Raw genomic sequence first — 288,358 nt, forward strand, 5'->3', positions numbered from 1 at the left:
GATATTTACTTTTGATAAGGATATATCCTTATCAAAAGTAAATATCTATGTGGTAAAACACCAATATATCCTTATCAAAAGTAAATATCTATGTGGTAAAACACCAATATATCCTTATCAAAAGTAAATATCTATGTGGTAAAACACCAATATATCCTTATCAAAAGTAAATATATATGTGGTAAAACACCAATATATCCTTATCAAAAGTAAATATCTATGTGGTAAAACACAAATAAGTCCTTATCAAAAGTAAACATCTATGTGGTAAAACACCAATATATCCTTATCAAAAGTAAATATATATGTGGTAAAACACCAATATATCCTTATCAAAAGTAAATATATATGTGGTAAAACACCAATATATCCTTATCAAAAGTAAATATATATGTGGTAAAACACCAATATATCCTTATCAAAAGTAAATATCTATGTGGTAAAACACCAATATATCCTTATCAAAAGTAAATATCTATGTGGTAAAACACCAATATATCCTTATCAAAAGTAAATATATATGTGGTAAAACACCAATATATCCTTATCAAAAGTAAATATATATGTGGTAAAACACCAATATATCCTTATCAAAAGTAAATATCTATGTGGTAAAACACCAATATATCCTTATCAAAAGTAAATATCTATGTGGTAAAACACCAATATATCCTTATCAAAAGTAAATATCTATGTGATAAAACACCAATATATCCTTATCAAAAGTAAATATATATGTGGTAAAACACCAATATATCCTTATCAAAAGTAAATATATATGTGGTAAAACACCAATATATCCTTATCAAAAGTAAATATATATGTGGTAAAACACCAATATATCCTTATCAAAAGTAAATATATATGTGGTAAAACACCAATATATCCTTATCAAAAGTAAATATATATGTGGTAAAACACCAATATATCCTTATCAAAAGTAAATATCTATGTGGTAAAACACCAATATATCCTTATCAAAAGTAAATATCTATGTGGTAAAACACCAATATATCCTTATCAAAAGTAAATATCTATGTGGTAAAACACCAATATATCCTTATCAAAAGTAAATATCTATGTGGTAAAACACCAATATATCCTTATCAAAAAGTAAATATCTATGTGGTAAAACACCAATATATCCTTATCAAAAGTAAATATCTATGTGGTAAAACACCAATAAGTCCTTATCAAAAGTAAATATCTATGTGGTAAAACACCAATATATCCTTATCAAAAGTAAATATCTATGTGGTAAAACACCAATATATCCTTATCAAAAGTAAATATATATGTGGTAAAACACCAATATATCCTTATCAAAAGTAAATATCTATGTGGTAAAACACCAATATATATCCTTATCAAAAAGTAAATATATATGTGGTAAAACACCAATATATCCTTATCAAAAGTAAATATATATGTGGTAAAACACCAATATATCCTTATCAAAAGTAAATATATATGTGGTAAAACACCAATATATCCTTATCAAAAGTAAATATATATGTGGTAAAACACCAATATATCCTTATCAAAAGTAAATATATATGTGGTAAAACACCAATATATCCTTATCAAAAGTAAATATATATGTGGTAAAACACCAATAATCCTTATCAAAAGTAAATATCTATGTGGTAAAACACCAATATATCCTTATCAAAAGTAAATATCTATGTGGTAAAACACCAATATATCCTTATCAAAAGTAAATATATATGTGGTAAAACACCAATATATCCTTATCAAAAGTAAATATCTATGTGGTAAAACACCAATATATCCTTATCAAAAAGTAAATAATATATGTGGTAAAACACCAATATATCCTTATCAAAAGTAAATATATATGTGGTAAAACACCAATATATCCTTATCAAAAGTAAATATATATGTGGTAAAACACCAATATATCCTTATCAAAAGTAAATATATATGTGGTAAAACACCAATATATCCTTATCAAAAGTAAATATATATGTGGTAAAACACCAATATATCCTTATCAAAAGTAAATATATATGTGGTAAAACACCAATATATCCTTATCAAAAGTAAATATATATGTGGTAAAACACCAATATATCCTTATCAAAAGTAAATATATATGTGGTAAAACACCAATATATCCTTATCAAAAGTAAATATATATGTGGTAAAACACCAATAAGTCCTTATCAAAAGTAAATATCTATGTGGTAAAACACCAATAAGTCCTTATCAAAAGTAAATATCTATGTGGTAAAACACCAATATATCCTTATCAAAAGTAAATATCTATGTGGTAAAACACCAATATATCCTTATCAAAAGTAAATATCTATGTGGTAAAACACCAATAAGTCCTTATCAAAAGTAAATATCTATGTGGTAAAACACCAATATATCCTTATCAAAAGTAAATATATATGTGGTAAAACACCAATATATCCTTATCAAAAGTAAATATCTATGTGGTAAAACACCAATATATCCTTATCAAAAGTAAATATCTATGTGGTAAAACACCAATAAGTCCTTATCAAAAGTAAATATCTATGTGGTAAAACACCAATATATCCTTATCAAAAGTAAATATATATGTGGTAAAACACCAATATATCCTTATCAAAAGTAAATATCTATGTGGTAAAACACCAATAAGTCCTTATCAAAAGTAAATATCTATGTGGTAAAACACCAATATATCCTTATCAAAAGTAAATATATATGTGGTAAAACACCAATATATCCTTATCAAAAGTAAATATCTATGTGGTAAAACACCAATATATCCTTATCAAAAGTAAATATATATGTGGTAAAACACCAATATTTCCTTATCAAAAGTAAATATCTATGTGGTAAAACACCAATATATCCTTATCAAAAGTAAATATCTATGTGGTAAAACACCAATATATCCTTATCAAAAGTAAATATCTATGTGGTAAAACACCAATATATCCTTATCAAAAGTAAATATCTATGTGGTAAAACACCAATATATCCTTATCAAAAGTAAATATCTATGTGGTAAAACACCAATATATCCTTATCAAAAGTAAATATATATGTGGTAAAACACCAATATATCCTTATCAAAAGTAAATATCTATGTGGTAAAACACCAATATATCCTTATCAAAAGTAAATATATATGTGGTAAAACACCAATATCCTTATCCTTATATCTTATCAAAAGTAAATATCTATGTGGTAAAACACCAATATATCGTTATCAAAAGTAAATATCTATGTGGTAAAACACCAATATATCCTTATCAAAAGTAAATATCTATGTGGTAAAACACCAATATATCCTTATCAAAAGTAAATATCTATGTGGTAAAACACCAATATATCCTTATCAAAAGTAAATATATATGTGGTAAAACACCAATATATCCTTATCAAAAGTAAATATATATGTGGTAAAACACCAATATATCCTTATCAAAAGTAAATATCTATGTGGTAAAACACCAATATATCCTTATCAAAAGTAAATATCTATGTGGTAAAACACCAATAAGTCCTTATCAAAAGTAAATATCTATGTGGTAAAACACCAATATATCCTTATCAAAAGTAAATATATATGTGGTAAAACACCAATATATCCTTATCAAAAGTAAATATCTATGTGGTAAAACACCAATATATCCTTATCAAAAGTAAATATCTATGTGGTAAAACACCAATATATCCTTATCAAAAGTAAATATCTATGTGATAAAACACCAATATATCCTTATCAAAAGTAAATATCTATGTGGTAAAACACCAATATATCCTTATCAAAAGTAAATATATATGTGGTAAAACACCAATATATCCTTATCAAAAGTAAATATATATGTGGTAAAAAGAATATATATTCTATGGGGCGCGTTAGCGCCCCATATTGAATATATTCTTAGAGGAATTGCTCCATACAAGCATGGTTAACATAAAAACGAAATCCAATCCCTATATTTACACTCACACGACTTTTTATTTATATTTTATGCAATAAAATCGTCATTTGAAAGTGACGTAATTATTCAATAAAAGTCGGTCAAAAGTGGGAGGAGCTTACTCATTAGAACAGCGAATGGTGACGCTTCACGTAAGGTAGAATTATTCATCCGCGACGACAAAAAAGTTCAATATTTTAGTGTAAAATAAACATGACAAACAAAGTAAATTTCAGAGATAATTTTATTTAATCAGATCAGAACTTTAAATATATATTTAATTTTGCTAAAAGTTAATATATAGCGTAATAACATAAAGAATTTGTACACGGCCACATGTGTGAACTCGGTGACCGTTATTGTGCAGCGAGGCGAAGCTGACGCACGCTTACACACTTTAGTTTGCCGAAGTTGGCAAAACACCGATTTTCAAGTAGCTCAATGTGTTTGAGATGTCTGACTTGCCGGTATTACATCCTTGGGAGCCATGTGATTATATAATCTACGCTTAGATCCATATCGCCATAGATGAAACAAATTCACTTGTGTTCGATGGATACAATGTATTTGTGATGACGCGTAACTGTCAACACGTGTATTATTAGCGGTGCATGTTTTATAATACACATGATTAAATTCTCAAAGAACAAAGACAAGAGGATATGTTTATAACTGACCGATCGTAAGACGAACATAGGCACAGAGGTAATGTTTACATTTGACACCCATCATTTTTAACAAAAATGAAAGCACGTCGCCCCTGTCGGGATATTTTTCCGTTTCTTTATACAATTGTTAATTTAAAAATTGTTCGAATCATATATAAATATAAAACATGTATATATTGTTTACATTTTTCCAAAATTCTATGAAAAACAACAATATACACGTAATGTTGCGTCAAAATGTAAACAAAGCCATGTGTTTCTTTTTAAAAAAGTAGTCCTTTTACGTTGCACAGAACATTTCCTTAAGCAAGTTCAAAGTTCAATGTTACCATGCAGTTATGGTAAACAAAATCGGCTAGTATTAGCGTATAGTGACCAAGCCTAGCAAGTGTAAATATATCTATGTGGTAAAACACCAATATATCCTTATCAACACATAGGTACAACGTAGGGCGATGTAGCGACGTTTACATACACGTAGGTCAATTTTGGTTTCTATGTGTTAGGCCTTCGGAATATAAGGGTATTAACAATTGTACAATATGATGACCGTCATTCAAAATAAAATAGACATTTAACATTGATAGATATGATTTCTATTTAAAATAGATTTTCATATGATTTGGCTTGCAATGTTTAATAATATAATTATGAAATCAAATTTTTTTTTGAAGTATTCTGTATGAAGTCAATATTATATAAATTATTCAATAATAATATAAACATATTACCCTGTCCACGTCTTAATTAGTGTGTGAAATCTAATATCAGGCAGTTATTAACATACTTGATATCGTATTTAAATAATTTAGTGTCCTCAGTTAACATGTTAGTTAGTGTATGGAATAAGACAATCCCATTGCCATATACGGCATGATATTTCTTTTCTATTAGTGAATTGTTGATAAATGTATTATATCTGGAATTGTACGCTCTACAATAGATTAATATAGATTTGTACTCTATGTATTTAGGCTTGAAGCTCCTATGAGGTTTGTTTCAAAGGAATCTGTTATGAATTATCCAGGAAAAAAAATACTGTTTAACCCTAAGTTATTTGTACTATAACTCATTGACCCCGAAAAGCAGTCGTTCATCGGTACTTTAAATCAACAAATATCCTGGACCAGGTGGGAAGTCAGGAAACCACACAGAGCGGAAATGATGTGGGCGACCACGGTCCTTCCTGACCAGGGCAAGGTCCGTGTGGGAGAGGTTTGTAATAACATCCAGGTGGTAACCGTGATAGGTATGTTCTTATATAAATAAGATATTACGGGATTAATATAGGGTATTGTTAGTGAGGTATTACGAAACTCCTTTACATGTAGGCATGTAAGGAATGTTAATGTTCCACAATGTGTACGAGTTACCTCCCTTACTATCTTCAATTTTGTCACATACAATGTATGTGTATACATACATATATACATACATATTATAGTCACCTAAATGGCTTAGTTAGGAATTAGATAAAAATTTAGAAATATACATTTTTATTTCTGTGTGATATATGAATATAAAGACCAGCTGTTACTTTAATTATATGCATGTACATGTCGACTGCCAGGCCTATGCAGTAGACTTCCCGAGAATCGATTGGAATGTGTGTGTATAATCTGCGATCAGGCGTGGGCGAGCGTGGTGAAAAACACTGTTCTACTTGGTTAGAGAGGATTTGACGTCACACGTGCTATATTTAGCCACTAGAGAGTGTTGACACATTTTACATACACGTAAGTCAGGCCGACTTTCGTCATCATTTTGTTAGAACACCTTCTTATTATATGGTCGCTTTGTACAATAGCTTCAGAATAAGTTTGGTCCTGGTCAGGAAAGCATCATTATAACTGTACAGTGTCACTCGAGGTGTTTAACACGGTGACTATGATTAGCTATGGCAGTTAACCACCACAAACGTCACATACACAACTTTATGAAGAACAGTATGCATCCATATTATCACCAAAATCACCGGACAGTTAAGGGCGCCCAGCACGCGCCAGGGTCCAGTGTACTACAGAGCCTGACCAGACTCCTGACGGGATGTCGGTCTATGTACGGAACATCTGCTGGGTACTATTCCCCAGCGGAACATCATACAGTTAAAACGATACCCACAGGGCCACAAACAAATGATAAGTGGATATTCCGGATGTCCATGCAAGGGTTCAAATCTGAAAACGTGAAAATCTCTGTCAACGATAGTACAGTTCTAGTCCAGGCCAAGTTTGACGAGGAGAAAGAAAAAAGTGACAATGGGTACGGCATGACCCGGACCATTGCTATCCCAGACTCCGTGATCAAGGACAAAGTCGTGGGGTACTTAAACGAACAACAGGTGCTTGTGATAGAGGCCCCTTATAAAGTCATGGCAGGTCAGAGGGATCAAGTCGTACCAGGGATGCGAAGGACGTCCAGCAGTGATTTGGACGACGAGGAACTATTCAATCGTCCTTCTAACTTTGTGTTCAACAACGAGTGTGAGGTCCCTAAGGACCCGTTACTTATTGACCAAGATCGCCTGTCTGAGAGCAGCAATGACCCGTTCAGCATCAGTACCAGCGAGTGTAAGAATTGTGACAAAAAGGTCAGCAGTGACCACTCGGACAAGGCTCAGACCAGCAGTAGCAACTTCCGTCTCACAATCAACATGCAAAACGTTCCATCGAAATACATCGAAGTATCAACGAAAGGGCGTAAACTTATCGTGCGCTGTAACATCCAGAGACAACTTTCGGGACTAAGTTTGAAGGAATCTTATTCAACCGAGTACTCTCTGCCCTCTAATGTCGATATGGAGGGGGTAAAGTGTGTACGATCAGAGCGGGGCATTCTGACTGTCACTGCACCCTGCATACACCTTAGCACGGAGGAGAGACGGATAGAGATAATACAAGAAGCTTGTTGACGGAACTATGTGTGGTATGTGTGTTATGTACGTGTAGTTGTCATGTTCAAAGCATATCAGTGAGTTATACTACGTTGGTTATATTTCTATGGATATTTGTTATTTAAACAACATCGGGAATAATAATTACCGTACTTCATATAATTTATTGGGGAGTATCGCCCCACCTCAGGTATTTGTGATTGTTTGTGTAGGACAGAAAATGTGTGTGGTAATATTGTGGGATTAAATGTGATTTGTATGATAAATTGATTATCTATTTATTCGTAACTTATTCCTCGCGTCTTCTCACGTGGTGGTTAGTAATCTAATTATTAATTGGTTAATACATTTGGTAAGGACGATATGTGAACACCTGTTTGGTCTATATTATAATATGAACACGTGATTGGTCAGTATTTCCAATAACGTCTTGGCATTATTTGATAATTTTAAGTACATTTAATCTATTGTGCATTTTATTGATACTCATTTACCATGTCAGTATAAATCATACAATGAAACCTGTTTAGACCGACCATATCGAGACTTCAGAAGACTATGTGATGTCCTTAACATTTTATTTACGACAAAGTCCTTTGTGCATGACAAAACGTGACTGTCATTTCAAAGATTTTATGGAATGCCTTATAAAAATTTGTCTTTAACGGACAAATATAATTAAACTTCCTCTGTTTGGTCGGATTACACAGGTTTTACAGTATGGGTTGTTTAAGTTTATGTTGATATGATTATAGGTCTCCCAGTCATGTTTAATGGCATATTAAGTTTGTCAGCCATAATACCAGGACCTGTTTGCTCTAAAGGTGATTAGCTCATCACTTAATTAGCCAAATCCTCGTTTGCAGTAAAATCTGTATTTATACTTTTTTTTTTAAATGAGCACGTTGGTACAGAAGAAAATACTTAAAAATTTCATAAAAACAGTTTTAAGTTTGTTTAACAAGAAATTATTTTATCTTTGATTAGAGAATGTTGTTAAAATGTAATTAGTCTAATAATCTATTGGACATCTGAGCCATCCTTTGTCGTTACATTATTCCATTGCTCAGACTTAAGAGTATTCCCATAACGTAGGACTTTATGAATGAGATAGAAACTTCCGTATTAGTCAACTATTTTTTATAGAATACAGAGGCGGTGCTATATACAAACTTAAAAAAAGAAATTATATAGAAATGATGTTATCCAACGAAAAACAAAAATTCAAGTCTCTTCATTGTGTAGATCTGTTGGATATTGTTGATATTGAAGTTGTGTGCCTATATTTTAGATTGTGGGTATGTGTGTGTGGATTGTGTTCGCCAAGCAATAAGCCACTGTGCAGTCCCAGTACGATGTTCATCTGTCTCTTTTGTCAGTGGACATATTACACGCGATAATTATGACTTTTGTCACATGTTGTTGTATACATTTATTTTTCTGTTTATATTGTGAAATAAAAAAATATTTAAAATAGTTATTATTCTATTGTTTTATTGTGTAAGAAACATTTCGGTATAAGCACAAGTAATGGAGGACGGCTTTCCGCAGTCAGAATGTGTCTTTTAATGAAATTAATGGGTATTCTCTTAATGGTAAGTAAAACATTTATTTTTAAGTCATTTATGATGAACCTCACTTTCCCCACCACAACAAAAAGGAGCATGTTCTTAAATTTTACTATGATAAGTTGGTTTTAGTGGTCAGCGTCTTTACTACATGTATAAGAGCAAATTCAGGAGAAAAAACGTTTAGAAAGTTGCCTATTTTTCGTTATATAATATACAGGACTGTAAACTTCTTGATAAACCACTATAGTAATCAAGTGCTGTACTGGAGTCTAAATTAATGTTTTCAACCCGAGTAAGCTGTCAATTTCTCATATTTTAAATACACATGCATCTCACCAGTATCTCACAAGCCATCATCAACAGAAAGCCTATTGGCTCGCTAAAATGTATAGAAATATTTACATAAATCGATGAGTTACTTGGTATAATTTAGCATTAAATGTCCTGAGACACGAGTTTCGACATTTTACTTACATTGAATCACACGATGTGTGTCACAATCTGATGTCAATGATAACATACAATGACCCATGACGTCACTTTCTGATACACAACAATACATTATTGAAGGCACATAACGTGGGGAAGTGTATGTGTGGGAGTAATGGGGTCACGATAGTCCAACTGGTTCGTGTCGTAGTACATTTGTACATATGTTATTAGGGGGGATGGAAGGAGGGGTAAAAGTTGTCACGGGAGGGGATGCCCCGTGTACATCAATTTGGGATGTTCAAAGATTTGTTACAGGGGAGTGTACGGCATGTGGATGCATGTGCGTGTGTTAGGGGAGGGGATGATGTTTGTAGGTACATGTGTAATAGGGGGTGGGAGTTGTTACGAGAGTAGGTGGGAGACGGTTGTGATGATGTGATAAATAACGTTGGTTGATATTTACAATATTTACAACGTATTTAATAAACAACTTGCCTACTACCTTTCCAAAACTGCTTTTTTATAGATTGATAATTCTGTAGAGTCGCAAAGGTGATTAACTTACCGTTATTACTACACTCATCATCATCATCATCTTAATAAATGATTAAAATAAATAAAATTTGAATTTTCATAACGCGGGTCGTCTTATGTTTCCCGCCGTCGTCCTAAATATCGCGCGTTAGTATCACTGCGCCAGACGGCAAAACAGCGAAAAGAATCTCGACAGTTATCACATATATATTACGTAGGGAAGTTTGCATTTGTTTGGTGTTGTAACTTCATTATAGTCCAACGATATGAATTTTCTTATGTTATTAATGTTTTCAAGAAAACGTTAATACTATGGAAAGGTAGTGGGCCTATACAGATGATACCCATCATTTGAACAACAACTGATGTTTTATCGTTTATCATTTGAACAACAATTGATGTTTAATAGTGTATACATATGCTTAATTTTAAAACGCAAAATTACTTATAAAATAATATATTTGCTTTTATTTATTTTAATTTTTTAATTATAACTTTTTAATGTATTTACTGATGCACAATCAGTGCTTCATTCTCATGATTCTATGTAGGATATAGCGCCATAGATTTTTTTCGGGACGCAATTGATTATTTTTAATATATTTATCGTGAAGTAACTCTTAAACTTTGCAGTGGTGGAAATGGTGTAAAGTAAGTAACTTTTCTAACTTAGGAGGATACTAATTCGTCTGCTCCTTTTTCTGATAGAGAAAAAAACACCCTTCGTCAGCAGTGTAGCCGTGAGATGCTTCAAACTAAAAGTGACAGTGCTCGATAAACATATTTTGATTATGACTAACTTTCTTGTCTGTAAATAGAAATTAAAGGTACATATGAAGTTTTAGACCAAATCACCTGTCTATTTAAGATACTCAACTGCCGGCAGAGCATAACTGATGTTCATCATTTGAACAATAATTGGTGTTTAATCGTGTATACATATGTCTAATTAACACAAAAAATAATACAAAATAATTTATTTTGCCTTCGGTGCATGACCAATCTGTACTTCGTTCCATATAGGATATAGTACCACGGAATTTTTTCGGGATGCAATTAATTATTTTGTATATTCTTGCTCTTAACTTGAAGTAAAAATTAGAAGCTCAAACTTTCCAATGTTGGTAATGGTGTAAAGTGAGCAACTTTTGCAACTGAAGAAAAATACTAAATCGTCTGCTCCTGTTTTTAATAGTGAAAAAATACCATTTGTCAGTGCTCAGTGGAGCATCTTTAAAATGAGTCATTTTTATTTTTTTTGTTTACTTTTTGTTTGTTGATCTGTCCATTTAGATAATGAGCATACAAATAAACAAAAATTAAAAATAGATTCTTTTAAGACACAGAAGGTTCGGTCTATTGTGATAGAATGCTATTTCGGATTTTCTTTCTTAAAGATACCGTAAAAGATTTATTATATCCATTACATAAATTTCTTTATTAAAAACTTTATGCCAATGGCCCATCGGTATAACATTAGACATAGCAGGTACACTGTAGATATTATCAGTACTATAAATATGAATAGAGAAAAAACCATGATAGCGCATGAATCAATGTTCCTTTTAGATTATTTCCTTAGGTTTTACAACTAATCACAAAAGGTTACAAAAGTCTCAAATATAATCACATATCAAAGAAACACAATTTAACAAATGACGACAATGTATTGACTCGTGCCCTATCCGGGCCTCGAACTCATGATCTCCGGGACCCAATCGCCTAGCCAAACATACCTGCGCCTTCTACCACTATGCACCCAGGATTGCCCGGGATAGGGCACGAGTCAATAAATTGTCATGCTTTGTTAAATTGTGTTTCTTTGATATTTAATATTATCACATCCAACTCATCAACTGACGTACATTCAATAATTTGACCAATAAATGATCTCTAATGTTCTTTAAGCTGAAGACAGACCAACACTGATGCTGTTTACCAATTCACACTTACTTCCTACACAGTTAAAACATACTTCTGTTTGTATAACCTGCCCAACTGACACCATTCTTGTGTATTAATATGACGTAATCGCATCTGTAGGTGCTACCGGTGACGCACGCCTAACTGTGAACTAGTATAAAGTGATGTAATAGCCGTTAGTTAACTAATGTGTCTGTAAACTGTCAAGGTATACCAAAGTTCTGTGGAAAAAATTATTTGATCTGTTGGACATACTACATTGCCAAGAATATGTTTTAACTCATCCACTCCTGCAAATTCATAATTAACTGTTTCAGTCTTTATATTAGAAGAGTCCAAATGTGTCTCCAAGGGTGAATTCTTATTGGTATTTTATACTAACGTTATAGAACAAGTTAAGAAATACTAGGGATGCAAATGCAGTAAAAAGGTATTGTTTGAATGCACGAAAGTAGTTGTGCAGATCGGTAGCAAGTATCGGGAAAAAATAAAATATCAAAATGAACTCATCATCGTCAGATACAATATAGGATATCGTACTTCTGTACTCTTAAAAATTTAAAAGAAATGGAAAGAGGAACCATTGTTGTGTTTTCTTATTCTTATTTTGATGCAACAACATCTAAAGATCAGATGCTTTATAACACAAACATAATGCATAAATATATAAAATGTCGAGTTATCTGAGAAACAGTTATGGAATTGATGTGACGAAGTGTATGTTTTTAGGTATATGGGAGTATTCATGATATGTGTCTCATTTTATCAATTTAAATTTGGCATTAATACAAAGCGTAACGTTTGCAACGTAACACGACTGAATTGTCCACATGAATGGCTTGTCGCTACCATAGTATGTTAGGTGTTTCTCTAATTAACCATGGAATCACTATACAATGTTTACACTAACAGCCTTACAAGCCAAGCCTTTTTCTACAGAACTTAGGCATAGACCAGTAGAGACACACCATGGGAAACTTCAGAAATCCTCTTTATACATGGGAAAGGACAAAATTGCTTTATATCAAACCTAGCGGCATCGATTTTAACACGATTTAGAGACTGATATAGTGATGAGTGAAAGAACTCCCATCAGAAGTTCCATGCTCTAATACTCCACACGCCTCCTCAGGATTTCTGCATTGATTGGCAGATTTATTGATCGATCTGTAACACAGTTTATTTATTACGGAAACTAAGAATCCCCCGCGTGACGAGACGAGATTGGTCTGTAGGCGGTTGTATAGTCTGCTGACGTCACAACATGGCCGTGTGCGCGGTTTTCTGGCCTCCTAACCAGAAGTGTTATAGTAGAGGAGGCGGGTTGATATTGTAGCCATTACTGGACATGATTACATCAGAATCTTACAGGATTCAGATAGGTGGCTAGAGCAGGCCAACGGCGGAGTCACACAGCCTACATACGACTGATTGTCAAAACCTAAGATATGACGTAGTGGTGGACATGTTCTATATAGTTACATCACAACTATCAAGTACTTATTCTCTAGGTTAACTCACAGGAGTTTAACGTTCTGTCATTTATATAGTATTTAGAGGTATTTATATATATATATTTATACTATATATTATTGACAGAACGTGAAACTCCTGTGGTTAATTGGAGATTTTTCTGTTCTTCACACAAAACAAAAATAAATTGGACGATCTTTTAAAAGCTTTTGACAGCAAGCATGTGTTATTCCGTAAAGATGTGAACAATAAATACAGTTCAGAAGACACATTGACTATTGTTTCTTTACCCATTGAGCGTTATATTAGATTTATCAATTTCTTTTCTGAACAATGAACTCTTAGTTTAGTTGGGTTATCTCCCTTGTCCTGTTAAATCGGTCGTAAATAGAATCCTGCTTTTTAATTACTACAACATTATTTGCATATTAACACTATAACAACTGTTTTCTGTATGGCACTGACGAAATCCATTCGACTGATCTACATCTGGGTGAAACATTCTCTTCAAGATTTGTAACGTTATTGGCATGCAAAACAAGGTGAAAAAACAGGCAACGAAGGCATACTATTTCTATTAAATTCTTACATACCTCTTTTCATTTTCACATCGTATACCTGTCTACAGGTCACGCTTTGTTGTGTCCCTTTGACGGCCTTTATACACAAGTTAACCGTACCTCTTACTTCCTATATTGTACAGTCCCGTTGGTAATGGTTGGTAGGACAATAATGATGTTAAAAAGTTACATATGCCATATATGGGCGAATATTTATTTTTCAGTAATCTATTGTAAATCATTGCTAGTTGCGATGATTTATGCTGTGGACATCATTAAATTGACAGACCAACATCTACGGTGCATTAACTGGAAGAATGGAATGCTAACTAAAAAGTGTTACTGAATTGAAAACGAGGCCATTGCTGACTTCTTGGTACTACTTCTGGGGTTATTTTTCACTGTCATTATATCCTCCTGTGGACTATGTCTTACTTCGCAAAACTAAAGGTATTCTAGGAGAAAAAAACTTGACCAATCACAGGCATGTGAGATTTCCTTTGACGTACACCCGAATGATCGAATAACGGTATGCTTTGGTTGACTGTGTTGCTTTGAAATAGGGCGTCGCTCTAACTGTAATCTTCAAATGAATTCTCAGCAGACCTGTTATGGGTCAGTTGTTTTTCTCCTGAACTGCCTTCAGTGTTTTTTGACATACTGTCCAAGGGTGGGTATAACGACAGTGAAAGTAACCCCTGTAGTATCGAGGATGGATACCAAGTATAACTTTACTGCTAGAAGTTAACCACAAATTCGTTTTTGTAGTTTGATTATTCGTACCTGTTATTCAATTCAATTTAAAAATCGCAACATTATCAGAGTTTGTGCCCAAACTCCAATCTGGCAGTAGATATGTTATTTATCTATTATGGCCTGGTTGAGAGGGCGCTGTTGCCTCATAGTATTGTCGAGGGATGGAATAGTGCCCGAGCCGAAGGCGAGGGCACTATCCCATCATGAGACAATACTATGAGGCAATAGTGCCCTCTTAACCAGGCCGTAATGGGTTTAGTACATCACCCTGACATGAGACCGTTTTCCATGTCATCGCAAACTTTGAGAAGCACGTCAAGCGATAGGCCTACCTCGCAACGCTATCTTCATTTCCACACCACGTTGTTACTTTAAAAGTACAACATATAAATTGTGGCAGAGATATGGGATTCTATAAAAACGGGATTCAGCTTCATGAAAATTAAAAGTAGATCAATAAAGAACATTAGTGAACAGTCTTCTGTAGAAAAGCAAGATTTGCTTCCATCCCCGCACAAAACGCAGCCTGTCCGCCATCTTGACGTCTTGGTCGAAGCGCAACGTTATAATGACGTCATGTAATGGTGACGTCACAATACATTAACGTTCAATTTCGCGCCACTTCAATAGTGTCCGCTTGCCCGTGTGTAGCCAATCAGAATCCAGTATTCTGTCACGTGATGTACTAATTGTTGTTCGATCGAATATGCAATCTACGGCGTGGGTGCGGAATCGTTAATTAAAACATACAACATTTATCCTTTCATTGCATCAACTTCATTTGCAAAGTGACAAGATTCATACTTTGAAATGGAAATGCTTAATTATTTCATACACGCCTTTTTGGATTTCCGACCACTGATTGCAATGAGTCGTTATTCAGTTGATTAAACACCAAGGGCTACTTACCTATCAGATATTTAACTACAGACATGTGTTTTCTGTACATTATACTTTTATATTTAGCAACCCCATTTTTGCACACTTATTGTCATTTCTTCAATGCTTTAGTTACAGTGGCTGCCAAACTATATATCATAACAATATTTGACGTTGAATGCATTGATGATGGACTGACGTAGTACTGGAAATCAAAATGAAATCAATCTAGAAGAGTATATCGAGAGAAGCAGTCAAATAATTCAGTCCTCTGACCTCCAAACAAAGCAGATAACTCAATTACTGCGTACTGAATCTTGGGGAAGTTCCCTGTATGGTACACACTTTCGCAATGTCTTTTTAAAAAACTGATGAAAAGACATCGCAAGCTACTTATAAAAAAAATCTCTTACATAACCCCGAATAAAGATTACTGTGACTGGATAAGCCTAACAGCGTATTTCATATTGACTCATTTGAAAGTCATTGGTAGTCTAAAATGTTATATTAACGTAATGTCATCTGTAAGATTTTCTTAAAACATGTAAATAAATTCGCCATATTGATCTAAAATGCCCCCATTCGGTCTTTGCAGTGGAATATTTAGCGTTACAATTATACCGGAAGTGTAATTTCTTTCGATGGTCAATGACTTCCGGCGGGCGTCTGTCCGCCGTGGGAACGATATTACATTGTAAATCGTAATGTTTCTCTATACATAGTACAACAAAGTAGAGACATAGTGTAGACAGAAAACGTTTAAACAACAACCTCCATGACTCGTGAATGAACTTGGTCAGTACAAGATTAAATCTGACCCCAGAAGCCCCTTTAAACAAGATAAAAAAACCTGGAAAGTAACCTGGGTTTAGGTCATTACGTATGTAACAGAGTCGTAAAATTTCCTTCAAAAAGCAATAATTTTCTGACGTCATTCTTCAATAAACGACCACTCCAGAAAGGTCAGACAGTTATGTTATCGCTGGAAAATTTATGTTAATATTTCTTCATTAATGCATTCATATGTTTTAGTACATTAATTGATTGTTTGTACTGTTTGTGTATTTTTACTGTTTGTGTATTTTACTGTTTGTGTATTTTTACTGTCCATGTCAGTGTTAATTGATTCGTGCTGCAATTGTTATTTCCTAGTGAAAACCCAAAATAAATGAGTATTTGTCGTCAATGCAGTGAATGCACTATTGAACTTACCTTGGACTTCGGGCTGTCTTCAGAACAACATAGTTATTGTCTTCAAATCAGAAACCTACCAGTCGTTTAAAGTACTTGTGAATATAGTTTACCAGAATCTCCCTAATCATCCTACATTGATCTGCCGTGTGAAACAGATAAAGGTATGAAAGCACGAAGTTGTGAAAAAATACGTCGAGGCATTTTGAACATAATAACACCGACTCAGTTTAGAGATTCAATATTACCAACGTGTGACATTTGAACATCGACAGATCACCTTGTAACCGCCGACACAATAAGAGGTTTATTGTCCACCTATCTTTAGCACCAAGATGTGAGTAATGAGTCCTCGGACACACACTAAGGTGTCTGATATAACTCTGTAATTAACGGCCAATGCGGCCACCATCGACAGAGTAGACCCAAATGTCAATATAGACAGAGACATCTATTAATTACCGTACGAAAAAGCTTTTTATAAATGGCATGGATCAATGACTTCAGCAACCTTTGATGTCTCGCACTATTTCTATATTGACTTTGACGAGATAATGATTTAAGCAAAGTATTGAAAGATATTGAAATATTGAATATTGAAAGATAATAAAACAATACTGGTCAGCCTAGATTCTGACGTAGGTTCCTAATAGGGGATTTACATGACCCCCATTTCCCCTGCAATTAAATACTTTAACATGATAATGTCGAAACCATCCGTTCAATCATGTACCCATTAATGTAAATAAAAGCCTAACACTAGTTCCGATGTTATCGTAGTGACAATTAGAGCAGTTTGTCAGACATTTATTTACAGGCCTTCTACTCTGTGCGGTGACTATCCGCTGTAATTTGTGTATCGACTTCGCTTAATGGCTATTGAAAACTACTTTGGTCGGAGTCAGGTAGTTCGCGGTCACTTGAGCACTTTAAACTATTGAATTGTTTGACGCTCATTTTATCCTTAGGGGATATGGTTGACTGCACACGGAGAGTATTTAACTTCTCAACTGATGATTGAACGGAACAGAAAGGTTTCGAGTATTTCAAATCAAGATGGAAATGGCGAGAATGAAGTTACACGTTCATTATGCGGAATGAACCCAATTCACGACTAATTTGAGGTTTGCGGGAGTGTCCAGGTAAGAGTTAAGTTTCCTTGTTATTACTGATAACATAGAACTGAATGTTCATGATTTATTTATTTTTAATGTATACTCATAGTTTTTCATCATAAAACATTTATACGATTGCATGCTGCCAGCCAACAATGTTCCATAAACCTCACTGTTACAAAATGTGAAATATTTCAAATTACCAGATCATCAACTAATCATCACATGTTTAATTACAGATTCCTTAAATCTTGGTTTTGGATTTGGTTTGCTATCACAACTTATTGCGACATAATTTAGAGGTGGGATAATGATTATCATGTACATGTTGTATTATCTATAGAACACGCGTCATTCAATCTCTATTTCTTGTAATATCCCTCCTAAAAGATTATTGACCTATATTTCCATATGCTCGGCATACTTCTCCTACAACTCCCGTTGGTGTAGTGATTTGTAGAACATGTATTGTGACATCGTTCTGAACGACGTCATAACTTAATGACGCGACGCCCATTTACTGTGCATACTTGCGTGCTAGCGGAAGGAAAAGACCCAATTGTTCGATTTTATTAGCAGCATTAATTGTAGTTATGATTTCAAAATGCTGAATATCCTAAGGACGGAACATACTGATGAGAATGTTGGAAGTGTAATGATGATTTTATGTCTATTTCCGTTGACTTATTTTTTACTGCGAATATCGTCGGGGCTATTTATGACATTGAAATAAGAGGCTTCAATGACTGGGGTAATGGGGAAGATTTAGTAATAGCGATAAAAGTGTACGTTACAGGTTGGATTAAACAAATAACAGAAAACGGAAATATAAGCATTCATGTGCATTCTTGAGGAATTTATGGTCCTATAATTCTCCCAGGATTGCAAACAAATAATCTTAACGCTAACGCACGTTATTCAATTTGCCTGCAATCCTTGGAGAATTATAGGACCATAAAATCCCCTAGAAGGCAGTTTAATGCTTAAATGTACATAATCGCGAGGAAATATTTGTGAGTATAGGGTAGAATAGATTGTATCGTTTATGCACTTTGGCAATTAAGGAAGATAACCTGGAATTGCTCCTGTAGATTTGACTATTGTATCACACTTTTGTCGTGCTTAGTGTTAAAGTAAACGTATTGGAGCATTCTGCATTTGGCAATTGCCATATGATTTGTATCTTAATCAATTTTCCATTTGTTCCCAATAATATAAAAATATCCTAACATAGTCTACAATATATTGGATCGTAGAAACGTTCAAGATCTTAAAAAATCCAAGATATGCATTTTGTTACATCTTTACATAATGGTGATATTTCATTAAAGGGACAACTAGTGAGGCTAATTCTGTTACATAAACAGACATAACTGTATTGTTCTATATTCCTTATGAAATATATAACAAGAAATATTGACAAATTACACGACATTATTAAGTATTTTGATTGATAACGTTGAAATTCCAAATCATTGATCAATATGATTATGCAGTTACAACATGTATGCTGTACCCACACCCGAACCAAAGTCACGCACGTTGAATAAATGCAATACATAGCCACTGAGGGGTTGATAAATGTTTAGGCAAGAACATGCTTTTAATAAGGCAAAGACACTACTGTTAGAGCGATTTGAGTAGTTAAAGACAAACAATTCTACTAACAATGTCCAGGGTCCGGCATACAAGACATCCGACCACTATGTGTAATGGCGGACAATATGCGAGTTTGAACATTTCACATACATTTCACTACAATGGGTTTTTCTGGCATATCACAGTAAAACCAACCAATCTAATTTCTATTAGAACTGGTTTGTTTCCGATATATGTGCAAATTTTAATGTACTCTTTGACTGGATTGTCCCTTTAAAATGCACGTCATCTTTCATCTTCACCAATCGATCGATCAGATATACCATGTATACCTCCCACGACACCATAAATTGTTCATTATCAATAGCTTGCCACACAGAAAGCTAGTGTTGATATTTTGTGTCTATTTTCTGTTCTATTAGCAACTACAGGTCATATAAGGATGCCATCCCATGCATGTAGTGTCATGTGTGTGTGAATATCTGTATGTTCGGGATATTTCTGTATGTTTGGAGCTACAGTGATCTAGTGATTAATATGTACCGAATATAATTACAATCCATCCACCTGTGCTTCGCGAATGCGAATCCTATGGCACAATCAGGTACTGACAGCTGATCAAAGGCTTTTCTCTTGGTACTCCAGCTTTCCTCCACTCCTTAAATGATCCTGGCTGTTTATAGGACGTTAAATAATCAAACCAAATTGTTTTGGGTATATTAGTATTGTGTTTACTTTTATAGTGCTATGTCACTTAAACATGGAGTCAAAGACAATTTGACTGCATACAGTATGCTGAATAATTTCAATGTTCCAAATACGTGTAATAGTTTGAAGTAGTAGTGGCATCCCTGTAATTAAAATGTAGTGTCGGAGATTAATCGAATATCTGATTTTATGATTGGTTCAAGGGTTAATTCGTGAGATGATGATCACTTACAGCAAACTCAACAATAACGGGGTGCATAGTGTACGTGATGATGGACGTTATTGTGAACTTTATGTTCAGTATCATGATTTAATCGAGAAATACTAATACTCCGTTTCCCTTTAAGATGTGATGATGGACTTATTCAAACCTTCTTGATTTCTCCTGTAGTTTGATTTAGGTTGTATAATGTCTCATACTCGACATGAAGTTTTAGGTAATGTGTCCTCATAAACAAAGGCGCGCTTACTCTTCTAGAATGCGTGGTTCTATAGCATTTTTGTTTGTTTATGATCTACATGCTGCTTGTATTTGCCGATATATGTTCGACTTTTGGTCTAGAATATGGCTTTGGTGCGGTGTTATTGTTCGTTCAAATGTGTATGTGAAAAACGTATCCGAAGAAAGATATCACATATATAATATAATTTCTTATGACCATGTACGTTCTTCAAACATAGACTAAGCGAGACCTCTACATAGCATGATAATTATTTAACAATTTTCATCACAGAGCACACAGAAATACGATACGCGGTTATGTGGTGCATTAATTGAAACATGAATAGCTTTACGATCAGTTAGTAAGAGAAGTAATATCATAATGATCGACATCTATGTCATAATCCAAATGACATTAATTCCTTCGGGTAGTTATAATTCTTTAATTTGATTTATACTCGAGTTTTTTAAATTCAAAGCTTTATAATTGCATTCCATATGTTGAATTGTGCGTTATCGATAAACGTCAGTATTTGTCTTCATAACAAAGACATTTTTTATGAAATCGTAAATGAAGGTGGTCAAATATTGAAATATCATATCAATAGAATGCTTGATTGGATAGTTTATTTGGAACTCACTGAAGAATTACTTTCACTTAAGCATTTGATATATATAGGGTATTAATATTTTAAGAAACCTAATTATCTCGTCTTTTTTAAATTTCAAAGCCTGATTTATTTTCTTCCTTTCATATCTTTTTATTTTCTATTTATACAGAGCAAAATTAATTGTTTACATTTTGAATGCAAACCATTCACCTATATATGTTAAAATGTATATAATGATAATAAGAGGTTGATATAAAACAGATTTAAATAAGTTTAATGGTATAATAATATGAACATTAATAGATCTGCATACGAAACTATGTGTATTAGGTAATTATCTAATTAAAATATAGGTTATAAAACAAAATAAGAAAGCAGTGACTGAAATTACATATACATATATCTATGAAATTATTACCATCTAGGCTAGTGGCATTAAAACAACAATGAGTGTTCTGTCTAAAAATTATACCTCATGCTACTACCTTATGTTTATTATCTTATATAATTTTTCATTCTTTGAGATGTGACTATCGCGATACTACTTCATTTTAAAGTGAGGGTTTGAGCTTGTGAAGAAAGACCGCGCTTCTCTGGATGCCCTGGCGACTAAACACAAAAAAGGGAGTGGGACGACTGGTGTGCCCGTTGTCGGTATAATGTGACCTGTTGAAAAAACCATCATTAGATTCAGTTGGTTACATGACGTCATGCAAAACGAAAGGCAATTAAAACTCAATGAAGACTTAAACGAATGTTAAAAAGCTCCTACGCTTTATACATTTATCAAGTTAATTGATTTTGTTTTCTAATTTCGGCTCACATTTAGTAGAGCAGTTTACGCTTGACTACGTTACAGCCTTATGCAACATGTTAAACACTGTCACGTTAACGTTTAACATTGAGTTGGCTTGTTATAGATCGTTCAATAGATCAGTTGAAGGTTTTCACGAAACATATATTACCAATTAAATAAGGTTTAGATCCGTCGAGTTGTCCTATTTTTATAATCCAAGCATTCTTTTTATTTTTGGAAAACGCCTTTCATTGATTCATTAGTCGCTGTGAATCACGTATGATAAAATAGAACACATTTAATTACAATTTTAATCAATTATTTGATTGATTTTGCACCGTGCATCGTTGCATGCAATGCATTGAACAGCTTATCTTTCCGGTAGCATCCATTCATTTCTGTAATAAGCACTTAACACGGGGCATCAAACCCACGACGTAATTCTTATCTCCCAACTCTCTCAACATGAAAAGCATTAAGCTAGTGTGAATAGTTACGTAAGCCGTTCCTGTAGACGTATCGTTTTTATTCAAAGTAAAAATATTAATATTGAACAATTTTCGCACGTAATTCTGAATTAAGACTTTTCTCCTATACCCGTCATGAAATAATCGGCTGAATATCAAATGGAACCACATGGCAGACAATGCATCGAATTAACATATTGATCAGCATGGAAGAAACCACCTGCAAGTGACAAATAGAAATAGATGTATTCAAGATCGCAAAATATAAGAAATCGTCGTCAAATCTAAAACATACTGTTTTTATTCCAACAAGAGTAACGATTTCCGAAATATTTTCAATGCATAAAACATTCAATAACACAATTATTTGAATACTATACCTTATAAAATAACAGCTAATGTTTGAGTGTTGTAGATGCGTGATTGTCCCATTGCGATAGAGATAACTACCGCCCCTATTATTATACTGCATATTGTCTAGCTAAATGACGTTAGATGAGGAAGACATTGGTAGGATGTCGAATTCGTTGTGTTGTTCGCAGATGAACCAGTCGTCCTATCCTATACTCTGGCTATGACTGCAATGAACTTTATCATGGCAAGTTCATTATTTCATTAACTTCCTAATGTAAAAGAATACAAACTCGCATAATTTTCGGAATTGCACAATTTAAGAATTGGTATTTTCTTTCTGATTGTCTGTAATGTTTTCGTGTAGAGAGATATTTAGTGATTTTGAAAAATGGGATGACTGAATCAAAATGTATGGAGGTTTCATTTGAATAAGAAAATCATTTAGATACAACTGAAAAATAATTCTATATTTTAGTGAAAAGTGCTTTAACGAAGAAAAAGGTTGAAGTCACGCGTCTATGGAACAAACTCTATTTAAACGTTACCTTTGTTTGTGCATGCAAACACCAATATGTTATAATTGACTTTTCTTGGTTTGTTTTGGAGTTTAATGAGCTTGCATCTTTATCGACTTTAGATTATGAAGTAAACAATAGACTGACTGAGTTATCCAAACCCCTACTTCTGCTCTGTTCACTTATAGGATGAGATCGCCGCTCTCACGCTACATGATGTTCCCTCCCGCCCTTACATAGTCAATCCATATGAAGACCAATAACAAAGTTGCCATACTCCTCAAATAGCAATTTACAGGCACAGTAATGACATTTAATGGACATGTACAGAGACTGGAGTTGTGAAAGATTTTTCATATTTGCCTGTCTGCCAGTATCTTCTGTTAAATCAGCGGTAACTATACAAGTCAAAGCGGACCAATTAAAATTCCAGACCATCATACCAATATCTAGTGATGTGTGTCGTATATTTAATCTGATGATCTTTAAAAAGGATTTGCTTATGATTTTATTCGTAAAAGGATTCATCTTGAATTTAATCGAATAGATACAAATTGATTCTTTAATTGTATCTGAAGTCTGATTTCTGCGTGTAAGTGTTCCCCATGATCATTTCTATACCTAGTTTTGTAACTGTTGTATGCCATCGGTAGCATTCTAATAATCGGCCGTATAAACTATTTTAGTAATACTTATCCTCTAAATCATTGAATATGTTAGGTTTACTAAGTATGCATTAAACAGTGTTGGATTATTGCTTGATTTCATTCACAATTTACAATGGGATTGATCAAGGCTTCATAACAGATTCCATGATGGTTTTGATATGTTACAGTTGCTATTTGCGATGATTTGAAATCTGAATGTCACTTTGTTATGTTACTATGTATTATACCGTCATAAAAGTAACGATTCCATTTATATGTAATTGATAAAGCTAATAAATATCAGTTTACAGAAATATGTAAATCCTATCAAATGCTACTATATATACTGAGAGGATAGCTCTAATTTAGGTTGTTGGTATATTATAAGTGTACTGGAGCAGTAGATTATGCATACTTTAGGATAAGTAATCTTTACTTGATTTATTGCTATGCTCATTTTAGGATAGGTAGTTTTGATTTATGACAATGGTCATTAAACCATGATCAACTATTAGTATCACTAACGAGCGCCAGGAGGACGACTACCAGGTAGTCTAAGTCGTTTTGACTCTCTTATGTTTTGAATGTTTTTTTTTTCAGATCTCTATAATTCCTCTGACAATTCTCTTATAAAACTATAAAACCAGAGATTGACAACTATTTCGTATTACAACTTTATCTGGTGATAGAGATATACTGAGGGTTTGATATAGTGTTGAAAAATATTATGATTTTCGTTATTGTTCATATAGCGAAATTATCAGCGAATTATTAAAGCAGGATACAGAGTAATTTACATGTAACCCGAATCTTCCGAATACTAAACATAATCACAGAGGGTCGACCAAGTCCAACCCGCTACAGTGTTAATACAAAAATATTAGGGTTTACGCTTTAAATAACAGAATTACTGTATAAACATACATATATAATGTTTAAATGACTCTGTGACTGAATAAATCATTGGGAAAAAAAAGTAGGATCATATACAGTTAAATGCGTGAAATTATCAGCTGGGTTAAGCATCAGTAAACAAGCATTGAAGATTCAACAGGTTAAAATATAAACAACGTTAATTATGTATGCTTACGAAGACGATACAATACGTGTGGTTCTTCAATATACATATGTACGGGGATATAACAAACACGTGATTTAAGTCTTTCCTCGACTTGTTTATCGCTGTCACTGGGAAACCCATATCTACCAATGAATATATATTATTGAATAAAATACCATTTGTATCTATTGATTAATATAAATATAGAAATTACTTGCTTTTTATTTGACTCTTTATCTTGTATATTATGGTTTACAATGGAAAAGATTACGTTTTTGCACTTCATAATTGATTGGCTGGGTTTTATGTTTGAATATTTGGTTTATTAATGAAAGTTTCTCAATAGGACTTGTCCTCTCGTTAACCTGTAACACTACTACATTACGGTATATCGTGGGGTAAACTGATGACATTTAATCTGATAATCTGTTAGTTTTAATGTAACATATCATTGTACAATATAAAAACGTAAAAGGTTAAGTAAGGGCTAATGGATTAGGGTTTAATCATCGTGGTACGGATTGATCAGGTTAGGTGTGGGTATAAGGATTAATTTAAAGAGTTGGATATAGCCCTGGATTTACTTTAAATTCAGTGCCAGTGACTAGAGGTCATATATGAGGAACAAACACATAATATGGGAATAGTAGGCGCCAGTTACCGAATAGCAACTCTTTATCCCGGGATGTAGTAACAATATTAGATTGTGCTAATCATCATCCCACCATTGGCTTGATGAACTTTATTTAAAAGGAAGTGCGGAAAATGTGTTGTGATCTTCAGGATTCAACATGATGTAGACACAACGTAGAATTGGGATAAACATGTTGACTAGAGCTTCGTTAAGAATTATTAGTTTATTTAATCTGCAGTTTGAAGTTTCCAGCGGTGTTAGTGTCACAGTATCCGGTGAAATATAAAGGATCGCTTGGTCCGCACACTGAGCTACTGTCCGTCACCAATCGGGCGAAACAAGACTTTAAAAGTTTTAATCATAGGTCATGATTACCTACCGTTTACACTGATGTGATGCAGTGTTCGAACTTTCAGTCAAATCAAATGTAGTTATATGTGTTATATCATTTTAATCGAGGAATCACAATTTCAATTATCAAAATGACTAATACCATGCCATCAAGTTCGTCAATCGTAAGTACTCATTAATTATGTTTGTTTTTGTCCTACTTTACGATGTTTCTTTTCCAGGTGGGGGGTTGATCATTAATTATTTTCTTACGATTTAGAATTTATTTTATTTGGTAGTTATGCAAACCCCATTTGTCAATTCATTATCGAAAAGATATGTACCTATGTGTTACATATTGATGTTGAGGACGCCGTGGCTCAGTTGCTATGACACATCTCTGGGTAGCATGCTCGAAACCTTCATATGATAGTGGCATACCGTCGATGGTTTTCCCAAGGTACTTCGCACGGTTCTTCCTTTGCATCCGAAAACTTTAACATTTGTACATGTGTTTCAGTACCAGTTCTTCCGTATTTATCAATGTAAGGGTATATTTATTTGTACCAGTATACATTAAGTATATATAACTTTACAAAAGTGTACATATATTGCACATAATTATATAAGTAATGAACATATTTTCTACTTAGTCAATTGTATCCATTTTTAGTCGTTTATCAACCCCCAATGGCCTGCAGGTAGGCGTTAAAAGTGTATCTGTCACGCCTATTGGGTGATCGTAAAGGCGACTTAATCTAATAATTATTTTCTTTCTTCTTCCTAATTGTTTCCCTTCACACCGCCTCTAATTTGGCCGTCAGTTACGTAATCATCCTTGAGAGAAAGACTCTGAGTTCTTTCCTCACCAAAGTGGTAGTTTCTGTTCATGATTAGTATAAAGGGAGTTGGACGACTGGTTCGCTCGTTCTTAAAAAACCCGATACTAATCGTATAATGTGACAGGATAGGGTGTGCAGCAGTGAGAGAGCATTATAAAACTGGCAAGATTTTCACTATAACAAGGAGTCACAAATATACTGTAGCTTCACAAAACATACAGACACTTACACACTGTAACACAAATATACTGTAGCTTCACAAAACATACAGACACTTACACACTGTAACACAAATATACTGTAGCTTCCTAAAACATATAGACACTTACACACTGAAACACAAATATACTGTAGCTTCACAAAACATACAGACACTTACACACTGAAACACAAATATACTGTAGCTTCACAAAACATACAGACACTTACACACTATAACACAAATATACTGTAACTTCCCAAAACATACAGACACTTACACACTGAAACACTAATATACTGTAGCTTCACAAAACATACAGACACTTACACACTGTAACACAAATATACTGTAGCTTCCCAAAACATACAGACACACACTGAAACACTAATATACTGTAGCTTCCCAAAACATACAGACACTTACACACTGTAACACAAATATACTGTAACTTCCCAAAACATACAGACACTTACACACTATAACACAAATATACTGTAACTTCCCAAAACATACAGACACTTACACACTGAAACACTAATATACTGTAGCTTCACAAAACATACAGACACTTACACACTGAAACACAAATATACTGTAGCTTCACAAAACATACAGACACTTACACACTATAACACAAATATACTGTAACTTCCCAAAACATACAGACACTTACACACTGAAACACTAATATACTGTAGCTTCACAAAACATACAGACACTTACACACTGAAACACAAATATACTGTAGCTTCACAAAACATACAGACACTTACACACTATAACACAAATATACTGTAGCTTCACAAAACATACAGACACTTACACACTGAAACACAAATATACTGTAGCTTCACAAAACATACAGACACTTACACACTATAACACAAATATACTGTAGCTTCACAAAACATACAGACACTTACACACTGAAACACAAATATACTGTAGCTTCCCAAAACATACAGACACTTACACACTGAAACACAAATATACTGTAGCTTCCGAAAACATACAGACACTTACACACTGAAACACAAATATACTGTAGCTTCCCAAAACATACAGACACTTACACACTGAAACACAAATATACTATAGCTCCCCAAAACATACAGACACTTACACACTGAAACACAAATATACTATAGCTCCCCAAAACATACAGACACTTACACACTGAAACACAAATATACTGTAGCTTCCCAAAACATACAGACACTTACACACTGAAACACAAATATACTATAGCTCCCCAAAACATACAGACACTTACAGACTGAAACACAAATATAATATAGCTCCCGAAAACATACAGACACTTACACACTTAACACAAATATACTGTAGCTTCCCAAAACATACAGACACTTACACACTGAAACACAAATAACTGTAGCTTCCCAAAACATACAGACACTTACACACTGAAACACAAATAACTGTAGCTTCCAAAAACTTACAGACACTTACACACTGAAACACAAATACACTGTAGCTTCCCAAAACATACAGACACTTACACACTGAAACACAAATAACTGTAGCTTCCCAAAACATACAGACACTTACACACTGTAACACAAATATACTGTAGCTTCCCAAAACATACAGACACTTACACACTGTAACACAAATATACTGTAGCTTCCCAAAACATACAGACACTTACACACTGAAACACAAATATACTGTAGCTTCCCAAAACATACAGACACTTACACACTGTAACACAAATATACTGTAGCTTCCCAAAACATACAGACACTTACACACTGAAACACAATATACTGTAGCTTCACAAAACATACAGACACTTACACACTGAAACACAAATATACTGTAGCTTCCCAAAACATACAGACACTTACACACTGAAACACAAATACTGTAGCTTCCCAAAACATACAGACACTTACACACTGAAACACAAATATACTGTAGCTTCACAAAACATACAGACACTTACACACTGTAACACAAATACACTGTAGCTTCCCAAAACATACAGACACTTACACACTGAAACACAAATATACTGTAGCTTCCCAAAACATACAGACACTTACACACTGAAACACAAATATACTGTAGCTTCCCAAAACATACAGACACTTACACACTGTAACACAAATATACTGTAGCTTCCCAAAACATACAGACACTTACACACTGAAACACAAATATACTGTAGCTTCCCAAAACATACAGACACTTACACACTGAAACACAAATATACTGTAGCTTCCCAAAACATACAGACACTTACACACTGAAACACAAATATACTGTAGCTTCCCAAAACATACAGACACTTACACACTGAAACACAAATATACTGTAGCTCCCAAAACATACAGACACTTACACACTGAAACACAAATATACTGTAGCTTCCCAAAACATACAGACACTTACACACTGAAACACAAATAGACTGTAGCTTCCCAAAACATACAGACACTTACACACTGAAACACAAATAACTGTAGCTTCCCAAAACATACAGACACTTACACACTGAAACACAAATATACTGTAGCTTCCCAAAACATACAGACACTTACACACTGAAACACAAATATACTGTAGCTTCCCAAAACATACAGACACTTACACACTGAAAACACAAATACTGTAGCTTCCCAAAACATACAGACACTTACACACTGAAACACAAATATACTGTAGCTTCCCAAAACATACAGACACTTACACACTGAAACACAAATATACTGTAGCTTCCCAAAACATACAGACACTTACACACTGAAACACAAATATACTGTAGCTTCCCAAAACATACAGACACTTACACACTGAAACACAAATATACTGTAGCTTCCCAAAACATACAGACACTTACACACTGAAACACAAATAACTGTAGCTTCAAAACATACAGACACTTACACACTGAAACACAAATATACTGTAGCTTCCCAAAACATACAACACTTACACACTGAAACACAAATATACTGTAGCTTCCCAAAACATACAGACACTTACACACTGAAACACAAATATACTGTAGCTTCCCAAAACATACAGACACTTACACACTGAAACACAAATATACTGTAGCTTCCCAAAACATACAGACACTTACACACTGAAACACAAATATACTGTAGCTTCCCAAAACATACAGACACTTACACACTGAAACACAAATATACTGTAGCTTCCCAAAACATACAGACACTTACACACTGAAACACAAATATACTGTAGCTTCCCAAAACATACAGACACTTACACACTGAAACACAAATATACTGTAGCTTCCCAAAACATACAGACACTTACACACTGAAACACAAATATACTGTAGCTTCCCAAAACATACAGACACTTACACACTGAAACACAAATATACTGTAGCTTCCAAAACATACAGACACTTACACACTGAAACACAAATATACTGTAGCTTCCCAAAACATACAGACACTTACACACTGAAACACAAATATACTGTAGCTTCCCAAAACATACAGACACTTACACACTGAAACACAAATATACTGTAGCTTCCCAAAACATACAGACACTTACACACTGAAACACAAATATACTGTAGCTTCCAAAACATACAGACACTTACACACTGAAACACAAATATACTGTAGCTTCCCAAAACATACAGACACTTACACACTGAAACACAAATATACTGTAGCTTCCCAAAACATACAGACACTTACACACTGAAACACAAATATACTGTAGCTTCCCAAAACATACAGACACTTACACACTGAAACACAAATATACTGTAGCTTCCCAAAACATACAGACACTTACACACTGAAACACAAATATACTGTAGCTTCCCAAAACATACAGACACTTACACACTGAAACACAAATATACTGTAGCTTCCCAAAACATACAGACACTTACACACTGAAACACAAATATACTGTAGCTTCCCAAAACATACAGACACTTACACACTGAAACACAAATATACTGTAGCTTCCCAAAACATACAGACACTTACACACTGAAACACAAATATACTGTAGCTTCCCAAAACATACAGACACTTACACACTGAAACACAAATATACTGTAGCTTCCCAAAAACATACAGACACTTACACACTGAAACACAAATATACTGTAGCTTCCCAAAACATACAGACACTTACACACTGAAACACAAATATACTGTAGCTTCCCAAAACATACAGACACTTACACACTGAAACACAAATATACTGTAGCTTCCCAAAACATACAGACACTTACACACTGAAACACAAATATACTGTAGCTTCCCAAAACATACAGACACTTACACACTGAAACACAAATATACTGTAGCTTCCCAAAACATACAGACACTTACACACTGAAACACAAATATACTGTAGCTTCCCAAAACATACAGACACTTACACACTGAAACACAAATATACTGTAGCTTCCCAAAACATACAGACACTTACACACTGAAACACAAATATACTGTAGCTTCCCAAAACATACAGACACTTACACACTGAAACACAAATATACTGTAGCTTCCCAAAACATACAGACACTTACACACTGAAACACAAATATACTGTAGCTTCCCAAAACATACAGACACTTACACACTGAAACACAAATATACTGTAGCTTCCAAAACATACAGACACTTACACACTGAAACACAAATATACTGTAGCTTCCCAAAACATACAGACACTTACACACTGAAACACAAATATACTGTAGCTTCCCAAAACATACAGACACTTACACACTGAAACACAAATATACTGTAGCTTCCCAAAACATACAGACACTTACACACTGAAACACAAATATACTGTAGCTTCCCAAAACATACAGACACTTACACACTGAAACACAAATATACTGTAGCTTCCCAAAACATACAGACACTTACACACTGAAACACAAATATACTGTAGCTTCCCAAAACATACAGACACTTACACACCGAAACACAAATATACTGTAGCTTCCCAAAACATACAGACACTTACACACTATAACACAAATATACTGTAGCTTCCCAAAACATACAGACACTTACACACTGAAACACAAATATACTGTAGCTTCCCAAAACATACAGACACTTACACACTGAAACACAAATATACTGTAGCTTCCCAAAACATACAGACACTTACACACTGAAACACAAATATACTGTAGCTTCACAAAACATACAGACACTTACACACTGAAACACAAATATACTGTAGCTTCCCAAAACATACAGACACTTACACACTGAAACACAAATATACTGTAGCTTCCCAAAACATACAGACACTTACACACTGAAACACAAATATACTGTAGCTTCCCAAAACATACAGACACTTACACACTATAACACAAATATACTGTAGCTTCCCAAAACATACAGACACTTACACACTGAAACACAAATATACTGTAGCTTCCCAAAACATACAGACACTTACACACTGAAACACAAATATACTGTAGCTTCCCAAAACATACAGACACTTACACACTGAAACACAAATATACTGTAGCTTCCCAAAACATACAGACACTTACACACTGAAACACAAATATACTGTAGCTTCCCAAAACATACAGACACTTACACACTGAAACACAAATATACTGTAGCTTCCCAAAACATACAGACACTTACACACTGAAACACAAATATACTGTAGCTTCCCAAAACATACAGACACTTACACACTGAAACACAAATATACTGTAGCTTCCCAAAACATACAGACACTTACACACTGAAACACAAATATACTGTAGCTTCCCAAAACATACAGACACTTACACACTGTAACACAAATACACTGTAGCTTCCCAAAACATACAGACACTTACACACTGAAACACAAATATACTGTAGCTTCCCAAAACATACAGACACTTACACACTGAAACACAAATATACTGTAGCTTCCCAAAACATACAGACACTTACACACTGAAACACAAATACACTGTAGCTTCCCAAAACATACAGACACTTACACACTGAAACACAAATATACTGTAGCTTCCCAAAACATACAGACACTTACACACTGAAAACACAAATATACTGTAGCTTCCCAAAACATACAGACACTTACACACTGAAACACAAATATACTGTAGCTTCCCAAAACATACAGACACTTACACACTGAAACACAAATATACTGTAGCTTCCCAAAACATACAGAGACACTTACACACTGAAACACAAATATACTGTAGCTTCCCAAAACATACAGACACTTACACACTGAAACACAAATATACTGTAGCTTCCCAAAACATACAGACACTTACAGACTGAAACACAAATATAATATAGCTCCCGAAAACATACAGACACTTACACACTGACACACAAATATACTATAGCTCCCCAAAACATACAGACACTTACACACTGAAACACAAATATACTGTAGCTTCCCAAAACATACAGACACTTACACACTGAAACACAAATAACTGTAGCTTCCCAAAACATACAGACACTTACACACTGAAACACAAATATACTGTAGCTTCCCAAAACATACAGACACTTACACACTGAAACACAAATATACTGTAGCTTCCCAAAACATACAGACACTTACACACTGAAACACAAATATACTGTAGCTTCCCAAAACATACAGACACTTACACACTGAAACACAAATATACTGTAGCTTCCCAAAACATACAGACACTTACACACTGAAACACAAATATACTGTAGCTTCCCAAAACATACAGACACTTACACACTGAAACACAAATAGACTGTAGCTTCCCAAAACATACAGACACTTACACACTGAAACACAAATAACTGTAGCTTCCCAAAACATACAGACACTTACACACTAAACACAAATATACTGTAGCTTCCCAAAACATACAGACACTTACACACTGAAACACAAATATACTGTAGCTTCCCAAAACATACAGACACTTACACACTGAAACACAAATATACTGTAGCTTCCCAAAACATACAGACACTTACACACTGAAACACAAATATACTGTAGCTTCCCAAAACATACAGACACTTACACACTGTAACACAAATACACTGTAGCTTCCCAAAACATACAGACACTTACACACTGAAACACAAATATACTGTAGCTTCCCAAAACATAAGACACTTACACACTGAAACAAATATACTGTAGTTAGAAATCTGTATCCCAAAACATACAGACACTTACACACTGAAACACAAATATACTGTAGCTTCCCAAAACATACAGACACTTACACACTGAAACACAAATATACTGTAGCTTCCCAAAACATACAGACACTTACACACTGAAACACAAATATACTGTAGCTTCCCAAAACATATAGACACTTACACACTGAAACACAAATATACTGTAGCTTCCCAAAACATACAGACACTTACACACTGATAACACAAATATACTGTAGCTTCCCAAAACATACAGACACTTACACACTGAAACACAAATATACTGTAGCTTCCCAAAACATACAGACACTTACACACTGAAACACAAATATACTGTAGCTTCCCAAAACATACAGACACTTACACACTGTAACACAAATATACTGTAGCTTCCCAAAACATACAGACACTTACACACTGAAACACAAATATACTGTAGCTTCCCAAAACATACAGACACTTACACACTGAAACACAAATATACTGTAGCTTCCCAAAACATACAGACACTTACACACTGAAACACAAATATACTGTAGCTTCCCAAAACATACAGACACTTACACACTGAAACACAAATATACTGTAGCTTCCCAAAACATACAGACACTTACACACTGAAACACAAATATACTGTAGCTTCCCAAAACATACAGACACTTACACACTGAAACACAAATATACTGTAGCTTCCCAAAACATACAGACACTTACACACTGAAACACAAATATACTGTAGCTTCCCAAAACATACAGACACTTACACACTGAAACACAAATATACTGTAGCTTCCCAAAACATACAGACACTTACACACTGAAACACAAATATACTGTAGCTTCCCAAAACATACAGACACTTACACACTGAAACACAAATATACTGTAGCTTCCCAAAACATACAGACACTTACACACTGAAACACAAATATACTGTAGCTTCCCAAAACATACAGACACTTACACACTGAAACACAAATATACTGTAGCTTCCCAAAACATACAGACACTTACACACTGAAACACAAATAACTGTAGCTTCCCAAAACATACAGACACTTACACACTGAAACACAAATAACTGTAGCTTCCCAAAACATACAGACACTTACACACTGAAACACAAATATACTGTAGCTTCCCAAAACATACAGACACTTACACACTGAAACACAAATATACTGTAGCTTCCCAAAACATACAGACACTTACACACTGAAACACAAATATACTGTAGCTTCCCAAAACATACAGACACTTACACACTGAAACACAAATATACTGTAGCTTCCCAAAACATACAGACACTTACACACTGAAACACAAATATACTGTAGCTTCCCAAAACATACAGACACTTACACACTGAAACACAAATATACTGTAGCTTCCCAAAACATACAGACACTTACACACTGAAACACAAATATACTGTAGCTTCCCAAAACATACAGACACTTACACACTGAAACACAAATATACTGTAGCTTCCAAAACATACAGACACTTACACACTGAAACACAAATATACTGTAGCTTCCCAAAACATACAGACACTTACACACTGAAACACAAATATACTGTAGCTTCCCAAAACATACAGACACTTACACACTGAAACACAAATATACTGTAGCTTCCCAAAACATACAGACACTTACACACTGAAACACAAATATACTGTAGCTTCCCAAAACATACAGACACTTACACACTGAAACACAAATATACTGTAGCTTCCCAAAACATACAGACACTTACACACTGAAACACAAATATACTGTAGCTTCCCAAAACATACAGACACTTACACACTGAAACACAAATATACTGTAGCTTCCCAAAACATACAGACACTTACACACTGAAACACAAATATACTGTAGCTTCCCAAAACATACAGACACTTACACACTGAAACACAAATATACTGTAGCTTCCCAAAACATACAGACACTTACACACTGAAACACAAATATACTGTAGCTTCCCAAAACATACAGACACTTACACACTGAAACACAAATATACTGTAGCTTCCCAAAACATACAGACACTTACACACTGAAACACAAATATACTGTAGCTTCCCAAAACATACAGACACTTACACACCGAAACACAAATAGACTGTAGCTTCCCAAAACATACAGACACTTACACACTGAAACACAAATATACTGTAGCTTCCCAAAACATACAGACACTTACACACTGAAACACAAATACACTGTAGCTTCCCAAAACATATAGACACTTACACACTGAAACACAAATATACTGTAGCTTCCCAAAACATACAGACACTTACACACTGAAACACAAATATACTGTAGCTTCCCAAAACATACAGACACTTACACACTGTAACACAAATATACTGTAGCTTCCCAAAACATACAGACACTTACACACTGAAACACAAATATACTGTAGCTTCCCAAAACATACAGACACTTACACACTGAAACACAAATATACTGTAGCTTCCCAAAACATACAGACACTTACACACTGAAACACAAATATACTGTAGCTTCCCAAAACATACAGACACTTACACACTGAACACACAAATATACTGTAGCTTCCCGAAAACATACAGACACTTACACACTGAAACACAAATATACTGTAGCTTCCCAAAACATACAGACACTTACACACTGAAACACAAATATACTGTAGCTTCCCAAAACATACAGACACTTACACACTGAAACACAAATATACTGTAGCTTCCCAAAACATACAGACACTTACACACTGAAACACAAATATACTGTAGCTTCCCAAAACATACAGACACTTACACACTGAAACACAAATATACTGTAGCTTCCCAAAACATACAGACACTTACACACTGAAACACAAATATACTGTAGCTTCCCAAAACATACAGACACTTACACACTGAAACACAAATATACTGTAGCTTCCCAAAACATACAGACACTTACACACTGAAACACAAATACACTGTAGCTTCCCAAAACATACAGACACTTACACACTGAAACACAAATATACTGTAGCTTCCCAAAACATACAGACACTTACACACTGAAACACAAATATACTGTAGCTTCCCAAAACATACAGACACTTACACACTGAAACACAAATATACTGTAGCTTCCCAAAACATACAGACACTTACACACTGAAACACAAATATACTGTAGCTTCCCAAAACATACAGACACTTACACACTGAAACACAAATATACTGTAGCTTCCCAAAACATACAGACACTTACACACTGAAACACAAATATACTGTAGCTTCCCAAAACATACAGACACTTACACACTGAAACACAAATATACTGTAGCTTCCCAAAACATACAGACACTTACACACTGAAACACAAATATACTGTAGCTTCCCAAAACATACAGACACTTACACACTGAAACACAAATATACTGTAGCTTCCCAAAACATACAGACACTTACACACTGAAACACAAATATACTGTAGCTTCCCAAAACATACAGACACTTACACACTGAAACACAAATATACTGTAGCTTCCCAAAACATACAGACACTTACACACTATAACACAAATATACTGTAGCTTCCCAAAACATACAGACACTTACACACTGTAACACAAATATACTGTAGCTTCCCAAAACATACAGACACTTACACACTGAAACACAAATATACTGTAGCTTCCAAAACATACAGACACTTACACACTGTAACACAAATATACTGTAGCTTCCCAAAACATACAGACACTTACACACTGAAACACAAATATACTGTAGCTTCACAAAACATACAGACACTTACACACTATAACACAAAATATACTGTAGCTTCCCAAAACATACAGACACTTACACACTGAAACACAAATATACTGTAGCTTCCCAAAACATACAGACACTTACACACTGAAACACAAATATACTGTAGCTTCCCAAAACATACAGACACTTACACACTGAAACACAAATATACTGTAGCTTCCCAAAACATACAGACACTTACACACTGAAACACAAATACACTGTAGTTTCCCAAAACATACAGACACTTACACACTGAAACACAAATATACTGTAGCTTCCCAAAACATACAGACACTTACACACTGAAACACAAATACACTGTAGCTTCCCAAAACATACAGACACTTACACACTGAAACACAAATATACTGTAGCTTCCCAAAACATACAGACACTTACACACTGTAACACAAATATACTGTAGCTTCCCAAAACATACAGACACTTACACACTGAAACACAAATATACTGTAGCTTCCCAAAACATACAGACACTTACACACTGAAACACAAATATACTGTAGCTTCCCAAAACATACAGACACTTACACACTGAAACACAAATATACTGTAGCTTCCCAAAGCATACAGACACTTACACACTGAAACACAAATATACTATAGCTCCCCAAAACATACAGACACTTACACACTGAAACACAAATATACTGTAGCTTCCCAAAACATACAGACACTTACACACTGAAACACAAATATACTGTAGCTTCCCAAAACATACAGACACTTACACACTGAAACACAAATATACTGTAGCTTCCCAAAACATACAGACACTTACACACTGAAACACAAATATACTGTAGCTTCCCAAAACATACAGACACTTACACACTGAAACACAAATACACTGTAGCTTCCCAAAACATACAGACACTTACACACTGAAACACAAATATACTGTAGCTTCCCAAAACATACAGACACTTACACACTGAAACACAAATATACTGTAGCTTCCCAAAACATACAGACACTTACACACTGAAACACAAATATACTGTAGCTTCCCAAAACATACAGACACTTACACACTGAAACACAAATATACTGTAGCTTCCCAAAACATACAGACACTTACACACTGAAACACAAATACACTGTAGCTTTCCCAAAACATACAGACACTTACACACTGAAAACACAAATATACTGTAGCTTCCCAAAACATACAGACACTTACACACTGAAACACAAATACACTGTAGTTTCCCAAAACATACAGACACTTACACACTGAAACACAAATATACTGTAGCTTCCCAAAACATACAGACACTTACACACTGAAACACAAATACACTGTAGCTTCCAAAACATACAGACACTTACACACTGAAACACAAATATACTGTAGCTTCCCAAAACATACAGACACTTACACACTGAAACACAAATATACTGTAGCTTCCCAAAACATACAGACACTTACACACTGAAACACAAATATACTGTAGCTTCCCAAAACATACAGACACTTACACACTGTAAACACAAATACACTGTAGCTTCCCAAAACATACAGACACTTACACACTGAAACACAAATATACTGTAGCTTCCCAAAACATACAGACACTTACACACTGAAACACTGTAGAAACACACATAGACACTGTACACAAATAACTGTCCCAAAACATACAGACACTTACACACTGTAACACAAATACACTGTAGCTTCCCAAAACATACAGACACTTACACACTGAAACACAAATATACTGTAGCTTCCCAAAACATACAGACACTTACACACTGAAACACAAATAGACTGTAGCTTCCCAAAACATATAGACACTTACACACTGAAACACAAATATACTGTAGCTTCCCAAAACATACAGACACTTACACACTGTAACACAAATACACTGTAGCTTCCCAAAACATATAGACACTTACACACTGAAACACAAATATACTGTAGCTTCCCAAAACATATAGACACTTACACACTGAAACACAAATATACAGTAGCTTCCCAAAACATACAGACACTTACACACTGAAACACAAATACACCGTAGCTTCCCAAAACATACAGACACTTACACACTGAAACACAAATAGACTGTAGCTTCCCAAAACATACAGACACATACACACTGAAACACAAATATACTGTAGCTTCCCAAAGCATACAGACACTTACACACTGAAACACAAATACACTGTAGCTTCCTAAAACATATAGACACTTACACACTGAAACACAAATAGACTGTAGCTTCCCAAAACATATAGACACTTACACACTGAGACAAAAATATACTATAGCTTCCCAAAACATACAGACACTTACACACTGTAACACAAATAGACTGTAGCTTCCCAAAACATACAGTCACTTACACACTGTAACACAAATACACTGTAGCTTCCCAAAACATACAGACACTTACACACTGAAACACAAATATACTGTAGCTTCCCAAAACATACAGACACTTACACACTGAAACACAAATAGACTGTAGCTTCCCAAAACATACAGACACTTACACATTGTAACACAAATTGACTGTAGCTTCCCAAAACATACAGACACTTACACACTGTAATATCAATATACTGTATCTTCCCAAAACATACAGACACTTACACACTGAAACTCAAATATACTGTAGCTTCCCAAAACATACAGACACTTACACACTGTAACACAAATATACTGTAGCTTCCGAAAACATACAGACACTTACACCCTGAGACACATTACACACATGGATGATGAAAGACCGTGCTCAAATGACCTTGACTGTTAATAAGATGGTAAACCTAACAAACCAAACCAAAACACACAATCAATGCACAATGAACACCAAAGTAACGTATCAACTGTATCCATTGATCGTCAAAACTAGTAATTACCTATGCATTCAAATTAATTTAAAATACCCTATTAACAGTGACACTTAGTTATGCATATAAATATATAGTTAAGTAGATATTTAGTCCTCATTATCACAAAAGTAGAGGGATACAATAACATACTTAGTCAAAACGTCAGGTTTTTTTATGTAGAGGTAGACATTTACCTTAATTTGCATTATTAAAGATAGAAATACACCTTGAGATCATCTTGCAATAGACAAACATGTACGTATTGACTTTCTGAGGACATTCATGCAAAGTTGTGACATCGATACTTAATTCACAGGAAATATACGTATAAAGTATTTAAACAATGAAATATAATGAAACACATGACTTAGGCAAAGAGGAAAACAATTGTGTAGGGAATGACTACCGCTCCGCTTCATAGCCTATAAATAACAAACGAGGATATATTAACTTCAAATGTAAGGCTTTTATTTTGGTAGATGGTATTGCATTGTATTTCTAATACTTTCCATTCTATGTATTTAAGTCTCTCAAGACGCAATGCCAGTTTTCAAACCGCCCTATTCATGGACATTTAAATACACCAATTAAGCTATATTATGTTTGCTTTGCCTTCAAAATCTTTATAGCAATTACAGTCGACAAAGCGGGGACGTCTTCTCCTCCGGAACATCTGAATCCTCTGTTGTGTTATATGTTACGTCTATCTGTGTGAGATAGTTTTTGTGTTCTATTACACATTTTAAAATGCCACTGGGGAAAAAGCTAAACATTTATCCTTGATATTTAAGACGTTGTTACCACTTTCGACCTCTTTGGAGTAAATGGAACGGTATTCGTAACAAAGCCCGTTGACATTAACAGTGATATGGCCATCATATTAAACATGATCGTTTAGACCTAGTTAAACATTATTGAAGATATCAGTTGTTTTCATTCTTGATTTCTATGCTTAGGTCCTATTTACATGACAAATAATATTGACGAAACTAATGACGCTAACCATCTTATTATAATCTCCACAATATGTATTTCTGAATCAATCTACACCATTTGCTTGCTCTTATTTTAAGATATAACACACTATTGGCTATTAACATAGACTCATTTGTTTTATGTGTTTCCGGCTGAATACTCAATGTTTTTGCCTTCTTTCAGTTTGACATGTCAAACTTCGTGACCCGTTGTAAGTCAGCTGACCCCTACTCCATTATGACAAAGTATCGTATGAACCGACCGGGAGCCACCCGGCGAGCTAAGAGTGCCCACATCAGACGATTACGAGGGGATTTGTGTGGGTCTGAGCGCTCGGACGAACACACTAGGGCTGAAAGTGCAGACATGCATAGTGTCACGACAGCTGCAGATCTGTACGACTTTGACAAGGACTTCCCGGAGGACCTGGATCAAGATGGTTAGTCATCATGATAAGTATACTCATCATCATCATCATCATCATCATCATGTAGTTCTATTAGCAACAAACCATAAATCAGTATTATTTCAGTCGTCATGTGGAGAACAATCTGGTTCATAAGTGGAAGCTCAAAAAGCCAATATTTGTTTTCCCCATTTCGGCGAGTATATTGCGTCCTTCAAATAATACCAGTCAGATTCAAGTCCTAATCGTAAGGTGTTGATGTGTAGTTCCGTCTGTTTAACTTTTCTTTGCAGAATAAAATTCGTTTTTAGCTCACAATCCGTCTGATATCCAGTAATTTCACCCGTGTAATAGTTTTGCATGTCACTAGTGTAATATGACCTGCAACGATTTTTTTATTGGATGGAAATCCATGGTGACGTCAGACAGAAACAGTAGAATGACGTAAGGAAAAATGACGTGACGTCAGGATTACGAGGATGGCGAGCAAAACGGCAGTATCCGCTGGATTTTCGGAATACATTTTGATGTGAATTTCTTTGTAATGTAGTTTGTGGTAGTTATGTGATAAAAAGTAGCTTAAATTTGTGTTCATTACATATGAGATTTTATGAAACGAGTTATGAAATGATCACTAATGAAAGATCCTATGTACATTGCATTACACCTTAACATAGGTCTAATCGAAGTTCCGTCACTATACAGTATGACGTTACTTCAACACTTGTATCCAATTGCTTCAACTATATTGCAGTTGCAACATGAATTTATTATCAGAAACTTTTATCCTTTTCTTTGTACTCTTTAATGACACAAATGGTGTTTTTTCATGTTAAAAACCTTTGATGTAAAAGATACAACTTTTTAAGTTATAGGATATAAATTTATTAAATATTGAAATGTTTCTATTTTATGTTATTTTCCAAAGATAAACAGGGTTTATACTAAAACATCACAAGTAATAATGATAAACGACGCGTAGCGCCTTAGTTGGACTGTTCAAAATTTTGCTCACGAACTTTCTCCCGCATTGTTATTCCTGAAAGTTGACAGCTATGTATTCTAGGTAAATATTCCCTACATATTACAAAATATCTAACTAACATAGAGTGTACTGTTGTAATGATAAAATGTATAAATAATCAAATAGGTATCATTACAGAAGAAAGAACGTCAAAAGATACTTGACATGTGAATCGATACAACACAACAGTCGTTTATATGAGGAACCCCTATGGCCAAATGGCTCTGAACCATGCAATTCTTTATCAGTATTTGATTGTAAACAAACAATTCTGGCCATGCTTAAACAACTCCCATTACACGTAAACCCTTTACTAGTAAACCCAAACATTAAACTACAAATAGCTGAATCATCGGTAACAATGGTAACATTCGATAATGAGTACATTGTTTAGACCCCTACCTTCCTCCCTAAGGAGCGTTCTCTACTATAACCACATGGATGATTGCTAACACTTAGCCATTCATTAGTCAATGCCAGTATACATACGCCGGGTTTTCTTATAAATACATGTATCGCAATCTGATATATCGTTAAATGATTAGTATATAACAGGAACTTTAAACGATAAGCTATACTTAAAAAATGTTTTCATTTTTTTCAACAAATATTATATTCATATGATCTTTATATAATAACAAAAATATTACATATGTATTATCAGTTTTATTTCATGATGAGAAAGACTCTGTAATTGCACTTACATTTAGTCTAGTACTTGTTTCCATATCACCAAATTCACGTATAGTTTTATTGTCTTTATATGAACAAAATGAATTTAAACCAAATACACAGGTAAGTTTTCAGTTAGTTAAATAAATTAATGCAAATATAAATCTGGCGGACACGATATCAAAAACTGACTTAAGTCAAACAATTTAACATAAGTTATAAAAGGAGAAAAACTTAGGTTTTGACTTAAGTCAGAATCTGCACATTTGTTTCGAGAAATCGGAGCCTGTATTCAACGCTAGTAACCTACGACTATATGCACTTTAGTATAAGGTCGTGTTATTTCAAAGGGGTATTAAAATAACAAAATATTATTAAGATTTGAAGAATGTCATCCGCTCTCGGCACTACCGGATTACAAATGTTTGCTTACACTAATCTATCGAAGACGATTAATCATATCATAATCTAATCCTAAACCATTTATGTGTAACAAAACCTGGTATTGTGTGGGTTATCGTAATTTAACGCATTGCACAGTTAGTGATAATCCCTGTTTATACGGGGGCCAAGATGGACATTTGGAAGTTTGTACTCACAATTCAAATTTGTAAATACAAAAATGTTTTTGGTTAAAAAAAGTGAGTTCAGGTCAACAAAATGTATACAATTCCCAAGGCGGTAATATCTTAACTTTTTCCAAAATGTATCACAATATTGATTATGCTATCAAATAAGTCAATTTTGTCAGTAGATCAAATAATATGCATACAAAACCAAGGAGCATTGTGATAAAATTCCTTTTGTGGGACAGAATTGTAAATTATAGTATATAATTGTATATTCGCAATGACTAAAACAAATTTTGTTACACAAAATAAGCTATCCTTAGACAGAATTCAATTTTGTATCCCGAATTGACCTTGGTTTCACAAAGAGATAGAGTGCCATTTGGCACCCTGTAGTATATTATATACAATAAAAATTATGTTAGTAAGTGCACGGCGGTTAAAGATTTCTCCTTATTTTATTCTAAATGTATTTGTTGTTTGTCTGTAATGTTGTCGGCCTTTAGTACAGCGACCTCTCAGTACTTCATTCAATATTGGATATATATAACGTGTCATTTAAAAGAAATAAAGTGCGAGATTTTGAGGTGGTCATCTGAAATACATGTGGGTGTTTAGATATATTCTCATCCCATCGCCTAATTCAAAGGAGTGTTAATCTGTACGATCCTATATTTTATATAAGCATATTAGCATAATAATTCACGACTGTTTCATGTTATTGGTCTTTTCGTATTTTGGTAAAAAGGAGAAAAACTAAGAGAGTTTTATGCCCAGAACATACAGTATCCATCTTATCCAGAAAGATGAATAAAATTAGGTCTGCCAATCTTAGAGTATAAGGAACGGTATGATAGAAACATTTAAGATACAGAGATTAAGTGGACTGAGTTAAGTTATTCACACTGTCCACAGTCAGACAGACTAGAGGTATAGCTATAAGTTATATAAAAAACAGAGCAGGACCAGACTTACACAAGGCGCTTTCACCCGACAATTATAACTCACTACCTAGTAATGTAGTAGAGTTACCTCCCCTTAATTGTTTTAAATCTCGTCTCAACAGCCATTGGCGGAATATATCGTTCAAGTTTTAATCTAGTTTTTATGATGCTGCGCAACCACAAAGTTTAAATGTATATAATCACAACGCGCCGCAATAAGTGAATAGCTAACCATGGTGTCAAGACAACGGTATCACAGGTAACAAAATGTATTCCAGGGTTACAAAAAATCCTTTTCAGAGAAAACGATGTGGATTTAACACAAATACAATAACGCAACAACACCCTTCCACAAAGAAGATAACTCTACTATGCAAAGATGGCAGATGCAAATTGATGATATGTAGTACTTATGATGAACACTTGGTAACAATTGTATCGACAATGAGTTGTTGTAAGATTAAAATGTAATTCTCTATACGTTCTACCTTAATCACCTGTCGTTTAGCACTAGAGATAAATTACTATCTATTACTTACAATGTTTCTAACGATTTCGTAGTATTTATCCATATTTGGACATCTCTAGGGACATACCACACATAATATGTGTTGTTATTACCAGATACCGGGTGATAAGAAAGTTATACATATGATTTGTCATAATGGAAATCAGCTAGTAATGGCTCTATTCGCTTTTATTTATGTCAGATGAAGAAGACTTTGAACATCCTAAAGTGCAGTTGTCACCCTCCCAGGAGGTTTATAGGAAAGCCTGTCGACAGCTAAATGTCATCATCAGTCAATTTTTTAGTCGGAAACTCGTCACCGAGAGTGTCATCATGCGGCATCATGAACTGGGTCCGAAAGGAGGGAAGGCTTGCGCACTGGCACTTATGGTAAGTCGTCTTGGATACGATTCGTCAACAATGATACAATGTAAATCGAAAAATAGTTTGAATGATACGCTTGGACAAGTATGTAAATACATATTTCAGTAGTTTCTCATCCGTTTCTGGTGTAAGTTTGTATGTTATCTCTTTAAATAATTTTATCTCATGTGTATCACAGATTTAGGACACGTTATTCAACCTAGACCAGCCACTGGTTTCTAGAATATTAAAAACATCACGAAAATTTGGCTTGAAATGTTTTCTCTTTCAATCTCACCTTACAAAAAGACTAGCTACCTGTCATACACAAAGTGGTACACATGGTAACAGAAAAAAGAATCATTCAATATCTGAGGGATGAGACCGACAAAAATGGGATTAAAGATTGTATTAGTCTTTGCGATATCTATCATCCTGGATAGTTTCAAACTAGAGGATATACTCTATTATCAGTATTCGACTAGGAAAATATTGCAATGAATCGCACCACGGCGGTTCGAATGAAATTGCGCTGCGGTTGATTTTTACAACATTCATATTTTTATGGTCACAGGTAATATAACCTTTAACCCCTCACCGACATACTATCGACAACTGAAAGCCACACCTACTTACAATTACATATCCAAGGTACCTTGTGATTAGTCAGTCAATTTTTAAACCTTATGCTGCTGAACCTTTGATTGACAATCAATTTCATCAGGCTCATGTGGTGTGCATTTTGTAAAAGTTTAAAAATCAAAATCGCTTCCATGTACATGTATGTACCACACAAGCACAATTTGATATATAATACCTCGGCAATCTTAACATATAATTATGCATATCAAGAAATGGATATCCGTAAAGCATGTAGGTATTAACAAGACATGTTTAAAAAAAAAAAAACATCAGGGGCACGCGTAATGCTCGACCTATCATTGGTAATCATCGCAAATATATTTTGGCGAATTTACATATTTAGTGATGATCCATGACATATAATCAGGTAAAGGCCCGGTCCCACTGGCGTTTAGGAAAATTTGCGAATGTATTGCGCACAATTGGCTGATATTTGCTGAACATACGCAATATTCGTAAATCGTACTTGTATCTGTCGCCCAACATCCGCACACGTCCGCAATTATCCGCAATGGCGTGTTTTTCCGTTCCCAGGATTTTTGAACTGCTCAAAATTTTGATTGCGGAAATCATTCGCATTAGATACGCTATTCGTACGCAATACATACTCAATACATGCTTATTATATGCGCTGTATATCCGCTGTTATTCGTTGATATCCGCAACTGACTGGGTTTTGCGGCTCCGTTATCTTATTCCCTTGTATTCGTGAAATATCTCCATTTGTTCGTAATAAATTCGCAGAACGTTATTAATATATCCGTAATTTATACTTGAAAATTTGTTATTTTTTGCCAATTTTGTTGCGGATGACAACGAACGGCCAAAATTTGTAAACTAAATTCATCCGTAATTAATCCGCTCTTCAGTGGGACCGGGCCTTAACGAATTGAGTTCTGATTTTCAAACACTATAATCAGTATTAATTCTAAAAAGAATCTCGAGGAAATGAAAATGGTGTTTGTTACAATGTGCTACAACAGATTATAATGCAATAATTATAATTGCCATTTGTGCATCTTATTGTCGATATTTGTTCCGGTTATTTAGTCTACTTTTGGCCAATGATCGTTATTTACCTTTCTGTTTCACAGAACAACTCGAGTGTGACGACGTTAGACCTGACTGATAATGACCTTGGGTCGGCTGGAGGTAGCTACATCGGAGCGATGCTACAGGACAACCATTTCATAATAGACCTTGTTAGTATTAACTTAAAACAATCCAGTTTACTTACAATCATTAATAACTGCAGGTGTCCCATGGTTTCTATATTCATGGAAACACCTTATAAAGACATATGTTAGATTGTGTCCATGAAGATGATTTGTTGTAGACTTGTTTAAGACAATGCCGGTTTTTCCTAACTCATAGCAACAATTCATTCAGTTTTCGATTCACGTCGTATAGAACCTCCTTTCACTTAACAACAATGAGTCTATGATACACAAAGGTAAAATTTGTCTAATTAGTCTAACGATAGATCTTGTGGAACGTCTGTCTTGGCATTTACCACAACCATAGCTAGAGAAATATCACTCGTGTACTAACATGCCACGAGACATTCATGATTCCTTATTTGGAGTTTTATTGGCTTCCATTGCTGAATGAAGTGCTGTTGATTGCATTATTACAGACGTTGGCAGATAATAAACTAAAAATAGACGGCACCAGAGACGTTTTGAAGGCAATACTAGATTACGACTGTATAACCAGTTTAAACCTTTCAGGTAAGGTGTTTGTGTAGAATATATACCATATAACAATCTGATATCAAAGGGTAATATTTCGTGATTTCGCGTAACGTTAGTCGAGAGATTCTCATCGACGAAGTCATTAGAGAGATTAAAATATGTATACACACTTGTAGCCAAAGAAGGTATTTTGAAGCATCATATTTAGATTTTCTCGCATTAATGTTGCCCACGGAAATAATTTAAGATAATGGAGATTGTAAAATTGTTCCTTGATTTTTTTTTATATGATAAATCTTATAAAGTCTTATAATTAAAACCTTATACCGGTACTTAATCCTAGGGCTACCTCCAGGTGTTGTGTCGGCCAATATAGTTTACGTAATAATGCATGCAAAGACTTTTCTTCGAAAATGACATGTACCGAGTATTGGGAAATATGTACGTCATGCGGAAATTATTGATTAGGTTCCTCCCACATACGGCAGAGTATAACGTAATGGTAATGTCGAAATCCAGTTAACAATGACATTCACCTCGCGATAACATTAGAGTGATGACGTCATAGTATCGTTAATTGTGAACTTCTTATTAGAGACGCCTATCAGCTTTGCGACCCGAGAATGTCCGCAGTTAATTTATTTTTGGAAAAAGTACATGCACTTTTACAAAAAAAAGCTAAAAAAAAACAACAAAAAAACAAAAAAATAAATAAAAGAATATAAAGGAAAATAACTGTAACAGTATAACTAAAGACAAAAAGAAATTTTATCATTATGATTACTTTATTAGAATTTTTGGAATGAGGTAACAAACTACAAGTGAAATATATTCCGTTTGTATCTCTATGTCTGTTTCATATACATATTTATATGCAGGATAACCATAACTCCAATATTATAGTGAATTTACCTTTTTTTTGCGAATATTAAATTATTTAAACAAAAAAACCAATTGTCTTTGAATGTTTCCAAGGTAACGGATATAGGGAGTGTGACGCGGAAGCCTTTCAGCCAATAATAGAGGTAAGTTTTAAATTAGTATCATTTGTATTGTTCTATTTGTAAAAATAACTACATATCTGTACGAATCATTCTGGTGAATTGTAACTCGCTTACCATAATATCGAACACAGACTCGCCTAACTGTCGGGATGGTTTCGCAGCAGGAACAGGGCTTCCTAAATATGCCATAAAGTTTATCACATTTGTAAGGACATGGCTTCATTGATTTTCCCGTGTTTACGTCTCTGTTTCCGGTGGGTAGGGCTTCTTAACAAACGCCCTCGTTAGCTACAGCTTCACACAATGCGCTCAATATGTTCTGAAACATAAGGTTTTGCGTTGAATCTATAAATGGCAACCCTCTATTTTCTTGCCAGAAAGCCTTCCTGTACTTGCATAGCAATCGCAATTTCTGATAAACCGTTGTATCTAGTTACCACTATAGTTACTAGTCATATATTGAAACTAATAAGAGTAACACTCTGTGTATTTCTATGAGAATAGTCTGTATATTGCTATGACAGTAATCTGTATATTGCTATGACAATAGTCTGTATATTGCTATGACAATAATCTGTATATTGCTATGACAGTAATCTGTATATTGCTATGACAATAATCTGTATATTGCTATGACAATAGTCTGTATATTGCTATGACAGTAATCTGTATATTGCTATGACAGTAATCTGTATATTGCTATGACAATAATCTGTATATTGCTATGACAATAGTCTGTATATTGCTATGACAGTAATCTGTATATTGCTATGACAGTAATCTGTATATTGCTATGACAATAGTCTGTATATTGCTATGACAATAGTCTGTATATTGCTATGACAAAAGTCTGTATATTGCTATGACAGTATTCTGTATATTGCTAAGACAATAATCTGTATATTGCTAAGACAATAGCCTGTATATTGCTAAGACAATCATCTGTATATTGCTATGACAGTAATCTGTATATTGCTAAGACAATAGTCTGTATATTGCTATGACAGTAATCTGTATATTGCTATGACAATAGTCTGTATATTGCTATGACAGTAATCTGTATATTGCTATGACAATAGTCTGTATATTGCTATGACAATAATCTGTATATTGTTATGACAATAATCTGTATATTGCTAAGACAATAGTCTGTATATTGCTATGACAATAGTCTGTATATTGCTAAGACAATAGTCTGTATATTGCTATGACAATAGTCTGTATATTGCTATGACAATAGTCTGTCTGTATATTGCTATGACAATAGTCTGTATATTGCTATGACAATATCTGTATATTGCTAATGACAATAGTCTGTATATTGCTATGACATAGTCTGTATATTGCTATGACAATAGTCTGTATATTGCTATGACAAAGTCTGTATATTGCTATGACAATAATCTGTATATTGCTATGACAATAGTCTGTATATTGCTATGACAATAGTCTGTATATTGCTATGACAATAGTCTGTATATTGCTATGACAATAATCTGTATATTGCTATGACAATAGTCTGTATATTGCTATGACAATAGTCTGTATATTGCTATGACAATATTCTATATATTGCTATGACAATAATCTGTATATTGCTATGACAATAATCTGTATATTGCTATGACATAATCTGTATATTATATTGTATGACAATATCTGTATATTGCTATGACAATAATCTGTATATTGCTATGACAATAATCTGTATATTGCTATGACAATAGTCTGTATATTGCTATGACAATAGTCTGTGTATATTGCTATGACAATAGTCTGTATATTGCTATGACAATAATCTGTATATTGCTATGACAATAGTCTGTATATTGCTATGACAATAATCTGTATATTGCTATGACAATAGTCTGTATATTGCTATGACAATAGTCTGTATATTGCTATGACAATAGTCTGTATATTGCTATGACAATAGTCTGTATATTGCTATGACAATAGTCTGTATATTGCTATGACAATAGTCTGTATATTGCTATGACAATAGTCTATATATTGCTATGACAATAATCTGTATATTGCTAAGACAATAGTCTGTATATTGCTATGACAATAGTCTGTATATTGCTATGACATTAATCTGTATATTGCTAAGACAATAGTCTGTATATTGCTATGGCAATAGTCTGTATATTTCCATGCAATAGTCTGTATATTTCTATGACAAATCTATATTTTTGTGACAATAATCTGTATATCGCTATGACAATATTCTGTATAATGCTAATGGCAATAGTATGTATATTCGTATTACACTGGAATTACCATAATTTTTGATATCCGTTGTTATGTACTGTAGCTCCACACACTGAATCGTTTCACATCCATTAATAAGCTCCACACAGTGAATCGTTTCACACCAGAATAGCCCAATCTCACATTCACACTGAATCGTTTCACAATGAATAAGCTCCACACACTGAATCGTTTCACACCCATGAATAAGCTCCACACACTGAATCGTTTCACACCCATGAATAAGCTCCACACACTGAATCGTTTCACACCCATGAATAAGCTCCACACACTGAATCGTTTCACACCCATGAATAAGCTCCACACACTGAATCGTTTCACACCCAGATAAGTCACACACTAATGATATTCACACACTGAATCGTTTCACACCCATGAATAAGCTCCACACACTGAATCGTTTCACACCCATGAATAAGCTCCACACACTGAATCGTTTCACATCCATGAATAAGCTCCACACACTGAATCGTTTCACATCCATTAATAAGCTCCACACAGTGAATCGTTTCACATCCACGAATTAGCTCCACACACTAAATCGTTTCACACCCATGAATAAGCTCCACACACTGAATCGTTTTACACCAATGAATAAGCTCCACACACTGAATCGTTTCACACCCATGAATAAGCTCCACACACTGAATCGTTTCACACCCATGAATAAGCTCCACACACTGAATCGTTTCACACCCATGAATAAGCTCCACACACTGAATCGTTTCACACCCATGAATAAGCTCCACACAGTGAATCGTATTTAACACCCACGAATAATCTCCACACAGTCAATCGTTTTCACACCCACGAATAACCTCCACACAGTGAATCGTTTCACACCCACGAATAACCTCCACACACATAACGAATTCCACAAGTTAACTTCACACCCACGAATAACCTCCACACAGTCAACCGTTTCACACCCACGAATAACCTCCACACAGTCAACCGTTTCACACCCACGAATAACCTCCACACAGTCAACCGTTTCATACCCACGAATAACCTCCACACAGTCAACCGTTTCATACCCACGAATAACCTCCACACAGTCAACCGTTTCACATCTACGAATAACCTCCACACAGTCAACCGTTTCACACCCACGAATAACCTCCACACAGTCAACCGTTTTCACACCCACGAATAACCTCCACACAGTCAACCGTTTCAACCCACGAATAACCTCCACACAGTCAACCGTTTCACACCCACGAATAACCTCCACACAGTCAACCGTTTCACACCCACGAATAACCTCCACACAGTCAACCGTTTCATACCCACGAATAACCTCCACACAGTCAACCGTTTCACATCTACGAATAACCTCCACACAGTCAACCGTTTCATACCCACGAATAACCTCCACACAGTCAACCGTTTCACACCCACGAATAACCTCCACACAGTCAATCGTTTCACACCCACGAATAACCTCCACACAGTGAATCGTTTCACACCCCCGAATAAGCTCCACACAGTGAATCGTTTCATACCTCCGAATAAGCTCCACACAGTGAATCGTTTCACACCCCGAATAACCTCCACACAGTGAATCGTTTCATACCCCCGAATAAGCTCCACACAGTGAATCGTTTCACACCCCCGAATAAGCTCCACACAGTGAATCGTTTCATACCCCCGAATAAGCTCCACACAGTGAATCGTTTCATACCCCCGAATAAGCTCCACACAGTGAATCGTTTCATACCCCCGAATAAGCTCACACAGTGAATCGTTTCATACCCCCGAATAAGCTCCACACAGTGAATCGTTTCATACCCCCGAATAAGCTCCACACAGTGAATCGTTTCATACCCCCGAATAAGCTCCACACAGTGAATCGTTTCATACCCCCGAATAAGCTCCACACAGTGAATCGTTTCATACCCCCGAATAAGCTCCACACAGTGAATCGTTTCATACCCCCGAATAAGCTCCACACAGTGAATCGTTTCATACCCCCGAATAAGCTCCACACAGTGAATCGTTTCATACCCCCGAATAAGCTCCACACAGTGAATCGTTTCATACCCCCGAATAAGCTCCACACAGTGAATCGTTTCATACCCCCGAATAAGCTCCACACAGTGAATCGTTTCATACCCCCGAATAAGCTCCACACAGTGAATCGTTTCATACCCCCGAATAAGCTCCACACAGTGAATCGTTTCACACCCCCGAATAAGCTCCACACAGTGAATCGTTTCATACCCCCGAATAAGCTCCACACAGTGAATCGTTTCATACCCCCGAATAAGCTCCACACAGTGAATCGTTTCATACCCCCGAATAAGCTCCACACAGTGAATCGTTTCATACCCCCGAATAAGCTCCACACAGTGAATCGTTTCATACCCCCGAATAAGCTCCACACAGTGAATCGTTTCACACCCCCGAATAAGCTCCACACAGTGAATCGTTTCACACCCCCGAATAAGCTCCACACAGTGAATCGTTTCATACCCCCGAATAAGCTCCACACAGTGAATCGTTTCAACACCCCCGAATAAGCTCCACACAGTGAATCGTTTCACACCCCCGAATAAGCTCCACACAGTGAATCGTTTCATACCCCGAATAAGCTCCACACAGTGAATCGTTTCATACCCCGAATAAGCTCCACACAGTGAATCGTTTCATACCCCCGAATAAGCTCCACACAGTGAATCGTTTCACACCCCGAATAAGCTCCACACAGTGAATCGTTTCATACCCCCGAATAAGCTCCACACAGTGAATCGTTTCACACCCCCGAATAAGCTCCACACAGTGAATCGTTTCATACCCCCGAATAAGTCTCCACACAGTGAATCGTTTCATACCCCCGAATAAGCTCCACACAGTGAATCGTTTCATACCCCCGAATAAGCTCCACACAGTGAATCGTTTCATACCCCCGAATAAGCTCCACACAGTGAATCGTTTCATACCCCCGAATAAGCTCCACACAGTGAATCGTTTCATACCCCCGAATAAGCTCCACACAGTGAATCGTTTCATACCCCCGAATAAGCTCCACACAGTGAATCGTTTCATACCCCCGAATAAGCTCCACACAGTGAATCGTTTCATACCCCCGAATAAGCTCCACACAGTGAATCGTTTCATACCCCCGAATAAGCTCCACACAGTGAATCGTTTCATACCCCGAATAAGCTCCACACAGTGAATCGTTTCATACCCCCGAATAAGCTCCACACAGTGAATCGTTTCATACCCCCGAATAAGCTCCACACAGTGAATCGTTTCATACCCCCGAATAAGCTCCACACAGTGAATCGTTTCATACCCCCGAATAAGCTCCACACAGTGAATCGTTTCATACCCCCGAATAAGCTCCACACAGTGAATCGTTTCATACCCCCGAATAAGCTCCACACAGTGAATCGTTTCACACCCCCGAATAAGCTCCACACAGTGAATCGTTTCACACCCCGAATAAGCTCCACACAGTGAATCGTTTCATACCCCGAATAAGCTCCACACAGTGAATCGTTTCACACACCCCGAATAAGCTCCACACAGTGAATCGTTTCATACCCCCGAATAAGCTCCACACAGTGAATCGTTTCACACCCCCGATATAAGCTCCACACAGTGAATCGTTTCACACCCCCGAATAAGCTCCACACAGTGAATCGTTTCATACCCCCGAATAAGCTCCACACAGTGAATCGTTTCATACCCCCGAATAAGCTCCACACAGTGAATCGTTTCACACCCCCGAATAAGCTCCACACAGTGAATCGTTTCACACCCCCGAATAAGCTCCACACAGTGAATCGTTTCACACCCCCGAATAAGCTCCACACAGTGAATCGTTTCATACCCCCGAATAAGCTCCACACAGTGAATCGTTTCACACCCCCGAATAAGCTCCACACAGTGAATCGTTTCACACCCCCGAATAAGCTCCACACAGTGAATCGTTTCACACCCCCGAATAAGCTCCACACAGTGAATCGTTTCACACCCCCGAATAAGCTCCACACAGTGAATCGTTTCATACCCCCGAATAAGCTCCACACAGTGAATCGTTTCACACCCCCGAATAAGCTCCACACAGTGAATCGTTTCATACCCCCGAATAAGCTCCACACAGTGAATCGTTTCATACCCCCGAATAAGCTCCACACAGTGAATCGTTTCATACCCCCGAATAAGCTCCACACAGTGAATCGTTTCATACCCCCGAATAAGCTCCACACAGTGAATCGTTTCATACCCCCGAATAAGCTCCACACAGTGAATCGTTTCATACCTCCGAATAAGCTCCACACAGTGAATCGTTTCATACTCCCGAATAAGCTCCACACAGTGAATCGTTTCATACCCCCGAATAAGCTCCACACAGTGAATCGTTTCATACCCCCGAATAAGCTCCACACAGTGAATCGTTTCATACCCCCGAATAAGCTCCACACAGTGAATCGTTTCATACCCCCGAATAAGCTCCACACAGTGAATCGTTTCATACCCCCGAATAAGCTCCACACAGTGAATCGTTTCATACCCCCGAATAAGCTCCACACAGTGAATCGTTTCATACCCCCGAATAAGCTCCACACAGTGAATCGTTTCATACCCCCGAATAAGCTCCACACAGTGAATCGTTTCATACCCCCGAATAAGCTCCACACAGTGAATCGTTTCATACCCCCGAATAAGCTCCACACAGTGAATCGTTTCATACCCCCGAATAAGCTCCACACAGTGAATCGTTTTCACCCCCGAATAAGCTCCACACAGTGAATCGTTTCACACCCCCGAATAAGCTCCACACAGTGAATCGTTTCACACCCCCGAATAAGCTCCACACAGAGTGAATCGTTTCACCCCCGAATAACTCCACATAGTGAATCAGTTTCACACAGTGAATATTTCACCCCCGAATAAGCTCCACACAGTGAATCGTTTCACACCCCCGAATAAGCTCCACACAGCGAATCGTTTTACATCCACGGAGAAGCTCCTTATAATAAATCTAAACATAGTTAATCGTTTCATCCCCACAAATAATCTCCACACAGTCAACCATTTTCTTGAATCGCTTCACACCAACGAATAAGATTCACATAGTGAATCGTTTCACATTCACGAATAACTCCACATAGTGAATCGTTTCACACCCAGTAATAAGCTCCACATGGTGAATCGTTTCACACCCACGAATAATGTCCTCATTGTGAATCGTTTCACACCCACGAATAATCTCCACAAAGTGAATCGTTTCACACCCGCGAATATTTAATTACAACACACCATAAGTCTGAACTTTTCACTACAACTAACTGTTTGTCGTATATCATTTTGTTTAGGACACTACAAAATTAACCAGACTGAATTTGAGTCACAACGAGTTCCGCGAAGAGGGAGGTGAAGTATTAGGACAAGCTATAGGTATGTCATTGATATAGGACGGTAAGCTATAGATTTTTCATTTATATAGGAAGGTAAGCTATATGTATGTCACTGGTATAGGAAGGTAAGCTATAGTAATGTCATTGATATAGGAAGGTAAGCTATATGTATGTCATTAATATGGGAAGGTAAGCTATAGATTTTTCATTGATATAGGAAGGTAAGCTATATGTATGTCATTGATATAGGAAGGTAAGCTATAGATTTTTCATTGATATAGGAAGGTAAACTATAGGTATGTCATTGATATAGGAAGGTAAGCTATATGTATGTCATTGATATAGGAAGGTAAGCTATAGGTATGTCCTTGATATAGGAAGGCAAGCTATAGGTAAGTCATTGATAAAGGAAGGTAAACTATTTGTATGTCATTAATATAGGAAGGTAAGCTATATATTTTTCATTGATATAGGAAGGCAAGCTATAGGTATGCCATTGATATAGGAAGGTAAGCTATAAGTATGGCATAGATATAGGAAGGTAAGCTTTAGGTAAGTCATTGATAAAGGAAGGTAAACTATTTGTATGTCATTAATATAGGAAGGTAAGCTATATATTTTTCATTGATATAGGAAGGCAAGCTATAGGTATGCCATTGATATAGGAAGGTAAGCTATAAGTATGGCATAGATATAGGAAGGTAAGCTTTAGGTATGTCATTGATATATGAAGGCAAGCTATAGGTATGTCATTGGTATAGGAAGGTAAACTATAGGTATGTCATTGATATGGGAAGGTAAGCTATCAATACAAGTGAAATTACATGTGAAAACATTAAAATATAAGGACTAACTTATATGTGTAAGTATTAAAGATGTTTGTGATATATCTCCCAAACATAAATATATTTCAGTTAATCCTTAGTTTCATATGCCTTTTCATTCTGTTGTTTCAGAATTTAGCGAAACACTAGTCGACCTAGACCTTAGCTGGAATCACCTGCGACTATCTGGCGGCGTAGCGCTGGCTATTGGCCTCGAGGTATGATGATCTTGTTAAGAAGAGTGTGTTTCTGACAAAAGCGGTTTCATAAGGAAAGACCAGACATATCTGCGTTTTCTAGTGCATCCATGGCCAATGTATTTAAGCCTAGGATCTAGGATGTATTAGAAAAAAGAAAGCTGTCACCATCTGTGTATTTCTAGTGCCGTAATTTTAATACATACCTATCACTAACCCTCATGGCCCCTTTGGGTGAGATCTCAGATAATACCCAACCTTTGGGTGAGATCTCAGATAATACCCAACCTTTGGGTGAGATCTCAGATAATACCCAACCTTTGGGTGAGATCTCAGATAATACCCAACCTTTGGGTGAGACAGAATCTCAGATAATACCCAACCTTTGGGTGAGACAGAATCTCAGATAATACCCAACCTTTGGGTGAGATCTCAGATAATACCCAACCTTTGGGTGAGATCTCAGATAATACCCAACCTTTGGGTGAGATCTCAGATAATACCCAACCTTTGGGTCAGACAGAATCTCAGATAATACCCAACCTTTGGGTGAGACAGAATCTCAGATAATACCCAACCTTTGGGTGAGACAGAATCTCAGATAATACCCAACCTTTGGGTGAGACAGAATCTCAGATAATACCCAACCTTTGGGTGAGACAGAATCTCAGATAATACCCAACCTTTGGGTGAGACAGAATCTCAGATAATACCCAACCTTTGGGTGAGACAGAATCTCAGATAATACCCAACCTTTGGGTGAGACAGAATCTCAGATAATACCCAACCTTTGGGTGAGACAGAATCTCAGATAATACCCAACCTTTGGGTGAGACAGAATCTCAGATAATACCCAAACAGTTGATTGCATATGTATCTCTTGCCTTATAATGACATGTTGTGATTTTATCGTTTCTGCTACGTAAAGCAAATGTTAAAAATGTACAAAAAATTCATAAAGATTGTCTTATTAGAAGTAATGTATTTTAAAAGCTGTAAATGGGCTCTGTAGAATTTCCATATCGCATCAGATCATCTTATAACATTTAAATGACATTTCGCTTCTGATTCATCGGCAGAATTTTGTTGTTTATTTTAAGTGATCAATTGTCTTTTTACAATAAACTTAATTAGATAAGATTTTTAATTTAGCGCATATATAAGGGATGTATTCATATAACTAGGCAATGTAACACACTATGTTTTCTTCTAAACCCTACGATTTAGTTGAACAGGAGTATAAAGAAACTAAACCTTGCCTGGAATGGACTGTACATGGATGGCTGTAAGGCTATGGCCAGTGCCTTAGAGGTTAATAAAACACTGGAAGACCTCGACCTTTCATCCAACAGAATCAACAAAGAATGTCTGGAAAAACTACTGAATGGTGTTAAGAAAAACAAAACTCTTAAAGTGTTGAAGGTATATTTTTTTTCATTTGAATGACAGCTTATCTCCAATTTGTAGTGAATCGATTATTACGCATGGCCTGGTGTTTGAACTTTAAACGTGGTGATTTAATTACCAGGTTTAGTGATAATGACATACATATGGTAACGATTAAATCAGTACATCTGTTGACCTTAGTTCAGTTCTTTATTACTTTGAACCAGGTGGTTCATCAATGTGAACACATTATCTATATATTCAAGGCAGACTGACTATTTTTAAAGTCAACGCTATGAACTGTCATATTGTACATCATTTATATACGAAACGAAATGTAGAACCTATGTAAAATGTAAGCATATTGCTTAGTCCTGTCAAAGAAAATTATTGACATTTATTATACCTAGTGGATTTGACTGAACTGAGTTATGTCCCTTTTCATGTTGTGATACTAAGTTGGCCTTGAACCCACTGACTACTGCCGGGGCGGCTCTACTTCTGTCTACTGTGAAGAACTCTACTGACCACGGCCTCCAACTAGTAGACATACATGTAAGTTCGGACATATTTTCACGCGCTGGTGTCTCCGATTTTTTATTTCTTTTTTTTACAGCAGGTCTTTAATTTTCGAAATTGCCAAAATTATTAGTGGTTTGGAGATTTTTATAATACCATTGTTCCAACCACAGGTTTACGACGCGCGAAAAAAAAATACTAAAAATACTGAAAGGTTTATCACATTTCCAGAAAATGGGGTAATTAATTTTAAAATGCTCTGAACACCACAAAAATCATCAGATCTGAATATTTTTTAGCTTACATTGAAGAAAATTCCTTACTGGTCACTATGGTATATGATATGATGGGATTATAGGCGAATTTTATTTCATATCGAAAGAATTACGAGGATTCGTGTAAAAATCGTTAGTCGGAAAAGTACACGCTACATCCCCAGGTCACGATTCCCTAATGAGCACAGACCGAATAAAATTGCCATCTATTAAACGAATCATCTGTTCTGCATGACAATAAATGGAGCGTGGGGATCGCTAAGGGATACTTATGTGCAATTTTCATAATCTGAGGATCTGCACTTCAGGGATGCATTCGTTTAATAGATGGCAATTTTATTCGGTCTGTGCTCCAAATAATCCAAATTATAAATGTTAAACCTTAGGAAATACACAATCTACCAGCAGATATACTGACTTGTATATTCCAGACACAAGTGGTCGAGCAGGCGTACGCCACACAAGCAGCCCTACTAAAGGAGGAGAGAGGGGTTGAAATAAAGCACGGAATCGTGAGGGGTCAGGAGAATTCTGGGGAGGATACCGATGGTATGGAGCTGGTGGATGAAAATCCTGTTCTGGTCCTCATGGAGTTTGGAAAGTTGATGGGATTCCGTCTGATGGACCTGTTTGCTGCCTTGGATAAAGACGGTAGCAAATCTCTGGACAAGGTTGAGATCATGACGGGGCTGAAGGTATCGTTACATTGTGTGATTTCAAATGTATTTGGCACAGCATTTAATCTTCTTTACATGTAACATGTAATGCAATTGTCGCCACATTTTGGCTACATTATCCTTACACCAACCAAGATTTTTTTACTAAGCAATACACTGTTAACTGTTACGTTTTGTTTATATCATTCTAATATCTTAGTTCATCATCAGTGGTACTGGATTTGTAAAAACATATCATAATGACTTAAGATAAAATATTATCATATTTTGGCAGTAACAAAACTACATGTATCATGCCTCGTGAATGTTGCAACAACATCACGTCTGTTATATTACCAACGAATAATCAGTGTATATTTAGTCAAACATAATTATCTACACGTCTTGAATAAATATGTAAATGTTCATTATAAAAACTGCCAAATTGTTTATCATTACCTTTTTTCAAACAAATTTTGTAGTTTGCCAATATCCCTCTGACCGACAAAGCTCTGGACAAATTGATTGAGAAGCTGGACGAAGACGGCAGCGGTGAAATAGAATTCAGGTATCAAAAGGGACATCTGCCAAAGTCATGGACACCAGTGTCCCAGTTTTGTTTCTTTTTAAACCGTTTCAAAAATAAACGCTTCAAATAAATCTTTGATTAGAGGAAACCTGTTACACGATGTTATCAATGATTAATTAAGAAATCAAAGATTTATTTGAAGTGCGTTCTTTTGAATTGCCTTTCCTCTCCTGTCTTGTTCAGCCCTATCCATTCATGTCTCGTTCAGTCCTTTCCACTCATGTCTCGTTCAGCCCTATCCACTCCTGTCTCGTTCAGTCCTTCCCACTCCTGTCTCGTTCAGCCCTATCCACTCCTATCTCGTTTAGCCCTTTCCAATCATGTCTCGTTCAGCCCTATCCACTCCTATTTCGTCAATCCCTATCCACTCCTATCTCGTTCAGCCCTATTCACTCCCGTCTCGTTCAGTCCTATTCACTCCTGTTTCGTTCAGTCCTTTCCACTCCTGTCTCGTACAGTCCTTTCAACTACTGTCTCGTTCAGTCCTTACCACTCCTATTTCGTCCATCCCTATCCACTCCTATCTCGTTCAGCCCTATCCACTTCTGTCTCGTTCAGTCCTTTCCACTCCTGTCTTGTTCAGCCCTATCAACTCCTGTCTCGTTCAGCCCTATCCACTCCCGTCTCGTTCAGTCCTTTCCACTACCGTCTCGTTCAGCCCTATCCACTCCCGTCTCGTTCAGTCCTTTCCACTCCTGTCTCGTTCAGCCCTATCAACTCCTGTCTCGTTCAGACCTTTCCACTCCCGTCTCTTTCAGTCCATTCCACTCCCGTCTCGTTCAGTCCTTTCCACTCCTGTCTTGTTCAGCCCTATCAACTCCTGTCTCGTTCAGTCCTTTCCACTCCTGTCTCGTTCAGTCCTATTCACTCCTGTTTCGTTCAGTCCTTTCCACTCCTGTCTCGTACAGTCCTTTCAACTACTGTCTCGTTCAGTCCTTACCACTCCTATTTCGTCCATCCCTATCCACTCCTATCTCGTTCAGCCCTATCCACTTCTGTCTCGTTCAGTCCTTTCCACTCCTGTCTTGTTCAGCCCTATCAACTCCTGTCTCGTTCAGCCCTATCCACTCCCGTCTCGTTCAGTCCTTTCCACTACCGTCTCGTTCAGCCCTATCCACTCCCGTCTCGTTCAGTCCTTTCCACTCCTGTCTCGTTCAGCCCTATCAACTCCTGTCTCGTTCAGACCTTTCCACTCCCGTCTCTTTCAGTCCATTCCACTCCCGTCTCGTTCAGTCCTTTCCACTCCTGTCTTGTTCAGCCCTATCAACTCCTGTCTCGTTCAGCCCTATCCACTCCTGTCTCATTCAGCCCTATCCACCCCTGTCTCGTTCAACCCTTTTCCATCGCTTCCCACCCTGCTCCTTTATTTCCTCCACACAATACTATTATAGATATTCCAATTAAGATTTTTTTTATTTATTAGGGATATTTTGAGATGAATATCCATGACAAGGACTAAAATTCATGATAAAGTTTTGTAATCATAGTCTAAAACATTCTGATGCATCTTGTTACGAATTAGGAATATAAAATATCCCTTTCCAAGATAAATAATTTCATATTCTGTATTGATTAATGTATGGTGTTTAAAGGAATATTCTATTGGCATGTAACTCGTATTTAAACCACAGCCTAGGTTAAACTACGCAGATATCAGTCAATGGGAAATCACTCTTATAACGAAAAAAGAAAATTAAGTTCTCTTAGTCGACATGGTTGTAATATAATGGCAGTTTTACATTGAAGGATTGAATCCTCATTATTACATACTGATACTTTTCAATTCAAACAAGGATATAGTCTCTCCTCGATATTCCATGGTTACTATTACTGTCGTGATATCCACCCATGGAATATGTCGCAGTAAAACTGAAGGCATTTCATGAGATAAACCTTAACTTTTACCTACCTTCCAGAGTCTTCCTTTAACGATTATGTAGAGAGTGACGCTCAACTTCAAAGTCATACAAACAAGCACGGTAAACCTTTTTAGAGGCTTCAGTTGTTTTATGATATATTCCAGGGGTGGATATTAAGACATTGATAGCAACCCCTAGAATTACGAGAATGGTGAAGACAATAGACTGATTACCACTTGATTTAATGATTGATATTATCGTTGTAGCGAAATGATGGCTGGCCAACAAGAACATCGTGCCAAGATGAATAAGATGTACAAGGCCACACAGCAGTCTGTAGATGTCGAGGATACGGAGATCGGACGTGTCCGCCTCAAACTGCAGCGTCTGATGGCCAAACAGATGGCTAACAACCCAGCATTTAAAAGTAGGGTAGAACGATTTCAACAATCTCTCAGTAAAGGCTTTAATAATGCGGAAATAGCAGTGCGCATGACCGGAAATAGGCGAGATGTTAATCGAGAAAAAGTGAGACAGCGCCGAGAATCCATGGCGTCGAGAAAGAGTTCTGCATTACTAGATCTTAGTGGTCTTAATAAGGAAAATAAATCTAAAAGTAATGATAAACATTCTGTAGAGAGTAAGGTAGATAAAAATACTGTCAGCGAGGTTATCTCAGAACAAAGTGAACAGACTGACAATATTTCTAATGATATTCCCGGTGTAGAGGACTCGCCAGATATATTTAGCAGTTTGTCTAGAAAACCTATAGAAAAAGACTTGGGTAGAAAAAAAGGATGGATGGATATGCACGTTTGAATTTTGCTTCACCACATATTAAAACTATATACATTGCATGCTTGTGTTGAGTTTTGCTTTTTGCGTACCTGTATAATCAATGCTTATAATGTATGTACAGGATCTGCTCTGGTGAAAAGTTTTTTTCTAATATAGATTTCTGGGAATAGGAGTTTATACCAAAGTCGAAAACGGATAAAAATGATATGGTGATGTTACTGATTTTGAGCTATTATGAATCAAAGATAATAATTTGACGCAAATTGTAATTTTAATGGAATTTCACTGTTTTGAGCATAAACACGACAAAATAAAGCAAACATTTGCAAATTGGTTGTCTGTGAAGCATAAATATTCTCTTTTCTTCTTCATTAAGAAAATAGTAATATGACACTATCAACACATTGTTTTTGTTCCGAATAGCTGTACATATTATCCACAATCTTTAGATTTGGAAGATAAAATACCTCGTTCAATTTCACAGATTCAATGTTTCGCAGTTATGGTTTTTTCTCTAAAAACCAGCATAGAAATAGGGTGTCAGTGTGCTTTATTTTGTCCCGATGCAAAATTGGTTATTTTCACTATTCCTTCAAATTACTTTAACTTCATTAAAATTTAGATTTTTTTTTAAACCAGTATTATTTCACACAAAATGTTTCATATGTTCATCACAGTCAATTTTAAGAAGAATTGCAGCAAAAATGAACTTAATATAGCTAAGATGTAATCACATAGGCGATTAAACCAAAGTTAAAAAGGGTGAACGTTCACCTCTCCAAAAAGTGTAGGAAATGCAATTTTTCAAAATGGCCGGCAAATTGATAATTTGTTAAAAATCATGCATAAAAGATTCTACAAAAAAAAAAAAAAAAGATTTTTTAATTTTTTTTTCTACATATTTTCTATATGGCAACGTGCTACAAATAGAGCCAATTATGTTTTGAAAATATCTAAAACTATTTAATAAATGTTGAAACGAGTCTCCAACAAGACTGAAACTTCATCGAGCAGATCCTTAAGTGTAACCGCAAGCTATCTCATGATATAATGAACTGTATCCAGACAATATACTGTTAACATGCTTACATTGACATTTATCAAGAAATTGTTCGTGTTTGTTATTCACTACCGATAGAGTAACTGTTTGTGAAGTTTTGATTAAATTAAATTGTCTTCACTTTGGTGGTAGGTGTATACGTCATACCTTTCGTAAGTGTGGCTTGTAGTGAAAGTTTTTTTTTTTTTTTTTTTTTTTTTTTTTTTTTTATTCAACTTTTTTGTTGTTACATTCATTTTCCATGTTACAAAACACAGTAAGAAAAACAAATGGCATACATGTACTGAAAGTTCAGGAAGTTGTCAATTATAAATACATACATAAACTATGTCAATCTAATTTGTATCTTTCTTCCGCTAATCTCCAAAAAAAATTGGCCACAAAAACCCACTTTTGCTTTATTTTGGGTTTTTTTTCTCTCTGAATATGAAATTAAATCAAAATTTTCAATTTCTTTGTAAAATAAAGTATAAGCTTTCCACTCTCCAATAGAAGGAGTTTTTTTATTTTAATTTACAATAGTATATATAATATTTCAGCAATAATGACAAAAAAAAATCAATTCATAGTTAAAAACATTGTCTACAATACCAAAAGACATTATCATTGGGTCTCTGCCCAGCTCAATTTCATAGTTTGATTTTAATAATAAATTCAAAAAGGATGTCCAAAGAGATTGAACATGGCAACATTCCCAAAAGAGGTGCATGAGTGTTTCTCAACCATCTTTGCAAAAAGAACATTTTTCTGTTTCACTCATTTTACATTGCATTAATTTGCAATTGGTATATATTATTTTATGGAGAAATTTAAATTGAAAGTTTTGAAGTTTTATATCATCTGTAACATTATAAGGTATGATAAAAATCTTACTCCAAACCTCTCTTGGGATGTTGACATGCAAAATCTCCTGCCATGAATTTTGACTTTTAAGTGGATATTCAATAATCGGTTTTAGCATAAGATGGTAAAAGTATTTTGCAATCTTATAATATTTCTTAAGATATTAAATAAATTTGTTTTGATTCAAATTGATTAAGTCATTTTCCTGTTGAAGCAATATACTCTTCCATTGCCTTGGAATTGAATTCATTGCACTATAAAATTCAAGAAAATTAATTGTCAGGTTATATTTATCACAAAACCTTTCATACGTTACAAGTACATTGTTTTCTATCAAATCATTGATAAAGAAAATATTTTTTTCACACCAATGTTTGTAGATAAAAGTTTTGTTATCAATCTTAATGAAATTATTTAACCATAATGGTTGTGAGGCAACTAAAACTGGGGTTGTGGGGAGTTCCTCTCCATTTAGCTCAGCCCATATCTTAAAAATTTCTTTCCAAAAAGTATTTAAAGATCTACTTATTTCCAAAATCCCTTCTTTTCTTAGCCTTAAGACCTTGTCCCCTCCATAAGCTTCAATATCATCTAAAAGAAGTGACTTCCATGGAGAACAATTTGATGGGTCTATTGATTTTTTTTTATCCAACACATTTTCAAAGCATGACAAAAAGTTAAAATATGCGGAACTCGTAGTCCACCTTCTTCATAATCCCCATACATTACTTTTCGTTTTACTTTATCTATCTTATCGTTCCAAATAAATTAAAAAAAAACACTTCTGGAGTTCTTGCACAATTTGAGGAGGCGGATCAGGTAAAACTGTCATTGATTGGATAAAAATGGGTAGAGCTAGATTTTTTTTATTACAGTTACTTTACCAATGTATGTAAGATTTCTCCCTTCTTTCCTTTTCTTGATTTAAACTTTCAAGTTTTTGCTCAAGGTTTTTTTCCATTTTCTCTCTTTCCTTTTTTTAAATGAAGAATAAGCAATTGTTTTTCCTCTAATCATTAATTTCATAGTTTCCAACAATAATTGATGGCTTATTGTATAATTAATTAAATTTTGGTCATCTTCTTCTGGATTAATAGCATAAATGTTTATGGTATCTCTAACACAATTTTTAACAATATTTACATATTCTGGGTCACCCAGCAGACTGTTATTAAACTTCCATGTTCCCCGCCCTTTTGGTTGATTTACAAATTTTAAATAAAAAATATGGGTGAATGGTCAGAACGATAGCTTGAACCAATTTTAGAACAACAAACAAAGGGAGATAAATCTGAAGATATTAAAAAAATAATCTAACCTGGCTTGTTTTCTATGTGGACCATGCCAAGTGAATAAATGTTTATCAGTATTTGTTTTTTCCAAATATCCAAAAGATCAAATAGTTCCATTAATGCAAGAATTTCTTTTCGATTTACCTCATTATTTCTGTTAACATAATTTTTGGTATCTACATCATAACTCCGTGGAGCATTCCAATCTCCTCCTAAAATAAAAGAAGTGTTCTGTCGCAATTGAAGTTGCTGTGAAAGATAATGATAAAAAATTAATATTGGTATCATTTGGGCTATAAACTGCCACTAGAGTTATGTTTTTATCATAAGAAGCAAGTACAATGTCAAGAATAAGAATATTTCCAGTTTTGTCTCGGGTAATAGACAGTAGTTTATAGCCGAAAGTGTTATTAAAAAGAATCCCAACCCCACGACTATTTGAGGAATATGAATTAAACCATGCCTGGTAACCCCATTCATCTTTCCATTTTTTCCCTACTTCTTCAGTTGAATGGGTATCGATCAGGAAAATAATATCAATTTTCTTTTTATACTTTTCGAAAATGTCTCTTCGCTTCACAGGATCAGAAGCTAAACCTCTACAATTAACGCTACATATTTTCAATTCATCCGTATATATTTATAATCTATATAGATATAAGATTGACAGATAAGATAAAAGCATATGCACAAAATATACATACTGTAACTACAAAAATGTTTGTTCCAAGACCTAGCACATACATACAGCTTTGATTTGTACATGTATTTGAAAAAACATAGAAAACGAATGTAACTGATTTTGTAGTGAAAGTTAATGATTCGAAAATGTTAATTCGCCTACACTTGATTTAAATTTCCGGTTTAAGATTTGCAAAAAAGTATGTTTGCCCTCTCACTCATCATTTTTCCCATTGCGTCTTATAAAGAATATTTTCAAGTAACTTCCTACAAGACTGGAAGACAGAAAATGTGTCCGACACCAGCGCTAAAAGTTTAGGTTATCAGCTGCAGATGAACCTCGAATATTCTTCGCAGCCGACTGTAAACGTGGGTATTTCGCGAGTGTTTACATGTAATTTCGCGAGTGCTTACATGTAATTTCGCGAATGCTTACATGTAATTTCGCGAGTGCTTACATGTAATTTCGCGAGTGCTTAAATGTAATTTCGCGAGTGCTTACATGTAATTTCGCGAGTGCTTACATGTAATTTTGCGAGTGCTTACATTTAATTTTGCGAGTGCTTACATGTAATTTCGCGAGTGCTTACATGTAATTTCGCGAGTGCTTACATGTAATTTCGCGATTTTCATATATAAACTTTCACGGTGTTTTTATTTTTGCATTATATGCATTTTCATACTTTAACAAAGTTTAAACCTGTACACATCCTCGATACTCAAGGGGTTTCGATCACTTACGATCTCAACACCCCTGACTAACTCATAGTAAAACTGCAGGAAGGAAACACTCTGAACCAATCACATGCCGGCAAAAAAATCCTTAGAAGACAACAGAGAGAGCAACGTCCAACTTCAAAGGCGCGCAGTCAACCACATTGTACCGTTATGCGGCTCTATTGATGTGCATCAAAGGACTTAATTAATGTTATGTTGCCTCCAGTTTTACTATGAGATAGTCCAGGGGTGTGAGAAATCGTAAGTGATCGGAACCCCTGGAGTATCGAGGATGACCTGTACAAAATATCACGCCCGGGGAAAATGTTCACGATCAAGCGGCCTCCCGGGTAATTAGCGAAAGTTTTTCCTCGCGTAAATTTTCACGTTTAAAGTATCCATTTTATGATATTGCTTTAGAAACAATTATACGAAGTTTATGTTAAATCTTCTTGTTTAATACAAATTGGAAATTCAAAAATTGGCTCCTGCTTATTATCTGTTTATTATCTGAAATTTCATATATAAGTATTATTTTGGGTTAATACCAAATCAAGTATCATATGTTCATCACAGTCAATTTTAAGAAGAATTGCAGCAAAAATGAACTTAATATAGCTAAGATGTAATCACATAGGCGATTAAACCAAAGTTAAAAAGGGTGAACGTTCACCTCTCCAAAAAGTGTAGGAAATGCAATTTTTCAAAATGGCCGGCAAATTGATAATTTGTTAAAAATCATGCATAAAAGATTCTACAAAAAAAAAAAAAAAAAGATTTTTTAATTTTTTTTTTCTACATATTTTCTATATGGCAACGTGCTACAAATAGAGCCAATTATGTTTTGAAAATATCTAAAACTATTTAATAAATGTTGAAACGAGTCTCCAACAAGACTGAAACTTCATCGAGCAGATCCTTAAGTGTAACCGCAAGCTATCTCATGATATAATGAACTGTATCCAGACAATATACTGTTAACATGCTTACATTGACATTTATCAAGAAATTGTTCGTGTTTGTTATTCACTACCGATAGAGTAACTGTTTGTGAAGTTTTGATTAAATTAAATTGTCTTCACTTTGGTGGTAGGTGTATACGTCATACCTTTCGTAAGTGTGGCTTGTAGTGAAAGTTTTTTTTTTTTTTTTTTTTTTTATTCAACTTTTTTGTTGTTACATTCATTTTCCATGTTACAAAACACAGTAAGAAAAACAAATGGCATACATGTACTGAAAGTTCAGGAAGTTGTCAATTATAAATACATACATAAACTATGTCAATCTAATTTGTATCTTTCTTCCGCTAATCTCCAAAAAAAATTGGCCACAAAAACCCACTTTTGCTTTATTTTGGGTTTTTTTCTCTCTGAATATGAAATTAAATCAAAATTTTCAATTTCTTTGTAAAATAAAGTATAAGCTTTCCACTCTCCAATAGAAGGAGTTTTTTTATTTTAATTTACAATAGTATATATAATATTTCAGCAATAATGACAAAAAAAAATCAATTCATAGTTAAAAACATTGTCTACAATACCAAAAGACATTATCATTGGGTCTCTGCCCAGCTCAATTTCATAGTTTGATTTTAATAAATTCAAAAAGGATGTCCAAAGAGATTGAACATGGCAACATTCCCAAAAGAGGTGCATGAGTGTTTCTCAACCATCTTTGCAAAAAGAACATTTTTCTGTTTCACTCATTTTACATTGCATTAATTTGCAATTGGTATATATTATTTTATGGAGAAATTTAAATTGAAAGTTTTGAAGTTTTATATCATCTGTAACATTATAAGGTATGATAAAAATCTTACTCCAAACCTCTCTTGGGATGTTGACATGCAAAATCTCCTGCCATGAATTTTGACTTTTAAGTGGATATTCAATAATCGGTTTTAGCATAAGATGGTAAAAGTATTTTGCAATCTTATAATATTTCTTAAGATATTAAATAAATTTGTTTTGATTCAAATTGATTAAGTCATTTTCCTGTTGAAGCAATATACTCTTCCATTGCCTTGGAATTGAATTCATTGCACTATAAAATTCAAGAAAATTAATTGTCAGGTTATATTTATCACAAAACCTTTCATACGTTACAAGTACATTGTTTTCTATCAAATCATTGATAAAGAAAATATTTTTTTCACACCAATGTTTGTAGATAAAAGTTTTGTTATCAATCTTAATGAAATTATTTAACCATAATGGTTGTGAGGCAACTAAAACTGGGGTTGTGGGGAGTTCCTCTCCATTTAGCTCAGCCCATATCTTAAAAATTTCTTTCCAAAAAGTATTTAAAGATCTACTTATTTCCAAAATCCCTTCTTTTCTTAGCCTTAAGACCTTGTCCCCTCCATAAGCTTCAATATCATCTAAAAGAAGTGACTTCCATGGAGAACAATTTGATGGGTCTATTGATTTTTTTTTATCCAACACATTTTCAAAGCATGACAAAAAGTTAAAATATGCGGAACTCGTAGTCCACCTTCTTCATAATCCCCATACATTACTTTTCGTTTTACTTTATCTATCTTATCGTTCCAAATAAATTAAAAAAAACACTTCTGGAGTTCTTGCACAATTTGAGGAGGCGGATCAGGTAAAACTGTCATTGATTGGATAAAAATGGGTAGAGCTAGATTTTTTATTACAGTTACTTTACCAATGTATGTAAGATTTCTCCCTTCTTTCCTTTTCTTGATTTAAACTTCCAAGTTTTTGCTCAAGGTTTTTTTCCATTTTCTCTCTTTCCTTTTTTTAAATGAAGAATAAGCAATTGTTTTTCCTCTAATCATTAATTTCATAGTTTCCAACAATAATTGATGGCTTATTGTATAATTAATTAAATTTTGGTCATCTTCTTCTGGATTAATAGCATAAATGTTTATGGTATCTCTAACACAATTTTTAACAATATTTACATATTCTGGGTCACCCAGCAGACTGTTATTAAACTTCCATGTTCCCCGCCCTTTTGGTTGATTTACAAATTTTAAATAAAAAATATGGGTGAATGGTCAGAACGATAGCTTGAACCAATTTTAGAACAACAAACAAAGGGAGATAAATCTGAAGATTTAAAAAAATAATCTAACCTGGCTTGTTTTCTATGTGGACCATGCCAAGTGAATAAATGTTTATCAGTATTTGTTTTTTTCCAAATATCCAAAAGATCAAATAGTTCCATTAATGCAAGAATTTCTTTTCGATTTACCTCATTATTTCTGTTAACATAATTTTTGGTATCTACATCATAACTCTGTGGAGCATTCCAATCTCCTCCTAAAATAAAAGAAGTGTTCTGTCGCAATTGAAGTTGCTGTGAAAGATAATGATAAAAATTAATATTGGTATCATTTGGGCTATAAACTGCCACTAGAGTTATGTTTTTATCATAAGAAGCAAGTACAATGTCAAGAATAAGAATATTTCCAGTTTTGTCTCGGGTAATAGACAGTAGTTTATAGCCGAAAGTGTTATTAAAAAGAATCCCAACCCCACGACTATTTGAGGAATATGAATTAAACCATGCCTGGTAACCCAATTCATCTTTCCATTTTTTTCTACTTCTTCAGTTGAATGGGTATCGATCAGGAAAATAATATCACTTTTCTTTTTATACTTTTCGAAAATGTCTCTTCGCTTCACAGAATCAGAGGCTAAACCTCTACAATTAACGCTACATATTTTCAATTCATCCATATATATTTATAATCTATATAGATATAAGATTGACAGATAAGATAAAAGCATATGCACAAAATATACATACTGTAACTACAAAAATGTTTGTTCCAAGACCTAGCACATACATACAGCTTTGATTTGTACATGTATTTGAAAAAACATAGAAAACGAATGTAACTGATTTTGTAGTGAAAGTTAATGATTCGAAAATATTAATTCGCCTACACTTGATTTAAATTTCCGGTTTAAGATTTGCAAAAAGTATGTTTGCCCTCTCACTCATCATTTTTCCCATTGCGTCTTATAAAGAATATTTTCAAGTAACTTCCTACAAGACTGGAAGACAGAAAATGTGTCCGACACCAGCGCTAAAAGTTTAGGTTATCAGCTGCAGATGAACCTCGAATATTCTTCGCAGCCGACTGTAAACGTGGGTATTTCGCGAGTGTTTACATGTAATTTCGCGAGTGCTTACATGTAATTTCGCGAATGCTTACATGTAATTTCGCGAGTGCTTACATGTAATTTCGCGAGTGCTTAAATGTAATTTCGCGAGTGCTTACATGTAATTTCGCGAGTGCTTACATGTAATTTTGCGAGTGCTTACATTTAATTTTGCGAGTGCTTACATGTAATTTCGCGAGTGCTTACATGTAATTTCGCGAGTGCTTACATGTAATTTCGCGATTTTCATATATAAACTTTCACGGTGTTTTTATTTTTGCATTATATGCATTTTCATACTTTAACAAAGTTTAAACCTGTACACATCCTCGATACTCAAGGGGTTTCGATCACTTACGATCTCAACACCCCTGACTAACTCATAGTAAAACTGCAGGAAGGAAACACTCTGAACCAATCACATGCCGGCAAAAAAATCCTTAGAAGACAACAGAGAGAGCAACGTCCAACTTCAAAGGCGCGCAGTCAACCACATTGTACCGTTATGCGGCTCTATTGATGTGCATCAAAGGACTTAATTAATGTTATGTTGCCTCCAGTTTTACTATGAGATAGTCCAGGGGTGTAGAAATCGTAAGTGATCGGAACCCCTGGAGTATCGAGGATGACCTGTACAAAATATCACGCCCGGGGAAAATGTTCACGATCAAGCGGCCTCCCGGGTAATTAGCGAAAGTTTTTCCTCGCGTAAATTTTCACGTTTAAAGTATCCATTTTATGATATTGCTTTAGAAACAATTATACGAAGTTTATGTTAAATCTTCTTGTTTAATACAAATTGGAAATTCAAAAATTGGCTCCTGCTTATTATCTGTTTATTATCTGAAATCATATATAATTTTTTGGGGATTTTGTTATACTTTGTTGTATTTTTGGGTTAATACCAAATCAAGTATCTCTTAATGCAAGTTGTTTAAAGTTATTTATCTTTTCGAGAATTATGTCAATTCCACAATTGATAATAATATTTGATAGAAAAATTAATAGTTGAACAATTACTACAAGCTATTTAAAGATCTGGAAAAAGAGAGAAATGTCTGCCGCGAACGACAATGAAGCCAAAATACGCGCGCACCCATCTTTATATAGCCCGAGATACTCTGGCCCTCACACCAGACTTAGACATTATGACGGATAGATGTCTGGTTTAGGGCCAGAGCGCAGTAGTACTCGAAAACCTGGAATAAGCCGACACCGTTTGGTATCGGGCCAGGTCATCTCCGATTCAGCTGACCACCGAGAAGCACCACTAACCTTAGTCTATTCAACAAATGAATATCATATCTACCAAAATATCGCAATCCGTCGAGATCAAAGAGGATTTGCATACTACGAGAAAATGGCGACGACGACGAGGGAAATTTAAAGTTGCAGAAAAGAAACTACTGTGTTGACACAATAGAACGTGCATGCGTGATGAAAGGGATGGCTATGCGTAGATAATTTATTCATTTGTTGAAAAGACCAAGGTGAGTGGCGATTCTCGGTGGTAATATTTTGTAAGTAGTCTGAATCGCAGAGTACCTGGCCCGATACCAAACGGTATCGGCTTATTCTAGGTTTTCGAGTACTACTGCGCCCTGGCCCTAAACCAGACATCTATCCGCCATAATGTCTAAGTCTGGTGTCAGGGCCAGAGTATCTCGGGCTAATCTTTATAATGATAAAAATTCTAAATAATTTTACAAACATGTGGATATGAGTTTAAATATCTTACGAAAGTTACACTGCGATGCTTTCACTCTGCTTTCTTATTACTGACACCTATTATAGATAACAGAAAAGACAATATCGAGATCGACAGCAGTATGATTGACAGCAATATCAGATCCGAAGTTCAAAGTTCTGGATTGATCATTATTTCTACCTAGCTATTAGTCAATTTCACCAATTGAAATTGTTTTTATCACGGCATCACTTCTCACAATTATAGTACTTGTTATAATATTGTGTTTATATGATCTACTTCTGCGCGATGAATTATTGTCGTAACGCGATGAATTATTGTCGTAACGCGATGAATTATTGTCGTAACGCGATGGATTATTGTCGTAACGCGATGAATTATTGTCGTAACGCGATGAATTATTGTCGTAACGCGATGAATTATTGTCGTAACGCGATGAATTATTGTCGTAACGCGATGAATTATTGTCGTAACGCGATGAATTATTGTCGTAACGCGATGAATTATTGTCGTAACGCGATGAATTATTGTCGTAACGCGATGAATTATTGTCGTAACGCGATGATTATTGTCGTAACGCGATGAATTATTGTCGTAACGCGATGAATTATTGTCGTAACGCGATGGATTATTGTCGTAACGCGATGAATTATTGTCGTAACGCGATGAATTATTGTCGTAACGCGATGATTATTATTGTCGTAACGCGATGAATTATTGTCGTAACGCGATGAATTATTGTCGTAACGCGATGAATTATTGTCGTAACGCGATGAATTATTGTCGTAACGCGATGAATTATTGTCGTAACGCTATGAACCACCATCGTAACGTCACGATGGCATTTATCTATAATACTTGTTCTTTTATTACAGAGGACATGTTCTATACTATCATACAAAGATTGCTACCCTAAACAGAGGGTGTTTTAATAAACATTCAATACATGTTTATCAGGAAAATACAATTGTCAGTCACCATGTAAGGAAGAAATCTCGATGAAAGTTACTTTGAAGTGAGTGATTCAGCCAATGCAAAATTTCCGTAACCCAACTAAACCAGAATGCACAAAACAACAAACAAAAAATTAAAACGGTAAAAACAATCCAAAAGTGTTCAAAACTAAAGCAAAGATGCAATTAAAAGTCGCTAAACAGCAGTGAAACGGTGAACCGAGATAGAGAAATGTAAATTTGCCTACTTTTCTTATCAAGGGTACGTGGAAGTTTAATTAGTACGAAGCAATTTCAATAAACGAATATCCGCCTATCGGTCATTTGGTATCCCAGGATATGTTGCACAAAGCGATACCCGATAACAAAATATTGGTTATATATACGATACATACACTGTATATAATTATCTACTGACAACATATAAAATAAACTTAACTTTCATTCCACAGCGCAAACAAAGCTAATTCATGAGCGGATTGCCATGGTATCGGAGTCAGCGAGGAAGAAGAGGAGGTCAAGGTCATCTATTAGCAACGACAAATGAAACTAAAGCACGGATGGCAATGTAATTGCCTGAATCTTTCTAACTGATCCATGAACATCAGTGTGTGAAATGTCAGTTGTAAATTAGCAATAGTACTAGTATAATGACGCAAAACCTTAATAGCCATGAATATGATCACCCAAGTTCAAGCTCAAACGACGGTAATTCGACCGAGTGCAGACTAATTTTATAAGCCCCATATCATTACAACACAGATGTCGCGGATATCAATAACCGACCCATAGATAAGACAGTAACATATTGTTCTTTAGGTTAAATACTGTCATGTGACTTCTGTTAGTAACAAACTAAGCTGAAGAACTGATTAACAAATAAACATATTACTAAAAGTCACGTTGAATTGTGATACTTTGAATGCAAACATGACATATTTTCTATTCCTAATTAAATGTATCATACTTTTTTTCAAAATATTAGTGTCAAACATTGTCTTATCATTAGCATTTTGACTGAAAACACAATATGGAAAACGCATGATAGCAGTACTGCAAACGATACTAAAACCTACTATAGTACAATCAGTATAATGCTTGCTTACATTATCTACTTATAACTCTATAAAAATAAACTACTTGTTGTCCCATACTGACCGTTACAAGTAATTCATACCCGTTGTATGATCTGGGACACGACATTTGATATTACATCTATGATCCATAAACAAGTGTAATAATATCTTGTATTTATAACAGAAGTTGATGTTTATGGCTTTTCATTACATGTCTTGACAATTGTATCGAGAAACTATGTTAATCGATATATTCCAATTATTGTATCCAGAAACGATGTTAATTAATATGTATTATGATTGTATTTGACATACACAAAGTAGATTAGAGCGATATTCTTCATCTGAGGAATGTACAGGAATTTATTTGTCTTAAAAATAAAATATTTTAAATACAAATTTCATTTTGTTTGTCAATAAGCTTCGTGGTTTATAATATTATGAATAATAATGAGTCGTTTTGACAATTTTTTCCTCGTTAATTTTTAGATTTTTATTTATCTTTAATTGCCCACCTACCACTTTACGTCAGTTTTATTAAATGTTGTTTTAGCTAATACATTATATCACACTTACATCATTTAAGGACAAAATGAATGCTTATATTTCATACTCTTCCATCGTCTATCTATATTGAAGTTGTACCAATTGATGTAGTAAGTAAAGTATATACATCCATTTTAAAAATAGCAATCTTTTCTTTCAGATTTGTATCTGATGCTATATATATGTGTATGTATATACATGTATATTGCTGCGTTTACATACAGCTGCATATAATTGATGATGATATAAAAGATGCAAACGATGACATGTTTTAAAGAATTTATACGCAACATGTAAGCCCTTTTCTGATAATTTGAAGCACGTTGGTTCTTCAGCTTAAATATCATGTTTAATTGTTGCATTTTGTCAAAATGGTCGACTTTTGATTTAACGGAGGAAACAATGTCATGAATTTATGACACTCAATGAATGAGGGAAATATTTCACATTTGAACACACAGAATATGAATACTTAACTCGTGATGTTTTAAAAATTGGTACAATGTTAAACAAGCGATTCAACTATATAATGCTATGAAACAATACTAAAATGAGAAACGAGAAAATAATATTTTAGCATAAATAATTTTTGCAATATGCCCTTTACAGGATAATTATGTGTTTCAACCCTTTTTCAATTTTTCGCTTATTAAACATTTGCGATCATAGCAACGTCGCGCGAAAATATCATCGCGGCTCAAACAAATGGCTTTGTAGTATTACAAATGATGTACATAGACCTCGCCAGGGGAGGTTAACTAGAATGCACCACCTGTGATTAGATGAGTAATGTCTCTGCGACAGGTGTTGTCTGGTCTAGTATCTAATATAGCAGTTCATATCTGTCTAGTTTGTGCGTGTTTCTTTTTTTAATATTCATTTTTAAAAGGTCAATTCAGTGAAGTTAATGCTTAAGTTCCGCCCAAGATGCTACACCGCCGACGAATGGTAATTTTTACATATTATTACCGGAGCAGATGAATTAGTATATTCCTTCAGTAACAAAAGTTACTTTCTTTACACTATTACCATTATTGAAAAGTTTGAGATATCTATTTCAATATAAAAGTATTTAAAATAATTAATTGCACCTCGAAAAAAGTCCACGACACTATTTCCTATATTAAATGAGGTACTGCTTGAGCAGACAATAAAAGTAAAACAAATTATTTCATATATGTATTTTTGTATAAATTAGATATATATATATACATGATTAAACATCAATTGATTAAACATCAATTATTGTCCAAAGGATAAGTATGTGTATGATTTATGCTCTGTCAGCGGTGTAGCATCTTTAAGCAAAATATTACATTAGAATATTTTTTCTGCATCCCTCATTATCAAAATCAAAATATCACTGATATCAACTATTCCTATTCTAATTACCGATATAAACGCAACTATCTATTCATCTTTACGACAAAATATGAAATAATTGACTTAATACATATATTATATTTCAATTTAGTAGTAATTGGTATCACTGATTTTCTTGTTTTAGTTATAATGTAATACATGTATTTCATTACATGTACTATAATAAGCAATTTGTATGTCTTCTCTATCATTTCACAATATGTTCCAACAAGAACTAAGCTTGAAGCAACCGTGAACAAAGATATATAACGAATATCGGTACTTACTATTCCTTTTCCTTTTCGATGTTCAGGGATTACCGACTCTAATAGTAACCCCCGTAGTATAGAGGTACCATTAGTAACCAGGTTCGATAAACATTTATTTCAAATATAAAAAAAAAACATTAATAAGATAATATATGGTCCTTACTTAGCGATTACTAGAATATGTTTCTCCTTTAAATATTTGCAGAAAACTTCTGTTTTTATTTAAGTAAATACAGAAAAACATAAGATACTACCTAGGGACCATACACAGATAACAGATGTTAGTACGAAACAAATTGTTCTATTTATGTAAAGTTGAAAAGTGATTTCAACTCTCCGAAAGGTACCAATTTATACATGTAAGCATGATTTGCTTTTGGAAAACTTATTGATTGTTCTTTCTCCAAGTCTAGCGAATACGTATTGTAAATTTAGAATATGCAATGTAAAACTACCGATGGAATGTGGAAGATGGAATAACATATCGAGAGAATAACGAATCTGTAGCATGCGTAACTTAAACGAAATTGGAGATGATTTCCATTATTTATTTAACTGTACTCAAGATCAATTATTGTCCAATAGAAAGAAATTTATATCAAGATATGAAAGAACAAATACTTTTTAATATTCTTTTCAGTGAATTATTAGTGTTAACAGAATTCTACAATGCATAATTTCTGACAACTCCTGTTTGGTTTTTATTGTTTAGATCAAAGTTATAAGATATTTAATTGGCTTAACATATATGACAAAGATAAAAAAAAATAAAATCAAAATGGTGACATTTCCCCCTAGAATATACAGTACATAAACACAATAGTATAAAATTAGTTACATTATGACACAAACCACAAAACGAAATTTCTGTAAAATTAATGTAAAAATAATAATTTAATTTTGTGGGACAATTGTGCTCCAGATGGAGAAAAATATATTCAAAACAATACCAATTCAGTGTTTATATTGATATATAAATTTAGAGGAACAATTCGTACATAGATATTAATTGATAGTTGTTGTCTGGGAAGGAGCTCGAGAAGACAATAACCAGGAAATTGTCCACAATGCACTGAAATTTGACGAGATATGTTTGAATCTGTGTGTGCCCCGTACGGTCCTGAGTACATTATAAAATCAAGCGATTCTGTGTCTACTATCAGTATTAGGTATATGATGAAATAACAACACTGCTATACAAGAAAATAAGAAACATCCCTCTTCCTATTGATCTCCCGTTAAAAGTATGTGATTCCCTTATTTTACCAATATTGTTGTACTCAGTAGAAGTATGGGGTCACGAAAATATTACAGCTATAGAAAAGCTTCATTTTTAAAGGTTTGTAAACGTATACTCGGCGTTAGGAAAAGTACGTGTAATTACGTGGTATATGGTGAATTAGGGAGATTCCCTCACTATGTAGCGGTTAAAAACAGAATTATCATGTTCTGGCACAATTGATTACTACTGGTAATCTTACAAGTAATATATATAAGTTGATGATAAACTTGCAAACAAGTAATATCATGGAATTCAAATGGATGCATAATGTTAAAAATATTTTTGAAGAAACTGGTTTGAATTATATATGGGACTTCCAGAATATATGTACAGTGTACATATAATAGAGAATATTTAAAATCTATCGTAAAACAAAGATAACAAGATCAATTTGTAAAAAATGGTTTAATGATATAGAAAATTCATCAAGAGGTCGTACTTATTCTATTTTTAAAAGTAATTTTGAATTTGAAAAGTATCTTGTGAAATTAAAGCCAATAGATAGACAAGTCATCATAAAACTCAGAACCTGGAACATGCACTTACCTATAGAAACTGGAAGTTGAACTGGGGGCCCTGAAGTAAATAGAACTAGTAATCTATGTTTTACTAATATTGGAAACGAATATCATTATTTGTTTCAATGCAGTAATGATATGGTGAACCGTTTACGAGAAATGTATATACCAAGCTACTATTATAGAAACCATATTGTTATCAAATGAAAGGCCTGTTTACTATTATGTAACATAACTGTTCTGACAAATATATGCAAGTTTTTGTAAAAAAAAAGAAAATGAAAAAGTATTGATTGAGCATGTACATCACTAATACATATTGTAATGCACTGTTGCGCTATTGGCCCAATATACTTGTATGTTTATATTATGTATAGTGACCTCCTGTTACATACTTGTAATTACTTGTATGTCTGAGAGTGAAATAAAATCTGAAAATCTGAAATCTATAATCTGCCTAATGTATCCTAATGAGAATATCTTCCCCCGGGGTAAAGGGACAGCGCGCGACAGGTGGCACTTCTTGTGGTGACGGTATATAAATACTGACATGATCTCGTCATAGAGGTGTTTATCACAACTCCCGGGAAACAATATGGTAAGGTCAACAGTATTTCGCAAATATCTTTTATTTCATAGTGATATTATTTAATATATCAAAACAAGCTCATAAACGTTTCCGCTGTCAAACTACTATTGTATAATACGTATTTACTTTAAATCACTTATATTTCGCGAGTACTTCATTCCACGAATTTGAATATTTAAAAAAAAGATTTTACTACTAAAGGTCATAGAATATTTACAATATTTTAATTTAGGTTCTTGGTTTACCAATCAACTTGTAATCAAGTAGTAATTTAATAACGTAAAAGCAACAAAGGTTATACAGATAGTATCAAATAGTGTTTTGTGTACAGATGTGTATACTTTATTTATTTTGTAGCGTACTGTCGCTCTCATTTCCGTGTTACTTGGTCTGCTAGGGTGTATCAGCGGTAAGTTGTTACGTCATGTTTCTGCTAAGGGCCTAAGAGCTAGAATAAAATGTAAACTATTCTTTAAATCAAGTTTAGTGAATGAATTTCTATTGTAGTCTATTATTCATAGTTTAAATATAATTGTCAGCACTGATTCAGTAGTGTTTCTGATTATCAGCACTGATTCAGTAGTGTTTTTGATTATCAGCACTGATTCAGTAGTGTTTTTGATTATCAGCACTGATTCAGTAGTGTTTTTGATTATCAGCACTGATTCAGTAGTGTTTTTGATTATCAACACTGACTCAGAAGTGTATTTTATTATCAGTACTAATTCATTAGTGATTTTGATTATCAGCACTAATTCAGTAGTGTTTTTCATGATCAGCACTATTGCATTAGTTTTTTTATTATCAGCACTAATTCATTAGTGTTTTTTTTATTATCAGCAAAGTTTATCAGCACTGATTCAGGAGTGTTTTTTTTATTAACAGCACTGATTCAGAAGTGTTTTTCATTGTCAGTATTTTTTCAGAAGTGTTTTCTTTGTCATCACTAATTCAGTAGTGTTTTTACTATTTTTGTACAGCGAAGTGCACCATCCCGTCCTATCTCAGGGGCCGGCATCAGCTAGTAAATCACAATTTCGATAGAATCCCTGGGAGAGAACTGATCATTCGGACACATTATGTAGAGATCATACAGGACGGACAAAAAGTAGAACTGGACTGTGTAGAGAATCTATTCTCCGACATACTCCTCAGGTACGACATATTATAGATTTCTAAGTCATCACTGATATGTTGATTGTATTAGATATCTAAGTCATCACTGATATGTTGATTGTATTAGATATCTAAGTCATCACTGATATGTTGGTTGTATTAGATATCTAAGTCATCACTAATATGTTGATTGTATTAGATATCTAAGTCGTCACTAATATGTTGGTTGTATTAGATATCTAAGGCATCACTGATATGTCGATTGTATTAGATATCTAAGTCATCACTAATATGTTGGTTGTATTAGATATCTAAGTCATCACTAATATGTTTGTTGTATTAGATATCTAAGTCATCACTAATATGTTGGTTGTATTAGATATCTAAGTCATCACTGATATGTTGGTTGTATTAGATATCTAAGTCATCACTGATATGTTAATTGTATTAGATATCTAAGTCATCACTAATATGTTAATTGTATTAGATATCTAAGTCGTCACTGATATGTTGGTTGTATTAGATATCTAAGTCATCACTAATATGTTGGTTGTATTAGATATCTAAGTCATCACTAATATGTTTGTTGTATTAGATATCTAAGTCGTCACTGATATGTTGGTTGTATTAGATATCTAAGTCATCACTGATATGTTGATTGTATTAGATATCTAAGTCATCACTAATATGTTGATTGTATTAGATATCTAAGTCATCACTAATATGTTGGTTGTATTAGATATCTAAGTCATCACTGATATGTTGATTGTATTAGATATCTAAGTCATCACTAATATGTTGATTGTATTAGATATCTAAGTCATCACTAATATGTTGGTTGTATTAGATATCTAAGTCATCACTAATATGTTGTTGTTTATTTGGATATAAGTCATCGCTAATATGTTGGTTGTATTAGATATCTAAGTCATCACTGATATGTTATTGTATTAGATATCTAAGTCATCACTGATATGTTGATTGTATTAGATATCTAAGTCATCACTGATATGTTAATTGTATTAGATATCTAAGTCATCACTGATATGTTAATTGTATTAGCTATCTAAGTCATCACTGATATGTTAATTGTATTAGATATCTAAGTCATCACTAATATGTTTGTTGTATTAGATATCTAAGTCATCACTAATATGTTGGTTGTATTAGATATCTAGGTCGTCACTAATATGTTGGTTGTATTAGATATCTAAGGTCATCACTGATATGTCGATTGTATTAGATATCTAAGTCTATCACTATATGTATTAGTATATGTTGGTTGTATTAGATATCTAAGTCATCACTGATATGTTGATTGTATTAGATATCTAAGTCATCACTAATATGTTGGTTGTATTAGATATCTAAGTCATCACTGATATGTTGATTGTATTAGATATCTAAGTCATCACTAATATGTTGGTTGTATTAGATATCTAAGTCATCACTAATATGTTGGTTGTATTAGATATCTAAGTCATCACTGATATGTTGATTGTATTAGATATCTAAGTCATCACTAATATGTTGATTGTACTAGATATCTAAGTCATCACTAATATGTTGGTTGTGTTAGATATCTAAGTCATCACTAATATGTTTGTTGTATTAGATATCTAGTCATCACTAATATGTTGGTTGTATTAGATATCTAAGTCATCACTAATATGTTGGTTGTATTATATATCTAAGTCATCACTGATAAGTTAATTGTATTAGCTATCTAAGTCATCACTGATATGTTTGTTGTATTAGATATCTAAGTCATCACTAATATGTTGGTTGTATTATATATCTAAGTCATCACTAATATGTTGGTTGTATTATATATCTAAGTCATCACTGATATGTTAATTGTATTAGCTATCTAAGTCATCACTGATATGTTGGTTGTATTAGATATCTAAGTCATCACTAATATGTTTATTGTAAGTCATAACTAATGACTTAGGAGATATTTCTCCTAACGGGGGACATTCAATTTACCTGTCACCCAAATTGTATTCATATTGACTATATATTTCAATTTGGTAACTGTTTATTGCTTAAGTGGTTACATTGTACAATTTGTTTCAGAACAAGTGATAGGACCGGAATTCTGTGTCTCCAGTTACCACAGATAATGGACGTCCCCGCGGAGTTTCAAGTCAGGAGGCGGAATGGTAGTATTCTCCTCATATCGATTATTAGATGTTTTTCCTTTGTTTTTGTTTTCCATATAAAAACTTTGCTTCAATTTGAGTGATCTTTAGTAATTTCTTTCCTTAAAGCCTGAACATTCTAACTATGTCTAGATTCAGTTCTAAATATATGTATTATAGTTGTAAAATCTGTTTATCATTGATTACAGGTGAAGCTGTAGATGGCGGTTTGTTCTCACCGTCTCCCATCGGAAATGACGTCACACCAACCATTGCGAATCAGTGCACCGAATACATTAACTCAGACGTTTATACATCTAGAGCCAGTGAGTCATCGACCTTATCTCCCTTTTTTAACCACAGTTTAAAAAATAATGCCAGAACCAGTAATTTAGATCGTTAACTAACTATGTCTGTGCCATTGGCATGTAAACGCGTCATCGAAAGGTTTTTCCTTCTCTTTCTATCGAATATAGAATATTTACAGACAGAGTTACATCCCCTTTCCATCGAATGCAGAAGAATATTTTTTAGGAGAGTTACATTTGTATATCGCATTTTCAGCTGATGTAGAGTTATTAAATCAAATGTGGAATATTTCCTGCACAGTTGCCTTTGTATTTCCCTTGAATGTATCTGTTGAATGTAGAATGAATAATTAGTATTAATGGAGTATGCCCCCTAGTAGAATAAGTGTTACCAAAGTTACTTCCCTTTTTACCGTGTAGAGTACGTGAGCTACGACAGACATGTATAATAATCGTTGGAATATTGCAATTTGTTGTTATAGTTAACATTCCTTCACTACGTAGAGCATCAATTTAACTTTTACAGTTCAAGTACCCAAGTGAACTGCAGTGAGGAAATTAAAATTATCAAAGATTTCATATTGGTTCTATGTCATTAGCAAAGCTATATATAAATGCGGATCAAAGTAAGGGTTGAGGTATTGTCAGGAATGGTTATATTGGTACATCAATGAAGGATCAAAGTAAGGGTTGAGGAATTGTCAGGAATGGTTATATTGGTACATCAATGAAGGATCAAAATAAGGGTTGAGGGACTGTCAGGAATGGTTATATTGGTACATCAATGAAGGATCAATGAAGGATGAGTTTTTTTTGTCAGGTTGAGGTTTTTTTTTCAAGTAAGGTTTGTCAGGATATGGTTATATTGGTACATCAATGAAGGATCAAAGTAAGGTTGAGTATTGTCAATGGTTATTGATGTACAACAATGAAGGACCTAAATCCTTATTTGATCCTTCATTGATGTACCAATATAACATTCCTGACAATACCTCAACCCTTACTTTGATCATTCATTGATGTACCAATATAACCATTCCTGACAATACCTCAACCCTTACTTTGATCCTTCATTGATGTACCAATATAACCATTCCTGACAATACCTAAATCCTTACTTTGATCCTTCATTGATGTACCAATATAACCATTCCTGACAATACCTAAATCCTTACTTTGATCCTTCATTGATGTACCAATATAACCATTCCTGACAATACCTCAACCCTTACTTTGATCCTTCATTGATGTACCAATATAACCATTCCTGACAATACCTCAACCCTTACTTTGATCCTTCATTGATGTACCAATATAACCATTCCTGACCAATATTCCTGACAATACCTAAATCCTTACTTTGATCCTTCATTGATGTACCAATATAACCATTCCTGACAATACCTCAACCCTTACTTTGATCCTTCATTGATGTACCAATATAACCATTCCTGACAATACCTCAACCCTTACTTTGATCCTTCATTGATGTACCAATATAACCATTCCTGACAATACCTCAACCCTTACTTTGATCCTTCATTGATGTACCAATATAACCATTCCTGACAATTCCTGAAAATACCTCAACCCTTACTTTGATCCTTCATTGATGTACCAATATAACCATTCCTGACAATACCTCAACCCTTACTTTGATCCTTCATTGATGTACCAATATAACCATTCCTGACAATACCTAAATCCTTACTTTGATCCTTCATTGATGTACCAATATAACCATTCCTGACAATACCTAAATCCTTACTTTGATCCTTCATTGATGTACCAATATAACCATTCCTGACAATACCTCAACCCTTACTTTGATCCTTCATTGATGTACCAATATAACCATTCCTGACAATACCTCAACCCTTACTTTGATCCTTCATTGATGTACCAATATAACCATTCCTGACAATACCTCAACCCTTACTTTGATCCTTCATTGATGTACCAATATAACCATTCTGACAATACCTCAACCCTTACTTTGATCATTCATTGATGTACCAATATAACATTCCTGACAATACCTCAACCCTTACTTTGATCCTTCATTGATGTACCAATATAACCATTCCTGACAATACCTCAACCCTTACTTTGATCTTCATTGATGTACCAATATAACCATTCCTGACAATACCTCAACCCTTACTTTGATCCTTCATTGATGTACCAATATAACCATTCCTGACAGTACCTCAACCTTACTTTGATCCTTCATTGATGTACCAATATAACCATTCCTGACAATACCTCAACCCTTACTTTGATCCTCCATTGATGTACCAATATAACCATTCCTGACAATACCTAAATCCTTACTTTGATCCTTCATTGATGTACCAATATAACCATTCCTGACAATACCTAAATCCTTATTTTGATCCTTCATTGATGTACCAATATAACCATTCCTGACAATACCTAAATCCTTATTTGATCCTTCCTGTACCAATATAACCATCTGACAATACCTTATTGTCCTTATGATGTACCAATATAACCATTCCTGACAGTCCCTCAACCCTTACTTTGATCCTTCATTGATGTACCAATATAACCATTCCTGACAATACCTCAACCCTTACTTTGATCCTTCATTGATGTACCAATATAACCATTCCTGACAATACCTCAACCCTTACTTTGATCCTTCATTGATGTACCAATATAACCATTCCTGACAATACCTCAACCCTTACTTTGATCCTTCATTGATGTACCAATATAACCATTCCTGACAATACCTCAACCCTTACTTTGATCCTTCATTGATGTACCAATATAACCATTCCTGACAATACCTCAACCCTTACTTTGATCCTTCATTGATGTACCAATATAACCATTCCTGACAATACCTCAACCCTTACTTTGATCCTTCATTGATGTACCAATATAACCATTCCTGACAATACCTCAACCCTTACTTTGATCCTTCATTGATGTACCAATATAACCATTCCTGACAATACCTAAATCCTTACTTTGATCCTTCATTGATGTACCAATATAAACCATTCTCTGACAATACCTCAAATCCTTACTTTGATCCTTCATTGATGTACCAATATAACCATTCCTGACAATACCTCAACCCTTACTTTGATCCTTCATTGATGTACCAATATAACCATTCCTGACAATACCTCAACCCTTACTTTGATCCTTCATTGATGTACCAATATAACCATTCCTGACAATACCTCAACCCTTACTTCATTGTGATAACCTTCATTGTGTACCAATATAACCATTCCTGACAATACTCAACCCTTACTTTGATCCTTCATTGATGTACCAATATAACCATTCCTGACAATACTAACCCTTACTTTGATCCTTCATTGATGTACCAATATAACCATTCCTGACAATACCTCAACCCTTACTTTGATCCTTCATTGATGTACCAATATAAACCATTCCTGACAAAATACCTCAACCCTTACTTTTGATCCTTCATTGATGTACCAATATAACCATTCTGACATATCTAAACTCAACCCTTACTTTGATCCTTCATTGATGTACCAATATAACCATTCCTGACAATACCTCAACCCTTACTTTGATCCTTCATTGATGTACCAATATAACCATTCCTGACAATACCTCAACCCTTACTTTGATCCTTCATTGATGTACCAATATAACCATTCCTGACAATACCTCAACCCTTACTTTGATCCTTCATTGATGTACCAATATAACCATTCCTGACAATACCTCAACCCTTACTTTGATCCTTCATTGATGTACCAAATATAACCATTCCTGACAATACCTCAACCCTTACTTTGATCCTTCATTGATGTACCAATATAACCATTCCTGACAATACCTCAACCCTTACTTTGATCCTTCATTGATGTACCAATATAACCATTCCTGACAATACCTCAACCCTTACTTTGATCCTTCATTGATGTACCAATATAACCATTCCTGACAATACCTAAATCCTTACTTTGATCCTTCATTGATGTACCAATATAACCATTCCTGACAATACCTCAACCCTTACTTTGATCCTTCATTGATGTACCAATATAACCATTCCTGACAATACCTCAACCCTTACTTTGATCCTTCATTGATGTACCAATATAACCATTCCTGACAATACCTCAACCCTTACTTTGATCCTTCATTGATGTACCAATATAACCATTCCTGACAATACCTCAACCCTTACTTTGATCCTTCATTGATGTACCAATATAACCATTCCTGACAATACCTAAATCCTTACTTTGATCCTTCATTGATGTACCAATATAACCATTCCTGACAATACCTCAACCCTTACTTTGATCCTTCATTGATGTACCAATATAACCATTCCTGACAATACCTCAACCCTTACTTTGATCCTTCATTGATGTACCAATATAACCATTCCTGACAATACCTCAACCCTTACTTTGATCCTTCATTGATGTACCAATATAACCATTCCTGACAATACCTCAACCCTTACTTTGATCCTTCATTGATGTACCAATATAACCATTCCTGACAATACCTCAACCCTTACTTTGATCCTTCATTGATGTACCAATATAACCATTCCTGACAAAACCTCAACCCTTACTTTGATCCTTCATTGATGTACCAATATAACCATTCCTGACAATACCTAAATCCTTACTTTGATCCTTCATTGATGTACCAATATAACCATTCCTGACAATACCTCAACCCTTACTTTGATCCTTCATTGATGTACCAATATAACCATTCCTGACAATACCTCAACCCTTACTTTGATCCTTCATTGATGTACCAATATAACCATTCCTGACAAAAAAACCTCAACCCTTACTTTGATCCTTCATTGATGTACCAATATAACCATTCCTGACAATACCTCAACCTTACTTTGATCCTTCATTGATGTACCAATATAACCATTCCTGACAATACCTCAACCCTTACTTTGATCCTTCATTGATGTACCAATATAACCATTCCTGACAATACCTCAACCCTTACTTTGATCCTTCATTGATGTACCAATATAACCATTCCTGACAATACCTCAACCCTTACTTTGATCCTTCATTGATGTACCAATATAACCATTCCTGACAATACCTAATCCTTACTTTGATCCTTCATTGATGTACCAATATAACCATTCCTGACAATACCTAAATCCTTACTTTGATCCTTCATTGATGTACCAATATAACCATTCCTGACAATACCTCAACCCTTACTTTGATCCTTCATTGATGTACCAATATAACCATTCCTGACAATACCTAAATCCTTACTTTGATCCTTCATTGATGTACCAATATAACCATTCCTGACAGTACCTCAACCCTTACTTTGATCCTTCATTGATGTACCAATATAACCATTCCTGACAATACCTCAACCCTTACTTTGATCCTTCATTGATGTACCAATATAACCATTCCTGACAATACCTCAACCCTTACTTTGATCCTTCATTGATGTACCAATATAACCATTCCTGACAATACCTCAACCCTTACTTTGATCCTTCATTGATGTACCAATATAACCATTCCTGACAATACCTCAACCCTTACTTTGATCCTTCATTGATGTACCAATATAACCATTCCTGACAATACCTCAACCCTTACTTTGATCCTTCATTGATGTACCAATATAACCATTCCTGACAGTACCTCAACCCTTACTTTGATCCTTCATTGATGTACCAATATAACCATTCCTGACAATACCTCAACCCTTACTTTGATCCTTCATCGATGTACCAAGTCTCCGTTAACACGGTTATCTTTTACATACATTAGGACCCGGATGTAGTTTACCGGTAGAACTGCAGGGAAGATGGACGTTCTCTGAAGGACCACCGTTTGACGTCAGGTTGACTAACACCAGCGCGACATTTAATCTACAGAATGGAAGAGGCTTCACTGGAGAATGTGAGAGACACGACACTGATCGTAATGGAGTACATAGGATCGCTTTCAGGTACGGCATAAAGAGGACAGCAGGTTGAGGGACATCCTCAATATCCAAGGGTTACTATCAATCGCTATCTAACCCTAGACTATATCGTAGCAAAATTGAAAGCTCTGTGAATAACAAAGACATATAGTATGGTATTTTGATGTGCATAAAAAAGAATCAAATAACGATACATTGTATAACTTAGAGTTGCTTACTTCAATCATTATAGGAAGTCTCTGCTGGTCTGTGATTGGTCAGTCTTGTTCTCCTGAAATTCCTTCACTGTTACGTTATAGTTCATACATGAAAAAATACTTTGATCAATTTTCTTTATTCCATAATTAGTTTGTTATCGGTTGTGTGATTTGACAGGACACATGTTGATAAAGGTCACGACGGAGTCACGTGTATGATACTGCGGCCTCTAAGTGGCGGGAAATTCCTCTCTCAGCGGGCTAATCGTAAGACACACTTCTCACATATAATGTTATTATGACAGACTTCATATGTGAATAAAACCACGGCATTTTACTTCTTTTTTATGTAATTATTCCGGCAAATTGGGAGTGTAAAATTAAACGTCTGGCGCGGTCATATTATATAGAAATAATGTAATCTAGTTTTACCAAGTTATCAATTATGAATCTATGTTGATGCTGATATGGTCCTATACCGCCCTGGGGGCATGAAATAATGACTGATGGCGTAGCCCGAAATTACTAGCTATTTTACATATTCTAACATACTAACCGAATCAAAGTGTAAAATCTTGGTTTTGATATAAGATGTGTAGGGTTTTTATAAAAGAATTTTAGAAATCACTGTGGGTTTTTTTATTCAGAAGGAGATCGTGACATGCATTTTTAATTTATTTATTTGTTTATTATTTTTATCAATTTGTTTATTAATTTATCTATCTATTTATTTATTTTGATATTCAGTTATTTTTATTTTTTAATTCAGAGGGTGACCATAACATATTTATTTATTTATTTATTTATTTATTTATTTTATTCAGAGGGTGACCGTGACATGAACATGGTAAAGACCATCTTTTTCATGGAACCCATTTATCTATACGAAACCTGCGAGCTGATGGATACACCACTAGAGGGCGTCGTGATGCAGCCTGCCGGAATAGTGGCATCTTAGAGCATGCGAATGATGCACCTACATGCTATTATGATTATCTAATAAATCATTGGAACTTCAAAGTTTAATATTTTCGTAATTTATGAAACGGTAGCGATAATAGCTATTCATTGTTACTTTGCTCATTTTTACATCGTATCAAAAGTAAATGAAAATGAAAAATGCGGCTTCTGTTTATACCTAGCAAAACAATTTAAGACCTATTTAGAAATAAACAATTTTTGAAATCATTTTCATGAAAATGGGTTATATAAATAGATTATATAAATTAATGGATAATACAATAAAACTTACAAACGTATATCTACAGGGATTGGATTTCGTTTTTATGTTAACCATGCTTGTACTATGGGGCGCGTTACACTCACACGACTTTTTATTTATATTTTATGCAAAAAAATCGTCATTTGAAAGTGATGTAATTATTCAATAAAAGTCGGTCAAAAGTGGGAGGAGCTTACTCAATTGAACAGCGAATGATGACGCTTCACGTAAGGTAGAATTATTCATCCGCGACGACAAAAAAGTTCAATATTTTAATGTAAAATAAACATGACAAAGTAAATTTCAGAGATAATTTTATTTAATCAGATCAGAACTTTAAATATGTATTCAATTTTGCTAAAGTTAATATATATCGTAATAACATAAAGAATTTGTACACGGCCACATGTGTGAACTCGGTGACCGTTATTGTGCAGCGAGGCGAAGCTGACGCACGCTTACACACTTTAGTTTGCCGAAGTTGTCAAAACACCGATTTTCAAGTAGCTCAATGTGTTTGAGATGTCGTCTGACTTGACGATATTACATCCTTGGGAGCCATGTGATTATATAATCTACGCTTAGATCCATATCGCCATCGATAGATGAAACAAATTCACTTGTGGACGATGGATACAATGACGCGGAACTGTCAACACGTGGATTATTAGCGGTGCATGTTTTATAATACACATGATTAAATACTCAAAGAACAAAGACAAGAGGATATGTTTATAACTGACCTCTATCAGAGGGTCTCACACCCGTCCACCCCAAAGGCTCGATCGTAGGACGAACATAGGCACAGAGGTAATGTTTACATTTGACACCCATCATTTTTAACAAAAATGAAAGCACGTCGCCCCGGTCGGGATATTTTTCCGTTTCTTTATACAATTGTTAATTTAAAAATTGTTTGAATCATATATAAATATAAAACATGTATATATTGTTTACATTTTTCCAAAATTCTATGAAAAACAACAATATACACGTAATGTTGCGTCAAAATGTAAACAAAGCCATGTGTTTCTTTTAAAAAAAAATATTCCTTTTACGTTGCACAGAACATTTCCTTACGCAAGTTCAAAGTTCAATGTTACCATGCAGTTATGGTAAACAAAATCGGCTAGTATTAGCGTATAGTGACCAAGCCTAGCAAGTGTAAATATATATGTTACATTTGTTGTCTACCTATTATAATATCATATTTATCTATTATGGCCTGGTTGAGAGGGCACTATTGCCTCATAGTATTGTCGAGGGATGGAATAGTGCCCGAGCCGAAGGCGAGGGCACTATCCCATCACGAGATAATACTATGAGGCAATAGTGCCCTCTCAAACAGGCCATAATGGGTTTAGGACATCACCCTCATACGAGATCCGTTTGTATGTCACCGTATCAGAAGCACGTCAAGCGACACCTCGCAACGCTATTTTTGTTTCCACACCACATTAAATGTACAACATATGAATTGCCGTAGAAATCTGTGTTTTTATAAAACGGGATTCTGCTTCATGAAGATTAAAAGTAATTCAATATAGAACAGGAGTGAACTGTCTTCTGTATAAAAGCAATGTTTGCCTCCATCCTCGCACACAACAGCCTGTCCGCCATCTTGACGTCTTGGTCGAAGAGCAACGTTATAATGACGTCACAATACATTCACGTTCAATTTCGCGCCACTTCAATAGTGCCCGCTTGCCCGAGCACTATTTCAAATAGTATCAATGTGTGTAGCCAATCAGAATCTAGTATTCTGTCACGACGTGATGTACTAATAAAAGTTAATAATAATAAACGCTTATATCATTATTCATTTCAAGACATCGACTTTGAAATATATATTAATTTCATCCTTTTTGGAACAATTATCACAGATAGAACAAAGGAGACGAGAATGTCTAAAATTCCTAATAGTTTTGAATAAATAGATTTAATTTTCTTATAACTGTAAAGTACCTCGTAATAATTCGCTGTGAGACCGTCTCAGTTACAAAACAAATAAAAATTTTAAAGTAACTCAATGTAAATTAACGTGTCATGTCGTTAGGCATAAAATCGTGATAAAAGGTCGCCTAGAAAATACTAATGATTAAAAAAATAGAAACATTTAGAAACTTTGCGATAATGCAATAACATATAAATAAAATACAAAACATACTTCTATTTGATACCTTCGAATCGCTAGATAATTACATGTATAATATGAAGCTTAAATATGTAATAAAGCATCGAGATACTGTACTGTAACATTGGATTTTAGTATTCACACTGGCCTAACAAGTACCGTCCTGTGTGCAGGCTTTAAACACTCAGCCGTATTTATCACAGTGTCCAGTACCGTTATATCTGGGCGCGGTGACGGGGTGTGTGACACCTACCAAAACACATTAAATCGGCCATTTTAATAACTACACAGTGCTTTACTGAGTATTCCACACATCCGTCGTGACGATGGCGTCAAAAACCTGGCGCGTTGATACGCAAACACGACCTGTATCCAGGCTCCGTGCAAACTTATTACAAACCTATTAACATCAGAACGAATTAATTTGTCCATTCCGTTAAGATTTAGTTACGGTGAAGGGGTCAAGTTTCTCCTGTCGTTATTGAACACAGACCTTCAGCGGACGGACGTGGGAAGGTTTGGACCAATATGGCTGAACTGTAATTAATGAAAAAACATTTTTGGCTTGGTTAGCGTCTGGAAAGTTATATTTAGTGTTTTTATTAGTTGGAATAAAAAAGAGATCACCAGAAACAATGGATAGCTTGTAAGTATGAAATTTTCTGATTTTTTTTTATATGAAATTGATTTAATAAGGCCACGTACTTACATCAGAAATATCATTTTATAAAATCTCTAACATTACAACCAAGGCGAAACGCCAATTCGCTAATCGAAAAATGGCCTCAGACTCTTGTCTGCTCATCTGTATTTGGACAATACATGATTTTTCATGTTGTTTATCTCATTTGTTGTTAACTTTACAATCAGCTTTTTGTTGAAATATATCTTCTTTTACAATTTTTATTCACGTACGATTTAAGTATAATCATTTCCCTATACAATTTTCTAACAAAAAACCTAGCAAATTAAAATGAAGAAATGGCGAAACTTTGATGTTATAGATTAGGGACACAATTTAAGTGCAGAGGTGAAGGCGCGTTGATGTTATAGGTAACCAATCTTGTCCTTTCAGAAATAACTACAGCGCCGTGTTGCTTTTCGTGCTGTTCTCTGTCCTAGAGCAGTCCCCAGGTATGGTTGATTTGATCACAGTATATTTCATACTTCACTACTCAGAACAAAGTTGTTTGAAACTTCGTTATATTGATATGGATATAACGATATCAAAAATAATAGACAAATTAAGCAATACAGCGTTAGACGTGGTCTCCTTGTACAATGAAAACCTGCAAATCAACAGCCCGCGACTGAACTGAAAATGATCTATTTTGGCGGATAAAGGTATCTATTGGTCTAGTTTTATTGTTATCTAACCCACGCTTTTTCTTTCAATTAGCATCAAAAACTGAAAGTATGATGAAAAAAAATGAACACAATTGGGAAAATAATGTCTTTTAATATTATTATTAGCTTTGTATGCGTGTTTGTCGTCTTTGGCTTCTGTAAACGCACTTTTAACAAAATTCTTTAGAAATGAATCGGTAAGGAATCATTAAGCCAAGCGTTGTTTGTAAATGTATCAGTATGGCATAATAAAATACCGGTGACGCGTTCGGATTAGCGACTTTCCCTCAAACTGTTACTGCTTTAAATAGCTAGAAATGCCTATATTATTCAGTCTATCTAAACTGCAAAATGTAACAAAAGATATTTAGTCGGCTAGATGGAACAAATCTTTTAACGCTGAAAATGAAATAAGCATAACTAGGAAAATAAATTTTGATGCAATAAAGGTGTATATTATATAAACAGATGATAGTGGCCGAGAGGATAACGTTTTGATTGGCTACACAACCATTCGAGATTCAGTAGTGAGTGTTTAGCTATCCGTGTTTCTTGATCATAACAGAAAGGGGAAACAGCAGCTATGTAAGGTTTAAGACCCTGTTTAATTAAACTAGTGATTTTTATACGCCTATATAAGACCTTGTAAGGAAAATGACGACTGTAGATTATGACATGCAATTATGGCACATATAGTCAAAAGTAATAGCTAAGGTTAGGATAGATGCATGTTCAAGTACACCTAAGAAGTGATATAGAGGCATACAAAAAATCAATAGTTTAAACAGGGTCTCAAACCTCAAAATGCTAATTAAACATATGTACACAATTATACAGGGATAGTTTACAAAACTGACTAAACCATAATGCATTCTCGATGCGCATATCTTTCTAAGCATTTGCCGGAAATTACTTTTACAAACGGCACTACTTCGTCCAAATCTCACTTGTTCCAATGGCAATCTAACTTGTGTCATCTTTTTAGCAGATATTAAGTTGATTTCGATTTACTAAGTAAGTTGAGTACCTCTCTCCCGATTTTATTTACAGTCTGGTGTCAGAATACAACACTATCTGCTACAAGTACTGCGGCCTACTTTACATCTGACGGCTATCCGACGGCCTACTCAAAGTAAGTCTGACGAAAACAGTTGAATTTGAACTTAATATACAGTTATAAAATTTTAATTGTATTAAACGGATAATATTTCTCCTGGTTCTATGCGAAATCCATTTCGTTTTTATTGTTTGCTGAATAGTTTTAAGAATCATTGCAGAGGTTAGTCATACCTTAACTCCGTAGTAAAGCATAACATATTTTAAGGACAAAATTTAAGCTAGGGAGCCTTTTGAAAAATCTGTAATGCTTTCCTGTGGATAATTTGAAGTTAAGATATTCCTTCAAGTAAGGAACGTTCATTAAAACGGGTCATGTTTCTTAAGACTTAATAATATTTTAACAGCAATGTAACGTACACCTGGCTACTGGAATCGAATGACGTCAACGAGGTCGTCAAGATCGAAGTGGTGGACTGTCAGATCGAATACATCGACGCCAAGGTTCCCGTCTGCCAATTGGATACCCTCACCATATATGACGGTAAGTACAAATACTCGTCCTGCTGTATAACGTCTTTATCATCGTTAGGTGCCTATGACAATGCCACCCTGCTGTACTCGTCCTGTTGTATAACGTCTTTATTTATCATCGTTAGGTGTCTATGACAACGCCACCCAGCTGTACTCGTCCTGCTGTATAACGTCTTTATTTATCATCGTTAGGTGCCTATGACAACGCCACCCAGCTGTACTCGTCCTGCTGTATAACGTCTTTATTTATCATCGTTAGGTGCCTATGACAACGCCACCCAGCTGTACTCGTCCTGCTGTATAACGTCTTTATTTATCATCGTTAGGTGTCTATGACAATGCCACCCAGCTGTACTCGTCCTGCTGTATAACGTCTTTATTTATCATCGTTAGATGTCTATGACAATGCCACCCAGCTGTACTCGTCCTGCTGTATAACGTCTTTATTTATCATCGTTAGGTGTCTATGACAATGCCACCCAGCTGTACTCGTCCTGCTGTATAACGTCTTTATTTATCATCGTTAGGTGCCTATGACAATGCCACCCAGCTGTACTCGTCCTGTTGTATAACGTCATTATTTATCATCGTTAGGTGCCTATGACAATGCCACCCAGCTGTACTCGTCCTGTTGTATAACGTCTTTATTTATCATCGTTAGGTGCCTATGACAACGCCACCCAGCTGTACTCGTCCTGCTGTATAACGTCTTTATTTATCATCGTTAGGTGTCTATGACAATGCCACCCAGCTGTACTCGTCCTGCTGTATAACGTCTTTATTTATCATCGTTAGGTGTCTATGACAATGCCACCCAGCTGTACTCGTCCTGTTGTATAACGTCTTTATTTATCATCGTTAGGTGTCTATGACAATGCCACCCAGCTGTACTCGTCCTGTTGTATAACGTCTTTATTTATCATCGTTAGGTGTCTATGACAATGCCACCCAGCTGTACTCGTCCTGCTGTATAACGTCTTTATTTATCATCGTTAGGTGCCTATGACAATGCCACCCAGCTGTACTCGTCCTGCTGTATAACGTCTTTATTTATCATCGTTAGGTGCCTATGACAATGCCACCCAGCTGTACTCGTCCTGTTGTATAACGTCTTTATTTATCATCGTTAGGTGCCTATGACAATGCCACCCAGCTGTACTCGTCTGTTGCTTATAACGTCTTTATAACGTCTTTATTTATCATCGTTAGGTGTCTATGACAATGCCACCCAGCTGTACTCGTCCTGCTGTATAACGTCTTTATTTATCATCGTTAGGTGTCTATGACAATGCCACCCAGCTGTACTCGTCCTGCTGTATAACGTCTTTATTTATCATCGTTAGGTGTCTATGACAATGCCACCCAGCTGTACTCGTCCTGCTGTATAACGTCTTTATTTATCATCGTTAGGTGTCTATGACAATGCCACCCAGCTGTACTCGTCCTGCTGTATAACGTCTTTATTTATCATCGTTAGGTGTCTATGACAATGCCACCCCACCCAGCTGTACTCGTCCTGCTGTATAACGTCTTTATTTATCATCGTTAGGTGTCTATGACAATGCCACCCAGCTGTACTCGTCCTGCTGTATAACGTCTTTATTTATCATCGTTAGGTGCCTATGACAACGCCACCCAGCTGTACTCGTCCTGCTGTATAACGTCTTTATTTATCATCGTTAGGTGCCTATGACAATGCCACCCAGCTGTACTCGTCCTGTTGTATAACGTCTTTATTTATCATCGTTAGGTGTCTATGACAATGCCACCCAGCTGTACTCGTCCCTGTTGTATAACGTCTTTATTTATCATCGTTAGGTGTCTATGACAATGCCACCCAGCTGTACTCGTCCTGCTGTATAACGTCTTTATTTATCATCGTTAGGTGCCTATGACAATGCCACCCAGCTGTACTCGTCCTGCTGTATAACGTCTTTATTTATCATCGTTAGGTGTCTATGACAATGCCACCCAGCTGTACTCGTCCTGCTGTATAACGTCTTTATTTATCATCGTTAGGTGTCTATGACAATGCCACCCAGCTGTACTCGTCCTGCTGTATAACGTCTTTATTTATCATCGTTAGGTGCCTATGACAATGCCACCCAGCTGTACTCGTCCTGTTGTATAACGTCTTTATTTATCATCGTTAGGTGTCTATGACAATGCCACCCAGCTGTACTCGTCCTGCTGTATAACGTCTTTATTTATCATCGTTAGGTGTCTATGACAATGCCACCCAGCTGTACTCGTCCTGCTATATAACGTCTTTATTTATCATCGTTAGATGTCTATGACAATGCCACCCAGCTGTACTCGTCCTGCTGTATAACGTCTTTATTTATCATCGTTAGGTGCCTATGACAATGCCACCCAGCTGTACTCGTCCTGTTGTATAACGTCTTTATTTATCATCGTTAGGTGTCTATGACAATGCCACCCAGCTGTACTCGTCCTGCTGTATAACGTCTTTATTTATCATCGTTAGGTGTCTATGACAATGCCACCCAGCTGTACTCGTCCTGCTGTATAACGTCTTTATTTATCATCGTTAGGTGTCTATGACAATGCCACCCAGCTGTACTCGTCCTGTGTATAACGTCTTTATTTATCATCGTTAGGTGTCTATGACAATGCCACCCAGCTGTACTCGTCCTGCTGTATAACGTCTTTATTTATCATCGTTAGGTGCCTATGACAATGCCACCCAGCTGTACTCGTCCTGTTGTATAACGTCTTTATTTATCATCGTTAGGTGTCTATGACAATGCCACCCAGCTGTACTCGTCCTGCTGTATAACGTCTTTATTTATCATCGTTAGGTGTCTATGACAATGCCACCCAGCTGTACTCGTCCTGCTGTATAACGTCTTTATTTATCATCGTTAGGTGCCTATGACAATGCCACCCAGCTGTACTCGTCCTGCTGTATAACGTCTTTATTTATCATCGTTAGGTGTCTATGACAATGCCACCCAGCTGTACTCGTCCTGCTGTATAACGTCTTTATTTATCATCGTTAGGTGTCTATGACAATGCCACCCAGCTGTACTCGTCCTGTTGTATAACGTCTTTATTTATCATCGTTAGGTGTCTATGACAATGCCACCCAGCTGTACTCGTCTTGCTGTATAACGTCTTTATTTATCATCGTTAGGTGTCTATGACAATGCCACCCAGCTGTACTCGTCCTGTTGTATAACGTCTTTATTTATCATCGTTAGGTGTCTATGACAATGCCACCCAGCTGTACTCGTCCTGTTGTATAACGTCTTTATTTATCATCGTTAGGTGCCTATGACAATGCCACCCAGCTGTACTCGTCCTGTTGTATAACGTCTTTATTTATCATCGTTAGGTGCCTATGACAATGCCACCCAGCTGTACTCGTCCTGTTGTATAACGTCTTTATTTATCATCGTTAGGTGTCTATGACAATGCCACCCAGCTGTACTCGTCCTGCTGTATAACGTCTTTATTTATCATCGTTAGGTGTCTATGACAATGCCACCCAGCTGTACTCGTCCTGCTGTATAACGTCTTTATTTATCATCGTTAGGTGTCTATGACAATGCCACCCAGCTGTACTCGTCCTGTTGTATAACGTCTTTATTTATCATCGTTAGGTGCCTATGACAATGCCACCCAGCTGTACTCGTCCTGTTGTATAACGTCTTTATTTATCATCGTTAGGTGCCTATGACAATGCCACCCAGCTGTACTCGTCCTGCTGTATAACGTCTTTATTTATCATCGTTAGGTGTCTATGACAATGCCACCCAGCTGTACTCGTCCTGCTGTATAACGTCTTTATTTATCATCGTTAGGTGCCTATGACAATGCCACCCAGCTGTACTCGTCCTGCTGTATAACGTCATTATTTATCATCGTTAGGTGCCTATGACAATGCCACCCAGCTGTACTCGTCCTGCTGTATAACGTCTTTATTTATCATCGTTAGGTGTCTATGACAATGCCACCCAGCTGTACTCGTCCTGCTGTATAACGTCTTTATTTATCATCGTTAGGTGTCTATGACAATGCCACCCAGCTGTACTCGTCCTGCTGTATAACGTCTTTATTTATCATCGTTAGGTGTCTATGACAATGCCACCCAGCTGTACTCGTCCTGCTGTATAACGTCTTTATTTATCATCGTTAGGTGCCTATGACAATGCCACCCAGCTGTACTCGTCCTGCTGTATAACGTCTTTATTTATCATCGTTAGGTGTCTATGACAATGCCACCCAGCTGTACTCGTCCTGTTGTATAACGTCTTTATTTATCATCGTTAGGTGTCTATGACAATGCCACCCAGCTGTACTCGTCCTGCTGTATAACGTCTTTATTTATCATCGTTAGGTGTCTATGACAATGCCACCCAGCTGTACTCGTCCTGCTGTATAACGTCTTTATTTATCATCGTTAGGTGTCTATGACAATGCCACCCAGCTGTACTCGTCCTGCTGTATAACGTCTTTATTTATCATCGTTAGGTGTCTATGACAATGCCACCCAGCTGTACTCGTCCTGCTGTATAACGTCTTTATTTATCATCGTTAGGTGTCTATGACAATGCCACCCAGCTGTACTCGTCCTGCTGTATAACGTCTTATTTATCATCGTTAGGTGTCTATGACAATGCCACCGCTGTATCGTCTGTGTATAACGTTTTTATCATCGTTAGGTGCCTATGACAATGCCACCCAGCTGTACTCGTCCTGCTGTATAACGTCTTTATTTATCATCGTTAGGTGTCTATGACAATGCCACCCAGCTGTACTCGTCCTGTTGTATAACGTCTTTATTTATCATCGTTAGGTGTCTATGACAATGCCACCCAGCTGTACTCGTCCTGTTGTATAACGTCTTTATTTATCATCGTTAGGTGTCTATGACAATGCCACCCAGCTGTACTCGTCCTGTTGTATAACGTCTTTATTTATCATCGTTAGGTGTCTATGACAATGCCACCCAGCTGTACTCGTCCTGCTGTATAACGTCTTTATTTATCATCGTTAGGTGTCTATGACAATGCCACCCAGCTGTACTCGTCCTGCTGTATAACGTCTTTATTTATCATCGTTAGGTGCCTATGACAATGCCACCCAGCTGTACTCGTCCTGTTGTATAACGTCTTTATTTATCATCGTTAGGTGTCTATGACAATGCCACCCAGCTGTACTCGTCCTGCTGTATAACGTCTTTATTTATCATCGTTAGGTGTCTATGACAATGCCACCCAGCTGTACTCGTCCTGCTGTATAACGTCTTTATTTATCATCGTTAGGTGTCTATGACAATGCCACCCAGCTGTACTCGTCCTGCTATATAACGTCTTTATTTATCATCGTTAGGTGCCTATGACAATGCCACCCAGCTGTACTCGTCCTGCTGTATAACGTCTTTATTTATCATCGTTAGGTGTCTATGACAATGCCACCCAGCTGTACTCGTCCTGCTGTATAACGTCTTTATTTATCATCGTTAGGTGCCTATGACAATGCCACCCAGCTGTACTCGTCCTGCTGTATAACGTCTTTATTTATCATCGTTAGGTGTCTATGACAATGCCACCCAGCTGTACTCGTCCTGCTGTATAACGTCTTTATTTATCATCGTTAGGTGTCTATGACAATGCCACCCAGCTGTACTCGTCCTGCTGTATAACGTCTTTATTTATCATCGTTAGGTGTCTATGACAATGCCACCCAGCTGTACTCGTCCTGTTGTATAACGTCTTTATTTATCATCGTTAGGTGCCTATGACAATGCCACCCAGCTGTACTCGTCCTGCTGTATAACGTCTTTTATTTATCATCGTTAGGTGCCTATGACAATGCCACCCAGCTGTACTCGTCCTGCTGTATAACGTCTTTATTTATCATCGTTAGGTGTCTATGACAATGCCACCCAGCTGTACTCGTCCTGTTGTATAACGTCTTTATTTATCATCGTTAGGTGTCTATGACAATGCCACCCAGCTGTACTCGTCCTGCTGTATAACGTCTTTATTTATCATCGTTAGGTGTCTATGACAATGCCACCCAGCTGTACTCGTCCTGCTGTATAACGTCTTTATTTATCATCGTTAGGTGCCTATGACAATGCCACCCAGCTGTACTCGTCCTGTTGTATAACGTCTTTATTTATCATCGTTAGGTGTCTATGACAATGCCACCCAGCTGTACTCGTCCTGCTGTATAACGTCTTTATTTATCATCGTTAGGTGCCTATGACAATGCCACCCAGCTGTACTCGTCCTGTTGTATAACGTCTTTATTTATCATCGTTAGGTGTCTATGACAATGCCACCCAGCTGTACTCGTCCTGCTGTATAACGTCTTTATTTATCATCGTTAGGTGTCTATGACAATGCCACCCAGCTGTACTCGTCCTGCTGTATAACGTCTTTATTTATCATCGTTAGGTGCCTATGACAATGCCACCCAGCTGTACTCGTCCTGCTGTATAACGTCTTTATTTATCATCGTTAGGTGCCTATGACAATGCCACCCAGCTGTACTCGTCCTGCTGTATAACGTCTTTATTTATCATCGTTAGGTGTCTATGACAATGCCACCCAGCTGTACTCGTCCTGCTGTATAACGTCTTTATTTATCATCGTTAGGTGTCTATGACAATGCCACCCAGCTGTACTCGTCCTGCTGTATAACGTCTTTATTTATCATCGTTAGGTGTCTATGACAATGCCACCCAGCTGTACTCGTCCTGCTGTATAACGTCTTTATTTATCATCGTTAGGTGTCTATGACAATGCCACCCAGCTGTACTCGTCCTGCTGTATAACGTCTTTATTTATCATCGTTAGGTGTCTATGACAATGCCACCCAGCTGTACTCGTCCTGCTGTATAACGTCTTTATTTATCATCGTTAGGTGTCTATGACAATGCCACCCAGCTGTACTCGTCCTGCTGTATAACGTCTTTATTTATCATCGTTAGGTGTCTATGACAATGCCACCCAGCTGTACTCGTCCTGCTGTATAACGTCTTTATTTATCATCGTTAGGTGTCTATGACAATGCCACCCAGCTGTACTCGTCCTGCTGTATAACGTCTTTATTTATCATCGTTAGGTGTCTATGACAATGCCACCCAGCTGTACTCGTCCTGTTGTATAACGTCTTTATTTATCATCGTTAGGTGTCTATGACAATGCCACCCAGCTGTACTCGTCCTGCTGTATAACGTCTTTATTTATCATCGTTAGGTGTCTATGACAATGCCACCCAGCTGTACTCGTCCTGCTGTATAACGTCTTTATTTATCATCGTTAGGTGTCTATGACAATGCCACCCAGCTGTACTCGTCCTGCTGTATAACGTCTTTATTTATCATCGTTAGGTGTCTATGACAATGCCACCCAGCTGTACTCGTCCTGTTGTATAACGTCTTTATTTATCATCGTTAGGTGCCTATGACAATGCCACCCAGCTGTACTCGTCCTGTTGTATAACGTCTTTATTTATCATCGTTAGGTGCCTATGACAATGCCACCCAGCTGTACTCGTCCTGTTGTATAACGTCTTTATTTATCATCGTTAGGTGCCTATGACAATGCCACCCAGCTGTACTCGTCCTGTTGTATAACGTCTTTATTTATCATCGTTAGGTGCCTATGACAATGCCACCCAGCTGTACTCGTCCTGTTGTATAACGTCTTTATTTATCATCGTTAGGTGTCTATGACAATGCCACCCAGCTGTACTCGTCCTGCTGTATAACGTCTTTATTTATCATCGTTAGGTGCCTATGACAATGCCACCCAGCTGTACTCGTCCTGTTGTATAACGTCTTTATTTATCATCGTTAGGTGTCTATGACAATGCCACCCAGCTGTACTCGTCCTGCTGTATAACGTCTTTATTTATCATCGTTAGGTGTCTATGACAATGCCACCCAGCTGTACTCGTCCTGCTGTATAACGTCTTTATTTATCATCGTTAGGTGCCTATGACAATGCCACCCAGCTGTACTCGTCCTGCTGTATAACGTCTTTATTTATCATCGTTAGGTGTCTATGACAATGCCACCCAGCTGTACTCGTCCTGCTGTATAACGTCTTTATTTATCATCGTTAGGTGTCTATGACAATGCCACCCAGCTGTACTCGTCCTGCTGTATAACGTCTTTATTTATCATCGTTAGGTGTCTATGACAATGCCACCCAGCTGTACTCGTCCTGTTGTATAACGTCTTTATTTATCATCGTTAGGTGCCTATGACAATGCCACCCAGCTGTACTCGTCCTGCTGTATAACGTCTTTATTTATCATCGTTAGGTGCCTATGACAATGCCACCCAGCTGTACTCGTCCTGCTGTATAACGTCTTTATTTATCATCGTTAGGTGCCTATACTATGACAATGTACCACCCTGGTATAAGCTGTACTCGTCCTGACAATGTATAACGTCTTTATCGTTATTATCATCGTTAGGTGTCTATGACAATGCCACCCAGCTGTACTCGTCCTGCTGTATAACGTCTTTATTTATCATCGTTAGGTGTCTATGACAATGCCACCCAGCTGTACTCGTCCTGCTGTATAACGTCTTTATTTATCATCGTTAGGTGCCTATGACAATGCCACCCAGCTGTACTCGTCCTGCTGTATAACGTCTTTATTTATCATCGTTAGGTGCCTATGACAATGCCACCCAGCTGTACTCGTCCTGTTGTATAACGTCATTATTTATCATCGTTAGGTGCCTATGACAATGCCACCCAGCTGTACTCGTCCTGTTGTATAACGTCTTTATTTATCATCGTTAGGTGCCTATGACAATGCCACCCAGCTGTACTCGTCCTGCTGTATAACGTCTTTATTTTATCATCGTTAGGTGTCTATGACAATGCCACCCAGCTGTACTCGTCCTGCTGTATAACGTCTTTATTTATCATCGTTAGGTGCCTATGACAATGCCACCCAGCTGTACTCGTCCTGCTGTATAACGTCTTTATTTATATCGTTATCTATGATAGCTGTATCGTCTATGTAATAACGTCATTATTTATCAATGCCTACAGACAACGCCACCCAGCTGTACTCGTCCTGCTGTATAACGTGCCTCGTTAGGTGCCTATGACAATGCCACCCAGCTGTACTCGTCCTGTTTTGTATAACGTCTTTATTTATCATCGTTCTATATTTTAGGTGCCTATGACTGTAATGTCCTTTATTTATCATCCACCCAGCTGTACTGGTATAACGTCCTGCCTGTATACAACGTCGGTCCCTGCTGTAATAACGTGTCTTTATTTATCATCGTTAGGTGTCTATGACAATGCCACCCAGCTGTACTGATTGTGAGAAAGACCTGCTGTATTAACATTATTTATCATCGATAGGTGCCCTATGAACAATGCCACCCAGCTGGTACTCGTCCCTGCTGTAATAATTTTATCATCGTCTATAGCCACCCAGCTTGTCCTAATTTTGACAATGAACAATGCTACCCATCCTGTAACTCGTCCTATTTTGTATAACGTCTTTATTAGACATATCATACACGTTAGTCCAAAAATGCTGTCTATGCTCCTGTCGGGCGGTGGAGCGATCTTTAATGATACTCCGTCAGTCGTAAAACTATGATGTAACAAACCTTATTTTACTACGGATATAACAGGTAAAGTGAAATGTATTTCACTAAGTCGGCCTTTACTAACAAGAGTTCTATCAGGTACATTTTGACACTTCTTTATGTCCTCCTTTAAAGTTATTGTTGAGTAACATTTGAAGTCGAATGACAGGTATATTAGATATAATTTCAACAATAGCACCAATAACGTATTACATGTATAATAATTCATATAGTTCAGCTTCTATCATTTCTCCTTCAAAATGATTGCTCACACTTAAAGCAAGCAACACGTTATCTATTCTAGATTTTCTTTATTTGGACAGAATGCAACGTCAGTTGTTAAGGAAAAACAGTATTCCATCACTTGCATCTAAATCTTTTGCAGGTATATTTTGACCAATTTGCTCTTCTTAGAAATTCCCGAAATTCTGTGTTTCCCCTCTCTGTCCAATTTAATTAAACTCTAAAATGGAAGAATAAGATAAAAGTGATAAAAAAAATTGATAATACGCAAATCAAACAAAGACTATCATCGTTTCCTTCTAGATACAACTGTTGCTGCAGCCAGTAGCATTTTCATAGCTGTTGGAGTTGTCGTCGTTTTGATAGTTGGTGGTGCTTTCATCGCTGCATATTTCGTCTACAAACTCAAAATGTCAAGACGGAACGAAGCAACGAATTAACCCTCAAGGCGCAGAGGGACACTCGGGGATCGAGGACAATGCCCACGGCGTAGACAACAATGCCTTTACGGGGCAGTATGAGAAACAGCCCTTAGAAGGTACAGAGTATCCGGCCCCTCCTCCAAAGCCCTGGACAGAAGAGGGAGGAATGAAAGACCCCGATCTGGAGAATACAGAAAGGAACGTCTTTGTCAAGGAGTCGTTTCCTACAACCCAGCCGAAGAAGAAAATATTACCGCCTCTGCAAAACGTAACCATATCAACTACCAATCAAATGTCAGAAAGTGATCCTCAAAGAAGTATGAGCCCAGTTGGTTAAACTGTCATCTATTCTTGCTGTTGACCTGACACAATGACCCCTTAACTTTTGTTTCGGCTGTGTTACTCTTCCTTAACTTTTGTTTCGACGTGTCAACCCGGTTGAATAACTCGTTGACATTAACTTTTGTGTTTAAGTGTCCATCCGGCTGTAAAACTCGTCATAAACTTTTGTTTTGACGTCAACCCGGCTGTATAACTCGTCGACATAACTTTTGTTTTGACGTCAACCCGGCTGTATAACTCGTCGAAATAACTTTTGTGTTGACGTATCAACCCGGCTGTATAACTCGTCGACATAACTTTTGTGTTGACGTGTCAACCCGGCTGTGTAACTCCTCGTCATAAACTTTTGTTTAGACGTGTCAACCCGGCTGTATAACTCCTCGACATAACTTTTGTGTTGACGTGTCAACCCGGCCGTATAACTCGTCGACATAACTTTTGTGTTGACGTGTCAACCCGGCTGTATAACTCCTCGTCATAAACTTTTGTGTTGACGTATCAACCCGGCTGTATAACTCCTCGACATAACTTTTGTGTTAATGTGTCAACCCGGCCGTATAACTCGTCGACATAACTTTGTGTTGATGTGTCAACCGGCTGTGTAACTCCTCGTCATAACTTTTGTGTTGACGTGTCAACCCGGCCGTATAACTCGACGACATAACTTTTGTGTTGATGTGTCAACCCGGCTGTATAACTCTCGACATAACTTTTGTGTTGACGTATCAACCCGGCTGTATAACTCCTCGACATAACTTTTGTGTTGATGTGTCAACCCGGCTGTATAACTCGTCGACATAACTTTTGTGTTGATGTGTTGTGTTGACGTTCAACCCGGCTGTATAACTCGTCGACATAACTTTTGTGTTGACGTGTCAACCCGGCTGTATAACTCCTCGACATAACTTTTGTGTTAAGTGTGTCAACCCGGCTTTTGTGTATAACTCGTCGACATAACTTTTGTGTTAACGTGTCAACCCGGCTGTACAACTCGTAACGACATAACTTTTGTGTTCGTCGACTAGATCATAACCTTCCATCTGTTGTCGATTATGGAGCTGTGTGTTTTGTGTCTTATTAAGAAGCACCGTGGTGTATAACTCGATAATCACCTAACTGGTTTTGAAATGTTGGAATCAGACATTGTGCGAAGATACAATTATTATCAAGTCAACTTTTAGTGATGTTTTAATATTCTAATCACTGGTGGCCAGTTTATGTCGTGTAAAACGTCCAAACGTTCTTCATATGTGACTTTAGTGTACAAAATCGGTGTTTTTCCTTTTGACATAATGTAAAGTCAATAAAAAAAATATTTATTATTTTTTATTCATGAAAATTTGGTTCATCTTAAAGCAACGGTCTTGTCTCAGGATAAAAGGGTTTCTTTGGGTGACAAATGGAAAATAAACTTGAAATAACGACCCCGTACGTACATTGTCACTTTATGAAGTTGTAGCCTCTCATCATATATATATATGTAGGAATAGCGTTCCTCTCCAAATACTTTGTCTGTTGCTACCTTTAAACTGTTGTTTTCAATGCGTTTGCGAATTAAAAAAAACAAAGACGGGCATAATCAATGTAACAACATTAACATAAATATTTAAAATTCACTTAATATTAACATTGACAATATAAATCCAATAGCCAAACACATAGGTTAATAAAACATGTATTAACATGGCGCAGTGTTAAAATCGACAGTCGTAAAATATACATCCATATCAATATTGCCTTCAATATGTAATCATACATTACAGAAATATGTTTTCTTTAAAACCAAGTACAAATATAACTCCATCCTATAATTATGTTATCTATAAAAATACGTACAACAAGGTTGTATCTAAATCTAAATACTTAATCTGGTTCTGGTATATATCTGAAGAATAAAAAACATTTATTATAATAAGTACTTCAAAACTATCAAAAAATCCGTTCATCTTTTATACCTTACGAATGTCCCAAGTACATTCAGAATGTTTCGGCACCCTTCCTGCATATTTGTACACTTCTAATATTTCACCTTTGTAAGTAAATTAACCTAATATTTTAGCGATTGAACTGTTTCTGTTCTATCATACTGTCCTGCGTTTTACTCTATGTTCTACATTAGGAGAGATGCGGTATATCTTACCATTGGGGTCGATAATGTCAAATGTTTTTAGTTTATGTTTTTCATTAAAACATTTAAGTATTGTTTGATATTTATCTCCTTCGTGATCACATACGATAAATGATCTTTTAAATACTTCAAACTGTTTTTGATTTTCAAAATTTAACTTTAACGCGATTTGATAATGTTAATAAGCTATAGTTTTTAACTTATCGTTAATAGCGCACTTTTTATCACTTCTTGAACAATTGTATATTAAACAAAATAAATGGTTTTTTTTTAATTTCAAACGCAGGTGGTTTTATGTTTCCTGCATCTTCCTAATTGTCACTTAATAGTTGAACATCACTAATCCACGCGGCAAGATATCAGAATGAACTCATATTGTTAACAAGGATCAATTTACACAGGGATTATTGCATTTGTGGTGTTACAACTTAGTCCATTGGAATACGTGTTCTGGTGCTATAACTTAGACCATATTAGTATAGGTGTTCTGGTGTTATAACTAAGACCATTAGTATACATGTCCTGGTGTTATAACTTAGACCATTAGTATACGTGTTCTGGTGTTATAACTAAGACCATTAGTATACGTGTTCTGGTGTTATAACTTAGACCATTAGTATACGTGTTCTGGTGTTATAACTTAGACAATTAGTATACGTGTTCTGGTGTTATAACTTAGGTCATTAGTATACGTGTTCTGGTGTTATAACTTAGACCATTAGTATACGTGTTCTGGTGTTATAACTTAGGCCATTAGTATACGTGTTCTGGTGTTATAACTTAGGCCATTAGTATACGTGTTCTGGTGTTATAACTTAGGCCATTTGTATACGTGTCCTGTTGTTATAACTTACGCCATTAGTATACGTGTCCTGTTGTTATAACTTAGACCATTAGTATACGTGTTCTGGTGTTATAACTTAGACAATTAGTATACGTGTTCTGGTGTTATAACTTAGGCCATTTGGATGTATACGTGTCCTGGTGTGTTATAAACCTTACTTAGGCCATTAGTATACGTGTCCTGATGTGTATAACTTAGACCATTAGTATACGTGTCTGGTGTGTTATAACTTACGACCATTAAGTATAAGTGTGATTCTGGTGTTATAATACACTTAAGATACGTGTTCTGGGTGTTATAACTTAGATCATTAGTATACGTGTTCTGGTGTTATAACTTAGGCCATTAGTATACGTGTCCTGGTGTTATACATAAGACCATTAGTATACGTGTCCTGGTGTTATACATAAGACCATTAGTATACGTGTTCTCGTGTGATAACTTACGCCATTAGTATACGTGTTCTCGTGTGATAACTTAGTAGCCATTAGTATACGCTGTCCTCTGGTGTTATAACATTAGGCCATTAGTATAAGTGGCCTGGTGTTATACATTACAGACCATTAGTATACGTGTTCTGGTGTTATAACTTAGGACCATTAGTATGGTGTGTATACTTACCGGGTGTTAGCCAAACTTAGACCATTAGACCATATAACGTGTTCTTGGTGTTTGTTATAACTTTAGATACCATTTAGTATACGTGTTCTGGTGTTATATAAACTTAGGGCCATTAGTATACGTGTTCTGTGTGTTATAGACGATTTAGGCCATTAGTATACGTGTCCCTGGTATTATAACTTAGGCCATTTGTATGACGTGTCCTGGTGTTATAACTTTAACGCAATTAGTATACGTGTCCTGGTGTTTATAATTAAGACCATTAGTATACGTGTTTCTGGTGTTATAACTTAGGACCATTTGTATACGTGTTCAGGTGTTATAACTCTTACGCCATTAGTATACGTGTCCTAAAACCAAGTTATAAATTTAGTTAGACCATTAGTATACGTGTCCTGTATTATAACTTAGGACCAATAGTATGTATACGTGTTCTGGTGTTATAACTTAGGCCATTAGTATACGTGTTCTGGTGTTATAACTTAGGGCCATTAGTATACGTGTTCCTGTTGTTATAACCTTAGACCATTTAGTATGCGTGTCCTGTTGTTTAACTTTAGACCATTAGTATTTACGTGTCCTGGTTTTATAACTTAGGTCATTAGTATACGTGTTCTGGTGTTATAACTTAGGGCCATTTGTATTACGTGTCCTGGTGTTATAACTTACGCCATTAGTATACGTGTCCTGTTGTTATAACTTAGACCATTAGTATACGTGTCCTGGTGTTATAACTTAGGCCATTAGTATACGTGTTCTGGTGTTATAACTTAGACCATTAGTATACGTGTTCTGGTGTTATAACTTAGGCCATTAGTATACGTGTTCTGGTGTTATAACATTAGATAAACGTGTCCTGGTGTTATAACTTAGACCATTAGTATACGTGTTCTGGTGTTATAACTTAGGCCATTAGTATACGTGTTCCTGGTTATAACTTAGTATACGTGTTCTGGTGTTATAACTTAAACCTGGTTCTGGTGTTATAACTTAGGACCATTAGTATACGTGTTCTTTCTGGTGTTATAACTTAGGCCATTAGTATACGTGTCTGGTGTTATAACTTAGGACCATTAGTATAACGTGTTTCTGGTGTTATAACTTAGACCATTAGTATACGTGTCCCTGGTGTTATAACTTACGCCATTGTATACTTCTTGGTGTTATAACTTAGGCCATTAGTATACGTGTTCTGGTGTTATAACTTAGGCCATTAGTATACGTGTTCTGGTGTTATAACTTAGACCATTAGTATACGTGTTCTGGTGTTATAACTTAGACCATTAGTATACGTGTTCTGGTGTTATAACCTAGACCATTAGTATACGTGTTCTGGTGTTATAACTTATACGTGTTCTGGTGTTATAACCTAGACCATTAGTATACGTGTTCTGGTGTTATAACTTAGACCATTAGTATACGTGTTCTGGTGTTATAACTTAGACCATTAGTATACGTGTTCTGGTGTTATAACTTAGACCATTAGTATACGTGTTCTGGTGTTATAACTTAGACCATTAGTATACGTGTTCTGGTGTTATAACTTAGGTCATTAGTATACGTGTCCCTGGTGTTATAACCTAGACCATTAGTAATACGTGTTCTGGTGTTATAACTTAGACCATTAGTATACGTGTTCTGGTGTTATAACTTAGGTTCATTAGTATACGTGTCCTGGTGTTATAACTTAGACCATTAGTATACGTGTTCTGGTGTTATAACTTAGACCATTAGTATACGTGTTCTGGTGTTATAACTTAGGCCATTAGTATACGTGTTCTGGTGTTATAACTTAGACCATTAGTATACGTGTTCTGGTGTTATAACTTAGGCCATTAGTATACGTGTTCTGGTGTTATAACTTAGACCATTAGTATACGTGTTCTGGTGTTATAACTTAGGCCATTAGTATACGTGTTCTGGTGTTATAACTTACGCCATTAGTATACGTGTTCTGGTGTTATAACTTAGACCATTAGTATACGTGTTCTGGTGTTATAACTTAGGCCATTAGTATACGTGTTCTGGTGTTATAACTTAGACCATTAGTATACGTGTTCTGGTGTTATAACTTAGACCATTAGTATACGTGTTCTGGTGTTATAACTTAGACCATTAGTATACGTGTTCTGGTGTTATAACCTAGGCCATTAGTATACGTGTTCTGGTGTTTATAACCTAGACCATTAGTATACGTGTTCTGGTGTTATAACCTAGAACCATTAGTATACGTGTTCTGATGTTAAAATTGTTAATGATAAACTTTAATCTTTGTTTCGTCAGAACGAAGTGGATGATAATTTTGAACAGAAGCAAACAAAATTATTATGTGTTCAAAATTATTATTTGGTCCTTTTTTAATCAATAAAAAAGGAACAAGCATTATTTAATACAGTATTACCTACCGGCGGTATATTTTCATATTTGATTTAATAACATTATATAAATACATGTTTCATAACATAAGTTGATTAATAACGAATAATTTCAAATATGGTTTTGATTAAAAAAAATTATAAACGTTTCTACAACTAACTCGTGTAAATGCTACGGGTTACATTCTTACCACCTTTAAGGCACACTACCTTTCCGAAACGGCTTTGATTTTTAAAATGGAATGTAAAACGAGATTGATAATTTTGTAGAGTCGCAAAAGTTACTAACTTTACGTTAATAAAACACTTATTATCAATTCCTAAACACTTTAATGAAAATAAATAAAAGGTTAATTTTCATAAAGCGGGTCGTATTATCATATGTACAGCGATATGAATCTTCACTGTAAATATGTTTGGTGTTTTAACCTTAGCTTAGGCCATCAATATAAATTTTTCGTTTGTTATTATTGTTTTTAAGATTTTGTTTTGCTTTTGGAAAAGTTGTGGGCCTTTAACCACTCCTAATACATGTTGTACTATCTAGTAACAAAATTAAAAATCTCGGTATAGAATCTAATACACAACATAAAGTTATTTGTAATATTTACGGTAAAAGTAAATATAAAACTCTTGAGTATACTTCACACACATTTTATGTATTATATATAATACATATATATATTCTTTATAATCATACTTAATCATTATTAGAGTCCTCCAGAATCCCGAGTACATATCCTGTTAAAGTACTTAGTTATTACAAGGCTATCAATTTTGACCTAAATCATAAATTAAGGCTATCAATTTTGACCTAAATCATAAATTACTCGCCCATTATTCTTATATAATTCTTGTAAAATAATTCCTGTCTCGTATTGCTATTGGTTTGTATATTTTTAATTTTGCTAGAAAATGTGAAATAAAGACAGAGAAAAATATAATCATTAAACTGAAATACATAACTACAATAAATTAATTGATATTTCAAATTGCAAATACTAATGGCAAGATGAGCTGTTGTTTAGACCTTGACATGGTTGGCATTCAGCGTGAGATAAATTCACAAATATGATATTCTCGTTGAGTTAATCTTTGACGATGTGTTAAAATTGGAGAAGGATGGTCAATAAGTTGAGTGATTTCTTTCATAAAAAGTTTTAAAAAAAGAATAAACGGTCGTACTACGTAGCCACTTACTTATTACTACAGAACTCTGGTCGTATTATGTAGCTACTTACTCATTACTACAGAACTCTGGTCGTATTATGTAGCCACTCACTCATTACTACAGAACTCTGGTCGTATTATGTAGCTACTTACTCATTACTACAGAACTCTGGTCGTATTATGTAGCTACTTACTCATAACTACAGAACTCTGGTCGTATTATGTAGCCACTCACTCATTACTACAGAACTCTGGTCGTATTATGTAGCCACTTACTCATTACTACAGAACTCTGGTCGTATTATGTAGCTACTTACTCATTACTACAGAACTCTGGTCGTATTATGTAGCCACTTACTCATTACTACAGAACTCTGGTCGTATTATGTAGCTACATACTCATAACTACAGAACTCTGGTCGTATTATGTAGCCACTCACTCATTACTACAGAACTCTGGTCGTATTATGTAGCCACTTACTCATAACTACAGAACTCTGGTCGTATTATGTAGCTACTTACTCATTACTACAGAACTCTGGTCGTAATATGTAGCTTCTTACTCAATACTACAGAACTCTGGTCGTATTATGTAGCCACTGACTCATTACTACAGAACTCTGGTCGTATTATGTAGCCACTTATTCATTACTACAGAACTCTGGTCGTAACATGTAGCTACTTACTCATTACTACAGAACTCTGGTCGTATTATGTAGCCACTCACTCATTACTACAGAACTCTGGTCGTATTATGTAGCCACTTACTCATAACTACAGAACTCTGGTCGTATTATGTAGCTACTTACTCATAACTACAGAACTCTGGTCGTATTATGTAGTCACTTACTCATTACACAGAACTCTGGTCGTACTATGTATATAGTTACTTACTCATTACTACAGAACTCGGGTCATATTATATAGCTACTTACTTATTACTACATAACTCTAGTCGTATTATGTATATAGTTACTTACTCATTACTACAGAACTCTGGTCGTACTATGTATATAGTTACTTACTCATTACTACAGAACTCTGGTCGTATTATGTAGCCACTTACTTATTACTACAGAACTCTGGTCGTATTATGTAGTTACTTACTCATTACTACAGAACTCTGGTCGTATTATGTAGCTACTTACTCATTACTACAGAACTCTGGTCGTAATATGTAGCTACTTACTCATTACTACAGAACTCTGGTCGTATTATGTAGCTACTTACTCATTACTACAGAACTCTGGTCGTATTATGTAGCCACTCACTCATTACTACAGAACTCTGGTCGTATTATGTATATAGTTACTTACTCATTACTACAGAACTCTGGTCGTATTATGTAGCTACTTGCTTATTACTACATAACTCTGGTCGTATTATGTAGCCACTTACCCATAACTACAGAACTCTGGTCGTATTATGTATATAGTTGCTTACTCATTACTACAGAACTCTGGTCGTATTATGTATATAGTTACTTACTCATTACTACAGAACTCTGGTCGTACTATGTATATAGTTACTTACTCATTACTACAGAACTCTGGTCGTATTATGTAGCTACTTACTCATTACTACAGAACTCTGGTCGTATTATGTAGCCACTTACTCATAACTACAGAACTCTGGTCGTATTATGTAGCTTCTTACTCATAACTACAGAACTCTGGTCGTATTATGTAGTCACTTACTCATTACTACAGAACTCTGGTCGTACTATGTATATAGTTACTTACTCATTACTACAGAACTCTGGTCGTATTATGTAGCTACTTACTTATTACTACATAACTCTGGTCGTATTATGTAGCCACTTACTCATAACTACAGAACTCTGGTCGTATTATGTAGCTTCTTACTCATAACTACAGAACTCTGGTCGTATTATGTAGCCACTCACTCATTACTACAGAACTCTGGTCGTAACATGTAGCTACTTACTCATTACTACAGAACTCTGGTCGTATTATGTAGCCACTCACTCATTACTACAGAACTCTGGTCGTATTATGTAGCAACTTACTCATTACTGCATAACTCTGGTCGTATTATGTAGCTACATACTCATTACTACAGAACTCTATTTTAATCTTGCGGTCACTGGATCATTAATAACTCAGACAACGCAGAATCCACTGCTAGGTAAATCATAAACACATTTTAGCAAGGTGTCGCAAAACATAACATGGTGGTATGCAAGGTGTAGAATATGTGGTGGCAGTCATTTTTTCACAGCTTGGGATATGAGAGAAACATACAGGTGACAGGTACCATTTAAATAAATAAAAATATATAAATACACTTTATGTATAAAACATAGTAGGTTTACCAATTGAAATAGATTTACCAAGTGTAACAAATCTCTATATTGTAAAATGGACACAACCCATATGATCCTCTACAGAAAGATCCTGTCAGATCTACAGTTGCACGATATCCCGTTAACAAAAGACGTGTACTGTATCTATGTGTGTGGTGAGTTTCCTTGTATTCGATGAATATTACCCAATGATACAACAAAACTTCGGAAGTCCAGTATGGCGGTGGCGTGGAACAGGATATTGGATACTACAACCATATACTCGCTTAGTGCAAAATGGCTGTAAACTGAAAGTACAAAGGTAAATTGATAACAAGAAGCAACAGATGATTTGAAAAGATAATGATAAAAAAGAATATTAGACTCGTAAATATCGCATCATCGTTGAAAACAATTGCAAAGCTATAAAATTTTAGTTTTGGCATTTGACTGTTAGTGTGTTAAAGACCAAAGTAATGACACTTAGGGGCAATAAATATGACACTTAGAAGATGATAATCCACACTGCGGAAGAATGGTATTTTTTCTCTATCAAAAACAAGAGCAGACGGATCGACATATTTCTCCAATTACAAAAGTTACTTACTTTACACCATAATCACCATTGGAAAGTTTGAGCTTATTTTTATTACAAGATAAAAATATCAAAATAGATTAATTGTGTCCCGAAAAAAATAAATGGCACTGTGACCTATATGGAATAAAGTAGTTTACGCATGCACCAAAAATAAAATATATTATTTCATATGTGTTATTGTGTTAATTAAACAGTCACATATATAAACGATTAAAGATCAGTTATACATTATACAATAAAACATTTAGGGAAAAACTATTTAGCAATAGCACAGTACTAGTATACGTACTATAATACTAAGGAAATTGGTATACTCTCCAGGCCATCATACACAACTGATAATATTCTGTCTTTGCACATTACAGAGTTACCTCCCTTGTGGAAATGTATCGTTTGTGAGGTCATTATTTTGTGAGCAAATATCACATCGTTTTCACTGAAAAGCAAGTAGTTACTCTCGCAAACACATGACGTCACCATCAATACCTACTCGCAAGGGCAGATAATCTTGTAATATGTAAATACGGAAAAGAAAATGTACAGAAAATTAAACAGCATTAAGCAGAAGTAATGACAAGCTAACAATTGGACGATAGTTAGTGGAATAATTAAGGAACGATTTTTATTGTTTGTTGTTTACTGGTGTGTAAACTGCATTTTTTGTACAGATATTTTAAATGACGCGCATCAGTGCGTCATGTTGAAATATCTGTACAAAAAATGCAGTTTACACACCAGTAAACAACAAACAATAAAAATCATTCCTTATATTTACATTTCGATCGACCATTTCATTCAAATTAAGTGTTCAAATAAAATAAAACTCCGTTTTTCCAATGTTATACGATCGTTGGAACAGCCCGTCAATTGATGGAATCCCGGAACAGCTGGCTTCAATTTGGCGGGGAAAGTTGTCAAATTCAGAGAGTACACAAAATATAGTTCCACATTGACTTTATCTTTTTTTCATCCCATTTACACAATATTTGTTAATTTTTTATTTGCTGATATATAATTTAAGATTTACATATCATTCATACATGCAATCTATTGAAGATGTTTCATACAGAAACTAAAGGCCTAACCGAATGCGCATTCACACTACTTGCGGAAGTCAGTGTTCCGGTGTGTGTATTCTCGCGCGCGGCAACCACTGCGTTTACGCAAGTGTAAACGATTTCGCAGTTGGTAAGGTTATATAGCAAAGAGAAAACGGAAATGTAAATATTGAATATTAATTACATACATATCAATATTAATAATATTACGTATTTGAACAATAACGAAATCTGAATGCAGCTTAAAGGATTCGACGATGCAATATTTTGAACCTTTAAAAAATATGATATCATCTTTCAACCGTGAATCAGATATCATAATGCAAAGTATAGGTAAGAGGCGAAAGAAGCAAATATATTCTCTTTTTTTTAATAATACATAAAAGTAAAAATACGTTTGTTTTTTCACAAGCAATGACTCAGTATCTTTGATTAATTTATCCATTTGGCTTTATTAATTGGTTGATTTTGCTCTTGACACTTTGTGAGCACACTTTCAGAGTTCCTTCTAGTTATAGTGAAGAGAAAAATAAATATTTTTATTCCCTATAAAACGAGGATCTTCACAATGTGATAGCATTAACGGATCGAAACGTGATGCATATCAAAGATATTTTCTTTAAACTAAAGCAGGAAACCATGCATGCCCAAAACAACAAGTAAAATGGCTTATGTAAGAAATGAAAAAATATGTTTGGGTAAGAGGAAAATGATAAAAACTAAGAATACAAACCGTTTAACAAAAAGTGTGCTACGTAGATTTAGTTGCTCTTGCTATTTCCAGACCATTGGAACCAAAATAAACGCATAATTGACGAAAGTCCCAAATAGCGGTACTATGGAAGGCTATATTGGATAGGACGGTCAAGTATTCGCACAGGGCAAACCATGTGTATACTGAAACACAATGCAGGTCATGCAAGGTCAAACAAGGTCAAACGAGTTCAGGCGGAAAATTGGGATTATGAAAGGATTGTAGCATTTCTACACTATGCCAAAGGCCAAACTTTTCATACAGATGATAAGTTACTATTACATTTCCCCATGCTAATACTCATTCTGGTGCCCATTTGTTTTTAGTATACCCTATAGCTGGAAGTTTTGGCAGCAGTTTATTTTCACAATTTCGCGGACAATGGCATAATCGCATTTCTACAAACTCATGCAAAAATAATGAATTCTTAGTAAGAACAAATGTAAACTATAACTACTCATATAGTCATATTCCTTTTAAAATCTATTCATTTTTACCCATTTTAAGAGCAAATGGCAAAATCATTGACTCGTGAAAACAACCAGCTTTTTAGTATTGTAATAAGAAAAGTTGTTGTTCTATATGCTCATTCCCAAAGTAGGAAAAACTATATGGTATGACTAATTACAATACATACACCTGTATTTTCCATCAAGCAAACATGCAAATAAAACATGCAGATAAAGCCATTCGTTCACAAGGGCTGTTTATACAAGAGGCCCAGAGAGCCTGTATCGCTCACCTGGTTGCAATGTCAAATAATGTTCTGAATACAGGTTCATTGTTCTTTCCTGAAGGAAAATTGAATATTTATCTCTACTTACCCTATTGGGCACACCCCTCACTGTTTCGGGCTAAATTTGGTAACATTCCATGCAGAACTTTATGACAAGTAGCGATTTTAAAGATTTACCTATATTTCCCCTATTGGGCCCCGCCCCTCCTGCCCCCGGGGAGTCAGAGCCAAAATTTATACAAGCTCTGTTCCCCTTCCCCAAAGGATGTTTCTGGCCAAATTTGGTTACATTCCATGCAGAACTCTATGACTAGTAGCGATTTAAAGAAAATGTTGACAAGCGGACGGACGGACGGCGGACGGACGACGGACGGACGACAGACGCCGCACCATGACATAAGCTCACCAGCCCTTCGGGCCAGGTGAGCTAAAAAGATAATCATACCAGATCTAGGACTACATATCTTATATAACTCAACATAAAGGGGAGACAACTGGTTCTAGATTTTATAGTAGAGACGGTTACTTACTGCCTGGCTCACAGTATGCATTATGTCTGAAGAAGAGGTAAACAGCTACTAAGAATGATGTGATGTTAAACAGGAACAGACCAACTTTGTAGTTCAGTGACGTCCGCTCCTGTCAAGGAATAATATAAAGTTATTATATAATTACAATCATGTGAAAACGCATGCTATCACACCAAGTGAATTGTCATTGCCTTAACATCCCACAATATCCAGTCAATCCTTGCCAACTTAACATCACACAATACCCAGTCAATCCTTGCCAATTTAACATCCCACAATACCCAGTCAATCCTTGCCAACTTAACATCCCACAATACCCAGTCAATCCTTGCCAACTTAACATCCCACAATACCCAGTCAATCCTTGCCAACTTAACATCCCACAATACCCAGTCAATCCTTGCCAACTTAACATCCCACAATATCCAGTCAATCCTTGCCAACTTAACATCACACAATACCCAGTCAATCCTTGCCAACTTAACATCCCACAATACCCAGTCAATCCTTGCCAACTTAACATCCCACAATACCCAGTCAATCCTTGCCAACTTAACATCCCACAATATCCAGTCAATCCTTGCCAACTTAACATCACACAATACCCAGTCAATCCTTGCCAACTTAACATCCCACAATATCCAGTCAATCCTTGCCAACTTAACATCCCACAATATCCAGTCAATCCTTGCCAACTTAACATCACACAATACCCAGTCAATCCTTGCCAACTTAACATCCCACAATATCCAGTCAATCCTTGCCAAATTAACATCCCACAATATCCAGTCAATCCTTGCCAACTTAACATCCCACAATATCCAGTCAATCCTTGCCAACTTAACATCCCACAATACCCAGTCAATCCTTGCCAACTTAACATCCCACAATACCCAGTCAATCCTTGCCAACTTAACATCCCACAATACCCAGTCAATCCTTGCCAACTTAACATCCCACAATACCCAGTCAATCCTTGCCAACTTAACATCCCACAATACCCAGTCAATCCTTGCCAACTTAACATCCCACAATACCCAGTCAATCCTTGCCAACTTAACATCCCACAATACCCAGTCAATCCTTGCCAACTTAACATCCCACAATACCCAGTTAATCCTTGCCAAATTAACATCTCATAACATTAAGCCAATCACCATTAATGTAACACCATAAGACATTGAGCTTCTTACCATCAACATATCAAGTTAACGACTGACAACACTCAACTAATCACCATCTACATGTACCTAACATCTCAAAACACTCAACTAATCACCATCTACATGTACCTAACATCTCAAAACACTCAACTAATCACCATCTACATGTACCTAACATCTCAAAACACTCAACTAATCACCATCTACATGTACCTAACCCTAACATCTCAAAACACTCAACTAATCACCATCTACATGTACCTAACATCTCAAAACACTCAACTAATCACCATCTACATGTACCTAACATCTCAAAACACTCAACTAATCACCATCTACATGTACCTAACATCTCAAAACACTCAACTTAATCACTCATCTACATGTACCTAACATCTAAAACACTCAACTAATCATCACCATCTACATGTACCTAACATCTCAAAACACTCAACTAATCACCATCTACATGTACCTAACATCTCAAAACACTCAACTAATCACCCATCTACATGTACCTAACATCTCAAAACATCTCAACTAATCACCATCTACATGTACCTAACATCTCAAAACACTCACTATCTACATGTACCTAACATCTCAAAACACTCAACTAATCACCATCTACATGTACCTAACATCTCAAAACACTCAACTAAATCACCATCTACATGTACGTAACATCTCAAAACACTCAACTAATCACCATCTACATGTACGTAACATCTCAAAACACTCAACTAATCACCATCTACATGTACCTAACATCTCAAAACACTCAACTAATCACCATCTACATGTACCTAACATCTCAAAACACTCAACTAATCACCATCTACATGTACCTAACATCTCAAAACACTCAACTTAACACTATCTACATGTACCTAACATCTCAAAACACTCAACTAATCACCATCTACATGTACCTAACATCTTAAAACACTAAAAAAATCCTCATCATTTTAACATCTCAAAACCAAAAACACTCGTAAAATTATCATCAATCTAACATCTCAAAACCAATCAGTCAATTATCACGAACCTAACATCTTAAAACAATCAGTCAATCACCATCAACTTAACATCTCACAACACAATCACCATTAACTTAACATCTCACAACACAATCACCATCAACTTAACATCTCACAACACAATCACCATCAACTTAACATCTCACAACACAATCACCATCAACTTAACATCTCACAACACAATCACCATTAACTTAACATCTCAAACCATTCAGCCAAACATAATCACCTTTTAAAACATCTCAAAACACTCAACCAATCACCATCAACTTAACATCTTACAACACAATCACCATCAACTTAACATCTCACAACACTCAACCAATCACCATCAACTTAACATCTCACAACACAATCACCATTAACTTAACATCTCACAACACTCAACCAATCACCATCAACTTAACATCTCACAACACAATCACCATTAACTTAACATCTCACAACACAATCACCATCAACTTAACATCTCACAACACAATCACCATCAACTTAACATCTCACAACACAATCACCATCAACTTAACATCTCACAACACTCAACCAATCACCATCAACTTAACATCTCACAACACAATCACCATCAACTTAACATCTCACAACACAATCACCATCAACTTAACATCTCACAACACTCAACCAATCACCATCAACTTAACATCTCACAACACAATCACCATCAACTTAACATCTTACAACACAATCACCATTAACTTAACATCTCAAACCATTCAGCCAAACATAATCACCTTTTAAAACATCTCAAACACTCAACCAATCACCATCAACTTAACATCTCACAACACTCAACCAATCACCATCAACTTAACATCTCACAACACTCAACCAATCACCATCAACTTAACATCTCACAACACTCAACCAATCACCATCAACTTAACATCTCACAACACTCAACCAATCACCATCAACTTAACATCTCACAACACTCAACCAATCACCATCAACTTAACATCTCACTAGGGCTGGGTATTGGAAGGTATAAAATGATACGATACGTATTGACAATACACTGAAACAACACACGATACGTATTGACGATATACTGGACCTCTTTTTTTCAAATTCAGTTGACCATTGTGTTTTGAATATTGTGACGATAAAAGAAAATTTTGATAAAACATTCTATAACCTGGCAAAAACCTACCAAACATTTGATTTGGTTCACCAACTGTGTTGATTTATTTCTGTCAATTCGTATTCTTAGCTATGAAAAGACATTTCTAATCCATCTAGGTGACACAGATGCTTAAAACAATTCCTTTAGATTGAAATGCTCTTACTTGAATGATGTTTTAGAATAAGTTTTGTTTGTAATTTTCTCTTTCTATAATGAAAACAGTAGGATGAGTTGTTAAAACGATACAGCGATACATACAGCATGTTTGCGTATCGATCTTCGATACGCTTCTGAAAACCAATAAGTATCGGTATATCGATATATTGATCCAACCCTACATCTCACAACACTCTACCAATCACCATCTATTTTACATCAGCCAATCACCATCAACTTAACATCAGAACACTAAGCTATAATTACCATAAATTTAATGTCTTATCACACTATGCCAATCAAAACACAAAACTAAATATAGTTTGCCACTACCGACTAAAATTGTATTAGCATTATCATATAGGCAAAATAATTTTCAGCTGAATAACTTGAATCCATGTACTCATCACAAATTTAATATCTCACATTCAGTAGTTCATAAATTCATTTTTCTCTCTGCTTTTCACAAATTAGTTGTTTTAGCATAAGAAGTAAGAAATGTACTAGAACCTGTAAACTTTAGGGAGACTAATTAAATCCAAAACAGCAAATTGTAAGTAGAATGAGTCTTACCTTACTACTCATGTTGACGCCATTAGCTGTGCGACCCCACTTGAAGAGTATGCAGGACAAGACCATATATAATAATGAACATACCATAAATGTAATGAATAGTTTCTCATGGACACCTGAAAAGTCAAAGTCATACAAATGTTCTAACAGACGCCATCAAAATTGCATTTCACAATATCAATGATAATTTCTCCTTCACAAAATAAATTATTATTGTGGGTACCTATACTAATACAAATTGACGCTAAGCATTGCAACATCTGGTGATCCCCCTTGTCCTGCAGTTTAGCCTATCTATTGATGTAGAACTAATGAGTGTCTCATGGTTGCCTACCAAGATAGAGTATTATGTTGCCCTAGATCAGATTTTGTTTCTATAGTAACAGAAACTACTTTATAGATGAACGGTAGGGGAAGTTATAGCCGGAAACGAAAAGAAACTGTAATTTGATGTTTTTGATGTTTTTGACTAAGTGTCCATGTTATCAGAAAAAAAATGTAAAATAGAAGATACCAAATAGCAAAATGTACACTAAGGCACTAATCTGATACATGATATACAAAAAATATGTGTCAAGGAGCTCATTAAAATTGATCAGTTTTGGACTTACGGCCCAGAAAATACATCTCGTATGGACACACTGACACAAGAAAAATTAATGTTGAATTCAATATACTAATGTCAAGATCATTATTTAGACAGTAGGTCAAGGTCAGCTATTGGTGCTTACAATAAATCAGTCAATTTATCTCACAGTAATTCACCTCAAATTTCAGGTAAAACTTACATGTACCACAAAATTTTGTTGTTTTTCAGTTCATAGTGGTAACTTACCATGATTTTCAGAAGAGGAGATGAAAGACAAGCCTACAAGGGCCAGGTTTTCCAGGATATGAAGTAGACTTGCTAGAGCTGAAAGAGATTGGTATCTATTGTTCTTTAGTCCTACATGGACTTGTGTATGAAAGTTGTAGTAGGCGATGGCAATTAGCAGTCGTGGTGAACAGTGGAGAGCTATACATATCCTCCAAACGTATCTCTGGGGTGTGTACCCTCCAATGGCTGACGAGATGGAAGGGAGGTAATTAGGTACCTGAAACATACCATTGTCACATACATACTACATGGATTAGTTAAATTAGTATACCTTGGTAATACATTGTTTGAAAATAAATGATCAAATTATCAAAAATCATGAATAAAGAATATAAAAATGATGTCATTTGAAAAACCCTTTGCATGCATAAAAATAATATCAATTTCCATCTTATACAAAGTACATCTACTAGTTTGTTTTTGATTCCCCATATTTGTAACAAGAAGTATCAACAGAGTCTTACATCTGTAACAATCTACACTATATGTACACTCATTGATTTACGGGACTCCCCTACAGTAAATGAGTCCTGGGCTCATCATTTCAAGTGGGACTCGCCAAAATTTTAAGAATCCTCTATATTTCTTTGTACTGCGACTCATCAAAATTTGAAAATTAGTCTTCTGGACTCACCTTAGAAATCTCTACATTAACTGCTGTAACACTGTACTTTTATCAATACATATTCTTGCTAGTAATGATAAGGCACCTTTATCGTGTTTTCATTAGCATAACGTTAATTTACATGCTAAATTATATATAATATACATCTAATGAGACCAAGGGGAGGTAAATAACTGAAATAAGCTAGCTACCTGAAAAATTATAAAATACATAAACATGTTCCGTTGTCAAAGACTGCACACATGTGTACATGTAGCATTATGGTAAAAAATAATTCCTTGATGAAAAAGCTCTTCAAATTGAAGAAAAATAAGGTAAAATCTGGTGGTGTTATTAAATGACAATTTGTCATTTTAAATTGAGAAAAGGACCCTTAGCAACTGTATTATGTAAACATAGTTATATATATACTGAATACATTTTGTAAGTGCTCCTGAGTCCAAGTCTAGTGTTTCAGCAATATTGTAAAGAATATTTCATTATATCATGAACATAATTAATATTTATTTATAAAAGGATGCATGTACTAGTTATATGATAAAACTACAATGTATACTGACATGCACAAACGACACTGAGCCTATATGCAGCTGTGCAATGATCGATCGTATTAAATGGTAATCAGCTAAATGATATAAAAGCTGGAAGCTGCATGATCAGCAGTATACTGTTCATGTATTTTGTGCACTAATTAACTTGTTTTGCATTAATGATCTTTAAATGTTCAGGCAAGTCCATAGGAAATAAAATAATACTTGTACTGATGTTAATTTAAGTACAGTTTATCTTTTGCCAAATCAACCTGTATTTTAATTATTTTGCATATTGTGCATGTATCGTGTACTTGTATCTCTGCATGCATAATCTTAATTGTTAGATATTACATGGAGTTGAATTAATACAACATATTATCACACTTTTGTTTGTGGTTATGTACATTTTATATACCAGTGTATGTTGTCCGCACTGTCATACAAAAGATAATTTTTACATCAACTCAATAGGGCCAAAAAAAATATATATATGATTTAGGTACCCCTACCTACCCTAGTTTTTTTCCTTCCGACCATAGCTATTTTATCACACTTTTTCAAAACAAAAATGTAGTGTGCGAAGTTTTCAACTTAGATTTTTACACTTGCTTTAAGTTTATCCAGATAAAGTTCAATTATGGTAATGAGAAATAAAAGACTTCTAGCCAGCCTAAAGCCTGAAAGACAAATTACTTCGTAATGTAGTAATAAAGCAACTTAACCCCTCCCCCACCCCTCCTAAGAAAATAAAATAAAAAAAAAATCCTGACCGGGTGGCCAACCCTATTTGTTCAGTCATGTAACCTGAAACATGCATATAATTTTTGTTTGGCCTAGCTAGGATAACCTTAAGGGTTGTCAAACAATATATCTAGGCAGTAATTATCAAATACTAGATACACTGGTGAATGATTCTACATGTGCATGCACATTAATCCTTTATACCATGTTGCTGGAATCCTCATAAACTCTAGGAGCATAGATGATAGTAATTATCCTTTCAATTTGTATGACTCCTTTAGATATTTTTTTTTAATTTTCAGTAGATACATGCCTGTATAGACCTATACTGAGTAGGATCCACCAGACAATAATTACATAATAATTGACAAGACAAATATGTATAGTTTATGCAGTCAATACAATACCCAAGTGAAAAAAAATGCTTTACATGTACATGTATATATATTCTAAGTTATTTAACATATTTTCAATTGTTATTTATAACATCATTTTGCATTCAAACTAAAACAAAAATTGTGTACTGACTAAGAACTATTTTTGCACCCTATGTAAATCACCCAAAATATTTTCTGTACCATATAAATCATTTATCCAGAAATCAAATCTAATTGTAGGCATGCAATTTTTAAAATGTCATTTTACCATAGACAAAGAAGAAAATGGCAACGTTATCAAATGTTGTTTGGATAAATAAAAACGCTCACAACTCATAGACATATTTCATATATACATGTGTACACTGTACATGTAGTCCGAGTCGGATCGACCACAGGGCCATGTATAGTTTCTATATAAAAAAATAGCCAGAAATACATATAAAATTTCATATGTATTTCTGGCTATTTTTTTTTTATATAGAAACTATACATGGCCCATGTATTTCTGGCTATTTTTTTTATATAGAAACTATACATGGCCCTGTGGATCGACAAAGAGAAACCCACAGCATACATGTATATATATTTTAATAGGCCTACACATTGTAACATATTTTGTAAATTGGTTAGACTCATTCAGGTATATAACACAACTCTAATGCTATAATCCTCTTTAACTGTTTAAATGTTTATATTTATAATTACATGTAATGCGTTCAGTACCTTTAAATGAAGTCTTTAGCTGCATTGTACCAAAGAAATCATTACATTTATATCAAGATGGGAGTATAGGGACACATATCCACTATCATATCTTCTTTAGACCCCAATCGTTCGGCTGATCAAGTTACTGAATAATATTCACATTACTAAACCTATTTGTATTATACCTTCTACCAGTGGTGGCATGACCGAAAAAATACCGTAAAGCTAACAAATCTTTTTTAAAGTATTTCTGATCACTATTTTGATAGTGATAGTATATTATCGCGTCTTCGAGTCAATCTATATTTTATAAATACGACACCAAGTTACACATAATTGTTAATGCAATGCTAGAATCACAAAATGTTAGAATAGCAACAAGACCTTAATTAACTAAATAATTTAGTATGTCGTGTCCAATGTGTCAACGACAACTTGAACTTACCCTACAGTGAGTGGCTGTCGACGACTCGAAATTGTTGATCAGAGACCAAATTACGCAGAAAGCAAATCCAAACAACGGTAAAGATAGTACGATCTTCCCCAAAACAGCGAAATGCACCTGGAAAAACACTTTATTTACTGTCGGAGCCGACATATCGCACTCATTGAAAACGGTGTGTCGGCGTTACCAACACGCTTGCATAGACCCTTGACGAAGAGCGTCCGAGTGATGGAGATTAGTAAGGTCCACAGGGACACGGGAATTGGTTATACTTAGCCTATGTACACTTTCATTTATGGTATTGATTTTGATGTAGACTAATTCTTATGAAAGACCGTCCGACCATGTCATGATCAGAAACGAAATAATTCAACGCGTTGAAATGCTAACGCGTTAAATTATCTCCCTTTTTTATATGAACGGCTTTTCATGAATTAATAACAGGTAATTAAATGTAGGCTACATTTATGTAGGCCTAACGTTACACATTGAAAAATGAATATGTACATTGCATATCAACAAAATTGGGGTCAAGAATTCTTAGGGTTGCGAGGATTCACTACAGTGGATATCTAACAGGTCCTCATTTCCAGATCCTTTTGTATACAGGCGTAAGCCCATCATTGTGTAGAGATCGTAAGTGATCGGAAGCCGTGGAGTACGGGGATGATCCTTGATATAAGCCATGTGTGGGTTGTAACTGTAACCCCTGGAGTACATGTATATAGTTATACAGTTACATTCTAAAAAATAAAATCTAATTTATTTTATATCATTAGTTTCCAATTCATATCTAGAATATATTACGTTTTCAAAAGTTCATAGATTGCATAATATATATATCTTTTACAAGCTTCACAAGTCAAAAAACAACTTTGAATTGCAGCATAAACCAGTCATATTGTACTTTTGGGACATTTTTTGTTTTATGATAAGCTATCAGAAATACAATCCTATACCGGGCAATACATAGCTTATGAAAAAAAAAGATTTGATGCATATCGATCAATTATCCAGCGATAACTTTGTAAATTGTCTTTCATTAAAATGTATACACTTTTTATATAGTTGATAATACTTGATACGTATGAATACCACGAATATGATCCACTTTCATGAATATTTTGACTGACCTTCAAAGCCTCTTTTACAAGATTATTAATGTCATCTTGTGATATTCTAGCCAAATAACACAATGCTTGAGTATTAATGAAACAGTCTAGTGTATATTGTCCTAATTCAGCCCTGGAAGCAGCATTTACTGCATATTTTCCAACCCCAAGGGCCATTTTGCAAAATTTTAAATTTATTTGTTCAAATGGCGTTTTATCTATTATTGAAAATTTGTCAAATGTTGAATTATTCACATGCGCTCTTTTACTTGCATTTGCAATTTTACTGTAAAAGTCAGCATACCATATTTCAGAATTATATGTTAAGATTGGTCTGACTAAAGAATTATACATCTTTTTCCAGAGCCATATGGGCATATCAGCTAACAGGTAAATAAATGTAGGCTACATTTATGTAGGCCTAACGTTACACATTGAAAAATGAATATGTACATTGCATATCAACAAAATTGGGGTCAAGAATTCTTAGGGTTGCGAGGATTCACTACAGTGGATATCTAACAGGTCCTCATTTCCAGATCCTTTTGTATACAGGCGTAAGCCCATCATTGTGTAGAGATCGTAAGTGATCGGAAGCCGTGGAGTACGGGGATGATCCTTGATATACGCCATGTGGGTTGTAACTGTAACCCCTGGAGTACATGTATATAGTTATACAGTTACATTCTAAAAAATAAAACTAATTTATTTTATATCATTAGTTTCCAATTCATATCTAGAATATATTACGTTTTCAAAAGTTCATAGATTGCATAATATATCTTTTACAAGCTTCACAAGTCAAAAAACAACTTTGAATTGCAGCATAAACCAGTCATATTGTACTTTTGGGACATTTTTTATTTTATGATAAGCTATCAGAAATACAATCCTATACCGGGCAATACATAGCTTATGAAAAAAAAAAAAAAGATTTGATGCATATCGATCAATTATCCAGCGATAACTTTGTAAATTGTCTTTCATTAAAATGTATACACTTTTATATTATTTTTCTTTGCTACTCTAAGTTATAAAAGTAGTGTACGTAAAAATAGCTTAATTACGTATCCTTTATTAAAAACTGAATGTCAAAGATCATGCAGAATAAAATCCACATCAAACTATGTGACGTCTTCCACTATTGTAGTCTACCTATCTATATAAGCGCTACCTAATTCAGTTTGATTTTATTCTTAATTACCGGTAAACACAATATGTTTAGTTTACTTTAAACATATTTTATTGTAAAACACAAAAGGATCAGGCACAAGTTATTCCAACTTAAACAGCCGTCTCCTAACATTATAACACAATTAACATATTATACATGATGACTTAGATATCTTATACAGATTAAACAAATCAAATAATATTACTTTAAATAAATTTAATAATAATTGTGTAGTAAAAGCTGTTGTATGTTTAAAGCTTATATGTATGTTCAGAATCTTCCACTGGACCTAATAAACGATTGCACATGTTCAAAAATTTTACAATTTACCTCCAAAGCCAAATTTTCATCACCAAAAAGCAGCAAATTAAGGTGTATTTCCAGATTTTGCTCATTAATTTCGCTAATTAACTTTGTACGGGCATCTAAATAATTAGGACATTCTAAGAAATAGTGATAAGCATTTTCACAATGATTTCCACAGTTTGTACAACGAGAATTTTCGACTATATTTGAACGAAAAAGATCGTCATTTAGATTGCTACATTTGTGCCTCAATCTGGTGTGAACAATATTTAATTTTCTGTCACCATAGCTAAAATAAATTGGTCGATGAGAGACTATTTGTTGGGAAAGTGCAATCTTAAAAGAAGAAATGGGTAATGACTTAATATCATTATCTAAATTATTCCAGTTTCTTAAAGTAGAAGGTAAGAAAGACTTGAGAGTGGAGGAGAGTCGATAGTTTGGAATACAAAAGTCGTTATTGTTTCTTAGAGCATATTGATTATTTTCACCAACTGTGGGAGGTAATAGATTCGAAAGAAAGTTAGGAGTATCATGAGTTTTCATCTTATGTAATAATTTAAGTTTTCTTCTAGCTCTCCTATCACTTAGTACTTCCAAACCTGATTCACTATAAAGAGATTCATTTTTTGCAAATGATGGCAAACCCGTAATTATTCTTGCTGCTTCTCTTTGTGCCCTTTCTAACTTATCTGAATCAATTGAAAAGCAACCATCCCAAACTTCACAACCATATTCTAAAATCGGTAGTATAAATGACTTATAAATCTGTAAAAGGGTATCACGCTTTAGCATATATTTAAGTTTACGCAATACATTTATTTTCTTCATAACAGATTTGTAGATTTCATTGACATGATCAGACCAATTGGCATTTGAATTAAGAGTTACCCCAAGGTGTCTATGAAATTGACTAAAATTTAGAAAGTTACCATCAAAAATCAAATCTAAATCTGCATCAATGTCATTCAAGTTTGAAATGAAGAGCACTTCAGTCTTATTGGGATTAAAAGATACTAGCCATCTTTTTGCCCACCTATTTATCTTTTCTAAATCGCTGTTAAGTGCATGTTCAATGTCTCTACATGATGATGAGGATTTTAATAGAGCTGTATCGTCCGCAAAAAGACGAGTAGAAGATTCAAGTTCATCAGCAATATCGTTTATGAAGATAACAAAAAGAAGTGGACCAAGTATTGAGCCTTGGGGGACTCCAGCCATAATCCTACCAATTTCGGAAAATGAATTATTAATAAATACTTTTTGTTGTCGATGACTAAGATAATTTTCTAACCATAACAAGAAATTTCCTGAAATACCATATGATTGTAATTTTATAAGTAGACCTTTGTGCCATACCCGGTCAAAAGCTTTTGAGATATCACAAAAAACCATACAAGTATGTTTTTTTTCTTCCAGATTTATACAAATGTTATGAAAAATTTCTATCAATTGGTAAACTGTTGAATGTCCCTGCATAAAGCCCGATTGGAACTGGAAAAATAACGAATTTTCAAGGAAATAATTATAAATATGCTTATAAACTACCCTTTCAAATACTTTTCCAACAGTCGAAAGAAGAGATATAGGTCTATAGTTAGAAATGGAGTGTTTATCTCCCTTTTTAAAAAGTGGCATTACTTTAGCAAGTTTCCACATATCTGGGAAAACACAAGACGATAGGGATAGATTAAAGAGAATTTCTAAAGGTTTGCAAACAGTGTCAGCAGTGTATTTAAGCATATGATGACTGATTCCATCATCACCTGATGCTTTACCAAGTTTTAGATTTTTTAAAACATCACAAACCTCATTAGCATCTATAATCAAAGAATTAAAATTACCATTAGTTTTTTGCTTCTAAGAGCGGAGGTTCGGCATTATTATCCATTATATGGGTAATACTACAGAAATAATTATTTAGTAAATCTGCTTTATCTTTATCATCAGCAGATAACTGACCAGTGTTTGGATCTATAAGAGTGGGGATAGACTCAGTAGTTCCTGAACTACCTAGAAGTTTCTTTACCAATTTCCAATAATTTCCGGGGTCTCCTTTATAATCGTGATCAATTACTTCACCTACATTATCGTAGAATGTCATTTTTGCATATTTTTTCATATTATTTACCTTATTTCGCTGAGTTTTGAAATTTGCTATATCTCTAGGACTCTTAGACGTTATTGCTAATTTCCTTAACCTGTCTCTCAATCTCATGTTTTTTCTTAACTCAGAGTTCATCCACGGTTTATCATAAGGCCTGACAGTTACTTCTTTATTGGGTATACATGTATTTGCAAATTCAAGAAAAACTTTTGTAAAATTATCACAAGCAAAATGTACTGAATTACAGTTTTCAAAGAGAGTGTTCCAATCATAATCCCTAATCAAGTTATTGAATAGTTGAAAATTGCCTTTATTGTATAACCACACTTTTCTTTTGAATACGGGTTTTGTTTTAAACGGAATTGAGACATAAGCAATACAGGCTTCATGATCAGTATACAATTTGTCCGATTCAATAACAGACGAATCTATGCAGTGTAAGGAATCTGATAACAAAATAGGGTCTAACAAACTTGATCTAGTTTCACCTATTCGTGTAGGTTCACTAATAACATTTTTCATATCATGGGTGTTTATGATATCCACAAATACATGATTTTGAGGAACACTAAGCATATCTACATTAAGATCTCCCAATAAAATAACATTACTTGAAATATTCTTGGCATTATCTAAGGATAATCTCAGGACATCCCAAAATTGAATATTGTTATGATAATTAGAAAGATATGCTGTGCCAATTATAATTTGCTTATTGCTAGGAAGGAAAACTTGCAACCATAAGACTTCAATATTGTGTACTTCAAAATCAGTGAGTCTATTTACTTTCAAAATACTACTAACATAAACAAGAACACCACCTCCAGCATGATTTCTATCAAGTCTAAAAGGAGAATGATAACCAGTAATCAGTAAATCATTAGTAGAGAGACTAGCATCTAGGTGTGTTTCAGTAAGACATATTATGTCATATTCATCTGCAAGGGTTTCTATATATTCTAGCTTGTTTCGGAAACTTCTGATGTTAACATGGAAAATTGATAGCTCACCTGAATCGGGACCAGGGTTTGACTCAATATCCATATGTTGTAACAAAAGCAGCATTAAAATAAATTTAAAATCAATGTTGTGAAGATTTGATATCAAAAACATATTAATATAATTTAAACAAATGAAAAAAATCAAACTTGAGTGTACTTTTGATATGCGAAAAACATTTATAATAGGAAAAGAAAATGAACATATATTTCAAAAAACATTTACCGTAGGCTTTGGAGTAAAATGTACCAATTGCCACTCGGTGAGACATATAATCATTACCCATTATCAAAAATAAAAACTTGTACAACTGATACATACGAGTGGCAGATCGGAGTGAACAAAATGAAACGTGTAAAAGTCCAGTAGAAGATCATGAGCATGGCGTATAAAGGAAACGAACAATCAAAACATGGTAAAGGGGTGAAAGGAAGAAATAAAAATAAAATACATACAAGATATTTATGCATATATAGAGTGTTTGCAATTGTAAGGTCAGTAAAGAGGCTTTATGATAGAACATCATTTAAACACTTGAAATTGATAATTTTCTCTATTTTAAGTATAAATATAATTTGATTATTGACTTAGATAAATCAACAAGATGATTTTGGATAAATAATAATAATAACAAAAAAACAAAAAACAAAACACATCTTAGAAAATACGGCTAACATTACTCAAGGTTAACTCCAGTATCAATAGTCCCAAAATAGTATCAAAATTATAAAACGTGAAAAAAAGACGTGCGTTATTGAAAAGATATTCGGAGAGGGGGGACCAAAAACACGAACCAACAGTATATATATTACTTATATACAAGTATTATTTGATGTGCAATGTTGACAAGATGTCAAAAAAAATATAACAATGAGATATATATACAACATGAACAAACTACTATACAAACTAAACGTACAAGTTGTAACACAGAGGTATTTGGAATATTTAACCGCCAACGATAATGGTAATTAAATAATTATGAAAAACTTTTAAAATGTGTGTACTAGCAATGACTGAAAGGACCTGTTCAATACTGTCAGTTATTACTCATGGTGAAACGATCCAAGAGACGACAACTCTAGTTGCATGATAGATTACAGAAAAGTAACACTCAGGAAGAGTTATCGTTCTTGCTGATGGAGTCAACTAAAAAAAAAAAAAAAAAATGCAAGGAACGACATATTTAGCTGCATGAGAGAATTCATAAATAAATCAGTAAATAAATAGGGTTAAGCTGAATCTAAATGTCCGATCCTATTGCATCTAATATTTTTTTAACATAATGTCCTTGGTGTTTTACAAACAAATTACGAGGCAATTCTATAAATATAAAATATACATAATAATATTAATCTTTTTTTTTAACCTGGTATTCAACACATTAAATAAGTCAGCTATAATTTTTGTAATTGTTGATGAAGATTGAAACAATAATGTAAATAAAGAATTATATGCAACTCCAACGGATGATCTTACTTTCACATAATGTTTGTGTTTTTTATCACTTGCTGTATACAAAGTGTACATGTATTCAGATTGAGATTTTCATTTTTCTTAACATTATGAACCTTTGAAAGGTGATTCAAAAGTGGTTTAAGAAGGTAAATTAATATTTATTAGATATTAACACGCTTATTATAGTGCTGCAAATGATCGAAAGCAGTTTTTTTGAGAATCAAAGTATTTCACAGTAATGATAAAAAAAACCAATCATTGTGTTATAAAGACTACATATTTACACTGAGTTTCCAAATGAATATACATTTATATATTCATGCTTATCATTTATATAATATATACATGTATATACACGCATGGAGAAGTTTAACCATAATTGTTTTCGTTACATAGAGAGAAAAAACAACAACACATATCAAAATTTTCAGGAGGTTTCAATAGCCAGATTGTCTTAACGACGCAGATTGGGCTGGAAATCCGGAACGAGAGCTATGATGTCACTGATGCAATGAATCTGCGTTTTCCTATCGCCTTGTTGTTTCTGCGCAAAAATTCTGCCGTCACGAGTCCAGAACGATGATATTCTTTTCTCATGACGGAGTTTGTTTAGTTCACTTATTATAGCCTGTCTCCGTTTGGTGAGAGCCTCGATAATCATAGTGCCGTGACCGTTTTGTTTCAAGAGTGATTTTGCTTCAAAAACATTTTGTCGATCAAAGTACCGGACGAAGCGTGCTATTATCGTTGTTTTCCCATTCCTGACTGGTCCAAGGACATGACAACGGGAAATCTGAGATTCTGTAATCTTCACCTTTAACTTTCGGTTACAAAGATCTAAGACCGCTTTTAATGAACTGAACGATTCTTCATCAGGTACAGGTACATTGATAAACTTTAGGCATGTACGTCTACTATACTGTTCGTGTTCGTCTAAAACATCATCATGCTGTTTTTGGGCCAACTCTAGCTGTTTGATCTTAACTTGGAGGGCAGAAATTTCGTCATCCTTGGTTTTCAAGATTTTCTGAAAATGTTCGTCATATTCGTCATATGTTTAGTGATGATCCCAACCCTACAAGTTATCTTGACTGTATATTGCGTCATGGTCCAATAAATATGATTTGTCAAACATACAGTAATAAACAGTATCCAGCTGTACAGGACCCAGTTTCATGAACATTCCTTAACTTTTTACACGTACGCAGAAACGGTAACGTGACGGTACGTTAAACTCTTCAGTTCATTCATTCCTTAACATTAAGGAATTTTTAACTTAAATTTTCCCATAGAAAAGCATTACAGAAGTTAAAGATGCTCCACCGCCGACAGAGCATAAATGATATTCATTATTTGAACAATAATTTGTGAATAATCGTGTATATAAAGGTATAATTAACACAAAAAAAAAATACATAAAATAATTCATTTTGCCTTTGGTGCAAGCGCAATCAATAGTTCATTCCATATAGAATATAGTGCCACAGATTTTTTTCGGGATGCAATTAATTCTTTTTCATATTTTTAACTTGAAGTAAAATTAGAAGCTCAAACTTTTCAATGGTAGTAATGGTGTAAAGTAATAACGTTTAGTAACTGAAGAAAAATACTGCATCGTCTACTCCTGCTTTTGATAGTGAAAAAATACAATTTGTCAGCGGTGGAGCATCTTTAAGGAAATAATCTTTTAAAAGTTAAGGAGCCTTCCTTAAAATCTGTAATGCTTTCCTATGGAAAATTTTAAGTTAATGGAAAACTGGATCCAGGTACCTCAAGGCGACCATTGATAGATGGCCAGAGGGCAGAATCGTAACCTTGTGTGTTTGGCACTAGTACTGTTTGCACGGCTTTATGAGAATGGCAGTATCTTTCACGGTTCATGTGATTTTAGAATTGTTTCAATTGAAGTTTGTTAGGACAAACAAATACTTTACCGGTAAAAAATCATATATGTTAATAAAGAAACACATCAATATCATTCTTATTAATTACATGTATATCCATGTTGGAGAGCCTGGGTTAACCTGTACACCGTCGATTCGAGTCTAATGAGTTTAACGATATCGTCTCATTTCAGTATTCTGTTTCTGTTGGCGATGCGGTCTTCCGGAGTCTCCTTTATATCACGGGGATGGCCTGAGACTGAACTAGTTCAACAGCATCTTTCCATTTTCAGTAACATACGGTGGCTGATTTATGCCATTTCGTCTTTTCGCCCCGAAAAGACGAAAATTAAATATCTTAATTCTCGTCTTTTCGCCCCGAAAAGACAAAAATTAACAAATTTAAATTTCGCCTTTTCGCGGCGAAAAGACGAAAAGTCAAACACGAAAAGACGAAAGTGAAGCACACTAATTAGCGCCTTTAATTTTCGCCTTCTAAAATCTCGTCTTTTCGTCTTTTCGCCACGAAAAGACGAAAATTATCAAACCTTAAATTTCGTCTTTTCGTCTTTTCGCCCCGAAAAGACGAAAGTTAACAAACCTTAATTTTCGTATTTTCGTCTTTTCGCTCCGAAAAATTACAAATTACAGATATACTTTGTCATCTTTCATATACGACGGAGATTATGATGAAGACCATGTCATGTATGTAGTCAAAATGTCTTTTCAAATAATATACAGTACATTATACCTACTGATTGACTGTTATAATTAACTGTATTTGAGCAATTTCTTGGTTCAAGTCCTTCCTTTAAACTCAAAGTCTTCACGAGTTGTCTTTCATAAAAATATTTTGTTAACAAGTTGATCCGTGGTTCAAACGCTTTCAAATATTACCCGCCGACAACTTTTTTTAAAAGTTATTGTAGGGGAGGCAACTCCTCTAAGTGCTTGTTTAGCATCTTAAGTTCATTATGGTCCTAAATATACACGGCAATGTTTTGATAAGCGTAATTGCTAAATAGGGCGATTAGAACACAAAAAATAAGATATTAATGAATTTTAGAAAATGTATCAATCACGCTAAAAGATTTGCGGAATGATGAATCTGTTAGTGGCACGTGGCATATGCCACGTGTGAGAAATCTACGTAACTGCTGTAAACATACATGTTGACTTATGTTTTAAAACTTCTAATCTTAGTTATTGATGAAGATACTTGTAATACTATCAATTTAATAAATCGATTGTTATCATAAACTACTTTGATGCTTCCATATTGAACAATTAAGTCAATATTAAGATAAAAAGATTTCAAAATGACTTCCACACCGGACCGGAAGACGAAAAGACGAAAATTAGGTTTGTTAATTTTCGTCTTTTCGGGGCGAAAAGACGAAAACACGAAAATTAAGGTTTTTAATTTTCGTCTTTTCGGGGCGAAAAGACGAAAACACGAAAAGACGAAATTTTTGAAGGCGAAAAGACGAGAATTAAAGTCGCTAATTAGCGTGTATCACTTTCGTGTTTGAGTTTTCGTCTTTTCGTCTCTTCGCCGCGAAAAGACGAAATTTAAATTTGTTAGATTTCGTCTTTTCGGGGCGAAAAGACGAAAAGACGAAATTTAAGGTTTCTTAATTCTCGTCTTTTCAGGGCGAAAAGACGAAAAGAAGAAAAGACGAAATGGCACAAATCAGCCACCGTAGTAACATTATTTCTCTCAAAAGTGTTAGTGTTCCTCCTGGCTATGTTGGCTAACGAGTTCTACGCAATCATCTAATTCATGGACCATAAGTGTGTTGGCTAACGAATTCTACGCAATCATATAATTCACGGACCATAAGTGTGTTGGCTAACGAGTTCTACGCAATCATATAATTCATGGACCATAAGTGTGTTGGCTAACGAGTTCTACGCAATCATATAATTCATGGACCATAAGTGTGTTGGCTAACGAGTTCTACGTATACGCAATCACCTAATTCATAGAGCATGAGTGTTTCTCCTGGTGGGATAAACAATATATGTTGTGGTGTAGACTACTTGTTAAAATATGACCTCTTGTCAGACAATATCTTATTGTCTGTGATTTCTTATAATACGTCGCTAGGTTGTCTCCTGATGGTAGCATTACCCGACTGTACGTGTCGAAGGAGGTTATAAACACGTTCGGATGCTGTACACAACCTAGTAGCATCGATCGTGTCCTGATTAAAGTTGTATTTCTTGTAATTTTTATCATCACAAACTCGCATAAAACATACAATTTGTGAATATGGATGCTTATATATCGTATGTATATGATGGTTCGGATCCATGAAAGCACCAATATACTATTGACATAGTGGTGCCGGTAGGCCTAAATGTCGCATGAAATATCACACGTTTTGAAACAACGCTTTCGGGTAATATCGGAAAACCGAGTTGCATGATCACGTAACCGACATCGGCGAGATACCCGTATAGATTGGAACCTCCCGAGCCGTATCACGTGCGTGGTAATATCGGCAATACCGTACAGATCGGAATAGATTGGACCAGTTCGGATACATCCCAGCTATTTTAAACGTGTACACGCTAAAAACAATGTTTTGATTTTTTGATTTAATAACTTTGCGAATACGAACTTTACAAAAGTCGGTATATCGAAAGTTTTAAACTTAGAAACTTAGAGTGTAGAACACTTTAGGCCGTTAAAACATGTGCCGAGCCCTCATCTCATATTATCTTAATCTCAACATCTGGCAACACTGGCTTAATGAGTTCCATGTATCGTCCCATTCTCTCAATCCCTTTGTTATTTCACAATAAAATATGTTTTAATTCAAATTCAATTCCAATAAGGTTCTTAATAGATTTCAATGCATTAAAGATATTTGTAAAACATATCACAATTCAAAAAATCTTGTGGACAACTCAAAGCTAGCTGTGCATCGTTTCACTGCGAGTGCTCATGCATAGGGTAGCACTATACTTTAATGACAGCAAATTAGTCAACAATTTAAAATGGTTTTTATAGTCACTTTACCAATGTTTCTGATCGTTCATGTACACAAATATATCTAACAACAGGACAAGCATCTTTTAGCAAAAGGCGGTGAAGTGTTGGATATGATATGTCCCAACCTGATCAAAGCGTGCTTCCGTGTTAACTATCTAATTACGCTAATTTTGAATCCGCCATTCGATAGTAAATTTATCTTATCCTTATTGTTACTTGCAGTGATATCCATTCTTCTATTTTCATAATGAACGGTTGAATGAGTTCGATCCAAAAGCAACATTATCGCAACGATGATTAAATATCAGTTCTTGAAGGAAGAGAAAACTAATTCAGATCATGTTATTATTGCATTCAAATAGTTATGAGAAGTAGCATTTATGGCTTTGCCTAACTTTTCATAAAAGTTTTGATGCACTGTGTAGAAGAACTTTTATTCCTTTATCACAAAATCCGCCTGATATCCGGTGATTTTGCCCGTGTGATATTTTTGCATATGTCACTAGTGTAATATGACCTGGAACGATTTTCTTTGACTGAAAAATCTTGTAGGTCTTTCATAATATATTTTTGTAAACAAGTATAATACGTGTTTCAAACGCTTTTCAAATAATACCCTCCGAACAAACTTTTTATTCCAAGTTGTGTAGGGGAGTCAACTCCTGTAAGTGCTATTATTAGCATCATAAGATTCAGTATGTGTCCTATACATTTACACGCAATGTATTTGATAAGCGTAATTGCTAAAGAGGGCGTTTTAGAACACAAAAAATAAGATATTAATGAATTATTTAAAAAATGTATCAATCACTGCTAACGGATTTGCGGAATTGCATCTTGTTAGTCGCACGTGTGGCATATTGCCACTTGTGAGAAAATATACGAGAAAACAAACATTGTTGAATTCTGAGCTTAGTTATTGATGAAGAAAAATTTAATAAAATCGATTGTTATCATAAACTACTTTGATGCTTCTGTATATTTTAAGTCATTAAGATTCATTGTGACGTCTGACAGAAATAAAATAACGTCAGGAAAAATGACGCTAAAGCTCGCAAAAATAAAAACTTCTTACACCCGTTTCATAAAATCTCATATGAAATGAACACTCATGTAAGATCCTATATTTATCATTTACTATTGTTTGGGGTAGAAATAATGTCAAACCCGTTCGTTTTAGAGATGACAAAATAACGTTCTGGTAATGAAATAATGTGTTACGGCGAGGACAGATATATACCTGACCAAGTACACCCCAAATCTAAGTTAGCCTGTCCTTCTTTCAAAATATGTGAACATCCATGTTTATATGCATCAATGTATTTAAGTCCAATGTATTTTAAGTCAAATGTATTTAAATCCAAATCGCATCGTTAGAACAAGGACGTATATGAGAAATCCTTGGTTAGAACTTGAAAAGAAGTTCAAAATGTGTTTAAAGATGGCGGCTGTGGCGGTCATCTTGGATTTTGGATCGACCCGAAAAAACCCATTTTGTCGGGATCATGTCAGGATGCAAGTTTCAGCCAAATCGCACTGTTAGAACTTGAGAAGAAGTTCAAAATGTGTTTTCAAGATGGCGGCTGTGGCGGCTATCTTGGATTTCGGATCGACCCGCAAAATAACAACACTTTGTCAGGACCATGTCAGGATCATTTTATGCAAGTTTCACCCAAATCGCACCATTAGAACTTGAGATGAAGATCAAAATGTGTTTTCAAGATGGCGGCTGTGGCAGCCATCTAGGATTTCGGATCAATCTGAAAAATAACAACACTTTGTTGAGCCATGTCAGGATCATTTCATGCAAGTTTCAGCCAAATCGCACCGGTAGAACTTGAGAAGAAGTTCAAAATGTGTTTTCAAGATGGCTGCTGTGGCGGCCATTTTGGATTTTGGATCGACCCGAAAAATAACAACACTTAGTCAGGACCATGTCAGGATCATTTCATGCAAGTTTCAGCCAAATCGCACCGTAAGAACTTGAGATGAAGATCAAAATGTGTTTTCAAGATGGCGGCCATCTTGGATTTCGGATCAACCCGAAAAATAACAACACTTTGTCAGGATCATGTCAGGATCATTTCATGCAAGTTTCAGCCAAACCGCACCATTAGAACTTGTGAAGAAGTTCAAAATGTGTTTTCAAGATGGCGGCCATCTTGGATTTCAGATCGACCCGAAATATAACAACACTTTGTCGGGACCATGTCAGGATCATTTCATGCAAGTTTCAGCCAAATCGCACCGGTAGAACTTGAGAAGAATTTCAAAATGCAAAAAGTTAACGCATGGCGGAGCCTTCGGGTCAGATGACCTCAAAATAATTATAAAAGCCAATTTAATACTTGGCATCATAAAACATATTTAGATAAATAAATGTTTTTAAATAAAAACAGGCATTAATACGACCACATCTGGAATATACGGCGAGCGCATGGAACCCGTGTAAACAGTCAAAGTTTAGAAAGTGACACGTACAAAGAGCCATCAAACTGAATCTGTATCTTACGTGACATAAATCCCATGCATGTTGCTTGTTCCTGTCCAGGTAATACAAGTAGCTTTGTGAAACGTCCCCGTCTATCTCTGTTTATCTTTACACGTCCCCGTCTATCTCTGTTTATCTTTACACATGTGTTATGTGTGTGATCGGGTGGTGTAGTGGTTTAGCCACTAGCCTTTCACCTAGCCGGCCGGGATTCCATCCCCGGCACGGATGTGAAAAGGTCAGGGGTCACCTACCCGATCACGTGGGTTTCCTCCCACACTAAGACCCCTCGCCAACTTACATCATTTGTATAACTTGTTTCGCAATCACTGTAAAATAAATAAAGTTTATACACATGTTATTTTCGGACTTTCCCAAGTAGTTATCTGTTCAGACATATTACAACTGGACCTCTCCTTCTAGGTTCTGGGATTTGAACAAAGGGCAGCTCATAGGGACTCACTGTAGGTCGGTTGTTTTTACCGGTACTCCATTTTTCACCACCTACGAAAAATAAACCTGGTACGTCCTTAAATGACACTGGCTGTTGACTTGAAACACACACAGACATTACCGAAATCATGGAGAATATAAAAATCAAAATACCATCCAGACTTTGCTGGACATGCATGTATTTTCACAAACCAGCAGGTCAGTAATAACAATAATGATGGCTGTATTGTTCAGATCACTTTATTATAACAGGAGATAACAACAATGGTGTCAATTCAATATCCATCAACAAAATCCATCTAATATAAAAGATATGGTAGAAAAAAAGTAAGAGACAAAACTCGTGTAGAAACGTGTAGAAATCTTAATTGTAAAGAGATAAATAATACTGTGAAACATGATATTGTCTTGTGCAGTTTCGTTAAAGAGACAAAAGCAATCTGCAAAACATTTCATATCTTCAAACATAAAGAAGAAAAAAATCAAATGACCCTGACTGTTGACATGGTGTAAATTACATGATACAATTATCAATATTAATGCTATCTTATACAAATAGGCCAACAAAATGCTAAATAAAAGCACATACTCTGTAAATGTACATGTATTATACAAACAGGCCAATAAAATGCTTAGGGAGTGCATATCATGATATATTAATATTGTCATAACTTGACCAATAAAAATCTTCAGATCTGCAACAATAGGAAAAGAGCAACACAATTATCTGTAAAGGTAACATAGATTTGTCCGATTCAAAATATGATTGAAGGTTAGATAATTTCAGTTGAAATATGTTCAAGACGACCGTTTCTTCCAAAACCTAGCATATCAAGCCCTAGCTCATAAAGCCTTAGGGAGTCAACCCAGGATAGCAATACTGTAAATCAGATTTCTTACGTGAATGTTAAATCTTCACGAAGATGTTTTGAAATGAAAATCATGAAAATCTATTATCCCTGAAAGAATGTTGGTTTACAGTATAACAAGAGGCCCAGAGGGCCTGTATTGCTCACCTGGTTTGTAATGCCAAGTTATGTTCTGAATACAGATTCATTGTTTCTTTCCAAAAGAATTTTAATATTTACCTCTATTTCCATTATTGGGTCCAACCCCTTCTGCCCCCCGCGGTCAGAGCCAAAATTTGCCAAATTTGGGTACAATCCATGCAGAACTCTATGACTAGTAGCGATATAAAGAATTTACCTCTATTTCCCCGATTTGGCCCTACGCCTCCCGCCCCCGGGAGTATACAAACTCTGTTCCCCTTTTCCCAAGGATGTTTCTAGCAAAATTTGGTTAGAATCCATGAAGAACTCTATAACTAGTAGCGATTTAAAGGATTAACTTCTATTTCCCCTATTGGGCCCTGCCTCCCACCCCCGAGGGGTCAGAGCTAAAATTTATACTAACTCTGTTCCCCTTCACCCAAGGATATTTCATGCCAAATTTGGTTAGAATCCATGAAGAACTCTATAACTAGTAGCGATTTAAAAAATTTACCTCTCTTCCCCCTATTGGGCCCTGCCCCTCCCGCCCCCAAGGGGGTCAGAGCCAAAATTTTGGGCCAGGTGAGTGCAAAATGTCCTGGTTAAATGTGCAATCAAATCTTCCTAGGTTAATTTGTCAGCCAATCAAATTGTCATGGTCAAAGGTCGCTGTCAGCAAATTAACTTATGTGACATAGACTACACAACATTTGGAGTGCGTAATTGAATAATCACAAATCCAGCCGATAACTAGTGATTTTGGCAAATGAATGTTATATTTTTGCATATTGTATTATTTTGTATTATTAATATGACATATTTTGTCAAAGATTATCACTGTTGACCGTTAGCCATCTTGTTTTTGGATCAGTCTCATAGTGCAATATGCTTAACTAGGCACCCAGGGGGACCTGAATGTACATCAGAAATTTGAAAAAATTCCTCTGGCTTGTAATTTCTGAGAAATCATGATAACAAGAATTGTTTACAGACGGACAGATAGTGATGATTTGATTAACCCACTATCTGGTCGGCCAATCATAATTCTGCTGGATAGAAAACACATGTGGACATAGCACCAATAACAATAACCTTATCAATACAAATGTGCATTGTAGGCCGCAATTATATCAAAATATTATAAGATAAATATTGTAAATAAATTATATTGGAACAAAAGGAAGTATTGTCATCCCAAATTACTTGATATCATATATCATGTGGAAGAGTCATTCTGTAAAAATCAGAACTTATGCTGGGAACTCAGGCTGAATTGGTGACATTCGAAATGAAATCACTAAAATAAAAAAAATTGTGACAAATAATGCCCCTTTTAAGTAATATAAACTAACAACTATTAATGTAAAAACATAGATCTGTCCGTTTCAAAATTGATTGATTGCCAGGCAGAATGTAGCCACGCCTCGGTCTCGCGCGCACACACACACGCGTTTCCATTCAAATGTCAAATTCATATGTCAGCAAATCAAATGGTCATGCTTAAATGTCATGTGACAACAACTTAACTTCTGTCTAGAAATCATATGTGACATATACTAAATGAATGATATTCAACATTTGGAATGCGTAAATGAATTTATCACAAAATTTTAATCCATCTGATATCTAGTGATTTTTTCAAATAATGTTTAAACTTATATTTTTGCATATCATATCATACATTTGCACAACACATATAATTTGTCAAAAATAATGACAGTTGATTACAAGAACTGAACACAAAGTCTGATCCTACTTCAACATCAACAGACCCCAGAATGAACTTGCCACAAATCATTTTAAATCATCTGAATGTATTTAATAGGAAAGAGGATTTTTTCTCTTCTTTAACCTTTTTTCCTTCTTCCCTTGAAGCATTTGATATACACACACACACTCTCTACAGACTCTCTCTATAGCCTCTCTACCCTAAAAAAATACAGGTAAACTACATTGACCCGGCCAAAGTCACTGATTGTGGCTGTCCCATTACACTACGAGGTGTACAGGGTATACATCTCTTGCTGTCAGTAGAAGCCATGCTTTCAGTCAGTCGCCATTGAAATTATCGGGGCAAATGTAAACAAGACATCGTGGTCATAACTTAACACTTCAATTAGCCATAGATAATCCACTATAATAGGTGAGGCATTGTTTTTACAATCATTAATACCTTTTATTATATAAAATGGCTACTATACACAGAGCGGTACCTCAACATTCATAGATCGCCAGCCCCTCAGAATGGACAGATTTTTTCCCCGTAAATTTTTTAAAACTACTCTATCAATGTAATTTGCGCACCCCCAACTTCAAATTTTATTTTTGTACAGAAAAAGTGCGCAAATTACACAAGTTTTTACGGTACATGTATACCTGTATATTTACATGGGAACTACATAAATTCAACATAAGTAGCAAAAGCTTCAATTACAAAATCCAAGATTATCACATCCTGACAATATTGTTTTTTAATCAGTCCTATATCATTACTATAGAATAGGTGAATCTACATCTGAAACTAGTTTAAAAAGTGGATCTTCAGTATATTCAAAGTTTGTGAAAAATTTCTTCTGTTAGTAGCACTTTCTAAGAAATAATGGTAAAAAATTGTTGTCAAACTCCAAGACGGTAGCCTGTTTGCCATCTTGTTTTCTGATCATTCCCAAAAAATTTGATATGCATAATGACATTTAACTAGATATCATGGGGAACCTTAATATGAAATTTGGAGACTGGTCTCTTCAGAACTTTCTGAGAAAATGTGAATGTGAATAAAAAAAAATTTCAAAGTCAAAATCCGAGATCTTGTGCTTAGAGCGGTTCCAAATGCATCTTTTCTTATACCTACACACCATGGGGAACCTATGAATGAAATTTGGGAATAATTCCTTCAGTTATACTTTCTGAGAAATAGCAATAACAAACTTTAATTGTCAAAATCCAAGATGGCTACTCTTAGCCATCTTAGTTTTGGATAAGTCTCAAAATGCAAGATGAATAATTAGGCACCAAAGGGGACCTTAATATACATAAGAAATTTTATAAAAATTCCTCAGGCTAGTACTTTCTGGGAAATCATGATAACGAGAATCGTTTAAAGACGGACGGATAGTGGGTCACAGACAAAAGGCGATTTGATTAACCCTTTAACAAAAACCTAATCAATACAAATGTGCATTTTAATTTTAGACCGCACTTATATATCAAAATATCATAAAATAAACATTTTAAATAAATTATTTTGGTACAAAAAGAAGTATACCAACCCCAAATTACTTGATATCATATTAATGTAAACTTGTGGACGAGACATTCTGTTAAAATCAGAACTTATGCTGGGTACTCAGGCTGAATCGGTGACATTTGACTTGAAACCACTGAAATAAAAAAAATCTTTTGAAAAATAATGTCCCTTATTAGGAATATAATCTAATGAATATAATTGTAACCACGTTCATTTAAACAAATATCAAAAGGCTGAACTTTTTACAGAAATATATGAAATATTAGGGTTTTTCATTGTTAAAAGTAATGTATTCCTTTACTCAAATTATGATTTATTTAATAGTGAGCTAGAGAGATCATGGTGCCAACCATTGAACGATCTTTTCTTTTTGCTTTCATGTATTCTTTTTCTTCTTCTTTTAAAAACATTGAATACTTAAAGGAATTCGAAATGTTTACCTGTCTGCATTGCAACAATACAATTAAGTTGTCAAATTCTGACCCTAAAAATTTAATTTGAAATACCGTATTTGGCCTAAAGAAGGCGTAGGGCATGGGAAACTGGTGATGGGGACGCCCTTATTAAGTTCATTATTTATAAAGTTATCTGAAACAGACTATATATCAAAAGTTTGCCGCTTTACTGTCGTCACTTCAAAGGGAACCGACGCAAACTGTGAAACGGTCTATAGCCAGTTTCCCCACGAAAATCCTATGATGTTTTCTAGCATGTGGACCCTGTTGTCTAGACAGAATACTTCAGTGAAAGGGAATGTTTCAACATTATGAAGGTTTTAATCTGAGCGATGTTGATGTTGCTCAAGAAGTTTATGAAAACACCAGCACAGATGTGTACATGTGCAATGTTAACATTGAGCTGTCTGAAAGCAGCAACTCTAACAGTGATATGGTTGACGACTACTACGACTGCCAGTCCCGGTCATTGAATTCAAACTATCTAATATCGGATAAACATGTGACTGTCAGTTTATTCTGTAAATTGGACAGGAAATAAAGAAAGGTAAGAGTTGTTTATTTGTGATACTAGCTGGACACTGTATCATCTTTCTTTTTTTAAGAAATAAAAGGCAGGGGCGCCATTATTACAACAAGCGTCCTCTTTAAGTCAAATAAGGTATGCACATAAATGGCTGGCCTAAGGGTTGCTATCACAAACTCCAATATGGCTGCCAGTTGGCCATTTTGTTTACAGGTTAGTCCCAAAATGCACCATTACATTATTGTATTTGGTTCTGTTAATAGCAGGTAAAAGCTTGAAAATTTGGAAAAACAAATTGATCAAGTCAACAATTGCTGGAAACTGGTGATAATCTTACATTATTTACATCTATCAATGTAAGCAACACAATAATGAAGAATACAATGAAAATATAACTGGTATAAACTACACTATCAACCTTTAAGGGGTGTTCTTTTAACTAACCCATACTATGCAGATTTATGTATATGTGATGTCTGGTTACTGTTTAGTGGAATGTATCCAGTACCGTGCCAAAAGTATTCGGTCACAATGGCGGCGTGTTTACATGACGGTAAAAACGAAATGAATTCAAAATTAATTTTACTAATATACTACACAGTCGAGTGCAACGGTATTACACACTTAGCTTCAGTATTTTGTAAGATGTCCTTTCAATCTAATTATGTTTAAAATTCTTTTCGGGATCGTGTTTTACAAGCTTCGAATGTAGCATGGTGCGATCTCCGTCCAAATCCTCTGAATCTCGGAGAACAAGTCATTTGCCGATTTCACAGCTGCAACTCGAGACTAGAGTTTTCTTTTTATTATTAAAAAAAAATTTTCAATTATGTTTAAATCTGGTGATTGAGCGGGCCAACTCATGCCGTTAATTCTGTTCTGGGCGATGCAATCTTGAGTGGACCTAGCATGGTGAACTGGGGCATTGTCGTCTTGGAAAAAATAGCCACCAGTAAGAATGTCGGACAAGAACTGGCCAAAGATTTTCCTCCAAAACCTCCTGATACTTTGCAGCATTAACATTTCCTTCCACTCGAGCTAATGTCCCCACACCTTTCCAACAAATGCACCCCCAAATCATAAGCTCAAGTTTGTTTTGGGTATCACTCAGCTGCACAAGATCCGGTCGCCATCCTTCACCTCACTTTCTCCATATATAAACCCTGTGGTCCTGTCCAATAATTATTTTGCTTTCATCAGAGAAAATACCTCGCTTCAAATTATTTAGTGTCCATCTCCGTTTTTCTCTACACCAAGCAAGTCTCTTAGTTCGGTTAATTTGCTTCACGACAAGTTTCTTCCTAGAAACACACCTAGTATACCCATGTTGGCTTAGATGTCGCTGAAGTGTTCTTTTAGAAGTCGGAACATTCCTTTGCTCATTGTATTTAACAGTAATATCATTAAGGGAATCCCTCCTATTGTTTTTAACAATCCTCTCCAAAGAACGATAATCCCGCAAATTCGCTACCTTTGGTCGTCCGCTTCTCGGCCAGTTTTCCACTGAACCACATGTACAAAATTTGTTTTAACGCCCATTGACAGTCCTTTCCCTTTTCGGCCCATCTTGGCAATACACATCCACAGGAAAATAAAACAAGAAAGCAGACGATAACAAAACTATTGTATGACGTAACATGACTTCATATGCAAACCTAAAAATAACGCATGTCATCATCAGTGATGTTAACAACGAATACCAAGGCCAATTTCAGTGATGTTATTGACACAACGTAAACACGCCGCCATTGTGACCGAATACTTTTGGCACAGCACTGTACTTACCCATACTATGCAGATTTACGTATTTGTGATGTCCCGTTACTGTTGCTGACAGAGACTTCTAGATGACTGAAGTCCCAGATTACAGTTCCATTGTAGGCAATATTGGATACCACAGTTAGATACTCTCCTAGGGCGAAACCAGTATACACTGAAAATTTAAAACCAACAATTAGTCTGATGTGCATTTCATATAAAATGTTGAGGAGTCCATAACAAGCATTGACAGTCAGACATAAACTTTATTTTGATATTTTAAAAGTTCCTCAGTTGCTAACCTTGATTGGTAGACATTTGTGTTCAGTAGTTTATAGGAATCCATCAGAAATGTTCAGTTTATGAGATGATGACAATGATTGATAATTTATTTTTCTAATTATTACAGAAGTTAATAAGAGCCTCTGACTTGAACTTACTGCCGGGTTCACAGTGAGCTTGATGTCTGAAGTACAGATATACAGCTATCAGGAAGGAGGTCAGATTGAAGATGAAAAGTCCAACTTTGTAGCGGAATGATCGCCTCTCCTGTTTTAAAAACCATATCTTCTTTAGCTGTAAATGCTTATTACATATCAAAGTTAGATTGTGAAAAATGTTGCTATATATATATATACAGTACATAGAACTAAGAAAAGAAATGAACATTTTCTTGAATTTAGGTCAAAAGTAAAAATATAGGTCACAGTGACCTGATCCTAAATAACTTTCATTTTAAAGGCAAATATTAGTTATTATAATCATAGTTCTACTACAGTAGTAATTTTGCAAATATTAAAATTTGTATACAAATTGAGCTAGTGTACTAGTAACAACATTTAAAAGATTGTTAATCACTGTGTCAAGAATTCAACTGAATGCAAATTATGATCTGAATAACTGTCAAGGTCATTCATTATGTCATGGCGCGGCGTCCGTCCGTCAACATTTCCTTTAAATTGCTACTAGTCATAGAGTTCTGCATGGATTGTAACCAAATTTGGCTACAAGCATCCTTGGGGGAAGGGGAACAGAACTTGTATAAATTTTAAGTCCCCGGGGGCAGAAAGGGCAGGGGAAATAGAGGTAAATCCTATAAATCGCTACTTGTCCTAGAGTTCTGCATGGATTGTTACCAAATTTGGCCACAAATATTCTTGGGAGATAGGAAACAGAACTTGTATAAATTTTGGCTCTGACCCCCCCGGAGGCAGGAGGAGCGGGGCCCAATAGGGGAAATAAAGGTAAATCCTATAAATCGCTACTTGTCCTAGATTTCTGCATGGATTGTAACCAAATTTGGCCACAAACATCCTTGGGGGAAGGGGAACAGAACTTGTATAAATTTTGGCTCTGACCCCCCCGGAGGCAGGAGGAGCGGGGCCCAATAGGGGAAATAAAGGTAAATCCTATAAATCGCTACTTGTCCTAGATTTCTGCATGGATTGTAACCAAATTTGGCCACAAACATCCTTGGGGGAAGGGGAACAAAACTTGTATAAATTTTGGCTCTGACCCCCCCGGAGGCAGGAGGAGCGGGGCCCAATAGGGGAAATAAAGGTAAATCCTATAAATCGCTACTTGTCCTAGATTTCTGCATGGATTGTAACCAAATTTGGCCACAAACATCCTTGGGGGAAGGGGAACAAAACTTGTATAAATTTTGGCTCTGACCCCCCGGGGGCAGGAGGGGCAGGGCCCAATAGGGGAAATTAACTTAAAGGTAAATCCTATAAATCGCTACTTGTCCTAAAGTTCCCCTTGGATTGTGATCAAATTTGGCCACAAATATCCTTGGGAGATGGGGAACAGAACTTGGCTCTGATCCCCCGGGAGCTGGAGGGGCGGGGCCCAATAGGGGAAATAGAGGTAAATCCTATAAATGGCCACAGGGGGCCAACTCAATGAAAATGGATGTTGTCATTCATTTTTGTATTTGGTGGATGGAATGATGAGTATATATGACAGTCATGTGACTTTTTTTTTAAAAAAATACGCGATTTGAAAAGTTATTAAAAAATCAGGATATTTACTATAAAACAGAGAAAGGGACGACAGTCGCCATATTGGATTTTTTACCCCCACCTCGATTAAAGTTGATTTATTCACAAAAGTATACCTTTTTTCCTAGAGTCATAGTCACGCATCAGTCCTCCGATGATCCATAATCACACACAAACCATGCAAAAGCATATAAACGCTGTCTATATAGTCAAACGCAATATTTTAATCCAAAATTACCGGCGCTTTCTGACTTGAGACATCAAAAGCAACGTTCTAGTGAAGAGTGATTAGAGTGACTTCCCCTGCAATGTCATTCAATGGGTTTAGTCAGTGGTATTCCGATACATTTTAATATTCAAATTTTCTGCAAAAACAAACGTATCGGAATATCTCTGATTAAAACCGATTGAATTACACTGCTCTTCACTAGGACGTTGCTTTTGATGTCACAAGTCAGAAAGCGCCGATAATTTTGGATTAAAATATTGCGTTCGACTATATAGACATCGTTTATATGCTTCTGCATGGTATGCGTGTGGTTATGGATTATCGGAGGACTGATGCGTGACTATGACTCTAGGAAAAAAGGTATACTATTGTGAAAAAATCAACTTTAATCAAGGTGGGGGTAATAAATCCACTATGACTCTAGGAAAAAAGGTATACTATTGTGAAAAAATCAACTTTAATCAAGGTGGGGGTAATAAATCCAATATGGCGACTGTCGTCCCTTTCTCTGTTTTATAGTAAATATCCCGATTTTTTATATAATTTTTCAAATCTCGTATTTTTTGAAAAAAAACATATGACTGTCAAATACAAAAAATGTATGACAACATCCATTTTCATTGAGTTGGCCCCCTGTGTAAATGGCTACTTGTCCTAGAGTTCTGCATGGATTATAACAAAATTTGGCCACAAACATCCTTGGGGGAAGGGAAACAGAACTTGTATAAATTTTGGCTCTGACCCCCCGGAGGCAGGAGGAGCGGGGCCCAATAGGGGAAATAAAGGTAAATCCTATAAATCGCTACTTGTCCTAGATTTCTGCATGGATTGTAACCAAATTTGGCCACAAACATCCTTGGGGGAAGGGGAACAAAACTTGTATAAATTTTGGCTCTGACCCCCCGGGGGCACCCCCCGGGGGCAGGAGGGGCAGGGCCTAATAGGGGAAATTAAGGTAAATCCTATAAATCGCTACTTGTCCTAGAGTTCCCCTTGGATTGTAACCAAATTTGGCCACAAACATCCTTGGGGAAAGGGGAACAGAACATGTATAAATTTTGGCTCTGACTCTCCGGGGGCAAGAGGGGTGGGGCTGATTAGGGGAAATAGAGGTTAATCCTATAAATCGCTACTTGTCATAGAGTTCTGCATGGATTGTAACAAAATTTGGCCACAAACATCAATGGGGGAAGGGGAACAGAACTTGTATAAATTTTTGCTCTGACCCCCTGGGGCAGGAGGAGTGGGACCCAATAGGGGAATTAGAGGTAAATATTCAAATTCCTTCAGAAAAGCAACAATGAACCTGTATCCAGAACATTACTTGGCATTACAAACCAGGTGAGCGATACAGGCCCTCTGGGCCTCTTGTTCTATATCTATGTGCACGTGGTGACTTAACTGTGTCCTACTTGAATGCCCTTCGAGGGTACATCAGATCTAGAGTTCAGGCACCCTGACTGATATTGTATAATAGTTATTATTCTATATCTCTAACGTAGCGCGGGTTATAATTTTATCAATATCTATTAGAACCACAGCAAATGCGGTCTATGGTCACTGGGATTAGTAAGCAATATACAGCTTGGACCTAGGATGATGTGAAATGAATCAAATATAATCAGCTAAATAATGCTGTAAATATCTTTGGCCAGTACTAAAGTTATCCGTTTCGTCATTTTCTTTTATTGACTACATAAACCTGATTTACATTGTATTGATCTGGAAGTTTCCAAAGTCAATAAGATGCTTCGAATATCATTACCGATGAAAGAGTTTGTATGATACACCACTTTAAGTTTACACAAAACGAATGTGTTTAGCACTGTGAAATGTCATTGTTGTTAATTTACAGAAGAACATTGCTGACAGATGTCTCTTATTTTTGATAGGTTTGTCATTAAATCACGGCGAAATATATTACAAACGGTATAAGACAGCGACTTCCAGTATCACATGCGCAGTTAGAATCTGCACATAGCAGATGTACACAGATTTCACACTCAACAAAGAAACAATAGTGTGGCAGTACGTTTGCACTAACAAGAGATCCCAGAGGGATCTTGGCGCCCACCAAAGTATGATCTATGTCTGAAAATGGAAAGAGGGAACTTTTCCCTGCTTTTCAAACTTTTTCAAATACACTACATATGAAATTTGAGACAGATCGCTATAGTACTTTCTAAGAATAGTGGTAACAAACTTCAACAATGATATCCAAGATGGTGGCCATTTAGCCATCTTCTTGACCTATCTGTTACAAAATACAATATGCACAACTAGGGCCCTAAGGAAACCTACATATAAAATTTGAGAGAGATCCCTTCAGTACTTGTTTAGAACTTTAACTATCAAAATCCAAGATGGTCTTGTTGACTAATTGGTCCTTAAACACAATATGCACAACTAAGGACCTGGGGGACCTACATATGAAATTTGAGACAGATCCATTCAATACTTTCTGAGAAATAGCAATAACAAACTTTAACTATCAAAATCCATGACAGCTGCCTGGCGGCCATCTTGTTGACCGATCGGTCCCAAAACCCATTATGCACAACAAGGGGCCTAGGGGAACCTATGTATGGAATTTGCATGAGATCCCTTCAATACTTTCTGAGAAATAGTGGTAATAAACTTCCACTACCAAAATCCAAGATGGCTGCCTGGCGGCCATCTTGTTGACAGATCGGTATCAAAATACACTATGCACAACTAGGGCCCTAGGGAAACCTACATATGAAATTTGAGAAAGATCCCTTCAGTACATTCTGAGAAATGGCAGTAACAAACTTTAACTATCAAAATCCAAGATGGCCGCCTGGCAGCCATCTTGTTGACCTTTCAGTCCAAAAATGCAACATGCACAACAAGGTCCCTAGGGGAGCATACATATGAAATTTGAGAAAGATCCCTTTGGTACTTTCTGAGAAATAGCGGTAACAACAATCAAAATCCAAGATGGCCGCCTGGTAGCCATCTTGTTGACCGATCGGTCCCAAAATGCAATATGCATAACTAGGGCCCGAGGGGAACCTACATATGAAATTTGAGAAAGATCCCTTCAGTACTTTCTCAGAAATAGCAGTAACAAACTTTAACTATCAAAATCCAAGATGGCCGCCTGTCAGCCATCTTGTTGACCCATCGGTCCCAAAATGCAATATGTACAACTAGGGACCTAGGGGAACCTACATATGAAATTTAAGAAAGATCCCTTCAGTACTTTTTGAGAAATAGCGGTAACAAACTTTAACTATCAAAATCCAAGATGGCCGCCTGTCAGCCATCTTGTTGACCCATCGGTCCCAAAAAGCAATATGCACAACTAGGGACCTAGGGGAACCTACATATGAAATTTAAGAAAGATCCCTTCAGTACTTTTTGAGAAATAGCGGTAACAAACTTTAACTATCAAAATCCAAGATGGCCGCCTGTCGGCCATCTTGTTGACTGATCCATCCCAAAATGCAATATGCACAACAAGGGCCATAGGGGAACCTACATATAAAATTTTAGAAAGATCGCTTCAGTACTTTCTGAGAAATAGCGGTAACAAACTTTAGCTATCAAAATCCAAGTTGGCCCCTGTCGGCCATCTTATTGACCAATCGGTCCCGAAATGCAATATGCACATCAAGGGACCTAGGGGAACCTACATATGAAGTTTAAGAAAGATCCCTTCAGTACTTTTTGAGAAATAGCAGTAACAAACTTTAACTATCAAAATCCAAGATGGCCGCCTGGTAGCCATCTCGTTGACAGATCGGTCCCAATATAAAATATGCACAACTAGGGTCCTAGGGGAACCTACATTTGAAATTTGAGAAAGATCCCATCAGTACTCTCTGAGAAATAGTGGTAACAAACTTTAGAAAGATCCCTTCAGTACTTTCTGAGAAATAGCGGTAACAAGAATTGTTAACGGACGGATGGAGGGACGGACGGACGACTGACCACAGACGAAAGGCAATTTGAATAGCCCACCATCTGATGGTGGTGGGCTTAAAATATTTGCTTTGAGATATGCAAATTCAGTCCCCAAATTCACTAGAATGCAGGAAATCGCATCTAGGGATTGAAAATTTTCCCAGAGCCAAAGCCTCTACATAATACAATGCTTGCACCTTCGCCATCAAATCTAGGTCCTTACAACAGAAGCTCAAGATTCATTATAATAACTCTCATTAGTGTTGAAACCAGCACATAGATGGATATAGACAGACAAACTAACACTATCTATTCCACATTGTATAATTTGTGAGTCTGAGAGAAGTGACCTGGCTCCAACCTCTCAAAACAATCTTAAGTCATTTTTTTCACATATGTTACATAAAAAGAAAATTTCTGACTTATTCTGCACTTTTGTTTTGAGAAATCGGAGCCTGGAACTAAGAAATAACTAGACATTGACAAGCACTGTACAGTGATATGGTAAAGTGGAAAACTGACAACAGACTAGTTGACTGGCAATTTATTTTCTACAAATATAAAAAGTACTAGTGCAACACGTTATGACCCAACTATATATGTCCAGGAGAAATACTGATTAGCACCAGACTATAAAAAGTAGTATGATAATGTTTGAAGAATGGGAATAATTCAGGTACCACGTGATACCCAATAATGTTTGTGCAGGACTGTTGTTTCTATTGGTGATAGAATGCCATCATTTCTGCAGAAAGAATACAAATAGTTAGGTTCCATCACCACTGGAGATACTAGTCCTGCACAAACGTTATTGGGTATCACGTGGTACGTGAATTGCTAGTGCATACCATGTTAGTCATCTCCTTGTTGTTAGCAGTGCGACCCCAGTGGAACAACACACATGTCAACAGCATGTGCAACAGTGAACACACCATAAAAGCTATAAAAAGATATTCGTGCATATCTGGAAAAGAGAAATAGAACATGTAACTTCCAAGACAATCTTCTACTTGATAGCTAGGCTATATTATTGAAAACAACCATAAACCCAAAAAGAAAATAATTTCTTAGCTTAACAATCTATTGATTATAATATTAAGTGATTTTAGATTTAGTGTTACATCATCAGCTTATCACAGTCTAACACATCATGTGTATTATTACCAGTACTTGTCAAAACTTAGAAGGCCAAATACCTTTCCGAAATAGTTTTTAATTTTTAAAATGGGAGTTCCAAATGAGAGTCGCAAAAGTTAATAGCTTACCATTAATACTACACTTATTATCAGCTTCAGAACATTAAAATAAATTAAATGTACATATTATATTCCCGTCGTCGTCCTAATTACCACATGTTAGTTGACTACCACTGCGCAAGACGGCGAAACAGCAAAATGAATCTTCACCGTTAACATAGATAACGCAGGAAATTTTGCATATGGTGTTATAAACCTCATCTTTGATATATTTTCTGATGTTTATCTTTGGTTTTAAGAAACTTTAAATTTTTGTTTCGTAAATGCAGTGGGCCTTTAAATAACACAAAATAAAACAGTTCCATGAATATTAATAAATCTTGGATACAAATATTCATTATAATTTACAACATACAATGTACTGGTACATGTATGTAACTCTCACCTGCGTTTTCTGTAGACGAGATGTAAGTTAGCCCCACTAAGGCCATGATTTCTGATATATGAAGTGAGCTGGCAATGGCTGCTAGACTTGTATAGATTTTGTTCTTCTTCCCAACATGAACTTTTGTATGAAAATTGTAGTAGGCTACAGCAAACATGAGACGTGGTGAGCAATGCAGAGCCACACATATTCTCCAGACATACTTCTGTGGTGTGTACCCTCCTATGGCCGACGAGATAGAGGGTAGGTAATTCGGCACCTAGAAAACAATAATTAAATGCAAGGAGAAGAGTGGATTAACTCTAGCCAATTATGCCTGCTCAGGTTTGATTCTGTATGTGCCATATAATTACCAGTATAGTTTCAAATTCTAGTTTGCACTGAATGTATGCTAATTCAGGGTTCAAAATTAACACAAGCCAACTGGCCAAAGGCGAGTTGATTTTTAAAATGGTGAGCTGAAAAACATTGTACTTGCAATTTTTGGCAAGCGGATACATCAGTTGTTATTCTCAATATACATTTGTGTATAGACAGTCAGAGAACCAGACATCCAAACAATAGTACTGTACCATATGGACCTTGAGACAGTGGCTTATTTCTATATATTGGCTGTTTATTATGTGAGCTTAGATACTTTAATAACATGTAACTAGCTTTCATTTGGACAAAGTTCCTTATTCGGAAAATAAACTGTTTTTACACTACACTACAGTGACACTGAAAATGTTTATACATTTATTGTTACCTACAATAAATTAATATTATAAATGTCAATGAATTTGGTTTGCTTTTAACTTTATTTTAAAAGTGGCAAGCAAGTTTCTGATTTGGAGAGTTGAAATTTTACCAGCTTGCCGAAAATGGATAGTGGCTTAAAAAATATTAATAGCTCTTTTTAACAGGTCAGCATGCACATGCTACATCTATACCATCTGATTGCGCTATATCTGGTCACTGATGATTGCCACCAATTCCAGCAGTCCTGCTACATTTACATAATTACATTTATAAGATGCTACTTCAATTGGCATAGTACATGTATTTGTGAAATTCGTAGGGATTCAGATTGATATTATATTGGCACAGCTGATTTGAATCAGGAAAAAAGGCTGTAAGTTTTCGAAATAATGCTATAGAAAAATAATTTTGTAATAAAGAGTCTTGATTCTGGCAAACTTGAAATAAAATTTTCTCAAAAACTGTATCTTTGAAATATTCATACACACCCAGGAAAAAGAACTTTGTAACACTATGCGGTCTCTGGTGAGCTTGACAACTTTCCCAAATATTGGCTAACATATGTGAAAGTATTGATATTGTTGTAAATTGTATGACCGGCCGATTATGTGTGAAAGTGGGAGTGTAAGTGGTTTTGTTCGATATATATAATAAATATGATTATGTCATCTGGTTATGTAATGCTTACTTGCTGATGTTATATTTCTGTATTGTTTATTACCGCTGGTTTCCTATTGTTATCAGGGTATCTCAATTTGGTTACTTAATTTCCTTTGCTTTCATTCTACCTTCTGTTTAAGTTTGTAACTAAACATGAAATCTTATTGGCTAAATCTGTCCCATTTGTAATCGCTATATAAACCCGTTGTAGTCCATGTAACTTCAGTCTGCATTAGCACGTTTTCGATTAAGCGGTTTGACTGGTTATACCTAGTTGTTCATTTATTTATTAAAGACGGACCTCGTGATTTTAATTGTTTCCAGACGAGTCTTGACTAAGCCCTCACACACTACTGCAGGATGTGCCCTTAAATCACCATTAAATTGAGCACTTAATTTTCTCTTAAATTTTTCTTAAATTTGTCATTAATTTTGTCTTGATTTCTGCTCTTAATATTGATACATCAAGGATCCTTAAATTCTGATCAACCAGACTTATTCTTTAAAAGTTAAGGACACTTAAATTGGAGGTTTTCAATTTAAGAAATTTAAGAATCACAATATGTACTTAAGAAGAAAAAAATAAGGACACTTAATTTTGCAATTTTTAGATAAATTTTAAGTGCTCTTAAAAAGTTCCACACTTAAAAATAAGGGTGTAAAACAAGTAAGGACACTTAGACTACACTTAAACTATACAATATTAATGGTACTTAAAATCTTAATTGAAAATTACATGTATATTGAGAGCAATTGATAAATTTTAAGTGCTCTTAAAAAGTTCCACACTTAAAAATAAGGGTGTAAAACAAGTAAGGACACTTAGACTACACTTAAACTATACAATATTAATGGTACTTAAAATCTTAATTGAAAATTACATGTATATTGAGAGCAATTTAAGGACAAGAACTCCCCAACTAAGTGCACTTAAAATATCCAAAAGACGTTTCTTTCAATGGTCATATAATTTTAAGTAAGGGTTCTTAAAACATTTTGCACCCTTTTTAAGAGCACTCAAAATTACCCAATGCATTTCTTTTTGTAGTCACTTAATTTATTTAAGTAAGGGTACTTAAATTTCATTTGATGTACATATGCATATTGTAATTCCTAAAAATAAATCTGAAATATAATAACATATATATGTAAGTACAATGAAAACTTGATCATGAAATGCAGGAAAATATAATTTTCATATTATATCAATGATGTTCATGAGTATCCTTTCAATGGTTCCATAGAATTAAATAAGGATTCTGTAAATAAAGCCTGTGAAGGATTTTGAACAAGGATATCGCGATAATCGATCCACATTCATTAGTTGATGGATTTAGTACTCTTAAAAATGAAGTCATATATATCCCAATACATCATGTATTTTAAGTGTCATTAAAAAAAAGTGAGGACTATTAAAACTTGCATGACTTAATGAAGTTAAACAATTATGTCGTATACTTTTTACTTAAGTGCTTAGATTCAACACTTAAGTGCGAAAAAAGTTGACCATTATGTACATAATTGACATTATGTACGTATTTTAGCACTTAAGTGCGAAAATTATGTACTTAATTGTGAAAAAGAGACACTTAAGTGGACATAAAAGTTACTTAAGTTGTTAAAGTTACGTACTTAAGTAGTTTTGGTATTTTATCCTGAAACGGCCTTCCATAGCGTAGAGCGAAGCTCTACTAACCATAACACATGTGTGAGCATATAGATTCCAATGCATTTCAGTACCCCCTTGGACTTTGAAATTGTGTCCCGCAGTAAAAGTCTCGCGCCTCCATGCAGGCAGCCAAATTCTCGTTATCAGCACGACAAGATTTGAAATATTCCCTATTGACAAAACGTGCCATCAGGAGACACTTTGAAATTACTGTAAGTAGTTTTAGAAAAATACACAAAGACAAAAACGACACAATAAATGTACTGGTCAAAATGGTATACTGTCTGTGTGTTGTCAAGCGCACGGCACCTCCAACCGTGACGTCAGGAAGCTTGGTGCCAAAGATGACGGCACATATTCCAGCGTATTTTTGATACATGGCATGTTGCCAAGTTTTCCGCCTTTGAGAGATTACAGTGGAATATTTCTTTCTGAACTGTAGTGTAAATGACGACTGTCAATATATATTTCTAGACAAAACATCCATCAATGGTGGTGAAGAATAGCATTAATAAATATCAATGATCGGACTACAAGTTTAAACAGTTTTAATGTCGTTCTGAGGCTATTATTCTAAATATATTCACATTTTTACACGTAGCTGCGCTCTTCTAAGGCTTTGCCTTAAATTCATATTAAGACTGACTGTAACGTCGTTAACCGTTAGGCACGTGCCATCTGTTTATTACCTTGCAATGTGTGGCAGTTGAAGACTTGAAATCATACAAAATGGACCATGTCACACAGAATAGAAATCCAATCAAAGGTAAAAGCACGGCAGTTTTTGCTACATACACAAATTGTATTTGGAATACTGCATTTGCGTTTGTTGTTGTGCTACCCGCCATGGTAAGGAAGGAAATTACAATCAACGTCAAACATTCACTTGATATTGCCGCTCAAGCACCTTTCAGCATAACGCACAACCGACCGAGATCAGCAACAAACAGACGGCCTTGACCGATGGAATTTGTAAACATGAAAAATGACGAAGATGAAGAACTTCGGATTCATAATCGTGAACTGTTGAACAAACACAATGGTGGAAACAAAACTAGGATATGAAGATGACTTGTGTCATTCTTAATAACTTTGTTTCAAAGATTTGCTATAAATAATCGTCAAAGCAATTGTATTTGTGCTATCACACCTGTCAGTGTCAGCACAATGGATTCGAAGTCAACTAGGAAATGACACGGAGCAAATGAGATATGCTAGTCGTTTTCATTTGATTTCTCATGTGCATATTTCAGTATAACCCATTATAGGAATGAAGTAAAAAGTGAAAAAATAGGCTAAAATCAGTTACAATGTCGGGTAGACTTAATGCACAAGATAAGAAAGATTTGGAAAAATTTACAAAGTTTCTCATTTATAAAAGTTTACAAGTCATTGTTCAGTCAAGACTCGGAGAGAAGATAAGAACGAAATCAAAACCGATTTCCTCCGGGACTGACTGGGTAAGTTGGACTTATAGTATACTGATAAAAACTAAAAATGTGTCTGACGAAATGCACACGTGTATATATGCAGAAATGAAAGAAAGTCAAACTAATCATGATCCAAATACATTATCCAATGCTGATAGTCAGTTTTAATATATTTTACAACTTTATCCTTGTCCTATAGTCATACCTGGTTGGTGACAAAAATGATAAAAAATACCTTCTGGTTGCCAAATTCATCATTTTTCGACTTCATAAAACAACTTTTCTACGATAATTCTTAAATGACCTATATGTCATGTAACAATATTATTCTATTTTGTTGGTATTATTTATGAAAATTAGATTAATTGTAATCCATATTAGATATTAAAATACCTGGGGATGTGGAAAATGTAATGATATCGGTATTTATTTATTTGGCCCACCATCTGGTCAGTCCATCTGTCCTTTCGTCCATTCACATTTCTTTTTACTGCTATTTCTCAGAAAGAGATCTTAGAGATCTTTCTCAAATTTCATATGTAGATTCCTCTAGGTTGTTAGTTGTGCATATTGCATTTTGGGACCAATTGGTCAATAAGATGGCCGCTATGCAGCCATCTTGGATTTTGATAGTTAATGTTTGTTACCACAATTTTTCAGAAAGTACTGAAGAGATCTCTCAAAATTTACATGTAGGCTGATTCCCCTATATAAGCTAGAACCCTAGTTGTGCATATTGCATTTTGGGACCTATTGGTCAACAAGCTAATATAAGATGGTAATCAGGCAGTCGACGTCTTGGATTTTGATAGTTAAAAGTTTGTTACTGCTATTTCCCATAAAGTACACTATTGAAGGATATGTCTCAAATTTCATTTGTAGGTTGCCATAGGGCCGAAGTTGTGCATAATGCATTTTGGAACCGATCAGTCAACAAGATGGCCTACAGGCCGTAATCTTGGACTTTTGACAATATAAGTTTGTTTCCGCAGAAAGTCCTGAAGGGATCTGTCTCAAATTTCATGTGCAGGTTCCCCTAAGGATCTAAATGTAGTTGTGCATTTTGCATTTTCGGACTGACTGGTGAACAAGAAGCCGACAGGCTGCCATCTTGGATTTTGATAGTTGAAGCTTGTTACCACTATTTCTCAGAAAGTACTGAAGGGATCAGCCTCAAATTTCATGTGAAGGTTCCCCTAGGTGTTTAGTTGAGCATATTGCATTTTGGGACCGATCAATGAACAAGATGGCGGACAGGTTACCATCTTTGATTTTGATTATTGAAGTTTGTTACTGTCATATGCCTCAGAAAGTACTGAAAGGATTTTTCTCAAATTTCTTATATAGTAATTATATAATATGTAGTAAATGCTTGAAAAGCAGAGAAAAGATATACCTCTTTTCATTGTCGTATGTAGATCATTCTTTTGTGGGCTCCAAGATCCCTCTGGGATCTCTTGTTTCCAGGTGGTTTTTTTTTTCATATTTTTTCAAAATAAAAATTACATAATACATGTACTGCCAAAAATCATTTTCAACTCTTATATTTAAGTCAAACCGATACATTGTAAATATTGTAATTCTCATCTTCAAAATGCAGTTAACTTTTGGTGGCAAATAACACCTTGATTCGTGAGTATGAAAATTAAGGCAAATATAACTTTGATAACTGCATTTTCTTAAATAATTTGAATGGCTTTCTAAAAAGTTACTTTTCTCCATTTTAATGTTTGATATGCCTATAAAGCATTGCAATAATTATTTAATACAAAATTAATGACAAAATTTCCTTGTTTCAGTTCAACCTTGCAATTAAAGACATACCTGATGTTCATTCCGAGGCCAAGCGTGCTTTAGCCAACCAACAGCCAATCTTAGGACAAAATGTGTGTGTGGAGATTTCTCTCAAGACTTCCGAAGGCGCCACTATGGTGCTGGAGACCTGGTATATTAGTCTGGACCAGGAACACTGTGATAACAATGTGAAGATTTCTTACACTGTCTACAACAGGATGGGCACAGCACTCAAGTCTCTGTTTACTGTGTCCAGAGTCACACCGGCCTACAAGTTATCCAGAAGACAGGGTGTCTGCTCGGAGGACTATGTGATTTGTTACAGAATCTATGCAGGAGAGCCACAGTTTTTTATGCTGGGTGATGGGTATCAGACAGCTAAAGTTGGAACAGTACCCACTCCACAGGGGACCATCTCCATACAGCTAGCCTATAGGACCAAACTGTTGATAACACCACAGAAAACTTCAAAGGAAGTCGGCTTTGAAGTTAAAGATGACCATTTTAAAAAAGACAATAGTCCAAAACGTTCTACAACACCCAAACCCTGTTCTATGGGGTACAGAAGGTAATTCAGATGTTTACAGTAAAACAAGTTTATAATGAACACACTTACAGCAAATTCATGGTTATATCATGTTTAATATTTTCATATTTTTATATTATCATTTTTTATGCATAATACAGGGAAAGTGTTGCTGATGACTTTGGGCAAGGTATTGATGATACGCAGGATCTTTGCTCAACTACCTTTACTGCTAGTCCCACTGACGGCTTCCTTTACAATGCTATGCAGACTGGCTCTTTGTTGCCACGCACATATTCTCAGCCTATCAGAATAGATGGCAAACTGCCTGCTAGTCAAAGTGGAGAAGAACTTAAGCCTACCAGGTAACTTATTAAGAATAATTATCATTTTATTTTATCAATTGATGTATAGCAGAAGAATAATGCATGACCAGACCTAATTGAAAGCAGGAAATTTTAAACACTGGTCCAGAATTCCTATTCCTTTGTAAGCTTCCATTTGTCACCAGTGTTTTCTCTATATTCAACTCTCAAGCGCCTTTTTGGTAGAAGCACTTCTCCCCTTTTTTAGGCCTTAAATTAAAATTTAATCACTTTCAAATTGATAAAAGCAAACTAATATTTTTTGCAAATTAATTCTATCATCTACTTATGCAAAATATCTGTGAAAGGTCATAATTTGGTGCCATTAATTGCCTCTATTTTTCTTTTTATGCTCCATATGCATTAGCACTGTAACAACATAAATTGTACATACTGGTACTGCTTGCATTCTTCATCAGTTTTGTTTGGTTTTCTTATTCTATTCTGTACAGTGATAAAATGAACCTATACATATCATTAATAATACTATTATCTTCATGCAGTGCTCCAGAGAAACAAGCCAGTTTTTCAAACTTCCACAGGGTTGGAGCTTTTGCCCAGCCAAAGACCAAGGATTACAAGTCTGATGTGGACGAGGTGCCGTTCCTTAACCTTCTGCAGCCAGCTCCTTTGGCTAAGTTTGACATTGAAGACCTGAATGGTGACAGCAAGTCTCCAACACTGAAGAGTTCTTCTGGTGATCAGATGGATGGGCTAAGTGAGAGCTTGTCTAAGGATAGTAGCGGTAGTCAGACCTCAGCACCGGACGACTTTGTCATGGTCGAACTGGTATGTTATATACTAGTGTGTAATCAAACATATGTTTACAAATTAAAATGTGAGGGTAAAACGGGACATAACTTTGTCTTCAAAATAGTAACCTTTGGATGTAAAGAAAATTCTGAATAGTTAATACATATATAATAAGGACATTAGATTAAGTGATATGTTAAGTTGTTTGACTACAAGAAATCTAAATTGGTAAAAGAAATGTTACTTTGATGGAAATTTTGACAAAATAATATCAAAAGTAATTTGAGCTGGTGTGAACCCTGTATCTGCTGGTTGACTCTGTGTCTGTATCCTGTTGGTAACTGACTATAGTGTGAACACTTTTTATTTCACACCCATTCTATTATGTCATAGTTCATGTTGACGAAGTGTCAATTGACTAAAAGGACCGATTTTGGTCTGTTAGAAGTTATTTTGACATTACTTTTCTTTCTTCAGATTAATTATTTCCTTACTTATATTATAGTGAAGTGACTTAACTTTATTTAGACAAATACAATGGAATAAAAAGTATTAGTTTAAGTTATTGTAATATTATATAGAGATGCACAAAGCTATTATACTTATAGGTTGTATTTTTGATGCTGTGAAACAGCATTCTTAGGTACGCTTGGCTTAGCCTGTGCACATCAAAACAATGAAACCACTCCGCGATGAAAATTAAAAGTTGTTTTGTTCATTTCACTTAATACTTGATGGTATGAAAAATAAAACCCCAATATTCAAAACCACAGTCATTGAATTTGTACATACATATACACCATCGACGGAGTGTTTTAAGTGTTCCGTTGGGACTCTATGATTTTGGTATTACTCCGAGGTAGTAGTCTCCCGAAAATCACGAACAACGCCTTCTTCGCTGTCTTCCTCCGCGGCAGACTTTCGGTGGATTATGGATTGTGTATGTTTATTTAAATTTTATGTAATTCATGCTACTGATCGATTACTGTAATCAAATGTTTGGAAGGTTACTACAAAAGAAAGTTTTTATAACGCTTATAAAGTTTTTTGTGTTGGTTGTATCGACGAACTATATCCGATGATACACTGTATTATTGCGCAGTAAAAATTAATAGTTTTAACCTATGTGTCTGTCACTGGGAGTTGTGTCTTTTGTTTATCGACAACTACGTTATATTGAAAGAGGAAAGGTACAAAATTTATCAACATAAACTTATAAAATATAAAGATGATATAGATCTATATATGTACGAGCATTTTAAAGTGACAAATAAACTTATATTGCCGTGTAATGTACAGTAGCCTTATGAAGACTTGCTAAAGTCTGATGTATCGTATGAAGTTTTTTTGATGTTAGCGTTCTTATGAATTCAAAAGAAATTTGAGTGTTATAAGTAACCAAATAATGTACCTTTTACTTGGCAAAAGTATATGGCCATGTTTCATCATGAGTCAAAAGTCGGCAAAGCACAACTCACGGTATAATGTTCAGCACGATAATATCTCGCCAACCAGTTACTGTTAAGCTTACGAAGACTTGATAATGTCCGGTACATTACATGAAGTTTTCTTGATGTTAACGGCTAGCGATCTTGTGAATTTAAAAGAAATCCGAGTGATATACGTAATGAAATAATGTACCTTTTATTCGGCAAAAGTATCTGGCCATGATTTAATTAATCGTCAAAAGTCGTCAAAGCAACCCATTTAAGTTTTCTAAAAAGGAAACCAAAACATGTCCTGAAATGGTAATATTTCTAATGTTATACTTTTCCGAAAATATTCTTCAATGTTAAGTGGATATTAAGATACGGATATGTTTACTTATTATTTTTTGTCTTTGAAGAGACATTGATGAAATTGATAATTTAGTAATTAAAAAAGAATTATAAAAAATGATACTCAGATTCTGAACGGTTTCACTAGTGTTGAAATTGTTATTTCAGAAATAATTTAGATATAAAATTCATTACGGTTATTTCAGGAAAATGAGTTATTGAACTTATTAATCTTGAAAAACTTTAAACTAAAACTTTTATACTAAATTCAATATTTAAATGAAAAACCAATTTCTTTATTATTTGGTTTGGATCCATCAATCACAGCATCTATGAGTGGCCTTGGCACTTTGATGTTAATAACATTGCTTCATCTTTCAGAGAAAACTTGTTGCTGTAAATGCTAATTCAATTATGAATAGGATTCTTTTTTAAATATGATCTTATCAACATCTGCAGAAACTGCCCTCTGTCTTTTAGACAGAGACTTACCTTCTAATTCTTTACACAGAAAACTCCATTTGCTGGGGCTGATCCAAACACAGACCTGGGGAAGTTTTATCGTGACTGTCAGGGCGCTCCGATGCTCGAGTCATTCAGCGAGGAGAAGAATGTGGTGGATACATTGGAAATGATCTCTAGCCAGCTGACGATCTTTGAGACGGACATGAAGGACTTTGATGCATTCATGACATCTATCACAGATAACTCCCCTGATGGATTATAATAAAGGATACAGCTGTGTCTCTGTGCTACCACTGTACTGCAGTGATCAAGTAGGACCAATAAAACAGCTACCAGACTGATGAGTCAAACATAGCTGTCAAATATCTGTGATTAAATTGTAACCTAAAGTTCTAAAAATGAGAAAGTCACTAGTACCATTGATAAAACTGCCCAGAAGTGTTAAGTCATTTGCATAAAGGAAATACAGTGCCCACAATAATCTGAATGCCAATAGCCTGAAAAATACACAATCTGGACGGAAATATCTGGGAGCAGATTTTATTATAATGATAAAGTAAACATAGTCCAGAAAACTAGCAATCCAGACAGTTTGGGCCGGTAAAGAAAGTGGTCTAATAACTGTTAATGTACTTATTTTAGCAGTAGTTTTATTTTAGCCCTCTTCGTGTTGTCTTTCAAGCGCTAATTCAATTATAGCGCTAAATTTGGTATTCTGGTATTGAAATTCTGAATTGCGCATACATAAAGCATCACTTACTTTTTCTCCCATTTGTGCTAAAATTGACTGCGCTAAAGTAAGTTTGTTAACTTTACAATATCACAGATCACCTATATCATTAGGTCGATAACACTGGCGCAAGATTTCAGTATTCCCAATAACAGACTTAAGAAAGTTACATAACTTAATTTGTCTTACTTTTTTGTAACCATCAGGGGATCATGTGTACCACTACTGTGTTACAAACTGATGATTAAACACATCAGAGATTCAAGTACATTGGTTCTACATTAAATATGAACATTTAAACATTGTTAGATCGGTTGGAGTTCATGCACACGAACCAATATTACTGAATATATAATGTACTACAATTACATGGAAAACAAAGACTGCATTGACAAATTTCCTTTTTGCCTTATACATAAACATGTATATGTATTACTAGTGTCTAGATGTAATACTTGGATTTGACATTTTATCAATGACAAACTCTAGAATAATTATTAATTACTTAATTTTATGATGTTTGAAGTTTTTGTTTATAATGCTATTGGTTTGTAAATATGATAGTTTCCAATCAATGGTAATGTTGTGTACTTGTTTGAGAGCGTGGTATGAGTGTGGTGTACTGAAGGTTTGTATGATATTTATGATGGCGGCATAATTTGTGATACCATATTGTCGGTTATTTGCACAAGGACATTTTGACGATTTCACAGGACATTGTTGTGATACTTGATTCACAAAATATTGAGAAATGGTCGAATCTTATAAAAAATTGCTGAACTTTTGTTTTCCAGATTTTTAGCCCTAAATAACCAGCTATGAGTAATGATCTTTGTTGTGAGGAAGGTATTAAATCAATAGATTTGATCAATCAATTTTAAGGTTATAACTATAGACCATATTCCCATACATTGGAGCTCCATATGATGTTACATGTATGATACATTAATCAAATATTGACTTGCACCATTAATCAGTTGTAAACTGATACTGTATAGTCGGTTATTTTTGCGATTTCGCAGGACATTGCTAGGATTGCAAAAATTTGATCAGCAAAATATTGAAAAACGGTTGAATGATATCTCCCCTTAAATCCATATTGTGAAAATTTTGTTTTAAAGATGCTCAACCGCTGACAAATGGTATTTTTTCACTATTTAAAACGGCAGCAAACGATTTAGTATTCTTCTTCAGTTACAAAAGTTACTTACTTTACACCATTTCCGCCGTTGAAAAGTTTGAGCTTCTAATTTGACTTCAAGTTAAAAATACCAAAAAATAATTAATTGCATTCCAAAAAAATTCCATGGCACTATATCCTATATGGAATAAAGTACTGATTGGGTATGACCCAAAGGCAAAATAAATTATTTTATATTATTTTTTGTTTTAATTAGACTTATGTATACACGATTAAACACTAATTATTGTTCAAATGATGAATATCTTTTATGCTCTGTCAGCAATGGAGCATCTTTAAGATAAAATCACAAAAATTTTGGTCCATGAAAAATAACCAGCTACACGATAGTAGAGAATTCTCTGTTGCTTTGATTAAGAATACTATAACCATGGATATTTTGCGATGTGCATGCAAGAGTAAGTATTTTTGGTCAGTGTTATTTTTGCAATAGATATAATTTGGTAATTATACATTGTAGTTTATATATTCACAAAACTTTACATGCGGCTGAAATTTTTTTCGGCTAAAAAGACCTTCGCATAATTAGCGAACCTTCCCTCACGTGAATTTCCATGTTTACAGTAATGTTCTGGGAAAAACTTTGTGTGCTTTTTCAAAACTTGGACAAATTACTGTAAGTTAATTGTTATTAAACCATCTATAACAAATTCGCTTTTAATCTGAAAATCTGAATCTTAATTCATTTACTCCTGTATCATTTTTTGATTAGTACATTGTGTAAGGTAGCGTGGCTCAATGTACTTTTGTTTCTACATGTACCACACTAAGAATCTTCAATCACCTATAGTAATATTGTCGATCTGTAAGCAACAGACTCGTGATATTGCCCGATATATCAAGTCTTAGGTGTAAGTGAGCATGTTTAAATGTGCTGATGTGATGTGATGGTGTCTGTCACCATTTTATCTGTATGCTGTGTTTATATCAAGATCTAACAGTGAAATAAAGTATGATTATGCATTTAATTCTGTCTCATTGTTTTGATAAATTTGCTTTCATCGTCGATACTCCAGAGGTTACTATAACTGACGTTATATCCACCCATGGACAATCTCATAGTAAAACTGGAGGCAACAGGATGTTACATCCACCGATATCTCGTAGTAAAGCTGGAGGCAACAGGATGTTACATCCACCGATATCTCGTAGTAAAGCTGGAGGCAACAGGATGTTACATCCACCGATATCTCGTAGTAAAGCTGGAGGCAACAGGATGTTACATCCACCGATATCTCGTAGTAAAGCTGGAGGCAACAGGATGTTACATCCACCGATATCTCGTAGTAAAGCTGGAGGCAACAGGATGTTACATCCACCGATATCTCGTAGTAAAGCTGGAGGCAACAGAACATAACAGGTAATTTAGTCCTTTGATGTACATCAAAAGGATTGTACATATTGTATAACAGTACACTGTGGTTCACTGTGTGATTTTGAAGTTGCTATGGGTGTCGCTCTCTCTGTAGTCTTCAAAGGATTTCTATGCAGACCTGTGATTGGTTCAGATTCATTCAGTAGGTTTCACCTACATGTATTTTCTATATATGTAAATATTTTTGATGTAAACAGTTACTGTATAAAACTGTTTAACTGGTTCTGAGAAGTTACTGTATAAAACTGTTTAACTGGTTCTGAGAAGTTACTGTATAAAACTGTTTAACTGGTTCTGAGAAGTTACTGTATAAAACTGTTTAACTGGTTCTGAGAAGTTACTGTATAAAACTGTTTAACTGGTTCAGAGAAGTTACTGTATAAAACTGTTTAACTTGTTCTGAGAAGTTACTGTATAAAACTGTTTAACTGGTTCTGAGAAGTTACTGTATAAAACTGTTTAACTGGTTCTGAGAAGTTACTGTATAAAACTGTTTAACTGGTTCTGAGAAGTTACTGTATAAAACTGTTTAACTGGTTCTGAGAAGTTACTGTATAAAACTGTTTAACTGGTTCTGAGAAAACAGTCAAATCATTGACCCAAGGTACCAAGGACGGCAAAGCTGCTTATATGGTCTTTCCTATGACTTTTTCTGAAGTATCTATAAAACGGCGGTTTTTGTTTATTCCCAACAACCAGTTCGACAGTGTGATATACAATGGCATCCCTTACAGAAATATAAGGCCTCTGGCACACAGTTGCAGCAATATTGCTGCAAGACATACTTTTCATATGCTAATAAGTTTGCCGCACACACTTGCCGCGCCATTGCCGCTCATACTTATTGCACCAAAGCTGCACACACTTGCCGTGATAAAGACGCACATAGTTGCAGCAATATTGCGGCAATTTATACATACTTTTCATATGCAAATGAGTTTGCCGCACCAAAGCAGCACACACATTTGCCGCAACAAAGCCGAACATAGTTGTGGCACCATAGCCGTTAGCTTCCTGGTTTATATTTAAACAAGTACAAAGGTATAAATATAAAAGTTTGAAAATCACAAGTCATTCTTTTGATTCTTGGTACATGTATGGACCTACTATGCAATGACCTTTTGAATTCATTTGGTGATGAAATTGGTCTTAATCTTGATCAAGAATTATCTTGTCAGCATCAAATGATAAATTATTGTTCCAGGAAACATGAATTTAATTAAGTTATATACATACATGTACATTTAAGTGTTTGTGACATATAATGACTACAAACCAACAAAAGCATAAATTGCTTAAAATTCACCAACAAACCTTATCAAATCCATAACACTATCAGACTACATCCACTTGTAACTTATCATAAATCCAGTGGAAGAAGTTTCCATTACCTCTGTCCTTCAAACACCACAACCTCTTGAATCAATGTTTGAATTGAAGGTCAACTAATTTTAACCTTTAGCAAAGGATTATGGGAGTACCCATAATTCTTTGTTATACTGCGGCAATATAGCAGCAATAATGCCGCAATATTGCCTCAACCTTCCTATGCTCATAGTATAATTTGCGGCACAATTCCTGCACACTGGTTTTTAAAGAAAAGTTTCTTGCAAGAAAGCCGCAATATTGCGGCAATATAGCTGCAACAAAGTATTAGGGCGGCAATAGTGCTAGAACAGTGCGGCTAGCCGCACTAACCCGCTCAATTGCTGCAGTCACTTGCTGCACACAGATCAGTGTGCCGCAATATAGCTGCTATATTGCAGCAACAGTGCTGCACACTTAAGCTTTCTGTAAGGGATAATCTAGATTAGCAGAATTACACCATAATTTTAGCAGCTTTCCCTCAAAATAGAGAATAAGTCATTGAGAAGATGGAATTGTCATCACGAGATAAAAAATTACAACATTGGAACAGTTACAACAAGAAACAAATTTAATATCGCACACAGACAATTCAATTTGTCATATCTATACATAAAGTAAAAAACATTTTGGCAAAAACCACTGCACTCCGAAGTACAATGGGAGTAATGATATAAATAGTGATAAAACAGAACATTATTCCATTGTAATGTACAAGTCATTCAATCTGATCTATCAGAGTTATACTGCCCTTCATTTCACACTGTTGATCAGTACTAGCAGAGTGAAACGAAGGGAAGTAACTCCAAATGTATACAATTTGTATTACCAAGCTGTAACATAAGGTACATGTACAAATTATAAGTCCGGCTACTGTACTGCTTTAATCATTTTTCAGTACCTTAAATTGTTACGGATATATATTATTACAATTACTACCAACATCAGTAAATGAACATTCAAAGAAGTTATATAGCGTCATTCTTGTTTTTTTCTTCAAAGAGGTAGAAGAAAAAGTTTCGGCCTATCAGAAAGTCGGATTGATGCATATAGTAAAAAATTGTACATAATGTATAATCAGTAGTTTTGTTTTATAAATCCAAAATACAGCAATAACTTTAATCTTCTTATCGGAAAGTTTGAAGAAACATGACTGTGTTTATAATTATGGACCATATTCCAAAAATAATCTCAATTAAACAACTTTTTGAAGAAATCACAACAATCAAATGTGACACAAAACATATATATTTAAACTTACAGATGCAGGTTTACTTTAATGATATAAGCATACCGACTGACAACGCCAGTAAAACAGCATTGCTGTTAATTGACGTCTCAAGATAATTGCAATATCTTAAACTTAAATTTGAATATTGAACCTATCGAATATTCAAAGAGTTATTTAATTGCTAACAAATTGACATTCCTTGTATAGACATGTACATGATATTGTATATTGTTATACATACCATAATTATTGTAAAGTTTCCATCAAGAGAGCTGGGGCACTAAAATGTATTGCCCCGTATAGTAGCTTGTCTCAACTGGATGTCATCAGACCAGCTTATTAGGCCGGTATAACCATGAATCTGGATTATACAGATTCAAGTTACGATAAATTATGCAGGAAAATGTGTCAGAATAGACAGGTACCCAGACTAGACAAGGTCCGATTTGGACAAGATATACTGTTATTTAAATTCTTATTATTTAATATTTATAATAAAGATATACTGTTATTGAAATTCTTATTATTTACTATTTATAATAAATAGTATTTATAACAAAGATATACTGTTATTGAAATTCTTATTATTTACTCTTTATAATAAAGATATACTGTTATTGAAATTCTTATTATTTATATAAATTACTATTTATAAAAATGTACACTTTTATTGAAATTATTATTATCTACTATTTATAATAAATAGTATTTATAATAAAGATATACTGTTATTGAAATTCTTATTATTTACTTTTTATAATAAAGATATACTGTTATTGAAATTCTTATTATTTACTTTTTATAAAAAAGATACACTTTTATTGAAATTATTATTATTTATTAATTAAAATAAGTAAGTTGATAAATTCAAACAAAATAGATGTGCAATTGATTGTGTTCAACATTTAAAATAGAGGTACACTTTATACATTGTTGTTTGTAAAGAACTCCCCAATTTCATATTTCTTTCTGGATTTTCTTTATCTACAAATTAATCATTATGATTAATAATAATATTATGCATATTTTATCACTTTTAACAACAAAAGCTGTAGTTTTAATATTGTTTTTGTTTTGGTGGAGGTACAATGTATTTTTTGTTTTCATTTTAACCTAACTAGTGTATTTTAGATTAAGTTTCTTTTTGTTATTTTCAATTTTTGTACATGTTTTAATTACACAACTGCCATTTTGTCTTGTATTTTTACTTTGATGGGACATCCCCCCCTCCCTCACCATTTACATTATCTTTGCTATCTTTAACAGATCTGCTTTTCTCTGATTTCCTATTTCTTCTTTTACAACATTTTATAATATTTATTGTACAAAACTTCATAATGATTACAAAAAAGAGTGTTGTGACAATGCAAACGTAGATAGATTACTATAAAATATTAAATGATCATGAATTTTCTGTATTGAATTAGATGGGAAAATAAACAAGAGATCCCAGAGGGATCTTGGTGCCCACCAAAGAATGATCTATGTATGACAATTGAAAGAGAGACCTTTCTCTGCTTTTCAAATTTCAACTATCAAAATCCAAGATGGCGGTCTGTCGGCAATCTTGTTGACTAAAAATGTTGTATGCAAATCCAGGGCCTATGTGGACTGTATACATATGAGAATAAGACATTCAGTACTTTCTGAGAAAAGCGGTAACAACCTAGCTTCAACTATCAAAATTCAAGATGATGGCTGGTCAGCCATATTGGTGATCGATCAGTCCAAATATGCAATATGCATAACAATGACCCCAGAGGAACCATTAATGAGACAGATCCTTTCAGTACTTTTCGAGAAATAGAGGTAACACACTTTTTGACAACTATCAAAATCCAAGATGTCAGTCTGTTGGCCATCTGTCCAATCGGTCCCAAAATGCAATATGCACAACATGGATCCTAGATGAACCTACATATGACATTTGAGACGGATCCTTTAAGTAGTTTTTGAGAAATAGTGGTAACAAACTTGCAATATCTAAATCAAAGATGGGGGCTAGTCGGCCATCTTGTTGCCCGATTGGTCCCAAATCCAAAATGCACAGCTAGTGTTCTAGGGGAACCTACCGGTACATATAAAATTTAAGAAAGATTCCTTGAATACTGTCTAAGAAATAGCGGTAACAAGAATGATTAATGGGTAGACGGATAGACAAACGGATGTAAGGATGACGGACCATGGACGAAAGGCAATAAAAAAATGTACAATAACCTTCAAATGTATCCTATAAAATTCAGTCTTACTTCAAACCAATCAGAAACCTCTATTCTAAAGCAAATGTAATGCACCATTATTTTTAATTTCAAACGACAAAAACCTGATGGTCATTTCAAATGCTATGGCTTCTGCCATTATACGTATAAAAATCAAGTTTAATGAAACAAACTCAGATCTACAGCATACAGGCAAATGGAGAGAATGTAAAAGTATGAAAGTATCATATAAAATTTTGAAGATAAAAAACTTAAAGGAAAAGTTGTTATATATTAATTGTGTAACAGCATAAATCAACAATTTCAATTAAATTACAATAAAAAAAGCAATTAATATTAATATTGGATTCCAGGTCGGGAGTTCTGATATCATCATTGTGCACACACTTAGCAACGTAATTTATCATCAATGTTAATCCATTGAAAAAATGACCAAACTTTTAGCATATTATTAGTAAATACAAGAATCCATAATTTGAAATATCTGTACCGTTTATAACACTTTGGATTTCCATTAAATGGAATCCATTGTTCAAATTAAGATAACCAGAACCAGAAAGACACAGGGTACAGTGTATTTAGTATCAAACAGGTAAGTAAATATTTCTGAATTGGTAGCCATTAAATACATATTTAAACTTTTTATACTTCTTTGTATAATATGATACAAATAAAAATCCGTAAGTCTTTAACAATGAATTAATGGTGTAATGTATCCTAAAAATGTATTATAAATTTAAAACTAATGGGCCTAGGCTAGATTTTATTTTCAAATTTCAGTAATGTTGTACTTCATTGTAAACAAGAGATCCCAGAGGGATCTTGGCGCCCAACAAAGATAATCTATGTCTGACAATGAAAAGAGGGATCTTTTCCCAGCTTTTCAAACTATTTCAAACGTACTACAATTATGAAACATATGACAGATCGCTTCATTACTTTCTGAAAAACAGCGGTGAAATCTAAGATGGTGGATGGTTGGCCATACTATTGACTGATCAGTCCCAAAAGGTATATGCTCAACTAGGGCTCAAGGGGAACCAATGCATGGTATTTGAGAGAGATCCCTTCAGTAATTTCTGACAAATAGCAATTACTATCAAAATCCAAGATGGCGGCTGGTCGGCCATCTTCTTGACCGATCAATCCCAAAATACCAACACGCACAACTAGGGCCCTCGGGGAATCCACATATGAAATTTGAGAAAGATCCCTTCAGTACTTTCTGAGAAATAGCAGTAACAATTTTTAACTATCAAAATCCAAGATGACCAGCAGTCGGGCATCTTGTTGACCGATCGGTCCCAAAATGCAATATGCACAACTAGGGCCCTAGGGGAACCTATCATGAAATTTGAGAAAGATCCCTTCAGTTCTTTCTGAGAAATAGCGGTAACATACTTTAACTATTAAAAAATCCAAGATGGCCACCTGGTGGTCATCTTGTTGACCGATCGGTCCAAAAATATGATATGCACAACTAGCTAGGGTCCTAGGGGAACCTACATATGAAATTTGAGAAAGATCTCTTCAGTTCTTTCTGAGAAATAGCGGAAACAAACTTTAACTATCAAAATCCAAGTTGGCCATCCGTCGGCCATCTTGTCGACCGATCGGTCCCAAAATGCATTATGTATAACTAGGGCCCTACAGGAACCTACGTAATTTGAGAAAGATCCCTGCAGTTCTTTCTGAGAAATAGCGGTAACAAAAATTGTTAACAGACCGACAGACAGAAGGGCGTAGGACGGTCTGGAAGGACCCACGGATGACTGACCACGGACAAAAGGCAATTTGAATAGCCAACCATCTGATGATGGTGGGCTTAAAATTACTCCAGATTCCATATTTAATAATAATGCGTGTGTTTCCCTAGTTTCAATCAATTTCTTATCACAGAAAAGTAAACAAAATTCTAAAGATGAAATATTTCATAATTGTGACATTTAATTTGTTGCCATATTTATACAAAAAAAAAGATTTATCTAAACTATCCATCCATACCATATTCAACCCATGGCCAGTGAATGTCCAGGAGGCTCTGTATTTCTATAGAAAATACCATAGTTGGCAAAATAGTGGAGGTGCTAATATTGATCTTATGTCAGTATGAACCAGGCATAAACAAATACAGATTACTACACAGCTTTCATCAGTTATTTTAAGACCTATACAATAGGCCTATAGTCAAATGCTCACCTCATCAATTCATTTTGTTCTACTAAAAACTAAAAATACAAAAAACTAAAAATATGACCTTTACAAAATAATGTTATGTATCCCTTGTATGTCCCAGTTTTCAATTTTCATTGCTCTGTAACGATTCTCTTATACACAGCTAGGACACTGTGATCTATAACTACCCATTAACTTTGCCAAATTCAAGTTCAGTTTCCATTGTTTATACCAAATATCATTTTGTTTTTAGAATAAGTCACACAGAATTAACCAATATATGATTCAGTTATTTTAGACTTTTAAAACAAAAATGAGGAACAAGAGGCCCATGGGCCTTAGCGGTCACCTGAGTTCGGATACAGAATGAAACAAAAACACAAAAACACTATATATTGGTCAATCAGGCCCTTGAAACCAGTCAGTGATTTTATAACTGACTTTTCAATCTATGAAGAGTATCTGGTTCCATCAAATCTGTGAATTCAGAAGATTTTGTTTTCTTATTTTAGTCATTATGACCCCTTTTGGCCCCGCCCATCTACCCCTGGAAGTTGGCCAGGACCATTATGGGCATTATACTAAAATGCTATCACAGGGTAATAATTCTAACCAAGTTTGACCTATTGAAAATAAAGCAAATAATGCTAATAAATGTGTTTTTCCAATATCAATTAAAATATATTTGACCCCTAATCAGGGGAAAGTCTGAGATGCCAGGGCCATGAAATTCAAAATTCTTGTAAAGGGCCTTAAAAGGACCTTCCAATCTATGAAGAGTATTTGGTTCCATCAAATTTGTAAATTCAGAAGGAGACACTTGAAATTTTAGCCATTTTGACCAATTTTGGTTCCACTATCTGGCCCCTGGGGGTCGGCCAGGACCAATATGGATATGATGTTAAAATACTATCTCAGGCTAATAATTCTAACAAAGTTTGACTCATTTCCTATTACACATGACCAAATAATGCTCAAAAATGTCTTTTACCTATATAAACTATAGTAAACTTGACCCCCCTCCCCAGGGGGGAACGTGAGACCCCAGGGTCATATAATTCACAATTTTTGTAAAGGACCTCAAGACCTTTCAATCTATGAAGAATATTTGATTCTGCCATTTCTGGAATTTCAGAAGAAGATTTTTGAAGTTTTAGCCTATTTGACCCCTTTTGGCCCCACCCCTCAGGCCCCTGGGGGTCAGTCGTGGAAAAATTGTTAATAGGATTCAATGGCCTTCTCATACTGATAATTCTGACAACATTTGACTTATTTCCTATTACAAATGACCAAATAATGCTCAAAAATGTCTTTTCCCTGTATAAACTATAGTAAACTTGACCCCCTCCCTAGGGGGGAACGTGAGACCCCAGGGTCATATAATTCACAATTTATGTAAAGGACCTCAATACCTTTTAATCTATGAAGAGTATTTGATTCTACCATTTCTGGAATTTCAGAAGAAGATTTTTGAAGTTTTAGAACATTTGACCCCTTTTGGCCCCACCCCTCAGGCCCCTGGGGGGCTGGGACCATATAATTCACAATTTTGGTTGACCTTTGGCTATGAATGGTTTCTGCAAAATTTCAACAAATTTGTTTCAGTAGTTTTGGAGAAGAAGTCGAAAAAGTAAATTGTTTATCGCCATACGACGCACGACGACGGACAAAAGGCGATTAGAATAGGTCACTTGAGACTTCGTCTCAGGTGACCTAAAAATGGAGAGGGACAGTGGGATAGAATATGGTATGTCTGCTTCATAATAACCGGTCGTTACAGTTACAAATATAAATTAATAAACAAATAATCACCTTAATTAATACAGTCCAATAAAAAAAATTGATCTCAAAAGATTTATTAAAATGTCTAAAGAAATTTTATGAATAAACATGTCGACATTTCCAAAAAGTGAAATCTAGATATTGCTTGGCAATGATGCATATGTAAAATATTTGATATGCCTGCCTATAGTTTCAAATGCTTTGGTTGCACAGTTGTGTCCAAACCAACTGCATCAACCAGTGATATGAAATATCAAGTGATTCATATAAAAAGTGCTATAAAGATAAACTGGAACAATAAATTGTTTGTCCTAAAGCCCATTATTATTATAACGAGTTGTCTCCTGTCCTTCTCCGTAACACTGGTTTCCGTGGCGATCCTTCATCCACAGTGACAGCATCTCCATTTTTTGTTTCTTTAGCAGGACTTACAAGTGCCGCAATAAAATAATAGTCTTGGAACTCCAAATAGCCACTCAGATGGTAAGTCATGTTGGTGTAAGCAATAACATACTCACAGGCCGAAAAATAGCTAAACGCTACAATCAGAGGAAAATGACAAATCATTATACTTACAATTCTAATAATGTAAACAAGCTACAATAACTAATGTCAATAAGTGAATGGTTTTTCATGTTTATAATTTATCACGGTTTTTTGGTAAAAAAACAATATATAAAGTGACTGGTTGGGCTACTGTCCGTTGTCACTGGGAAGCTTTTTATGGTAAAAAAAGTCAAATAGTTTCATTACATTCTAATAATTCATATTTATATTATCTATGATATCAATATTGAACAATGTATCTCATGTTTGTGATGCCTCAGAATAAATGTTTCATATTTATAATTTATCAGGTTTTTCTGTAAATAAATATAGTTAATAGTTTCATTAATATATTCATACATTATGTATTCATATAAATGATATGAATTTTGAACAATGTAATTCATAAAGAATGATATTCCAGGCAAGAAAGGTAATAAATCATGTGGCGATAGGTTTGAGGGACTAGGAAATTTTGTATTTGAAATGGGTTGGCGATAGGTTTGAGGGACTAGGAAATTTTGTATTTGAAATGGGTTGGCGGATGGCAGTACGCGAGGGTGGCAGACTTTATGGGTGAATTAAAGATATCCCATACCGAAATAAAGCATGCTTTTATGATGCTTTTAGTGACATATTTTAGTACTTTTTCTAAAAAGTACAAAAAAAGCATGCTCTTTTAGTACTTTTTCCGGACACACCATCAGGGCAGAGTACTTTTTTTGTACTTTTTTTGGACTCTGAAATTTTGCAGAGTACTTTTTTTGTACTTTTTTTGGACTCTGAAATTTTGCAGAGTACTTTTTTTGTACTTTTCTGGACTTAAACATTCTGCAGAGTACTTTTTTTGTACTTTTCTGGGACTTAGTCATTTTGCAGAGTACTTTTTTTGTACTTTTCTTGGACTTAGAATTATTCACATGGTATGAGAAATGTTCAGAGTACTTTTTTTGTACTTTTTTTGGACTTAGAATTTTTCACAGGATGAATGGGAAATGTTCAAAGTACTTTTTTTGTACTTTTTTTGGACTTAGAATTTTTCACAGGATGAATGGGAAATGTTCAGAGTACTTTTTTTGTACTTTTTTTGGACTTAGAATTTTTCACAGAGTATGAAAAATGTTGTGTACTTTTTTTGTACTTTTTTTGGGACTTAGAATTTTTCATAAGGCATCACCATTTCAGTGTACTTTTATTTTGATTTTTTTTTTTCTACTCCAATTTTTTTTAGGGGGAGTTATTTTAACAAAATTATATATTCAATTAAAAATTGTTTACAACTGAACATTAGAAAGAAATATAATTCAACTACCGGTAATTAAGATGTTTATTTAATAAGTGAATGTTGCAGATGATGTTTTGAATAATTTTACATTCTTAATGCTAAGTTTTTATTTTCATTTCTTTACCATAAATGTTTAAATTATTTCTAATCACTTAAGTGTTCACCTTAAAATATTGTTGAAATGTGTTTATATAAGTGTTCACCTTAAAATATTATTGAAATGTGTTTCCAATTCCCTTTCTCTCTAAATGAGTTAAAATGTAGCAGTATACACTAGGCCCATGTACATATATGTTACATAAAACCAATGCCTATGTGATCAGCATAAGATGCATTAAAATTAGAGTCTTAATTATCGACAGTCACGTGCACACTGACACACAAATCGCCTGTCTCTGACCAGTGGTTTCACACACAATAACGATTTACAACCAGGTAAACAAGCCAACACATGTACATTAGTCGTTCTGCACGGACCTAACAAAACTCTCCCCTGGGTCAGACTCATGGTCCCATACGATAATAAATAGTTTGTGAAAGTATTTCCATCCTCATATAATGATTAAATGGTTTCAGTATAAAATCTCAACAAACTAACCAAAACAAATAGACATGCCGGGGATATACTCCGTTGCACACACTGTTGACGTAAATATGCTATCGGTCTGATTTATATGTAAAAGGAAATACAAGCTATCATAGATGAATTTGTCAATGGAATTTTATCAACTCATTTGTTTACACCGACTCGGACATCATAGTAGGCTAACCAACAAAACACTCACGGCTCATGTTTACGTAGGCCTGGATGTTTCTGGTCAGACACATGGTCTTATACGATGATAAATAGCTTGTGACTATATAATCTTTCCAGCATCACAACGATGAAATTGATACTTTAAAAAGTTCCTCCAAACCATGCCAAAACAAGGGTTTTGTTTATCTTTTTTTATATAAAAATCTCGATCTTTTCACGACATGCCGGAAATGTTTCTTGTTACAAATACACTGTTGTCGTAATTATAAATTGGTTTACACTTAGCGTCTAAAGGTGGATTTATTAACATAATAGTTAATATATTTTCTGTTTTGATGTATTATCACAAACTCTCAACAAAAATTTAGGAATTAAGAGGTTTGGTTAGACGATAGGATCGTACAACATTCTTTTGAATCACGTAAGAGGCCTACAGGTGTCTGTTTGTAATACAGCAACTAAATGTGGATTTATCAGCACACCAGTTCATTTGTTTGCGTTTTTTATTCCTTGTCCTAAGTTAATAATTAAACGTGAGGAATTGAGAGATTTTGTTTAGAAATATTATAGTACAGCATTCCTTTGTGAAAGACGTAAGCGGCCCCACATGTGTTTGTCACGTGATTATTTGAGCGGGAAACACAGAATGTGAAACAGCTGGCTGGCGGCCATATTTGTTTACGTCTGTCAGCTGATTGCAGAATGTAAACAAACAAATATAACTGGCTGCTGGGCCAACATCGAAAGAAGGTAGGATGTTTGCACAGAGACACGAGGTTGTTTATTTTTTGTTTATTGTTACAATACCATCGATCTCCTCAAACTCTAGCTGGTGAACACAGTACCGATGGAGGATGGGAGTTACGGTAAGTTCATTTCTCTTACTTGTTTATATCGTTCTGAAAGCATTTGGATGCAATTAAAACACCCAGTTTATGAAATAAGTTAGACATCATTTTTTGTTTACATAGCTGTGTTTTTCTTTTTGAATGGGCTTGGCAATTATTTCATTGCCGTTCAGATGTAAATTTCAACATCATTTCCAATTTCAAATCACAAGAAAATTTACACGGCAGGGGGGTTTAAATGTTATAAATCAATTCAACATCCAACAAATTGTATCTGGACACAAGTTTTATTAAAAAAACTATGGAACTTTCCATATCATTTTCACTTCATTATCGCCCACAATTTCGTTTTGTGGTACATAATTTATTTTATGTTTTTTTTTTTTTTAACTTTACTTTATTCATCGTGATTAATTAGATTGGGAAATAATATTTGTTTTCTTGAAAACATGGGTAATGAAATAACATTATTAACTTAAATATGTGAGTGTGATTTGGATGCTGATATTCAATTATATCGTTGTTTTTACAACATTTTTTTGACAAGAAGGTATGATGTTTCAATGATGTAATCCTATCATATTTACATTTTGCTGTCCATCAGTCAATTAATTCCTGCAATTAAATCTAAATGTGTATACACATTCATACATGTGTTTCCATACAATCAGGTCATGTATATATAACCTCATATTTTTCCTTTCAGGCAAATTGCAGATCAGTGTGTGATAATGATCGAGGGCAGACTGGTTAAAGACATAACATTAATATGCCTAATTTAAACAGGTAAATATTAATAAAAGGATGGTGGTAACATGTGAATATACACAATGTATGAACATTATAAAAAGAGTTATTTTACCATCTAAACATAACCTTTGCATTCCTTTTTTGTTAAGTAATATTTCATTGAGAGACTTAGAGTACAATTTAAGGTGAATTACACATTCCCCTGAGAAAAATGTCATATTATCAAGAATGACAGTAGGGTCCCTGGGGTGTTTGATCGAGAGAGGTCAGGGATTGGTCAACACCTCTTTTGTTTACATAAATTATCAATTCGACACTGCCTGGTATTTTGGTAGTTTTAGTAAAACTGTACTGGGGACAAACAAGGGCTGTTTTATAGATCGAGGCATTGGCCTCAGGTAAAAAACGGGCACGGCGCTGCGCCATGCCGTACACAAAAACACTAAAATAATTTAGTATCAGTAAATTGTATAATTGATTAATAAATCTAGCTATGTGTGAACTTTTTTCTGTAGATATACTAATTGTAGCCATATGCATTCACACTGTAATCCATATTGGTCACATACCTCAATTTTATTTTTTTTTTTTTTTTTTTTTTTTTTCTTTCTTTTCAGAATACGAGTAATTATTAAGAAGAAACAGTCACTAACAAAAACAAATGAATAGCTGATGAACTGGAAATAATGAATGGCACCCTCATGCGAGAAGAGACTGAAAATCCACAGCAAGCCACGAGCTGTGTCAATCAAGCAAGCCACATTTGCAAGGTAAATATTTTCAATATCTAATACCTGGTTTAAGATTTTGCTATTCGATTACTTATAGAACTCGCTACTCAGCACTTAATTGGGTAAAAAATAACTGGATGTCCCATAATCAGGGATAGAGAGCACACAAAACTTAAACACTCATTAAAAAGTCAAGATCCTGGTGGTGTAGTGTTATCTGGTCCTTGCTTCATTAGTAAAGACGGGTTTACATATGTGTAGGTGGGGCGGGGTGCTTCGAAAAATACATGGAGGTATTTACATTGGTTACATTCATACACATGGCATGGTTATAAAATTAACAGCAAAGATTTATTTGAGCCAAACAAAAAAAAAAGACAATTTAATATATCACATAAACATTATTGTTTCAGCACAATCAAATTCTTTAGTCCTTTTTTCAGGGGCTTTCACTGCCATGAAAATGGAATGAAAAACAGCAATGTAATGGACATTGCCACTGGACAGTGAGATCAAGCGGGGAAAAGATTGGACAGGATTTCCAATGCATTGACGAATATTGAAATATTATATTGTAAAACATTGTGACAAAACCTTGAAGCCCAATGTTTAACAATTTACACATGTATTTATCACTGTAAAATCCAATGCTGGTGTTGATAAATATTGAACAGAGTGTGGCCTCTAAATTTTTTTGTTATCTTCTGTGCATTATTACCATGTCCAGGTTAAAATAAATACTATCTTTAAAACTTTATGTTGTGGGTCCCCATCTGGTTGGATTGTGGTGTCCAGCATAAAAAACACTGCACTAACTAAGACAAGTCTATTTGAACAAAATAAAACAACCTTGAATTGCATCTTCATTAAGAAAAACAATTGACTTTTTCTGTGTTTTAAGAGAATACTAATAGGCTTCCATCTAGGTGAGCTTGAGGCACCTATAACCATCAATAAATAAGATTTTCTATCATAGTATTTGAAATTAGTGAAAGAGTAACAACCTGGGTTTTCATATTGTATTCTTTAATTATTTTGGTACTTTTCCCACCAACATCAGTAGTAAATTTTTCATATCATACAGTTTATAATTGTTTTGAGCTTGTTAAAAAGTACTAAAAAGTTTTACTGTACTTTTTTTTGTACTGTTTTAGTACTTTTTTGGTCTACATAGAAAAGTACTAAAAAAAAGTACTGTACTTTTTTTGTACTTTTTCTAGACAAAAGGAAAAGGTCAAAAAAAAGTACACTGTGTGCTTTTTTTTTGTACTTTTTTTTCCGCCACAAAGTACTTTTTTTTGTACTTTTTTGTACTTGTTTTAGTACTTTTTGGCCTACCTATAAAAGTACTATAAAAACTGTACTGGTACGTTTTTTTTTTAGTACTTTTTCTGGATAAAAAAGGTCAAAAAAAGTACTGTACTTTTTTAGTACTTTTTCTAGATGAAAAAAAGGTCAAAAAAAAAGTACTGTACTTTTTTAGTACTATTTTTCTAGATGAAAAAAAGGTCAAAAAAAGTACACAGTGTACTTTATGGGTGAATTTAAAGAGAGCAGAAATCGGTTCTAACGACAAGGTGGTGGAAGATGAAGGATGTCAGTATTATTGAGTGGCAACAGGTTGAGGGATAACTGTATCATAAATTATGTTCTGCATCTATAAACTATAAACAGATAAGCTTACCAAATGGTGTGCAGAAGAATCGGTGTCTAATAAAGAAGAAAATCAGTCCGGCAGTCGCTGATATTATTGCAATAAACATCCATTTCTTTATCTTATAGGACAGCTGTTCCTGTTATGAAATTCAAAGAATACATTATCATTTTTTCACAATACATGTTTATATGAAAGAAAGGGCCTTAATTGCTAATGTTAGTATTTCAGAAAGCATAACAAAATCTCTTCATTCAAGTTAACATTGTACATGTGTATAATACAATTTCAATCACTTTTCTAGTTTTGGATAATTGGATTGTCAATGGGTAGTTATTTGTCATACAACAATATGTTTAACTAACATAAAGCAGTTTAATTCCTAAAATTAATAGGAATTTGCATTGGAATTTATTTACTTACATCAACATAGCAAAAACAATTCCTATCCTCTCTCCCCTAACTATCCCTGATATTCCAAGGGGAACTATCACTGATATTGTTATATCCATCCCTGGACTATCATAAAGTAAAAACTGAAGGCAGTTAAGGAGAAAAAAACCCGACCAATCACAGGCCTGCAGAGACTTCCTTTGAAGATCAAAGCAGCAGTCAACTTTGATGTACAAGAAAGGATCAAATTAATACATGCGTCTCTTGTGACTACAAGTTTTACTATGAGATAGTCCAGGGTTGGATATAATGCCGATGATAGTAGTATCGAGGATGTCCCCTACCACCACCACCCATTCAACACCCTAAGAACCACTTGTAAATGTTTGAAACCCCACTACTAGTAGAAATAATAATAATATTATCTTATATATCAATTTTGTTGCTAATAGTTTCCTATACCTAAATAACCCATTTTAGCTCCATTCTACCTGCCTTTTTAATTAGAAGGGACAGACCAAATATTTTAATACTTCATTTGGATACTTATTACCTGAAAATTGTTTCATTTGATTATGATGGTTGTACGTTATTTATTGTTATAGAAAAGAAGTCATTTAAATAATTATAGTCAATTTGACACTTTTTGACCCCAGCCCTAGTTCCCTGTCAAATTATATATCATCACATATCAATAGGGGTGCTACCAATCAAATAAGAGTGACAGATATCCATGTCTGTATAGTCTTAGAGAGAAACGTATTTCTTCAGATAACTGGTATGTTATGCTACAACTATAGTCAACTTTTATTTTAAAATTGGTTAAAGGAATAATGATGTCAGGATTCTGGACTCCACAGTATGGTAAAAAAGTCTCCATATGGTCCTTGGGAGTCAATAAAGAGTTTTATTTGCAGTTTATCTATATAACTTGACAATTATGTAAACTTTTAACTTTTTTTTCTATACTGATGTTTGTATAATTAGTCATTTTATCACAGGAAAAAACATATACAATATATATATATGTATATACTTTTTTAGAAAAAGGGTTCTTAAATTAAATAAAGGATCAAACACTGGTACAGTAATGAAATCTACTCACTGAAGATGACATGGTTGCCTCCCTTGACCAGCGATATATAATCGTATTAAGCAACATGTAACAATTACTTGCTACCATAAACACAACGAAGATCTTTTCATGGATGGCTGAAAGAAGATTGAATTTCATTTTTATTAATTTGAATTGATTTTCTATCAAAATCTACTTTCAATTGATAAATATTGTTTCAAAGATGGCAATCAATTATGAAAGGTATTAAATGAATATTTAACTATGAAATGGGAGATAAATCTTATACTCATTGTGTAATCTCCTGAATCTAAAACTTGTAAAATATTATCAATTTAATCTAGATCTATTTCTAGTGCAAAATTATAATCTAAGACTTCTTCTTAATATACCTAACATATAACATTATATTTATCAAACATTGATGTAAAAACGGTAAAAGTTTAATACTGTAATGTCCCAATAAGCGCGCCTCCCACTTTTTGAGGTCTCAATTTCAATTATGATTTATTAATTAATAGACTGTAATGGAACTATGAAAATTGAGTAGGTTTCTCAATTTGATTTCTTTTGAAAATTGATAAATGGCTTATTTTGTGTATTAATTTAGAAATGTTAGCCCAAAGGTGTTATTCATTAAACTACATTTCATCATCCTGGGCACTTACTGGGTTGAATACAGTACTTATTTTCATTGGTAACAGCTATTATCATTCAGTGCAGGTGTACTTACGATAGTTTTCCTTGTTGGAGATATAGGTGACTCCTACGAGACAGGAGTTCTCAATAGTATAAAGCCAGAAATTGAGTCGGAGCAGGTTACGGTAGAGGGACTGATGCTTTGAGCTGATGAGGTGTAGTCGTTCCATGTAGTAATTATAGTACATGATGCCGACAGCAAACCTGGGAGTGGCATGGAGGCCGATACAGATCCGCCACACATAGGCCTGTGGTAAAATACCTGTCACTGCACTGATAGATGGTATCACATTTATTACCTGTAAATAAAAAAAAAAATTAAAAAAAAAATCAAATAGGTACCAATCAATAACAAGAGGCCCAAGGGCCCTAACGGTCATCTGACTACCTTTGCAATAATCGTATCAGAAATTAATTACTATAGTGTTATGGTAGCCATCTTCGATTTATGATCACCCAGAGATGTAACAATACTTTATCGGGACCATATCAGGATAATTTCATGCAAGTTTCAGCCAAATCACCACTGTAGAACTTGAGAAGAAGTTCAAAATGTGTTTACAAGATTGAGGCTGTGGCGGCCATCATGAATTTTGGATCGACCATAAAATAACAACACCTTGTCGGAACCATGTCTGGATCATTTCATGCAAGTTTCAGCCAAATCGAACTTGTAGAACTTGAGAAGAATTTCAAAATGTGTTTTCAGGATGGCGGATGTGGTGGCCATCTTGGATTTCAGATTGACCCGAAAAAATAACAAAACTTTTTCAGAACCATGTCAGGATCATTTTATGCACGTTTCAGCCCAATCGCATCGATAGAACTTGAGAAGAAGTTCAAAATATGTTTTCAAAATGGCAGCTGTGGTGGCCATCTTGGATTTTGGATCGACCCTAAAATAAAAACACTTTATCGGGACCATATCAGGATAATTTCATGCAAGTTTCAGCCAAATCACACCGGTAGAACATGAGAAGAAGTTCAAAATGTGTTTTCAAGATGGGGGCTGTTGCGACCATCTTGGATTTTGGATCAACCTGAAAAATAACAACATTTTGTCGGGACCATGTCAGGATCATTTCATACAAGTTTCAGCCAAATCGCACCGGTAGAACTTGAGAAGTTCAAAATGTATTTTCAAGATGGTGTCTGTGGCGGCCATCTTGGATTTCGGATCGACCCTAAAAGTAACAAAATGCACCAGTAGAACTGGATGAGAAATTCAAAATGTGAAAAGTTTACGCAAGGCGGACGGCAGATGACGACGGACGAAACATGATTAGGTCATTTAGGTCATCCTGACCCTTCGGGTCAAATGACCTAAAAATAACAACAGAGCTCTTATATACATTTAATTTTTTTACATAACATTTTTTGTCAGTGTTACGTTGTTCAGTAAAACTATTAAATGAATTACTCATGCAAGCTCTTATCAATTGGAAATAATTGCAGAGCGCCCCCCCCCTCCCCTCCCAAATTTTTTTTTTATGAATGGCAGACAGACAGCTGATATATATATCGCTGGATGATCCAACTGTCCTATTAACTGTCCCTGTTCTGGTTGGAGGTATACAATAAATTCAATAAAAAATGAAGTGTTGACATGCAATGGTTTTTGAATTACCCATTAGAGTACTAGTCCTGCTTTGTTTATTGGAGGACACCAGTGTCTGACCAGTTGAAATCTGTCAGTTTTCCAATGTTTCTGGATACCTATAGCTACCGACATTTATACGGCATGATATATATATATTTTATCATATATACCATTGATTAAAGATAAATTATCTGGCTATCGATTGAGAGTATAATCAGTATTCCCATTGTTACATCTAATTATACGGTTTCTTAATAATCATACTTTTTCTGAAATTGGATAGTGTTATATGGCCGACCGAGTTTTAGACCTTGACACCATATTACATATATATATGTAGAGAAAAATGTGAAGTGTATAGAGCCATATGCCTGTGCACTACCATTAGTCCCTCGACAACTCAGCTAGCAAGGGCACCATGCATGCAGTAGTGTATGGGATCTGTTATAATACAATCTTATTATAGGGCAAACAAGTAATTCTAACAGTGTGGACAAAAGATTGTTAAATTTTTGAGGCGATCTGCCCTTTTCTCATGACACAAGAGGAACAAATAAATTTACATTATTAAGGACTGTCACGGACACCTAGCGTTGCACACATTTGTTACATAAAGTGTTTATGTATGTACAAATGTAAATAATTTGTAATTTAAAACTAATTTCAACTACATACCATTTGATATGCCTTTCAATAGGTTTTGGTTGGTTTGTTTAGTTTTACGTCCTATTAACAGCCAGGGTCATGTAAGGACGTGCCAGGTTTGTTGGTGGAGGAAAGCCGGAGTACCCGGAGAAAAACCACCGGCCAGCGGTCAGTACCTGGCAACTGCCCCACATGGGATTCGAACCCACATCCCAGAGGTGGAGGGCTTGTGGTAATATGTCGGGACATCTTAACCACTCGGCCACCGCGGCCCCACAATAGATAACTAAATAAGCCTAAGACGATTCCAATTAATTATAGCGACTGGCCGAAGGGATCATTCAGACAATACTCATATAGATATTGTCCCTTTAGTTTATCTGTATGTTCTATATGTGTTCATTGTTTATGTTTTTGTGAACGTCCGTGAGTCCTTAATATGTAATTTTATTTGTTCTTCTTGTGTCTTGACAATAGCATGTTTTACTATCAAATTTTGTCAACGAGTAATCTTTCTCTGCATCTGATAATCCAAATGATCGATTATTAATAAAGTCTCATATCATGATCTTAGTATCCAAATCAGCATGTTCTGTAGTCCCAGAATAGAACATATCTGATAGTTTGTACAACTGCTCCGCCTTAATCTGCCTCCTTGATAACAATAGACTTATCATCAGCTCATGATTTCAAAGCTTTTGTTTGCTTATAAGAAAAATTGCTTTTAGGTTTATTATATATTACGAGGCACCAAAGGGTGTTTTTTAAATGCTTCAATACTTTCTTCTAAATGATTATTATCATTCTTAGATGGGTTCTAATTAGACTTATTACGTACTAAAGAATCATCATCCTCATCCTTGTTATCATCATTTGAAAAGAATTTCTCATTTTCTGAATACAGTCCGAGTTCAAAAAAAAACAAAAAAAAAACAACTTTCATTTACAGTAATTTTAAAGGGACATGAACCTAAATAAACCATGTAAATTTGAGTAAAATACATATTTAAGACGTGTCAGATACCTTACTAAGTGCAAATGTGTCAAATAAAATAATTATTATGGAAATTCCATCTTTCTGTATTTTGAACCGGCCCGGTCAAATTTTGTAACGATAGTATAGTAGTGTTGAACTTTAGTGACCTCCCACAATGCACTGCATATGTAAACAAAATGGTGGGTCAAAAATGTTGGTGAAGCGAACGCAAACAAATTCCGATAGAAAACAGTGTACGTCAAGAGTCAGTTACATGCGTGATCTGGAAATTAAGTAGGCAAATATAAATGCATGGATCACTGAAATGCAAGAGACAGGAGCCCACTTTATACTTGCGTGATGTACATGTGTGCAATAAGTCAGGAACCTCCCTTCGCGGTGCCCTGTCATATGAAAAGTCTTGTTTGACTTTTGACTTATCATTCTTACGCTAAATACAAATTGTTTTATAACAAATATGGCTTAAACCTCATTTGTCAACCATCGTAAATTAGAAAATAATCTTAAAATGTGGAAAACTAATATTCCTTGTCGTGTCAGCAAGTTTGTTGTTTATTATAACCTCGCTTTCGGCCAGCTTTCGTTTTGTGTTCCAAAAATAGGATATGACAGTTTATTTTTATCATTTTTGAGGTAGGTATTCCCCACGTTTTCCTGTCGTTTTAGATAACCAATCATTGTAATGAAATATTCAATAAACATCTGAAAACCATTTCTAAGCATACAGAACAAATTATTTCAGGTTCATGTCCCTTTAATCTATGACAAAATTGTTAAATGCTATTTTTAAGCTCTGAAGCATTTGCAATTTGGTTAAGCCCTTACTTAATAGATGTACTTCTAATTCTACTGAATTCAACTTTCTGCTTGATCGATTTGTAACTTTTGTTAAATTGATTTTGTTATTCTTACATTCATTGTTTTTTGGTGTGGTTACTTCCTCACTTGTTTCCGAAAAATGTGTTTGTTTCCTACTCCGTCGTAGAGGAGCAGGCGATGTTCTAAAAAAGACTGTGACAGAACAAAGTTCCTCAGGGATGCTTTTCCTATGTACATGTAACATCTCGAGCATTTGGAAGAGTTCTTCCGTCTTAATTAACCAGAAAAAATATTTCTCCTCAGTACTTCCCTTTACAGCCGGTGTTAAGTGTTGTTTGGTTGCTACCAATCATAGGTTTCTTATTTTGCAATGTGTCATTTGGTGAATTCACTTATAATGGTGCTGAGTAACTGTTAGGAATCATTTCTTCCTTTTCGTGGGTATTGGTATCAGGGTTCTCACTAAGTTTTTCAAAAGATGGTTGAATTTTAATAATAGGTGGTTGGGGGCCACAGACTCCCCCTAGTGACCAATACTTATTTCTGATAAAAATAGCCGGTTGTAAACAAGGAAATAGATGGCTATTTTTGCCGGCAACCGGCTTTTAATGAGAACCCTGGCTATCATTCTTACTTTTAATATTTGGTGGTGATAGTGACTTCAGACTTTTGGCTTTTGGTTAATTGGCCTGTTTGGTTTTCAAAATCAAATCGTTCCCATATACATTACTGCATAACTTGTATACCATTTTTCCTTCCAATATCTTTGACTTATCCTCTTCTAGTTCACATTTTGACTCATATTTGCACAACAGAATTTCTTTCAGGGATTGTTCAGGTTTCTCCCTTTTTACTGTCTCTTCCATAATTTCTTTCATTTCTTTGTCAAATGCAAGTACTTTTTGATTGTAATGGTAAGATCTGTTTTTGAGTAATTTCACTTCTGCCTCGATCTGCTTGAAGAATGCTCATACTTATTCTGAAGTCTATGTCCTCTTCGAATTCTTGTGGGATATGTTTTGGGCGGAATTTCTTCGGTAGAATAGACATGTCATTTCCAAGCCAAGCAGTATAACACTGCTGCTGTATTGAAATTTTTTCATTTGGTTGCAATACGCTGATTTGGTTCCAATACCTGATGAGCAGCGAAGCTGTGAAAGCGCTAGAAATCGCAGACCTGTTTTAATTATTGTTTTTTTAATTATTTATCTCTTGTTTATTTTTAATTTACAGGTTATACTTTACCAAATTAATTAGTAATAAGTATGAGATATAAATATATATATAGTGCAGATTGGGGAAATCTACAATATCCAGCTATATAGTTGATATCAGCTACTCTAGCTCATAACAGCTACTATCAATAGCTTAATTTAGCTATTCGGAAACAATATGTGCAGTGTGTTTCCACTTATAATTAATTGACTACACTATGCGGTGTTTCAAAACGACTATTAACAGGACCATTTTTATCCGATCCTATAAATCACCTTTTCGCACCCCTGGAATGTCGTCCCTAGAAATCTTTACCTGAATAATTTATAAGGTTAACTTTCTTTCCTTTGCTGTAAGAATATTATACTAGCAACAAAAACACAGAACCACAATATCTCTTTAGTGGGGTCAATGTTCTCATTCATATTACTAAGAAATAACTAACATAGAGACAAAATCTAAGGTACTTACTTGGCATACTGTATCGTTTACATCATAAAAACGGAACATGATTCCAGATAGGAAACAGAAAAGCAGCGAGAAGGCCGGTAATGAAACAGTAACGAATGCGATTCTCGCGAAGTGTATTCGCAGCATAGTGCCATGAATACTTTCTTTCTTTGCAACTGTATCACTCCCCATTTTCAACGATATTTCACTTATTTCAGCGTCGGCTTGTAAACTCTGAGTTGTTGTAAGCCGACGGAAGTGTCCCTTCATACGGTAAACTAATTTTACGAATTAAACAGATATAAAACGAAACAATATAATAGCAAAGTACCATTATGTCTGTGTTGTTAGGGCAAACAATTCCAAAACCTATTTTCCAGACGAACGTAAACAATATTTGTTAGTGAATTATACTTCTTGAAATTATAAATGATATTAAATTGATACTATTTATTTCGCTTCAAATTTTTAAATTTGATATTTGTATAACCCACTTTAATATGGCGGCTAAGGTAACGTGTTTCTCACATGGCAAATACTATTTTCCTTATACTGTATTTATTTCTCTTTCATAAACGTATTAACGTTCACATTTTTGATAACAGTATAATCCCGAGTTATTTATGAGAGTTTGTACAAGAATATATTCGATAAAATATATCAAATAAAAGAAAACCATATCTGATGGTGAAGTTACCTCCCCTTAACAATGAGAAGAGAACAATACATGAATGGGAAATTGCGGAAGATATCGCTATCTCGTACTCCCCGTATCGCCCCTGGACCAATATCAACCAAGTTCGATGGGTAAAATTTATAAAAAAAAATAATATTCGGAAATACTTGTCTAAATTATTACAGGTAGCATAATACATATAAATATATATGTGCAACTTATAGAAACAAGAGTAAGACAACAAATACAGCCAGCTGGCAAGAATACAATAACCTACCTAACAAACCTTACAATATACATTCCCCCTAGTCCCTATATGGAAGCCAATGTAACAGGGTGCAGGGTTTATAATATTATAAATTAATCACTGCCTCTACCAGCTGGGATCAAGCACAGGACCTCTGGATTACTAGTGTGACATTCAATTGATCGAGCTAAAGAGAGGTTCTTTTTAGCCAAGCGATACATTGTAGCTACTAGCTAGTATTGACCAGGGTTACATAAATAAAAATGTCTCCTAAATGCTACCTGTTCACCGATGATCGACCCAGTCCAATCCCGCTACACTCCTCCCTCCTTTCTCGAAGTCTTTGCCCTCGAAGTCACACAAGACACTTCTAAACACCACCACCGTGGGTTAACTATTTAGTTGGGCACCAATTCTGTAACAGGAGAGGACAAAATGTAGCGGCCAGACCGGGATTCTAAACCGGGACCCTCAGAACAATAGCTAAGTGCTCTACCGACTGAGCTACGTATACCTGGTCACCGATTTTGGTAAAAGTCACACACTAAATCACCTCCATTGCTTTACTATAGGGCTAAAAATAGAATGCATTTAAAACTCATTCAACCATGACTATTTCCATGGACTTACACTTTAGCCATTGGAAGATACATAAATTGTAATTTATCTTAAAACAAAGCAAGACAGCAGAATTGAATAATGAATAGTTCATGCGCAAAAACATCTTAGATCAGTTGTAAGGAATTCTAAAAATTATGATTCCTGGTTTTTGATAATTTACAACATTATGTGTTTTCATTTCACAGAATCTTGCATTTGGGTAACTAATGATTACTAGAGCTGTTATTGTAGAGAAAATGTGCATCGCGATAACGATATCGTCACGATAATATCGCGATTTTTGCCAAGTAAAATATAAAAGGAATTTATGGAAATATAAGTCATGTTTGGGGGACCAATCATGAAAGTACAATATAGAGTGTAATTTGTAAATAAATAAAGTGAAACATTCATCAAAACATTTATTTGTTATACTTTTAATTAGATGTTTGTTTACAAGTCAATCAGATTCTGTCCGTGTCCGACAGTGCACTGTTTTTGTTTCCTTTCCAACTAACACATGATGGGTTACGGCTGACGACGATATTGTAGATATAAGTTTTTTTAACAATATCGTTGTCTCTTCTCTACAATCGTGATATATCGCGATGCCGATATATGATAACAGCTCTAATGATTACTCAAATGGGGAACTGTTACTCAAATTGGTAACAGTTACCCATATGCACTTATGCAGGATTGTGCCCATCCTGCTAACTGATATCCGTAGGAACACTCCAGCTAGCTCTGGTCTGAGGACAAGGATCAAAATCTCTTGGCTTAAACTTGAATAGATTATACGTACATTTTCTCTCATTTTTTGCCCACGATCATCAGATGGTGGGCTTTTCAATCTGTCCTTCCGTCCGTCCATCCGTCCCTCATTCTGTCCTTCTGTCTCTTAACATTTCTTGTTACCACTATTTCTCAGAAAGGGCAGAAGGGATCTTTCCCAAATTTTGTCAGGCAGCCATCTTGGATTTTGTTTGTTGAAGTTTGTTACCGCTATTTCCAGAAAGTAATGAAGGGATCTGTCTCAAATTCCACATGTAGGTTCCCCTAGGGCCCTAGTTGTGCATATTGCATTTTGGGACCGGTGGGTGGATAAGATGGCCGCCAGGCAGCCATCTTGGATTTTGATAGTTAAAGTTTGCCACCGCTAATTCTCAGAGAGCACTGAAGGGATCATGTAGTAAAAGTTTGAAAAGGAGAGAAAAGATCCCTATTCCATTGTCAGACGTAGATCATTCTTTGGTGTGCGTCAAGATCCCTCTGGATCTCTTGTAAAATATGTAAATTTATAAAACACAATGTGCCAAATCACTTTGTAGTATTTACATTTAAAATACATGTATTCATATATACCATATGTAGTCTGTTTTTCATTTTTTTAGGCTGTAGACTTGGAAAAGCCAAAAAACATAACGTTTGATGGGGTTGTAGTAGATATCTGTTTCCATCCTAACAAAGATGTGATTGCTGCTGGAGATATTGATGGAGAAGTTTCAATGTAAGTTTGTGTAATGATTATAGACTGTGTATATAAATACATAATTGTGAAAGTCCAATAATAATTTTGTCCAATATTATAGTACTGTACTTCATACAGTTTAACCTCGTAAACTGGGAAATTTTAAGACTTTAATTGTGTCATTTGAAGTGTTGGTCGCATCAAAAGCTTTCACACCTCCCGTTAAACTCCCAATATATATTTCTAAGATAGAGGCTTATTGCCAGTATGATGTGGTATATGTACATGTATGATAAACATGTGACAATGATCATGAGGATGATGATGAATGATGTGAGGATTGATTGACACAAGTTTTTTAAATTTTTATATTCAGAAAATGATTTGAAAAATAAATATTTACAAAAAAATAAATAATTATAAATAAACATATACTCAGGTGCTTAAAGAATTGTTGTTCAAGTTTACAAGGTTTGACTGTATATTTTTAGGGCAAGCATACTCTAGCCCTATTATTTTCCTTGTCGGTGTGGAGTCTGTGTACATCCACTATATGTGCAGGTTCCATCAGATGGTTTGAGTACAATATTGGATAGAAAAAATAATATTTAAACTTATTTATTGATAAAACAAAACGCACTTCTGGTTTTGAATGCCTGATTTTCGAAAAACCAGGTAAAATTGCTTATTTCCGTGCTTTCAAAATTCATATTAAATAACATCATTGGGAAAACTGATCACATCAAACCATGACATAATGTTTAAACTTATTGTTGATGAAAAAATATCATGTTTAAAAGAATACACTTAAAAGTTGTTAGCCAAGGCAAAATGCCTATAAACCGGAGGTCCCTCTGCCAGTCAACAAAGGCAAAGAAGGAGTTTCCAATCTCAATGAATATATGTTTCTGGTATCATACAAACTCTTGTATCGGTCACGATATTCTAAGCATCTGATCGACTTTAGAAAACCTCAAGAACAATATATAGACTAGTTCCCTTCCCTTAGTTCTCTACTCTCCGCCAGGCTGCGCTCCGCTCATGATCACAAGCGTACGCAAGGGAGGTAACTGAGGCGAGAACCAGTCTAAATAATATAATGCGGATTAGGTTTATGTAGTCAATAAAAGAAAGTTACGAAATGGATAACTTTTACTACCGGCCAAAGACATTTACAGTGTTTCTCAGCAGATTATATATAATTTATTTCACATCATCCTAGGTCCTAGGTATATATATACATATACGTTGTACTATCGCTTACTGACCCCAGTGACCATACATCGTATTTGCTACGGTTCCAATAAATATTTATAAAATCCCCCAGCTTTGCGCAAGAAAAACAGAATAAAAAAACATTATACAATATCAGTCCAGGTGCCTGAGCTCTAGATCTAATGTACCCAGAAAGACATTCAAGCATGACACAGGTAAGTCACCACGTGCACAGGGACTGGACAGTACTGTAGCGGACGACTATTTTAAACAGCAAAACAAGTCTATCATATCAATGTCAATAAGATAACAAATAAACTTCATGTAACAAAGAACACAATTAACAAAGTTCAAAGTAATTTCACATTTATAGTTCTGATGACATAATGTAAAGGAAATTATTTATTACAATACATCAAGGACATAAACCATCTCCCAAGGATAATGAACGATAGTGCTACGTACATACAGCTATCTTGCTGTAGAAGCCTTATACATGTAGATGCATATCGTTCTGGAAATTAAGGTTGTAGAAAGTAGCATAGCGAGCACTTAAAGCCACATAATCCGTATCTTTCAGGGTCCGTAAAACAAACAATGACAAGATATGGTGTAATAGCCCTAAAAAGTTACGAACTTTCTCCAAATTACAAGTCTAGAAAGTTAAGAGGTGCAAAGATATAAATATGCAAAATTTTATTTTAGACTTTGAGCGGTCCGACAGAAAGTCAAAAGTTACCGCCCCCAAAGCCTAGAAATGCTACTTTGCGCATGTCCGGAAATAAAAGTTGTTAACCGCAATGGAGCGAGCTTTGGCAGTGAAAGTTCGCCGCTTAGAATCAACTGCTGATTCGAAGTGAATAAGGAGTTTATTTAAGCTAAAAAATGTTGTGAATTGCTGAGAATATTATATGGAAACGAATTCGAGCTATGACAACAACTATGATTTGTGATGATCTACCAAAACCATATAAACTGACTTCTCTTCGTCTCTATAAGGTGAGTGGGGCCCCGAAGGGGTAACAGTTATAGGCCTAATCTATAAGTGTTTGGTTACTTTTTGGAATTGGTACCATAGTAAAATAGAGATTAGAAATCAGGAAAAGTGTTGATAAATTGGGGAATATATAAAAGATTTAATCTTGGATTACAACAGAAGTATACATAGAGTCGTATTATACGCGTTTCCCTAAATGTACGATATACATGTTAACTACTGTTACAACGTCAGGAGTGTGATCTCTTTTCCGATATCTATTTGTGTATGTATGTATATGCAGTGATATATATCCTTTTACTGTATGCTATGGATATTACCTGTATTAAAGAAGCCTCTTTCAAATTTACTTCATCAGTGCCCATGTGTGTAAGATTGTATTTTTTTTTAGACTTACAGTCACTTAGTCACGTACTTGTTATCCTATCTGCTGATCTTAATTATATAAAATTCACACCAATATATCACAAGTGGTGTAAGTAAGGAATAGTAATTGACTTTTAACAATATGTTATATATATTATGTCCAATACATTTAGGCTACATAAATTCTGGCACTAGTACTATTAGTACCATTAATCTTCACATGAAAATGCCTAGACCTCTGTAATGTAAGAAATAACTCAGTAGTATCTAGTGAGGTTTGATTTTGATAAACTTGTGTTCAAAAGATGTGTAATTGTTATAAATTTGTGTTTGACAGAAAAAAAAAATTGGAACTAGTTTGTTTTACATGTAGGCTTACACTGGAAGATTATTTACATACATGTATATACAGTATTTATCTCTGTACATTAACTGACATTTACTCCATATTTTCTTTATAGAATGTATGGGACCTTCCACCAGATGACAGAAGTGCAATATGTGATGGCAGCTCGCACAAAATGAAAAGGGAAAAACAACTACCGTACATGTATCTCTGAGATCAAAACTGACAGTAAAAGATAAAGTCTGTTTGTAATGTACCCATTATGAACGACAACCAGAAAGATTTATATATATGATTTTCAATAAGGAAGGACAGATTCAAACTTGAAGTACAAACCTAGCATAATTCTTTACTATTATTTCCAGGATATTTTTTAATAAGTTATTTCTTCTTCACACAATAAGGATTATTGCATGTTTACATACCTTGTATGTATACCTTTTGAATAATTTATGAACAATAAACCAATTAAAATAATATATGTCATTTGTCTGAGTTGTTTAATTATGTAGTGTTCATTTTAGAAATGTTCAAATACAGAAAATAAATAGCAAACAAGACTGTGGCTAGATCAAAGGCTATTTGGGTCAAAAGTCAGTGTCAAATCTCAAGATTTTGGCTCTATAGATATACAGATATCCCTATGTGTAATAAAAAAATTTTTTTTGTAATACACATATTGCACATATATAAGAATATCCATATATCTGTAGAGACCATAGCCTGTGGTGCCTGTTGTTAAATTGCATTATTAGCTCACCTGGTCCGAAGGACAGAGGTGAGCTTATAGGATACCGCAGCGTCCAGCGTCCGTCAACAATCGACTTCTTCTCCATAACCGCTGGTGGGATTTCAACAGAATTTGACTGGTAGCATCCTTATGGGCTACTAACTGAAAATTGTACAAATGATGGGGCTGACCCCTCGGGGGCCTGAGGGGCGGGGTCAAAAGGGGTCAATTTGGCTATTTCCATATAAATGACTTCTTCTTTGCAACTAAATATGGTATAGCACCCATAATGCAACGGTAGCCTCCTTATAGGGTGGGGATTCCAAATTGTGCAAATGATAGGGCTGACCCCCGGGGGCTTGAGGGGCGGGGTCAAAAGTGGTCAATTTCCTATTTCCATAAAACGACTTCTTCTCTGAAACTAAGCAAGAGATGGCACTCATAATGCAATAGCAGTATCCTTATAGGGTGGGGATTCCAAATTTTGCAAATGATGGGGCTGACCCTAGGGGGGCCTGAGGGTGGGGTCAAAAGGGGTCAATTTGGCTATTTCCATATAAACGACTTCTTCTCTGAAACTAAGCATGGATAGCACCCTAATGCAATGGTAGCATCCTTATAGGGTTGGGATTCAAAAATTGTACAAATGAAAGGGCTGACCCCTGGGGCCATAGACGGCAATAGATGCGAGGTCAAAAAGTTCAATTAGGCTACTATTTTCATATAAATTACTTTGTCTCTGATCCTATGTATTGGATAGCATATTTGTATGGTATCAATAGCATCATTGTATGGTTGTGATTCAAAATTAAACTTTGGGAGTCAATTTTGCTTATTTTTCTAATTGTCAGAGTCTTGTGATAATTACTAACAAAAAACCAGGTGAGTGATACAGGCCCTCTGGGCCTCTTGTTCATTATTAACTATTTTTAAGTTTCAAAGTTTTGATTAACTTTAATTAGTCCAGGTCAATCAAGGTCTACAGGTAAAAGCTCTTAGCAACTTCACTTAGTGTTTGAAGCAATATCACACTAAAGGAATTACTATTGCTTGAAAGGCCCACTACCTTTCTGAAATGGCTTTAAATTTTTTTAATGGGAATGTAAAACAAGATCGATAATTTTGTAGAGTCGCAAAAATTATTAACTTTCCGTTAATACTACATTTATTATCACCTTCTGAACGATTTGATTAAAATAAATAACATGTTTATTTTCATAACGCGGGTCGTATTATGTTTCCCGCCATCGTCCTAAATACCGGGCGGTAGTTGACTATCACTGCGCCAGACATCAATACAGCGAATTAACTCTCCACTGTTTTCGTATATTACGCAGGAAATCTTGCATATGTTTGGTGTCGTAACCTTATTTTAGGTCATCGGTGCGCATTTTCTGATGTTATAAATGTTTTTTTAACAAACCTTTATATTTTGCTCCAGAAAGATAATGGGCCTTTGAATATGCAAAAAAATAAACTAACCAAATAATCTAATAAAGTTAGATTTTCCGTCAGGTTAGACTATATACATACTAAAAAATTAATTTTACTGCAATTACTCTGATGACATGAGAATCACATGCTATGGTCAGCTTATTTACTGCTATATGCTATTTTGAACTCCAGTCATTTTTTTAGCTCACCTGGTCCGAAGGACCAAGGTGAGCTTATGCCATACCGTGGCGTCCGGCGTCCGGCGTCCGTCGTCCGTCGTCCGTCGTCCGTCGTCCGTCGTCCGTCGTCCGTCCGTCCGTCCGTCAACAATCGACTTCTTCTCCATAACCGCTGGTCGGATTTCAACAAAATTTGACTGGTAGCATCCTTATGGGCTACTAACTGAAAATTGTACAAATGATGGGGCTGACCCCCCAGGGGCCTGAGAGGCGGGGCCAAAAGGGGTCAATTTGGCTATTTCCATATAAACGACTTCTTCTCTGAAACCAAGCATGGGATAGCACCCATAATGCAATGGTAGCATCCTTATAGGGTGGGGATTCAAAATTGTACAAATGATGGGGCTGACCCCCCGGGGGCCTGAGGGGCGGGGTCAAATGGGGTCAATTTGGCTATTTCCATATAAACGACTTCTTCTCTGAAACCAAGCATGGGATAGCACCCATAATGCAATGGTAGCATCCTTATAGGGTGGGGATTCAAAATTGTACAAATGATGGGGCTGACCCCCCGGGGGCCTGAGGGGCGGGGTCAAAAGGGGTCAATTTGGCTATTTCCATATAAACGACTTCTTCTCTGAAACCAAGCATGAGATAGCACTCATAATGCAATGGTAGTATCGTTATAGGGTAGGGATTAAAAATTGTACAAATGATGTGGCTGACCCCCCGGGGGCCTGAGGGGCGGGGTCAATTTGGCTATTTCCATATAAACGACTTCTTCTCTGAAACCAAGCATTGGATAGCACCCATAATGCAATGGTAGCATCCTTATAGGGTGGGGATTCAAAATTGTACAAATGATGGGGCTGACCCCCCGGGGGCCTGAGGGGCGGTGTCAAATGGGGTCAAATTTGGCTATTTCCATATAAACGACTTCTTCTCTGAAACTAAGCATGAGATAGCACTCATAATGCAATGGTAGTATCTTTATAGGTTGGGGATTCAAAATTGTACAAATGATGTGGCTGACCCCCCGGGGGGCCTGAGGGGCGGGGTCAAAAGGGTTCAATTTGGCTATTTCCATATAAACGACTTCTTCTCTGAAACCAAGCATGGGATAGCACCCATAATGCAATGATAGCATCCTTATAGGATGGGGATTCAAAATTGTACAAATGATGGGGCTGACCCCCAGGGGGCCTGAGGGGCGGGGTCAAAAGGGGCCAATTTGGCTATTTCCATATAAACGACTTCTTCTCTGAAACTAAGCATGGTATAGCACCCATAATGCAATGGTAGCATCTTTATAGGGTGGGGATTCAAAATTGTGCAAATGATGGGGCTGACCCCCAGGGGGCCTGAGGGGCGGGGTCGAAAGTGGCCAATTTGGCTCTTTCCATATAAACGACATCTTCTCTGAAACTAAGCACGGTATAGCACCCATAATACAATGGTAGTATCCTTATAGTGTGGGGATTCAAAATTGTGCAAATGATAGGGCTAACCCCCCGGGGGCCTGAGGGGCGGGGTCAAAAGTGGTCAATTTCCATATAAATGACTTTTTCTCTGCAACTTAACATGGGATTACGCTCATAATGCAATGGTTACATCCTTATAGGGTTTGGATTCAAAATTTTGCAAATGATGGGGCTGACCCCCCGGGGGCCTGAAGGGTGGGGTCAAAAGGGGTCAATTTAGCTATTTCCATATAAACGACTTCTTCTCTGCAACTAAGAATGGAAGAGCACTTATAATGCAATGGTAGCATCCTTATAGGGCTGGGATTTGAAATTGTACAAATGATAGGGCTGACCCCCGGGGCCTTAGACGGCAATAGATGCGAGGTCAAAAGGTCAATTAGGCTACTATTTTCATATAAATTACTTTGTCTCTGAACCTATGTATTAGATAGCATATTTGTATGGTATCAATAGCATCATTGTATGGTTGTGATTCAAAATTAAACTTTGGGAGTCAATTTGCTTATTTTTCTAATTGTCAGAGTCTTGTGATAATTACTAACAAAAAACCAGGTGAGCGATACAGGCCCTCTGGGCCTCTTGTTATTGACTTGAAATTAAATGCATAATATGTGTACATGTACATTATACAATGTATATGTATGTGCTATTTGTGTATGAATATGATTGTATAAGAAACACCTAGGTCTTTCATCATGCATATACATGTTTCTGATTCATTTGATTCAGAGGCAAATTCTGGACATCATATGATAGCTATATGGTTCATTGGCAAACTTTATGTACATGTACATGTACATCACAAATTAAACCAAGAGAGCTGTCTTCTTTTTCTACACAGAAATTGTATACATAATTGCATATTAGACATTCAGAACTTATTACACACACTAAACAGGTCTCATTTCAACCTCAACCCCTTTCTTTCTTTTTTGTTTTTTCTTAATTTTCTGTAATCCTTGAAATCATATAACCAAATGTTTATAGATTCACCAGAAATTTATCATCATGTTTTCAACGAACATGGAGCTTTTTCAACATAAATATCATTAATATACATACATGTATAAAGTTTTATACTCGTATATGGGGGTACATGGTGATTTTTTTTTATCACACATTGATATGTATACATGTATACACATATGACTTTGAACAAAAATGCATATAATGTCAAGTTTGCTCTCCGTGCTTATTTACTTGATTTATTAGCTCACCTGGTCCAAAGGACCGAGGTGAGCTTATGGGATACCGCAGCGTCCGGCGTCCGGCGTCCGTCAACAATCGACTTCTTCTCCATAACCGCTGGTCGGATTTCAACAAAATTTGACTGGTAGCATCCTTATGGGCTACTAACTGAAAATTGTACAAATGATGGGGCTGACCCCCGGGGGGCCTGAGGGGCAGGGCCAAAAGGGGTCAATTTGGCTATTTTCATATAAACGACTTCTTCTCTTAAACCAAGCATGGAATAGCACCCATAATGCAATGGTAGCATCCTTATAGGGTGGGGATTCAAATTTGTACAAATGATGGGGCTGACCCCCCGGGGGCCTGAGGGGCGGGGTCAAATGGGGTCAATTTGGCTATTTCCATATAAACGACTTCTTCTCTGAAACCAAGCATGGGATAGCACCCATAATGCAATGGTAGCATCCTTATAGGGTGGGGATTCAAAATTGTACAAATAATGGGGCTGACCCCCCGGGGGCCTGAGGGGCGGGGTCTAAAGGGGCCAATTTGGCTATTTCCATATAAACGACTTCTTCTCTGAAACTAAGCATGGTATAGCACCCGTAATGCAATGGTAGCATCTTTATAGGGTGGGAATTCAAAATTGCGGAAATGATGGGGCTGACCCCCCGGGGGTCTGAGGGGCGGGGTCAAAAGCGGTCAATTTGGCTATTTCCATATAAACGACTTCTTCTCTGAAACTAAGCATGGTATAGCACCCATAATGCAATGGTAGCATCCTTGTAGGCTGGGGATTCCAAATTGAGCAAATGATAGGGCTGACCCCCCGGGACCTGAGGGGCGGGGTCAAAAGTGGTCAATTTCCATATAAATGACTTTTTCTCTGCAAATTAACATGGGATTACGCTCATAATGCAATGGTTACATCATTATAGGGTTTGGATTCAAAATTTTGCAAATGATGGGGCTGACCCCCCGGGGGCCTGAAGGGTGGGGTTAAAAGGGGTCAATTTAGCTATTTCTATATAAACGACTTCTTCTCTGCAACTAAGAGTGGAAGAGCACTTATAATGCAATGGTAGCATCCTTATAGGGTTGGGATTTGAAATTGTACAAATGATAGGGCTTACCCCCTGGCCTTAAACAGCAATATATGCGAGGTCAAAAAGGTCAATTAGGCTACTATTTTCATATAAATTACTTTGTCTCTGAACCTATGTATTGAATAGCATATTTGTATGGTATCAATAGCATCATTGTATGGTTGTGATTCAAAATTAAACTTTGGGAGTCAATTTTGCTTATTAGGTCATCTGACCGAAGGTCAGGATGACCTATTGTCATCGTGTTTCGTCCGTCGTCGTGCGCCATGCGCCGTCCGCCGTCCGCCGTGCGTCGTGCGTAAGACTATTTATACAAAAGCCTACTCCTCCTTCATCGTTTGATGGATTTCATCCATATTTGGTTTGAAGCATCATTAGGGAAGGACAATCATATTTTATATAAATGAGCATGGACCGACCCCTAGGGGCTGAGGGGTGGGGCACCAAAAGGGCAAATTTTCTTATTTTAAGCTTTAAAATCCTACTCCTCCTTCATCCTTGGATGGATTTCATCCATATTTGGTGTGAAACTTCATTGGGGAAGGACAATCATATTTTATATAAATGAGCTTGGTCCGACCCCTAGGGTCAGAGGGGCAGGGCCTCAAAAGGGCAAATTTTCTTAATTTTAGCTTTAAAATCCTACTCCTCCTTCATCCTTGGATGGATTTCATCCATATTTGGTGTGAAACTTCATTAGGGAAGGACAATCATACTTTTTATAAATGAGCCTGGTCCGACCCCTAGGGTCAGAGGGGCGGGGCCACAAAAGGGCAAATTTTCTTAATTTTAGCTTTAAAATCCTTCTCCTCCTTCATCCTTGGATGGATTTCATCCATATTTGGTTTGAAACATCATTGGGGAAGGAGAATCATATTTTATATAAATGAGCCTGGTCCGACCCCTAGGGGCTGAGGGATGGGGCCCCAAAAGGGCAAATTTTCTTATTTTAGTTTCAAAATCCTACTCCTCCTTCATCCTTGGATGGATTTCATCCATATTTAGTGTGAAACATCATTAGGTAAGGACATTCATATTTTATATAAATGAGCTTGGTCCGACCCCTAGGGGCTGAATGGTGGGGCCCCAAAAGGGCAAATTTTCTTAATTTTAGCTTTAAAAACCTTCTCCTCCTTCATCCTTGGATGGATTTCATCCATATTTGGTTTGAAACATCATTGGGGAAGGACAATCATATTTTATATAAATGAGCCTGGTCCGACCCCTAGGGGCTGAGGGGTGGGGCCCCAAAAGGGCAAATTTTCTTATTTTAGCTTTAAAATCCTACTCCTCCTTCATCCTTGGATGGATTTCATCCATATTTAGTGTGAAACATCATTAGGTAAGGACATTCATATTTTTAGGTCATCTGACCGAAGGTCAGGATGACCTATTGTCATCATGTTTCGTCTGTCCGCCGTGCGCCGTGCGCCGTGCGTCGTGCGTAAGACTATTTATACAAAAGCCTACTCCTCCTTAACCCTTGAGCGGATTACATCCATATTTGGTGTGAAACATCATTGGGGAAGGACAATCATATTTTATATAAATGAGCCTGGTCCAATCCCTTGGGGCTGAGGGGTGGGGCCCCAAAAGGGCAAATTTTCTTAATTTTAGCTTTAAAATCCTACTCCTCCTTCATCCTTGAATGGATTTCATCCATATTTGGTGTGAAACATCATTGGGGATGGACAATCATATTTTATATAAATGAGCCTTGTCTGACCCCTAGGGGCTGAGGGGTGGGGCCCCAAAAGAGCAAATTTTCTTAATTTAAGCTTTAAAATCCTACTCCTCTTTCATCCTTGGATGGATTTCATCCATATTTGGTGTGAAACATCATTGGGGAAGGACATTCATATTTTATATAAATGAGTCTGGTCCGACCCCTAGGGGCTGAGGGATGGGGCCCAAAAAAGGGCAAATTTTCTTAATTTAAGCTTTAAAATCCTACTCCTCCTTCATCCTTGAATGGATTTCATCTATATTTGGTGTAAAACATCGTTGGGGAAGGACAATCATATTTTATATAAATGAGCCTGGTCCAACCCCTTGGGGCTGAGGGGTGGGGCCCCAAAAGGGCAAATTTTCTTAATTTTAGCTTTAAAATCCTACTCCTCCTTCATCCTTGAATGGATTTCATCCATATTTGGTGTGAAACATCATTGGGGATGGACAATCATATTTTATATAAATGAGCCTTGTCTGACCCCTAGGGGCTGAGGGGTGGGGCCCCAAAAAGAGCAAATTTTCTTAATTTAAGCTTTAAAATCCTACTCCTCTTTCATCCTTGGATGGATTTCATCCATGTTTGGTGTGAAACATCATTGGGGAAGGACATTCATATTTTATATAAATGAGTCTGGTCCGACCCCTAGGGGCTGAGGGATGGGGCCCAAAAAAGGGCAAATTTTCTTAATTTAAGCTTTAAAATCCTACTCCTCCTTCATCCTTGAATGGATTTCATCTATATTTGGTGTAAAACATCGTTGGGGAAGGACAATCATATTTTATATAAATGAGCCTGGTCCGACCCCTAGGGGCAGAGGGGCGGGGCTCCAAAAGAGGAAATTTTCTTAATTTAAGCTTTAAAATCCTAATCCTCCTTCATCCTTGAATGGATTTCATCCATATTTGGTGTGAAACATCATTGTGGAAGGACAATCATATATTGTATAAATGAGCCTTGTCCGACCCCTTGGGGCTGAGGGGTGGGGCCCCAAAAGGGCAAATTTTCTTAATTTTAGCTTTAAAATCCTACTCCTCCTTCATCCTTGGATGGATTTCATCCATATTTGGTGTGTAACATCATTGGGGATGGACAATCATATTTTATATAAATGAGCCTTGTCCGACCCCTAGAGGCTGAGGGGTGGGGCCCCAAAAGGGCAAATTTTCTTAATTTAAGCTTTAAAATCCTACTCCTCTTTCATCCTTGGATGGATTTCATCCATATTTGGTGTGAAATATCATTAGGGAAGGACATTCATATTTTATATAAATGAGCCTGGTCCGACCCCTAGGGGCTGAGGGATGGGGCCCAAAAAAGGGCAAATTTTCTTAATTTTAGCTTTAAAATCCTACTCCTCCTTCATCCTTGAATGGATTTCATCTATATTTGGTGTAAAATATCATTGGGGGAAGGACAATCATATTTTATATAAATGAGCCTGGTCCGAACCCTAGGGGCTGAGGGGTGGGGCCCCGAAAATGCAAATTTTCTTAATTTTAGCTTTAAAATCCTACTCCTCCTTCATCCTTGGATGGATTTCATCCATATTTGGTGTGAAACATCATTGGGGAAGGACAATCATATTTTATATAAATGAAATAGATCCGACCACTATGGGCAGAGGGGCGGGGCTCCAAAAGGTCAAATTTTCTTAATTTAAGCTAGATCCTACTCCTCCTTCATCCTTGGATGGATTTCATCCATATTTGGTGTGAAACATCATTAGGGAAGGACAATCATATTTTATATAAATGAGCCTGGTCCGACCCCTAGGGGCAGAGGGACGGGGCCTAAAAAGGGGAAATTTTCTTAAATTTAGCTGGCCCACTTCCTGTTTTCAGATTTCGGTCTCCAATCTCAAGGAAAATTGGTCTACAGGGGTTTTAATTGATTCTGAAGGGGAACTTTAGGTGAGGACAATCATATTTTATAAAGGACCGAGCTAAGACCCATGGGGATAGTATGGCCGATGTCCAAATTGGAAGCTTTGCTGAAATTTGGCTTTAGAATCCGTAAATGGGTTACAACCATATATGGATGAAGGGCTACCAAGTTTGTTCAACGAATGACATTTATCTATTTCAGAAACTTACATATTCAACTAAGGAGTTCCTTGTATTGTTTATATTAATCGTTAAACAATACTTTATACTGTGACTTTGTTGTTTTGTGCAATGAGTCAGATGACCGTTAAGGCCCATGGGCCTCTTGTTTTTCTAATTGTCAGAGTCTTGTGATAATTACTAACAAAAAACCAGGTGAGCGATACAGGCCCTCTGGGCCTCTTGTTATTGTATTTCATTTGGACCTTTATAAAATAAATGGTTATCCAAGGCAAGTTAAATATCTTCTGAGATATTTATTTAAAAAGTATCATCAGAGATTTACATGTAGATAACCATTTCTGTCTCTGTCTAGTACGATGTAACTTGTCTATTTCATTATTTATTGATACCATTATTTTTATATCTGGTACATTTTTATGCAATTTATTATCTAGTCTAGTCAATGTATTGTATCAATACCGTTCCAACAAAAATCCCTCCGGTGGCCCCCTGAAATTAGGCAAAGCATTGTCAACCGATCGCTGTATTGTAAACACTCAAAATGACCGAATGGAAGTATGTGTACACAACGATAATGTTTATATACCCGTTATTGTTCTGGGGGACTCTTAAACTCATCGCACAACAAATTTTTATATGTTCATGATAAGTAACAAATTCTTCCGTAGAAGTTCCTGCTAACATGAACTACACACTTTTGACTGGGCAAGCCATTTCGTTTGGTCTGGAAAGTCAAGTGATCGTCTAAGCATTGAAAATAGCGCGGTATGCATATTCAAACATTCTGAATATAGAACTTTTAAGCATTAATTTCTTTTGAACTCGGGACTTTTTTGGTGTGTAATTAGGGGAAAGTTAATAACTTTTTATAATATATGTACAAAAATTTTCTTTTGTTGATTTACGGACCCTGAAAGATACGGATTATGCGGCTTTAAAGGCCCACTACCTTTCCGAAACGGCTTTTAATTTTTAAAATAGGAATGTAAAACAAGATCAATAATTTTGTAGTCTTAAAAATTATTAACTTACTGTTAATACTACATTTATCATCACCTTCTGAACGATTTGATTAAAATAAATAAAATGTTTATTTTCATAACGTGGGTCGTACTATGTTTCCCGCCTTCATCCTAAATACCTCACGGTAGTTGACTATCACTGCGCCAGACGGCAAAACAGTGAATTAACTCTCCACTGTTTTCATATATTACACAGGAAATCTTGCATATGTTTGGTGTCATAACCTTATTTTAGGTCATCGGTATGCATTTTCTGATGTTATTAATGTTTTTTAAGAAACCTTTATATTTTGCTCTGGAAAGGTAATGGGCCTTTAATGTCTAACAGATATTTTCTAGTTTATGCAGTTATGCTATATTTGTAAGCATTTTACGTACTTATTATCAAATGCAGTAAATCCTATTAATTTAATGTAAACTGTTTTTTACTTAGACACTCCTACTCCACTACAACAGAAAACAATACTCTGATGACATTCAAACACCACAAGAAGGCATGTCGAGCGCTGAGGTTTTCTGATAATGGAGAAGAGCTGTATACAACATCTAAAGACAAGTCTATACACATAATTGACATGAATACCGGAGGTCTAAAGCGGAAGTTAAAAAAAGCACACGAGTAAGTTTATAACTATTTCACCGATTTGCTTTTTGTGTGAGATACAGCTACTACATAAATAAGTATAGAATAAATCTCATCCCTAGTGATCACATTTTATTTTGATTTACCTATTTATGAGTATGTCTATAAGTGTTGATGTAAATTAGAAATTTTCAACAAAATATTTCAGGATAAACTAATTAGTATTTCTTTTTAGCCCACCATCATCAGATGGTGGGTTATTCAAATCGCCTTTCGTCTGTGGTCCGGCATCCATTGTCCATTGTCCTTCAGTAAACAATGCTTGTTACCAGTATTTCTTGGGAAGTATATGTACTGCACGGATATTTCTCAAATTTTACATGTATGGTTCCCTTGGTCCCTAGGAGTGTCATGCTGATATTCAGTCTGATCAATAAAACAATATGGCCGCCAGGCAGCCATCTTGGATTTGGCAATTGATGTTTGTTACCACTATTTCTCAGAAATTACAGAAGGGATCTGTCTCAAATTTTATATGTAGGTTTTCCTAGGGCACTTGGAGTGTCATGCAGATTTTGAGACTGATCGTCATGCACAATATGGCCACCAGGCAGCCATCTTGGATTTTGGCAGTAGATATTTGTTATCACTATTTCTCAGAAAGTACTGAAGGAATCTGTCTCAAATTTCATATGTAGGTTCCCCTAGGGCACTGGAAGCGTCATGCACAATATGGCCACCAGGCAGCCATCTTTGATTTTGGCAGTTGATGTTTGTTACCGTTATTTCTCAGAAAGTACTGAAAGGATCCTTCTCAAATTTCATATGTAGGTTCTCATAGAGCACTCAAAGTGTCATGCTGATTTTGAGACTGATCGGAAAAACAATATGGCCGCCAGGGAGCCATCTTTGATTTTGGCAGTTGATGTATGTTACTGCTATTTCTCATAAAGTACTGAAGAGATCTGTCTCAAATTTCATATGTAGGTTTCCCTACGGCCCTTGGAGTTTCATGCAGATTTTGGGACAGATTGTTAAAAAAGATGGCCGCTAGGCAGGTGTCTTTGATTTTGATAGTTAAAGTTTGTTATCGTTATTTCTCAGAATGTACTGAAGGGATCGTTCTCAAATTTTCATACAGATTCTTCTAGGACCCTAGTTATGCCTATTGGATTTTGGGACCAATCGGTCAACAAGAGGGCCGACCACCATCTGGGGTTTTGATAATTTTAAGTTTGAAAACTAGAGAAAAGAAGTTTCAAGTTTGAAAAGCACAAAAAAGAAGTTTAAGTTTGAAAAGCAGAGAAAAGATCCCTCTTTCATTTGTCAAACATAGATAAATCTTTGGTGGGCACCAAGATCCCTCTGGGATCTTTTGTTGAATTTTATTGAAAAAACAACACAACCAATAATAATAAAAAAAAATTAATCTAGCTAACATGACCTTTCAATATATAGCATTTTAGATTTTCTGATCAGCAAAAACATTCTTAATTAAGTATCTTTAAAGTCACAATGATCATAAGAATATGTAAAATTTTGCTTATAGCATGTGATTGTCATGGTAGTATTCACCAGTATTACAGATATACATAGGGGTTGGATTTCGCTTTTATGTTAACCATTCTTGTATGGAGCAATTCCTTTGGGGCACGTTAGCGCCCTATATTGAATATATATTCATAGAGGAATTGCTCCATACAAGCATGGTTAACATAAAAACGAAATCAAATCCCTATATTTACACTCACACGACTTTTTATCTATTTTATGCAATAAAATCGTCATTTGAAAGTGATGTAATTATTCAATAAAAGTCGGTCAAAAGTGGAAGGAGCTTACTCAATTGAACAGGGAATGATGACTTTTCACGTAAAGTAGAATTATTCATCCGCGACGACAAAAGAGTTCAATATTTTACGGTAAAATGAACATGAGAAACAAAGTAAATTTCAGAGATAATTTTATTTAATCAGATCAGAACTTTAAATATATATTCAATTTTGCTTAAAGTTAATATATAGCCTAATAACATAAAGTATTTGTACTAGGCCACATGTGTGAACTCAGTTACCATTATTGTGCAGCGAGGCGAAGCTGTCGCACACTTACACACTGGAGTTTGCCAAAGTTGTCAAAACACAGGTGTTCAAGTAGCTTAATGTGTTTGAGATTGTCGTCTGACTTGACGATAGTACATCCTTGGGAGCCATTTGATTATATAATCTACGCTTATATCCATCGCCATCGATAGATGGAACAACTTCACTTGTGTTCGATGGATACAATGTCTTTGTGGTGACGCGTAGCTGTCAACACGTAGATTACTAGCGGTGCATGTTTTATAATACACATGATTAAATTCTCAAAGAACAAAGACAAGAGAATATGTTTATAACTGACCTCTGTCATAAGGTCTCACGCCCGTCCACCCTAAAGACTCGATCGTAGGACGAACACAGACACAGATGACATCCATCATTTCGAACAAAAATGAAAGCACTGCACGTCGCCCCGGTCTGGATATTTTTTATCATTTCTTTATACAATTGTAAATTTTAAAAATGTTTGTATCATATATATATATAAAATATATATGAATTGTTTAAATTTTTCCAAAATTCTATGAAAAACAACAATATACATGTAATGTCAAAATGTAAACAAAGCCATGTGTTTCTTTCAAAAAAAGTAGTCCCTTTACGTTGCATAGAACATTTTCATATATGTATGTTCAAAATTCAATGTTACCATGCAGTTATGGTAAACAAAATTGGCTAGTATTTGCATATAGTGAACAAGCCTAGCAAACTAGATCATTTAGAGACATAATATGTGGTGTTTCAGGTCCCCTATCTACAGTATGCTTGTTACAGGGGAAAACTTTCTTGCAACAGGAGATGATGATGGCAATTTAAAGGTATACAATGTCATGTAAAACATAATCACATATGTCTGTTATGCTGTTTATAAAGCTTAACAGTGAAACATTTTCATCTCACCCGAAGGGTCAGGATGACCTATTGTCATCATGCATCATCTGTCGTCGTGCGCTGTACGTAACCTTTTCATTTAAACGACTTCTTCTCAATAATCGAAAGGCCCAAAGTACTGATAGTTGGCCTGTAGCATGCTTGGATAAAGGGCTACCAAGTTTGTTCAAATGAATGACCTGGACCTTCATTCAAGGTCACAGAAGTCAAAAAGGCTGAAATCTTTAAAGGACTTCTTCTCAAGAACCAAAGACCCAGGGTACTCATATTGGGCCTGCGGCATGCTGGGATGAAGGGCTACCATATGTGTTCAAATCAATGACCTTGACCTTCATTCAAGGTAACAGGGGTCAAATAGCTTAAAATCTTTAAATGACTTCTTGAGAATAACTAGGAGGCCTAGAGACCTGATACTGGGCCTATGACATGATGGGATGAAGGGCTACCAAATTTGTTCAAATGAATGACCTTGATCTTCATTGAAGGTCACAGGGGTCAAATAGGCTTAAATTCTTAAATGACTTCTTCTCAAGAACCAAAAGGCCCAGGATACTCATAATAATGCCTGCAGCATGCTGGGACGAAGGGCTTGAAAGTTTGTTCAAATGAATGACCTTGACCTTCATTCAAAATAGGCTATAATCTTTAAACGACTTTTTGAGAATTACTAGGAGGCCTAAAGACCTGATATTGGGCCTGTGATATGCTGGGATGAAAGGCTACCAAGTTTGTTCAAATGAATGACCTTGATCTTCATTCAAGGTCACAGGGGTCAAATAGGCTAAAATCTTTAAACAACTTCTTCTCAAGAACCGAAATGCCCAGGATACTCATATTGGGCCTGCAGCATGCTGGGATGAAGGGCTACCAAGTTTGTTCAAATGAATGACCTTGACCTTCATTCAAGGTCACAGGGGTCAAATAGCTTAAAATCTTTAAATGACTTCTTGAGAATAACTAGGAGGCCTAGAGACCTGATATTGGGCCTGTGACATGCTGGGATGAAGGGCTACCAAGTTTGTTCAAATGAATGACTATAATCTGAATGAAGATCAAGGTCACAGAGGTCAAATATGCTAAAATCTGTAAACGACTACGTTGTATTGTGCTAATATTCAGATGACCGTTAAGGCCCATGGGCCTCTTTGTTAATAGCATGCAGCAATTCTTACACAGAAAAATCCTAATCGGCCACACAATGTATCCCTGAAGATATTAAAAGCAAATATGTATTTATAAGCATTTCTTCAATGCAACTAAATTTGTACTAATAACTGTAACTTAGAGCACATGTAAAATGTTCCTTGATGTTTGGCTGCGTTCAGACATCTTACTATTATAATATAACCATCTATATCTGGACTGCACACCCTAAACATTTGGTGTTGAATAGGTGTGGGACCTAAGAACCAACAATGCTGAAATGGAAGTCAAGCACAACGAGGAATTCATCAGTGACATGGTTATAGATGATCAACATAAAATCCTCGTTACAACCAGGTAAACAAACATTGATTACCATGGAATACATACAATTTTTATTAGGTCACCTGAGACGAAGTCTCAAGTGACCTATTCTAATCGCCTTTTGTCTGTCGTCGTGCGTCGTCCGTCGTATGTCCGTAAACAATTTACATTTTCGACTTCTTCTCCAAAACTGCTGAAGCAATTTCAATGAAATTTTGCACAAACCTTCTAAGGCATAAGGCCAATCAAAATTGTGAATTATATGGTCCCACCCCCCAGGGGGCTGTGGGAGGGGCCAAAAGGGATAAAATTGAGTAAAATTTCAAAAATCTTCTTCTCTACTCACAGATGTGGTAGAATCAAATACTCTTCATAGATAGAAAGTTCTTAAGGTCCTTTACAAAAATTGTGACTTATATGACCCTGGGGTCTCTAGTTTCCCCCTGGGGAGGGGGTTAAGTTTACTATAGTTTATATTGGGAAAACACATTTTTGCGCATTATTTGGTCATTTGTAATAGGAAATGAGTCAAATGTTGTCAGAATTATCAGTATGAGATGGCCATTTAATCCTATTAACAAATTTTCTATGACTGACCCCCAGGGGCCTTAGGGGCGGGGTCAAAAGGGGTCAAATAGGCTAAAACTTCAAAAATCTTCTTCTGAAGTTCTGGTAGAATCAAATACTTTTCATAAATAGAAAGGTCTTAAGGTCCTTTACAAAAATTGTGAATTATATGACCCTGGGGTCTCACGTTTCCCCCTGGGGAGGGGGTCAAGTTTACTATAGTTTATATAGGGAAAAAACATTTATGAGCATGTTTTGCTCAATTTTCATTGGAAATGAGTCAAACTTGGTTAGAATTATTAGCCTGACATAGCATTTTAATATCATATCAATATTGGTCCAGGCCGACCCCCTGGGGGCAGTGGGGCGGGGCCAAAAATGGTCAAATAGGCTAAAACTTCAAAAATATTCTTTTAAAATTCTGGAAATGGTATAAACAAATACACTTTATAGATGAAAAGGTCTAAAAGTTTGTTTATAAAAATTGTCAATTATATGACCCTGGGGTCTCCTGTTTCCCCTTGGGGAGGGGGTCAAGTTTACTATAGTTTATATAGGAAAAACACATTTATGAGCATGTTTTGCTTAATTTTAATTGGAAACGAGTCAAACTTGGTTAGAATTATTAGCCTGAGATAGCATTTAAATATCATATCCACATTGGTCCTGGCCGACCCCCTGGGGGCAGAGGGGCGGGCTAAAAAGGGTCAAATAGGCTAAAACTTCAAAAATCTTCTAAAATTCTGGATATAGTAGAATCAAATAATTATAGATGGAAAGGTCTTAAGATGTTTTATAAAAATTGTGAATTATATGACCTTGGGGTCTCACTTTACCCTCTGGGGAGGGGTCAAGTTTACTTTATAGGAAAAACATATTTGTGAGCATTATTTGCCCAATTTTCGTAGGAAATGAGTCATACTTGTTTAGAATTATTAGCCGAAGATATAGCATTTTAACATCCATATCCGTCCTCGATGACTCCCTGGGGGACCAGAGGGGCAGGACCAAACAGGGTCAAAATGATTAAAATTTCAAAAAATACCTCCAAATTCACAGGTTTGATGGAAGCAAATACTCTTCATAGTCTAAAAAGTCAAATTTATAAATCCCTGACCAACTTCAAGGCCCAGCATATAGTGTTTATATGTCTTTAATTTGTTTCATTATTTGTTTAATTATATATTCTAACTCAGGTGACCGTTAAGGCCCATGGGCCTCTTGTTTATTAAATAGAAGTAAAATTTAAAAAAATCTTAATTTTCGATCATAACACTTGCATTACTGCAGAATACTGAAATTGACCAGATACGATCATACTAATAAAGTTTAAAATGTAATTGCAATATAAACTAGATAAACACAAAATCATTGACTCAATTTCCTTTAACTGGTTATTAGTAAGTTAAAAATTGAAATATATTCACATATACAGTTGTATGTGATTGTTACCATGGCATACATTTTACATTCACATGAAAAGTTAGACATATAGTCGAGTTAATTTACTGATAGCATTTAATTTAATTAAAATTAGACCTGTAATTCCGCTCCACTGCGATACTCTACGTTACGCTCAAATACAAGATCTAACGATGCTCCGTTCGGGGTCACCTCAGCATGACCCCTATGGTTAGCCAATCAGCGTGTCGCCTACGGAATCTTCGGTGTGGTTGATTGATTCGGAAGTGTAAACGGATAATGGTATGTCCCTAGATGTTCTGATTCTTGGCCAGAGGTCATGCTGAGGTGACCTCGAATGGGGCATCGTTAGATCTTGTATTGGAGCGTAATGTAGAGTACGTATCGTAGTGGAGCGGAATAACAAGTCTAATTTTCATTAGTTTGTGATAGCATTCATATGCAAACTTTTGTACTGCTAGATGCCTGTAAAATTCATTTTCTAAACATAAGAGAAAGTTAATACACAATACAGTCAGGTAATTTGAGGTAGCATTATAAATACAGAACTGTCGCGTAAAATCATAGATCTGTCAGATTTCTATTTTTATATCCTTTCAGTGGTGATGGCACACTTACAGCCTTCAACATCCGAAGAAAGAGAATGGATATACAATCAGAGCTATTTGACTCAGAACTATTGTCTTTAGCTCATATAAAGGTACCATTCAAAGATCTCAAAGGAAAATTACATCTACAAAATGTTGAAAGACTTGAACTTGGTAAAATCTATATCTGACTTAAGATGTCAAGCTGTAATAAACCAACTGATTTTTCCAAGGGACTTGTGTTTGTCAGATCAAATTCTCGTCTCTAGAAGAGAGGAGAGGGGGGGCTTATGGGATCACTCCGACGTCGGCATCGGTGTTGGAAATCTCAGGTTAAGGTTTTGGTGTAAGTGTTGGAAAACTGTTTTCTGTCACAACTGACATTGATTTCTGTAATCATTTTGGATTATCATTGTTTTTATGGGTGTGGACAATCATTTAAAGGCGTCAAATGCTGGATTAATTGGGTATTTTTAGAGGCCCAATGGACCGAAATAGTCAGGGTAAGGTTTTAGTGCACGTGCTGTACACTGTTATCTGTCACAACCGACTTTGATTTTTAATTATAATTGTTGTGATGGGTATTCACAATCAGTTGAAGGTGGAAAATGCTGAATTTTGAGAATTTTAAGAGGCCCAATTGGCCCAAAAGTTAATTTATGTAACAACATTGCTGTATTATATAATACTTGTAAATTGCAAGGAAGCGGAATTAAATCAACAAAATTCCAGAGACAAGCTTTGCTGTTCTCAAACAGCTCTTATTACAGTCTATAACCTGGGATACAAACAATTAAGAAGCTAGAGCTGTAGCATTTAAAAACAATAACAGAATTATATTGGTTTACCTTGGCATAATCATTTTAGTTCAATTTGCTGGAATGGCAAATGGATAAGGAAAATGAGGATCATAGTCCCCTGATGGTTAATCTATACAGAGTATACAGTGTTATTAAACTAGACTGCGGCACAGAGATAAATGGTACAGGTGTATGTACGTTCTACCTGTAATGCATGCGTAATTACTCTCATTTCCCTACTTTATCTTGTGACACACAGATAAATGATATGGGTGTATGAATATTCTTCTTGTAATGTATGTTTAAATACTCACATTACTTCATCCTATTTTTCTATTGCAGGAGAAAGAAAAAGTGATATGTGGAAGTGGTGAGGGCGTTCTCAACATTTTCAGCTGGGGAGAATGGGGAAACATCAGTGATCGTTTCCCCGGTCATCCAATGTCTGTGGACTGTATGGTAGCTGTTACTGACAGCATCATATGTACAGGCTCTGGGGATGGTTATGTACGGTAGGTACAGTCACTGAGGAAATAATATAGACTAGCTGTACATTTAGCAGTGTTTATCATAATAGGCAATATAAAATTGCATAGAGTTGATCAGTTATGGATATATAATTTGTTGATTTTTCATAAACAGTTTGAATTTTCAACGTCTTTGCTTTGATCTTAAAGATGCTCCACCGCTGACAAATGATATTTTCTCACTATCAAAAACAGCAGCAGACGATTTGATATTTTTCTTCAGTTACAAAAGTTACTTACTTTACACCATTATCACCATGGAAAAGTTTGAGCTTCTAATTTTACTTCAAGTTAAAATTATGAAAAATAATTAATTGCATCCCGAAAAAATTCCGTAGCACTATATCCTATATGGAATGAAGTACTGATTGCGCATGCACCAAAGGAAAAATAAGTAATTTTATATATTTTTTGTGTTAATTAGACATATATATACACGTTTAAACACCAATTATTGTTCAAATTATGAATGTCATTTATACTCTGTCGGCGGTGGAGCATCTTTAAGGCTAAGAGACATAAGGTACATGTATATAAATCTTTGTCACTTGAGGTGAGTGGATTACCTCCCTTGAACTGTAGGAACTACATGTACAACTACATGTACATGTCTAGTCCGCTAAACCTGCCTATATTATTAGGCTTTTTTAATTTTTTTTTTTGCCTAATATATAGTCAGCTCGCGGTACCTCTTAAAAATGTGAAATCGTAGGCCAGATTTGGCCTACGCTACGTCAGCGGTATATTTCTAATATATCGTCCATGCAATGCCGGGAAAACATACACATACCTATATATTGGGATCTTATGTACTCCACTGCCCCCATGTTACATCCCATTTATGAAATTAAACAACTTTGCACAATGAAAAACTTCCGAGACCCTTCTATTTCACACATTTGTAATGGCCGCCGTATACACATTTAGTAGAGCAAACGGCAGCCAATCAACTTCGCTTCCGGTTTTATTTTTAAAAAACCACGTGTAGTTGAAAGATAAACAAAATGCTAGCCAGTTAGAGTTTTTATAGTGAAATTATGGTCGACATATGTTGTCAAATATTCAAATTGAACACGACTATTGCTGGTACCGCATCACTTTCGAGATATTCACGTTGCATATACATGTAGCATATACACAGTTGAATTTTGTTTATCTTTCAACTACACGTGGTTTTTTAAAAATAAAACCGGAAGCGAAGTTGATTGGCTGCCGTTTGCTCTACTAAATGTGTATACGGCGGCCATTACAAATGTGTGAAATAGAAGGGTCTCGGAAGTTTTTCATTGTGCAAAGTTGTTTAATTTCATAAATGGGATGTAACATGGGGGCAGTGGAGTACATAAGATCCCAATATATAGGTATGTGTATGTTTTCCCGGCATTGCATGGACGATATATTAGAAATATACCGCTGACGTAGCTACGTAGGCCAAATCTGGCCTACGATTTCACATTTTTAAGAGGTACCGCGAGCTGACTATATATTAGGCAAAAAAAAAAAAAGCCTAATAATATAGGCAGGTTTAGCGGACTAGTACATGTCATGCCCAAATTTAAGGGCTACCAGTCTCTAGTTTATTGTAGGTGATACGGTGAAATATGTAATTATGTTTTGAGAAATGTGTTTAATTTTGTTGTCTGTTGATACCTAGGGCTGTGAATATTTTACCTAACCGGTTCCTTGGTGTGGTAGGGGACCATGATGACCTTCCCGTAGAGAACCTTAGTCTATCCCATGACAGTAACCTGCTGGCCAGCTGTTCCCATGACCAAACCATTAAATTCTGGAACACTAGTGACTTTACAGATCTCACCGTCAACACAAAGAAAAAGGCAAAGAAGGCCAATAAAAATAAAAAGCTAAGCTCCACAGGCAAAAGTGACTTTTTCGCTGGTCTTGCTGATGATAATGCAGATGATGAAAATGAGAACGGTGAAAGCGAAGACAGTGATGATGATGATGATGATGATGATGATGATAGCGATGATGCAGATTAAAAACTGAGATTGAATAAAAAATTCAAAAAATAAGCAAAACATTTAGTCTAACTTATGAGTATTTCTCGGTCCAATGTAATTTGTGAATTCCATGTACATGTCAGTTACTCTTTAACAACTAACTTTTGCTGACTTGAACTTAACATTTGATTAACGTTTGAATTTGGTTAACCTACTCACCCCTGAAGATACACTTAGGGTCTTCTAAATAGAACACTTCTTGACTTTACATATCGTGACTACATTATGCAAATTATGTTATGTTGTGCTTGTCGGTAAACTCGAGAAGCGTTCCGAGAGAAAAATGAACATGGCGGTGACGGTTAAAGTAAGTGAGCTACACGATGTTTAAATGGAGTTTCTACAAAGTACGGGTCATGACACCTCCAAAGGAGATTGTGGACACAGTTATGGATACTGTATACCACCACAAGCGTAGATTTTGTGATTTTAGCTTGGTTTTTGAGGTACCCATTAGAGCCGAGACGACATTTCGACCGGACAGGGAAATGTCTACCTAGCATATTTTTCGTAAATTTCCCGATTCATCAAGCCATAACTTCGTCAATACTTGGCCAATTTTGTTCATCAAGCACTCAATGGAAAGATAGATTATTTCTCTTTAAGGGAAGATATCCGTCAATGTTTTATAGAACCCATTTATTAAAATAATCACGGTTTAAAAAAAATAGGTCCGTTTTTAGCTCGACCGCCGAGTTTCATACCCTTGATACTATAATATAATATATGTATACTATTGGTTAAACATTTTCGTGCCAGGTCCCTGTGTATGAGACATTTATAAATCTTCGTGTTGCACAAGGATATGAAAATAAATGTCAATTCCAATATAATGCATCGAATTGTAACATACTAAAATACTGTTGTGCATGCCTAGATTCTGAGTGGACAACCAACAACATATTTGCAATTTGTATTGCGAACAAAGAGACACACTTAGGAATTATTCTCTCCAACGCTTGCAAGAAAGGGCGTAGCATGCTACATTCCATCACTCGCACGGCAACTGATTGTATACACACTACAAGAAAGTTGTACTTCCGTAGATACTATATGGATACGAACTACAATGAATGGAATAACTCGTAGGTATTTAGCACGCTGGTAAGTCAAAGACCCACTATAGACTATAAATATATGTTTCTCAATATATTAGTCTATAGTGGGTCTTTGACTTACCAGCGTGCTAAATACCCATGAATAACTCAACTAAATGTGATATCAGGAAGCTTGAAACACATCAGCACTATGCTATTAAGCCCATCCTAAATCTGAGACCATCTACGCGATCCGACATGTGAAAGTATAGTTTGAGTACACAGAATCCAAAGTGAAATCGAAAACAGGAAATTGTACTTCTTACGTAATTATCGAATTCACGCCCACCAGTGTTCCGAAAAGCATCTTAATACATGTATGTAGACTTTTTAAGTATAAAGACACAATAAAAGCAAAGCAAATGGGTTCATCCCCGATATTGTGTCTATTTTAGCCAAGTACAATCTATTAGACTTCATACAGAGTTATATCCAGTCTGCAAATTTCCGTCAAAGATCCGATGGAAGCTTTTTGTAAAAGAAGTTATATAGCTATACATGAAGATCGGGCGTTTCATGAGAGAATTGAGAACAATAGTGATTTCGTGAAATTCAAATATGTTCACTCCACATATGATAAACCATATCACATACTGCAAACACCAGAGATACTTTTATGACGAAAGTGATTGATTATTGTGGTATCCAGCCGTATGTAATAATGTCTAACCTTTCCGAAGAACTTTTACTTCAGACAATATTAAAAACAAAACTTCCCCTTCTCGAATTTGAATATGATGAACTATTAGATGAATTTACAAAGGATTGCGCGTATCTCCTCAAAACTTGAAAGGGGGGGGGGGGGGGGGGGGGGGGGGGACTTGATATTGCAGAGGTCACATTTGAAAATAGGAGGAGGCTGTATATTGTGAGGGTCACATTTGAAAACGGAAGGAGTCTTGATATTGTAAAGGTCACATTTGAAAACGGATGGAGTCTGTATATTGTGGAGGTAACATTTGAATACGGATGGAGTCTGGATATTGTGGAGGTCACATTTAAAAACAAGTGGAGTCTGGATATTGTAAAGGTCACATTTGAAAACGGATGGAGTCTGTAAATTGTGGAGTTCACATGAAGATTTGAGTCAACTTTTTAGGAACAAGGATGGAGTCTGGATATTGTCGAGGTCAACTTTTTAGGTCATCTGACCCCAAGGGTCAGTGAATGACCTATAGTCGTCATGTTTCGTCCGTCGTCGTCCGCCGTGCGTTAACTTTTCACATTTTGAACTTCTTCTCAAGTTCTACAGTGCAATGTAGCTGAAACTTGCATGAAATGATCCTGACATGGTCCCGACAAAGTGTTGTTATTTTTCGGGTCGATCCGAAATCCAAGATGGCCGCCACAGCCGCCATCTTGAAAACACATTTTGAACGTCTTCTCAAGTTCTACTGGTAGTGGGACAGATAAGGGCATGTTTCGTGCACATTATGATAAAAGCATGAAACTTGGCACAAATGAAGTTTAGGCCAAAAGAAAAAAAAAATTGGCCTCTGGGCCATCGCGAATTAGCCATATGACGTCACTGTCGGCCATTTTTCAATATGGCTGCCAAAAACACTTTAAAACTCCATTTCAGATTAATTATAGGTCTTTTTTATGATTTTTTTTTTGCCCTTAATCCTTCTCAAACAATGTTTAAATGATCGAATGAATTATTGACTTTATTATTTTTTAAAGATATTATTTATCGACATTTTCTGATGATGTCAATGGCGGCCATTTTCCAAGATGGCTGCCAACATTGATTAAAACTCTGTCATAGATTGATTTTTAGAGGATTTATTCATTTTTTATACTTGTTCCTTCGTTAATGATACAAAAATGTTGAAAATGAATTAATAACACTTAAGTTTCTAAATAAAAAGAATTTACAGACATTAATACGCCGTCACTGGCGGCCATTTTTCAAGATGGCCGCCAAAAACACATATTAAACCATTTCAGATTAATTGTAAAACCACATTTCAGATTTATTGTAACCTTTTTTTCTTAAATTGTTTGCCCTTAAACCTTCTCCACCAATGTTTAAATAACTGAATGAATTTTTGACTCTATTATTTTTCAAATGTAGTTTTAAGCGACATTTTTTGATGACGTCAACGGCGGCCAATTCCAAGATGGCCGCCAACATCGATTAAAACCCCGTAATAGTTTGGTTTTTTTAAGACGATTTACTCATTTTTAAACATTTGTTCCTCCGTAAATGATACTAAAATGATACTAAAATGTTGAAAATGAATTAATAAACATTTTGTTTCTAAATAAAAAGAATTTACAGACACAAATACGCCGTCACTGGCGGCCATTTTCCAAGATGGCCACCAAAAGCACTTAAATAGCCCATTTCAGAATGTAATTGTAACTCTTTTTTTCTCCGTTTCACCGTTGATCCTTCTCAAACAATGTTTTTATGATAAAATTAATCATTGATTTTATTATTTAAAAGGTAGTATTTAGCGACAATATCTGATGACGTCATTGGAAGCTATTTTCCAAGATGGCCGCCAACATTGATTTAAACCCCTTGATTGATTTTAGAGAATTTTAAATATGTTTTTATCAATACAAATATAATTTAAAGACGTTAATATGAGGTCAATAAACACCATGACTGCCACATTCTACTGTTACAGATTAATTCTTGGCCGTTTTCCTCAATTTTTGAAATTTCCCAAACACGTTTTATAGATTGACCATATAAAAACTCCTATCGTCGTTACCAAAAAAATAACAATTGTTAGGGCTTCGGGTGAAAGACCTATTGTTTTTTTAATTCTTCTGCACCTGAAGTTGTATAACATTAAACGATCTCTGAAATGGTAAATTATATGTAAATGAACGTGTCACCATTGTGTATGGCATGAGTTGAAGGCGTGTTAGCAGCCATTTTATCTTGGTCTAAACTCCAATATAGCCGCTCTGAACTCGCTTCCTGTTTTTAACTTACATTTGTCAATATTTCGTTAACGGCTTAATGAATTTCTTTCTTTTTTGGATCTGTTATCTAGAATAAAAAGATGCAAGCAACAACTAATGTAATGGTATTCTTTAAAAGGGCAACTTCCGATTGGAAATAGTTTTCAAAGTTCTAAAGTGGATTTTTTTTGAAAAAAAAAATACTTAAAAATCTCCTTGTTAAGTTCTGGAACGCCAATATACCTGTTATTGCATGAAGAGCAATAATAATGATATAAAGGACTACTAAGTTTGTTAACATAAATGACTTTGACCTTCATTCAATGTCACTGGGTCCAAAACACCTACAACTTTCAAATGACATCTTGTCAAGTTCTGGAATGTCTAGAGATCTGATAGGGGGTCTACAGCATGCTGAAATAAATGAAGGTCTACTACAAATTAATATGTTAATATGAATGACCTTGACCTTTGTTTAAGGTCACATATTCTTTGGCATAACCTTAAATCTTTAAACCACTTCTTGTCAAGTTCTGGAAAGCATAGAGAAATGTTATTCGGCCTGTAACATGCTGATATAATGGGCTACCAGGATTCTTAATATGGATGACCTTGACCTAATTGTCAGCCTATAATTTCAGATGTAATGCTGAAATATAGAATTAAAATGTTATGATAATTATATTTAATTTTCAAAGAAAACTATAAAATATATATTCAGAACCCTTTAATTCTCTTAATTTGATGCCAAAATTGTTTGTGATTTCTACGTAGATAACTAGGTACTACATTTGAATGTGATTGTATCAACCAACCTTGATAGCATTAGTATAAAGCTTAGCATGATAAAAAATAGATGGTTATGATTATTTTGAAAATAATGTATGTTTTTATCTTTAAACTGTCAACCTAATACTGTACGAGAGTTTCATAGTGTACATTCATGTACATGTATGTGCTTTAAACAGATCATATACATTTATTGGCATGTATTTCTAGGTCTAATATCGAATCATAAATAAAGGATTAAAACAAACATTGAATGTACATAGTCACTGCTCTCTATTGGAAGAAAAAATCAATGAAAATAATTATACTTCAGGTCAACTTATTATAGAATTTGTTTTAGGTAACAGAAAAAAATTGCGTTTGCATTCCATTAGTGTATACAATCTGATTAAAATACAGATCCTTTTAACAACTCCATTGACAACATCCCTTAAGGGGTCATGTTCAAATGACCTTATACCACCTGTACTTTAAATCAAATGCATTTCTGAAACTTGTGCATTGATTAAAAACGCTATTTCGTCCCATTATACATACAACGGACAGTTAGCTTTGTTAAGCTCTTTGGGCGAGACGACTACTCGTACATACACGAAAAAATAATTATGACAGCTTTTTCAAACAATGTCGTCTCCAGTCAAGATTCTGGCGGCAGCAATGTATTGGCCATTTCCAAAGGTCACCGGGAGGTGACCCCTAATGGGATGTAGTCAAATCATCTTACAAAACGTTGTGATGATAAAGGATCTGTATTTTAATCGGATCGATTAGTATATATCACAGTTTGATTTCTTTGGGTTCCAGAACATTTCTTGAATTGTTCTGGAGTTAATTATTTCTCCACCCTTTTGAGTGATTAGAGTCACATGACTTCTATTGTATTGCCTAGACAAAAAAATACTACATTGTAATATTATGTTGATGTGAAGAGGGAGCGAACTATTCTTTGCAAAATGCAATTTGCAGTTTGGTGAAAGGATTACAAAGATTTGTATGCTATTTTGACTTAGTCCTATTGGCATGCATGAAATACACTGAATAGAAAATATACGGCCAATTTGCCCTTTAATGCGACAAATTGTTTAGACGGTAAATGCTCGATAATTTGACAAAACAAATCGGCCAAAAAATCAATCATTAATATGGCAATTTTAGCGGCATATTGTAAAATAGCAGTCAATGCCTTCATATTAAATTTCCCTGAAGTACTTTTGTCAAAGTAATTATTTGAAATGTGTAACTTATTAAAGGTTCAAACATCATTTGAGAAAGAAATAAGTTCGATATACTTCAAAGAAAAAAAGAAAACGGTCAGTACTTTGGACAGCCATCTTAGAAAAAGGCAGCAATGACGTCATATAGCATCCCCTAGTACATGTGCTGATATTACAAACATCAATTGTTTTCAGAAATGTCATTAGCGGCCATCTTGGAAAAGGACGCCCAATGACGACTAACTTTTAAAAACAAAATTTAAATTCTATTATTTTTTTTAATTAGTATCGCAAACATTTTATTTTTCAATGATACATCAATAAGGAATGAATAAAGTAAAAAAAATATCAAAAATATTGCTTACTACTGAGCTTAAATGAAGTTTTTGAAAAAAAAAATGGCAGCCATCTTGGAAAACGAACCAATTGACGTCAAATTGATATAAAATTTCTTAAAATTATACTAATTTCAAAAAATCAGTGTCGTAAATGTTTTATTTTCAATTTATACATGACATTGGAATTAATCAAATGAAAATTTCAGAAGAATTGCTAACCATTGATCTATAATGAAGTTTTTGAAAAGTTTTGGCGGCCATCTTCGAAAATGACACCTATTGGCGTCAAATTAATATAAAATTTCTTTAAATTATATAAATGTTAAAAAATTAGTGTCGCAAATGTTTTATTTTTCATTCATACATGAAATTGGAATTAATAAAATGAAAAAAAAATCAGAAATATTGCTTATAATTGATCTATAATGAGGTTTTTGAAAAACAAAATTGACGGCCATCTTGGAAAATGCCACCTATTGAACTCAAATTAATATAAATGTCTTTAAATGATATAAATGTTAAAAAAGTAGTGTCGTAATTTTTTTTTAAATCCTATTACTTTTTTAATTAGTGTCGCAAATATTTATTTTTCATTCATATTTCAACTAGGGATGTATAAAATGAAAAAAATTAATAAAAATCGCTTGCCATTGATCTATAATGCGGTTTTTGAAAAAAAAAACTTGGCGGCCATCTTGGAAAATGGCGCCCAATGACGTCAGATTGATGTAGAATTTCTTTAAATCTATTAATTTTAAAAAAAAATAGTGTCGCAAATGTTTTATTTTTCGTTTAAACATGAAATTTGAATTAATAAAATGAAAATATCAGAAAAAATGCTTACCATTGATCTATAATGAGGTTTTTGACAAACAAAATTGGCGGCCATCTTGGAAAATGACACCTATTGACGTCAAATAGATAAAAAAAAATCCTATTACTTTTTTTATAAGTGTTGCAAATATTTAATTTTTCATTCATATTTCAATTAGGGATGTATGAAATGAAAAAAAAAAATAAAAATCGCTTGCCATTGATCTATAATGAGGTTTTTGAAAAAACTTTGCGGCCATCTTGGAAAATGGCGCCCAATGACGTCAGATTAATCATTGGAAAATGGCGCCCAATGACGTCAGATTAATATAGAATTTCTTTAACTTCTATCAATTTTTAAAAAATTAATGTCGCAAATGTTTTATTTTTCATTCCTACATCATTTAGGAATGAATAAAGGGGAAAAAATCAAAAACATTGCTTATTAAAGTGAATAGTCGGGCAAAGGAAACCAGTCTAAATGCGTTCTTTGGCCTTCCAAAAGTCATTGTATACCATAATGATGGTCAAGTTCTGCTTACGGTGTCCAGTTTTGACCATTGAAATTTTGGGGAAGCCCCGTGTAAATTTAGCACAGTTCTAAATATAAATTCTCCAAACTCTTTGAAAACGAGGCTGCGTGGAAATGTCAACATGGACATGTGTTTCTCAGTCGTGTCGGTTTCGTTTCGTGTGATAAACCACTAATGCGGTATGCAAATTGTTGTTTTGAGATGATCATTTGATGCAAATGAAGTATTCTTACATTAATGACAATGCTTTGTAAGCATTTTTCGATAAAAGCATCTTGTACATGGAAATCGACACAAATATTCGGCCGATGCAGAGATGGGGCCCCGGCAAGGGGCAATTATTGCAGCATAGCATTCGTCGTATTTTACATCAACCGAATCATGAAGGTTAAATACAAATAATCGTAACATAATTTCCCATTTAAAACCACACGAAAACGTTCCATAGAACGTCCGTGCATGTAGCTGTCAAAGATGTGAAAATAAATTAGCTCATACATAGATATTTTACAAGTACAATATATGTGTTCAATTATTCGTGTATTTTTTTTGCAGAGATTTAATTAAATTATCTATGTCTCTGGTTGGTTTTTTTTTGTAAACAATATTTGAGTTCTGGAGAGAGATGACATGAATGTCCAGCTGGAAGAAAAGAAACTTTTATGATGTATATGTATCGTACAATGTATATATGTAAACGTACATTCCATGTAGCTGCTATAGAATTACAACTAGGAAATTCTCTCAAACATTGATAATATTTAATTCTTCAAATTCATGTAGGCCTATGCTGTGAGAATTAACACATCATATATATTTCCAGAAAACATATAGGCCTACATGTATGTTACTTTCCTTTTCTGTTGTTACCTGTTCTTTTTTGTGCTCTGGAGAAAAAGATGATTGAGTTGAAGAAAAGTAATTAATTAAGAGAAATGTGTACCACAGTACTTTGTCTGTAGCCGAGGGGTTCTATACTGTTTTAATAGTCCAGTAATTAATAATTAAATTGAAAATTTCAAAATTAAGATGAAATTGTAAATTCCATTTTTGAATGAAGTGGTTCCCCTCCTTTGAGAGTACACAGTGTGTATACCCTTTTTGGTTTTTAGGAATAATACCTGAATAGGAACCTGAAATAACATGACAATCAATCAGGTATGTGTGTGTTGGGGGGTGGGGGTGGGGGGGCTAAAAAGACAGAAGAATCATGAGGTTGGGAAGTTGTAACTTGAGTGGGGGGTTGAAATATAGAAGAAATAGCTACAGATAACTGGAAGTGGAAGGGTGCTTTATCATTGATCTGGTCATTGCATATTTGGGGTTTACATGGCTTTTTTTTGGTTATTTAGTCTCATTGATTTTGGAGCAACTTTGAATCCATATGGTACTGTATATCTTTCTTTTTTCCATGTGTAGCTATTTCTTCTGTATTTCACCCTCCGCCCAAGTCACAACTTCCCAATAGGTACCACTTTTTTTTGTTTAGAACTCAAATCAAAGACAGATGTACATAGTACTACATACTACATTTTAGTCTATGTGTTTGTAATCACTGTTACTACAGTATTAATACATAAATGGTCTATGTACAAGTTACACATAGACAAATGTGAAATTTGGTTCAGACAAAAAGATTTTTAACATTTCAGATAACTTGCTAGTTTTATGGTTTTATTTATATGTTGAGTCTACTTTCTTGTAAAGTAGAATTTAGAAATCCTAAGACAATGTTATCTATATTGCTATATGTAAAAAAAAAATCCTTATATTTTTAAAAGTAATTGAAAAGCTATCTCACAAGCCCTGACAAACAAATGGGCAGGCATATGGATGCAAGAATTATAATCACTGGATCTAGAGGACTAATATAAACAAATATTTCTACAAAGTTAAACAATGAAAAAGTATTGCATCATAATTTTATTTAATGATTACAGTTGAAAGGAACATTTAATAAATTAATACTGTTTAAATGTTCTGTTCATGATCTTCTAGGTCCATATTGGAAAAGTTTACTTTCAAGAGCACTCAAATCAACATTCTTCAGTCTTCATATGATGCTAATTGTATGTACATGTATATGTATACATACACTTGTATACAGGTCCAAGGGATGAACTTTCTGTATTCATGTCACTATGCATGCATGGTGCCTGAAAAAAAGAACCAGCAATTTTTATATCTGTTGAATATGACAAAAATTGAAATGATCAATTTCATATATATATAAATGAATAAATGTAGGTTCATTCTACAGGTTTTTTTTTATTTTAGAGAAAACATTTTATAAGTTGTGAATGTGTCACTGATGCATTTGATAGAATCAAATATTGTTTAAAAAAAAAGATACAAAATTCATTATCTATAGTTCCAACAAAAATTCAGAATAATTATAAATGATACATGGCTGCAGTACATTTCAACTCTGTAAAGTTTGTCATATACACATGAACCAGGTACAGTTGTAATAAATATACAAACACTATTTATTATTATGACCAGAAATAATATTGTATGTATTGTGTATTTGGCGCTCTATCACATTCATGACAGTATGTGTCCTCCAAATATATCTAAAGAACAAGCTAAAACCTACATGTACATATGTATATGTGTATATCAGAACATATACAATACAATTTTACCAATTAACCTACAATGTAAATCCTATATACAATGTATGTGTATAACACTACCAGAACATGTACAGAACAAAAATTTACAAATTAAAAATCTATAAATAAATACATCAGAACTATATGAATTGACCGGTAGCATACAGGGCATTTCATTACCCCTAAAGAGGCCCCACTAAAGAACCGCTATTTACCCCAGGGTTACGTTTTTACGCGATTGGGGAACAGGTATGAAACATGTGACCATATGTGACCACTCATTTATGAAAAAATACTGCTAGGGACTATTTACAATAATGATCAAAATACGAAGACTCACTCACAATCAGCTGAGCAGGGAGTACCGGGTACGTAGTAGGCCTAGGTACGTACAGTAGCGGTCCGGAGCCGCGTGCTCGTTTGAACTGTTCTCTTCACTATAACAAGTTGTATTAACACTCTCCATGCGTCGTAATGTTTACCGAGTCAGTTGTTGGGATTGTCACTGCTCCATTGCCTTTCCTTTCGCATTTTAGGTGAGTCAGTTGGTTGTTTTGGTGGAAACATTTTGGTTCAAAACTACGGTAGCCATGTTTTGTTTACTACGGAGAGTGGTGGGTGTTGCGCATGCGTTAAGATTGAACTGCACTCTTAGCCGTCCGGGAGGACTTTTAGGATTCCCATAGATATTATTATTTTCTTCGCATGTACAGCGATTTTGACGGAAAGTTTTATTTTTCTAATTCATAAGAAATTATACCGGATATATTAATACCATTTTTACCGATTTTACAGTCACTTGCCCGACTATTCGCTTTAATGATCTAAAATGAGGTCTTTGAAAAAATTGGCCGCCATCTTGGAAAATGGCCGCCAATGACGTCATAAGGCTAATTCGCGATGGCCCAGAGGCCAAAAAGTTTTCTTTTGGCCTGACCTTCATTTGTGCCAAGTTTCTTGCTTTTATCATAATGTGCACAATTTGGCCATATTTCTGCACTTATCTGCTCCACTATGGTGTGTTTTTGCTGAAACTTGCATGAATTGATCCTTACATGGTCCCGACAAAGTGTTGTTATTTTTCGGGTCGATCCGAAATCCAAGATGGCCGCCACAGTCGCCATCTTGAAAACACATTTTGAACTTCTTCTCAAGTCCTACTGGTGCGATTTGGCTGAAACTTGCATGAAATGATCCTGACATGGTCCCGATAAAGTGTTGTTATTTTTCGGGTCGATCCGAAATCCAAGATTGCCGCCACAGCCGCCATCTTGAAAACACATTTTGAACTTCTTCTCGAGTTCTACGGGTGCGATTTGGCTGAAACTTGCATGAAATGATCCTGACATGGTCCCGACACAGTGTTGTGTTATTTGTTCGGGACGATCGAAATCCAAGATGGCCGCCACAGCCAGCATCTTGCGAAAACACATTTTGAACATCTTCTACTCGAGTCTACGGATGCGATTTGGCTGAAACTTGCATGAAATGATCCTACATGGTCCCGACAAAGTATTGTTTACATCTCTGGTTGATCCTAAATCGAAGATGGCTACCACGACACTATATCTAATTAATTTTCTATATGTTGAGGCCCTTGGGCCTCTTGTTTGAAATAAAATTTGTTAAAAGATATTGAAAATGATCCTGAGAAGGTCCTTACAAAGTGACACTATATATACATGTGATTAATTTTACTATTGCCAAGGTAGTCAGATGACCGTTAAGGCCCTTTGGGCCTCTTGTTTAAGATATGGGCAGGCAGTATATTGTTAGAGTCACATTTAAAAATAGAAAGAGGCTGTATATTGTAAGGGTCACATTTGAAAACGGATGGAGTCTGTATATTGTGAAGGGTCACACTTGAACACGGGAAGAGTCTGGATATTGTGAGGGTCACATTTGAAAACGGGTGAGTTATATAGTTGGATATTGTGAGGGTCACATTTGAAAACGGGTGGAGTTATATCGTTGGGGTCACACTTGAAAATGGGAAAAGTCTATATATATATTGTAAGGGTCACATTTTATAACGGGTAGAGTCTGTATATTGTAAGGGTAACATTTCATAACGGGGGGAGTCTGTATATAGTGGAGGTCACACTTAAAAACGGGAGGAGTCTGTATTTTGTGAAGGGTCACACTTGAAAACGGGAAGAGTCTGGATATTGTGGAGGTCACATTTGAAAACGGGAGGAGTATTACTTGCTGTGGGGGTCAGACTTTACAATTGGTGGGTTTGTATATTGTTTGTGAATTGTACAGGTTTATTGTTAAAGCCATACTTTTCAATGGTAATAGGTATTTTTTCTGGATTTAATCTTTTTAAATTCTGATATTCAAAAACAAAAAAACAAAAAACCGACATTAAACAAAATATTATGGTGAGTTATTAGTGTTTCCCACAGCCCCGATTAGCATGGCGCCGCGCCGTGCCCTTTTTACCTGACGCCATGCCCCTATAACCCTAACGCCGTGCCCTGTTTTGTCCCCAGTACACTTTTACTAAACTACCAAAATACTAGGCAGTGACTTGATAATTAAGTAAACAAAAGAGGTGTGACCACTCCCCGACCCCCTGACCAACACCCCAGTGGCCCTAATTAGCAGCCTTGGGCTATTTCCACCTTGGCTGGTGGTGTCACTTTCAGGTCTGTGTAAAATTACGTAAGCTGAAGTCAAGCAGCCGATCGGCAGCCTAGAAAGCAATCAGATGGCCTTCCAATAATTTTATGACTACAGCTAGTGAGCATTACTTCAAAAACAAATACTGCTTACAACTGTAAATGATTTACTCACGTTTTTAATGTTTAAATAGGCCTATCTAAATATGATGGATGTCACAAACTTTGCAATCGTAAATGGCCGCCATTTTGGGTGTATTGTAATAGTAGATCCGGAGGTATTGAATTTCAGGATTTTACTAATATTCACGTTTTTAAAAATGAAAACGGTATTATTTTTTTAGAATTTCGTGTGTGAATTTATTTTTAGAAGAGATATGATAAAATTATTAATAGCAAAGTAATTAAATAAATCAAATTAAAAAGAAATCAACTTTTTTTCTCTATCAGACTAAATTGAAATATTTTGAATACTACTCTAACAATTAGGTATCTGTATTTTCTTAATTTAGTGCTTGTAAATTTAGAACATTATTTTAATTAATTGCCCATTATTATGAAACATGTTGTCTTTTTCAAATCAATACAGTATTTTTAATATTTAAATAAAGATATATATTAAAAATAAAGGTTATTGGATTGAAATAAAGGAATATATTTTGCATTTTCCCCATTCTTTTAATTAATATAAATGAAATTTAGATCTTTCTTGTTAATAAGTTATAGTCATGATCATATGATCGGCAGATTACAATTTTCAAAATCATTTTTTTTTCACTCAGAATAATTAAATATATGTCCTGATATTACTTAGCAACTCAGAGAGTTTAAAGCATTTAAATGATATTAAGTTGAACCAAAATTAAATAAACAACAAGACATTTTAAAGATTTTTCCTTGGAAGTTGTCGATATAACCTATGTGCCCCTTTGATGGTTATTTATCGCGGTCAAAGTGCCCTTTTTAAAACCCAGCACCATGCCCTTTTTTTTCCTGTGGGAAACACTAGTTATCCCAAGTAGATTTTAATTAAATTTATTCTCTAATGTAAGAAACTTTAAAAAGTCCTCGCAGTACATACATGTATTAAATGTTCATGTGTACGCTTGATTATTTATTGTATTCTACCTCCGGTTTTTTGTTTTATTTTTCTCCTTATCGCGTTCAATAAAGCTTCTTGTTTATTTAGAGATACTTAATTACCATTTCCCCTCCAAAAACTATACATTTGAAATGTATTTCTGTCATATATCCATAAGTTTTACATAGTATTGCGGTAGCGGATCGATAAAAGTCTTAGTCCATTCCATGAATTACATAGTGCCCACAGGTCACACTTGAACAACGGTTCACAAATGAAAATGCAACACATTTTCATTTGTGACCGTTTTGTAGTGTGACATGTGGCCGCATTGCGGCATAGCGCGACAGCAAATATAATGGCATAGTTTAATACATTGATTGGCAATGCTCGTAGGCAGAGACAAATTGTGTAATACAATTATGTACTACACACGTCCAATATGGGAAAAATGTGGACATTCTAGTCAATACATGTAGATAATGACATGGTGTTTTACAAAATGTAATGACTTATATTTTCCTAAAAATTGTAACTGATAGCATATAAAACTTTAATACTATAGGCCTACACTCATGTAGTGTAATAGAATTGTGATAATGATATTAAAACACCACATCAGAAAGTCCGTTTATATACAAATTTGGGGACATATCACAATGAATACAGACTCCACCCATTTTCGAAATGTGACCCAAACAAACAATATACAGACTCCTCCCGTTATTTCCAAATGTGACCCTAAAACAATATGCAGAACTCCTCCCGTTTTCAGGTATGACCCCCACACATACAGACTCCACCCATTTTCAAATGTGACCTCAACAATATCTAACTCCTCTCTGTTTTTCAAATGTGACCTCCCACAATATACAGACTTCATGTTCATTCACCCGTTTTCAAATGTGACCCTAAACATTATACAGAGATCTCTACCCGTTTTCAAATGTGACTCTTCACAATATACAGACTCCTCTCGTTTTCAAATGTGACCTCCACAATATACAGACTCTTCACCCGTTTTCAAATGTGACCCTTACAATTATACAGACTCTACCCGTTTTCAAAATGTGACCCTCACAATATACAGACTTCACCCCCGTTTTCAAAATGTGTACCCTCACAATATACAGAATCCTCCCGTTCAAATGTGGACCTCTCACAATATACAGACTCCTCCTGTTTTCAACTGTGACCCTGTATAATAACATATAGATTCCACCGTTTTTAAATGTGACCCCTACATTATACAGACTATTCCCGTTTTCAAGTGTGACCTCCACAATTTACAGACTTCCACCCGTTTTCAAATGCGACCCTTACAATATACAGAAGACTCCACCCCGTTTTCACGTGTGACCTCCACAACTACTGACTCCACCAATTTTCAAATGTGACCCTTACACAATATACAGATCTCCTCCCGTTTTCAGGTGTGACCTCCACAACCCTACAGATTCCACCCATTTTCAAGTGTGACCTCCCACCAACCCGTTTTCAAATTTGACCACCCATTATCCAGACTTTAGTCAACGTTTTCCAATGTATATAGACTCAAATGTGATCCCCAAACAATATACAGACTCCATCCCGTTTATCAAATGTGACCCTAAACAATATGCAGACTCCTCCCGTTTTCAGGTATGACCCCCACAACATACAGACTCCACCCATTTTCAAATGTGACACTCCTCACAATAATCTAGACTCCTCTCGTTTTCAAATGTAACCTCCACAATATAACAGACTCCAAACTTATCTTCAAGTGGGACCTCCAAAACATGTCAGACTCCTCCCGTTTCCAAAGGTGACCCTTACGAATATACAGACTCGTATTGCCCGTTTTCAATCCTTGTGACCCTCAGAATATACAGACTCCTTCCATTTTCAAATGTGACCTCCAAAATAAAACAGACTCGTTTTCAATGTACCCGACTCCACCCATTTTAAATGTGACCTCCACCCACAATATATAGACCTCCTCCCGTTTTTCAAATGTGACCTCCACAATATATAGACTCTACCCCGTTTTCAATTGTGACCCTCACAATATACAGACTCCTTCCAATTTCAAATGTTGACCTCCAAAATATACAGACTCTACCCGTTAAATTGTGACCGTCCACACTATATAAGACTCCTCCCGTTTTCAAATGTGACCCCTCACAATATACAGGCTCCATCCTTCTGTTTTCAAAATGTGACTCCCAATAATTGTAAAGACTCATCTGTTTTCAAATGTGGCTTTAGCAATGTTAAAGACTCCTATCCTCCCGTTTTCAAGTGTGACCCCCATAATGTACAGACTCCTTCCGTTTTTCAGGTATGACCTCCACAAGCCTACAGACTCCACCCAATTTTCAAATGTGACCCTTACAATATACAAGACTCCTCCCCGTTTTCAGGTGTGACCTCACAACCTACAAGAACTGCCAGACCCATTTTCAAGTGTGACCTCCACATTATACAGAATCTCTTTCCGTTTTCCAAATGTGACCCTTACAATATCACCACTAACTCCTCCCGTTTTCAAGTGTGACCTCTAAAACATAGGCCTACCCGTTTTCAAATGTGAGCCCTCCCAAAACATACAGACTCAAACCCGTTTTTAATTGTGACCTCCACAATGTACATAAACTACCGGTTTACAAATGTGACCCCCACCCCGATACCTCTACCACGTTTCAAATGTGACCTCCCACAATATACAGACTCCATCCCGTTTTCAAATGTGACCTCCACAATATACAGACTCCTCCCGTTTTCAATGTGACCTCCACAATATACAGACGCCTCCCGTTTTCAAATATGTGACCTCCACAAATGTGACCTACAGACTACCCTATCCGTTTTCAAATGTGACCATCCATATATATACAGACTTCCTCTTCGTTTTCAAATGTGACCTCCACAATGTACAGGACTCCTACCCGTTTTTCAAAATGTGACCCCCACAATATACAGACTCCTCCCGTTTTCAAATGTGACCTCAAAAATATACAGACTCCAACCCGTTTTCAAATGTGACCTCAATTTATACAGTACTCCACGTTTTTAAAGGTTGACATCTGACATCTATATCCTCCCGTTTTCAAATGCGTGACCTTACAAAATATACAGACTCCACCCCCGTTTTCAAGTGTGACCCCCACAATGTACAGACTCCACCCGTTTTCAAATGTGACCTCCACAATATACAGACTCCTCCCGTTTTCAAATGTGACCTCCACAATAATACAGACTCCTCCCGTTTTCAAATGTGACCTCCACAATATACGGACTGTCGCACCCGTTTTCAAATGTGACCTCCACACATATATACAGACTCTCCTCCCGTTTTCAAGTGTGACCTCCACAACATACAGGACTCCACCCAGTTTTCAAGTGTGACCCCAAGCATATACACAGAGGCTCTTTCCCGTTTTCAAATGTGACCTCAACAATATACAGACTCCTCTCCGATTTCAAATGTGACCTCTAACAATATACAGACTCCTCCCGTTTTCTAGTGTGACCTCCACAATATACAGACTCTTCCCGTATTTCAAATGTGACCTCCACAATATACAGGACTCCATCCCGTTTTCAATTGTGAACTCTTACACAATGGTACAGACTCCACCCGTTTTTCAAATGTGACCCTCATTAATACATTACAGACTCCTTCCCGTTTTCAGTGTGTGACCTCCACAATATACAGACTCCACCCTTTTTCAAATGTGACCTCCACACAATATACAGACTCCACCCGTTTTCAAATGTGACCTCACAATATACAGACTCCAACCGTTTTTCAACATGTGACCCTCCACAATATACAGACTCCACTCGTTTTCAAGTGTGAGCCCCACAATATACAGACTCCAACCGTTTTCAAGTGTGACCCCCACAATATACAGACTCCTCCCGTTTTCAAGTATGACCCTCACAACTATCCAGACTCCACCCGTTTTCAAATGTGAACCTCCACAATGTACAGACTTCTTCCGTTTTCAAATGTGACCTCCACAATATACAGACTCCACCCGTTTTCAAATGTGACCCTTCAGCAATATACATACCTCCTCCCGTTTTCAAGTGTGTGACCTCCACAACAATTAGACAGACTCCACCCGTTTTCAAGTGTGACCCCACAATATAAAGACTCCACCCCTTTTCAAATGTGACCCTCCACAATATACAGACTCCACCCGTTTTCAAATGTGACCCAGCAATATACAGACTCCACCCGTTTTCAAATGTGACCTCCAACAATATTCAGACTCCCTCCCGTTTTCAAGTGTGACCCTCCACAATGTTACAGTACTCCGAAAACCCGTTTTCAAATGTGACCTCCACAATATATACAGACTCCAACCCGTTTTCAAATGTGACCTCCACAATATACAGACTCCACCCGTTTTTCAAATGTGACCGTCCCACAATAATACAGACTCCTCCGCGTTTTCAAATGTGACCCTCCACAATATACAGACTCCACCCGTTTTCAAATGTGACCTCCACAAATATACAGACTCCACCCGTTTTCAAATGTGACCCCTCACAATATACAGACTCCTCCCATTTTCAAGTGTGACCTCCACAATGTACAGACTCCACCCGTTTTCAAATGTGACCTCCACAATATACAGACTCCTCCCGTTTTCAAATGTGACCTCCACAATATACAGACTCCACCCGTTTTCAAATGTGACCTCCACAATATATACAGACTCCACCCGTTTTCAAATGTGACCCCCACAATATAACAGACTCCTCCCGTTTTCAAATGTGACCTCCACAATATAAAAGACTCTACCCGTTTTCAAATGTGACCCTCCACAAATATAACAGACTCTTCCCGTTTTCAAGTGTGACCTCCACAATATACAGACTCTAACCCGTTTTCAAATGTGACCCTCCACAAATATACAGACTCCAATCCCGTTTTTCAAATGTGACCCTCACAATATACAGACTCCTCCTCCGATTTCAAATGTGACACCCACACTTTGTACAGACTCCACACCTGTTTTTCAAATGTGAGACCTCCACAATGGTCCAGACTCCTCCCGTTTTCAAATGTGACCCTTACAATATACAGACTCCATCCGTTTTCAAGTGTGACCCCAACAATATACAGACTCCACCCGTTTTCAAATGTGACCCTCCACAATATACAGACTCCACCCGTTTTCAAATGTGACCGTCCACAATATACAGACTATCTATACGCCCCGTTTTCAAATGTGTGACCCCACAATATACAGACTCCTCCCGTTTTCAAATGTGACCCACAATATACAGACTCCTCCCGTTTTTCAAATGTGACCTCACAAAATATACAGGACTCTACCCGTTTTCAAATGTGACCGTCAACAAAACATACAGACTCCACCCGTTTTCAAATGTGACCTCCACAATGTACAGACTCATACCCCGTTTTCAAATGTGACCCTCCACAATATACAGACTTTCTTCCCGTTTTCAAATGTAACCCTCCACAATATACAGAATCCACCCGTTTTCAAATGTGACCTCCACAATATTACAGACTCCACCCGTTTTTCAAGTGTGACCTCCACAATATACAGACTCCTCCCGTTTTCAAATGTGACCTTACACAATACTCCAACTTTACTCGTTTCAAATGTGACCTCCACAAACATACAGACTGACCCGTTTTCAAATGTACCCACACAAATATCAGACTCCAACCGTTTTCAAATGTGACCCTTCCACAATTATACAGACTCTTCCCGTTTTCAAATGTGACCTCCACAATATACAGACTACATCCCGTTTTCAATGTTGTGACCTCCACCAATATACAGACTGCACCACCCGTTTTCAAATGTGACCCCCACAATATACAGACTCCACCCGTTTTCAAATGTGATTGATTATCAGATCTCCACGTTTTCAAACTACCTCCAAAATATACAGACCCACCGGTTCAAATGTGACCTAAACAATATACAGACTCCATTCCACCGTTTTTCAAATGTGACCTCCACAATATACAGACTCCTCCCGTTTTCAAGTGTGACCCTCCACAATATACAGACTCCATCCATTTTCAAGTGTGACCCTTCTCACAATATCCAGACTCCACCCGTTTTTTCAAATGTGACCCTAACAATATACAGACTCCACCCGTTTTCAAATGTGACCCTCCACAATATACAGACTCCTCCCGTTTTCAAGGTGTGACCCACACAATATACAGACTCCTCCCGTTTTTCAATGGTGACACTCCACAATATACAGACTCCTCCCGTTTTCAAATTGTGACCTCCACAATATAAAGACTCCACCCGTTTTCAAGTGTGACCCCACAACAATGTACAGACTCCCACCCGTTTTCAAATGTGACCTCCACAATATACAGAATCCAACTCCGTTTTCAAATGTGCCCTCCACAATATACAGACTCCTCCGTTTTCAAATGTGACCCTCCACAATATACAGACTCCACCCGTTTTCAAATGTGACCCTCCACAATATACAGACTCTTCCCGTTTTCAAATGTGACCTCCACAATATACAGACTCCTCCCGTTTTCAAATGTGACCCTCACAAATATACAGACTTTCCTCCCGTTTTCAAATGTGTGACCTCACAATATACAGACTCCACCCACCCATTTTCAAATGTGACCTCCATACAATAAACAGACTCACTATTCCGTTTTCAAGTTGTGACCCCCACAATATACTAAAACTCCACCGTTTTTCAAATGTGTGACCCTCACAATATACAGACTCCTATCCGTTTTCAAGTGTGACCCCTCACAATATATACAGACTCCACCCCGTTTTCAAGTTGTGACCTCCACAATATACAAGACTCCTCCCGTTTTCAAATGTGACCTCCACAATATACAGACATCCTCCCGTTTTCAAATGTGACCCCACAATATACATACTCTCACCCGTTTTCAAATGTGACCCTTAACAATATACAGACTCCTCCCGTTTTCAAATGTGACCCTAACAACAATACAATACTGCCACTCGTTTTCTAATTGACCCCTCACTCCCGTTTTCAATTGTGATCTCCACAATGTACAGACTCCACCCGTTTTCAAATGTGACCCCACAATATACAGACTCCTCCCGTTTTCAAGTGTGACCTCCACAATATACAGACTTCCCACCCGTTTTTCAAATGTGACCCTCCACATATATACAGACTCCTCTTCCACCCGTTTTCAAATGTGACCTCCACAATATACAGACTCCTCCCGTTTTCAAATGTGACCTCCACAATATACAGACTCTACCCGTTTTCAAATGTGACCTCCACAATATACAGACTCCACCCGTTTTCAAATGTGACCTCCACAATATATAGACTCTACCCGTTTTCAATTGTGACCCTCACAATATACAGACTCCTTCCATTTTCAAATGTGACCTCCAAAATATACAGACTCTACCCGTTAAATGTGACCTCCACAATATATAGACTCCTCCCGTTTTCAAATGTGACCCTCACAATATACAGGCTCCATCTGTTTTCAAATGTGACTCCCATAATGTAAAGACTCCTGCCGGTTTTTCAAATGTGACCTCCACAATGTAACAGACTCCTCCCGTTTTCAAATGTGACCCCACAATATATACAGTCTCCACCCGTTTTCAAATATGACATCTCCACATATTACAGACTTCACTCGTTTTTCAAATGTGACCCTTACAATATAAAGACTCCTCCCGTTTTCAGGTGTGACCTCCACAATATACAGACTCTCCACCCGTTTTCAATGTGTGATCCTCAATGTATAGATCCATACTCCTTTAAAATGTTTTCAAATGTGACCCCGTTTTACATGTGATTCACACTACAGATCCACCGTTTTAAAGTGTGACCTCCACAAAACATAAGACTCCACACCGTTTTTCAAGTTGTGACCATCCATAAATACATACAGACTCAACCCGTTTTTAATTGTGACCCTACCACAATATACAGGACTCCAACCCGTTTTTCAAATGTGACCCCCACAATATACAGACTCCACCCGTTTTCAAATATGTGACCTCCACAAATATATACAGACTCCACCCCGTTTTCAAATGTGACCCCCACACTATACAGACTCCTCCCGTTTTCAAGGTGTGACCTCCACTCAATATACGAGACTTCAACCCGTTTTCAAATGTGACCTCAATAATCATCCAGACTCTCTCCCGTTTTCAAATGTGACCTCCACAATGTACAAACTCTACCCGGTTTCAAATGTGACCCCCACAATATACAGATTCCTCTCGTTTTCAAATGTGACCTCCACAATAATACAGACTCTTCCCGTCTTTCAAATGTGACCCAATCCCACAATATCCAGACTCCTCCCGTTTTTCAATCGTGACTTTTAACAACATTACTGAACTCCACTTATCTTCTTCAAGTGTGACCCTTAAAAACATACAGACTCCACCCGTTTTCAAATTGTGACCTACACAAGTAGTACAACTCCACCCCGATTTTAAATGTGACCATACTCGACAAATATAACGGATCTTCCCGTTTATCAAGTATGACCTCCAAAAATTATACAAGACTCCACCCGTTTTTCAAATGTGGCCTCGACAAATATCCGGACACCACCCCGTCTTCAAATGTGACTCACAACAAATATAACAGACTTCCTCCCTTTTTCATTGTGTGACCTCCGCAACACACAAACTCCTCCCAGTTTCAAATGTGACCCTACCAATATACACACTAGACTCAACCCGTTTTCAAATGTGACCTCCACAATATACAAGAGTCCTCCTCCCGTTTTTCAGGTGTGACCTCCACAACATACAGACTCCACCCATTTTCAAGTGTGACCTCAACATTAACCAGACTCTCACTCAAATGTCCCGACTCCATCTTTTTCAAGTGTGGACCCCTGCAACAATATACATAACTCCTCTCGTTTTCAAATGTGACTCTACACAATATTCAGACTCTCCTCTCCGTTTTCAAAGTGTGACCTCTAAAACAAACAGTCTCTTCCCGTTTTCAAATATGACCTCCATAACATACAGACTCACAACCCGTTTTCAATTGTGACCTCCACAATGTACAGACTCACTCCACCCGTTTTCAAATGTGACCCTCACAATATACAGACTCCTCTCGATTTCATATGTGACCTCCACAATATACAGACTCCTCCCATTTTCAAATTGTGACCTCCACAATATAACAGACTTTTACCGTTTTAAATGTGACCTCCCACAATAATATAGACTCACTGTTCCTCCCGTTTTCAATGTGACCACACAATATACAGACTCCTTCCCTTATTCAGTGTTGACACTCCGCAACCTACAGACTCCACCCATTTTTCAAATGTGACCCTTACAATATACAGACTCCTCCCCATTTTCAAGTGTGACCTCAACATTATCCAGACTCTTCCCCGTTTTCAAATGTGACCCTAACAATATACATACTCCTCCCGTTTTCAAATGTGACCCTAACAATATCCAGACTCCTCTCGTTTTCAAATGTGACTCTTACAATATTCAGACTCCTCCCGTTTTCAAGTGTGACCTCTAAAACAAACAGTCTCTTCCCGTTTTCAAATATGACCTCCAAAACATACAGACTCAACCCGTTTTCAATGTGTTGACCTCCACAATGTACAGTACTCCACCCTGGTTTCAAATGTGACCCTCACAATATACAGACTCCTCTCTCGAATTTCATAGATGTGACCTCCACAATATACAGACTCCTCCCGTTATTCAAATGTGACCTCCACAATATACAGACTTTACCCGTGTTAAAATGTGACCTCCACAATATATAGACTCCTCCCGTTTTCAAATGTGACCTCCACAATATATAGACTCTGACCTCTGTTTTCAAATTGTGACCCTCACAATCTATACAGACTCCTTCCGGGGATTTTCAAATGTGACCTCCAAAATATACAGACTCTACCCGTTTTAAAATGTAGGACCATCCACAATATAATACGACTCCTCCCGTTTTCAAAATGTATACCCTCACAATATACAGGCTCCATCTTTTTCGAAATTGATCTAACAATATACATACTCCTCCCGTTTTCAAATTGACCCTTGCAATATTCAGACTCCTCCCGTTTTCAGGTGTGACCTCCACAACCTACAGACTCCACCCATTTTCAAGTGTGACCTCAACACTATCCAGACTCTTCCCGTTTTCAAATGTGACCCTAACAATATACATACTCCTCCCGTTTTCAAATGTGACCCTTACAATATCCAGACTTCCCCCGTTTTCCAAATGTGACCCTTACAATATCCATACTCCAACCCGGTTTCCAAGTGTGACCCTTGTAATGCCAGCAGACTCGATCCTCGTTTTCAAGTGTGACTACCAAAATACACAGACTCTTCCCCCGTTTTTCAAGTGTGACCCTTGTAAAATAATGTTTGCCCTCCTGTTTTCATGTTTTGACCTCCATAATATGTTATTTTGGAAATGGAAAACCACACCCATTCGATTCCATATTTCCGATACATACATATGTAGTTTGCACTGAATAACATTATAAACTTTTCAGATGCATTATTCAGTACATCGCAATAATATATTTAACCATTCGATTTCCTTATAAAGGGCGTTTCAAGAACTTATTGCGATTCCCCTGAGTTACTTATTCAACTGTCAGATCGACTTATTAGTCTGAACCACTAATCATTCGCCTAACAAAGAGGTGGAAAAACCTACCGCCCGATCTTCCATGAAAAGACAGTACAATGGTAATCAGTACAACTGCGATAGCATGCAATGGTAACCAGAGGTAAGATCGCGTTCCCTCATAAAAAGAGAAGGAATCCGAAATCAGCTGGACAGAGGGGGGGGGGCCCCTTGACCGTATAGATCATTCATGTCGATGCACCAACCATAGATTTTCCAGCGTGACTTGTCGACTCCCAGAAGAGGAGAGACCTAATTGATCAGCGCGACGCAAACTGACACGTAAGAGGAAAAAGCCTAGTCTGAGCGGGGCCTCCTGAGAGAGCTTCCACTATGAAGTGGAGTTTTCTTGGGAATGCGTGAAAGCATCGACAACAGCAATAAGGCTGGCGCAGGATATTGGTTTTTGGTGGGAGAACCAGATGAACATGACAAACCATACAAACTGTCCTCAAAAAAAAGAAGGATATATAGCTGGCATGTTGTCAGAACCCGGGTGGTGGTGACTGGAGAGTGTGTCCGCCAGAACATTAAACCTTCCTGGAACATGCTTGACTTAAATAAAAAAAACTGCATTTTCCCAGACGAGAAGAATACGGATAGCGAGGGCACAAAACCGCGAGACCTTGATCCCCATGGCTCTCCAATACACAAACACAATTGTATAGTTTTCCGTAGCCACGCAAACTATAAAGAATAATCCAACAAGACTGCAGACCCACATGAACAACTCTCATCATCCGTTCATGTTATGCTAGGAATGCTATTCCCAAGGCCACTCCACCCGCCTGGCAATTGCCATCGAGATAAGCCTCCTACCCGGTCATTGACGCATCCGTGAATCAAAGGTCATACTTGGATCTGATTTGGACAAGGAAACCTCCGGATGAACGTTGTCTTAAAGAGTGTACCAACGACCAAAATCTCACTCCAAGTATCCCATTCCCTGCTAGGAGGAACCCAGTTTGCATGGAGGAACATCTAAAAAGATCTAACTAGACTTCGAAGGGTGGTTACATCTGCCACACAGCGTTGAGGTAACGTAGAAAACTGAGAAAACCTACGAACCTGGGTGTGGAATCAGGCGATGAAACGTCAGATCAAGGATCCCTGGCCATCTCTAACGTCTCCAGCGCGTTGAAGAGTAATACCCTGAACCGTGTTGACATGGTTTTCCTGGGGAAGACAAAGTCCTGATCATGGGGCAACCTCACCTTGGGACTTATGTCTGGTAAGGAATGAAGCCGACTTTGAGTAAAACGCTGGTCTTGTCTTTACTCTAAAGATTCCCGAACTAAGTGGAGCATGAGAGAATCATCTATTCCTTGCGATGCAAAAACCCTACTTAAGCCTGCATTAGCTCGATGAAAACCAACGCTGAACATCGTGAAAAGAGCCCGAAAGACATGGCCCGGAACTGTGAAACTCTTCTAGTTGCAAGGAAAACGAAGGAATACTTTCGTGATGGGAAATCTGGAAATAGAGCATCCTTCAGATCCCCTGAAGTGGCCTACAAAACCTCCTCTCTCACCGAAGCTATGAATAGCCAGTGGCAGGTCTCTAATCGTGAAAGGAGGAAAATCTACGTGCCTGTTGAAGGCACTAGGATTCAATGATAGGAACCAAGCTCCGGACTTCTTGCGGACCAAAAACATTTTGAAATAGCAGCCGGGTATGCAGTCTACCACAGTTACCTTCTCGACAGCGCCCTTAGAACATGGTCGTCTGTTTCTTCCTGGGATGGTAAGTGTCTTTTCCGGATCCCCTGGAGGAAGTATGAAAGATAGGCTTTGTTTACCAAAGGGTGGATCCTGTATGGTTGGAAATACCTTTATCCCCTCCTTGACTACTTTGACTATATCTCCTCTTGAATAAAGGCAAACAGTCGACATCCTACCTATAGAAGACCGGGCGAGGAAGGTCGAGACCTTTCTAGATGGGAGAATCGGTTTCCTAACTCGAAGTCTTCTTGCTGTAGAGAAACCATAATCTGAGATTGGAGGAGCGGTGTTTGCCCTTGAGACGTAATGCTTCAGCCGTACAGCAGACTAGACTTCTTCTTGAGTAGGCGCTGATCCATTGCGAAGTACTGACCTTCACGGTCTGCATTCTATGTCAAAATATAAGGACAAAAAGCGACAGACTTGATCCTTCAAATCATAATGAATAGAAGGAAGAGTTCCTCCAAAAGGGAGTGGAGCCAGAGAAGGGGCAGTTTTAACTCGTCCAGAGATTTTTATGAAAACAGAATAACACCTTGCCAATAAGAAATATTAACGAAACAATGACATCGTGTAACTAAGCCAAACCTCTCAATACTCTATTTAGGAAGAGACGAAATTTCCTGAAAGTCGGTCTGTTGTGTCTCGTGATATATCCTACCCTCAAGCACATCGATAAGATACCACATGTAGAGACAGCAGAATCAAATCAATATTTTCAGAGCCTGCTAAATGGGTAGATCTTTAAAAATTTAAGCAAAGTATGTGTTTAGATGACCTTCTTCAAAATTATTGATGGCTGACCCTACTTGAAGACTCCATTAAACACATAGACATTGCCAAACAATATTAACAATATTGTCGTCTTTGGAAGTTATCTGAATCTGCAGTCTCTATAGAGACAAACCGTCAGCAGGTTACATACGACAGAATCTGGATGGAGAGACGCAACAACATCCTCTTCATCTGGTGATGATTCCTTAGAACCGAACACCATCTTATCCACTTCATAGGGTATTTAAATATCAAATAGTTCATCAGAAATAGTTGAATAGCAGACTTTGAACCAAGTTTATTCTGCAATAATTAAATTGGAAATCGAAATAAGTAATCAGGGAAATAGAATAATGTCATGGAATAAGGAACTAGGAATTAACTTCACGAAAGTATTAAACATTCTTGAAAACAGCAAGAATGTGCACACTATGGACGTCAAACTTGAAAACGGAAGGTGTCTGTATATTGTGGACGTCAGAGACGAAAATGGATGGAGTCTGTATAATATTAGGGTCACATTTGAAAACGGGTGGAGTCTTTACATTGTGTGGGTCACACTTGAAAACGGAAGGAGTCTGTATATTGTAGAGGTCACATTTGAAAACGGGTGGAGTCTGTACATTGTGGGGGTCACAGATGAAATCAGGAGGAGTCTGTACATTGTGGGGGTCACACTTGAAAACGGGAGGAGTCTGTATGTTGTGGAGATCACATTTGAAAATGGGTGAGGTCTTTACATTGCTAAGGTCACAATTGAAAATGGGAGGAGGCTGTACATTATTGGGGTCACACTTGAAAACGGGAGGAGTCTGTATATTGTGGAGGTCACATTTGAAAACGGAAGGTGTCTTTACATTGTGGGGGTAACACTTGAAAACGGGAGGAGTCTGTATAATGTGGAAGTCACATTTGAAAACGGGTGGAGTCTGTACATTGTGGAGGTCACACTTGAGAACGAGAGGAGTCTGTATATTGTGTGGGTCACATTTGAAAACAGGAGGAGTCTGTATATTATGGAGGTCACATTTGAAAACGGGTTGAGTCTGTATATTGTGGATGTCACATTTGAAAACGGGTGGAGTCTGTACATTTGGAGTTCACACTTGAAAACGGAAGGAGTCTATATATTGTGGAGGTCACATTTGAAAACGGGTGGCGTATTTACATTGCTAGGGTCACACTTGAAAACGGATGGAGTCTGTACATTGTGTGGGTCACATTTGAAAACGGGTGGAGTCTGAATATTGTTGAGGTCACATTTGAAAACGGGTGGAGTCTGTACATTGTGGGGGTCACAGTTGAAAACGGGAGGAGTCTGTACATTGTGGGGTCACACTTGAAAACGGGAGGAGTCTGTATATTGTGGATATCACATTTGAAAACGGGTGGAGTCTTTACATTGTGGGGGTCACACTTGAAAACGGGAGGAGTCTGTATATTGTGGAGGTCACATTTGAAAACGGGTGGAGTCTTTACATTGCTAAGGTCACACTTGAAAACGGGAGGAGTCTGTATATTATGGAGGTCACATTTGAAAACGGGTGGAGTCTGTACATTATTGGGGTCACATTTGAAAACGGGTGGAGTCTGTACATTGTGGAGGTCACACTTGAAAACGGGAGGAGTCTGTATATTGTGGAGGTCACAATTGAAAACGGTGGTGAGTCTGTATATTGTGGAGGTCACATTTGAAAACGGGTGGGAGTCTGTACATTGTGGAGGTCACACTTTGAAAACGGGAGGAAGTCTGTACTCATTGTGGGGTCACACATTTGAAAACGGGAGGAGTCTGGTGAGAACATTGTATATTGTGGATATCACACTTGAAAATGGAACGATGGGAGTCTTTACAATTGCTGGGTCACACTTGAAAACGGGAGGAGTCTGTACATTTTGGAGGTCACACTTGAAAACGGGTGGAAAGTCTGTATATTGTGGAGGAGGTCACACTTGAAAACGGGAGGCTGTCTGTACAATTGTGGAGGGTCACATTTGAAAAAACTGGTTGGAGTCTGTACATTGTGGGGGTCACAGTTGAAAACGGGAGGAGTCTGTACATTGTGGAGGTCACACTTGAAAACGGGAGGAGTCTGTACATTGTGGAGGTCACATTTGAAAACGGGAGGAGTCTGTATATTGTGTGGGTCACATTTGAAAACGGGTGGAGTCTGTATACATTTGTGGAGGTCACATTTGAAAACGGGAGGACGTCTGTTACATTATGGGGGGTCACCTTTTGAAAAAACGGGAGGAGTCTTTACATTATGGTGGGTCACAATTGTGAAATTGGGTGGAGTCTGTACATTGTGGGGGTCACATTTGAAAACGGGTGGAGTCTGTACATTGTGGGGGTCACACTTGAAAACGGGAGGAGTCTGTATATTGTGGAGGTCACATTTGAAAACGGGTGGAGTCTGTACTTTGTGGAGGTCACATTTGAAAACAGATGGAGTCTGTATATTGTGCATGGGGGGTCACATTTGAAAACGGGAGGAGTCTGTACATTGTGGAGGGTCCACATTTGAAAACGGGTGGAGTCTGTAATTGTGGGGGTCACACTTTGAAAACGGGTGGAAGTCTGTATATTGTGGGAGGTCACATTTGAAAACGGAGTGGAGTCTTTACATTGTGGGGGTCACATTTGAAAAACGGGTGGAGTCTGTTACATTGTGGAGGTCACATTGAAAACGAGGTGGAGTCTGTACAATTGTTAAGGTCACACTTGAAAACGGATGGAGTCATGTATATTGTGGAGGTCACATTTGAAAACGGGTGGAGTCTTGTACATATTGGAGGTCACATTTGAAAACGGGAGGAGTCTGTACATTGAGGGAGGTCACACTTGAAAACGGGACAAGGACGTCTTGTACATTGTGGGGGTCACATTTGAAAACGGGAACTGATTTTACAGGGTGTCAGGTACATTGTGTGTGTCCACACACTTGAAAAACGGGTGGAGTTTGTATATTTGTGGAGGTCACATTTGAAAACAAGGTGGAGTCTGTACATTGTGGGGGTCACACTTGAAAAACGGGTGGAGTCTGTATATTGTGGTGGATCACACTTGAAAAACGGGTGGAGTCTGTATATTGTGGAGGTCACATTTGAAAAACGGGAGGGAGTCTGTACATTGTGGGGGTCACACTTTGAAAACGGGGGAGTCTGTATATTGTGGAGGTCACATTTGAAAACGGGTGGAGTCTGTACATTGTGTGGGTCACACTTGAAAAAGTCACGGAAGAGATGGAGTCTGTATATTTGTGGGGGTCACATTTGAAAACGCGGGTGGAGTCTTTGTATATGTGGAGGTCACATTTGAAAACGGGATGGAGTCTGTATAGTGTTGGGTCACACTTGAAAACGGGTGGAGTCTGTATATTGTGGGTGGTCACATTTGAAAACGGGTGGAGTCTGTACATTGTGGGGGTCACACTTGAAAACGGGAGGAGTCTGTATATTGTGGAGGTCACATTTGAAAACGGGTGGAGTCTGTACATTGTGGAGGTCACACTTGAAAACGGGAGGAGTCTGTATTATTGTGGAGGTCACATTTGAAAACGGTGGAGTCTGTACATTTTGTGGGTGTTGTTGGAGTCTGTACATTGTGGAGGTCACACTTTGAAAACGGGATGGAGTCTGTACATTGTGGAGGTCACATTTGAAAACGGGTGGAGTCTGTTATATTGTGGAGGTCACATTTGAAAACGGGTGGAGTCTGTTACATTGTGGGGGGTCACACTTGAAAACGGGTGGAGTCTGTATATTGTGGGGGTCACACTTGAAAACGGGTGGAGTCTGTACATTGTGGAGGTCACATTTTGAAAACGGGTGGAGTCTGTATATTGTGGATGGTCACATTTGAAAAACGGGTGGAGTCTGTACATTGTGGGGGTCACACTTTGAAAACGGGATGGAGTCTGTATATTGTGGAGGTCACATTTTGAAAACGGGTGGAGTCTGTACATTGTGGGGGTCACATTTGAAAACGGGTGGAGTCTGTACATTGTGTGGGTCACACTTGAAAACGGATGGAGTCTGTATATTGTGGAGGTCACATTTGAAAACAGGTGGAGTCTTTACATTGTGGGGTCACATTTGAAAACAAATGGAGTCTTTACATTGTGGGGGTCACACTTGAAAACGGGAGGAGTCTGTATATTGTGGAGGTCACATTTGAAAACGGGTGGAGTCTTTTACATTGTGGAGGTCACACTTGAAACGGGAGGAGTCTGTATATTTGTGGGGTCACATTTGAAAACGGGTGGAGTCTGTACATTGTGGGGGTTCACATTTGAAAACGGGATGGAGTCTTGTATATTGTGGTGGTCACACACTTGAAAACGGGTGGAGTCTGTAATATTGTGGGGGTCACATTTGAAAACGGGTGGAGTCTGTATATTTATTGTGGTCTCCACTTGAAAACGGTGGGTCACATTTGAAAACGGATGGAGTCTGTACAATTGTGGAGGTCACATTTGAAAACGGTGGAGTCTGTACATTGTGGGGGTCACATTTGAAAAACGGGTGGAGTCTGTATATTGTGGGGGTCACACTTGAAAACGGGTGGAGTCTGTACATTATGTGGGGGTCACACCTTTGAAAACGGGGGGAGTCTGTACATTGTGGAGTGTCACATTTGAAAACGGGAGGGTGTATAGGGAGTCTTTATATTGTGGAGGTCACACTTGAAAACGGGTGGAGTCTTTTATATTGCTGGGGGTCACATTTGAAAATGGGAAGTTCGAGTTGTATATTGTGGAGGTCAGTCATTTGAAAACGGGTGGAGTCTGTACATTGTGTGGGTCACACTTGAAAAAGGATGGAGTCTGTACATTGTGGGGGTCACAGTTGAAAACGGGAGGAGTCTGTATATTGTGGGGGTCACACTTGAAAACGGGAGGAGTCTGTATATTGTGGAGATCACATTTGAAAACGGGTGGAGTCTGTACATTGTGGAGGTCACACTTGAAAACGGAAGGAGTCTGTATATTATGGAGGTCACATTTGAAAACGGGTTGAGTCTGTATATTGTGAAGGTCACATTTGAAAACGGATGGAGTCTTTACATTGTGGGGGTCACACTTGAAAACGGGTGGAAGGTGTGGTACATTTGTTGGGTCACAATTGAAAACGGCGAGAGGAGTCTGTATATTGTGGAGGTCACATTTGAAAACGAGGATGGAGTTTGTATATTGTGGGAGGTCACACTTGAAAACGGGTGGAGTCTGTACATTGTGGGGGTCACACTTTGAAAACGGGTGGAGTCTGTATATTGAGGTCACACTTGAAATCGGATGGAGTCTTTATATTGTGGAGGTCACATTTGAAAAAGGGGTGGAGTCTTGTATACATGTGGTGGGGTCACATTTGAAAACGGGTGGAGTCTGTATATTGTGGTGGTGTCACATTTGAAAACGGGTGGAGTCTGTACATTGTGTGGGTCACACTTGAAAACGAGTGGAGTCTGTACATTGTGTGGGTCACACTTGAAAACGGGTGGAGTCTGTATATTGTGGAGGTCACATTTGAAAACGGGTGGAGTCTTTACATTGTGGAGGTCACATTTGAAAACGGGTGGAGTCTGTACATTGTGGAGGTCACACTTGAAAACGGGAGGAGTCTGTATATTGTGGAGGTCACATTTGAAAACGGGTGGAGTCTTTACATTGCTAGGGTCACACTTGAAAACGGATGGAGTCTGTACATTGTGGGGGTCACATTTGAAAACGGGTGGAGTCTGTACATTGTGTGGAGGTCACATTTGAAAACGGGTGGAGTCTGTATATTGTGGAGGTCACATTTGAAAACGGGTGGAGTCTGTACATTGTGGGGGTCACACTTTGAAAACGGGTGGAGTCTGTATATTGTGGAAGGTCACATTTGAAAACGGGTGGAGTCTGTATATTGTGGAGGTCACATTTTGAAAACGTGGTGGAGTCTGTACATTGTGGGGTCACATTTGAAAACGGGAGGGAGTCTGTACATTGTGGGTGGTCACACTTGAAAACGGGATGGAGTCTATTATATTGTGGGGGTCACATTTGAAAACGGGTGGAGTCTTCTATATTGTGGGGTCACACTTGAAAACGAGTGGAGTCTAGTTCTGTTTATTGTTGGGTCACATTTGAAAACGGGAGGGAGTCTGTATATATTGTGGAGGTCACATTTGAAAAACGATTGGAGTCTGTACATTGTGGAGGTCACACTTGAAAACGGGAGGAGTCTGTACATTGTGTGGAGGTCACATTTGAAAACGGGTGGAGTCTTTACATTTGCTTGGGGTCACACTATGAAAACGGGTGGAGTCTGTATATTGTGGAGGTCACATTTGAAAACGGGTGGAGTATTTACATTGCTAGGGTCACACTTGAAAACGGGTGGAGTCTGTACATTGTGTGGGTCACACTTGAAAACGAGTGGAGTCTGTACATTGTGGAGGTCACATTTTGAAAACGGGTGGAGTCTTTACATTGTGGGGTCACATTTGGAAAACGGGTGGAGAAGTATTTATATTGTGGGGGTCACACTTTGAAAACGGGGGAGTCTGTACTGTATATTGTGGGAGTCATTTTGAAAACGGGATGGAGTCTGTACATTGTGGAGGTCACACTTGAAAACGGGAGGAGTCTGTATATTGTGGGGGTCACATTTGAAAACGGTGAGTCTGCACTTGAAAACGGGTGGAGTCTGTATATTGTGTGGGTCACATTTGAAAACGGGTGGAGTCTTTATATTTGTGGAGGTCACATTTGAAAAACGGGATGGAGTCTGTACATTGTGGGGGTCACACTTTGAAAACGGGTGGAGTCTGTATATTGTTGTGGAGGTCACATTTTGAAAACGGGTGGAGTCTGTACATTGTGGAGGTCACACTTGAAAACGGGATGGAGTCTGTATATTGTGGAGGTCACACTTGAAAACGGACGGAAAGAGTCTGTACATTTGTGGAGGTCACATTTTGAAAACGGGAGGAGTCTGTACATTGTGGTGGGGTCACATTTGAAAAAACGGGTGGAGTCTGTACATTGTGGGGGTCACATTTGAAAACGGTGGAGAAGTCTGTATATTGGGGGTCACACTTTGAAAACGGGAGGAGTCTGTATATTGTGGATGGTCACTCATTTTGAAAACGGGTGGAGTCTGTACATTGTGGGAGGTCACACTTGAAAACGGGGAGGAGTCTGTTATATTGTGGGGGTCACACATTTGAAAACGGGTGGAGTCTTATACATTGCTAGGGTCACATTTGAAAACGGGTGGAGTCTGTACATTGTGTGGGGTCACACTTGAAAACGGGGTGGAGTCTGTATATTGTGGGGGTCACATTTGAAAACGGGTGGAGTCTGTATATTGTGGGGGTCACACTTGAAAAACGGGTGTGGAGTCTGTATATTGTGTGGGTCACATTTGAAAAACGTTATATTGTGTGGACAGTTCTGTTATATATTGTGGAGGTCACATTTGAAAACTGGTGGAGTCTGTACATTGTGGGGGTCACAGTTGAAAACGGGTGGAGTCTGTACATTGTGGAGGTCACAGTTGAAAACGGGAGGAGTCTGTACATTGTGGAGGTCACATTTGAAAACGGGTGGAGTCGTTGTACATTGTGGAGGTCACACTTTGAAAACGGGTGGAGTCTGTATATTGTGGGGGTCACACTTGAAAACGGGTGGAGTCTGTATATTGTGGGGGTCACATTTGAAAAACGGGTGAGAGTCTGTACATTGTGGAGGTCACATTTGAAAACGGGTGGGTCTGTATATTGTGGGGGTCACACATTTGAAAACGGGGTGGAGTCTGTCTGTACATTTGTGGGTCACACATTTGAAAACGGGTGGAGTCTGTATATTGTGGAGGGTCACATTTTGAAAACGGGTGGAGTCTGTACATTGTGGGGTCACACTTGAAAACGGGAGATGAGTCTGTATATTGATGGAGGTCACATTTGAAAACGGGTGGAGTGTACATTGTGGGGTCACATTGAAAACGGGGATGGAGTCTGTATATTGTGGGGGTCACATTTGAAAACGGGTGGAGTCTGTATATTGTGTGGGGTCACATTTGAAAAACGGGTGGAGTCTGTACATTGTGGGGGTCACACTTGAAAACGGGTGGAGTCTTTACATTGTGGTGGGTCACATTTGAAAACGGGTTGGAGTCTGTATATTGTGGGGGTCACATTTGAAAAACGGGAGGAGTCTGTATATTGTGGAGGTCACATTTGAAAAACGGGTGGAGTCTGTACATTTGTGGGGGTCACATTTTGAAAACGGAGGAGAATGGGAGTATTTACATTGTGGGGTCACATTTGAAAACGGGATGGAGTCTTTACATTGTGGGGGTCACACTTGAAAACGGATTGGAGTCTTTATATTGTGGGTGGGTCACATTTGAAAACGGGTGGAGTCTGTTATATTGTGGAGGTCACATTTGAAAAACGGGTGGGAGTCTGTATATATTGTTGGGGTCACACTTTGAAAACGGGGATGGAGTCTGTATATTGTGGGGTCACATTTGAAAACGGGGAGTGAGTCTGTATATTGTGGAGGTCACATTTGAAAACGGAATGGAGTCTGTATATTGTGTGGGTCACACTTGAAAACGGGTGGAGTCTGTATATTTGTGGGGTCACATTTGAAAACGGGTGGAGTCTAATATATTGTGGGGGTCACACTTGAAAACGGGAGGAGTCTGTACATATTGTGTTGGGTCACACTTGAAAACGGGTGGAGTCTGTATATTGTGGAGGTCACACTTGAAAACGGGTGGAGTCTGTATATTGTGGGGGTCACATTTGAAAACGGGTGGAGTACTAGTGGTGTCACGCCTTGAAAACAGTCTGTATATTGTGGTGGTCACATTTGAAAACGGGTGGAGTCTTTACAATTGTGGAGGTCACATTTGAAAACGGGTGGAGTCTGTATATTGTGGAGGTCACACTTGAAAACGGGTGGAGTCTGTATATTGTGGGGGTCACATTTGAAAAAGTTGGAGGAGTCTGTATATTATTAAGGGTGGAGTCTTTATTGTGAGGGTCACACTTGAAAACGGGTGGAGTCTGTATATTGTGGAGGTCACATTTGAAAACGGGTGGAGTCTTTACAATGCTAGGGTCACACATGAAAACGGGTGGAGTCTGTACATTTTGAGGGTCACACTTGAAAACGGGAGGAGTCTGTATATTGTGGAGGTCACATTTGAAAAAGGGTGGAGTCTTTACATTTGAGGGGGTCACACTTGAAAACGGAGTGGAGTCTGTTTATTGTGGGGGTCACATTTGAAAACGGGTGGGAGTCTGTATATTTTGGGGTCACATTTGAAAACGGGAAGTGGGAGTCTTTACATTGTGGGGTCACACTTGAAAAACGGTGGAGTCTTGTTATATTGTGTGGGTCACACTTGAAAACGGGTGGAGTCTGTATAGTTTGTGGAGGTCACATTTGAAAACGGGTGGAGTCTGTATATTGTGTTGGGTCACACTTGAAAAACGGTGGAGTCTGTACATTGTGGGGTCACACTTGAAAACGGGTGGAGTCTTGTAATATTGTGGGGTCACATTTGAAAACGGGATGGAGTACATTCTGTATATTGTGGGTCACACTTGAAAAAACGAGGGTGGAGTCTGTATATTTATGGGGTCACATTTGAAAACGGATGGAGTCTTTATATTGTGGTGGGTCACACTTGAAAACGGGTGGAGTCTGTATATTGTGGGGTCACATTTGAAAAACGGGTGGAGTCTGTATATTGTTGGTGTCACACTTGAAAACGGTGGAGTGAGTTGTATATTGGGGGGGGTCACATTTGAAACGGATTGGAGTCTTTATATGTGTGGGTCACACTTGAAACGGTGGAGTCTGTATATTGTGGGGTCACATTTGAAAACGGGGTGGAGTCTTTATATTGTGTGGGTCACACTTGAAAACGGGTGGAGTCTGTATATTGTGGGGGTCACATTTGAAAAACGGGTGGAGGAGTCTTTACATTGTGGAGGTCACACTTGAAAACGGGTGGAGTCTTTACATTGTGGAGGTCACACTTGAAAACTGGTGGAGTCTGTATATATTGTGGGGGTCACATTTGAAAACGGGTGGAGTCTGTATAGTGCTAATGGTCACACTTGAAAACGGGTGGAGTCTGTATATTGTGGAGGTCACATTTGAAAACGGGTGGAGTCTGTATATTGTGGGGGTACACATTTGAAAACGGGTGGAGTCTGTACATTGTGCTAAGGTCACACTTGAAAACGGGGAGGAGTCTGTATATTGTGGGGGTCACATTTGAAAACGGGAGGAGTCTGTATATTGTGTGGGTCACATTTGACAAACGGGTGGAGTCTGTACATTGTGGAGGTCACACTTGAAAACGGGTGGAGTCTTTATATTGTGGATGTCGCATTTGAAAACGGGTGGATTCTGTATAGTGTTGGGCTCACACTTGAAAACGGGTGGAGTCTGTACATTGTGGGGGTCACATTTGAAAACGGGAGGAGTCTGTATATTGTGGTGGTCACATTTGAAAACGGTTGGAGTCTGTACATTGTGGAGGTCACACTTGAAAACGAGAGGAGTCTGTATATTGTGGGGGTCACATTTGAAAACGGGTGTGGTCTAAGGTATATTATATTGGGGGGTCACACTTGAAAACGGGTGGAGTCTGTATATTGTGGGGGTCACACTTGAAAACGGGGTTGGAGTCTGTATATTGTGGGGGGTCACATTTGAAAACGGGTGGAGTCTGTATATTGTGGAGGTCACATTTGAAAACGGGTGGAGTCTGTAACATTGTGGGGGTCACACATTTGAAAACGGGGAGGAGTCTGTATATTGTGGAGGTCACATTTGAAAACGGGTGGAGTCTGTATATTTTGGAGTGGGTCACACTTGAAAAAAACGGGATGAGTCCTTTATATTGTGGGGGTCACATTTGAAAACGGGTGGAGTACATTGTGGGGGTCACATTTGAAAAACGGGGAGTCTATATATTGTGTAAAGGTCACACTTTGAAAACGGGTGGAGTCTTTATATTGTGGGGGGTCACATTTGAAAACGGGTGGAATTCTGTATATTGTTGGGCTCACACTTGAAAACGAGTGGAGTCTGTATATTGTAAGGGTCACACTTGAAAACGGATGGAGTTTGTATGTTGTGGGGTCACACTTGAAAACGGGTGGAGTCTGTACATTGTGTGGGTCACGCTTGAAAACGGGATGAGTCTGTATATTGTGGAGGTCACATTTGAAAACGGGTGGAGTCTTTACAATGCTAGGGTCACACATGAAAACGGGTGGAGTCTGTACATTTTGAGGGTCACACTTGAAAACGGGAGGAGTCTGTATATTGTGGAGGTCACATTTGAAAACGGGTGGAGTCTGTACATTGTGGGTCACACTTGAAAAACGGGTGGGAGTCTGTACATTGTGGGGGTCACACTTGAAAAACGGGTGGAGTCTGTATATTGTAAGGGTCACACTTGAAAACGGGATGAGTCTGTATATTGTGGAGGTCACATTTGAAAACGGGTGGAGTCTGTACATTTGCTGGGGTCACACTTGAAAACGGGTGGAGTCTGTATATTGTATGTGGGTCAACACTTGAAAACGGGAGGAGTCTTATATTGTGGGGGTCACACTTGAAAAAGGGTTGGAGTCTTTACATTGTGGGGGTCACATTTGAAAACGGGTGGAGTCTGTATATTGCGGGTGGGTCACATTTGAAAACGGGTGGGAGGGAGTCTGTATATTGAAAACGGGTGGGTCACATTTGAGAAAACATTTGGAGTCTGTAGGAGTCTTTATGTGTGGGTCACACTTGAAAACGGGTGGAGTCTGTATATTGTGGGGGTCACATTTGAAAACGGGTGGAGTCTGTACATATTGTGTGGAGGTCACATTTGAAAACGGGAGGAGTCTGTATATTTGTGGAGGTCACACTTTGAAAACGGGTGGAGTCTGTATATGTGGGAGGTCACATTTGAAAAAACGGAAGGAGTCTGTATATTGTGGAGGTCACATTTGAAAACGGGGTGGAGTCTGTATATTTGGGAGGTCACATTGAAAACTGTTGTTCTTTATATTGTGTGGTCACATTTGAAAACGGGTGGAGTCTGTATATTGTGGCGGGTCACATTTGAAAACAGGGTGGAGTCTGTACATTGTTGGGTCACACTTTGAAAAACGGGATGGGGAGTCTGTATATTGTGGGGGTCACACTTGAAAACGGGTGGAGTCTGTATATACATTGTGGGGGTCACACTTGAAAACGGGTGGAGTCTGTATATTTGTGTGGAGGTCACATTTGAAAACGGGTGGAGTCTGTACATTGTGTGGGGGTCACAATTTGAAAACGTGGGGAGGAGTCTGTATATTGTGGGGGTCACATTTGAAAACGGGTGGAGTCTGTACATTGTTGGGTCACACTTGAAAACGGGTGGAGTCTGTATATTGTGGGGGTCACATTTGAAAACGTTTGGGAGTCTGTACATTGTGTAGGTCACACTTGAAAACGGGTGGAGTCTTTATATATTGTGGGGGTCACACTTGAAAAACGGGTGGAGTCTGTACATTGTGTGGGGTCACACTTGAAAACGGAGGATAGTCTGTATATTGTGGAGGTCACATTTGAAAAAGGGTGGTGGAGTCTTACATTGTGGTGGGTCACACTTGAAAACAGGGATGGAGTCTGTATATTGCGGGGGTCACATTGAAAAACGGTGGAGTCTGTATATTGTGGTGGGTCACATTTGAAAACGGATGGAGTCTTTATATTGTGGGGGTCACACTTGAAAACGAGGTGGAGTCTGTAATATTGTGGTGGGATCACGGGTGGCCATTTGCAAAAACGGGATGAGTCTTTACATTGCCTGGGGTCACACTTGAAAACGGATGGAGTCTGTATATTGTGGGGTCACATTTGAAAACGGGTGGAGTCTGTATATTGTGGGGGTCACTTATACACTTGAAAACGGGTGGAGTCTGTATATTGTGGGGTCACATTTGAAAACGATAGAGTCTGTATATTGTGGGGGTCACATTTGAAAACAGAGTGGAGTCTGTACATTGTGTGGGGTCACACTTGAAAACGGGAGGAGTCTGTATATTGTGTGGGTCACATTTTGAAAACGATGGAGTCTTTACATTGCTGGGGTCACACTTGAAAACGGGTGGAGGAGTCTGTATATTGTATTGAGGTCACATTTGAAAAAACGGTGTGGAGTCTGTACATTGTGTGGGTCAACACTTGAAAACGGGAGGAGTCTGTATATTTGTGGGGTCACATTTTGAAAAACGGGTGGAGTCTGTACATTGTGTGTGGGTCACACTTGAAAACGGGGGAGTCTGTATATATTGTGGTGGTCACACTTGAAAACGGGTGGGAGTCTTATGTATTGAGGATTTCTCTTGGGTCACCACTTGAAAACGGGGTGGAGTTATGTACATTGTGGGGGTCACACTTGAAAACGGGATGGAGTCTGTGTACATTGTGGAAGGTCACACTTGAAAACGGGTGGAGTATTTATATTTTTGTGGGGTCACATTTGAAAACGCTGATACTTGAAATACGGGGTGGAGTCTGGTACATTTTGAGGTCACACTCTTGAAAAAGGGGTGGAGTCTGTATATTGTGGAGGGTCACATTTGAAAACAGGGTGGAGTATTTTATATTGTGTGGGTCACACTTGAAAAACGGAGGGAGTCTGTATATTGTGGAGGTCACATTGAAAACCGTTTGGAGTCTGTACATTGTTGTGGGGTCACACTTGAAAACGGGGAGTCTTTATATTGTGGAGGTCACATTTGAAAACGGGTGGAGTCTGTATACATTGTGGGGGGGTCACATTTGAAAAAGGGGATGGAGTCTGTATATTGTGGGGGTCACATTTGAAAACGGGTGGAGTCTGTATATTGTGGGGTGTAACATTTGAAAACGGATGGAGTCTGTTATATTGTGAGAGGTCACATTTGAAAACGGGTGGAGTCTGTACATTGTGGGGTCACACTTGAAAAACGGAAGGAGTCTGATATATTGTGGAGGGTCACATTTGAAAAAGGGTGGAGTCTTTACAATTGTGGAGGTCATACTTGAAAAACTGGGAAGGAGTCTTAGGGTATTGTGTGGAGGTCACATTTGAAAACAGATTTGGAGTCTGTATATTTGTGGGGGTCACATTTGAAAAACGAGTGGAGTCTGTATATTGTGGGGGTCACATTTGAAAACGGGTGGAGTCTGTATATTGTGGGGGTCACACTTGAAAAAACCTAGTGTGGAGTCTGTATATTGTGGGGGTCACTTTTGAAAACGGATGGAGTCTGTACATATTGTGGGGGTCACATTTGAAAACGGGTGGAGTCTTTACATTGATAAGGGTCACACTTGAAAACGGGTGAGTCTGTATATTGTTTGAGGTCACACCTTTGAAAACGGGTGGAGTCCTGTATATTGTGTGGGTCACATTTGAAAACGGGGTGGAGTCTGTATATTGTGGAAGGGTCACATTGAAAACGGGTGGAGTCTGTATATTGTGGGGGTCACACTTGAAAACGGGTGGAGTCTGTACATTGTTGTGGGTCACACTTGAAAACGGGAGGAGTCTGTATATTGTGAGGGTCACACTTGAAAACGGGTGGAGTCTGTATATTGTGTTGGTCACATTTGAAAACGGTGGATTATGTATTTTGTGGAGGTCACATTTGAAAACTGGTGAAGTCTGTACATTGTGGGGGTCACACTTGAAAACGGGTGGAGTCTGTATATTGTGGAGGTCACATTTGAAAACGGGTGAAGTCTGTACATTGTGGAGGTCACAGTTGAAAACGGGAGGAGTCTGTATATTTGTGGGGTCACACTTGAAAACGGGTGGAGTCTTTATATTGTGTGGAGTGTCACATTTGAAAACGGGTGGAGTCTGTGTATTGTGTGAGGTCACACTTTGAAAACGGGAGGAGTCTGTTACATTGTGGGGGTCACATTTGAAAACGGGTGGAGTCTGTACATTGTGGAGGTCACATTTGAAAACGGGTGGAGTCTGTACATTTGGAGTTCACACTTGAAAACGGGTGGAGTCTGTATATTGTGGGGGTCACATTTGAAAACGGGGTGGAGTCTGTATATTGTGTAAGGTCACACTTGAAAACGGGTGGAGTCTGTATATTGTGGGGTCACATTTGAAAACGGGTGGAGTCATGTACATTGTGTGGGGTCACACTTGAAAACGGGTGGAGTTTATATTGTGGAGGTCACATTGAAAACGGATGGAGTCTGTATATTTGGGGTCACACTTGAAAACGGGGATGGAGTCTGTATATTGTGGGAGGTCACATTTGAAAACGGAAAAACAAAAAAAAAAAAGGAGTCTGTATATTGTGGGGGTCACATTTGAAAACGGGGTGGAGTCTTTACATTGAGGGGGTCACACTTGAAAATGGGAGTGGAGGCTGTACATTGTGGGGTCACACTTGAAAACGGGAGGAGTCTGTATATTGTGGAGGTATTTTGAAAACGGGTGGAGTCTGTATATTGTGGGGTCACACTTGAAAACGGGTGGAGTCTGTACATTGTGTGGGGTCACACATTTGAAAACGGGAGGAGTCTGTATATTGTGGGGTCACACATTTGAAAACGAGTGGAGTCTGTTTTACAATTGTGGGGTCACATTTGAAAACGGATGGAGTCTGTATATTGTGGGGGTCACACTTGAAAACGAGGAGTGGAGTCTGTATATTTGTGGAGGTCACATTTGAAAACGGGAGAGTCTTTACATTGTGGGGGTCACACTTGAAAACGGGAGGAGTCTGTATATTGTGAAGGTCACATTTGAAAACGGGGTGGAGTCTGTTATATTGTTGGGGGTCACACTTGAAAACCGGGAGGAGTCTTTATATTGTGGGGGTCACATTTGAAAATGGGTGGAGTCTGTACATATTGTGGGGTCCACATTTGAAAACGGGTGGAGTCTGTATATTGTGTGGGTCACATTTGAAAACGGGGAGGAGTCTGTATATTGTGGATGGTCACATTTTGAAAACGGGTGGAGTCTGTACATTGTGTGGGTCACACTTGAAAACAGGAGGAGTCTGTATATTGCGGGGGTCACATTTGAAAACGGTGGAGTCTGTATATTTTAAGGGTCACACTTGAAAAACGGTTGGAGTCTGTATATTGTGGAGGTCACATTTGAAAACGGTGGTGAAGTCTTTACATTGTGGGGGTCACATTTGAAAACGGGAATGGAGTCTGTATATTTGTGGGGGTCACACTTGAAAACAGGTGGTGGAGTCTGTATATTGTGGAGGTCACATTTGAAAACGGGAGGAGTCTGTATATTGTTGAGGTCACATTTGAAAACGGTGGAGTCTGTATATTGTGGAGGTCACATTTGAAAACGGATGTGGAGTCTGTACATTGTGGGGTCACACTTTGAAAACGGGTGTGAGTCTGTATATTGTGTGGAGGTCACATTTGAAAACGGGTTGGAGTCTGTATATTGTTGGAGGTCACATTTGAAAACGGGTTGGAGTCTGTACATTGCTGTGGGTCACACTTGAAAACGGGAGGAGTCTGTATATTGATTGGAGGTCACATTTGAAAACGGGTGGAGTCTGTACATTTGTGTGGGTCACACTTGAAAACGCGGAGGAGTCTTTATATTGTGGAGGTCACATTTGAAAACGGGTGGATCTGTATAATTGTTTGGAGGTCACATTTGAAAACGGGTGAAGTCTTTATATTGTGGATGTCGCATCTGAAAACGGGTGGATTCTGTTTATTGTTGGGCTCATACTTGAAAACGGATGGAGTCTAAATATTGTGGAGGTCACATTTCAAAACGAGAGAAGTCTGTATATTGTGGAGGTCACATTTGAAAACGGGTGGAGTCTGTACATTGTGGGGGTCACACTTGAAAACGGGAGTCAGTATAGTCTGTATATTGAAAAACTAAGGTCACAATTGAAAACGGGTGGAGTCTGTATATTGTGGGAGGTCACATTTGAAAACGGGTGGAGTCTGTATATTGTGGAGGTCACATTTTGAAAACGGTGGAGTCTGTATATTGCGGGAGGGTCACACATTTGAAAACGGATGGAGTTCTGTACATTGTGGGGGGTCACACTTTGAAAACGGGAGGAGTCTGTACATTTGTGGGGGTCACACTTGAAAACGGGATGGAGTCTGTATATTGTTGAGGTCACATTTGAAAACGGGTGGAGTCTTTATATTGTAGGGTCACATTTTGAAAACGGGTGGAGTCTGTACATTGTGTGGGTCACACACTTGAAATACGGGAGGAGTCTGTACATTGTGGGTCACATTTTGAAAAAGGGTAGGAGTCTTTACAATGCTGGGGTCACACTTGAAACCAGGGAGGAGTCTGTATATTGTGGGGGTCACACTTGAAACTGACGGGATAGAGTACATTGAATAGGGTTGAGCTGTTATATTGAGGTCACATTTGAAAACTAGGTGGAGTCTTTACATTGTGGGGGTCACATTTTGAAAACGGGAGGAGTCTGTATTTAATTGTGGGGGTCACACTTGAAAACGGATGGAGTCTGTATATTGACTGAGGTCACATTTGAAAACGGGTTGAGTCTGTATATTTGTGGGGGTCACACTTGAAAACGGATGGAGTCTTTACATTGTGGGGGTCACACTTGAAAACGGGAGGAGTCTGTATATTGTGGAGATCACATTTAAAAACGGGTGGAGTCTGTACATTGTAAGGGTCACACTTGAAAACGAGGTGGAGTCTGTATATTGTGGGGGTCACACTTGAACGGGTGGAGTCTGTATATTGTGGAGGTCACATTTGAAAAAACGGTGGAGTCTGTACATTGTGGGGGGGTCACACTTGAAAACGGTGGGAGTCTGTTATATTGTGGAGGTCACATTTGAAAACGGGTGGAGTCTTTACATTGTGGAGGTCACATTTGAAAACGGGTGGAGTCTTTACATTGTGGGGGTCACACTTGAAAACGGGAGGAGTCTGTATATTGTGGAGGTCACATTTGAAAACGGGTGGAGTCTGTACATTGTGGGGGTCACATTTGAAAACTGGTGGAGTCTGTACATTGTGGGATCCACACTTGAAAACAAATGGAGTCTTTACATTGTGGGGGTCACACTTGAAAACGGGAGGAGTCTGTATATTGTGGAGGTCACATTTGAAAACAGGTGGAGTCTTTACATTTTGGGGGTCACATTTGAAAACAAATGGAGTCTGTACATTGTGGGGGTCACAGTTGAAAACGGGAGGAGTCTGTACATTGTGGGGGTCACATTGAAAAACGGGTGGAGTCTTGTACATTGTGGGTGGTCACACTTGAAAAAGAAGGAGGAGTCTGTACATTGTGTAAAGTCACATTTGACCACGAGGAGGAGTCTTTACATTGTGGAGGTCACACTTGAAAAACGGGAGGAGTCTGTATATTGTGGTAGGTCACATTTTAAAACGGGTTGAGAGTCTGTACATTGCTAAGGGTCACACTTGAAAATCGGGAGGAGTCTTTATATTTATGTGAGTTCAAATTTGAAAACTGGTTGAAGGTCTTGCATATTGTGGAGTTCCGCATTCGAAAAACCCGTTTTCAAATGTGACCCCAACAAAGAACTGTGACCCCCAAAATGTGACACCACCACAATTTCCACCGTTTTCAAATGTGACCCCCACAAATACAGACTCCACCCGTTTTCAAATGTGACCCCACAATATACAGACTCCACCCGTTTTCAAGTGTGACCCCACAATATACAGACTCCACCGTTTTCAAATGTGACCCACACAATATACAGACTCACATCCCGTTTTCAAATGTGACCCCCAAAATATACAGACTCCACCCGTTTTCAAGTGTGACCACACAATATACAGAACTCCACCCGTTTTCAAGTGTGACCTCACAATATAAAAAATCAGACTTCAAACCGTTTTCAAATGTGACCCACAAAATGTACAGACTCCACCCGTTTTCAAGTGTGACCCTAGTACAATATAACAGACTCATCCGTTTTCAAATGTGACCCCACAACATACAGACCCAAGTTTTCAAATGTGACCCCACAATTATACAGACTCCACCGTTTTCAAATGTGTGACCCCCACAATATACAGAAAGTCCACCCTCCAATGTTTTCAAGTGTGACCCCCAAATATAACAGACTCCATCCCGTTTTCAATGTGACCCTAAATGTACAGACTCACCTCCCGTTTTCAAGTGTGACCCCACACAATTTAACAGAATCCACCCGTTTTCAAGTGTGACCCCACAATATACAGACTCCACCCTCCCCGTTTTCAATGTGACTCACAAATATACAAGACTCCTCCCGTTTTCAAGTGTGACCTCCACAATATACAGACTCCACCAGTTTTCAAAATGTGACCCCCACAATATACAGACTCACCCGTTTTCAAATGTGACCATCCTCCACAATATAACACTCCAAACCGTTTTCAAATGTGACCCTTAATGTACAGACTCTCCCGTTTTCAAATGTGACCCATTCAATAAGAGACTCCCATCCCCGTTTTCAAAAAGTGTGACCTCCACAATATACAGACTCCACCCGTTTTCAAATGTGACCCCCACAATATACAGACTCCATCCGTTTTCAAGTGTGACCCACACAAATATACAGACTCCACCCGTTTTCAAAAGACTGTGTTTTCACCCCCCTTACAATATACAGACTCCACCCGTTTTCAAGTGTGACCCCCACAATATACAGACTCCTCCGTTTTCAAATGTTTGACCTCCCAAATATAACAGACTCCACCCGTTTTCAAATGTGTGACCCCACAATATACAGACTCCACCCGTTTTCAAATGTGACCCCACAATATAAAGACTCCATCCCGTTTCAAGTGTGACCTCCACATTATATACAGACTCCACCCGTTTTCAAATGTGACCCACAATATACAGACTCTCCCGTTTTCAAGTGTGACCCCACAATATATACAGACTCCACCCGTTTTTTAAATGTGACCCCCACAAATATACAGACTCCACCCGTTTTCAAATGTGTGACCCTTCACCAGACTCCACGTTTTCAAATGTGACCCTCACAATATACAGACTCCACCCGTTTTCAAATGTGACCCCACAATATACAGACTCCTCCCGTTTTCAAATGTGACCCCACAATATTTACAGACTCCACTCCGTTTTCAAGTGTGTGACCCCAAAATATATACAGACTCCCTCCGTTTTTCAAATGTGACCCATCAATATACAGAGACCTCCCCGTTTCAAATGTGACACACAATACAGACTCATATTTTCAAATGTGTGACCCACAATATATAAGACTCCACCCGTTTTCAAATGTGACCCCACAATAAATACAGACTCCACCCGTTTTCAAATGTGACCCCCACAATATACAAACTCCTCCCGTTTTCAAGTGTGACCTCACACAATATACAGACTATAACCCACCCGTTTTCAAATGTGACCTCCACAATATACAGACTCCACCCGTTTTCAAATGTGACCCCCACAAATATACAGATCTCACCCGTTTTTTCAAATGTGACCCCAAATATACAGACTCCTCCCGTTTTCAAGTGTGACCCCACAAAATGTACAACACTCCACCGTTTTCAAGTTTTCAAATTGACCATCCCGTTTTCAAGTGTGACCCAACATAAACAGACTCCACCCGTTTTTCAAATGTGACCAGTCCACAATATAAAGACTCCACCCCTTTTTTCAAGTGTGACCCACAACAATGTACAGACTCCACCCGTTTTCAAATGTGACCTCCACAATATACAGACTCATCCGTTTTCAAAGTGTGACCCCCCACAATAATACAGACTCCACCAAGTTTTCAAATGTGACCCCACAATGTACATACTCCACCCGTTTTCAAATGTGATATCCACAATATACAGACTCCTCCCGTTTTCAAGTGTGACCCCCACAATGTACAGACTCCACCCGTTTTCAAATGTGACCTCCACAATATACAGACTCCACCCGTTTTCAAGTGTGACCTACACAATGTACAGACTCCACCCGTTTTCAAGTGTGACCTTAGCAATGTACAGACTCCACCCGTTTTCAAGTTTGACCTAAATATCCACTGTTTTCAAGTGTGACCACATAATGTACAGACTCCACCCGTTTTCAAGTGTGACCCCCACAATTTAAAACAGACTCCATCCGTTTTCAAAATGTGACCCACACAATATACAGACTCCATCCGTTTTCAATCAATGTGAATTTACCACAATATACAACTACTAACCCCGTTTTTCAAGTGTGACCCACATAATACAATATCTTATCCGTTTTCAAAAACAACATATACAGACTCACCTCCCAAATGTGACATTTCACATTTCAGTGACATACATTTTCAAGTGAAAAACGGGACAGACTCCACCCATTTTCAAGTGTGTGTCACACTTGTACAGACCCCCCGTATAAAAGGTCACAATTGAAAACGGAAGGAGTTTTTTAATGTGTGGGTCACATTTTCAAAACATCACAGTCTGTATTTCAAGTGTGTCCCACAATTGAAAACCAAGTTTTATTGTGGATGTCCACACCAAAATATACAGACTCCATCGTTTTCAAGTGTGACAAAAATGGACCCCCAGTCTTATATTGTGGGGGTCACATTTTGAAAACGGGGAGTCTGATCCATTTGTTTTCAAATTGAAAACGGGTGGAGTCTTTATATACAGACTCTACCCGTTTTCAATTTGACCCAGTACAGACTCCATTGTTTTCAAATGGACCACCACTTTTCAAATGTGACCCCACAATAGACTCCATCCGTTTTAAAATGTGACCCACACATTTAAATAGACTCATTCATTTTTCAAATGTGGACTCACTCCACAATGTTTTCAAGTGTGACCGTCACATTTGAAAACAGTTGACAGTCTTACAGACTCCATTTTACGTTTTTCAAATGTGACATCCACAGGAAATATACAACAGTCTCACACTTTTTCAAAACGTGTGAGTCACATTTGAAAACGGGTGGATCTTAATATACATGAACTTCCATCCCGTTTTCAAAAATGTGACCCACAATTTACAAACGGTGGAGTCTGTACATTTTTGTGGATGTCAAATTTGAAAAACGGGTGACCACATAGTACATTGTGACAGGTCACACTTTTTAAAACAAAAAGTGGAGTCTTTATTTGTGAAGTCACATTTTTTTGTGGGAGGAGTCTGTATATTGTGGACTCACATTTGAAAACGGGTCTGAGTCTGTATTATAATTGTGGGTCACACTTGAAAAAACACCGTTTTCAAGTCTGTACCTTTTGGAATGTGACTCACATCCGTTTTCAAATGTGACATCACAATAAACTCCATGACCGTTTTCAAAAACGTGTGAACATTGTGGGTCACACTCAACATTTTCAAATGTGGACCCACATTTTTCAAAAACCACACAATGTGGACTTTGACACTTTTCAAATGAGTCTGTATCACAATTTGTGATTGTGGTCACACTTTTCAAACGGAGGAGTCTGTACATTTTGAAACACACTTGAAAACATGGTGGAGTCATTTACTATGTTGTGACATCTTAAAACGTTGGACACTGTCAAAACCTGTTTTCATATGTGGTCACACTTGAAAACTCACCAGTCTTTACAAGTGTGGACCACACATTTGAAAACGGGTCCATCTGTATATTGTAGGGGTCACAAATTTGAAAAACTGAAGTGACCCAATTGAAAACGGGTGAGTCCACAATTTTTCAAATGTGACCCACATTTGAAAACTCATGGAGTCTGTATTGTGGAGTGTCACATTTGAAAACTCATGTTATTGTGTGGGTCACACTTTGAAAACGGATGAAAGTTTTTTATGGGGTCACATTTTGAAAACGGGTGGAGTCTGTATATTGACTCACATCCGTTTTTCATATGTGACCCACACTTTGAAAACGGGACTGTTACCCTGTTTTGTGGTCACACAATTGAAACACGGGATGGAGTGTATATTGTGGGGTCACATTTGAAAACAGGTGGAGTCTTTTATTTGTGGAAAATGTGGTCACACATTGAAAACGGGTGGAGTTTTTTCAATTGGGGTCACATATAAAAAACGGTGGAGTTTTCTGTATATTGTGGAGGTCACATTGAAAAAACGGGAGGAGTCTGTGAATTGTGTGAGGGTCACATTTGAAAACGGTGAGGAGTCTTAATGTGAGGTCACACTTGAAAACATCCAAGTATATTGTGGAAGTGTGTCAAACTTCCACAAAACGGATAGAGGGTCACCATGTTTGACATAGTGTGTCTCTTGAAAACGGGTGGAGTCTGTATAACAGTTGTAACCCGTTTTACAAATGTCACATTTGAAAATTAAAGGGTGGAGTCCATAATTTGGAAGGTCACATTTGAAAAAGGGACCCATACATTATTTTAACATTTCACAAGTCTGGAAATATGAGGAGTTTTTAAGTGTGACCCTCACACTTTGAAAACAGTCTTACATTTTGTGGGTGACACTTGAAAACTGGAGTCACATTGAAATAATTTTTTCAAATGTGTTTACTTTTTGGGGGTCACACTTGAAAACGGTGATCTGTATATTTGTGGAGGTCACATTTGAAAACAAGGGAGATCCAGTTTTATCATTGTGGAGGTCACATTTGAAAACGGTGGAATCTGTATATTGTGGGGTCACACTTTTAAAAAATTGGAGTCTGTTTACATTGTGTGGTCAGGAGTCACACTTGAAAACTATGTTGAAAGGGTCTTTTGTGTGGGGTCACATGTGAAAACGGGTGGAGTCTGTTTTCATTGTGAGGTCACACTTGTAAAAACGGTTAGGAGTTTGTTGTTTGGGTCAAGAGTTACAACAATATTGGTCATTTGTATATTGTTTTTCACACTTGAAAACGGGGGGATACTGTACAATTTAGGGGTCACACTTGAAAACGGATGGAGTCTGTACATTGTGTGGGTCACACATTGAAAAAAACTGTGGACCCATAAACAGACTATTGACCATGGTTTTTTGAAAACATGTGTGGAGTCTCACTTGAAAACATTGAAAACGGGTGAAGTTGTACATTGTGGGGGTCACACTTGAAAACGGGATGGAGTCTCTTATTTGTTAACTCACACATTTGAAAACGGGACCGGAGTCTGTTAAATTGTGGGGTCACACACTGAAAAAAAGGGGGAAGTCTGTTTTCAAATTGTGGATCACATTTGAAAACGGGTGGAGTTTGTATTATGTGGAGGGTCACATTGAAAACGGATGTTGTATATCAATTTGTGTGAGGTCACATTTTGAACTAAACTTTTTTGTGGTGACTTCACAAAACTTTTCAAAACCTGTGGAGTCTGTATTTGTGGAGGTCACATTTGAAAACGGAACTGTGTATATTGTGGGGTCACATTTTTGAAAATACCCAGATCACAATATTGTGTGGAGGTCACATTTGAAAACGGGTGGAGTCAGTTTTACAATTGTGAGGGTCACACAAAAACGGATGGAGTCTGTATACATTTTTGTTGGGGTCACATTTGAAAACGGGATGGAATCTTTATATTGTGGGGTCACACATTTGTTTTCAAATGTCTGTACATTGTGGGGGTCACACTTGAAAACGGGTGGAGTTTTTATATTGTGTAACATCTCACATTTGAAAAACGGGTGGAGTCTATTATATTGTGACAGGAATACTGAAAACGGATGAGTCTGTATACAATTTTTCAAATTTCAACTTGAAAACGGTAAGTCTGTATTTTGGGGGTCACAAACAAAAAACAGACTCCTCTATATATTGTAATGTGTCATTGAACAATGGGTTGAAAAAAACTGGAATCAAAGTGTCTGTAATTGTTTGTGGGTCAACTTGAAATGTAAAAACGGGGTACTGTATTGTTGGAAGGGGTCACACTTGAAAACGGGAGGAGTCTGTATATTGTGGAGGTCACATTTGAAAAAACGGGTGGAGTCTGTTTATTTGTGGGGGTCACTCCATAAAACACAGAGTTGTCCATTTTTTGTGGAGGTTCACACTTGAAAACGGGGAGTCCACAATGGGGTCACACTTGAAAACGGGATCCACAGTCTTTATCAAGTGTGTGGTCACACTTGAAAACGGTGGACTGTACATTGTGGAGGTCACATTTGAAAACGGGGAGAGTCTGTACACATTGTGAGGGTCACACATTGAAAACGGGAGGAGTCTGTACATTTGTGGGTCACATTTGAAAAAAATGGAGTCTGTTTGTATATTGTGTGGGTCACATTTGAATAAATGAGGATCTTGTATTTGTTTTTCAATTTGAAAACAATGGAGGGAGTCTGTATTTGGAGGTCACACTTGAAAACGGGGGGAGTCTTTTATTGTGTGAGGTCACACATTGAAAACGGGGTGGAGTTTGTATATTTGTGAGATGTCACACACTTGAAAACGGGAGGAGTCTGTATATTGTGGGGTCACATTTGAAAACGGGTTTTCTGTAAATGTGACCTCACATTTGAAAAAAGTGAAGTCCCCGTTTTAAAGTCAATGGAAATCACACAATGAAAAACGGGATCTGTATATTGTGGGGTCACACTTGAAAACGGGACCCCAATTGTGGGGGTCACATTTGAAAACGGGGGAGTCTCTTATATTTTTGGGAGTCACAATTGAAAACGGATGGATCTTAATGGAGGGGTCACATTTGAAAACAGGAGTCTTGTATTTGTTGGGGGTCACACTATACCCAAAACGGGTATGAAAGTCTTATATTGTGGGGGTCACACATTTGAAAACGGTGAAAACATTGATGTACACACTTTAACGGGTGGAGTCTGTATATTGTGGAGGGTCACATTTGAAAACGGGAGAGAGTCTGTTATATTGTGTGGGGTCACACTTGTGAAACGGGTGGACTCTGTATATTTGTGGAGGTCACATTTTGAAAACGGGAGGAGTCTCACAATATTGTGGAGGTCACACTTTGAAACAAATGTGAGTTTATACATTGTGGGGGTCACACTTGAAAACCACAATGTGGAGTCTGTTATATTGTGGGGTCACATTTGAAAACGGGGGAGTCTTTTTTCAAGTGTGGGGGTCACTTTGAAAAAACAATGGAGGAGTCTTTATATTGTGGAAGGGTCACACATTGAAAACGGGAGGAGTCTTTCATATTGTTGTGGACACATTGAAAACGGGTGGAGTCTGTATTTTGTGGGGGTCACACTTGAAAACGGGAGGGAGTCTTTATATTGTGGGGTCACAATTTGAAAACGGGAGGAGTCTGTATATGTTTTCAACTTGAAAACGGGTGGAGTCTGTTGTTCATATGTGTGTGGTCACACTTGAAATGAAAACGGGGAGTCTGTACATTGTGGGGGTCACATTTGAAAACGGGAGGAGTCTGTATATTGTGAACACATTTTAAAGGGTGGACCCAATTTAGTTGAACATGTGACACACTTGAAAACGGGTGGACTCTCATTTTTCAAATGTGGACCTCACACATGAAAACGGGTGGAAAACAATTTGGAAATCTGTACATTGTGAAACGGGTCACACTTTTGAAAACGGGTGAATCTGTATATTGTGGGGTCACACTTTGAAAACGGTTGAGAATCTGTTGTGGGGGTCACACTTGAAAACGGGTGGAGTCTGTATATTGTGTGGGGTCACATTTGAAAAACGGGTGGAGTCTGTATATTATGGTGAGGTCACATTTGAAAACGGGAGGAGTCTGTATATTGTGGGGGTCACACAAAACGGGTGGAGTCTGTATATTGTGTGGGTCACACTTGAAAAACTGGGTGGAGTAACATATGTGTGGGTCACACATTTGAAAACGGATGGAGTCTGTACATTTGTGGGGGTCACATTTGAAAACGGGTGGAGTCTGTATATTGTGGAGGTCACACATGAAAACGGGTTGGAGTCTTACATTGTGGGGTCACACTTGAAAAAGGGTGGAGTCTGTATGTATATATTTGGGTCACACTTTTGAAAACGGGGGAGTCTGTTTATCATGTGGGGTCACACTTGAAAACAATTATTTTAATGTGAAGTCATTTTAACTGGAATATGTTTGGGGGTCACATTTGAAAACAATGTACAGAGGAGTCTGTTATTGTGTGGTCACACATTGAAAACGGTGGGAGTCCGTTTTCAATTGGGGGTCACACTTGAAAACGGATGGGGGAGTCTGTATATTGTTTTAGGTCACACATTTGAAAACGGGTGGAGGAGTCTGTATATTTGTGGGGTCACATTTGTTTTGTCTAATGTGAGGGTCACAATTTGAAAACACAATATTGGGGGTCACACGTGAAAACGGGAAGGAGTCTGTATATTGTGGAGGTCACATTTTCAAACGGGTGGAGTCTGTTACATTTGATCACTTGAAAACGGTGGAGTCCGTTTTTTCAAATGTGTGGGGTCACAATTGAAAACGGGTGGAGTCTTATGTGGAGGTCACATTTGAAAACGGGGGAGTCTGTATTCATTGTGGGTCACACACTGAAAAAAAAACTCCCGTTTTCAAGTGGGAGACACAAACTGTACAGACTCTGTTTTTGTGTGGTCCACACATTTGAAAACGGGACAGTCTTTTACAATTGTGATTGGGTCACACTTGAAAACGGGTGGAGTCTGTACATTTTGTGGGTGACCCACAATAATTTGAAAACGTTTTTAAGTGATTAATGTGTGGGGTCACACATTTGAAAATTGAAAAAACTCAACTTGGAGTTTTATTGTGGGGTCACACTTGAAAACGGGTGGAATTCTGTATATTGTGGGTCACACTTGAAAACGGGAGGAGTCTTTATTTGAATAAGGTCACAATTGAAAACGGGTGGAGTCCATTGTGATCCCATTGTGGGGTCACATTTGAAAACGGGGAGTCTGTATATTGTGGGGGTCACACTTTGAAAACGGGAGGAGTCTGTATATTTGTGTGGGTCACATTTGAAAAATGTGAGGAGTCTTTATATTAATATGGGGGTCACATTGAAAACGGAGGAGTCTGTATTTGTGGGGGTCACATTTGAAAAACGGAAGATCTGTATATTGTGGGGTCACATTTTAACGGGTGGAGTCTGTAATTTTGTAAAGGGGTCACATTTGAAAACGGGACTTTATTTGTGTGGGTCACACTTGAAAACGGGTCTTGAAAAACACTTGAAAACGGGATGACTAGTCTGTATTTTGTGGGGTCACACTTGAAAACGGAATTTTCTTAATTGTGGGGTGTCACATTTGAAAAACGGGAGGATCTGTATATTGTGTGGAGGTCACATTTGAAAACGGGAGTTTACCTGTACTGTGAAACACATTTGAAAACGGGGGAGTCTATATATTGTTGGGTGGGTCCAGAAACGAAAGTTTTAACATTGTGTCACACTTTGAAAATGGGTGGAGTCATATTGTTTTCAAAAACAGTCAATTTTGAAAACCAGTGTATCTGTGATATTGTGGAGGGTCACACTTGAAAACGGTGTGAGTCTGTACATAATTGTGGGGTCACACTTGAAAACGGGAGGGAGGAGTTTGTATATTGTGGGGTCACACATTTGAAAACGGGTGGAGAGTCACTTATAATTGTGTGGGTCACACTTGAAAACATGGAGTCTGTAAATTGGGGGTCACATTTGAAAAACGGAGGATCATGTATATTGTGTGACCCCACCACATTTGAAAACGGGTGGAGTCTGTATTCAATGTGGGGTCACACTTGAAAACGGGATGGAGTCTGTATAAATTTTGTGGTGTCACATTGTGAAAAACTCCAGGAGTCTGTATATTGTGACACATTTGAAAACGTTGGAGGAGTTCATTTTTGTGGGGGTCACACTTTGAAAACCAACACATATGAGGGTCACAATGTGGGGTCACACATTTGAAACGGGGGAGTTTTTTAAGTGTGTGACATTTACACAATATAAAACGGGAGGAGTCTGTATATTGTGGGGGTCACAAAAACGGGTGGAGTCTGTATATTGTTGGGTCACACTTTAAAATATACGGAGTCTGTTTTTCAATTGTGACCCACAATGAAAACAGAGTCTCTCATTTGGGGGTCACATTTGACCCCCACGGGATGGAGTCTGTAACATTGTGGGGTCACACCGTTTTCAACGGTGGACCTCACAATGTATATTGTGGGGGTTTCACATTTGAAAACGGGGTGAGTCTGTACATTGTGGGGTCACAAACTTGAAAACAGAAATATAAGTCCCCCGTTTTGTGTGACCCCCATTTGAATTAAGACTGAAACTAGTTTTCAAATGTGACCCCACAATATTGAAACAGAGTCCACCCGTTTTCAAAATGTGACCCCACAATGTACAGACTCCATCCGTTTTCAAATGTGACCCCACACATATATACAGACTCCATCCGTTTTCAATGTGTGACCCCACAATATACAGACTCACATCCCGTTTTCAAGTGTGACCCCACAATATACAGACTCCACCCGTTTTCAAATGTGACAAATGTGGATAAATACAGACTCCACACATTTCAAATGTGACCCCACAATGTACAGGACTCCACCCGTTTTCAAATGTGACCTCCACAAAAATTACAGACTCCACCCGTTTTTTCAAATGTGACCCACACAATATACAGACTCCACCCGTTTTCAATGTGACCTCACACAATGTACAGACTCCACACAAATGTGACCCACAATGTAAAGACTCCACCCGTTTTCAAAATGTGAACAACAAATGTACAGAGGATCACACCGTTTTTCAAATGTGACCCAACAATATACAGACTCCACCCGTTTTCAAATGTGACCTCCACAATATACAAGACTCCATCCCGTTTTCAAGTGTGACCTACACAATATGTAGACTCCACCCGTTTTCAAATGGTGACTCACACTTGTAATATACAGACTCCTCCCGTTTTCAAGTGTGACCTTGACCAACAATGTACAGACTCCATCGTTTTCAAATGTGGACCTGTCCACAAATGTACAGAGACTCCACCGTTTTCAAAGTGTGACCCAAAAAATATACAGACTCCACCCGTTTTCAAATGTGACCACACAATATATACAGACTCCATCCGTTTTCAAGTGTGACCCCACACAATTTGAAATCCACCCGTTTTCAAAATGAGGACCACACAATATACAGACTCCTTCCACCCGTTTTCAAATGTGACCCACACAATATACAGACTCCACCCGTTTTTTCAAATGTGACCTCACATTAATACACAGAATCCACCCGTTTTCAATGTGACCCCACACACTTGAAACACTCTGTTTTCAAGTGTGACCCCACAATATACAGTGACATTTCAAATTTGAAAAATGTACAGACTCTCATCCGTTTTCAAATGTGACCCACAATGTACAGACTCCATCCCGTTTTCAAGTGTGACCCACACATTACAGACTCCAAAAATGTGACGAGGAATGTACAGAGTCCACCGTTTTGTGTGACCCCACATTGAAAAAGACTTGAGTTTTCAAATGTGGTCACAATATAAGACGACTCATTTTCATTCATTGTGACCCACACAATATGTGAACCATCCGTTTTCAAATGTGTGTGACACTCATGAATAAAACAGACTCCACCCGTTTTCAAATGTGACCCCACAATATAAGACTCCATTTTCAAGTGTGACAGTACAGACTCTCACCCCTTTTTCAAAACTGTGACCTGGACTCACACCCGTTTTCAAATGTGACCCTCCACAATATACAGACTCCTCCCGTTTTCAAGTGTGGGTGGCACACATTGTAAAGACTGTTGTTTTCAAATGTGAAATGTACAACAACAGACTCTACCGTTTTCAAGGTGACCACACACAATTGAAAGGACTCCATTTTTTGACAAGTCTGTATATTGTGAGGTCACACTTTTCAAAACGTGACGGGAGGAATGTATATATTGTGGTTTTCAATTTGTGACCCTCACAATATAAAGACTGTATATTTGGGGGTCACATGTGTGAACGGGTGGAGAACTCCATTTATATTGTGTGGTCACACAAAATTACAGGGAGACTCCATACATTTTTCAAGGTGTCACCCACAAAAAACGGGATGACTCCACCCGTTTTCAAATGGGTCACACTTGAAAAGACAGTTTTCAGTGGAGGTCACACTTGAAAACGGGAGGAGTCTTGTATATTGTGGAGGTTCACATTTGAAAACGGGTGGAGTCTGTATATTGTGGAGGTCACATTTGAAAACGGGTGGAGTCTTGTACATTTGCTAGGGTCACATTTGAAAACGGGGTGGAGTCTGTATATTTGTGGAGGGTCACACTTGAAAACGGGAGGGAGGAGTCTGTACATTGTGGAGGGTCACATTTTGAAAACGGGAGTCTGGGAGTCTGTATATTGTGGAGGTCACACTTGAAAACGGGTGGAGTCTGTATATTGTTGAGGTCACATTTGAAAACGGGTGGAGTCTGTTTATTGCTGGACGGTCACATTTGAAAACGGATGGAGTCTGTACATTGTGGAGGTCACATTTTGAAAACGGGAGGAGTCTGTATATTGTGGAGGTCACATTTGAAAAACGGATGGAGTCTGTACATTGTGAGGTCACACTTGAAAACGGGATGGGAGTCTGTACATATTGTGGAGGTCACATTTGAAAACGGGTGGAGTCTGTATATTGTGGAGGTCACACTTGAAAACGGGAGGAGTCTTTACATTGCTTTAAGGTCACATTTGAAAAACGGGTGGAGTCTTTATATTGTGGAGGTCACATTTGAAAACGGGTGGGAGTCTTTAATATTGTGGGGGTCACATTTTGAAAACGGGGTGGAGTCTGTATATTGTGTGAGGGTCACATTTGAAAACGGGGGTGGAGTCTGTATATTGTGGGGATCACACTTGAAAACGGGTGGAGTCTGTACATTATGGTGGGGGTCACACTTTGAAAACGGGTGGAGTCTGTACATTGTGGGGGTCACACATTTGAAAACGGGGTGGAGTCTGTTATATTGTGGAGGTCACACTTGAAAACGGGAGGAGTCTGTACATATTGTGGAGGTCACATTTGAAAACGGGTGGAGTCTGTACATTGTGGGGGGTCACACTTGAAAACGGATGGAGTCTGTACATTATTGGGTCACAATTGAAAACGGCATGAGTCTGTATATTGTGGAGGTCACATTTGAAAACAGGTGGAGTCTTTACATTGTGGGGGTCACACTTGAAAACGGGAGGAGTCTGTATATTGTGGAGGTCACATTTAAAAACGGGGTGGAGTTTTTTACATTGTGAGTAAGTCACACTTTGAAAACTTCATAACGGGATGGAGTCTTTATATTGTGGGGGTCACATTTGAAAACGGGTGGAGTCTGTATATTGTTGGGGTCACATTTGAAAAACGGGTGGAGTCTGTAAATTGTGGAGGTCACACTTGAAAACGGGTGGAGTCTTTATACATTGTTGGAGGTCACACTTGAAAACGGGATGGAGTCTTGTATATTGTGGGGGTCACATTTGAAAACGGGTGGAGTCTGTATATTGCTGGGGGTCACATTTGAAAACGGATGGAGTCTGTACATTGTTGGGGTCACACTTGAAAACGTGAGGAGTCTGTACATTGTAAGGGTCACACTTGAAAACGGGGGGGAGTCTGTATATTGTTGGGGTCACATTTGAAAACGGTGGAGTCTGTACATTGTGGGGGTCACACTTGAAAACGAGGGTGGAGTCTGTATATTGTGTGAGGTCACACTTGAAAAACGGGATGGAGTCTGTATATTTTGGAGGTCACATTTGAAAACGGGGTGGAGTCTGTTACATTGTGGGGGTCACACTTGAAAACGGGAGGAGTCTGTATATTGTGGAGGGTCACATTTGAAAACGGGTGGAGTCTTTATATTGTGGAGGTCACACTTGAAAACGGGTGGAGTCTGTACATTGTGTGGGTCACACTTGAAAACGGGAGGAGTCTGTATATTGTTGGGGGTCACATTTGAAAAACTGTGTGGAGTCTGTATATTTGGAGGTCACACTTGAAAACGGGTGGAGTCTGTACATTTGAGGGTCACACACTTGAAAACGGGTGGAGTCTGTAACATTGTGGGGGTCACATTTCTGAAAACGGGTGGAGTCTGTACATTGTGGGGGTCACACTTGAAAAACGGGATGGAGTCTTGTATATTGTGTGGGGTCACATTTGAAAACGGGTGGAGTCTGTATACATTGTGTGGGTCACATTTGAAAACGGGTGGAGTCTGTATATTGTGGAGGTCACATTTTGAAAACGGGGTGGAGTCTGTACATTTTGGGGGTCACACTTGAAAACGGGTGGAGTCTGTATATTGTGGAGGTCACACTTGAAAAACGGGTGGAGTCTGTATATTGTGGGGTCACACTTTGAAAACGGGTGGAGTCTGTATATTGTGAAGGGTCACACTTGAAAACGGGTGGAGTCTGTACATTGTGGGGGGTCACACTTGAAAACGGGATGGAGTCTGTTATTTGTGGAGGTCACATTTGAAAACGGGAGGAGTCTTATATTGTGCTAGGGTCACACTTGAAAAACGGGGAGTGGAGTATATTATTTTGGGTCACACTTGAAAACGGGTGGAGTCTGTATATTGTGGAGGTCACATTTGAAAAACGGGTGGAGTCTGTATACATTGTGGGGGTCACACTTGAAAACGGGTGGAGTCTGTATATTGTGGAGGTCACACTTGAAAACGGGTGGAGTCTGTACATTGTGGGGTCACACATTTGAAAACGGGTGGAGTCTGTATATTGTGGAGGGTCACATTTGAAAAACGGGTGGAGTCTGTACATTGTGGGGGTCACACTTTGAAAACGGGAGGAGTCTGTATATTGTGGGGGTCACACTTGAAAACGGGTGGAGTCTGTATATTGTGGAGGTCACATTTGAAAACGGGTGGAGTCTGTATATTGTTGGGGGTCACACTTGAAAACGGGATGGAGTCTTGTATATTGTGGAGGGTCACATTTTGAAAAACGGGGTGGAGTCTGTATATTTGTGGAGGTCACATTTGAAAACGGGTTGAGTCTGTATATTGTGGGGGTCACACTTGAAAACGGGATGAGTATATTGTTGTGTATATTGTGGGGGTCACATTTTTAAGAACGTGTGTATATTTGTGGGCACAATTGAACGAGGGTCACACTTGAAAACGGAGGTCACACTTGAAAACGGGTGGAGTCTGTACATTGTGTGGTCACACTTGAAAACGGGAGGAGTCTGTATATATTGTAAGGGTCCACATTTGAAAAACGGGTGGAGTCTGTACATTGTGGGGTCACACACTTGAAAACGGGATGGAGTCTGTACATATTGTGTGGGGTCACATTTGAAAACGGGTGGAGTCTGTATATTGTGGAGGTCACATTTGAAAAACGGGTGGAGTCTGTATATTGTGGGGGGTCACACTTGAAAACGGATGGAGTCTGTATACATTGTGTGGTCACACATTTGAAAACGGGTGGAGTCTGTATATTGTGGGGTCACACTTGAAAACGGGTGGAGTATGTGTATATTGTGGGGGTCACATTTGAAAACGGATGGAGTCTGTATATTGTGGAGGTCACACTTGAAAACGGGAGGAGTCTGTATATTGTGGAGGGTCACATTTGAAAACGGAGGGTTGAGTCTGTACATTGAAAAACGGGGAGGTCACACTTGTGGAAACGGGGTGGAGTCTTTATATTGTGGGGTCACATTTGAAAAACGGGGTGGAGTCTGTATATTGTGGGTGGGTCACATTTGAAAAACAGGATGGAGTCTGTACATTTGTGGAGGTCACATTTGAAAACGGGAGGAGTCTGTATATTGTGGGGGTCACATTTGAAAACGGGTGGAGTCTGTATATTTGTGGGGGTCACATTTGAAAACGGTGGAGTCTGTATATTGCTAAGGTCACATTTGAAACATTTGAAAACACTTGGGGTGAGTCTGTACATTGTGGGGGTCACATTTGAAAACGGGTGGAAGTCTGTTATATTGTGGAGGTCACATTTGAAAACGGGTGGAGTCTTGTACATTGTGTGGGGGTCACACTTGAAAACGGGTGGAGTCTGTATATTGTGGGGGTCACACTTGAAAACGGGGGTGGAGTCTGTATATTGTGGAGGTCACATTTGAAAACGGATGGAGTCTGTACATTGTGGGGGTCACACTTGAAAACGGGGAGGAGTCTGTATATTGTGGGGGTCACATTTTGAAAACGGGTGGAGTCTCTGTACATTGTGGAGGTCACACTACTTGAAAACGGGTGGGAGTCTGTATATTGTGGGGGGTCACATTTGAAAAAGGGTGGAGTCTTTTATATTGTGGATGTCGTCACACTTGAAAACGGGTGTTTGGAGTCTGTATATTGTGGGGGGTCACACTTGAAAAAACGATGGAGTCTGTACATTGTGGGGGTCACATTTGAAAACGGAAGAGGGAGTCTGTATATTGTGGAGGTCACACTTGAAAAACGGGTGGAGTCTTTACATTGTGGAGGGTCACACATTTGAAAACGGGTGGAGTCTGTACATTGTGGGGGTCACATTTTGAAAACGGGAGGAGTCTGTATATTGTGGGGGTCACATTTGAAAACGGGTGGAGTCTGTATATTGTGGGGAGGTCACATTTGAAAACGGATGGAGTCTTTTACTTGAAAATATTGTAAGGTCACACTTGAAAAACGGGTGGAGTCTGTACATTGTGGGGTCCACACTTGAAAACTGATGAGTCTGTATATTGTTGGGGTCACATTTGAAAACGGGAGGAGTCTGTATATTGTGGAGGTCACATTTGAAAACGGGTGGAGTCTGTACATTGTGGGGGTCACACTTGAAAACGGATGGAGTCTGTATATTGTGGGGGTCACACTTGAAAACGGGTGGAGTCTGTACATTGTGTGGGTCACACTTGAAAACGGGATGAGTCTGTATATTGTGGAGGTCACATTTGAAAACGGGTGGAGTCTTTACAATGCTAGGGTCACACATGAAAACGGATGGAGTCTGTATATTGTGGGTCACATTTTGAAAACGGGTGGATGGAGTCTGTATATTGTGGGGGTCACATTTGAAAACGGTGGAGTTGTAATATTGTTGGGTCACACACTTGAAAACGGGTGGAGTCTGTATATTGTGGTGGGTCACACTTGAAAACGGTGAAGTCTGTACATTGTGGGGTCACATTTGAAAACGGGTGGAGTCTGTACATTGTGGGGGTCACACTTGAAAACGGGAGGAGTCTGTATATTGTGGAGGTCACATTTGAAAACGGGTGGAGTCTGTATATTATTGAGGTCACATTTGAAAACGGGTTGAGTCTGTACATTGTGGGGGTCACACTTTGAAAACGGGTGGAGTCTGTATATTGTGGGGTCACATTTGAAAACGGGAGGAGTCTGTATATTGTGGGGGTCACATTTGAAAACGGGGTGGAGTCTGTATATTGTGTTTATAGGGTCACATTTGAAAAAACTGGATTGTGGAGTCTTTGAAAACGGGTGAAGGGTCACACTTGAAAACGGGTGGAGTCTGTATATTGTGGTGGGTCACACTTGAAAACGGGTGGGAGTCTGTTATATTGTGGGGGTCACACATTTGAAAACGGGGAGAGTCTTTACATTGTGGGGGTCACACTTGAAAACAGGTGGAGTCTGTATATTGTGGGGTCACATTTGAAAAAACAGGTGGAGTCTGTATACATTGTAAGGGTCACACTTGAAAATTGGGTGGAGTCTGTACTGGTGATTCTTTATATTGTGGGTCACATTTGAAAACGGGTGGAGTCTGTATATTGTATGGGGTCACACTTGAAAACGGGTGGAGTCTGTATATTGTGGAGGTCACATTTGAAAACGGATGGAGTCTGTATATTGTGTGGGGTCACAATTTGAAAACGGGAGGAGTCTGTATATTGTGGGGGTCACACATTTGAAAACGGGTGGAGTCTTTACATTGTGTGGGGTCACACTTGAAAACGGGAGTGGAGTCTGTATATTGTGAGGGGGTCACATTTGAAAAACGGGTTGGAGTCTTTATATTGTGTGGTCACACTTGAAAACGGGTGGAGTCTGTATATTGTTGGGGGTCACATTTGAAAACGGGTGGAGTCTGTATATTGTGTTGGGTGGAGTCACACTTGTCACACTTGTAAAC

At 36.6% G+C, this 288,358-nt stretch overlaps 8 protein-coding genes, 1 long non-coding RNA gene and 1 pseudogene across 12 annotated transcripts; 6 read left to right on the forward strand and 4 right to left on the reverse strand.

The window, feature by feature from the left end:
* The first annotated feature begins 6,068 nt into the window (after positions 1 to 6,068).
* On the forward strand, positions 6,069 to 8,984 carry LOC138327573 (uncharacterized). The gene has a single exon (XM_069273768.1). It carries the CDS (start codon positions 6,513 to 6,515, stop codon positions 7,524 to 7,526), a length of 1,014 nt encoding a protein of 337 aa, XP_069129869.1. The 5' UTR covers positions 6,069 to 6,512; the 3' UTR covers positions 7,527 to 8,984.
* An 8,844-nt stretch (positions 8,985 to 17,828) lies between these two features.
* On the forward strand, positions 17,829 to 77,401 carry LOC138327569 (leucine-rich repeat-containing protein 74B-like). Of its 3 annotated transcripts, XM_069273760.1 has the most exons (14): positions 25,548 to 26,290; positions 42,189 to 42,444; positions 46,331 to 46,518; positions 48,228 to 48,335; positions 48,770 to 48,863; positions 49,803 to 49,852; positions 57,436 to 57,517; positions 58,434 to 58,519; positions 59,726 to 59,920; positions 60,344 to 60,439; positions 61,110 to 61,373; positions 61,817 to 61,902; positions 64,049 to 64,209; positions 76,426 to 77,401. In XM_069273760.1, the coding sequence occupies exons 1-14, from the start codon at positions 26,258 to 26,260 to the stop codon at positions 76,518 to 76,520; spliced, it is 1,794 nt and encodes a 597-aa protein (XP_069129861.1). In that variant the 5' UTR covers positions 25,548 to 26,257; the 3' UTR covers positions 76,521 to 77,401. The 3 variants fall into 3 exon arrangements, with proteins under 3 accessions (XP_069129860.1, XP_069129861.1, XP_069129859.1); XM_069273759.1 differs by lacking the exons at positions 25,548 to 26,290; positions 76,426 to 77,401 and adding an exon at positions 17,829 to 17,969 and having other exon boundaries at positions 64,049 to 64,637; XM_069273758.1 differs by lacking the exon at positions 76,426 to 77,401 and having other exon boundaries at positions 25,555 to 26,290; positions 64,049 to 64,637.
* Positions 77,402 to 81,551: 4,150 nt separating this feature from the next.
* On the forward strand, positions 81,552 to 92,614 carry LOC138327574 (uncharacterized). Its single transcript, XM_069273769.1, has 8 exons — positions 81,552 to 81,624; positions 81,973 to 82,024; positions 82,596 to 82,770; positions 84,811 to 84,896; positions 85,085 to 85,201; positions 90,994 to 91,174; positions 91,526 to 91,614; positions 92,172 to 92,614. The coding sequence occupies exons 1-8, from the start codon at positions 81,622 to 81,624 to the stop codon at positions 92,303 to 92,305; spliced, it is 837 nt and encodes a 278-aa protein (XP_069129870.1). The 5' UTR covers positions 81,552 to 81,621; the 3' UTR covers positions 92,306 to 92,614.
* Positions 92,615 to 95,482: 2,868 nt separating this feature from the next.
* On the forward strand, positions 95,483 to 108,819 carry LOC138327029 (uncharacterized; annotated as a pseudogene).
* Positions 108,820 to 114,015: 5,196 nt separating this feature from the next.
* LOC138327579 (post-GPI attachment to proteins factor 2-like) lies at positions 114,016 to 129,929 on the reverse strand. 2 transcript variants are annotated; one of them, XR_011209067.1, is made up of 6 exons: positions 129,753 to 129,929; positions 126,282 to 126,540; positions 125,447 to 125,562; positions 121,374 to 121,482; positions 115,037 to 118,005; positions 114,016 to 115,004 (listed from the first exon to the last, which is right to left on the reverse strand). XR_011209067.1 is itself a non-coding variant. In XM_069273773.1 (6 exons), exons 1-5 carry the CDS (start codon positions 129,903 to 129,905, stop codon positions 120,105 to 120,107), a joined length of 783 nt encoding a protein of 260 aa, XP_069129874.1. In that variant the 5' UTR covers positions 129,906 to 129,929; the 3' UTR covers positions 117,867 to 118,005; positions 120,087 to 120,104. The 2 variants fall into 2 exon arrangements, 1 of the variants encoding a protein (XP_069129874.1); XM_069273773.1 differs by lacking the exon at positions 114,016 to 115,004 and adding an exon at positions 120,087 to 120,250 and having other exon boundaries at positions 117,867 to 118,005.
* A 15,031-nt stretch (positions 129,930 to 144,960) lies between these two features.
* LOC138327577 (post-GPI attachment to proteins factor 2-like) lies at positions 144,961 to 163,460 on the reverse strand. Its single transcript, XM_069273772.1, has 6 exons — positions 163,274 to 163,460; positions 159,515 to 159,773; positions 158,722 to 158,837; positions 152,152 to 152,260; positions 151,739 to 151,886; positions 144,961 to 149,105 (listed from the first exon to the last, which is right to left on the reverse strand). Exons 1-5 carry the CDS (start codon positions 163,430 to 163,432, stop codon positions 151,744 to 151,746), a joined length of 786 nt encoding a protein of 261 aa, XP_069129873.1. The 5' UTR covers positions 163,433 to 163,460; the 3' UTR covers positions 144,961 to 149,105; positions 151,739 to 151,743.
* A 62-nt stretch (positions 163,461 to 163,522) lies between these two features.
* Positions 163,523 to 172,594, forward strand: LOC138327575 (autophagy-related protein 13-like). Its single transcript, XM_069273770.1, has 5 exons — positions 163,523 to 164,044; positions 165,814 to 166,376; positions 166,496 to 166,699; positions 167,203 to 167,488; positions 169,742 to 172,594. The coding sequence occupies exons 1-5, from the start codon at positions 163,895 to 163,897 to the stop codon at positions 169,955 to 169,957; spliced, it is 1,419 nt and encodes a 472-aa protein (XP_069129871.1). The 5' UTR covers positions 163,523 to 163,894; the 3' UTR covers positions 169,958 to 172,594.
* Positions 172,595 to 174,919: 2,325 nt separating this feature from the next.
* LOC138327576 (post-GPI attachment to proteins factor 2-like) lies at positions 174,920 to 196,499 on the reverse strand. Its single transcript, XM_069273771.1, has 5 exons — positions 196,259 to 196,499; positions 190,546 to 190,810; positions 189,843 to 189,949; positions 188,375 to 188,483; positions 174,920 to 182,312 (listed from the first exon to the last, which is right to left on the reverse strand). The coding sequence occupies exons 1-5, from the start codon at positions 196,427 to 196,429 to the stop codon at positions 182,101 to 182,103; spliced, it is 864 nt and encodes a 287-aa protein (XP_069129872.1). The 5' UTR covers positions 196,430 to 196,499; the 3' UTR covers positions 174,920 to 182,100.
* Positions 196,500 to 196,725: 226 nt separating this feature from the next.
* LOC138327583 (WD repeat-containing protein 55-like) lies at positions 196,726 to 224,102 on the forward strand. The gene is made up of 8 exons (XM_069273779.1): positions 196,726 to 196,749; positions 199,155 to 199,270; positions 213,533 to 213,718; positions 216,530 to 216,602; positions 218,069 to 218,175; positions 220,732 to 220,831; positions 221,861 to 222,030; positions 223,700 to 224,102. The coding sequence occupies exons 1-8, from the start codon at positions 196,738 to 196,740 to the stop codon at positions 224,043 to 224,045; spliced, it is 1,110 nt and encodes a 369-aa protein (XP_069129880.1). The 5' UTR covers positions 196,726 to 196,737; the 3' UTR covers positions 224,046 to 224,102.
* A 9,580-nt stretch (positions 224,103 to 233,682) lies between these two features.
* LOC138326802 (uncharacterized) lies at positions 233,683 to 235,210 on the reverse strand. Its single transcript, XR_011208955.1, has 2 exons — positions 234,735 to 235,210; positions 233,683 to 233,928 (listed from the first exon to the last, which is right to left on the reverse strand). It is a non-coding gene; the product is annotated as an uncharacterized lncRNA (long non-coding RNA).
* Positions 235,211 to 288,358: the final 53,148 nt, after the last annotated feature.

The sequence above is a fragment of the Argopecten irradians genome, chromosome 7, assembly GCF_041381155.1.
Source record: "Argopecten irradians isolate NY chromosome 7, Ai_NY, whole genome shotgun sequence".
Classification (NCBI taxonomy): Eukaryota; Metazoa; Mollusca; class Bivalvia; order Pectinida; family Pectinidae; genus Argopecten; species Argopecten irradians.

What these genes read in the sequence shown, in the direction of transcription:
- LOC138327573 (XM_069273768.1), top strand. Translation starts at nt 6,513, where the DNA reads ATGGCAGTTAACCACCACAAACGTCACATACACAACTTTATGAAGAAC.
- LOC138327569 (XM_069273758.1), top strand. Translation starts at nt 26,258, where the DNA reads ATGACTAATACCATGCCATCAAGTTCGTCAATC. An exon ending in AACCAGTTTAAACCTTTCAG is followed by an intron (nt 48,864 to 49,802) that starts GTAAGGTGTTTG and finishes AATGTTTCCAAG; the next exon opens with GTAACGGATATAGGGAGTGT. An exon ending in AGCGGTGAAATAGAATTCAG is followed by an intron (nt 61,903 to 64,048) that starts GTATCAAAAGGG and finishes TTATCGTTGTAG; the next exon opens with CGAAATGATGGCTGGCCAAC.
- LOC138327574 (XM_069273769.1), top strand. An exon ending in TCTGCTAGGGTGTATCAGCG is followed by an intron (nt 82,025 to 82,595) that starts GTAAGTTGTTAC and finishes ATTTTTGTACAG; the next exon opens with CGAAGTGCACCATCCCGTCC. An exon ending in TCAAGTCAGGAGGCGGAATG is followed by an intron (nt 84,897 to 85,084) that starts GTAGTATTCTCC and finishes CATTGATTACAG; the next exon opens with GTGAAGCTGTAGATGGCGGT.
- LOC138327579 (XM_069273773.1), bottom strand. Translation starts at nt 129,905, where the DNA reads ATGTCGGCTCCGACAGTAAATAAAGTGTTTTTCCAGGTGCATTTCGCT. An exon ending in CTCCTCTTCTGAAAATCATG is followed by an intron (nt 125,563 to 126,281) that starts GTAAGTTACCAC and finishes TTGACTTTTCAG; the next exon opens with GTGTCCATGAGAAACTATTC. An exon ending in TGCATACTGTGAGCCAGGCA is followed by an intron (nt 120,251 to 121,373) that starts GTAAGTAACCGT and finishes ATTGTGTTTCAG; the next exon opens with TATACACATGGTTTGCCCTG.
- LOC138327577 (XM_069273772.1), bottom strand. Translation starts at nt 163,432, where the DNA reads ATGGCGGGTAGCACAACAACAAACGCAAATGCAGTATTCCAAATACAA. An exon ending in CAACTGCCACACATTGCAAG is followed by an intron (nt 159,774 to 163,273) that starts GTAATAAACAGA and finishes ATTGTTTTCTAG; the next exon opens with GTGCCGAATTACCTACCCTC. An exon ending in ACAAGGAGATGACTAACATG is followed by an intron (nt 152,261 to 158,721) that starts GTATGCACTAGC and finishes TTTTTAAAACAG; the next exon opens with GAGAGGCGATCATTCCGCTA.
- LOC138327575 (XM_069273770.1), top strand. Translation starts at nt 163,895, where the DNA reads ATGTCGGGTAGACTTAATGCACAAGATAAGAAAGATTTGGAAAAATTT. An exon ending in TGTTCTATGGGGTACAGAAG is followed by an intron (nt 166,377 to 166,495) that starts GTAATTCAGATG and finishes TGCATAATACAG; the next exon opens with GGAAAGTGTTGCTGATGACT. An exon ending in GAAGAACTTAAGCCTACCAG is followed by an intron (nt 166,700 to 167,202) that starts GTAACTTATTAA and finishes ATCTTCATGCAG; the next exon opens with TGCTCCAGAGAAACAAGCCA.
- LOC138327576 (XM_069273771.1), bottom strand. Translation starts at nt 196,429, where the DNA reads ATGGGGAGTGATACAGTTGCAAAGAAAGAAAGTATTCATGGCACTATG. An exon ending in CTCCAACAAGGAAAACTATC is followed by an intron (nt 189,950 to 190,545) that starts GTAAGTACACCT and finishes ATCTTCTTTCAG; the next exon opens with CCATCCATGAAAAGATCTTC. An exon ending in AGGCAACCATGTCATCTTCA is followed by an intron (nt 188,484 to 189,842) that starts GTGAGTAGATTT and finishes ATTTCATAACAG; the next exon opens with GAACAGCTGTCCTATAAGAT.
- LOC138327583 (XM_069273779.1), top strand. An exon ending in ATTGATGGAGAAGTTTCAAT is followed by an intron (nt 199,271 to 213,532) that starts GTAAGTTTGTGT and finishes TTTTTTACTTAG; the next exon opens with ACACTCCTACTCCACTACAA. An exon ending in AAGTTAAAAAAAGCACACGA is followed by an intron (nt 213,719 to 216,529) that starts GTAAGTTTATAA and finishes GTGGTGTTTCAG; the next exon opens with GTCCCCTATCTACAGTATGC.